General features: G+C 39.3%; 2 protein-coding genes and 1 long non-coding RNA gene across 6 annotated transcripts; 1 reads left to right on the forward strand and 2 right to left on the reverse strand.

Annotated features, from left to right (window-relative positions):
* Positions 1-51,414: 51,414 nt before the first annotated feature.
* On the reverse strand, positions 51,415-51,911 carry LOC110677646. The gene is made up of 2 exons (XR_002501096.1): positions 51,816-51,911; positions 51,415-51,604 (listed from the first exon to the last, which is right to left on the reverse strand). It is a non-coding gene; the product is annotated as an uncharacterized LOC110677646 (long non-coding RNA).
* A 25,674-nt stretch (positions 51,912-77,585) lies between these two features.
* On the forward strand, positions 77,586-243,347 carry LOC5579092 (serine/threonine-protein kinase ULK2). 3 transcript variants are annotated; one of them, XM_021850433.1, is made up of 16 exons: positions 77,587-78,155; positions 78,255-78,855; positions 111,790-111,963; positions 218,482-218,569; positions 219,060-219,185; positions 219,268-219,341; positions 219,410-219,570; positions 219,638-219,774; positions 220,843-221,058; positions 230,918-231,059; positions 231,124-231,265; positions 231,334-231,801; positions 231,855-232,125; positions 232,187-232,323; positions 241,133-241,268; positions 241,340-243,183. In XM_021850433.1, exons 2-16 carry the CDS (start codon positions 78,766-78,768, stop codon positions 241,405-241,407), a joined length of 2,430 nt encoding a protein of 809 aa, XP_021706125.1. In that variant the 5' UTR covers positions 77,587-78,155; positions 78,255-78,765; the 3' UTR covers positions 241,408-243,183. The 3 variants fall into 3 exon arrangements, with proteins under 3 accessions (XP_021706127.1, XP_021706125.1, XP_021706126.1); XM_021850435.1 differs by having other exon boundaries at positions 77,586-78,855; positions 220,861-221,058; positions 241,340-243,347; XM_021850434.1 differs by having other exon boundaries at positions 77,587-78,855; positions 241,340-243,347.
* LOC5579091 (trophoblast glycoprotein) lies at positions 126,169-183,544 on the reverse strand. Of its 2 annotated transcripts, none has more exons than XM_021850437.1 (7): positions 183,159-183,544; positions 155,105-155,521; positions 147,628-148,120; positions 130,970-131,226; positions 130,386-130,894; positions 127,945-128,176; positions 126,169-127,880 (listed from the first exon to the last, which is right to left on the reverse strand). In XM_021850437.1, the coding sequence occupies exons 3-7, from the start codon at positions 147,678-147,680 to the stop codon at positions 127,417-127,419; spliced, it is 1,515 nt and encodes a 504-aa protein (XP_021706129.1). In that variant the 5' UTR covers positions 147,681-148,120; positions 155,105-155,521; positions 183,159-183,544; the 3' UTR covers positions 126,169-127,416. The 2 variants fall into 2 exon arrangements, with proteins under 2 accessions (XP_021706129.1, XP_021706128.1); XM_021850436.1 differs by having other exon boundaries at positions 183,019-183,544.
* Positions 243,348-243,793: the final 446 nt, after the last annotated feature.

Genomic DNA, 243,793 nt, shown 5'->3' on the forward strand with positions numbered 1-243,793 from the left:
GTCCTCCTTGTGCTCGCCGGATGGGGAACACACTCGTCGGCTTGAGTCCAGCCGCCTTCATTTCATCGATGATGGCCTCTGGGGTTAACTCCGGTAGCCCTCGGATGAGAACTTTCAACGGCTTGCTACCGGGGGCATCGTGGGTGTAGAATTCCACCCCTTTTGCCTTCAGTAGCTTGCCGGCCTTGACGAAGTCGGCGCCCGAAGCGCACATGATTTTGGTGCCGGTATGGCACAGCTTGAACAGCGGCCGGATGTTGTTGGCCGCTAGCTCGGATCGCAGCGCCGAGAGGTCCTTCGACGCCGTGAAGAGGGGGGGAACTTTCGCGCCCGGGGGGGCTTGGTCCACAGGCAGGGAGGCAAACTGGTTGTTTGCCAGCAACCTGCTGTATGCCGCCGGGTTGGCATCTTCATTCCTGGCTCGTTTCGGTGCGCTGGTCTGCCCGCTGTCGGCCAGCGGGGCGGGGATCTAGGCGGAGTCCGCCTTTTGCTTTCTATTACGACCCATCGCTATGGGCCGCGGTTGCTCTGCTTGCAGAGATGCCTTCTGGCTAGCCACCCCAAGGAGGTAAGTTAGCGCCGGAGAGCAGTCGCGGGAGCGGGAAATCGCGAAAAGTGCACTTCGCACACGAACGGGGGAGAATTCGAACTTGTGTCTCGCAACTCAAAAAGAACACGCAACCGTTCACAACGGCAGTTTGATTCGGAATGAAACCGAGTTCAACGAAGAAGGGATGCTTTATACCCTTAGAATAGCAGGTTTCAGCAGGTCCTTTCAAATTCTTCGTTTTCTTATCTGGGAAATAGGCTATATGAAACTGATGTCTGGGTAAGGGATGTACAAGATTAGCATTATGCTGTTATTGCATCCCGACGGCACTGCAGCAGCGTCCTCGGAAACATCCTCAAATTGCCGTATTGTCAATTATTCGTAATAAATCAATTATTGTATGCTGCTATGAGATGAATTGAGAAATTATAGCTAGTATGTGGTAAACACATTAGGGAATATTACACAATTAACTCTTTAAAACACATTTGTTGGCTCTGGAAAGGGCCGATTGAATTGTTGAATTTACTTAACACGGACACATTTTGACGGCGCACTGGTTGCAATCCTCCTCGCCCGGTGAGATTTTCGGTGCTGATGACGATGTGCGCTTCAACAAGCGGCTTTGGTCGATTTTCTTCAGCCACCTCGTACAAACTTACCTTTGCGCCCCGATTCCTGCAGCGCCAATTCTGGAAGCGCGAGTCCATTAGAAATCTTGAGCGATTTCACAATCCGGACGCTGGTATTTTGCCGCCGCTTGATTATCAAGAGCTTGCCTCTGGTAGCTAGATGCTGACGGCGCACTGGTAGAAATCCTCCTCGCCCGATGAGGTTTGCGGTGGCGATGATGATGGGCGCTTTAACAAGCGGCTTCAGTCGCGGCGGCGTGTTGTTGTTCCATTCGCGTTCCATTGAAAACTGAATTGAGAATGCGAAAGGCACTCGAGACTTGCTCGCCGACCATGTTCACAATCTGACGGCAAAAAGAAGAATGAGCGAAGAAGCAGGAATCGGTCTGGTTTTACAGTGCGAAGCGGAACGCAAAAGAAGCGTGGAAAACTGCTTGCACGTGATTGGTTGCGTAAGAAAGGGGTCGACATTTTCCCAATTTTCAATAGTTTATTGCAATAATCAATAGTTTTCTCCATTCGAGGAAATTGTTGTATACATTTCCGATCGATTGGTGGGAAAATATTGAAAATCTATCGATAAATGACTGAGTTATTAGCGTTCAAAATCTTACATAATTTCGTGACGGTCGCAAAATTTTAGATTTTCAATTGACACCCAGTATATTGCCGTAAGACGTAGTTAACGTCAAAAGGTAACGTAAAAGTTACGATAGTTTTTTCGAAGAAAACTTGAATAGTTATGCACGCTGTTTCAAAGCATTATAATTTATATTTTAAAAACAAGTACTGGCATCCTAGCTATCGATTGCAGTCGATAGATTTCCAAAACACTTATTTTGAATGGATATATAATTTTTCATAAAATCGAAAGTCGGCTTTCTGTTTTGGGGTACCGTAAAACGGGGTAACTTTGATAGTTTTTTCGAAGAAAACTTGAATATTTAGGCATGCTGTTTCAAAGAATTATAATTTAAATTTTTAAAACAAGTACTGGTATCCTAACTATCGATTGCAGTTGATAGATTGCCAAAAGATTTATTCTGAATGGATTTATAATTTTTCATATAAACGAAAGTCGGTTTTCTGTTTTGGGGTAACTTTGATAATGTATACTCCATCGAACAAAATTGAATGAATTACGGAACATTTATAGGGCGTTGCATGCTGTTGTTGTTGTTGTTGTTGTTGTTTGAGAGGGACTTTAACCCGAAGGTCATTCGTCCCTTGGCGTTGCATGCCTCTAGGCGTTTAACGTTATATGGAAATTTCGGACTTAGATTACAAAAATGGTTTTCACTAAGAGATTTGAGACCAAATTCATGTTCTACGACAACTTGGCTGTCAAGGATAAGCGACGAACTCATTATGACTCCATCAATTAGTAATCGTAGAACCGATTGTTTGTAAGCGTTTCAAAAATGCTAAAATCTTATAAACTTTGAATATTTGCATAAAAATCCTCAAATGTACTTGATTCCAACGAAAATTACTTTGACATGAAGTGTCATACTAATACTCTTTACTTTTGCATTCGTTTTGCTTAACTGGTTAAGAGAAACTTTGCTATTTCGTTAAGTATGTCGTGGGGTTGTAGGACAAAAGGTCGAAGGACAAAAGGTCGAATGACAAAAGGTCGAAGAACAAAAGGTCGAATGGACAAAAGGTCGAATGGACAAAAGGTCGAATGGATAAAATGTCGAATGGAAAAAAAAGGTCGAATGGACAAAAGGTCGAATGGACGAAAGGTCCAAATTTTACCATTGAAAGGATTATCGTACGCTCAGTTGCTAACATTTTCATCACAAATTCCTCCCTTCTCATCTGAAGTTTTTCCTTCTTTCAAACGATAGCTGTTCTTCAGAACTATCGTTTGTCCTTCTTTGAAACATTGGCTGTTCTTATGGAGTTTTACATTAAAGTGATTTTATACTATTGTAGACACTTGTATCGACGATAATTCCTTCTTTTATACATTGACTGTTCTTCATAGATTTCATTTTTACATCTTGCCTGTATTTTTTTTGACGTTGGATAACGTCTTACGGCAACATACTGGGGTACAATTTCGAAAAACGAAAAATCGCTCGCGTCACGAAAAGTGGTTAGATTTTGACTGTTAATAACTTACTAATGCCCGGATAGATTTTCTAGATTCTTGCACCAATCGATTGGAAATCTTTCTACGAATCTACTCCAACAATGAAAACTATTGATTCTCATGGCTAAACTATTGAAAAATTGAGAAATATCGAGGCATGTCTTATTTTTCGAAGAAAAGCACATTTTTCCTGTGTATTCCTGACACAGACATCATTGAGAGATATCTTAGCCACTTTCGTCATTCGAAGGGAAACGCCCCTTTCGGTCTTCTTCTTACTTCTCTTTATTATCTCGTGTTCAGTCAAAGCCAATCAAATTCCACTTCACGCGCACGCGCACGACCGCATTTTAATTCAATCGTCTTCGGTAATCTTTTGGTGTGTTTCTGTCTAAGAATGGAATGAAAACCCAGTTCGATGGATTGTGACTACCACCAACCGTCCTTATCAGGACGACAATTTAATTTTGAAAGAGAGTTATGAGAATTTTGCACCGTGGAGAGCGACATTACTGGTGAATGGATGTGATGGATTCATATTTCGGTCAGTCATTTGCCACATGCATGCCAAAGCGATCAGTATAAACTTGTCGAATTGAAAGCTAAAACTTATCAGCAACAGCTTTGTTGATGATTTGATTTGGTAAGAAATTGTCGATCGAAACCAAATAAGCGCATAGAGAAAACTGCAAAAATGCTACCGCCGCCCGACGGGAACCTAGCTAAAACTTTGTTTGCCGTTGAAAAACTAATCATCCGAAATTTATATTGGCAATTAAATAAATTAATTAATTAATAATAGGTGATATATCTTAAGCCGTAACTCTTTTACGTGGAATACATTTTTGTGGCTCTGAAAAGGGCCGTTTTGCTTGAAATTGCGTCCTAATTCAATTTAAACTCGTTCGCCACGGATACGACGAGCCAGCTAGAAGGCCTTCGGCATGATGGTGACACGCTTGGCGTGGATCGCGCACATGTTAGTACCCTCAAAGATAGGCCTCGCTCGCTTCCTGCTGGGCCATGACGCCAAGCTGTGTAATCGCAAATCGGTCTTGAAGTCCTGAGCGATTTCACGGACCAGGCGCTGGAAATACAACTTGTCGATCAGCAGCTCCGTAGAATTCTGGTAGCGACGGATCTCACGCAGAGCGACCGTTCCTGGCCGATAGCGATACGGCTTCTTGACTCCTCCGGTGGCTGGGGCGCTCTTGCGAGCGACTTTCGTGACCGGCTGCTTGCGAGGGGCTGCTCTCCAGCCATCGTCGTAGTAGTGTTCTCTGGACGGATTGAAACAAACGAATGATTGAATTTGCGCGGCTGCCGGTCCCTTTTATGACCTTCTCTTGCGAGCGAGCGAGACGAACAGTGAACAGCGAGCGAGCAAGAAGAATTCATCCATCGCGTACCGCATAAAACCAGCCGAGCCGGCGGCCGAGCATCAGTTTTGTTACAATCGTTGCCGAAATTAGACCGGCCTCGGAAAAGGAAGCGCCAAGCGTGACAACATTCATTGCATCATCACCAAGCCCGCCATCCGCCGTCTGGCTCGCCGTGGCGACGTCAATCGTACCTCCGGTCTCATCTACGAGGAAACCCGCGGTGTGCTGAAGTCATCCAGAATTCTGTCGGCTACGCTCTGAAGTGGCAGGGCCATACGCTGTACAGATTTGGAAGCTAAATCGTCCCCATCACCGACAGCAAAACTACCACTGAATTCACAAAACCTGAGCATGAAATGGCGATCGACGATATCCTCACCCAACCATCCTTTTCAGGACGACAATTTAATTTTGAAAGAGTTTCGAAAATATTTCACGCAACATTATTGGCAATAGTCACAGCAACAGAACTGTCGGTGAATCAAAAATAATAGTTTTGGTGAAATTTTTAGTGATTTGCGGTAACATTTTACCAAAATCAGTAAAATTCCAACAATATCTACAAATTTTGTTTACCGAATGTTCCGCTGCTGAGTTATTATCAAAATTCGTAACTCACCCTTAGTGTGTGGACAAGAAAACCAGCATCAATAATTAACAATCATTAAGGTGAAGAAGAATCGAAGCCAAACCTCAAATTTTCAAGAGCTCGGATCTGGAGAACCGAAAACCCGTTTGAGCTGAAAACTTAATCGATTGGTCACCACCAGCGAGTGACCAATCGAAAAAGTTTTCAGCTTAAACGTATGTTTGGTTCTCCAGATCCGTGCTCTTGAAAATTTGAGGTTTGGCTTCGATTCATCTTCACCTTAAGCTGCTGCAAATCCAGTGTCCGGTTTGTGAAATCGCTGGCTACGAGATGGCTGAAGAAAATCAGCTCAAGCCGCTTGTTCAAGCGCCCATCATCATCGCCACCGCAAATCTTATCGGGCGAGGAGGATTTCAACCTGTTCGCTGGCAAAATGTGTCCGCGTTACTCGATTCTCACAGTTCAATCGGCCCTTTTCAGTGCCAACAAATGTGTCCTAAAGAGTTATTTGTGTAATATTTGCTAATGTGTTTACCATATTCTTACATTTATTCATCTCGTAGCATCATACAATATCTGATTAGTTATGAATAATTGACAAAACGACAAATCGAGAATGTTTCCGAGTCGTGCTGTCGGAATGCAATAAATATATTTTCTATTGTTAAGGAATGATTCAAATATTACATAACCCAAAATGTGCCAGTTCTAGACCCCCTCCTTCCCCACGTAACAACTTTTGTATGGAAGATTTAAATTGTGTATAAGGGCTGTAACACTATGGAAGACCCTCTCCCTCCCCCTGTGACGGAACGATATATTTGAACGATAAGGCCTGATGTCGTCACTGCGTTCGCATGTTTTCCAATCTCCGTTGTGATGCGCCGTCATTGCCAAAGCCAAGATAAAATTTTCCTCAGTACCGCCAGATGCAATTTCTTCTTAGCAGACGCAAAAGTTATCTTCTTTTGACGTTGGATAACGTCTTACGGCAACATACTGGGGTACAATTTCGAAAAACGAAAAATCGCTCGCGTCACGAAAAGTGGTTAGATTTTGACTGTTAATAACTTACTAATGCCCGGATAGATTTTCTAGATTCTTGCACCAATCGATTGGAAATCTTTCTACGAATCTACTCCAACAATGAAAACTATTGATTCTCATGGCTAAACTATTGAAAAATTGAGAAATATCGAGGCATGTCTTATTTTTCGAAGAAAAGCACATTTTTCCTGTGTATTCCTGACACAGACATCATTGAGAGATATCTTAGCCACTTTCGTCATTCGAAGGGAAACGCCCCTTTCGGTCTTCTTCTTACTTCTCTTTATTATCTCGTGTTCAGTCAAAGCCAATCAAATTCCACTTCACGCGCACGCGCACGACCGCATTTTAATTCAATCGTCTTCGGTAATCTTTTGGTGTGTTTCTGTCTAAGAATGGAATGAAAACCCAGTTCGATGGATTGTGACTACCACCAACCGTCCTTATCAGGACGACAATTTAATTTTGAAAGAGAGTTATGAGAATTTTGCACCGTGGAGAGCGACATTACTGGTGAATGGATGTGATGGATTCATATTTCGGTCAGTCATTTGCCACATGCATGCCAAAGCGATCAGTATAAACTTGTCGAATTGAAAGCTAAAACTTATCAGCAACAGCTTTGTTGATGATTTGATTTGGTAAGAAATTGTCGATCGAAACCAAATAAGCGCATAGAGAAAACTGCAAAAATGCTACCGCCGCCCGACGGGAACCTAGCTAAAACTTTGTTTGCCGTTGAAAAACTAATCATCCGAAATTTAAATTGGCAATTAAATAAATTAATTAATTAATAATAGGTGATATATCTTAAGCCGTAACTCTTTTACGTGGAATACATTTTTGTGGCTCTGAAAAGGGCCGTTTTGCTTGAAATTGCGTCCTAATTCAATTTAAACTCGTTCGCCACGGATACGACGAGCCAGCTAGAAGGCCTTCGGCATGATGGTGACACGCTTGGCGTGGATCGCGCACATGTTAGTACCCTCAAAGATAGGCCTCGCTCGCTTCCTGCTGGGCCATGACGCCAAGCTGTGTAATCGCAAATCGGTCTTGAAGTCCTGAGCGATTTCACGGACCAGGCGCTGGAAATACAACTTGTCGATCAGCAGCTCCGTAGAATTCTGGTAGCGACGGATCTCACGCAGAGCGACCGTTCCTGGCCGATAGCGATACGGCTTCTTGACTCCTCCGGTGGCTGGGGCGCTCTTGCGAGCGACTTTCGTGACCGGCTGCTTGCGAGGGGCTGCTCTCCAGCCATCGTCGTAGTAGTGTTCTCTGGACGGATTGAAACAAACGAATGATTGAATTTGCGCGGCTGCCGGTCCCTTTTATGACCTTCTCTTGCGAGCGAGCGAGACGAACAGTGAACAGCGAGCGAGCAAGAAGAATTCATCCATCGCGTACCGCATAAAACCAGCCGAGCCGGCGGCCGAGCATCAGTTTTGTTACAATCGTTGCCGAAATTAGACCGGCCTCGGAAAAGGAAGCGCCAAGCGTGACAACATTCATTGCATCATCACCAAGCCCGCCATCCGCCGTCTGGCTCGCCGTGGCGACGTCAATCGTACCTCCGGTCTCATCTACGAGGAAACCCGCGGTGTGCTGAAGTCATCCAGAATTCTGTCGGCTACGCTCTGAAGTGGCAGGGCCATACGCTGTACAGATTTGGAAGCTAAATCGTCCCCATCACCGACAGCAAAACTACCACTGAATTCACAAAACCTGAGCATGAAATGGCGATCGACGATATCCTCACCCAACCGTCCTTTTCAGGACGACAATTTAATTTTGAAAGAGTTTCGAAAATATTTCACGCAACATTATTGGCAACAGTCACAGCAACAGAACTGTCGGTGAATCAAAAATAATAGTTTTGGTGAAATTTTTAGTGATTTGCGGTAACATTTTACCAAAATCAGTAAAATTCCAACAATATCTACAAATTTTGTTTACCGAATGTTCCGCTGCTGAGTTATTATCAAAATTCGTAACTCACCCTTAGTGTGTGGACAAGAAAACCAGCATCAATAATTAACAATCATTAAGGTGAAGAAGAATCGAAGCCAAACCTCAAATTTTCAAGAGCTCGGATCTGGAGAACCGAAAACCCGTTTGAGCTGAAAACTTAATCGATTGGTCACCACCAGCGAGTGACCAATCGAAAAAGTTTTCAGCTTAAACGTATGTTTGGTTCTCCAGATCCGTGCTCTTGAAAATTTGAGGTTTGGCTTCGATTCATCTTCACCTTAAGCTGCTGCAAATCCAGTGTCCGGTTTGTGAAATCGCTGGCTACGAGATGGCTGAAGAAAATCAGCTCAAGCCGCTTGTTCAAGCGCCCATCATCATCGCCACCGCAAATCTTATCGGGCGAGGAGGATTTCAACCTGTTCGCTGGCAAAATGTGTCCGCGTTACTCGATTCTCACAGTTCAATCGGCCCTTTTCAGTGCCAACAAATGTGTCCTAAAGAGTTATTTGTGTAATATTTGCTAATGTGTTTACCATATTCTTACATTTATTCATCTCGTAGCATCATACAATATCTGATTAGTTATGAATAATTGACAAAACGACAAATCGAGAATGTTTCCGAGTCGTGCTGTCGGAATGCAATAAATATATTTTCTATTGTTAAGGAATGATTCAAATATTACATAACCCAAAATGTGCCAGTTCTAGACCCCCTCCTTCCCCACGTAACAACTTTTGTATGGAAGATTTAAATTGTGTATAAGGGCTGTAACACTATGGAAGACCCTCTCCCTCCCCCTGTGACGGAACGATATATTTGAACGATAAGGCCTGATGTCGTCACTGCGTTCGCATGTTTTCCAATCTCCGTTGTGATGCGCCGTCATTGCCAAAGCCAAGATAAAATTTTCCTCAGTACCGCCAGATGCAATTTCTTCTTAGCAGACGCAAAAGTTATCTTCTTTTTGACGTTGGATAACGTCTTACGGCAACATACTGGGGTACAATTTCGAAAAACGAAAAATCGCTCGCGTCACGAGAAGTGGTTAGATTTTGACTGTTAATAACTTTCTAATGCCCGGATAGATTTTCAAGATTCTTTCACCAATCGATTGGAAATCTTTCTACGAATCTACTCCAACAATGAAAACTATTGATTCTCATGACTAAACTATTGAAAAATTGAGAAATATCGAAGCATGTCTTATTTTTCATAGAAAAGCACATTTTTCTTGTGTATTCCTGACACAGACATCATTGCGCGATATCTTAGCCACTTTCGTCATTCAAAGGGAAACGCCCCTTTCGGTCTTCTTCTTACTTCTCTCCATTATCTCGTGTTCAGTCGAAGCCAATCAAATTCCACTTCACGCGCACGCGCACGACCGCATTTTAATTAAATCGTCTTCGGTAATCTTTTGGTGTGTTTCTGTCTAAGAATGGAATGAAAACCCAGTTCGATCGATTGTGACTACCCTCAACCGTCCTTTTCAGGACGACAATTTCATTTTGAAAGAGATTTATGAGAATTTTACACCGTGAAGAGCGACATTACTGGTGAATGGATGTGATGGATTCATATTTCGGTCAGTCATTTGCATGCAATCTTTCATAAGCGTCAACATTAGTGCTTTACGAGAATCACAGGGCCAAGAAATCAATTTCCCATCGCACTCTTGCAGGGCAATCTTCGACATTGTGTGCATGAGAGATAAATTGGGGACGGCACTAGAATGAGGATCCCGGTTTGCCTCGCATTATGCGATGATTGGATAATGCCGTTGTCGTCGTCGTCGCTAACCACATGCATGACAAAACGATCAGTATAAACTTGTCGATTTGAAAGCTAAAACTTATCAGCAACAGCTTCGTTGATGATTTGATTTGGTAAGAAATTGTCGGTCGAAACCAAATAATCGCACAGAGTAGACTGCAAAAATGCTACCGCCGCCCGACGGGAACCTATGTAAAACTTTGTTTGCCATTTCACTCCGTTGTAAAACTAATCATCCGAAATTTCAATTGGCAATTAAATAAATAAATTAATAATAATATGTGAAATATCTCTAGCCGTAACTCTTTTACGTGGAATGCATTGTTGTGGCTCTGAAAAGGGCCGTTTTGCTTGTGTCATTCAATTTAAATTTAAACTCGTTCGTCACGGATACGACGAACCAGCTAGAAGGCTTTCGGCATGATGGTCACACGCTTGGCGTGGATCGCGCACATGTTGGTAGCCTCAAAGATAGGCCTAGCTCGCTTCCTGCAGGGCCATGACGGCCAAGCGCTGTAATCGCAGATCGGTCTTGAAGTCCTGAGCGATTTCACGGACCAGGCGCTGGAAAAACAATTTGTGGATCAGCAGCTCCGTCGAATTCTGGTAGCGACGGATCTCACGCAGAGAGACCGTTCCTGGCTGATAGCGATACGGCTTCTTGACTCCTCCGGTGGCTGAGGCGCTCTAGCGAGAGACTTTCGTGGGGCCGCTTCCACCAGTGGATTTACGGGCAGTCGGCTTGGTAGAGCCATCGTCGTAGTGTTCTCTGGACGGATTGAAACAAATGAATGATTGAATGTGCGCGGCTGCCGGTCCCTTTTATGATCTTCTCTTGCGAGCGAGCGAGACGAACAGTGAACAGCGAGCGAGCAAGAAGAATTCATCCATTGCGTACCGCATAAAAGGAGCTGAGCCGGCGGCCAAGCATCAGTTTTGTTACAATCGTTGCCGAAGATAAACCGGACTCGGAAAAGGAAGCGCCAAGCGTCATCGCAAGGTTTTGCGTGACAACATCAATTGCATCATCACCAAACCACCGCCGTCTGGCTCGCCGTGGTGACGTCAAGCGTACCTTCGGTCTCATCTACGAGAAAACCCGCGGTGTGCTGAAGTCATCCAGAATTCTGTCGGCTACGCTCTGAAGTGGCAGGGCCATACGCTGTACAGATTTTGAGGTTAAATCACCTCCATCACCGAGACCAGAATTCAAAACTAGCACTGAATCCATCAAACTGAATGCATGGAATGGCGATCGACGATATCCAAACCCAACCGTCCTTTTCAGGACGATAATTCAATTTTGAAAGAGTTTTGAAAATATTTCTACCATGAAGCGCAACAGTATTGGCAATTCTCACAGCAACAGAACTGTCGGTGAACTAAATAATAGTTACTCGATTCTCACAGTTCAATCGGCCCTTTTCAGGGCTAACAAATGTGTACTAAAGAGTTGTTTGTGTTATATTTGCTAATGTGTTTACCACATTCTTGCTATAATTCATCTCTAATTAGTTATGAATAATTGACAAAACGACAATTTGAGAATGTTTCCGAAGACGCTGCTGCAGTGCTGTCGGAATGCAGTATATTTTCTATTGTTAAGGAATGATTCAAATATTTTGAATTAATTGCTCCAAATTAACAATGATTAAGTATACACTTAAAAACCAATTCTTAAATATAACGGACTAAGCTTCTGAAAGTGATTATTTTGTATAAACACAAAATAATAACACAAATGTCTATAATAAATCAGAATCGACATGCAACAAATAGTGTGAAAATTAATTGGATTTTTAGCAGTAGAAATCTTTCATAAGTTCGTGACGGTCCCAAGCCAGGAAATAGAAGAGGCTAACGTTATCCAACGTCAACTTGGCGGTCGTATCTTAGAAACAACCTCTTACTTTTTTCAATTGAAATGTTGCCTTCTTATAAATATCGGCTGTTCTTCATGCTTTACAGTGTTTATGAGCATTTCAATAGCAATTCTAACAAAGAATTTTCCCTCTTTTGAAGTTTTGCTGTGCATAGCCCTAGCATTAGAGTTTTATCTGACTGTTGGTTTCGACTGATTTAAATTAGCATCAGGGAAAAATTATCATCCTTTTTCTGGAATTAGGTCCCAACAAGGGTAGAGTCTGTTTATCAGCTATACAAGCATTTACAGAGAGCATTTCTGATAATTTGATAATTTTTGCATTTGTGTATCATGCTTTTTATTAGGAGGTGATCTGCAACCCGAACCGTTAGAAGATAATTTAAGGAATGCAGGTGTGATGTCGCACCACCGACGATCTGAAATCTACCCATGGAATGGAGGTTTACAGAAAACACATACATTACTCTTGGACTCAGACTCATTTCTCTTCCGAGCCACCTGATGGGTTTACTACGAGGAGTGGCTATTTCATATAGCACTTTAACATATGCAGCAGAAAAAGCCTAGGCGAAAAGCTTCTCCTAGCCGCCTTGAACATTGTTACAGGGAACCAGCCTCGGCAGAGTGAACCCTCTGCTCTGCAGTCGATTCGAGCGGTACGCCATAGGTGATATAATTCGAGTATAATCTGAATGACAGCCGCAGTTACTGCATTTCAGCACAAGGCTACATCACGTACACAGTAACTCTGGATGCACTACGACCTGCAAAGTCAAACAAAATTTCACCGCGAAAAGATCGTTGACCAGCTGAAATTGAACCTCCCTTTGTATGGTCTTTCTGAAAATATGCGCGTTTTCTTCGCGTCTATTTTAGCTGTAGCGCTTGTGATAACTTGCTTTTTTATCTAAAGAGTAATGCCTTTTGTTCTTCCTAAATTGTTGTCCATTCGAACTTTTTTGTCATTCGACCTTTTGTCCATTCGACCTTTTGTCCATTCGAACATTTTTGCCATTCGACCTTTTGTCCATTCGACCTTTTGTCCCTTCGACCTTTTGTCCATTCGACCTTTTGTCCATTCGACCTTCTGTCATTCGACCTTTTGTCCTTCGACCTTTTGTCATAGATTCATGTCGTGGATCTAGCACTATCAAAGTTACCCGCATTATCAAAGTTACCCCGTTTTACGGTACCGTAAATTCGGATGTAATTGATCAGTAGGGTGAAATTGATCACCGTGTCACGCGATTTTATTTCTTACTAATAGTGCACCAAGCTCATCGCAACCTATAGTAAACTAACGTTGTTTGTTTTAAATAATGTCTAATTGTGTATAGTGAAGTTTTTTGTGCCACAGAATGTATTTTTCTATGAAAATAATGTAAAATTCTAGAATCAATTCGTCCCCTTAATGCTACAACTAGATAACTCGAAAATCAAAATTTTGAGATGAGCAACTTTGAAAGTATGACCGTTTAACAAGGTGATGGTTAATCGCAGTGATTATGATGTGAAAATAATCTTTAACTTGTGTATTTTGAATCACACGCTTAAGACCTGAGGATATTTTGCAGATCTAATTAAGAAAAATGTTTTGACATATTGAAGTCAAAAATTTCAAATTTCGAGTTATCTAGTTGTAGCATCAAGGGGACGAATTTTAGTGTGAAATTGATCATCATCTATAAACTTCTAGTTCTAAACAAGGATTTGGACATGGTGTAAACCTGAAAGTTTGTGAGGATGCTAACAATATATCTCCAAAACAAATTTTACTATCAAAACTCTCACCAATTTGCTCGTTTTGTTGAAAAATTCAATTTTCTGCAAAAAAGTTGGGAAATCCTTTGGAAATTGCCTACATTTAGGCGTTTTTCGCGGTATTCTTGAAAATTAATTATTGATTATTTCCATAAATATTGTCTCGTTAAGAATTTGGCAAGCATATTTGGATTCAGGAGGCCCAAATTAAGGATGTAAAGTTGATTTTGAAACTAACAATAATAACAATGATAAGTGATCAATATCACCCCGAAATGGGATTCCCCGATTTTTAATTTTAGACCAGATTTTAGGCACTAACATCACATTTGTTAAAAAATTTCGGTGCATGAGCCAATGCGGTTCACCGTCGTACTTGTTTTACTGCATTTAGTTGTATGATATTGATAACATTTTAGAAAGCATACCAAGAAAACAGTGAAAAATGATCTATTTCACCCGAAATTACGGTAACTTTGATAATGAAGTATGAATCGAACAAAATTGAATGAATAACGAACATTTGTAGGGCATTGAATACCTCTAGGCGTTTAACGTTATATGGAAATTTACGACTTAGATTACAAAAATGGTCCCAGTTTGTGAAAATGCTTTTCGCTAAGAGATTTCAGACCGTATTCGAGTGCTATGATAACTAGGCTGTCAAAGATAAGTGGCCAACAATTCAAAACCACATCAAATAGTGATCGTAGAACAGATTGTTTGTAAGCGTTTCGAAAATGCTAAAATTGTGTCAATTTTCAATATTCGTATAAAAAGCCTCAAATGTTCTTGATTCAAATGAAAACCGCTCTTACATGAAGTGTCATACTAATATTCTTTAGTTTTGCATTCGTTTTGCTTAACTAATTAACATAAATTATTATATTTTGATTAGTATGTGGTGGGTTACGCACTATCAAAGTTACCCGCATTATCAAAGATACCCCGTTTTACGGTATCATTTATTCATAGGTTGAGAAGCAGACATTGTCCCAGTGGATACGTAATATCAGAAATAGAGGACATTTGTTATAATTTTATTACATTACCCGATATCGACATACATGATACTGTTGACTGCAAAATCGCTTAAATTTATACTCTGACCATCTACATTGAGCACGTGATCTGAATGTTGTTTTAATGTTCTGATATGAAATAATCACAGCCTTGAATGCTGTTGTAGTGTTTCTCCAAAAAATTCTATGAATTATTAGAGAACATAACATTACCAAAAATTCTCAAATATTCTGCTAAATATATATTGCCTTGTTTTGTATTTTTTGACATCATTTGAAATCACAGTTGTAAAGAAGGGAACAGGTTGCTTTGGAAAGCTATTTTAAGTGACCATCATAGGTATTATAAAAATTTGGATTATGTAATGTAGTATGTACTTGTGTTTCTGTTGATATACTTTATATACCCTATTTGATTTTAATTTTATAACCTACATAATCTAAAAATTTGGTACCCTAGCTGACCAGCGCTTGGATGAACGAGTGCTCTGAAGTAGCGGCAACTGCTATAAAGGTGCTAATCGCTCCTTCGACGCGCTCTGATAATCCTCGTGGCGTACGCGGCATCTATAATCATTCGCAGCAGCCGGTTTTGGACCACCTGTATCTTCTGCTTGTGAATTCCGGCGCCACGTGCCTCACACTGACATCGCGCAGTTGACCACCGGTGCAATGGTTGCTTCAAAGACAGCCAACTTGTTCCGCTGGGACAGCCGGGATCTTCGGGATATTAAAGGATAGAGGGATTTCAGGAGCCCGATGCACCCTTTCTTCAATTTGTCCGTGTGTTTTCGGTGTGTAGCATGTTGTCCATCGTTAGGTCAAGGACAGTGTCGGAAAATGATGGATTGGCTCTTCGACTCGTTGACTTTGATCTTCCAGGCGGTGAGATACGCAATGTATGCCGTCACGCCTTGGTAAAGCCGGGACCGGTAGACAGTGGTGGTTCTACCGTTAGCAATAATCCCACTGTCGTCTGCGTACAGCGCCAGGCTACACCCTGCAGGTAGCTGTGGGACGTCCGGGATGTACAGATTGTACAGGATGGGCCCTAGCAAACTGATTTGAGCCACGCCCGCTGCCACCGCTTGGAGATTTGTCGAGGCACCTGCAAGATGGACTCTGAAAGATCTATTGGTGAGGTAGCTTCTTACCATCCTTGTCAGGTAGTTTGGAACCTTCACCTGTACCAGCTTATGGATGAGCCCGTCGTGCCAGACGTAGTCGAAGGCCTTTTCAACGTCCAGGAGAACCATGGCCGTGTTGTTGGAGAGTGCCTTGTTCCGGTGGAAGATATTCTCCACCCGAATCAGCTGGTGGACGGTGGAGTGTCCTCTCCGGAAGCCAAACTATTCCGGAACGATCGTTTGATGCTCATCGATGTGCGCCATCAATCGATGGAGAATGACCCGCTCGAATAGTTTGCTGACTGCCGACAGCAACGTTATGGGTCGGTAGCTCATGGGGGCAGTTGGGTCCTTGCCGGGTTTCACTATAGAGATTCCCTTCCCTATCTTCCACCTGGCCGGGAAATGGTTCAGTTGAAGCATCTCGTGAAGACTGCTGCCAGGAAACGGAACGCCTCACCTGACAGCTTCTTCAAAGCTAGGTTGAATATGCCGTCATTTCCGGAAGCCTTCACCACTCGTACCTCGTCTTCGGTGGCTTGGCCGAGGAACGGAGCGCAATTGACTTCGTCCAGCTGATTGATGGTTCGCTGCACCGTGTCTTCGTGCGGGCTCACCATGTTCACACCTTTTCCGACGAGGATACGAGAACACAACCTACGTCATCCTTTAGTGGTGGTACTGCAGTTGGCCGTATCTTACAATAATTGGTTATAAGTTCGATAACATAACCCGTTCTTAACGTACGCGTGTTACTGACTGAAACTGCAAAGCGTCTAAATTTATATCCTAACTGTACTCAACACGTTGCTTAAATGATGTTATAAGGTTCTGATCTCAATTATAGCCTTAAATGCTGTTATAGTGCTCTTCTCCTGTGAAAGAATGTAACTTGAATATTCTTTTGAATATCTGTTTATGGTTATGTTTATGTTTATGTCGAGTTCAATGAAACATTTTGATAAAACCATTCAAAGCGTTACAGACAGACAACTCTAGGATTTTATATACAGTGGCCCAATATCATATTCGTACAGGACACTGTTTTCACATCAATTTAGTGAAAAACTATTAAATTACTAGCTTACCCTACGTGGCTAGCCACGTTCTAAAGGAATATTGACGCCAATAACCATTAATATCGTTCTTAAGATTTATAATGTGTATGTTAGATAGCAAAATGTCAACATCAGCAAAGAAATTTCGTTATCAATAACAGTGAAAGTGCTATGAGAACCCAGAACATCAGTGGAGGTGCAATGTCAAGAAGTAGAGGATAATGGTTATAATTTTCTTAACATCTAGCTTACCCGACGTGGCTAGCAACGATCCACCGTAATTTAAAGCAAAAATCTACGTATAATCTTTCAAATCGCTTGATACTGATGACCGCAAAATCGCCTAAATTTATGCTGTGGCCATACTCCATCGAGCACGTAGCCTCAATACTGTTGTAGTGTTCTGATCTTAAATAAGTAGTCTTATATGCTGTTGTAGTGTTCTTTCTGTTGTGAAATATTTCAAAAGTTTCAGAAGATTCTATGAATTAAAGAGTAGAATGTTACAAAAATATCTAGTATATTCTCCCGAATAGCTGCTGCAGTGCAGAGTCTATGAATGGAGAGTTGCACAAAGAGAACTGGCAACAAGTTCCCCAATCACAAATCATTTAATTATTCTGGCCACCTATTTTACTGTGTGCGCTTTCCAGTGACTTCACTCAAATGCACTCTCAATTCGAATGTTTGTTTCCAAAGTCGCAAAGAACAAAATAGAAATTGGTCTCAGGTTTTGAAATTATAAAGTAATCACAATGAAGTGTTTAGTAAAGAATTGCAACAACACATACGATAAACACCATAAACTCAAAAAATTGATCTTTTTTGGTTTCTGCGCGACGAGCAACTGTATAAAAAATGAATTTATTTAAAGGGTTTAATTCACCAATTATAGACCCTAAACAACTTAAACCGTAGCATTGAAACATTTTTTTTGACGTTGGATAACGTCTTACGGCAACATACTGGGGTACAATTTCGAAAAACGAAAAATCGCTCGCGTCACGAAAAGTGGTTAGATTTTGACTGTTAATAACTTTCTAACGCCCGGATAGATTTTCAAGATTCTTGCACCAATCGATTGTAAATCTTTCTACGAATCTACTCCAATAATGAAAACTATTGATTCTCATGACTAAACTATTGAAAAATTGAGAAATATCGAAGCATGTCTTATTTTTCATAGAAAAGCACATTTTTCTTGTGTATTCCTGACACAGACATCATTGCGCGATATCTTAGCCACTTTCGTCATTCAAAGGGAAACGCCCCTTTCGGTCTTCTTCTTACTTCTCTCCATTATCTCGTGTTCAGTCGAAGCCAATCAAATTCCACTTCACGCGCACGCGCACGACCGCATTTTAATTAAATCGTCTTCGGTAATCTTTTGGTGTGTTTCTGTCTAAGAATGGAATGAAAACCCAGTTCGATCGATTGTGACTACCACCAACCGTCCTTTTCAGGACGACAATTTCATTTTGAAAGAGAGTTATGAGAATTTTACATCGTGAAGAGCGACATTACTGGTGAATGGATGTGATGGATTCATATTTCGGTCAGTCATTTGCATGCAATCTTTCATTAGCGTCAACATTAGTGCTTTTCGAGAATCACAGGGCCAAGAAATCAATTTCCCATCGCGCTCTTGCAGGGCAATCTTCGACATTGTGTGCATGAGAGATAAATTGGGGACGGCACTAGAATGAGGATCCCGGTTTGCCTCGCATTTAGCGATGATTGAATAATGCCGTTGTCGTCGTCGTCGCTAACCACATGCATGACAAAGCGATCAGTATAAACTTGTCGATTTGAAAGCTTAAACTTATCAGCAACAGCTTCGTTGATGATTTGATTTGGTAAGAAATTGTCGATCGAAACCAAATAATCGCACAGAGAAGACTGCAAAAATGCTACCGCCGCCCGACGGGAACCTAAGTAAAACTTTGTTTGCCATTTCACTGGAAAACTAATCATCCGAAATTTCAATTGGCAATTAAATAAATAAATTAATTAATAATAATAGGTGAAATATCTCTAGCCGTAACTCTTTTACGTGGAATGCATTGTTGTGGCTCTGAAAAGGGCCGTTTTGCATGTGTCCCAATTCAATTTAAACTCGTTCGTCACGGATACGACGAGCGAGCTAGAAGGCTTTCGGGATGATGGTCACACGCTTGGCGTGGATCGCGCACATGTTGGTAGCCTCAAAGATAGGCCTAGCTCGCTTCCTGCAGGGCCATGACGGCCAAGCTCTGTAATCGCAGATCGGTCTTGAAGTCCTGAGCGATTTCACGGACCAGGCGCTGGAAAAACAATTTGTAGATCAGCAGCTCCGTCGAATTCTGGTAGCGACGGATCTCACGCAGAGAGACCGTTCCTGGCTGATAGCGATACGGCTTCTTGACTCCTCCGGTGGCTGAGACGCTCTAGCGAGCGACTTTCGTGGGGCCGCTTCCACTAGTGGACTTACGGGCAGTCTGCTTGGTAGAGCCATCGTCGTAGTGTTCTCTGGGCGGATTGAAACAAATGAATGATTGAATGTGCATTTCATTAAAGGTTTATTTATTTCATTTCATTTTACATTTTTGTACATTTTACATTTCAAGTGATGCTGCTCATGGCATTTCAGCTTTGATCTTCTTCCACAAAAGTGTTGTTTCTTATAATAATTTAGAGTTTTCCTTTTTTTTTGCTTTTAGCAAATGTTATAATTTTTCCTTACAAATACTTACAAACTAATCCTAACTACAATCCTAACCTAATTTTGCTGAAACAGCGTATTTATCATTGCATATTCTGACTGTTGACACTTTGTTTTGAATTTATCAAAATTGGCTATTATTTTTTGATCCAGCATTTGAACACCTGCAATATCATGCACTTCAGTATTCTTAGTATGGTATGGAACATTTAATATCATTTTAAGAGCCTTATTTTGAACAATTTGTAGTGTTTTTCTATGGGACATTGCAGTTGATTGCCAGACGGGCATAGCATAATCTATTACTGGTGATATAATCTGTTTGAATATTGCTATTTTGTTCTTGAGACATAATTTTGATCTGCGATTTATCAAGGGATAGAGTGCTTTTACAATTTTGTTGCATTTGGTCTTTGTTTTCTCTACATGGGATCGGAAGAGGAGCTTCTGGTCAATAGTGAGTCCCAGATACAAGACATCGGTGGACCAGTCGATGGAAACACCATCCATAACAATTTTGCAGTCATCGGGAGGGAGTAACTTTGGGGAGCGATTGAATGGGAAAACTATCACCTGGGTTTTGGCTGCATTCAGCTTTATTTTCCACAGGGATGCATACTGTTGAAAGGAGTTCAAGCATTCTTGTAGTTTTTTGACTGTGGTTCTGGTGTTACGTCCCTTAACCATAATGGCAGTATCGTCGGCAAAGAGAGACAGGTAACATCCATCGGGAAGTTGCGGCACATCTGATGTGTAAATACTATAGAGTATTGGACCGAGTAGGCTACCCTGCGGCACTCCGGCTGGGATTTGTAAGCTGTCCGAAAGTTCACCACTAAGGGCCACTCGAAACTGTCGATCTTTCAGATAGTGTTGGATTATCTTGATTAGATAGTTCGGGAAATTATAACGGTAGAGCTTGCAAACAAGCCCATCGTGCCACACATTGTCAAAGGCCTTCTCTACATCGAGAAGACCCATGACGGTGGACTTACGAACGATTTGTTTTTGTTAATGATATTGGTTACGCGATACAGCTGATGAGACGTCGAGTGACCCTTACGGAAGCCGAACTGCTCCTGTAGGAGGATGTTGTTGTTGTTTACGTGATCTAATACTCGATTTAGAATCACTTTTTCAAACAACTTACTGAGAGCCGACAGCAGACTAATTGGCCTGTAGCTCTTTGGACTGGTGGGATCTTTTCCTGGTTTCAGTATTGGTACCACTTTTGCCAACTTCCAACAATTCGGGAAGTAGTTCAGATCTAGGCATCTGTTAAAGATGTTGGCAATGTGGGACAGAGCGGACACACTAAGGTTTTTGAGAACCAGGTTAAAGATTGTATCAAAGCCAGGGGCTTTCATATTTTTAGCACCTTTGATGGCTGCAGAGACTTCTTCGACCGAGATTTTCTTGTTGTCAGGGACGTAACAGGGGGTGTTATTCAAAGTGAGGAGTGTATCTGAGACTGCTTGCTCCATTGGACTAACCAAATGGCTACCTATCAGATGATTTTTGCTGAAGCTAGATGCAATGGCATTTGCCTTCTCTAACGGAGACACCAGTAAGTTTTCATCACACTTGAGGGGGGGAATCTGTTGGGGTTTTGATTTTAAGATCTTGGCTACCTTCCAGAACGGCCTTGAAAACGGATCCATTCTCCTGACATCTCGCTCAAACCTGTCGTTCCTCATTTCCTGAACTCGCAAAGCAATAATTTTGGTCAAGTAATTTGCTTGAGACTTTTTTGACAAATCTCCAGTACGCTGAAACTGCCTCCTAAACACATTCCTAGCTCGCATTATACTGCGGAGTTCAGGGTCGAACTGTAGTTGGCTACTTACGATTTGTACTCGTGGGACGCACTCGCTCTCGGCTGCTACGATGGCCGCTTGCAGGTTTTCTACCGCCAGGTCGATGTCTTCAACGGTGTCCAGTTGCACTTCTGCGTCGACTCTGGAATCGACTTTTCGTTGAAACACCACCCAGTTCACCCGGTGGTAGTCCTTCCTCGTTCGGCGTTGCCCTCGTTCAGCGTCACCACCAACCCTTAGCAGGACAGGCAAGTGGTCGGAGCTCAGTTCGTTGACGGTTGTCGGTAGTGGGACCTCCATGTTGGTCAGGAAGAAGTCCAGGCAGGCTGGGATGCCGGCCGGCGACAGGAATGTCGGGTCCTTCGGAGCGTTCACCACGAAGTACCCCAGTTGGGACTCGTCGAATAGAAGGTTTCCGTTCTTGTTGCGGCGATGATTTCCCCACGCCTCGTGTTTGGCATTTAGGTCGCATGCCACGATGAACTTCTTGCGATGTCTGGTCAGCTTTACAAGATCATTCTTGAACTGCCTTGCCTTACCTGATCCTTCATAGCACTGCTGCGGGCAGTAGGCGGCAATTACCAGCAGGGGTCCATCTGGAGTAGCTATTTCTACCCCAACTGCCTCGATGACCGATGTCCTGTAGTCGGGTTGGATCACGAATTTGATCGGCTGCTTAACAGCCATGGCCACTCCACCTCCATTGGTAGCCGTTCTGTCAAGCCGCACTGTGTTGTATCCCGGAAGGCAGAAGTTGACGCCGGGCTTCAGATGGGTTTCGGTGATGGTGATTACTTGCGCTTCTTCTCTCTCAGCGAGGTCGAGTAATTCCACATCCTTGGGTTTAACGGAGTGGGCGTTCCAGAGCAGAACTTTCAGGCCATTAGCCATGGCGGATGATGAATTCTCCCAAGCAGAGGATTTGGTCCGCACGGGTGCGACACTGTTGCATTTGCTGCCACATATCGTGGAAGATGGGCAGAAGTTGCTCAGGCGTGAGCAATGGAGCCGAGTTGTCGTGCGGCGCTGCATTGCTCTGCTGAGGCTGGAAGACAGATGTTCCACGCTGGCAAAGTCGATCCCGATAGGACAAACCCGGCGGAGGAGTATCCGTGCCTGCTTGACGTTCGGATGGCCTGCCCCCGGCTTGCGATGGGATTGGGGGGAAGTTCTCCTCGCTGAATTTCGGCGCCTCCTTCATCCGGCGTCTTGGCTGGTTTTGGCTTGAAGCTTGCATTCGGATCCGCTTGTATTCCGCTCGTTTTTCACAGGTGCGATCGGTCGCTCGATGGTTACCGCCACAATTGGCACACTTGTAGTCAACCACCTCTTCGATGGGGCAGTCTCTGGTCTCGTGTTGCTGAGTGCAGACACCACACCTCGGCGTCACATTGCAATTTCTTGCTCCGTGACCGAAATGCAGGCAGCGCATACACTGAGTAACGTCTCGATTCGCTCCACGGTATGCCTCCCAGGTGATGATGACGTCGTTGACTGCTCTAGCTGCCTTCAGAGCTCCAAGGGTCACTGTTCCTTTCTTGAAGTGCACGAGGTACAGGGCATCTCGATACACTCTCTTCCTGTCGTGGCGATTCATTGGAAATACCGCTAATGGCTTGAGTTTGTAGCGGTTTTCCAATTCCATCTTGATGGCCTCTGGTTCCATGTCACAGAGACCACGGATGACAGCCTTGAATGGTTTTTCCGAAGGCATGTCGAAACTGAAGAATTCGGCTTTGCTCCTCACCAGGTAGGCCTTGGCTTTTTGGTAGTCTTCCTTGCAGTTGAGGATCACTTTGACTCCAATGCGACATAGCTTGTACATCGCACTGATGTTGAGCGCCTTCATGGTGGCTTGCAGTTTGCTGAGGCCGACGGACTTTACCATCAGTGGAGGGATTTTTCCAGGCGGATCGCGCTGCTGTTGTTGCTGCTGCTCATCCGGCACGTCGCCAAAGTCGCCTAAGTCGCTATCGTTGACAGCCGTTCCTCCAGTGCTGTACCGATTTCGCGACAGGATTGTCTCCTGAAGAGAGATTTCGTCAACTTGACGCTTCTTCCTCGTGTTGGACTGCTCCGGTGTGCTGGCCGTGATGTCGGCCGGCTTTCCGTTCCGAACCTTTCGCTTGCGTCCCATACTGGGTTGCAAGCCGCGAACTAACAACGATATTAAACCGCGCTCTCGAAAAACGTCCGATACCCTCAAGGGGCAAAAGTAAACTCCGATTGAATGTGCGCGGCTGCCGGTCCCTTTTATGACCTTCTCTTGCGAGCGAGCGAGACGAACAGTGAACAGCGAGCGAGCAAGAAGAATTCATCCATTGCGTATTGCATAAAAGGAGCCGAGCCGGCGGCCAAGCATCAGTTTTGTTACAGTCCTTGCCGAAGATAGACCGGACTCGGAAAAGGAAGCGCCAAGCGTCCTCGCAAGGTTTGCGTGACAACATCAATTGCATCATCACCAAACCACCGCCGTCTGGCTCACCGTGGTGACGTCAAGCGTACCTTCGGTCTCATCTACGAGAAAACCCGCGGTGTGCTGAAATCATCCAGAATTCTGTCGGCTACGCTCTGAAGTGGCAGGGCCGTACGCTGTACAGATTTTGAGGTTAAATCACCTCCATCACCGAAACCAGAATTCAAAACTAGCACTGAATCCATCAAACCTGAGCATGGAATGGCGATCGACGATATCCAAACCCAACCGTCCTTTTCAGGACGACAATTCAATTTTGAAAGAGTTTTGAAAATATTTCTACCATGAAGCGAAACAGTATTGGCAATTCTCACAGCAACAGAACTGTCGGTGAACTAAATAATAGTTACTCGATTCTCACAGTTCAATCGGCCCTTTTCAGGGCTAACAAATGTGTACTAAAGAGTTATTTGTGTTATATTTGCTAATGTGTTTACCACATTCTTGCTATAATTCATCTCTGATTAGTTATGAATAATTGACAAAACGACAATTTGAGAATGTTTCCGAAGACGCTGCTGCAGTGCTGTCGGAATACAATATATTTTCTATTGTTAAGGAATGATTCAAATATTTTGAATTAATTGATCCAAACTAACAATGATTAAGTTTACACTTAAAAATCAATTCTTCAATATAACGGACTAAGCTTCTGAATACATGTAAAGTGATTATTTTGTATTAACACAAATGTCTATAATAAATCAGAATTGACATGCAACAAATAGTGTGAAAATTAATTGGATTTTTAGCAGTAGAAAACTTTCATAAGTTCGTGACGGTCCCAAGCCAGGAAATAGAAGAGGCTAACGTTTTCCAACGTTAACTTGGCGGTCGTATCTTGGAAACAACCTCTTACTTTTTTCGTCACGATAACGATACTCCTCTCGCCCCAAAACGTGTTTGTTTATTTTGCTCGATAGGTAGACGACTTGACGGTTCAATAGGTAGACTTGGTTTCAGTCTTCGCGCAACTCTCCATTCATAGACTCTGCTGCAGTGTAGTATGACTCAATATTATTTTTCAAAATCTCAGTTGTGGTGAAAGACCATCGACTCAGGGATATATCGAGTCATGGAACAGCAATGTTCCGGAAAGCTGTTTTAAGGGATTATCATAGTAAGCATAAAATTTGGGATTAAGTATGTATCCATGAGTCGATATCGAGTTTTTGAACATCGACTCATGGAAGTTTCACTGTAAATTAATAAAATTCGAATGTTTGGCGCACATTCATCTCATTCATGATTATCTTGCTCTTACAAATGTCGAACTCGATTTTGAACATGAGTTAGAACTGAAGAAACCCGTTTCACATTTTCAACTCCAACCCGATTCAAGTTCGTCCAAATTACAATTTGCTTGAAGTTCTCGCGTTTAGAATCATACAGGCGTATCCACAGTGATCGATTTCTCTTCGTCGATTTTTTTTTTGGACTCGTAAACTGAATTCAATCGATTTTCATTGAACTTTACGATTCAGTATGACGAAGAACTGCAAGTACTTTCCACTGAATCAAAATAGCAGTCAACAACAGTCACCCGGTCAAGTAATTAGTGCAAGAAAAAATCGACGAAGATAAATCGATCATTGCAGTTATGCCCTTATGATACTGAACGCGAGAGTTGACTCCTAAACAGACGACAATGATGAAGGGTTCGAGAATATTCTACGAATTGGAATGAACAATATTCCAGAAAACTCCAGAATATTCTGTCAAAGAGCTATTGTAGTGCTCCACAATTTGCAATTGTAATGTTCTAACATTAACATTGACCGTTGTAGTGCTCTTAAATTACTATTGTAGTGCTCAACGAAACTTTTCGATGAAACATATCAAAGTGTTACTGACAGACAGACAACTCTGGGATTTTATATATATGATGTATGGAGTTAAGAATACTTTATTCATCTTGAAGGTAATAGGTGTCATCTATCATTTGGCAATTATGAAAATCAGGGGGGGGGGGTTGTACAATACACGACCGCATGACGTTAACTATGCCATGTGATTTGATGCATTTGAATTTAAGTCAATAATGGTTTGAGAATTTAAGATCAGTGAGGAGCTCTCCGTTAAGAGAAGTGCTCCAGTCATCGCCACCGTAAATTTCAATTTGTCGTATTGTCAAATCTTCTTCTACTTCTTGGCATTAACATCCTCACTGCTCCTCAGCCTAGTGTTCAATGAGCACTTCCACATTTATTAACTGAGAGCTTTCTTTGCCATTCGTACATCGTGTAGCAGGTACGATAAGACTTTATGCCCAGGAAATTTAAGGAAATTCCAATTACGAAGAGATCCTGAACAAGCCATGAATCGACCCCAGACACCTTCAGCATGGCTTTGCTTTGTAGCCGCGCACTCTAACCACTCGGCTAAGGAAGACCCCTAGTGGCAATCATCAATTATTCGTAATATATTAATTATTGTGTGAAGCTCCGGTTATAACAAGTATGTGGTATACACATTAGGAAATATTACACAATTAACTCTTTAGTTCAAGGGCGATTGAATTGTTGGATTCGAGTAACACGGACACATTTTGACGGCGCACAGGTTGAAATCCTACTCGCCGATGAGGTTTGCGGTGGCGATGACGATAGGCGCTTCAACAAGCGGCTTTGGCTGATTTTCTTCAGCCATCTCGTACAAATCTTGCGTTAGTGTACCGATTCCTGCAGGGCCAATTCAAGTTAATTAAGAAATCTTGAGCGATTTCACAATCCAGTCGCTGGATTGGCAGCTTGAAGATCAACAGCTCAGCAGCTTTCTAGCAGCGAGGTACTACTCGCTGAGCAGGTTCGGAGCTCTTACCAACTCAAAAGCGAGAATGGAATGAAACCGAATCCGACAAAGAAAGCATGTTATATAAGTTTAGTATAGCAGATGATGCTCCTCCCTTTCGTGTTATTCTCTTTCTAATCGACCAATCTGGGAAATGGGTATGTGCCAATAATGTGTTAGGCTAGAATTACTTGAAAATCGCGGAAAATGCTAATGCGTGAGAAAATGAATGAATTGTTGGAAAGGTTGCCATTTGCTCAATATTCAATACTTAGCTATTGAAAATCATTAGTTTTATTATTATGAAGGTAAATTTCTGATCCATTGGTTCCAACATTATTACAATCGCACAATTTTGTTATAATATGATAATTTTCGTAAGCGAAATTTTCCCATAAAATATGCCACTCTATTTTACAATCGTTGTGAAATGTTGAGCACTCATCCCGACGGCACTGCAGCAGCGTCCTCGGAATCACACCGTATTGTCAATTACAGTGCACCCCCGTTAATTTGAACGGCACCTCATGCAAACCATCCGGGTTCATTTTTAATTTGAACATCTAGTCACCCTAGAACCGTATTTCTGGTTACCTTTTTCGCTGTTTTGTTTTGATTCTGCGCTCCGTTCCATTTCACTTTACTCCGTTCCATGGGCTAGATGACGTTTGAACCATTTTTAATCTGAACGATGTGCAAATTAGCGGGGTACAAATTAAAATGTGTTCAGATTAAATGTGGTCAAACCAACGGGGGTACCCGCTATTCGTAATAAATCAGATATTGTACTATGATACGAGATGAATTGAGTGATTATAGCAAGTATGTGGTAAACACATTAGGGAATATTACACAAATAACGCTTTAAAACACATTTGTTGGCTCTGAAAAGGGCCGATTGAATTGTTGAATTTGCGTAACACGGACACATTTTGACGGCGTTGGTTGCAATCCAATGTGATGGATTTTACTAGTAAAATCCATCACATTGGTTGCAATCCTCCTCGCCCGATGAGGTTTGCGGTGGGGATGACGATGAGCGATTCAACAAGCGGCTTTGGTCGATTTTCTTCAGCCATCTCGTACAAACTTGCCTTTGCGCCCCGATTCCTGCAGGGCCAATCCGGGAAGCGCGAGTCCATTAAGAAATCTTGAGCGATTTCACAATCCAGACGATTTGCCGCCGCTTGATGATCAAGCTTTGTGCCTCTGGTAGCGAGTAGCTGACGGCGCACTGGTAGAAAGCCTCCTCGCCCAATGAGGTTTGCGGTGGCGATGACAATGGGCGCTTCAACAAGCGGCTTCAGTCGCGGTGGCGTGTTATTGTTCCATTCGCGTCCCATTGAGAACTGAGTTGAGAATGCGAAAGGCACTCGAGATTTGCTCGCCGACCATGTTCACAGTCTGACGCAAAAAGAAGAATGAGCGAAGAAGCATAAAATTTATGTTAATTTTCGAAATTTGTTTTACATGGGGAATTGATTTTTCATTTTAAGAGGTTAACCCCGAGGGGTCCTTCAGCTTTGTTGAGCGAAGAAGCGTGTGACATTACTTTTTATTCAAATTATATTTTGTTCCAATGGGTTTACAATTTAAGTGGTCTGTCGTATTGGTATTCAGCTTTGGTATATAGTTTCTCTTATTTGAGGTAGTTTGAAAGAGTGGATTCTAGTCCTGAGGTTTAATATTGGCTTTTGAAGCTCCATTTTTAAGAAGAATTTGATAACCTACTTATACTACAATTTGATAACATAGGCTGGGAGAACTAAGTCCCGTATGACCTGTTCGTCTGACAGGCGGCAACGATTCCTGAACGTTTCGATAGTTTCACCAAAGCGTTCGGCCAGACGGTGTTCGTGTTCTCTGTGGGACGTTCATTATCATCCACAGGAACTTGTTCTAGACTCTTTGGAGTTTCAGATGGTGTGGTTTGGCGCAGCTCTCCCAGATTGGCATGCCGTAGTCGATGACGGGGAGGATGATTTGTTTGTAGACAGCAAGCTTGTTCTTCAGTGACAGAGTTGATTTGCGGTTGATCAGAGGGTATAGCAGTTTTATTGAGCGCAGAAGTTGTTGTTGTTGATTGAGAGGGACTTTAACACGAAGGCCATTCGTCCCTTGAGCGAAAAAGATGTTGTTGTTGTTGTTGTTCAATTCAATTTTATTTCAGGTTTTGTATGTATTATGTATGTAACATTTTTTAAGAGATATAATTTTATAATTAAATTTTTCATCCTTTGTTCTGTTCTAGATATCATTGATTTCTTGCTTATTTTCTAATTAGAGTGTTATTCGTTTGGATCATTCGAGAGTATCCGTGTTTGTTTTAATTTGATAACCTACTTACATGCTAAGAGAGATTTGATAACCTATAAAACCACGCTCGGATGAGCGGGTGTTCCGAGACAGCAGCACTCGCTATGAAGCTGTCGATGGCCTCGTTGACACGATCGTGTATGGTTTTGCATTCTGCAGCGCGGTGCAAATCGATTGCTCTCGTTCTGGGCGGAGCATTCAGTATCATCCTGAGCAGTCGGTTTTGGATCACCTGCAGCTTTCGCTTGTGCGACTCGGCACACGTTCCCCACACCGGCATGGCATAGTTGACCATCGTCGCGATGATCATTTTGAATGTTGCTAGTTTGTTTTTCGCGGATAGTTTGGACCGTCGACATATTAGCGGATACAGGGCCTTCAGCAGGCCGGTACACCTTTGCTTGTCCGTGTGCGCGCGGAGGGTCCTTTTATAATCGAAGGTGATGCCAAGGTAATCCACCTCGTTGGTCCAATCGACGGGGCACCCATTCACTCGAATGATACAGTCTGGTGGGGGAAGCGATGTCCGGTGTGAGCGAAGAAGCAGGAATCGGTCTGTTTTCATAGTGCGAAGCTGAACGCAAAAGAAGCGTGGACAACTGCTTGCACGTGATTGGTTGCGTGGAGCATTACAGTAGCTCTTTGACAGAACATTCTGGAGTTCTCTGGAACTTTGTACATTCCAATTCGTAGAATATTCTCGAACCCTACATCATGGTCGTCTGTTTAGGAGTTAGGTTGAAGACTAAAACGTGAACAAATCAACTTCAAGCAAATTGTAATTCGGTCCTACTTGAATCGGGTTGGAGTTAAAAATGTGAAACGGGTTTCTCCAGTTCCAAATCAGGTTCAAAACCGAGTTCGACATATTCAAATGATCGATGAACATGAATGAGATGAATGTGCACCAAATATTGAAGTTTTATTAATTTACAGTGAATCCTTCATGAGTCGATGTTAAATGACTAGATATTTCCCTGAGTCTTTTCACCACAACTGTGATTTTGAAAAATAACAATGATTCATACTACATTGCAGCAGCTATTCGGGAGAATATGCTAGATATTTTGGGAGGATTCTACTCTCTAATAAGAATCTTCTGGAACTTTTGAAATATTTCACAACATAAGAAACACTACGACAGCATACAAGGATATAATTATTCTAGATTAAAACACCACAACAGTATTGAGCCACGTGCTAGATGGTGTATGGCCAGAGCATAAATTTGGGCGATTTTGCGGTCATCAGTAAATATCATACGATTTGAAATATTATATGTAGATTTTCGCTTTAAAATTTCGCTGGAACGTAGCTAGCCACGTCGGGTTTGCTAGTTTTCAATAGTTTCTTATCGATAATCAATAGTTTTCTCCATTCGAGGAAATTGTTGTATACATTTCCGACCGATTGGTGGAAAAATATTGAAAATCTATCGATAAATGACTGAGTTATAAGCGTTCAAAATCTTACAAAATTTCGTGACGGTTGCAAAATTTTAGATTTTCAATTGACACCCAGTATATTGCCGTACGACGTAGTTAACGTCAACAGTTTTCATTAACATTCATCTTTGGTTCAATGGAGAAGTATTGAATTTATGTTTAAAATTAATCAAATTCCATATTCGTACACCTATCAAAAATTAACCGCACAACATTCAAAACTAAATTTTAATGATAATTTTTCTATTTGATTGTTGATGTACTTTATCATGATGTTCAGATGTAGTAAAGTACATTTGGACAATTTATTGGCGGTCATATATGAAACTATAAAATTATGAGAAATGCCAGTTTACCACTGATTTTTGCTATAAAATTCAATAATGCGAACAATAACGTTCATTATTGTTATTCGATCCAATCTATTCATTATACTCATGAGCTCTGAAAGTATTTTGGTTGAAATGAATTCAGTTTACAGAAATCATAAACAGATTTTAACTCTTTTGAGTTCATAAAATTGTTGTGTCGTAACTTCAAATGTCTTTTAAAATGATATTTTCAATCAATTCAAACCAAATTTTCATTCTAAACAACAGGTAAAGGTTAATTTTGAACATGTCTGTAAAAATAATTTAATAAAACTACGTACTTCGTTTTACAACTAAGTACCTTACACTACGCTGATTATACCTCCACATAATGATGTTATCACAATATTCAATTATTTTTGAATTCATATTCAAATTATTCTCAAAATAGGAGAAAAATATAAAATAACTGAAATGAGCAGAGAGCATTGATAAACTTTTTACTAGGATATATTCTGTTGTTTTCATCATTTCAACACACGTACCGTAAAACGGGGTAACTTTAATAGATTTTCTAAGAAAACTTGAATATTTATGCAGGCTGCTTCGAAGATTTTAAATTTTCATGTTTAATACAAGTACTGGCATCCTACCCGACCAGACGGAAGAAACAAGATTATAACAAAATGTGTTCCCTTGATATGATTGTTTTATATCACCAGTTGTTATAAAACATGTACCGTTAGTAGTTAAAATAACAAAAATTCTAACAAAATTTGCACCAAATTCAACTAAAATATAACAAACCCTGTTACAATTATATCAAAATCATTACAAAATGTGTTTGTAAGGATGTTACAAAATAACAAAATTATTACAAACTATGTTACTGTTTATGACATCGGATGTTATTTGCAACAAACTTATAAATGCGATGTCAAAAATATAACAAATGTTGTTATAAATGTGTTACTAAAAATATAACAGATTGAGAACAAAGCCATCTTGATAACAAAATTGTATCAACTTCTGTTGTTTTGAACTGCTGCTGATAGAAATGTGTTATAATCTTGTTATGTGCTTGTGGTCGGGTAGCTATCGATTGCAAGTGATAGAATGCCGAAAGATTTATTTTGAATGGATGTATAATTTTTCATATAATCGAAAGTCGGTTTTCTGTTTTGGGATAACATTGATGATGGAGCCTAAATCAATCAAAATTATTTTTTTATTTTTTTTTATTATTATTAAAATCATATTTATTCAAACATTTTTGTATTAGTTACAATAATATATACAACATTATCTGGTCAGCCCTCAGGCTCTACAGATATGATATTTTTAGTTTTACATTTAAGTTTGTGGTTTAATATTGAAATAAGTTTACATTTTGGCTCATTTGAGCATTGGTTTTGTTGTGAAAAATTTGATAACCTACCTAACTACTATATAAAAAGCAAAAACAATTTGATAACCTAGGGTGTGGGAAACAGGTCCCTAATGACCTGCTGGTCAGATGACTGGCAACGTGCCCTATACCTATCTTTGAACTCACTAAAGCGATCTTCAAGTGTTTTCATATCGGCCAGACGATGGACCTCAGTGGTGCGCATCCGCGGGGGAGCGTTCAGGATCATCCTGAGAAATTTGTTCTGAACTCGTTGGAACTTCAGATAGTGTGTTCTGGCGCAACACTCCCAGACTGGCATGCCATATTCAATGTCAGGAAGGACAATTTGCTTGTAGACAACAAGCTTGTTCTTCAGAGACAGGGTCGACTTTCGGTTTATCAAAGGATAAAGTGATTTTAGCAGGATGTTTCATTTGGTGACCGTCTTGTCGACCTGTGCTCTGAAGTTCGTTTTGCTGTCTAGGGTCAAGCCAAGATAATCAGCAGTGTCAGACCACTCCACCGCTGAACCGTCCATGATGATTTTACAATCCTCAGGCGGAACAAGTCTCGGGGATTGGGAATGGGGGAAGAGGGTGACCTGGGTCTTCGCCGCGTTGATAAAAATTTTCCAGCTGTGAAGGTATTCTGCTAGGACGTCTAGGCTTCTCTGCAGTTTGGGGAGCGGGGCATGTCCGTGGTGAAGATGTTGAACAGAAGTGGACCTAATATACTTCCTTGGGGGACGCCAGCGGAGATTCTTTTGCGTCTCAAGCCATACCGCACCGTTCAGATACACGCTAAACGCCCGTGGCGAGAGATAATCTCTGATGATCTTCACGAGGTAGCTGGGAAAATTAGATCGGTGTAGCTTGTACACCAGGCCATCGTGCCAGACATTGTCAAAGGCTTTTTCAATGTCTAGCAGTGCCGTGGCGGATGTTTTGGAGACAGACTTGTTCCGCTTGAGGATGTTGGTTCACGGTGGACCGACCGCGTCGGAATCCAAATTGTTCATCGAGCAAGATATTGTTTTTGTCGGTAAAAGATAGGAGTCGACTGTGAATCGTTTTCTCAAACAACTTTGATAACGCTGAGAGAAGGCTGATGGGACGATAGCTTTTAGGGGAGGAAGGATCCTTCCCAGGCTTCTGAATTGGGATGACTTTCGCTGACTTCCAGGCGGAGGGGAAGTAGCTAAGCCGGAGACATTGATTGAAGATTTCCGCGAGATGTTCAAAGAACTCGCGGCTCAGGAGTTTAAGCTCCAAATTAAGGATTTTGTCAAAGCCTGGGGCCTTCATGTTTTTAGAGGACCTAATATAGGTCGACAATTCGTCAGCGGTGACCTCCAACTCCTGCGAAAAGTCATTAGGGCACGGTGCTCCAATTACCGTTATTATCAAATAAAATATACCATCCAAACGACAGTCGGCAGTTGATTCCTAACGTTGTTCTGCACCTCTGGGCCGAATTTGAAAAAAATCCTTAGTGAGAATTTTGAGTTACGCCCTTTTGAAGTTTATATGATAAAAATCACATGAAATATGCCACTTAAATTTGTTTAAACAAAGAGATAATAATCAAATTTTGTAGTTTTAATTTTTTATATGGTTTTAGATATTAAAAAACAAATTTTTCTAAATTTTTTCTAGACCGACATTTGAAAAGGGCCAATGCTATGTTTAATTATTCCTAATAAGCCAATACACGAAAAATGATATCTACCAAATTAACGCTTGATAGTGATTTTAGGAAATTGTCTAAAGCATTCAAATTTGTATGAAAAATTCTTGGACAGGATATGCAGATACGCCCTTTTGAAATGTATGGAAAGAATCTGGAATATGGAGGATTTTGCTCCATCTACAATCAACGGTTAGCTAGGTGCATATATAATAATTACACCTTTGCAATTGTTCTTATTTCATTCAATTAAGCAAGTTGCATAGAAGGAATGGTTCAAATATAATGTAACGCAGAATTTTCCAATTTCAGACACCTTCCCTCCCCCACGTTACAGCTTTTGTATGGAAAATGTATGAACCGTAACACTACCGAACCGCCTCGTTACGTAATATTTGAACGATTCCAAATTTACACGTACACATAGTGTAATTGAAAAAGGACCAAAGTATAATTGAAATATACACATTTCAATATAGCTGAACAATGACTGTATCAAAGTTGACCGAAACACTCGAACATCACTTATCTGTTTCTATATTATACATCTGTATTCTATTTAATACTTTTTTATTCTAATCTGTTCTATTCTATTTAATTCTACTCTACTTAAATTTATTCTACTCTGATTCATACCACTTGTTCTTATACATATTTTTACAAATGGACACAATAAAAAGATTTGAACGGTACACTTTCGATATTTGTACGGCTTTATAGCGCTCCCAGTTGCTATGTACAGATTCTGACTCCTAATGCGTGCTTCTAATATGATCCAAGAAAATGAAGATATGATTTATTATTTCACAGTAAGTCCAAATAATGGTTTCACTTTATATATGATAATTTTTATGTATTTTAATGAACTGAAGCATTATGTATTAAATGCTTTTCATTTGAGCTGGATCCTTGTTTTAAAGGTAATTTGAACAAGTTTGTCGAGAGCTGGGAAAAGCAGAATCTGACAAAATCTTCGAAATATCATATCACCTAGTTTCATGTAAAAGACTTCTGCAATGCGACTGGTCGAGGATTAGGCTGACGTAATGTGCAGGCGTCGGAGTCTGTGCATAGCGCTGTTTCACGGACCTGTCACTGCTATAAAATCGAAAGTGTACCGTTCAATTCTTTTGCGCGCAGTTGTTGATAACAAGATTGGCATTTGTAAAAATATGTATAAGAACAAGTAGGGTGGATCAGAATACAATAAATTTCAGTAGAGTAGAATTGAATAGAACAGAACAGTTTAGAATAGAAAAGAATTAAATAGAATATAAAACATAGAATTATGTAGATACAGATATGTTATGTTCGAATGTTGCGATCAACTTTGATGTTCAGCTATATTGATGTGTATATATTTCAATTATACTTTGGCCCTTTTCTAATGTGTACGTGTAAATTTTATGCAACTTGCTAAATCTAATGAAATAAGAACAACTGCAAAGGTGTAATGATTATGTATGCACCTAACCGTTGATTATATATGAAACGGAATTCACCATGCAATATTCTTTCCAAACACTTCAAAAGGGCGTATCTGCATATCATGTCCAAGAATTATTTATTTATATTTGAATGCTTTGGACAATTTCCTAAAATCACTATCAGGCTTCAGATTGTTAGATATAATTTTTCGTGTATTGGTTGATAAGTAATAACTAAACATAGCATTGGCCCTTTTCAAATATTGGTCTGAATTTTTTTTTATGAAAATGTGGTTTTCATTATCTAAAACCAGATAAAAAATTAAAACTACATTTTTTTGTATAATCTCTTTAAACAAGTTAAAATGGTATGTAATTTCTATCATATAAACTTCAAAAGGGCGTAACTCAAAATTCCGACTAAGGATTTTTTTCAAAATCGACCCAGAGGTGCAGAACAACGTCAGGAATCAACTGCTGACTGCCGTTTGGATGGTATATTTTATTTGATAATAACGGTAATTGGAGCACCGTGTGGGGGTCAGATGCAGATTGGCATGCTGCCGTTGACGGCAGTTTCATGGGGACTAATGACGTTTTGTCCCAGATTGTGTGAGCTGACGAAGTGCCGACCTAACTCTTCAGCCTTCTCATCAGGAGTTATCAAGCGATCCATAGAGCCATTGTTGTCTAATGGAATCAGCGGTGGAATGGGTGTGGGTTTGGTTTTCAAAATTTTCGTCATCTTCCAGAACGGCCGTGCACAGTCTGGGAGAGCGCGGATTTTATTAGAAAAGTCATTGTTTCTGAGGTCCACCATTCTGGCCTTGATGATTTTCGACATCTGATTGGTTTTCAGCGACGGCAGGCCAGTGCGTTGGTACTGCCTTCGTGTGGTGTTACGTAAGCGGATCAAATCTTTAGTGAGTTCATTGATAGGAAGGGTATTGCTCAACTGACGGGCCGCTGGTACATGTTGCTCCCGGGCCTGGGAGATCGCCTCCTCGATGGAGCACAGCTGGTGGTCAATATCCTCTGGCGTCACAGGGCGCGCCTCGTAGTCGATGCCATCGTCCACGCACCGCCGGAACCGGTCCCAGTTGACCCGGTGGTAGTTGCGTCGCGTGATTGGATGCCGATTGACCGAGAGTCCAACTTCGGCCACCACGGGAAAGTGGTCCGAGCTAAGCTCCTGGTAGACAACCGACTGGGAGATTTTGTCCGTCATGTTGGTGAGAAAGACGTCGATGGTTGAGTGGACCCCGGTTCGGCTCAACCGGGTGGGAGCATCCGGGCCCATGATGGTGTAGTGCCCTTCCTCGAGATCTTGCTGGATGATAGCGCCGTTGTTGTTTCGCCGAGAGTTCGCCCAGGCTTGATGCTTGGCGTTGAGATCACCAGCGACGATGTACTGCCCCTGCCGCCGTGTGAGCTTGATGATGTCATTCCGTAGGTTCGTGGCCGACCCGTCGTTGGCACGGGTATCCTTGGGACAGTAGGCTGCTATAATGCTGATTGGTCCGACTGGGGATTCCACTTCGACTCCAACAGCTTCGATGATTTTCGTCTTGAAGCTCGGCAGCAGGCGACAGTTGATGTTGGAGCGGAGGACAACCGCAACGCCCCCTCCTCTAGAGTTAGTCCGGTCGAGCCTCACGGTCCGGAAGTCGGGGATGTAGATGTTGCGTTCCGGTTTGAGGTGAGTCTCGGTGATAATGGCGATGTCAATCTGGCGGTCTTCAAGGAAGGCAGCCAACTCCCTAGTTTTGTTCCGGATGGAACAAGCATTCCAGTTCAGGATGCGGATAGCTTCAGGGTCCATATTTGTCCATGAAGCTTTGGACCGTGTCACACACGGCGCTGATTTGTTCGCGCTTGGAACGGCACGAAAGAAGCCGACCGAAGAGGCTGACGGCGAAGTCCGACATCATCTTCGTCGGGAAGAGGGGCCCGTCGTCCAGCGGGTCGGTGATTGGAGGGCGGCGCTCGAAGTTGCCCCACCCTGGGGTAACCTGCGGGGCTGCGGCTGCGGCCGCGAATCGGTTTTGGAAGGGCGTTGTCCAGTGGAAGCTGTCTGGCGCGGTGGTTGTCGGTGCGGTTGGAGCGGCGGGAGGTTCGGCACCTGGTACCGCAGCGGTGGGGATTGCTCGTCGTTGTTCTGTGGTGGCTGGGAGGGACGCTGTTCACGTCCGTGCTGGTTCTTGGAGGACGCCTTCCTGCGGATCACCATAAATTCCGCACGCTTGGGGCAGCTTCGATCGATGGCCTCGTGATTGGCGCAGTTGGCACACTTTGGCTCTGCCTCCTCCATGAGCTGGCACATCGACGTCAGATGGGGACCGGTGCACTTCCCGCAGCGTGGGGTCATGTGGCAATTTCTTGCCCCGTGGCTGAACATCAAGCAGCTTGCGCACTGCGTGACGTCCTTCTTTTTGGGCCGATAGCGTTACCACTCCACTACCCTCTGGAACAGGGCCCTTTTCTTCTGTAGGTCGGCCATGATGATGGAGCCTTTCTCCAGGTGTACCAGGTAGAGGAGGTCCCGGTACTGTTTTCCCTCCGCATGGTTGATGGGAAACACCTGGACCGGCTTCAAGTTCACCGCCTTGAGCTCCTCCATTATCTCAGCGGGGGTGTACTTGGAGAGGCCATGGATGATGACCTTCAACGGTTTCGTTCCGGGGACGTCGTGCGTGTAGAAGGGGAGGTTCTTCAAACCCAGGTACTGTTTGACCCCGTTGTAGTCGGCGAACGAGGAGCAGATGATTTTCGTATCCGTTAAGCAATGCTTGAATAGCGGGTGGATCTTATCGCCGGCCAGGTCCTTCTTCATGCTGTCGACCATCTTCGATGTCGTGAACAGCGGCGGAACTCTCTCCTTGGTGGGGATCGGCGGCTGGTTTGCTTGTTGCTGGGGGAGGTTGCGGTGATAGCCTTGACGCTGGGAGGCAGGGCGGATTTGTTGTTGCTGGGCAGCCGGAGGGTGGCCATCGTTCGCACTCAGCGTGACGAACGGGTTGGTCGCCAGCAGGCATCCAAGTTGCATCCATTTTTAATAATCGTATATTAAGTCTCAAATGTTCTCGATTCAAATGAAAATAGCTCTGACATGAAGTGTCATACAAATATTCTTTACTTTTGTATTCCTTTTGCTTAACTGATTAATAGATATCATCTTATTTCGTTTTGTATGTGGTGGGTCCCGCACTATCAAAGTTATCCCGTTTTAGGGTATGTGTTGCGGTTACGGCAATAATATTTATTCTATAAATCTCTTCAATCATGTTTAGTAGTAAAATGTAAAATATTAAAAATAATTACGCAATGTTTTGATAGGAACATTAACTATGGATTATGTTTATTCATTCAGGAGCCAAACTGAGAAAAATTGACTAAAATTTCTGGTTTTGGATTTGTTATAAATGTTATATTACCTAAGATCTTGAAATATAAGTTGTCGATATCCACTCGTAGCTACTCTAAAACTGATTATAAGTTTCTAAAACTTGTGAAGTATTCGCAGTATTCATTCTTAAGGAAGTGATGTTGAAAAATTATACGTTATTTTTGGACTTACCAGATATTTTTGCAAAAAATATTCAAAAAGTGGTATTTCTCTTAAATTTACTTAAGATTCAAATACTTCCGCTTATAAATTGTCCAAATGTACTCTACTACATCTGAACAACACAATGAAGAGCTTAAGCAATTATTCGGATTCAGGGAGCTCATATTCATTATGTAGAGTCGTTTAAAAAAAATAACAATAATCGCATTGGCAAGTGATTAATTTCACCCCGAAATGGGATCCCCGATTTTCTATTTTAGATATGATTTTTAGCACTAAAAACACATTTGTTAGAAAATTTTGGCACATGGGTTAATGAGGCTGACCGTCGTATTTGTTTTCCTGCATTCAGTTGTTTGGCATTTTCAACATTATTGAAAACAGACAAACTATGAAAAATGATCAATTTCACCCGAAATTACGGTACCGTAAAACGGGGTAACTTTGATAATGCGGGTAACTTTGATAGTGCGTAACCCACCACAAACTAAACGAAATATCATAATTTCTGTTAATCAGTTAAGCAAAACGAATGCAAAACTAAAGAATATTAGTATGACACTTCATGAAAGAGCGGTTTTCATTTGAATCAAGAACATATTAGCCTTTTTATGCGAATTTAAAAAAAATACACAATTTTAGCATTTTCAAAACGCTTACAAACAATCTGTTCTACGATCACTATTTGATGTAGTTTTGAATAGTTGGTCACTTATTTTTGACAGCCTAGTTATCATAGAACTTGCAATCGGTCTCAAATCTCTTAGTGAAAAGCATTTTCACAAACTGGGACCATTTTTGTAATCTAAGTCACAAATTGCCATATAACGTTAAACGCCTAGAGGTATGCAATGCCCTACAAATGTTCGTTATTCATTCAATTTTGTTCGAATCTTACTCCATTATCAAAGTTACCCCAAAACAGAAAACCGACTTTCGATTTTATGAAAAGTTATATATCCATTCATAATAAATCTTTTGCTAATCTATCGACTGTAATCGATAGCTAGGATGCCAGTACTTGTTTTAAAAATATAAATTGTACATCTTTGAAACAGCATACATAAATATTCAAGTTTTCTTCGAAAAAACTATCAAAGTTACCCCGTTTTACGGTACATGCAAACTTTAAAACACCAAAACCTTATAACAGCAAGAAAATGTGCTTTTCTATGGAAAATAAGGCATACCTCGATATTTACCCATTTATCAATAATTTAGTCATGAAAATCGATAGTTTTCATTACTGGAGTCGATTCGTAGAAAGATTTCCAATCGATTGGTGCAAGAATCTAGAAAATCAATCCAGGAGTTATTATGTTATTAACAGTCAAAATCTAACCACTTTAAGAGACGCGAGCGATTTTCGTTCGAAATTGTAGGGGGATTAGGGGCATAATGAACATACGGGGCGAAATCGACACCCTCTCAATATCTGATAATACACATATTTCATCAAAAGTTCATTCACTGCATGAAATCTGTAATGCATTTGAAATGCTTGACGGTAAAATTTTTTATTTTTTGCTTCAATTGTTCTTTAAAATTTGACTTAAAATTTTTCTCAGTTTCAAATTGGCATATAAGCAAGACCGTGGAAGAATCTAATTTTTGAGCAAAGTAACGAACCCAGAAAGGTTCTTTTTAGCTATTATGATTGAGGGAGAGTCCTTTTGCATATCGGAATGATTGGCAGTCATTGAATATGTTGGAATAACTAAATTTCATACAGGTGTTCATTTCGCCCCGATACCTTTTTACCAGCCTTGTTTTCGACCCAATTTTCTATCTCGCTTTTCTGACATATGATTTGATTTTTATCACTATGAATGAATGTGGCACGTCGTACTAACATCAAACTTGAAAACTAGCCGGGGGTAAATTAAAAACATTGCCATTTAAGGGTCTTAAAACGAACATTTGCTTAACGTGTCCATTATGCCCCTAATTCCCCTACCCCAGTATGTTGCCGTAAGGGCTTGTTCACAAATTTCATAACGCTGAAGGGGGTGGATGGGTGTCCTCAAAATGTTACAGCTCATACAAAATGTGTAGACTAACCATATAAAAAAGGGTTACGAGGGGGTGGGTGGGTGTCAAAAATTGCCAATTTTGGCGTTATGAAATATGTGAATGAACCTTAAGACGTTATCCAACGTCAAAAACTGTCAAAGTTACCCCGTTTTACGGTATTGCTATATATATATATATAATTAAAGACAATTTACCATTTTTCCATGGCATTTGTGTCTGAGAAATGAATTTGTTTTCTGCAACTTGTTCGAGTTGTTGTGATTTCACTCTAATTCATCTTTATCCATTAATTGCTTTGGCCATTTTTAAAGATACAATTTGTCATTCCAACTATCATATACTTGACTACTAATAATTTTATAACCTAGGGGTGAGGAACAATGTTCTCTGATCTGAATGTTGGCAACTTGCCAGATGACCTGTTGGTCTAAATGTTAGACTCACCAAAGCGCTTATCGAGTGTTTTAATTTCAGACCTTAGATGTTCCCATCATCGGAGGACTGTAACGAGTCATTCAAATGAGCCTCAGATGGTGAGTTTTGGCGCAATTCTCTCAGACTGATACACTATATTCAATGACAGAAAGGATGATCTGTCTGTAGCCAGCAAGCTTGTTCTTCAGAGACAAGGTTGACTTCCGTATGATCAGTGCTTTGAACACGATGCTACATTCTGTGACCGTTTTGTCAACCTGATGTCGGCCACATCAGACCATTCCACATTTAATCCACCGAGCGTGATTTAACAATCCTCTGCTGGATCGAGTATAGGGGATTGGTAATAGAGTAAGAGATGACCTCGGTCTTCGCCGCGTTGATACAAATCTTTTCGCTGTTCATACCTCTCTGGACATTAGACTGGCCCAGCACAGTACGGAAGAAAAATAAAGTTGTATAATTCCACGGGGCACATAGCATGAAGGTTACTACTAGATGCATCATAGCCACCTATGACGCTGGGCGAGCTGCTGCGCAAGATGCGTGCATATATGTGACTGTACGGGAGTTCTGATCTAAGCCTAACTTTCAACTACTGAAATGTTAATGAAAATGAGCTTAAATTCAGATACAACCTTCTGCAATTATGTTCATTAGGGTATCAGCTAGGGCCTAGATAGCCGCAGCGGTAAACGCGCAGCTATTCAGCAAGACCAAGCTGAGGGTCGTGGGTTCGAATCCCACTGGTGGAGGATCTTTTCGGGTTGAAAATTTTATCGACTTCCCAGGGCATATAGTATCTTCGTACCTGCCACACGAAATACACATGCAAAAATGGTCATTGGCGGCATAGTAAGCTCTCAGTTAATAACTGTGGAAGTGCTCATAAGAACACTAAGCTGAGAAGCAGGCTCTGTCCCAGTGGGGACGTAACGCCAGAAAGAAGAAGAAGAAGGGTATCAGCTAGTGTATTTGTCATTCTGGACCCAATTGAACACGATCAATTAGTATACTGCCCCTCTTTGCACAACAGTCCCATGTTGGAAAACGGCAAACTGAAAAAGAAAAAGACGATTGACATGTGAAAACAATTTCGCTCCATTTTGAGTCTTTATTTGGCCTAAAATGTTTTAAATTGCTACATATCACTGTTTGTTGAGTACACGAACAAACCTATTAAATTTCTTTTGAATTAAAGTTGAAAATTTGCCTTAAAATGCATAAAAATCGTAGCGAGACTGTTATGCGATTATACAATATAATATACCAATGTAATTGCATACCAGTCCCATCATGTTCATCGGCTCGTTCGACAGCTACTAAAACACTCATTGTTATTAATACACTGGTTGTTTCATTTGCTATTTATGTTCTTTGGCCGTAAAAATTTAGTTATTACAGCACAGTCAACTCTTCGTAACTCGATATTAAGGCGACTATCGAGTTAGGGAAATATCGTGTTAAAGAACACAAAATCAGGGTAACTTTGGTTAAAGGGACCATCGAGGTATCCATGAAAACCCACTTATACTACGCATTCTATAACTCGATTTCGAGATACGGAATAGCCAGTTACGGATAGTATACTGTATGTCCATGGATAAATCACCAGATAAAAAAAAAAACATTGGATTGAATGATTTCTCAAAACACACGTTATGATGTGAAATGCCCTTACAGTCATGAGTCCCAGTCATGAGAGACCCAGACGATCATCTTTTGGATAATGCGGAAATGAAATCCGATGGAAATGATTCGAGATGTTCCAGAACAACCTAGCTAATCTGTTATATGGGAGATCCAGAATGACGAAACAAATTTTTCAGGCAACTGCTGTAAGCCTTGTCCGCAGATCTAAAATACAGTGGCTCGTGGGATGTGCCGAGCCAAAGTCTTTCTGTATTCTCCCAATAAGCAGATGAAGAAGACGATGTAATTGATGATTGTTTTTATATGGAAATCTTGCTTTCGCATTGAAAAGTTTTTATTTTGCACGCTTACAAACAAGTACTCCTTAAGTCAACTTTACCAGTTATCGAAAAACGCAAAAATAAGTTTTAGTTCGATATTCCTGAGCACCAGCAAAGAATCATTACAAAATTTAAATAAAAAAATGTAAAATGAACTTTATTTTATTTTATTTTTGGTTGCTCATTTGTTTTTATTCCCCTCTTACCACCCAAATGGTTACCTACGGACATAAAAGAAGATTAATATTTGTATAAGCCTTATTTGGAATGAAAATTTGTAATGCATCGTAATTGAAAATACATAATTATGTGTGATATCCACTAATTTAAAAATATTTTCGAAACAACGTGAATACATGACATTTACAATGTCGTAAGCAAGAGTGTATTAAATACAGTCATACCTCCTTGAGTCGATATCTGAAGGAATCATAGACTCATGGAAACATCGAGTTATGGAATAGAAATGCTTTGGAAAGCTGTTTGAGCGAATCATCATAGTTACCATGAAATTTTGTTTAAGTATGGTTGCATGAGTCGATATTAAGACATAGAACATCGACTCATGGAGGTTTCACTGCATAATTGATTTCCTTTCACTTCGCTACACATCAGTGAATAACTAGTAGTATCGAGAGTCCGAATGTAGTACTAGAAGTGGTACCCATTCTGAGCCCGATCACTATACGGACTTTGATGTGACTGTTATGCGAATATTTTCAAGATGGGACAACACAAATGGGGTTTGTTTTTGTACAAGTTAGGAACAAAGGCTACTTTTTTAACAGTTTTTATCGATCTTCTGACGATGTTAAGTTGATTTATGCAAAAAACGCAAATCGGCCAAATGTCGACATGGGACTGTTATGCGATTATGGGCAGTATACAGTAACGAAACAGTGACCAAGGGTCAATTTTCAATATATTTGAAACGAAAATCCCATACAAACTTCGTGCACTTTGTACCTATTTATTTTATTGTTCCCCACTACTAAATTCTAATTCTAATTTAACATACTGGACCTCATGGAATGCTCTCAAACTCCGATCCGATATCTGTCGTCGGTCAGTGTCAGGCGGTCAGAGTTTCGGTGCGGGAACACAATGGCCTGCGCTTTTGCACCGTTCACACATATCTTCCAGTCGGTGAGGTACAGGATATAGGTATCCAGTCCGCTCTAAAGCTGCGATACTAGGGAGCGCATGATCGCGATATTGTCGGCGAACAGTGATAGTGTGCTTGCCCCTGGCAGCGGTGGAACATCTGAGGTGTACAGCAACGGTCCCAGAATACTTCCCTGGGGGACGCCGGTGGTGATCGGATGCTGCCTATGTAGACCTGTGATGATCTACCATCAAGGTAGTCGGATATAATTATTACCAGGTATACTGGGTGATAGTACCGGAACAACTTGTACACCAGACAGTCGTGCAACACCTTGTCGAATGCCTTTTCCACGTCAGTGCCATGATGGTTGTCTTCAAAACGGCCTTCGCCCGAGCGATGGAGTTGGTGGACCGTAGAATGACCCGCCGAGAACCGAATTGTTCGTCCGGAAGGATGTTGATGACCATCTCGAAAAGTTTACTGATCACAGATAGTATACTGATCGGGCGGTATCTCGTTGGGCTAATAGGGTCCTTTCCAGGCTGTTCATCCGGTAAGGGGTGGTCCATCAATTACGTAAGACAATTTTGGCGGTTTTTCGACCCCCCCTCCCCCATGGTAAGATTTTTTGTATGCAAATTGAAAATGATTTGTATGGCGCGTAAGAAATCTCAAAACCACCCTCCCCCCAAAACCCCTTACGTAATTAATGGACCGCCCGTAACTCGCTTGGCGAATGGGCAAACTGGACAACACTTTGAAACACCGATTCCATCATCGGGCTGACAATATCATTCATTTACCTTGCAGATAAATTGCTGTTATAGTATTTTGATCCATAATATGAGTCGATTTTCTCTGTTCCGCCTCAGCGTTGTCTTCCGTGAAGCAGCGTAGCGTCGATATCTTCCTCCACCGTCGCCAGTGGAAGGTCCTCAGGAACACGGACCTCAATGAATCACTGTAGCTTGAGGCCCGTTCGCTCGATGATTGTTGCGCCGCTGGTACTTTTGGCGTTGGTTGATAACGTGGTCCATTTCGAACACCAACGGAAGGTGGTCCGACGACAGGCCTAAACATTGCTTTGCTTTGATACGTACCGTAAAACGGGGTAACTTTGATAATGCGAGTAACTTTGATAGTGCGTAACCCACCGCATACTAAATGAAATATCATAATTTCTGTTAATCAGTTAAGCAAAACGAATGCAAAACTAAAGAATATTAGTATGACACTTCATGTAAGAGCAGTTTTCATTTGAATCATGAACATTTTAGGCTTTTTATACGAATTTAAAAAATACACAATTTTAGCATTTTCAAAACGCTTACAATCTGTTCTACGATCACTATTTGATGTAGTTTTGAATAGTTGACCACTTATCTTATTATTATTGGAAAAATTTTGTTGAAAATCTTGACAGAGAGACTTCTTTATCGAAGTTATGGTCTGTAGCTCGTAATTTAAGGAATTATAAATCGTCTCTTCCCACTGTTTTGGAATATTCGGAAAAATGGATAGATGATTTTTCTTCAAAAATATGTCCTGATTTTGTACCTCCTCCAATACATTTCAAGACAAATTCTTTTAATTATTTTCCGGAACTTTGCAATCCTTTTTCATTGGCTGGATTTAATATGGCGTTATCCATTACCAAAAATACTGCTCCTGGAATTGATAATATTAAATTTATTGTATTGAAGAATTTGCCAGATGAAGGAAAACTTCATTTACTTTCAATTTATAATTCTTTCTTATATCAGAACATTGTACCTCTTGAATGGCGTTTCATTAAAGTTATTAGTATTGTGAAACCTGGTAGAGATCCTTCATTTGCAGATAGTAGAAGACCAATTAGTTTGCTGTCATGTTTTCGTAAACTGTTTGAACGAATGATTTTAAACCGCCTTGAATTATGGGCTGAAGATAACAACATTTTTCCATCTTCTCAATTTGGTTTTAGAAGAGGTCGTGGTACCCGTGATTGTGTTTCACTTTTGGCTTCACAAATTCAACTTTCCTTCAATAAAAAGCAGGATGTTGTTTCAACTTTCTTGGATGTTTCTGGAGCATATGATTCTGTTTTAATTGATTTATTGTTCAATAAAATGAACAATTTAAAAATTCCAAATTTGGTTTCAATTTTTTTATGTAATTGGTTTTCATTTAGCCTAGTTATCATAGAACTTAAATACGGTCTCAAATCTCTTAGCGAAAAGCATATTCACAAACTGGGATCATTTTTGTAATCTAAGTCAGAAATTTCCATATAACGTTAAACGCCTAGAGGTATGCAACGCCCTACAAATGTTCGTTATTCATTCAATTTTGTTCGAATCATACTCCATTATCAAAGTTACCCCAAAACAGAAAACCAACTTTCGATTATATGAAAAATTATATATCTATTCAAAATGAATCTTTTGCCAATTTATCGACTGTAATCGATAGCTAGGATGCCAGTACTTGTTTTAAAAATATAAATTGTAAATCTTTGAAACAGCATGCAAAAATATTCAAGTTTTCTTCAAAAAAAACTATCAAAGTTACCCCGTTTTACGGTACTTTATTTCTGGTTATTTTACATTGTTGTATGTTTTACATTTTAAGTGATTCTGTAACAACATTTGAGCTTCAACCTTTTTCGCTTTTGTTTTGTTTAACTGTGTGTTCAATAACTTGTTGTGTTGCTTTAGCAAATGATTCATTTTAATTTAGGTACCGCAAATCAACTTTGAAACTAAAATTCCAACTGTTCGCGCACGGGTAGGACCAATTATCCGTTGTGTGATATCGGGAGTAAATTAGGCGGAGTATGTCGACATGTTGCCATTGCAATGGTCAACCTATAACTGATTTTATTGTCATTAACTGGTATACATCTACACATCCAAATACATCTGATTGTAGGGACTTACACATATCTTTGCACAAACACCTACTTGTACCTAATTTTGTTTAAAGCGCGTTCTAATTAGAACATACTAAGATTGTATTGCCTTTTCTCTAAATTTTTAAAATGTTGTTTCTACACTGATAAAAAACCACACGCTCGATCTGTGTGTTTAAAATTATGGATCGATTCATGAACGTTCATATCGATTTGCTGTGATTTTCTTGCAAACTTAGTGTGTGTTACACATTATATTTCTTTGTTTTGCTTCATGGATTGATTCATCAACCGACAACAGGGATTCTATAATTTTGCCACATAAGTTCCGGAAGCTTTCTCTTCGGACTCGTATGCGTCAACCTACGGACGCACAGATCATCATCCCAACACGGATTCAGTGTGTTTTACTTATGATTAGCTTATGTCATGATCATCATGTTCAAGTTGATCAATTAATCGATTTGCGCAATGAGTTTGGCATGATGAAATCGATGAACTTTGCTATCGATTTCCATGTTCAAAAATTCTAATTTGTTTGTGATCAACCCATAGCGAACTAAATTGCGGTTAGACTTCGTGTCGAACGACAGTCATCATCATGCTTCCAAAAAGAAGAAGCAAATTTCGAAGCAGAAAGTGCTTGATGAAAATTTGTGAATTCGATTTTTATTTTATTAGTAAAGGTAAATTATACCTTTTTATAAAAACATTTAATATAATCTATGGTTTAGAAGAAAAATCGGATTCTACTAATAGATTTTCCTGGTTTTCAGTTTTGAAAAAAACTATAAGGGTACATCCCTATGGGGTTGTACGAGCTGGTGACGTAGGACCACGATGGTTTATGTAACTGAATTTGATGTCATTGTTGTTGCTCGTTTTGACTTCATACTGTTTTCAGTGCTCGAAACTTTCGTAAATATTAATGCATATAACGATTTGCAATTTGGTCAATCATTCGTCATATTTATCTATGAAAATGTGAAATTTCACTTCAGGATGTATATGTATATGTATATATACAGTAGCATTGGAAAGAACAGTAGTGATTCAGTAGTAGATCCAGTCATCGCTTTGTAGTTCTTATGGTTTGAGAGAAATATTATTCATTGCTTGGCAATGTAATAAATTAAGTCGGAAATATTACTCCGATAACTCTTTTACTTACATGTGGTGGCCCTAAAAACAGCCAAAGGCTTTGTTAGCACGAATGCTGTTATAGATAAATGGCACTACAGGATATTATCAGTTGATTGCCATGGTTAAACGAAAAATCCTCAATGCAATGCAATGAACAAGTTCTCTGCTTATACGACGAACCAGCTGAATGTTTCGTCGTGTGGATGGCACACATCAGCAACAGGTATTGGACCACACGGCTGAAGTCAAAATCTTAAAATGTGGCTCAAGTTTGAAATCTTGAGCAATTTCACTAGCCGGACGCTTGATTTGTTTAATAATAGTGGTAATGGTACCTAACAGGCTTGATTCTTGACTGCACCACAGATGATGAGTTTGATTTTGACGGCGCACTGGTTGCGTTCTTCTCGCCCGATGAGATTTGCGGTGCTGATGACGATGTGCGCTTCAACAAGCGGCTTTGGTCGATTTTCTTCAGCCATCTCGTACAAACAGCTTGCCTCTGGTAGCGAGGAGCTGAGCAGATTTGGAGGAGCTCTTACCAGCTCGAAAGCGAAAACAGAATGAAACCGAATTCAACGAAGGAGGGATGCTTTATACCCTTAGAATAGCAGGTGATGCTCCTCCTTTCAAATTCTTCGTTTTCTTATCTGGGAAATAGGCTGTATGAAACTGATGTCTGGGTAAGGGATGTACAAGATTAGCATTATGCTGTTATTGCATCCCGACGGCACTGCAGCAGCGTCCTCGGAAACATCCTCAAATTGCCGTATTGTCAATTATTCGTAATAAATCAATTGTTGTATGCTGCTATGAGATGAATTAAGAAATTATAGCAAGTATGTGGTAAACACATTAGGGAATATTACACAATTAACTCTTTAAAACACATTTGTTGGCTCTGGAAAGGGCCGATTGAATTGTTGAATTTGCGTAACACGGGCACATTTTGGCGGCGCACTGGTTGCAATCCTCCTCGCCCGATGAGATTTGCGGTGCGGATGACGATGTGCGCTTCAACAAGCGGCTTTGGTCGATTTTCTTCAGCCATCTCGAACAATTTAGGGAATATTACACAATCAACTCTTTAAAACACAATTGTTGGCTCTGAAAAGGGCCGATTGAATTGTTGAATTTGCGTAACACGGACACACTTTGACGGCGCACTGGTTGCAATCCTCCTCGCCCGATGAGATTTGCGGTGCTGACAAGCGGTGCACTTCAACAAGCGGCTTTGGTCGATTTTCTTCAGCCATCTCGTACAAACAGCTTGCCTCTGGTAGCGAGGAGCTGAGCAGATTTGGAGGAGCTCTTACCAGCTCGAAAGCGAAAACAGAATGAAACCGAATTCAACGAAGGAGGGATGCTTTATACCCTTAGAATAGCAGGTGATGCTCCTCCTTTCAAATTCTTCGTTTTCTTATCTGGGAAATAGGCTGTATGAAACTGATGTCTGGGTAAGGGATGTACAAGATTAGCATTATGCTGTTATTGCATCCCGACGGCACAGCAGCAGCGTCCTCGGAAACATCCTCTAATTGCCGTATTGTCAATTATTCGCAATAAATCAATTATTGTATGCTGCTATGAGATGAATTAAGAAATTATAGCAAGTATGTGGTAAACACATTAGGGAATATTACACAATTAACTCTTTAAAACACATTTGTTGGCTCTGGAAAGGGCCGATTGAATTGTTGAATTTGCGTAACACGGACACATTTTGACGGCGCACTTGTTGCGTCCTCCTCGCCCGATGAGATTTGCGGTGCGGATGACGATCATCTCGAACAAATTAGGGAATATTACACAATCAACTCTTTGAAACACATTTGTTGGCTCTGAAAAGGGCCGATTGAACTGTTGAATTTGCGTAACACGGACACATTTTGACGGCGCACTTGTTGCAATCCTCCTCGCCCGATGAGATTTGCGTTGCGGATGACGATGTGCGCTTCAACAAGCGGCTTTGTTCGATGTTCTTCAGCCATCTCGTAGCTTGCCTCTGGTAGCGAGGAGCTGAGCCGGTTTGGAGGAGCTCTTGCCAGCTCGGAAGTCGAAACGGAATGAAACCGAATCCATTTTTTTTTAAATTTCATTTTATTACTCGGTTTGCTTGCTTTACATCAATAATTTTACATTTCAAGTGGTCAACAATATCGTTATTCATTCTTCAGTCAGTATTTCGAAGGCATTTTGCCTGTTTAATGTGTGACTTTTGTCTTTGTACATATCAACATTTAGCGTTTTGTTAAGATTTTTCTTTTTACCTAATTCTAACTTATCCTAATTACTAAAACTATGGGTAGAGATTTCTTATTTGATCGTACTCTGAAACATGTGCTCTTGTTTGGTGCCTATTGGTAATCGTTTGCAATCTATTATCGACTAAATCGAGATTTGCCAGCCGATGAACCTCGGTTGTCGGAGTGCGTGTCGGTAGTTTCAATATCATCTTCAAAAATTTGTTTTGAAGGGTTTGAAGCTTCTTCCTATGCGTTTGAGCGCATCCTTTCCATACTGGGGCCCCATATTCCAGCATGGGCACAACAATCTGTCGGTAGACAGCCAACTTGTTGACGGTGGATGCTTTTGACCGGCGGTTGATGATCGGGTATAGTCGCTTCAGCATGAGTGTTCCTTTAGTGACTCGGTCTTCCACATGCTGACGGAAGCGGAGCTTGCTGTCAAATAATAGGCCTAGGTAGCGCGCTACTGATGACCAGTCGATGTCCATGTTCAAAACCTTGATCGTTGCTGTACACGCAGAAAAAAGAAAATACTAAAAAGATTAAATGTCATACTAAAACTACATTCAGTCTATTCACTCATTGGGATGCATTTTAGCGCAAAAATCTTTGCTAGTATAAATTGGTTTTATATCGGCGAAATAATTATCTAAAATTATTATTGGTAATGCATAAAGCTGCATAATTCTATTATATAAATCAAATTAGCCGTTTTAGTTTGTTTTGAAAAATGAAAAGAAAAAAAAACAAAAAATAATGAACATTTTGTCTTTATTTAACATTTTTATAAAACTTTTTGCTGCTTGCCTAGGCAAACAACGTCATTCCAGTTTTGTCCACCGCTGTACCGCTGAAATTGTGATTCTTCGTGCTAGCAACTGCTCCTGTTGTAAATCTTCTTCGCTTCTTACGACCACCGGAATCAAACACCTCAACGAAATTCACTGCGAAATAGTGATATACACCACTATTCTTGTTAACGTTCGAATGCTCTTTCGATCGAAAACCGTTTTGCATTCTCGTTTACGCCAGCAAAATCAAATGGGCCATGGATTCGAACGAATAGGATTCGATCGAAAGTTGGATCCGCCGTAAACCAGAATGAGGATAAGGAAGATAACTGAACACCATAAATTTTGCAATCAGTCGACTTACCGTCATATTCATCATCGCTTCGGGTGAAAACTTTTCTTGGGAGCAAATCCTTCCGGAAGCGATTTCGGAGAAAAGTTGAATAGCCGACGATATGGGAGTGCCCGTTGTCCTGGAACCTTCCTTACAATTTTGGTTTTCTGTCTTGATTTTAGCTTGCAACCCGATTAACAGATGTACAGCCACGATGACCACTCGAGTACACGGTTTTAAATAGAGGAAATGTTTAAATTTATCGGAAAACCTAAGAGATTTCTAAGAAAACGCGGTGAGATCCAGCGCGATGGCTTGGATAACTTACGATCAATGAAAAAGTTTGATTTCACAAGTCTCAAGAATAGTGAGAGACAGTCCATATGCCCGACAAAATATAAATCGCGGAAATGCATGACAAAGTATAAAATGAAATAGCTGAATGCTTATTTCATAATCTTCAGAATGCATAAAATAGGATTATATTATAATTATAATAATTACCACGCTAATTAGTATTTTCGTTTTTAACCGTGTAGGCTTGAGCCGGTCTGAGTTGCGATGTGGAAAAACGATCGTTTGTGTTTTGGCCGCATTCACACAAATTTTCCAGTCGGCGAGGTACTTCGTGTACGCATCCAGACCCTTCTGGAGTTTCGCGACGAGAGTGCGCATTACCCGTCCTTTGTAACTGATTGCCGAGTCATCAGCAAACAGAGACAACGTTCCGCCTTCTGGCAGAGGGGGAATGTCCGATGTGTACAGATTGTACAATATCGGTCCCAGAATGCTACCCTGGGGGACTCCAGCGGGAATTTCGTATGGTTCGGAAAGTGCATTGCCTATGCTGACGTGTGATGTCCTACCTTTCAGGTAGTCCGAGATAATTTTCACCAGATAGGTTGGGAAACGGAATTGGAGAAGCTTGTGCACTAAGCCGTCGTGCCAAACGTTATCAAACGCTTTTTCTATGTCCAGTAGGGCCATGACCGTTGTTTTGGAGACTGATTTGGCCTGGTTGACCAAGTTCGAGACTCGTTTTAGCTGGTCCACTGTCGAGTGACCCCGACGGAAGCCAAATTGTTCCTCCAAAAGGATGTCGTTTGCTTCGGTATGTTCGAGTAGCCTGGTGTAGATGAGTTTCTCGAATAGCTTGCTGAGCGGGAGAGCAAACTGATCGGGCGATAACTTGACGAGTTTGTGGGATCCTTTCCTGGCTTCAGGATCGGTACCACCTTGGATCGCTTCCACATTGTTGGGAAGTACCCCAGCTCCAGACAACGGTTGAAGATGTTCATCAGGAGGGTATGCGCTCTAGGTCCCAAATGTTTCAGAACGATGTTGAAGTGACCGTCGAAACCCGGTGCTTTCATATTTTTAGTGGACTTGATGCAGTGTACCAACTCATCCAATGTAATTTTTCGGTTCTCCGGAAGCTCACTACGCGAAGTAGCAAGCTGGGAGACGCTTTCAGACACCGGTGCTTCCATCGGGCTGGCAATATCTCGGCCCAAGTTATGTGAAGCCATAAAATGTTTCGAAATTAAGTTTGCTTTTTCAGCTGGAGTAAAATAAACCTCGTTATCTAGCCTAAGAGGCGGGATAGGCTTAGGCTTGTTCTTTAGAACTTTGGTCAGACGCCAGAAGGGCCTAGAATAGTTCGGTAAGCTCCTAATTTCTCTAGCAAACTGCCTATTCCTAATTTTATCCACCCGAATGGCGATGATTTTGTTCAATTTTTTGTACAAGATCTTCCTAGCAACATTACGTGTTCTTTGGAACTGCCTACGGATACAGTTCCTAAGGGAAATAATACGCCTGGTTTCATCGTCAAGGTTGGTAAACTTACATGTCATCGGGGTGGTTGGGATGAACCGTTGCTCTGCTACGACGATGTCATCGGAGAGGGTTTGCAGCAGGTTGTCGATGTCATCCTTCGTTGCTAGTGCGGGGTTTTCGGCCACACTTTCCTCCACGTAGCGCTGTAGCTGGATCCAGTTCGCTCGGTGATAATTCCTTCGCCGGAGTTGCTGGCGCTGCTCGACGGCTTTGTCTACCTCGAACACCACCGGGAGATGGTCGGACGATAGGTCAGTGATGGCACGGAGGGCAGAGCAATTCTCCGCCATGTTGGTTAGCACGATATCGAGGGTGGATCCCACACCGCTTGGTGAGAAAAAAGTGTGTGAATCCGGATGGAGGACCACGTAATGTCCTGCCTGCAGATCCTCGGCCAGCACCGCTCCGTTCTTGTTCGCTCGTAGATTGCCCCATGTTGAATGGCGCGCGTTCAGGTCGCCGGCAATAATAAAATTACCATTGCGGCGGGTCAACTTTTGGAGGTCGTTCTTAAGACTTACAGTTGATCCGTCTGACTCTTTGCACTGCGTGGGGCAGTAGATGGCGATGACTGCGATGGGACCATCAGGTGTTACCAGCTCGATACCGACAGCTTCCACAAACGCTAGCCGGAAATCAGGAAGCAACTTGAACTGGAGCTCCCTCTTGATGGCGATGGCTACTCCACCACCCTTTTGGTCACCGACCCGGTCGAGTCGGACTATGATGTGATCGGGAAGGCTGAATGTAGTCTCCGGTTTGAGATGCGTTTCCGATATAAACGCAACATCGATTTGTTGGTGTCGCAGGAAGTCGATGAATTCCAGCTTTTTGTTACCCACAGAGTGGGCGTTCCAGTTAAGGGCGTTGAGAGTGAATGTTAAAGTTCATCATAAAGTGCATCATTTGCACCATCATTTTCTGCAGGTCACTCACCAACGTGGTCAGGTGAGCGATGATTTGAGTCATGCTGTCGGATGACGGAGCCGGCGACGTGGGGCCGGGCTGGCTTCCCCAGAAACCTGGAGGGGGGATGTACGATTCTGCTTGCGTTGGGTTTGGGTTGCTTGACGCCCCGGTTGGCAGGCTGGACAGGCGGCCCCTGGGGGGAGGCAGCGGTGGGAACCCAGTTTCCAGGTCGATTTCAGGTTGCTTCTTCTTGTTTTGCTTCGGCTGGCTTGCTCTCTTCCGGAGTGCGATGAATTCGGCCCGCTTGGGACACGAACGACTAGTCGATGTGTGGGCGCCACCGCAATTGACGCAGACGGGTTGCTTACCAGTTGTGTCGACGATGCACTGTGCCGTGCCGTGTTGATCGCCACACTTTCCGCAGCGGGCTTTCATATGGCAATTTCGCGAGCCATGACCAAAATTTAGGCAGCTGGTACACTGCGTGACATCGCGATGAACCGGCTTGTAGCGCTCCCACTGCACGACGACGCTGAGGAGAGTTCTGACATTGTGGAGTTCCTTGATGGTCGTGGAGCCGCCTACCAAATGTACCAAGTACAATTGGTCGCGACATTTTACGGCCTCGTTGTGCCGAGCGATTTTGAAGACCTTCATCGGCTGCAGGTTGTTGTGCTTCAGTTCCGCTTCCACCTCGGAAACGTCGACATCGTAGAGGCCGCGAATGATGACCTTGAGGGGCTTCTTCGACGGAATATCGTGAGTGAAATGTTCCACCTTCCACACTTGTAGCGTCTCCGCCACTGATTGGTAGTGTGCTGCTGTTGCAACGGAGATTTTCACTCCGTCGGCGCAAAGTCGGAATTCAGCACGCAGGCCTTTGCGAACCTGTTCGTTTAATTTGGCGAGCAGTTCTCGCGGCTGCCCCTTCACATAGAATGGAGGGAGCTTCTCCTTCTTCTCAACTTTACTACCTCCATCCTCAGGAAGTAGCGAGTACGGGTTGCTGGCTAGCAACTTTTTCACTTGACCTCCATCGACGTGGATATCGGCCGGCCGCTTTCCGCCCTGCTTTTGGCCACCGCTGGGGCCTGGTTTACCCATGCTTGGGTTGAACGAAAAACCACTTGACAACGCGCTCGGAAAACTTTCTACACGAGAGAGACTGCTATCGACTGACCGCACTGAATGCTGGCCGTAAACTGAAACCGAATCCAACGAAGGGAGCATGCTATATACCCTTAGATTAGCAGATTATGCTCCTCCCCTTCGTGCTCTTCTCTTTCTAATCGACCAATCTGGGAAATGCATATGTGCCAATAATGAGTTGGACTTAGAATTACTTGATAATTGCGAAAAATGATAATGCGTGAGAAATTGGTCGAACATGAATGAAAGGGTTGACAATTACTAAATATTCAATAGATCGCTATTGATAATCAATAGTTTTCTTTAATATGAAGGTAAATTTCTGATCCATGGTGCCAAAATTATGAAAATTGTTCAATGGGAATTTCTTTTCAAAAGCATTCTAAACATGTCGCAATTTTGTTACATGTGATCATTTTCGTAATCGAAGTGTTCTCATAAAATATGGCAAATCAAAGACACTGTCGGAAATTCCACTCTAGTTTACAATCGTTATGAAATTTTGAGCACTCACCCCGACGGCACTGCAGCAGCGTCCACGAATAGTCTCAAATTGACGTGCCATCCATTATTCATAACAAATTAAATTTTGTACGAAGCTGCGAGATTGATTGAGGAATATAAGATGTAATAAGGTTGGAAATATTATTCCTTCAACTCTTTTCCACAAATATTATGGCCCTGACAAGGGCCGATGGCTTTCTTAGCCTCGATTCGGTTACAGATAAATAGCACTACGGGATGTTATCAGTTGATTGCCATGGTCAAACGGGGAATTTGCTGAATGGTTCGTGACGTGGATGGCGCACAATAGCAACGTGTATTGGATCCCCGGGCACAAGTCGAAATCAGGAAACGATGCTCACTCGATGCTCACACGATTTCACCAGTCCGACGCTCGATTAGCAGCATCTCCTCGGATCAGCAACTCTGGGGGCTTCTGGTTTCTGGTTCCTAACGGGCTTGCTTCTGGACCACCGATCACGAGTCGAAATCTGGGAGCGCGGATAAATTTGCAGCGGCGATGACGATGGCTTGGACGCTTCTCTGAGCAGCAGTAGTTTGCCGCTCGGAGAAGCGCCCAAGCCATCGTCATCGCCGCCGCAAATCAATCTTGCGTCTTCCTCTTCCGACGACACAAATTGGACTGTGACGCGGGTGCAAAAGCAAAGCGAGAATGACTCGCCCGACCGTGTTCACAGTCCGACCGCAAGAAGAAGACTGAGGGAAGAAGCAGGGACCCATTTGCTTTTATAGTGGGAAGCGACACCGTCGAAAAGTGCTCGAACGTGATTGGTTGGATAAGAAAGAGGTCAACATTTATCAAATTTTCAATAGTTAAACAACAAAATTCACTTATCGGATATATTACTTACGATGCGTACATATATTTCTGATCGAATGATACTAAAATCGTAATAATTGGTTCATAAACAACGTTCAAAATCTCCCCTAATTTCGTTACATGTCTCATTCTCCGTACTTTTAAAGTGAAATTTTGAGCACTCACCCCGACGGCACTGCAGCAGCGTCCACGACTAGTCAATTATTCATAACAAATTAAATTTTGTATGAAGCTGCGAGATTGATTGAGGAATATAAGATGTAATAAGGTTGGAAATATTATTCCTTCAACTCTTTACCACAAATTTGATGGTCCTGACAAGGTCCGATGGCAGATGAATAGCACTGCGGGAAGTTATCACTTGATCGCCATGGTCAAACGGGAAATCCTCAACGCAAACAGCAACGGGTAGTGGATCCACGGGCACGTGTCGAAATCTGGAAACTCGAGCGCTTCCGACGCTCGATTAGCAGCAGCTCCTCGGATCAGCAATTCTGGGGGCTTCTGGTATCTGGTTCCTATCGGGCTTGCTTCTTGACCGCCGATGCTGAATTTATCACGGGTCGAAATCTGGGAGCGCGGATAAATTTGCGGCGGCGACGACGATGGCTTGGACGCTTCTCCGAGCAGCAGTAGTTTGCCGCTCGGAGAAGCGCCCAAGCCATCGTCATCGCTGCCGCAAATCAATCTTGCGTCTTCCTCTTCCGACGACACAAATTGGACTGTGACGCGGGTGCAAAAGCAAAGCGAGAATGACTCGCCCGACCGTGTTCACAGTCCGACCGCAAGAAGAAGACTGAGGGAAGAAGCAGGGACCCATTTGCTTTTATAGTGGGAAGCGACACCGTCGAAAAGTGCTCGAACGTGATTGGTTGGATAAGAAAGGGGTCAACATTTATCAAATTTTCAATAGTTAAACAACAAAATTCACTTATCGGATATATTACTAACGATGCGTAGATACATTTCTGATCGAATGATACTAAAATCGTAATAATTGGTTCATAAACAACTGAGTTATTAACGTTCAAAATCTCCCCTAATTTCGTTACATGTCTCATTTTCCGTACTTTTAAAGTGCACCCCAATATAGAAAACAAAGACGTAGTCCTACGTCAAAAAATGGAATATGCTAATCCCGGGCTTCCCAAATTATGGATTCGCGGCGCCCCGCTTGTTGCTGATTCACTTGTTTGAAAACTTGCGACAAGCAGAGGAGCCTCGAATCCATATTTTGGGAAGCAAGAGTTCTTCTACCAAATTTCTTCTTCCAGTCTCAAGACATTCATGTTCTGTCACACATGGTTATCTGAAGCCACTCCATTTCGAATTCAATAAGCAAATCACTCGGGTTTCATGATTTAAACATGAATGTTTGCTTCACATGACAACTCAATGTTGATACACATGTTATTATACTGTGAAGTCAATGACGAAATCCATATGGCTACCACACTCAAGTCATGTGGTTTTCCTCATTGCGCAAATCTATAAGTAAAACACACGATCTTGACGTGTAGATTTTTCTCAGTGTATTGACGTTAACTACGTCTTACGGCAATTCTACACTGAGGCAAAAATACTTAGGTTTACCATAAATCAAGACTTATGAACCAGCCAAATTATGGTTTCATTGCACGCTTAAAAATTTCAAAAATGGAATCATAAGTTTCATAAATGAGAGCTTTGAATTCTTTAACAACAATTACTTGAAAAATTTATCATAGCAATCGCTAGAAGAGCTACTCCGCTTTCGATGTTGGCTACAAGTTAATCGAAAACAGATCACATGTTATCAAAACATGTCAATTTTTGTGCACGCCTGAAATAAAAGGCGAACAACATTGTCGATTGATAGTTCGATTTGAGTTATTATCATTGCGTTTATTACCGAATTTCATTGATTGACTTATTAAATTCATTACTGAAATTCTTCACCAAAATCATAAGTAAAACTTACAAATTTCAACAATAATCGTTGTGGCGCCAAATCATAATTATTCCTTAAGAAACTATTAAGTTTTTTTGCCTCAGTGTACTGGGTGTCAATTGAAAATCTAAAATTTTGCGACCGTCACGAAATTATGTAAGATTTTGAACGCTAATAACTCAGTCATTTATCGATAGATTTTCAATATTTTTCCACCAATCGGTCGGAAATGTATACAACAATTTCCTAGAATGGAGAAAACTATTGATTATCGACAATAAACTATTGAAAATTGGGAAAATGTCGACCCCTTTCTTACGCAACCAATCACGTGCAAGCAGTTTTCCACACTTCCTTTGCGTTCCGCTTCGCACTATAAAAGCAGACCGATTCCTGCTTCTTCGCTCTGATCGCATCATCATTCCGAATCGAACTGCCGTTGTGAACGGTTGTGTGTTTCTCGAGTTGCTAGACACAAATTCGATTTTTATCCCGTTCGTGTGCGATGTGCACATTTTTCGCGATTTCCCGCTCCAGCGACTGCTCTCCGGCTAGCCAGAGAGCATCTCTGCAAGCAGAGCAACCGCGGCCCATAGCGATGGGTCGCAATCGGAAACAAAAGGCGGACTCCGCCTCGATCCCCGCCCCGCTGGCCGACAGCGAGCAGACCAGCACGCCGAAACGAGCCAGGAACGAGGATGCCAACCCGGCGGCATACAGCAGGCTGCTGGCAAACAACCAGTTTGCCTCCCTGCCAGTGGACCAAGCCCCCCTCTTCACGGCGTCGAAGGACCTCTCGGCGCTGCGATCCGAGCTAGCGGCCAACAACATCCGGCCGCTGTTCAAGCTGTGCCATACCGGCACCAAAATCATGTGCGCTTCGGGCGCCGACTTCGACAAGGCCGGCAAGCTACTGAAGGCAAAAGGGGTGGAATTCTACACCTACGATGTCCCCGGTAGCAAGCCGTTGAAAGTTCTCGTCCGAGGGCTGCCGGAGTTCACCCCGAAGGCAATCGTCGACGAAATGAAGGCGGCTGGTCTCAAGCCAACGAATGTGTTCCCCATCCGGCGAGCACAAGGAGGACGACATCGGGACCAGCTCTACCTGGCCCATTTAGAGAAGGGGTCCACCACCATGGCGGGCCTGACGAGGTTGAGAGCGCTCTTCAACATCGTGGTTGAATGGGAGCGCTACCGCCCGAAGAAGAGAGACGTGACGCAGTGTGGCAACTGCCTTGCGCTCGGTCACGGGACACGAAACTGCCACATGAAGCCCCGCTGTGGCAAATGTGCCAGTGCGCACGCCACTACGACATCCCAGCCGATGGAGGGCACCGAACCGAAGTGTGCCAACTGCGGTGCAAACCACGAGGGCAGCAGCCGCAACTGCCCCAAACGTGCGGAATTTTTGGCAATCCGCCAGCAAGCATCCGCCAAGAAGCTGGGACGACAACGCCAGCGCCAACCACCTCCACCGCTGACTGAGGAGCACTTCCCGACGCCCCGCTACCAAGTGCCCAATCTGCCACCGCTTCCACCAACCCACCGGCAGGCATCTCGCCAGCCGGCCCCTTCCGTTCACGGCACTCCTCCTTCCGACGACGGCTCCCTGTATACTCCGGAGCAAATGTTGGAGTACACCAGGGACTTGTTCCAACGGCTGCGAGCCTGCCGTTCCAAGTCGGAGCAGATCAACGCCGCCAACTCGGTGGTATTCGCCTTTCTCTCCAAATATAGCGCGTGAGGCGTCCACCAAGATCCTCAAATGGAACGCTTGCTCCCTCCGGAGCAAAAACCGAGAATTGTCCGCCTTCCTGGACCAGGAAGGCATCGACATAGCCGTGATAACGGAGACGCACCTCAAGCCAGAAGTTAACATCTTCATCCCCGATTTCCGGCTAGTGCTGCTTGACCAGTGCGGATCCGAACGTGGAGGCGTTGCGATCGCTCTGCGGAGGAACGTCAACTGCACCCAGCGCTGCCAACCTTCCAGATTTGTCTGGAATATTCCAGATTTTTAAAGCCCCATTTTACAAAAATCTGGAAGATCCAGATAAAATTTGCAATGAATTTATAAGGTTTCGTAAATAATTTGTAAGGTTCTCCATATACGACATAAACGATCCAGACTTTTCCAGACAAAATCAAATTTCAAAATCTTCCAGGTTTTAGAAAAATGGACTTGGCATCCCTGACTGCACCCTGCTGCCGAGCTTCCAGCTGCAATTCATCGAGGCCGTTGGTGTTTTGGTGGAAACCTCCAATCAAGATCATCGCGGCGTACTGCCGCGCAAGCCAACATCAACGACGGAACATCGGCGGCCCTAAAGCAAGACCTCGCCAAACTGACACGGCGGCAGAGGCAGTTCATCCTGGCTGGCGACCTGAACGCAAGGCACGAGACCTGGGGAAACCCCCGGCGAAATAGGAACGGCCTCATCCTACAACAGGACCTGGAGGAAGGCCACTACACCATCCTCAGCCCGGATTCACCCACCCGCCTGAGCCGGTCCGGGGCCCATGCGACCATTGATGTCTTCCTGACCAACATGGCCGACAACATCTCCCAACCGGTCGTTCACCAGGACCTGAGCTCGGACCACTACCCGGTGGTGGCAGAAGTTGGTTCCCTGGTCAACCGGCATCGGGTCATTCGGCGCAACTACCACCGTGTCGACTGGGGCCAATTCGAACGGTGTGTCGACGCTAACATCCAGTACGAGGCTCCCCTGGCGTCCGCTGAAGACATCGACCGGCACCTGCTGAGCGTCGTGGCCCGAGAACAGCATGTACCAGCATCTGGTCAGGTGAGCAACACCCTTTTTATCGATCGTGTTACCAAACTGCCCATAAAAGCATTACTGTTCCATATGGATTTTCGAACCAACACCTTTTTTCATCGCAACATGTATGATTTAATATATACCGTAAAACCGGGTAACTTTGATAATGCGGGTATCTTTGATAGCGCGAGACCCACAACATATTAAACGAAAAAACGAAGTTTCTGTCAATCAGTTAAGAAAAACGAATGCAAAAGTAAAGGGTATTAGTATGACACTTCATGTCAAAGCTATTTTCGTTGGAACCAAGTGCATTTGACGATTAATATGCAAATTTTAAAAATTTACAAGATTTTAGCGTTTTTGCACCGCTTACAAACAATCTGTTCTACGATCACTATTTGATAAAGTCATAATGAATTCGCCACTTATCCATGACAGCCTAGTTATAGAAGAACATGAATTCGATCTCAAATCTCTTAACGAAATCCATTTTTACAAACTGGGACCATTTTTGTAATCTAAGTCAGAAATTTCCATATAGCGTTAAACGCCTAGAGGTATGTAACGCCCTATAAATGTTCCGTAATTCAATCAATTTTGTTCGATTATCAAAGTTACCCCAAAACAGAAAACCGACTTTCGATTATATGGAAAATAATATGTTCATTCAGAATAAATCTTTTGGCAATCTATCAAGTGCAATCGATAGCTAGGATGTCAGTACTTGTTTTAAAAATATAAATTGTAATTCTTTGAAACAGAATGCTTAAATATTGAAGTTTTCTTCGAAAAAACTATCAAAGTTACCCCGTTTTACGGTACTTTACTATGCATATCAAAATTTACATACTTTATTTGAAAATTTTGCAGAATAATATGAGTTTGATGCAGTCCTATATTGAAAAATAAAGGCATAACAGTCTCTATATGAATTTTCAACAAAAATAGCAACTACAAAACGTGGATTATGTTGAAGTTTATATTTTTTGCTGATCAATAGAAGCAAAGTGTTTAATCTGTGCGGTGGTACTGAATGAATAAGGCGTGCAGAAATGCACTAGACAATAATGAAACTTTGTATGAGAAAACAAACTTCATACTTTGAGCGCTATTTTCTCAATGCCTACTTTTTCCATATGAGACAGTTATGCCTTTATGGGCAGCAAAGATCTCATTCGTTTAAGGAGTACCAAACGCAGGCAGTACCAACGCTCTGGTCTGCCTGCGTTGAAAAGCGAAGTCAATCGCATATCCAAAATAATCAAGGCCAGAATGGTGGACCTCAGGAACGATGATTTTTCCAACAAGATCCGCTCTCTCCCAGAATGTGCTAGGCCATTCTGGAAGATGACAAAACTTTTGAAATCCAAACCCAGACCTATTCCACCGTTGATCCCATTAGACAACACCGACTCTAAGGATCGCTTGATAACCCCTGCGGAGAAGGCTGCTGAGATAGGTCGGCATTTCGTCAGCTCCCACAATCTAGGGCTAGACATTCCTAGCCCACACGAAGCTGCTGTTTCCGAACACGCAGCTAACCTACACCAATCTCCCAACGACTTCTCGGAGGAGTTGGAGATCACTGCCGACGAGTTGCTGGCCTATCTCAAAACATCCAAAAACATGAAGGCCCCAGGTTTCGACAACATCCTGAACTTGGAGCTCAAGCAATTGAGTCTCCAGTTCTACCAACATCTGGCACTGATTTTCAATCAGTGCCTCCGACTTAGCTACTTCCCCTCGTCGTGGAAGTCAGCAAAATTCATCTCCATTAGGAAACCTGGGAAGGATCCTTCCTCTCCCAAAAGCTATCGACCCATCAGCCTTCTCTCAGGGTTATCAAAGATTTTTGAAAAAGCGATCAACAGACGGCTGCTTTCGGCAGCCGATCAAAACAACATCTTGCTCGAGGAACAGTTTGGCTTTCGACGCGGTCGTTCAACCGTGCACCAACTGACTCGAGTAACCAACATCCTCAAGGTGGATCAACGGTGGAATGGTCTGATGCAGCCGACTACCTTGGGCTAACGTTAGACAGCAAGCTTCTCTTCAGACAGCAGGTTGACAAAACGGTCATTAAAAGCAACATCTTGCTCAAAGCATTGTACCCCCTGATCAACAAGAAGTCAACTCTGTCTCTAAAGAACAAGCTTGCTGTTTACAAACAGGTCATTCTTACAGTAATTGAATATGGCGTACCAACCTGGGAGAGTTGCGCTAAAACCCACCATCTGAGGCTCCAGAGGACCCAGAATCAGTTCCTCCGGATGATCCTCAACAGTCCTCCGAGAACGAGGACAACCTTGGTCCACCGTCTGGCTGAGATCAAAACATTCGAGGAGCGCTTTGGTGACTCGATCGAAAAATTCAGGGCTCGTTGCCACCAATCTGGCCAGCAGGTCATCCGGGACTTCGTTCCCCCCTAGGTTATCAAATTTTATTGTAGTCTTGTAAATAGTAGTTAGGTTATAAAATTCTTCTTTTTCAAAAACTACCAGAGCCAATAAGGCTAAAATAATAACTAGGGTAAAACCATTTTAAAAATCCAGCAAAAATTCACCATCGCAAACAAAGCTGAAGGACCACTCTGGTCAACCACTTAAATTGTTGAAAATCATTTCCCTGTAAAAACTATTTAGAAATAAACATGAATTTAATGCAAAAAAATGCTTCTTGGCTCATTCTTCTTTTTGCCGTCAGACTGTGAACATGGTCGGCGAGCAAGTCTCGAGTGCCTTTCGCCCAACTAACATTCACTCATTTAAGAAACACCATTATGGCAGTTTTATTCAGCATCATGTTTAATAACATTATAATAATTTTCATGGCCAACCTTTGTTCAGGCGTTGTTCACACAAATTTGGAGAAGTTTTAAAGCATGTCGTCGAATTCCAACTTTATTTTTCAGCTTTTAAAACGTTTTACAAGCATTTAGTTCAGCTTTTATACGACTGGTCCAAAAATAATTAAAAACAAACAAAAAACAAAAAAATATTTTTTAGGCGCTTCAATTAAAATATAGTGTACACAATTATCTTGATATGACAACCATATTTAAAAATCGCCTGGGTACTGGATTCGAACTCGAGACCTTCCAATCGTCAGCGGTATGCCTTGCCATCTACGCCATCCTAGAATTGATAAATGAATCGTCCAGTGCACAATATAAACCTCTCATAGCTGAATATTGATCTTGTTTGAGCTTCTATTCGACATCGTCTATCAACACATGGTACGCTAATCAACAACTGAACAAGCATATTATTCAGCTGCTGTTTAGTGCTGATCCAAGCGGAGTTCAGTCGGCTATTTTTAGCGCACAGTGAGAAAATTTATGTCAATGATGGTCAAAAATAATGTTTATTTACACAAAGTGAAATCAGTCTGAAATGAACCAGACTAAGCAGCGGTTTGAGCCGAAAACCTAATCGATTGGTTACACGCTGGTGGTGACCAATCGTTTAAGTTGTCAGCTTGAACGGATGTTTAGTTCTCTAGATTTATGTTCTTGAAAATTTGAGGTTTGGCTTCGATGCATCTTCACCTTAATCTAATTTCATAATAATTTTTAGTTTGTTCAAAACTTCAATTTTAATGATTCATTAACTTAAATTGAAATTCATTTATTTTATAAATTATATTTGTATTTATAAATTATATTATTGATTTGTATTTTTCATAAACCAATTATGAATATATTTAAATCATTTGAAGTGTTCTGAAGACTATGCGCCTGAATAGAAAAATGTTTGAATATCTTGACGCGTGGGATTTTTTTCCAGTAATGGCCAAGTAAATCATTTTTCTTAGATCGCACTATTCAGTTGGGAAGAAATGTCATTTTAAATGTAGCTCGCTATAGATATATATTTAATCAATTATGTCAAAGAAATGTCCACTTGTCTTGTACGGAACAACATCCCGAGCAGGCGAAAAAAGCTTAGCAATAGCTACAGTCACCCCACGCAGTTGAATCACCCACAATTTATGAATCAGCTGACTTCAAAAGACAAAATTATTATCAAACTCGTCACAAAACATCACAGAATTATTTTTACTGATAAGAAACTATGTGTAAAAATAATTCTATGATGTTTTGTGACAAGTTTGATAATAATTTTGTCTTTTGAAATCAGCTGATTCATAAATTGTGGGTGATTCAACTGCGTGGGGTCACTGTAATTATAATATGGATAGCAGAAAGTGATAATAACCTGAAAGATATAATATGTAAAAGATCTGGAAACGATATCTAAAATTAACTACATACAAAAATCAAACAAAATTTTGATGTTGTCTTCAGATCTTTTATGTCAATCAAGTCAATATCACGCTTTGTTTGTCCTACTAGGAATACTTAGCTCAAATGTTTGTTTTTCAAAATAATCCTACATTTCTGGAGGCTGACTGACCATGTTTATTTTCTGAACGACTATTCAAAAAGTTTTGAGAAAGCATAAGTTATAAGCTTTGAAATGCATTCGGAACTCAACACGCATTTCGGATATTCTGTCCATTTAATGAAATTTAGCTATAGTGTGATCGCTTTTACAAGGCTTATTTATTACTGAAAAATGTGTTTGTTAATCGTCATTTTGGCCTCTATTAGATCAACTGTTCTTATAATATACCGAAGCTGAATTAGGATTTTATAAGATACTTATTCAGCTCATATTCATGCTTATGTTAAACATGTGGAAATAGCTGAAGTGCGATGCAAGTAAAACGTTAGTTCGTCTTCTGAATATCCTTTTATACATATACATTTGTTTAGTGGAATATTAACTTTTTAGTTGGGGGAAACATGTCTTGTTCAGCTCATCAGTAAAACAATATTGACAAGTCGAATGAGAATCTTTGGAAACGTTTAATAAGTGGCGATTCAATTTTTGTTTATTCTAATGCATAACGTTTGTGTTAAAAAAGCACCTTCTCAGCTCTTAATAGAGCAAAATTTTTATTCAGCTGTCATTACCATTATTGAACAATAATTAAACATGCATGCTTGTTTGTGGCTCTGAATTGTTAGTTGGGGCAGCTTCACTGGCTTGACTCCTTTTCTGGCTCCAATGGCCCAATCGGCATTCCTCGTTCACGTCCTCTCTGGGTTTGCACTAATCCCTTGTGGGATTGTCTTCTTTGCTGACTTATTGTAAGGCGTCAGCACACCTATTCAAACAAATTTTCCGAAACAAAACTCCAAGTCCTCTCTGGAGCCACCAAAATGTGGGGGACGGTCCAAATCCAGAGGAAGCGAAGGAATTCCTCTAAGTCGCAGAACGAGATCTAGTTTCCTAGATCCGTAAAAACTCTTTGACTATTCTCCCAAACAGGGAGCGGATTTGTATCTCTCGTAAAAAGTAGGAATTTCCTACCGGAGAGAGTCGACCACTTGTTTTGGAGTTCGGATATTTCAAAGGTAGTAAAAAAGTTCCTTGGAACTCGTACTTTTTCAGTAGTGATCATGAACTGACACTTGTATTGAAAACAACTTGCCTTAAATACTATCTGAAACTAATACAATTCGAGTTCGTTACAATACCAATGAAACTAGACTTCTATTCGATACATAATTATTCCAATAGGGCAAAAAACCCAATTCCTATCAAAAGGGAGAATGAGTCAGAACATTTTCTTCTCCCACATTTTTTCTAGAAAATCTATGCTAGATTGTTTCCTTATCTTAACCACGCCTAATTATCATATCTGGGCACTTTTTTCAAATGGGCGAAATTGACATCGACCCCAAAATGAGAAATCAACGAATGAAATTTTCCAACCGATAATCAAATCTTTATTTCTTATAAAAAGCAATTTTGACCCTGATTTCTGTTGACTCTATTCACCGAAACGTGTTTTATCTTTTCAATCAATTTCACATTTTTTTTGTTTTGATTTTGCATTAAAAATTCGAGAAAAGTATGGTAACGTCTATTTTTGAACATCGTTTGTGATTGCGCCCTTCAGCATAATCGCCTTTCGTCAAAGCATAAATCCAATTGGGCCCCTCGACCGAGTCCAATTGGAAAACCATCTGTCAAATTCGCCTGTTTGTTTTGCTTTTTGTTGGAAACTGTTTCAGTTGCGCCCTTCTGCTCGAATTTGTTTTTTTTTTAGTTTTTTCAAAGAAAGGCTCTAATTCATGTGAAAAAATTAATATTTATCAATGGTAAAATCACCCCGTAGCTTCCAGCGCACAGGAATATCCCGCTTGGATAGAGTAGCCGTTGTCAGGAGTAGCCGACGGTAAGTTTTCTAACATCCCATCGTCGATCGGATGCCATCAACATTTTTGCAGATATCTTCAACAGAATTCTGCTATGTTATGTTTTTATTTTCAGCTAATTGTATTCCCATTACTTCTGAATAACGTTCTGCGCCGGAGGATAAACTGGTAAACCGCCTTTGCAGCTTCTTTTGTTTGTACGGGAAGCTGTCGAACAGGGTCACCTGGGTCGGATACCTAGACGGGGACAACTTTTGAAACTTTATAGCAGAGGAGGTATGTTAAGAATTTGATCACTTTTTGGTAATCTTGTGCTGTGTGATGTGCAGTACATAAAATGAGGGACCACGTTAAATCGATACATGCCTGCCACACTATTATTCAACAACAGAGATGAGTGCGATTCAGAACCCAAAACATTCCAACATAATACCTCGCATAAATCGTGTTTCCTACATCTCAGTATGGAAAAATTGGTGCGTGCATCCTAAGCCACCACTTAGAGACTAAGGGCCGATTTCTTCACTTTCGCTTAAGCCGTAAACCACGTTTACCCATACGATTAAACCAGGTTTAAGGCCTAAGCGGTGATGAAGAAACCGCTTATAAATGTATTTAAAAATATCATGTTTAATGTGAAAATAAGCTCGAAATTCATCAAATTGAAATGAGATTTCAGATCAGCCCTTTTGTCATCGTTGTTTGGTGTGGGAGGAAATAGGCGAAATAGCACTCTAAGAAAAAACTTTTCAAAATTCATATACGCCCATTTGCTTTTTGCGATATATTTTATGTAAAATTGAACAATATTAAAATTTTGTGGTTTTACGGGCAAGTACGCTGCAAAACTATACCAGTCCAGCATTTAACTCAAATCGTTTAATTTTGTTAGTTTCGCCCTTTTGAAGAAAGCACACAGATATCTGTTCTATTTTCCTTTGCATCCTTCATCCTGACACCTCCCCGTCTCGTTAAAGAAAGAGAGAAAGGACGCACACAAATCTAAGACAGGTCACAAATTCTTATCTAAACATTTCCAGATTCTTGCAAGGCCTGTTTCTGCATCTTAGAATAACATCCTGTCGCTAAGGGTCTAAATTCATTAATTGCCTTACTTCGCAGCGCTTATCGCTTCATGCGCTTTGGTTAACCAGACTAAACATTGAGCAGAAATTTTATGACATGTTTCCGTTCTTACATCTAGCATATTTATTTGAACAGAGATAAATCTTACTCTATCGCATTGGCGAGACAAAAATCAAACATTGGTGGCGACTGAGGCTTGTTTTGTAATGCTTAATGAAAACCCTAATGATAACTATGATTATTACAAATAATTTTTAAACCGCGAGATTATTATTTCAATCAGCGAAGGGACAACCAGCGACATGAAGTTTTTCAGTGAAATCGACGAGAGTGTGAAGGTCGGTGTAAACTTGGCGGATGGCTCGGTGCTGAGGTCGGCTGGTGTTGGAGAAGGCTTCCTGAGGTACGTCGACGAAAAAGAAAAAACGAATGAAATCGCAGTGAAAGACGTGCTTTATGTTCCGGAGCTGGACTGTGGATTGCTTTCAGTCCAGAAGCTGGCACAGAAGGGACTGAGAGTGAACTTTGTGAAGTCCAGGTGCCAAATAGTGGGTTCCAGCGGGAAAGTGCAAACAGTAGTGGATCTTCATGGAGAGCTGTACGCTTTGAGAGTTGTGGAGAGCGGTAACCGCCGGAAAACTGCAGCTGGGCATCCCGTTGAGGAGGATTGCTGCCAAGAAGAAATGTTTTATGACTGTTTTGAGGAAGGAAACCGATGCTAAGTGTGACATCGTGATTTGACTTGGCGACTTTGTGTTATTCTTGACGTACAGTGACTCAATTTCATTTTCGTACGGGGCACTGTTTTTATATCAAGTTGGTATAAAACCATTGAATGGTGCATGGACTTCGATATACTCTATCAATAACGAAGGTCATAGGTGTCATCTATTGTTTGGCAATGACAAACTGTATTCATTTGCTTAAATCTTTGGAATAATGGAAAAGTATTTAGTTTATGTCTATAATTGACCAAATTCCATATTCGTACACCTAACAAAAAAGAAATATACAACATTCATAACTAATTTTTAATAGACTAGATGATTGCTTAAGCTCTTCGTTGTGTTGTTCAGATGTAGTAGAGTACATTTGGAAAATTTATAAGTGGACATATTTGAAACTTAAGCAAATTTAAGAAAAATACCACTTTTCCCATGTTTTTTGCTAACATAATCGGTAAATCGATAAATTGCTTACGGTATTTTCAACATCACTTCCTTAAGAATGATTACTGCGTATATTGCACAAGTTTCAAAAAATTATAATCAGTTTCAGAGTAGCTAGGAGTGTATATCGACAACTTATACTTTTGGATCTTAGGTAATATAACATTTATAACAAATCCAAAACCAAAAATTTTAGTCAATTTCTCTCAGTTTGGACCCTAAATGGATATACATAATCCATAGTTAATGTTCCTTTTAAAACATTGCGTAATCATTATTTTTAATTTAAATTTCACTACCAAACAAGATTATAGAGATTTATAGAATGAATATTATTGCCGTAACTGTACCACAAACGTTTTTTAAATGATGAAAACAACAGGATATATTTTAGTAAAAACTATAAGGGTACATCCCTATGGGGTTGTACGAACTGGTGACGTAGGACCACGATGGTTAATTTAACTACATTTTATGTTTAAATTTTATGTGCTCGTTTTGACTTCATACTGTTTTCAGTGCTCGAAACTTTCGTGAATATATATGCATATAACGATTTGCAGCCAAGTGTACGTTTAATCATGTCCCAAATATACATTATCTTTATCCGATGAATTCGTCATATTTATCTATGAAAATGTGAAATTTCACTTCAGGTTGTATGATTATTTTGAAATTATATTAGTAACCTCCTATGAAATATATGGTAGCATTGGAAAGAATAGTAGTGATTGAGGCTTGTTCAGCATGCTGAAGCAAAATCTAAGTAATTCTAATTAAAGAATATTTAATAGCAATGTATCTATAGGAATTTATTCGAGAATTATAATTAAAGCTTCAGTCATCGCTTTGTTGATCTTATGGTTTGAGAGAAATATTATTCATTGCTTGGCAATGTGATAAATTAAGTCGGAAATATTACTCTGTTAACTCTCTTACACACATTTGGTGGCCCTGAAAAGAGCCAAAGGCTTTGTTAGCTCGGATGCTGTCTTAGATGAATCGCACTACAGGATGTTATCAGTTGATTGCCATGGTTAAACAAAGAATCCCCAACGCAAGTGTAGAAATTTGTATAAGTTCTCTGCTTACAAGACGAACCAGTTGAATATTTCGTGGTGTGGATGGTACACATCAGCAACAGGTATTAGATCACACGGCTGAAGTCGAAATCTGAAAACGTAGCTTAAGTTTGAAATCTTGAGCGATACCACAAGCCGGACGCTCGATTTGTCTAATAATAGTAGTAATGATGCCTAACGGGCTTGATTCTTGACTGCACCACAGATGAGTTTATCACGAGCCGAAATCTCATAAACCAGATGCTGATCAACAGCTCAGCAGGCTTCTAGCTACGAGGTGCTCCTCGCTAAGCAGGTTCGGAGAAGCTCTTACCAGCTCGAAAGCAAAAATGGAATGAAACCGAATCCGGCGAAGGAAGCATGCTTTAATCCCTTAGATTAGCAGATGATGCTCCTCCCATTCGTGCTCTTCTCTTCTAGTCGACCAATCTGGAAAATGGGTATGTGCCAATAACGTTTTGGGCTTAGAATTACTTGAAAATTGCGAAAAATGATAATGCGTGAGAAATTGATCAAACATGAATAGTTGGAATGCTTGACATTTACTAAATATTCTCTAGTTAGCTATTGATAATCAATAGTTTTCTTTGGTATGAAAGTGAATTTCTGATTAATGCGTGCCAAAATGATGAAAATTGTTCAATCAGAATTTCTCTTGAAAACCATTCGCAATTTTGTTGCATGTGATCATTTTCATAATCGAAATGCTCGGCAAATCAAAGACACTGTTGGAAATGCCACTCTAGTTTACAATCGTTGTGAAATGTTGAGCACTCACCCCGACGGCACAGCAGCAGCATCCACGAATAGTCTCAAATTGACGTGCCATCAATTATTCATGACAAATTAAATTTTGTACGAAACTGTGAGATTGATTGAGGAATAAAAGATGTAATAAGGTCGGAAATATTATTCTTTCAACTCTTTTCCACAAATTTGATGGCCCTGACAAGGGCCGATGGCTTTCTTAGCCTCGATGCGGTCACAGATAAATAGCACTGCGGGATTGATCAGTTGATTGCCATGGTCCGTGGACGTGGACGTCGCTGCACAGGATCGGAGGAGCTCGTGCCAGCTCGGAAGTCGAAACGGAATGAAACCGAATCCAACGAAGGGAGCATGTTATATACCCTTAGATTAGCAGATTATGCTCCTCCCCTTCGTGCTCTTCTCTTTCTAATCGACCAATCTGGGAAATGCATATGTGCCAATAATGAGTTGGACTTAGAATTACAGTCGACTCTCCACAACTCGATGTTCTATAACTCGATATATTCTATAACTCGATGGATTTTGCGGTCCCTTCAAATTCCCATACATCATGCTCTCCATAAGTCGATATTTCTATAACTCGATGTCTCTACTAGTCGATGCCACGCGGGAGGAAAATTTCCCTCCATAACTCGATATCCATCTAAAAACCCTTTTTTATACAGGAAGACATGGACAATTTCTGGTTTGGCAGTGAATAAAGGACTTCCAAGTTGCTATAAAAGTTTAAAAAACATAGAAATAAGAAAAATTATTTTTAGTAAAAATAAGGGATTTTACGAAGATTTTGAAAAAAGTGTCCAAAGATATTTTTTTCAAAATGCTATCAACAAAATGATATTGTTTGCTTGCAGAAGTGATCATAAGAGTATTGGGAATATAGAAATTTGAACCTTTGATTTTAAAATTTTTGGTATCGGTATGTTCTATAACTCGATAATTCTATAAGTCGATGGTCCCTTGAATATCGAGTTATGGAGAGTCGACTGTACTTGATAATTGCGAAAAATGATAATGCTGGAGATATAGGTCGAACATGAATGAAAGGGTTGACAATTACTAAATATTCAATAGTTCGCTATTGATAATCAATAGTTTTCTTTAATATTAAGGTAAATTTCTGATCCATGGTGCCAAAATTATGAAAATTGTTCAATGGGAATTTCTTTTCAAAAGGATTCTAAACATGTCACAATTTTGTTACATGTGATCATTTTCGTAATCGAAGTGTTCTCATAAAATATGGCAAATCAAAGACACTGTCGGAAATTCCACTCTAGTTTACAATCGTTTTGAAATTTTGAGCACTCACCCCGACGGCACTGCAGCAGCGTCCACGAATAGTCTCAAATTGTCGTGCCATCAATTATTCATGACAAATTAAATTTTGTACGAAGCTGCGAGATTGATTGAGGAATAAAAGATGTAATAAGGTTGGAAATATTATTCCTTCAACTCTTTTCCACAAATATTATGGCCCTGACAAGGGCCGATGGCTTTCTTAGCCTCGATACGGTTACAGATAAATAGCACTACGGGATGTTATCAGTTGATTGCCATGGTCAAACGGGGAGTTTGCTCATACGACGAACCAGCTGAATGGTTCGTGACGTGGATGGCGCACAACAGCAACGGGTATTGGATCCCCGGGCACAAGTCGAAATCAGGAAACGATGCTCACTCTTGAAAGCTTGAGCGATTTCACCAGTCCGACGCTCGATTAGCAGCATCTCCTCGGATCAGCAACTCTGGGGGCTTCTGGTATCTGGTTCCTAACGGGCTTGCTTCTGGACCACCGATCACGAGTCGAAATCTGGGAGCGCGGATAAATTTGCAGCGGCGATGACGATGGCTTGGACGCTTCTCCGAGCAGCAGTAGTTTGCCGCTCGGAGAAGCGCCCAAGCCATCGTCATCGCCGCCGCAAATCAATCTTGCGTCTTCCTCTTCCGACGACACAAATTGGACTGTGACGCGGGTGCAAAAGCAAAGCCAGAATGACTCGCCCGACCGTGTTCACAGTCCGACCGCAAAAAGAAGACTGAGGGAAGAAGCAGGGACCCGTTTGCTTTTATAGTGGGAAGCGACACCGTCGAAAAGTGCTCGAACGTGATTGGTTGGATAAGAAAGGGGTCAACATTTATCAAATTTTCAATAGTTAAATAATTGGTTCATAAACAACGTTCAAAATCTCCCCTAATTTCGTTACATGTCCCATTCTCCGTACTTTTAAAGTGAAATGTTGAGCACTCACCCCGATTGCACAGCAGTAGCGTCCACGACTAGTCAATTATTCATAACAAATTAAATGTTGTATGAAGCTGCGAGATTGATTGAAAAATATAAGATCTAATAAGGTCGGAAATATTATTCCTTCAACTCTTTTCCACAAATTTGATGGTCCTGACAAGGTCCGATGGCAGATGAATAGCACTGCGGGAAGTTATCACTTGATTGCCATGGTCAAACGGGAAATCCTCAACGCAAACAGCAACGGGTAGTGGATCCACGGGCACGTGTCGAAATCTGGAAACTCGAGCGCTTCCGACGCTCGATTAGCAGCAGCTCCTCGGATCAGCAACTCTGGGGGCTTCTAGTATCTGGTTCCTATCGGGCTTGCTTCTTGACCGCCGATGCTGAATTTATCACGGGTCGAAATCTGGGAGCGCGGATAAATTTGCGGCGGCGACGACGATGGCTTGGACGCTTCTCCGAGCAGCAGTAGTTTGCCGCTCGGAGAAGCGCCCAAGCCATCGTCATCGCCGCCGCAAATCAATCTTGCGTCTTCCTCTTCCGACGACACAAATTGGACTGTGACGCGGGTGCAAAAGCAAAGCGAGAATGACTCGCCCGACCGTGTTCACAGTCCGACCGCAAAAAGAAGACTGAGGGAAGAAGCAGGGACCCGTTTGCTTTTATAGTGGGAAGCGACACCGTCGAAAAGTGCTCGAACGTGATTGGTTGGATAAGAAAGGGGTCAACATTTATCAAATTTTCAATAGTTTAACAACAAAATTCACTTATCGGATATATTACTAACGATGCGTAGATACATTTCTGATCGAATGATACTAAAATCGTAATAATTGGTTCATAAACAACTGAGTTATTAACGTTCAAAATCTCCCCTAATTTCGTTACATGTCTCATTTTCCGTACTTTTAAAGTGCACCCCAATATAGAAAACAAAGACGTAGTCCTACGTCAAAAGTATACCAATGCTCTCTGTTCATTCAAGCTATTTTGTATTTTTCTTATAAATGCAAAAATCATTGGAAAACTGGCATTTCTCATAATTTTACCTACATTCCATATATGTTCTCTAATAAATTGTCCAAATGCACTTTACTACATCTGAACATCTTAGTAAAGTACTTTAGCAATCAAATAGAGCTTTTAAAATTAATTTTGAATGTTGTGCGTTTGAATTTTGGTAGGTGTACGAATATGGAATTGGGTGAATTTTAGACATACATTCAATACCTTTCCATTAATCTAAAGATGAACGTAAATGGAAACATTTTGTGATTGGCAAATTATAGATGATACCTATTACCTTCAATGTGGAGAAGGTATTTTAAACTCAATACATCATTTAATAGTTTTTTACTAATTTGATGTGAAAACATTATCCTGTACGAATATGAAATTGGGCGCTGTAGCAGGAGTGTTCGGTGCAAGAGGAGGAGCTTTGTGGAGGCTGTGTTGTCCAATGAGATCTGTTTAAGTCTGTGTGACTGTATAGACAAGTGATGAATACATCGAGGAGGAGTGTTGTAATTTGGACCAGTCTGTTTTATGGTGACGATGTTTATCATCATTGCCTTGCGCCTACTCTGTGATCCGTATGTATGTTGTTTGTTGTTTATATATTGTTTGTAATAAACCGACCGCCGTGACGAGCAAAAGTACTTTGTGTGCCTTCCGTGTTTTTTCCCGTTCGCGTACCGAAATTCCCCCGGTGGTTTTGTCGGTACCACTATGTACCTGGTGGGTCTCCGTGGTCAAGCCTTCCCACAATCCAATACCTGTTGCTGATGTGTGCCATCCACACCATTTAGCGTGCTCGTCGTATAAGCAGAGAACTTATTCAAATTTATACACTTGCGTTGAGGATTCCCCATTTAACCATGATAATCAACTGATACCATCCTGTAGTGCTATTTATCTATGACAGCATCCAAGCTAACAATGCCTTTGAACCTTTTCAGGGCTACCGAATGTGCATAAAAGAGTTAAGAATAATTTTTCTGACTTTATTTATCACATTTCCAAGCAATGAATAATATTTCTCCTTAACTATAAGATCAACAAAGCGATGACTGGAGCTTTCATTTCAATTCTCAAATAATTATCTATAGACACATTGCGGCTAAATATTCTTTATGAAGTGAAATTTCACATTTTCATAGATAAATATGACCTGAGACGAGACTCGCGAAGACGGTCTTCTTTTTCTGTGATTGCTGAGTTTTTTTCTTATTCCACTTTGTGTTTATACCAATTATGCGCATGCTGTTCAAATCCTCACATGAACCTCTCAGCAAAAAATGATTGAGTTTGCATCACATCGAATCATAAATAGCCGTTTGAGTGAAATTTCATGCCAGTAAACGTAGCAGACATTATAAATAATTAATCTTCTGCTTAGATTTATCTGCAACTTTGGAAAAAACTGCTCCGCCGACTGAGGTTTTTAATAACAGTTTACTTTGAATACAATACTTTTCACTTTTTCAGCCCTAAAAACGGTGGGCTGCATTTGACGTTTCGTGAGAGGGGAATCTGGGCTGCATATGACGTTGATATTTTTCCTCTTCGCGAGTCTCTCTCAGGATATGACGAATGATTGACCAAATTGTAATGTTCATACAAAACATATATATTCAATCAAGAATAATTTTGCTTCGACATACAATTACAATACATTGTATTGTATCCAATACATTATATTGTATATTAAAAGTTTAATTCATTCACTGAATGGTTCGTTTTTATTCGGGAGGCGTTGAACTACTGACGAAGTTGCACATGACGCTGACAGTGATGTTAAAAATCACAAAGTTCTAAGAGTAACATTGGCAACACAAAATTTTATGTATATATGGCAATGGCAATGCATATTGTTTATGATTTTCAAAGATGTTATATATAAATAATTATCATTGATGTAATAAAAATCACTCTAATTGAGGTGTCACGAGTGGTGTCACGAACACGTGCGCAAATATGCTGGTTGAAAATACTGCCGTTTGATGTTGCTGAGAATAGCTGATCTATGTTTATATTTTCAACCAGCATTCTCGAAGTAGTGTTGGTGACATGTAACTTGTATGTACACGAGCGCAGAAACCACTATTAGTATTTTTATCCGTGTGCGGTTTCTTTTTCCGTGTATGGCTACTGCAAACGCATCCCTCGTCAAATAACATTCCTAGCCCTCGACAGTTATCTCGCGAGAATGACAGCTGCGCAGATGTCAAAAATTTTCCTTTGTTTTTGTTTGTGCGAGAATCGCCATCATCCGCGAGTGTTATTTTTTCACCCTTCTATAAGGAAGGCAAAAAACTGAGGATTTTGTACTGAATTAAGTGTTCCTATCGCCTTATAGTGAACAGGCGATCGGTAGCAAGTGCAGAGTGCATATAGAAACGACGGGGTGCGCCGTGTTTGAATATAAGCTGCTCAAAAAGAAACGGATTGGAAAATAGTGCTATATTAATTTCGGACATCGACGGCTTTCCTTGATGGTGTGAATTCTGCTTTCGAATTCCACGGGTAGAAGGATAACAAAACTTAAAAATTATTTGGTGAAAATCCGTGCTTGTAAAAGTTTACCACGAATCGCAAGTTGCTGGAGCCCCGCAGTTCACCAAAGAGCGGAAGAGAGTGTTGTGGGCAACAAAGTGTTTTTGCGTCGCTCGTGAAGAAAAATAAATTTTGCTTCCATCCGGACGGAATTTTCGGTCGATTTTCTTCCTCTGGAGAAAGCAACCGCAGGAAAGTCTCGGAAAAGATTGCTTGCCGTTCTATCTCGAACCATTCATTCGCCATCATTCATAACGTTGCTGGATGGTGTAAGTCAAGAGGGATGAGTAAGGTTTATTGATTTGCAGTGCGAAGGAAAAAAAAAGTGTAATATTTTGCTTCGTTTTACCATCGCCCCTCGGCGCCAGTTTCCTCCGCACCAGAGTGGAAGGGAAAGTCAACAGAAAAGAGAATCTCCCTTGAGTTTGATCGCGGAAAATCTGGAACAGAAGTGTCAACCTAGAGGAAAAATCTAATTCAAGGGAAGTTACAATCTGAGTGGAAATTTTTCGAAAGAAGCATAGCATAGAGCCAAGAAATACGAAAAATTTACGGCCAAAAGCAAGCTAGTGCGTCCCATAAAAGCGAAGAAAATTGCTGCCAGGAGCCACAATCCGATGCACCACGTAATAGATATATATCTGCTAATGTTAAATCAATGAAAATTGCCCTTTGAGCAATTGCAAATTGTGAATCCAATGTGAAAAAGTGTGTTGCAATAGCTGCTGAAATCGAGAATCAAGTGTAAATATAGATATATCTCCCTTTGTGTGCAAAATCCTATTTGTTAGTGTTGAGTGTTGAGGTGTTAACTTAAGTTAAAGTGAAACGGCGTAAACGGAACGGCCTCCGAACCATTGTTGGCCATTTCCCATCATCATGGAGCAGGTTGGGAACTTTGAGTACAACAGCAAGGAGCTGATAGGCCATGGGGCCTTTGCCGTGGTTTTCAAGGGACGTCACCGGGAGGTAAGTACTACGAAACGTTTTTGTATGGCCCAGTTTTGGCTAGTAGCAGGTCGTTCTACTTAGATATTTGGTTACTATTTTGATGGAAGTCCCAAGGAAGCCTCTTTTTTAAACAAGAAGGTCTTTAAAGTCCCTTCTTGTAAAGAATCCTGGTGTACATTCTTCAGAATCTACGGATTCCTATGAGACTAACTTTATACATTCTTCAGGAATTCCTTCACACATTGCTTGAGGAAAAGCTTAAAGGATTCTCTTGAAAATTGCTCAAAAATAGATTAAAAGACCACTCCAGAAATTCCCCTGTAGATTCTCCAGCTGTTCTCTCAATAATTTTACCTGAAATTTCTAAACTAATTTCCCCATCCCTTCGGTTCAGAAAAAGGTATAGGTGCCTGGGGCCTTCTTAGCCGAGTGGTTAGAGTCCGCGGCTACTAAGCAAAGCCATGCTTGAAGGTGGCTGGGTTTGGTTCCCGTTCGGTCCAGGATCTTTTCCTAGTGGAAATTTTCTTGACTTCCCTGGGCATAGAGTATCATCATACCTGCCACACGATATACGAAGGCGAAAATGGCAGCTTTGGCAAAGTAAATTCTCAGTTAATAACTGTTGAAGTGCTCATTGAACACTAAGCTGAGAAGCAGTCTCTGTCCCAGTGAGGACGTAATGCCTAGAAGACGGTAGCGTGAACGAATAGTCGGGACTAAAGGACTTCGTAAAAGTCTAAGAAGTGCTGCTGTCGTACCCTCAACTGCTCTTCCTCTTCCCCTCTACTCAACGTCGCGTGTTGTCAGATTTATCTATTTGATGACGCTGTTTTACAAAAGGCCTAGTTAGTTCCGATTTTGAAGTCTTACACTGCATCCATTTTGTATGCATTAAGATAAACTGGAATACGTTGAGATGAAGCCTTTTCGGTCGTGTAGTGTTGGATTCACCAACAACGCTGTCGTCATTTATAGATTTATTGTCATTGGGGTTCATTCAAATATTACGTAACGCAAAATTTGGCAGTTTTAGACCCCCTCCCTCCCCTACGTAACAGCTTTTGTATGGAAAATTTGAAACTTTTGTATGGACCGTAACAATATGTGAGACCCCCTCCCTCCCCCTGTTGCGTTACGTAATATTTGAACGATCCCTTGGCTCCCGTTGGTTTTGGTTCTTCCATTTGTTTACGTTCATTCGGTTTGCCGCTAGTCAGCCGTCTGAGATGAGCCACATCGGAATGCACTTCATGACACGAGTTGATTGACCGCAATAAGGCATCTCACCCTTCCAATCGATTGCAATCTAATGACTTCATACTCTTCCGGTGCAAATTTGCTCAACAGTTTGCTCTCTTTCACCATTCGCTTGTATGCCACTACATCGCCCTCCTTAAGGTCAGTGTATTCCGCATCCTTAAGGTGACACATCTCGGAATCCAAAGATGGCAGGTACAATGGCCGGCTTGTACCCCTACTCACGATTTCAAAGGCACTAATCTGCTAAAAATAAAGAAAGTACAGAGTCAATCATCTTATTTTAAGCTTTCTGATAGTACACAAAGCTAAAATAGAAATAGCAGTGTAGTTTGATGCTTCTTTCGCGAGATTTGAGCGTTCAAAGTTTTGATACCATACCCACACAGTTACGGATCACCCACAGTGACGGATCACTTTGGCGTTCAACATCGGATAACTCGCTCAAAACATAAACGTTGACGTAAAACATATTTTTCCCATGTTATACTATTTGTCTTCTACCATTTGTAATGTTAAGCACAACATTCGACCGCTAAATAACGGTGTATTTGACAAATGTTTAGTTGGTACCACACAGCTATCATTATATGGTCGTTTTCTGTAAGAAGTGCCGTCAGCATTCATAAGCTCCCACAGGTGGTAAAATACAAATTTTATAACATATTTTATGCTCGTTCGCTTCGATTTAGTATGAATTCATCTTTGGAAAACATTTTTCTTGATTGTTGATTCTAAATATCGAATATTAGCACTTCTAACTAGTGATCCATAATATGGACCAGGAAATGATCGTTTACCACGGTTATGGATCACTTCCAAAGAATGTAGATTTCTGCTATTTTGTGCATTGGATTCGACATTTTCAGACAATAGCACTAAGGATAAAACTAATAAAACATCAAGGTTTGTAAAATTCATTTTTTAGCAGACAAAAATGGGTGGTAAACTTGGTGTATAGCGAAAACAGTTCATGTCTCAGTTACTACAATGCAGTATCACAAAAAAAGGCCATTTACCCTTGTTTCCAGCTCTAACACTGCTATTTTTTGCAGTAATATATGACACATTGTTAACTTTCGCTATACCATGCAATACAGATGCATTGAGTTGAACATCTCTTGATTTTGCGCACTGATCCGTAATATGTCACATTTTGATCCATAATATGAAAATTGATCCATAATATGGTTTTCAGGAACCGATACAATTTTTAATTTTTATGCAATCCTATGTAACTATTACACTCTAAACAGTTTACTAACCGAAGTTCCAATTTGAAACGATTCGATTCGTGCTTTTATATTACAATTTTACGTTTTCCATGTCGTTTTATTGAATTTTATAGGTTGGACTCCACACTATTTGATCCATAACTGTGGGGTCATGGTACATTATTGAATTTTGATTCCAAGCTGTTTCACCTTAAATTTTTGCTCCCAATCTCTATGATGTATTGCTTCTTCATCCATTCGTAATGAAACATCTCCGAAAGAAGGAAGTTTTTCACGTAATATCTTATTGATGGAGCCACTCCAGGGGCTGAATTGTTCATCAAAAGAAACGATCTTAGATCCCACATCCAATCATCACTACCTGCCTTTTGACTTGTGTTATGTTGCTTCAATATTGTTTTGTTTGTCCGCTCTACTTCTCCATCGGCCTGTGGCCAATAAGGTGTCGTCCTAAGCAATGTGATCCCATATTCTTCAAAGTATGTTTTAAATACCTCGCTACTGAACTGTGGTCCATTGTCTGATCTAATAGACTCGAAACCACCGAATCTACTGAAGGTTTCATGCAGCGCCTCAATTGCCCGCCTTGCGGTAAACATTCTCATAACAACTGCTTCCGTAGTAGATCCATAAAATCTACAGCGATATATTTCCAGGGCTTTTCCGGAATTCTGGTGCGTTTCATTGGTTCTGGAGCTCCTAGGCAGGAAACTAAAGTACCGTTTTGATTCATATTACGGACAGCTTCAAATTCCGGACACTCTCGTTTGTATGGGAAACATTTCACACGAAATGTTTCAATTTTCGCCGTTCAAAAGTTCTCATTTTCGAGGCTCGTTTTATTAGGTTTTTTCCATAAATATCATAGCAAATTTATAATGCCCAACTACCTTAGACGTCTCTTAAGTGGTTGAACGATTTCAATTGATGATTTGACTGTTTCATTGATGATTATCATGAGCTGTCCGTAGTTCGAATCAAAGCGTCCGAAATAAGAGGCAAAAGTGAGGGAGCGTCCGGAATAAGAATCAAGAAAAGGTCACACGTTTTGATTTATTTAAAATTATTCAAGTTGCGGACGCGTATTCTTTACCCACCATCCGAAAGTTAAGGGCTTCCGACGCTCGATAACGCTAAAAAATCAAACAGAATGATTTATTTTGTATGGTCCAAGCTGGGTTATACTTCACTGAGGCCTTAAGTGTCCGTAATATGAATCAAAACGGTACACCGTTTAACTAACGACTTATCCTGTTTGTCCATTTGTGGCCACCACAGCTTCTGTCGAAACCGATGTTTCAGCTGCCATTACTGAGCTTCATGGTTCGTTTTTGTAAATTCTTTAGGCATAATCTCTCGGATACCCTCCTTCAATTCAATGGATTTTTCAATACTTGCATCATTTTTAGAATCTTCAATGATCTTCTCAACCGTTACTGCCATTGGTATTGATTCCGCATCGATATTTCGTATATATCCTTCAGTTGGTTCATCAAACGTCTCGTTTACTGGCATACTTAATCTCGATAGTTGTTTTCTTTTCAGATCTGTGATAAGTGCCAGCAAATTGGTCATACCTCACCTTTCCACTCTAACAAACCACGGTGCCCAAAGTGCGGTGAGCTACGTGTGCAGGGTGCCTGCAGTTCTAATCCCAAGTGTTCATGATGTGGTCAAGCTCCACATGAGCTCCCCAGACAACCAGAATTTTCACGTAATAACTCGTTTATTGATACAGACTACATCAAAACCGCAAAATACGGTGGATAAAATCGTCAGATTGATGAGTTTCCTCGAGTGGGAGAAACATTCAGTGGCCCATTTTATCTTTAATTGATTTCGATGGCTAGATACGCAAATCAATAGACTGATCACCTTTCAGTATTACAATGGAATTGAAGGAGTGTTATGGCTAATATCAACTCATTGAATTTATTAATATCAGAAACTTGTGATATTTTTGCGTTATGTGAAACATGGTTGATTCCTGAACTGACGGTTGATTTGATTGATTTCAATATTATTAGACAGGACCGAAGCGATGGCTACGGAGGGGTTTTAATTGGTATTAAGAAATGTCATTCCTTTTATAGAATTGATGTTTCTAATAAATCTAAAATATAAGCTATAGCATGTCATGTGAATATGAAGGGTAAGGACTTTTCTCTAGTTTCCTTTTATATACATCCAAAAGTAACTTTTAGCTACAATGATTTTGAAATAATACTTGATATCATTCCTGTGCCTTGGATAATCGTCAGTGATTTTAATTGTCATAGTACTGCATGGGGTTCTGATCACGATGAGAAAAGGGCGATGCCAATCCATGACATGTTAGATTGTTAAAATTTATGTATTCTGAATACAGGAAATCTAACAAGAACTGCATGTCCACAAAAAAGGATGCTGTTTTAGATTTATCATTCTGTTCACCTTCAATGGAAAGTAATTAAGAATCCGCATGGAAGTGATCATCTACCAATCATTATTTCAATTGATAATGATAATCTAAGAATGAGGGAATATGAGAACATTGAATATGATTTAACTAAAAATATTGACTGGAATAAATATAGTTTGATAATTTCAGAGGCTCTTGAGAATCTGGTAGATTTATGTTTAGAGGATGAATATGATTTTGTTGTGAATTTAATTATAGATAGTGCTATTAAAGTTCAAAATAAACCGATTCCAAATAAAAAAATAGTTGATCGCATACTAAATCCATGGTGGGATAATGAAAGCAATACAGTTGTAAGAGAAAAATCTGCTGCTTTTAAAGTTTATCGAAAAGTGCGTTCGAGACAATCTTATGGGAAACATCCCAGGGAAATATATTTCACTTGAACGTAAGTTTAAAAATTTAGTGAGAGTAAAAAAAAAAGATCATATTGGAGAAAATTTGTCGGAGAATTATCACATGAGACCTCTATGACTGCTCTTTGGGAAGCTGCAAAAAATATGAGAAATAAATCTACAGTTAATGAAGATAAAGAGTATTCCATGAATGGAGCAAAAAATTTGGCAAAAAAATTTGCCCGGATATTGTTTCAGAAAACCAAATTTGTTTTGATACTTCTAAGGATAGTGTACCAATGTTCACAATGGTTGAGTTTTCATTAGCTCTTCTATCAGGGAGGAACAATTCTCCAGGGAAAGATGGTATAAAAATTGATCTATTAAAACATCTTCCAGATGTAGCTAAAAAAAGATGATTGAATTTATTTAATTGGTTCCTAGACCATAATGTTATTAGGGGCCCAGATAGCCGTAGCGGTAAACGCGCAGCTATTCAGCATGACCATGCTGAGGGTCGTGGGTTCGAATCCCGCTGGTCGAGGATGTTTTCGTAAGGGAAATTTTCTCGATTCGTACCTGCCACACGATATACACATGTAAAAATGGTCAATCGGCAGAGAAAGCTCTCAGTTAATAACTGTGGAAGTGCTCATAAGAACACTAATCTGAGAAGCAGGCTTTGTCCCAGTTGGGACGTAATGCCAGAAAGAAGAAGAAGAAGATAAACCATAATGTTATTCCAAATGATTGGAGAAAAGTCAAGGTAATTGCGGTTTAAAAGTAAGATAAGCCACCTTCTGATCACAACTCTTATCGTCCCATTTCTATGTTGTCATGTATACGAAAACTAATGGAAAAAATGATTCTGAATCGTTTAGACAATTGGGCTGAATCAAATAAGTTGATTTCAGAAACACAATTTGGTTTTCGTAAAGGAAAAGGGACAACCGATTGTCTTGGTTTGTTGACAATTGAAATTGATATAGCGTTTAGTAGTAAACAACAAATGACCTCTGTATTTCTAGATATAAAAGAGGCCTTTGATTCAGTTTCCCTTGACATTCTTTCTCAAAAATTGCATAGGAAAGGACTTTCTCCAACACTCAATAATTTTGTGAATAATTTATTAAGGGAAAAGCACATGTATTTTTCTAGTGGCTCAATCTCAGAATACCGAGTAAGTTATATGGGTTTGCTTCATGGCTCTTGTCTGAGTCCACTTCTGTATAACATATATGTGAGTGAGATTGATAATTGCTTGGCTGAAGGATGTACTCTCAAACAATTAGCTGATCATTGTGTTATTTCTATAATCGGTAAAGACACAGATAACAGATGTTTATGTCCGATTGTAAAACTGTGTAAGACAATTAATGGTGATTTCAAGCGGCAACACAAGTAGCAACATCGTGGTGGCGCTGTTATCGCTAAGTTCCCATAGTGATATCGGTGGTGAATATGAAACATTTCAAGATACTTATATTCACCACTGATTGCAGCAATACACGGAGACGGAATTGAACTCAATTTTGGGTTGTTTCAACGCAATTCCTTAGTTGAGCCCAATAACTCAATTTTGGCTAAATTTCCAAGCTCCCCACTAGGTAGTTTGGCTCTAATTCCATTAGAAAAATATACTCAATTTTGGGTTGATTTAACGCTATTTTTGACAACATTCGTGTGGGGGAAAGAGAAAACCGAGAGATTTTGGGTTGAAACTATAATCGATATACTTAATTTTGGGTAAAGTAAACTCAAAAATTAGGTAAAAATATTTCTCCATGTACGTTGTGTGGCGGCGCTAGTGTTTTCAACGTGTTTTAGTTTGAATATTTACACAAGTTTTCAGAAGATTTTTGTTCTAACATAAACATCTGTTATCTGTGGTAAAGATATAGAAGATATGCAAGCTCCGCTTCAAGCTACATTAGAAAGTTTGTCTTCATGGGCAACTGATTTAGGAATCGAATTTTCGCCAGAAAAGACTGAAATGGTTGTTTTTCTAAAAAACATCATCCAGCAAAATTTGAACTACAGCTATCAGGGAAAAAAATAATCAATCTTTATCTTACAAATATTTGGGTATTTGGTTAGATTCCATGTGTACATGGAAAAAAATATGTTCAATATATAAAATCTAAGTGTGAGCAAAGAATAAATTATATCAGGTCCATTACTGGAAGTTGGTGGGGAGCTCATCCAGAAGATTTAATTAGGTTGTATAAGACAACGGTACGATCTGTGATAGAGTATGGAAGTTTTTGCTTTTATCCAGCTGCTCGTACACATAATCTTGTTCTAGAAAGGATTCAGTATCGATGTCTTCGTTTGGGATCTATGAATTCTACTCATACTAAAAGTTTGGAAGTCCTAGCGGGTGTTCCTCCTTTAATGATTAGGTTCTATGAGCTTGGGAGTCGGTTTTTATTTCGCAGTGAAATCATGAATCCAATTATCATTGCAAACTTTGAAAAACTTCTGCAATTAATGGTACAGTCCAGACAAATGCCACTTTATTATTGGCACATGTCTGACGATATTTCACCTGATGTAATCGATTCTGAACAGCTCAATATGAATTTACTTCAGTTAAACAATTATAGAGTTACATATGACATTTCTATGAAACAAAAAATAAATAATATTCCAGATTACTTGAGATCCAAAATAATACCTTCAATATTTTCATCAAAATATGGAAGACTTTCTTCTGACAAATGTTTTTACACTGATGGCTCTAGCATAGATAATAGTGTTGGTTACGGTGCTTTCAATGAACACGTTTCTATATATCATCAGCTTAAGAATCCATGTTCAGTATTTGTTGTGGAGTTGGCAGCGTTATATAATGCTTTAATTATCATCCTTAATTTATCGGTTGGCAGCTATTTCATATTTTCCGACAGTCTTAGCTCTATTGAAGCTTTAAAATCAATAAAACCACAAAATGAAACATATTTTATTATTGAGATAAGAAAATTATTGAGTACATTAACAATGCGCTCTTTCAGCATCACTTTCATATGGATACCATCGCATTGCCTAATCAATGGTAATGAAAAGGCAGATATTTTAGCCAAAAAAGGTGCCACAGTAGGTGAAATTTTTGAAAGAAAAATTGATTTTAGGGAGTTTTTTTTTCAAACATGTCGTCGGAAAGCAATTGCTGAATGGCAAAGTTCTTGGGATGAAGGATCTCTGGGACGTTACTTATACGGTCTTGCACCAAAAATATCAAAAAAATCATGGTTTAAAGATTATAATCTGACTTTATTAAGGTTATTTCTAGGGTTTATTCTAAATATGAAGAAAAAGACAAGAATTGATTGATTTCCTTCCTGTTTTATGGAAACACCCAACGCAACAGTCCGCGATGCTCTGTTTTCTCGCAATCCTAATTTCCTAAATCCTATATATAAATTTCTATAAGCTATTGACTTTCCTATCTAGCTAAATATGTCACTTTTGTCTTCAACAGTGAATTACTATTACCTGCGACTTGAGTGATTGACGGATGTCTCAAGCCACATATCAAAGTAATTCCGTTTCCTCAAATTTTCCTCAAGCCACCATTTTGAGCTGCAGGACGGCTCCAATAATACCACTGAGCTGATCATCACCATCTCATCTGAGCAACTTCACATATCCATTGAGAAGATGGAGTGACAAGAGAACCGTCCTACGATGCATCCCAAGCCCCGAGTTTAGAACTTCTAACTTGTCGTGAAAGTATGACAAGATGTAGAAGCTAAACAAAATCAATATAAACATTGTTTATAACGTTATTGAGTTGGCCCCCAATACTTCATGATAAGGGCCTAAATAAAGATAGGTTTGATGGTTTTATGCCTATAGGAGAAGAGATTTTTTTTCACTCCTACAGGCTTTCCCTCATTCAAAAAAAAAAAAAAGAATGTATCCGCCACCGAGTGCCAGGATATCTCGCAGAGACCTCACAGCCATCTGCTGCGCTAAGCCAGCCCCAGGGTTGATCGTAGGTGACTTCAATTCACACGGCACAGCCGTTCAACCTTGATATACGATCTATGCGACGACTTCAAATTGACTATTTTAAACACTGGGGAAGCAACACGTATCAAACCTCCAGCTCCTTCAAGTATTTTAGCCCTCTCAATCTGTCCGAATTCACTGTCTTAGGATTGCACGTGGAAAGAAATTCAAGATCCTCATGGTAGTGATCATCTGCCTATAAAAAATTCAATTCCCAATGATTCGTGTCAGGCTCGCCCGATCGACCACATAGCAAAAAAAAAAAAATCTCAAATTTACGTGACATGTAAACTTCTATGATGATCATGTAAAACGAGTTATAACTGAATATTCAACGATAAATATTGCAAACTGTCTCATTGCATTCGAAAATGCTTGCAATCTTTAGTGAAACTGAAACATTTCATGATCTTCTATCCAACATTCGCCAATATTGCATGCTTTCTTACATCTAGGAAGTGAAATTTCAAACAAGAGTGCTCGGTTTACATGATTCTACGCTGAATATGCTCTCATATATAATGCACATTGCACATGGATGAATCGACGGCCTCTCATTTGATGTGCATTGTTTGTGATTGAATTTTCAGCGTGAAAATCATGTAGAACCGAGCCGTTTTGCATGCAACATTCTTTAAGAGAAGACATTTCGTGCTCAATATTAAGGATTTTGCTAGCGATGTTGGATATAATAGATTTATTTGTAGGTTTTATCATTAAATAATACATGAGAAATGGCTTTGCATGATTGAAGCTAAAGTTACGTTACGGGTAAATCTAAGATTTTTTTTGTGTGCACACCAAGCATATTGATTGGAGAAATATGCCGAAGCGATCTTCGATGGCGAGTCTTCCTCCGTTGGAAAAGTATCAGTTCTTATCCGAGTTGATTATCAACAATGCTATTGAAGCACAGCGTCGACCAATACCGGGAGCGAAAGTTCGAAGACGGCCACCCAACCCTTGATGGGATGATGAGTGTACCGCAGTATATCGGGAAAAGTCTGTCGCGTTCAAAGAATACCGGAAACGCGGTTCTCGAGAAAACTATGAGCGCTATACCTCTCTTGAACGCAAGTTTGGTAGCCTCGTCAAAGCGAAGCAACGAGGATATTGGCGCAATTCCGTGAACGGGCTTACTAGGGAAACTTTCATGACAACATTATGGATCAGGAGAAGAATGCGGAATGCGACAGCAGTGAATGAAGTCAAAGAACACTCTTCTCGGTGGATCTTCCAGTTCGCCAAGAAATTGTGTCCTGATTCCGTTCCCGTACACGGAAAGGTTCGCGTTAATATAACCGAAATAAACGAAGTTGATAGATCCTTTCCGATGCTAGAATTGTCACTTGCTCTCCTTTTATGTAACAATTCTGCCCCAGGAATGGATAGGATTAAGTTCAACTTGCTCAAAAACCTCCCACACGTCGCGAAGAGGCGCTTGTTGAAATTATACAACCAGTTTCTTGAAGACAACATGCTTGAGCCCCCTTCTTTACAATTTCTATGTCCGAGACATTGATGATTGTTTCATGATAAATTGCTCGTTAAGACAGCTTGCAGATGATGCCGTTGTTTCCGTAACAGGACCAGGGGTGGTTGTTTGTACCGTTACAGGTTGTCGACATGTCCACTCTACATTGATCAACAGCAACGACGCAATCAAAGTATGCTGCCGATGAATATCAACGGAAAGAACGGAGCCTGAACTCAATCCCCTCCAAAAATGATTGTACTCCCTAACCTCGACCAATCCGCGAGTTTTACGGTTCCCCAACATAGTTCAACAAGAAGCAAATATGATTTTGTTATTTAAACCTATAGAATTCGGCTCCGTAATGCCTAAGGGCGCTTGAGCCTGTTAAATAAACGATTAAGCAAAAAAAAAGGAAATTTTTCAAGTCCTTCAAGATAGCCAACCCGGTGGAAAATTCCCAGCGAGGCGAAGGAGACGCAGTCCAGAATCGGATCCATTGCTTCCACGGTCCAGAAAGCCTACCGTCAATCGAACTTCTGCTCGGCCGCGAAAACTGGTCGACTTCGCGGTGCAAACGTTCCTGGAATTGGAAGATTTGTGGGAAGTCGTGCAGCCGACGTAGAACGCAGACGGGACTCCTCCGGAGGCGGACGCATTGAAAAACCAGGGAGCGCGAGCAAAAATCATCCTTTTGCTCGATTCGATTAACTACGTACATGTGAGGGAAGCACACTTTTGCAGTTTTGTAGTTTTGAAGTCACTTTAAGGTTACTTTTTGGTCACTATTTCAATCAATTTGGGCAATAAGGTCGCTATCATTCTGCTGTCTGACCGCTACCAATAAAAAACTTGTTCATGTTATGTTTTGAAGGTTTCGGTTTAATGATTCATTAAGCTTAACGAGTTTCGGCCTAACGTATTTAGACCTAATAAACTGACACTTCCTGAATAAGTTCGTGAGACGTGTCTGCGATCTTGGTGGATTTTTGCTGAAATATACGAAGGAACTTCTATATGAATTTGTGGAGGAATTCCTACAGGAGTACATAGAGACAATTTTGCAGGAATACTTGGGAATTTTTTTGTCGAAAATTTACTAGAGAATTCGATGGAGGAATACAAAAAAATTCCGTAACGTTTCGTTAGAAATATTCGTTAAATCGTTTAGTTTTTCAATATAAAGCAATTCCAATCCATATTGGTACAACATACAACATGGCTGGCCTGAAAATTTGTTTGAATATCAAAAGCTTGTTCTTAAGACAAAGTTTTGATTTTCTATTAATAAGGGGATAGAGACATTTTACATATTTGTTACATTTGGCTTGAATGCCCTCAATGTGATTTTTGAAAGCTAAATTCTTATCTAGCATGAGCCCTAGATACTTAACTTCATCTGACCAATTTATTGGAACCCCTCTCATCGTGACAACATGTCTACTTGAAGGTTTCAAATAAAGAGCTTTTGGTTTATGTGGGAATATTATTAGTTGAGTTTTGGAAGCATTAGGAGAAATCTTCCATTTTTGCAAGTATGAAGAAAAAATATCCAAACTTTTTTGCAATCGACTACAGATGACACGCAGGCTTCGTCCTTTGGCGGAGAGGCCTGTGTCATCCGCAAACAAAGATTTTTGACATCCCTGAGGTAACTCAGGTAAGTCAGATGTGAAAATATTGTATAATATTGGTCCCAAAATGCTGCCTTGGGGAACACCAGCTCTTACAGGAAGTCTTTCAGATCTGGAGTTCTGATAATTAACCTGAAGTGTACGATTTGACAGATAACTTTGAATTATTCTAACAATGTATTTTGGAAAATTAAAGTTTTTTAATTTTACGATCAAACCTTCATGCCAAACACTGTCGAATGCTTTTTCTATGTCTAGAAGAGCAAGACCAGTAGAGTAGCCTTCAGATTTGTTGGAACGGATCAAATTTGTTACACGTAAAATTTGATGAGTGGTCGAATGTCCATGGCGGAATCCGGACTGTTCATTGGCAAAAATAGAATTTTCGTTGATGTGGGCCATCATTCTGTTCAAAATAACCTTTTCAAAAAGTTTACTGATGGAGGAAAGCAAACTGATTGGACGATAGCTAGAAGCTTCTGTAGGATTTTTGTCTGGTTTTAAAATTGGAACAACCTTAGCATTTTTCCATTTGTCAGGAAAATATGCTAATTGAAAACATTTGTTAAATATATCAACTAAAAAAGATAAGCTATTTTCTGGAAGTTTCTTGATGAGGATGTAGAAAATTCCATCATCGCCAGGAGCTTTCATATTTTTGACTTTTTTAATAATAGTTCTCATTTCTTCCAAATCAGTCTCCCAGGCATTTTCGAAAACGTTCTCTTGATTGAGAATATTTTCGAACTCCTGAGTAACTTGATTTTCAATTGGACTAGTAAGTCCTAAATTAAAATTGTGCGCACTTTCAAACTGCATAGCAAGTTTTTGAGCTTTTTCGCAATTAGTTAGTAATAATTTGTTTTCCTCTTTCAATGCCGGTATTGGCTTCTGAGGTTTTTTCAAGATTTTAGATAATTTCCAAAAGGGCTTAGAGCCAGGGTCCAATTGAGAAATTTTATTTTCAAAATTTTTGTTTCTTAAATCTGCAAAACGTTTCTTGATTTCTTTCTGCAAATCCTGCCATATAATTTTCATAGCAGGATCACGAGTGCGCTGAAATTGCCTTCTCCTCACTTTTTTAAGACGGATCAAGAGTTTAAGATCATCGTCTATAATCACGGATTCAAATTATACTTCACATTTTGGAATTGCAATGTTCCTGGCTTCAACAATGGAATTTGTTAAAGTTTCAAGAGCATTGTCAATATCAATTTTAGTTTCTAAAGAAATGTTAACATCAAGATTAGAGTCAACATACGTTTCATATATATTCCAGTCGGCTAAATAATTGAAAGTGGAGCTGATAGGATTGAGAATCGCTTCATGCGATATTTGAAATGTAACAGGGACATGATCAGAATAAAAATCAGCATGAGTAACTAATTGGCTACAAAGATGACTAGAGTCGGTTAAGACCAAGTCAATCGTAGATGGATTTCTAGAAGTGGAAAAACATGTAGGGCTATCAGGGTATTGAATTGAGAAATATCCTGAAGAGCACTCATCAAATAAAATTCTGCCGTTGGAATTACTTTGAGAATTATTCCATGACCTATGTTTGGCATTAAAGTCACCAATGACAAAAAATTTTGACTTATTGCGAGTCAATTTTCGCAAGTCAGTTTGGAGCAAATTAACTTGCTGTCCAGAGCATTGAAAAGGCAAATAGGCAGCTATGAAAGTATATTTACCAAACTGTGTTTCAACAGAAACACCTGAAGTTTCAAAAACTTTAGTTTCAAATGACGAAAACAGTTGATGTTTTATACGCCTATGAATGATGATTGCAACTCCCCTACATGCCCCATCAAGTCGATAAACAATAAACAAAAAAGTTGGGATCTTTTTTTAGTTTGGATCCAGGTTTTAAATAAGTTTCGGTAATAACTGCTATATGCACGTTATTAGCTGTAAGAAAATTAAACAGCTCGTCCAGAGAACGAGCATTCCAATTTAAAATATTTAAATTATTATTTGGATCCATTAGAAAAACGTAATCCAATAACAATTTGATTTGTAAATTTTACACCTACTTGGACTGCTTCAGTCATAGTGGTGGCTTTGAACATTGCATCAATCATTAGATTCAATTGTTCAGTTAGAAAATTAAAATCAGAGGCAGACATATCATCTGATGATTTCCCATTGGAATTTTTGGTAGACGAAAAAGCGGGGTAGGGTTTACCTGTGGCGGTAGGGTTTTTTCCATTTGATTTGAAACAAGTAGAATGGGTACTCATGGAACGAATAGGGGAAGAGTTCAAATTACCTGCTACGATATCGGCAAAGGATTTACCGTGGGTAGATACATTCGAACTTGAAAGATTCGAACGGCTACCCGACGGATTAAAATTTGTTTGTGAATGAGCATGATTATGATCTTCCTGGTGGGTATGATTCCTAATCAAGCGATCGTTAACTGAAAAATGAGCATTGTTCGATACTCTACCAGGCAAATTCCGGAAACGACCGTTATCGTAACGTATATTATCCTTCATCTGCCTGGCACGAGCCTCAACGACTCTTTTGCGTGAAGGGCATTCCCAAAAGATAGCTTTGTGAGGGCCCTTGCAATTGGCGCATTCAAACTTTCTGGTATCTTCTTTCACATGACAGTCGTCTTTAGCGTGAGAAGAACCTCCGCAAATCATGCATTTAGCATCCATGTGACAATTTTTTGTACCATGACCCCACTTTTGGCACCGACGGCACTGAGTGGGGTTCTGGTAATTTCCTCCAGGTTTCTGGAAATGTTCCCACGTCACACGGACATCGAACATAAGTTTAGCTTTTTTTAAAGCTTTAATATTATTTAGTTCTTTTTTGTTAAAGTGAACTAAATAATATTCTTGAGAAAGCCCTTTCCGAATAATGCCAGATTGGGTTCTCTTTTTCATAATGATTACTTGGACTGGGGAAAATCCAAGTAAATCATTTATTCCATTTTTGATCTCTTCAGGTGACTTATAGTCACTTGAGAGACCTTTCAAGACAACTTTGAACAAACGTTCAGTTTTGTCGTCATAAGTAAAAAATGTGTGCTTCTTCTCTTCAAGATGCCTGAGAAGAAGTTCACGATCTTAAATAGTTTCCGGAAAAACGCGACAGTCTCCTTTCTTTGCGATTTGGAAGGAAACCTTGATTCCCCTAATGGAGTTCAAGATCTCCTGCCTAAATCCCCAAAATTCGGAACAACTGACCACGATAGGCGGCACTCTTTGCTTCCTCACTTGAATCAAAGAGCCTGGGCTAGAGGCTGCTTCGATTTGGTGTTCGGATAATTTGTCTAGAGCATCGAACTGATTGCTCATTTCGATACAATTATTCATTTCACCCTTGGAAGAAACTTCGCATTCCGGGGAAACGTCCTTTCTTCCGTTCTTGCCACGTGTAGTGACAGTTTTAAAACCCACTTTTTTTGACGTTGGATAACGTCTTACGGCAACATATGGGGGTACAATTCAGAAAAACGAAAAATTGAGCATGTAACGAAAAATGGTCAGGTTTTGACCGCTAATAACTCAGTCATTTATCGATAGATTTTCAATATTTATCCATGAATCGATTGGAAATTTATCTACGCGTCGATTCAAATGGAGGACACTATTGATTATTAGCAACAAATTATTGAAATATCGTAAAACGTTGACCCCTTTCTTATCTAACCAATCACGTTCAAGCACATTTTTCGGTTCCGCTTCCCACTATAAAAGCGCACCGCACCCTGCTTCTTCCCTCATTCTTCTTTTTGCCGTCTGACTGTGAACACGGTCGGCGAGCAAATTTCGAGAGTCATTCGCGTCCTCAGTTCAGTTTTCAATAGGACGCGAATACAACACGCATTAGAACCGAAGAACCACGCATTTCGGAGCCGCAGCAACTGAAGCCGCTCATTTGAGTGCACCAGCCAGCATAATCGTTTTCGGCCAGAAATCGTCGCTACCAGCCAGTGCTCCGCTGTCATTGCCATGCGGGAAGCTAGCGTGATCATTCTGGTTCATTAGATCGAGCGGCACAGCCGTCACCGTTCGTGTTATATTCCCTAATTTGTACGAGATGGCTGAAGAAAATCGACCAAAGCCGCTTGTTGAAGCGCACATCGTCATCCGCACCGCAAATCTCATCGGGCGAGGAGGATTGCAACCAGTGCGCCGTCAAAGTGTGTCTGTGTTACGCAAATTCAACAATTCAATCGGCACTTTTCAGAGCCAACAAATGTGTTTTAAAGAGTTGATTGTGTAATATTCTTTAATTTGTTCGAGATGGCTGAAGAAAATCGACCAAAGCCGCCAAAATGTGTCCGTGTTACGCAAATTCAACAATTCAATCGGCCCTTTCCGGAGCTAACAAATGTGTTTTAAAGAGTTATTTGTATAATATTCCCTAATGTGTTTACCACATACTTGCTATAATCTCTTAATTCATCTCATTCCATCATACAATAATTGATTTATTACGAATAATTGACAATACGGCAATTTGAAGCTGTTTCCGAGGATGCTGCTGCAGTGCCGTCGGGTTGCAATAACAGCATAATGCTAATCTGTACATCCCTTACCCAGACATCAGTTTCATATAGCCTATTTCCCAGATAAGAAAACGAAGAATAAGAAAGGAGGAGCATCATCTGCTATTCTAAGGGTATAAAGCATCCCTCCTTCGTTGAATCTGGTTTCATTCTGTTTTCGCTTTCGAGCTGGTAAGAGTTCCTCCAAACCTGCTCAGCTCCTCGCCACCAGAGGCAAGCTGTTGTACGAGATGGCTGAAGAAAATCGACCAAAGCCGCTTGTTGAAGCGCACATCGTCATCCGCACCGCAAATCTCATCGGGCGAGGAGGATTGAAACCAGTGCGCCGTCAAAATGTGTCCGTGTTACGCAAATTCAACAATTCAATCGGCCCTTTTCAGAGCCAACAAATGTGTTTTAATGAGTTGATTGTGTAATATTCTTTAATTTGTTCGAGATGGCTGAATAAAATCGACCCCAAATCTCATCAGGCGAGGAGGATTGAAACCAGTGCGCCGTCAAAATGTGTCCGTGTTACGCAAGTTCAACAACTCAATCGGCCCTTTTGAGAGCCAACAAATGTGTTTAAAGAGTTATTTGTATAATATTCCCTAATGTGTTTACCACATACTTGCTATAATCTCTTAATTCATCTCATAGCATCATACAATAATTGATTTATTACGAATAATTGACAATACGGCAATTTGAAGCTGTTTCCGAGGATGCTGCTGCAGTGCCGTCGGGTTGCAATAACAGCATAATGCTAATCTGTACATCCCTTACCCAGACATCAGTTTCATATAGCCTATTTCCCAGATAAGAAAACGAAGAATATGAAAGGAGGAGCATCATCTGCTATTCTAAGGGTATAAAGCATCCCTCCTTCGTTGAATCTGGTTTCACTCTGTTTTCGCTTTCGAGCTGGTAAGAGCTTCTCCAAACCTGCTCAGCTCCTCGCTACCAGAGGCAAGCTGTTGTACGAGATGGCTGAAGAAAATCGACCAAAGCCGCTTGTTGAAGCGCACATCGTCATGCGCATCGCAAATCTCATCGTACGAGGAGGATTGAAACCAGTGCGCCGTCAAAATGTGTCCGTGTTACGCAAATTCAACAATTCAATCGGCCCTTTTCAGAGCCAACAAATGTGTTTTAAAGAGTTATTTGTATAATATTCCCTAATGTGTTTACCACATACTTGCTATAATCTCTTAATTCATCTCATAGCATCATACAATAATTGATTTATTACGAATAATTGACAATACGGCAATTTGAAGCTGTTTCCGAGGATGCTGCTGCAGTGCCGTCGGGTTGCAATAACAGCATAATGCTAATCTGTACATCCCTTACCCAGACATCAGTTTCATATAGCCTATTTCCCAGATAAGAAAACGAAGAATAAGAAAGGAGGAGCATCATCTGCTATTCTAAGGGTATAAAGCATCCCTCCTTCGTTGAATCTGGTTTCATTCTGTTTTCGCTTTCGAGCTGGTAAGAGTTCCTCCAAACCTGCTCAGCTCCTCGCCACCAGAGGCAAGCTGTTGTACGAGATGGCTGAAGAAAATCGACCAAAGCCGCTTGTTGAAGCGCACATCGTCATCCGCACCGCAAATCTCATCGGGCGAGGAGGATTGAAACCAGTGCGCCGTCAAAATGTGTCCGTGTTACGCAAATTCAACAATTCAATCGGCCCTTTTCAGAGCCAACAAATGTGTTTTAAAGAGTTGATTGTGTAATATTCTTTAATTTGTTCGAGATGGCTGAATAAAATCGACCCCAAATCTCATCAGGCGAGGAGGATTGAAACCAGTGCGCCGTCAAAATGTGTCCGTGTTACGCAAGTTCAACAACTCAATCGGCCCTTTTGAGAGCCAACAAATGTGTTTAAAGAGTTATTTGTATAATATTCCCTAATGTGTTTACCACATACTTGCTATAATCTCTTAATTCATCTCATAGCATCATACAATAATTGATTTATTACGAATAATTGACAATACGGCAATTTGAAGCTGTTTCCGAGGATGCTGCTGCAGTGCCGTCGGGTTGCAATAACAGCATAATGCTAATCTGTACATCCCTTACCCAGACATCAGTTTCATATAGCCTATTTCCCAGATAAGAAAACGAAGAATATGAAAGGAGGAGCATCATCTGCTATTCTAAGGGTATAAAGCATCCCTCCTTCGTTGAATCTGGTTTCATTCTGTTTTCGCTTTCGAGCTGGTAAGAGCTTCTCCAAACCTGCTCAGCTCCTCGCTACCAGAGGCAAGCTGTTGTACGAGATGGCTGAAGAAAATCGACCAAAGCCGCTTGTTGAAGCGCACATCGTCATGCGCATCGCAAATCTCATCGTACGAGGAGGATTGAAACCAGTGCGCCGTCAAAATGTGTCCGTGTTACGCAAATTCAACAATTCAATCGGCCCTTTTCAGAGCCAACAAATGTGTTTTAAAGAGTTATTTGTATAATATTCCCTAATGTGTTTACCACATACTTGCTATAATCTCTTAATTCATCTCATTCCATCATACAATAATTGATTAATTGACAATACGGCAATTTGAAGCTGTTTCCGAGGACGCAGCGTAGTTAACGTCATGCAATCGGGTCTTGTACACAGCCCCCTTTGATTTTTGTATAGAAATAAGAATAAATTAAAATATAAATTGTATTGCGCGTGAGAAATCTGGAACCCCCTCCCCCCATGAACCTTTATGTAATAAATGGATGGCCCCTAAGGATATTATTTCCATCTATTAAATGTAAGGACTAAAGAATATGATTATCTCTGGGATTATTCATAAGGAACGGTCGCATTTCCCAAGTGATCCATTTCATTCATAATTTTCTTGTCAATTATCGCAGTCATGATCATTGATTAGTTGCGAGTTTGGTGATGCATTCCCTATTACGGACATCATTTTCATACTACAAACAGATCACCCAAAACTCTTTCTCTGTTTATTTGGAGAGCAAAAGTTACCGCCCATGCTTCTTCTTCCATCGACCGGTTCTATCGGTGTTAAAGTGTTAACCGAACCAACCAAATAATAACACTCAATATCCATAATAGATCAGAATTGACATGCAACAAATAGTTTGAAAATTAATTAGATTTTTAGATTTCTAGGTAAATCTTTCATAAGTTCGTGACGGTCCTAAATCAGGAAATAGAAGAAGCTAACGTTATCCAACGTCAACTTGGCGGTCGTATCTCGGAAACAACCTCTTACTTTTTTTTTTGACGTTGGATAACGTCCTTCGGCAACATATTATGGGGGTACAATTTCAAAAAACGAAAAATTGAGCATGTAACGAAAAATGGTCAGGTTTTGACCGCTAATAACTCAGCCATTTGTCGATCGATTTTCAATATTTATTCATCAATCGATCGGAAATTTATCTACGCGTCGATTCAAATGGAGGACACTATTGATTATTGGCAACAAAATATTGAAAAATCGTAAAATGTTGACCCCTTTCTTATCTAACCAATCACGTTCAAGCACATTTTTGGGTTACGCTTCCCACTATAAAAGCGCACCGGTCCTGCTTCTTCCCTCAGTCTTCTTTTTGCGGTCGGACTGTGCACACGGTCGGGCGAGTCATTTTCGCTTTGCCTTTGCACCCGCCGTCACAGTTCAATTTGTGTCGTCGGAAGAGGAAGACGCAAGGTTGATTTGCGGCGGCGATGACGATGGCTTGGGCGCTTCTCCGAGCAGTGAACTACTGCCGCTCGGAAAAACGTCCAAGCCGTCGTCATCACCGCCGCAAATTTATCCGCGCTTGCAGATTTCGACTTTGAATTCAGCATCGGTGGTCAAGAAGCAAGCCCGCTAGGAACGAAATACCACAGGCCCTCTGAGTTGCTGATCCGAGGAGCTGCTTCTAACCGAGCGTCGGACTTGTGAAATCGCTCAAGATTTTAAATGTGAGCATCGTTTGCAGATTTCGACTTATGCCCGGTAATCAACAATCCGTTGCTCTTGTGCGCCATCCACGTCACGTCATTTAGCTGGTTCGTCGTATAAGCAAATCGGCGCTTTTCAGGGCCATCAAATGTGTTGAAAAGAGTTGAAAGAATAATATTTTCGACCTTATTACATCTTATATTTCTCAATCAATCTCACAGCTTCATACAAAATTTAATTTGTCAGGAATAATTGAAGGCACGACAATTTGATACTGTATTCGTGTACGCTGCTGCAGTGCCGTCACAACATTTCACAACGATTGTAAAATAGAGTGGCATTTCCAACAGCTTCTTAGACTTGCCATATTTTATGAGAACATATGTAACAAAATTGCGACATATTTAGAATGCTTCTGAAAAGAAATTCTCATTGAACAATTTTCATCATTTTGGCACCCATGGATCAGAAATTTTCCTTCATACAAAAGAAAACTATTGTTTATCAATAGCTAACCATTGAATATTAGGAATTTTTCTACGAATCGACTCCATTAATTCGTCCCCTTAATGCTACAACTAGATAACTCGAAAATTAAAATTTTGAGATGTGCAACTTTGAAAGTATGACCGTTTAACAAGGTGATGGTTAATCGCAGAGATTATGATTGAAAAATAATCTTTAACTTGTGTATTTTGAATCACACGCTTAAGACCTGTGGATATTTTGCAGATCTAATTAAGAAAAATGTTTTGACATATTGAAGTCAAAAATTTCAAATTTCGAGTTATCTAGTTGTAGCATCAAGGGGACGAATTAAAACTATTGATTTTCATGAATAAACTATTGAAAAATCGATAAATATCATGTCTTATAAAAGCATATTTTTCTTGTGTATTCCTAGCACAGACATCATTGCTCGATATCTTAGCCACTTTCGTCATGCAAAGGGAAACGCCCCTTTCGGCCTTCTTCTTACTCCTCTTTATTCTATCGTGTTCAGTCGAAGCCAACCCGCGACATCAGTCAATCGTCGACCAGCAACCGGAGAAGGACTCCTATCGGAATAAATTTTACACATTCGTCGCTGCCGCTGCTTCTGCTCTTGTTTATTCTCAACCCAAGCTAAATGCTGCGGGTGAAGTCGCTCATCATGGCCATGGGCATCCAGCTACACCATCAAATTCGTGGAGAACTCGTCTAGAAACCTTGAAAATTGCCGTCGGAGGAGTGAGCAAACCAACGAAAACAACGAAGCACAAAATTACCGACTGCATTTCGATTTAATCGTCTTCGGTAATCTTTTGCTGTGTTTCTGTCTAACAATGGATTGATAACCCAGTTCGATCGACGGTGACTAGCCCCAACCGTCCTTTTCAGGACGACCATTTCATTTTGAAAGAGTTGTGAGAATTTTCTACCGTGAAGAGTGACATTACTGGTGATTGGATGTGATTGATTCAGATTTTGGTCAGTAATTTGCATGCAATCATTCATCACGGCTAAATAATGCTTCTGGAGAATCACAGTGTCAAGAAATAAAATTCCCATTGTGTGCGCGGTCAAGTAAATCGCGAACGGCACTTGAATTAAGAATCTATCACGGTTTGCCTCGCAATTAGTGATGATTGAATGATGCCGTTGTCGTCTTCGCATGCTAGAGCGATCAGTATCAACTTGGCGAACAAAGAGCTAAAACTTATAAGCAACAGCTTTGTTGACGTTTTGATTTGGTAAGAAATTGTCGATCGAACCGAAATACACACACAGAGAAGACTGCAAAAATGCTAACGCCGCCCGACCCGAGCGACGGGAACCTAGATAAACTTTGTTTGCCATTTATCTCCGTTGAAAACTTATCATTCGAAATTACAATTGATAACTAAATATTAATTATTCAATAGTGGCCCTGTAAAGGGTTGTTGTTTGAAATTGTGCTTCAATGCAATTTAAGCGCCTTCGCCACGGATACGACGAGCCAGCTGGATGTACTTCGGCATAATGGTGACACGCTTGGCTTGGATCGCGTACAGGTTGGTATCCTCAAACAAATCTCTGGAATCGCAGAACTGAAAATTTAATGGGTTGTGCACTACATATATATAATGCTAGTGATACATTTTTCGCATCGATATATTGAGTGGTACTTGAGATTAACTTTTCATATGGAGAGGGTGATTAAAACACCGTCCCGTGGCCTTAATCAAGAAGTCCTGATCTATTTCACCGCCAGCAACAACGATTGCTGTGGCGCACAAGATTCGCAAACTCTGCACCTGTTATGATGTGGAGCTGGGCTTGTCAGATGATTATGGTGATCAGCGCAAAGCCGAGATCACTATAATGAATTGTCGGGCTCTACTGGTTTGCTTCTCCATTTCTCCGGATACCACAATGAAGCAGAAGAAGTTCTTTATGGTGCGAAACTTCTCCGAGTATCAAAAGGAGACCATGCCAATCATCGTGACAGGTAATTTCAACATCGATTTGAGCAAAGAGGAGAACACAGAGTTAGCGGACTTCATGGACAAGAGCCTCAACCTCACTATTCGGAATCCACTAAAGCAACCAATCTTAGTGGATCATGAATGGACCTAACGTTCAACCGGTATATTTGGAGAGCAAAAGATACCGCTCATGCTTCATCTTCCATCGACCGGTTCTATCGGTGTTGAAGTGTTAACCGGACCAACCAAATAATAACACTCAATGTCCATAATAGATCAGAATTAACATGCAACAAATAGTTTGAAAATTGATCAGATTTTTTGTCAGTACCTAGAAATCTTTCATAAGTTCGTGACGGTCCTAAATCAGGAAATAGAAGAAGCTAACGTTATCCAACGTCAACTTGGCGGTCGTATCTCGGAAACAACCTCTTACTTTTTTGGAAGGAAGTAGTGAATTCAGAGATTCACCCTTCCTTTTTTTAGTTGTTGATACCATGTTTAGTTAATAAACGAGAAAGACGTGACCTTCGAGAGGTTTTTTCCCAAGACGGTGTCCAAGAAGGATTACCACCGCTAGCTTTCGCCAACGGGTCCAACGAAAAATCGAAGGCACGGGTCCAAACAAGGATCGTAAAGGGATCAATAGTAGAAAAAATAGTACTGAAAAGTACTGTTTAAGTAGCACTGAAAAGTACCGTTTTTAATTTTAGCACTGAAAAGTACTGTTTGTGTAGCACTGAAAAGTACTGTTTTATTGCTTTAGGTAGTTTTTAAGAAAACTTCCAAGAGCAGAGAGAATTGGTGTACGCACAGCACGAAGGTACGATGCGCACTATTATTACACTTTATGATTTGGAAGAAGGCTCTCCTATAACTGTTTTGTCCGTTTACTAAGTTGTTGAAGCACAACCGAATAACACCCTAACCAAAGGTTCGAGAACTTTTAGATTGGAAAACAAAAAAAAAACACCGTTTTCGCGTACCAACGACCTGCCCCGATACGATGATGGTGTGTTGATAAATAATGGAACGAGAACGGTCGACGCCGGCTGCTCCACCGAGGAAGACCTTGAGCTAAGGTGTTTGCCGATTGTTGATCGACCGAAGAAATCACCAGCAAATGGTATGGAAATGCGATTTATTTCTTACGCCACTAGGGGCAGAGCGGAATTTAACCCACCTGCCCAAAAATGTGTGAGTTGTCATAAACGAACCACCAAACATTTGGATGATCTTGAAATTATTCAAATTAGGCGAAACTTGGCCGGTGCTTCTTATGGGTGCGTGCGCTGGCGAGAACGGAACAAATCAGGAGTTTGGCTTGAAATAATTGATTTTTCTCTTGTGGAGAATTCCTTATTCCCCATCCGGGGATGTGAAGATGCACAATTCATGGTAAGTACGTCAATGGCAATGGATCGATTGATTGCAACTACCGTTAATCGAACGTCTTTGCGTTAATGCTAAACTGATGAATTCGTAAAAATCATTTATAAAATCAACTTTACTTTCACAATCGTCGAAAGTATGCATATAAAGCTGTTAAACTGCCCATGCAAGCATAAATCAGGGCTGATAGCGCAAAGTGTTGCGGTAAATTTTGGAAGTTTTTTTTTAAATACCTAAAGCTATAAAACAGTACTTCTGAGTGCTACAAAACAGTACTTTTCATGCCTATTTTTCTACTATTGATCCCTTCACGATCCTTGTTAGGGCTCGTGCCTTCGATTTTTCGTTGGATCCGTTAGTGAAAGCTAGCGGTGGTAACCGTCTTGGGAAAAACTTGTTAGAAGGTCTCTTCTTCTTTCGTTCATTTACTAAACATGGTTGCAACCACGAACAAAAGGAAGGGTGAATCTATGAATTCACAACTTTCTTCCAAAAAAGTGGGGTTTATAACTGTACTAAACGTGGCAAAAATGGAAGAAAAGACGTTTCTCTGGAATGCGCGCTTTTTTCCGAAGGGGAAATTATTAATGTTGATAATTGCATCGAGATGAGTAATCAGTTCGATGCTTTAGACAAATTTTCCGAAGACCAAAATGAAGCAGGCTCTTTGATTCATGTGCGGAAACAAAAAGAAGGGCCAATCGTGGTTAATTGTTCCGAATTTATGGGCTGTTTATTTTATAAAGTGGACACCTTGTGCATGCTGTATCTTTTTAATTTATCAATGAAATTTCAATCGGTTTTCTGTACTTCACTCGACTAGTGTTGTACAATGTTGTGATAATAGAATAATCTCCAAAATAATTTAATTGCACACGAATATGGAACAACGTTTAGAACGGTCGATTTTTGGGGGCTATCAAAATCAATGATTGTTAGAAATTGGCTGGAAATTTCGACAATCTATATTTTTTATTTTCAAAAAAGGCTTGTTCTTCGAAAGCAATCTCAATCAGAAGCCTGATTGCAAAAATCAAGTTATTTTCGGAGCAACAATTTTACAGATATAATAAAATCATTTTCCCCCGATATTTTTGGAGAAAAATATTTTAAATTTGAAGGGAACTGATATGAGTAGATTTTTTTGGTTTAAAGTATGTCCTTGCGGAAGTGCTAATATAGTATTAATATTAAAAATAACTTACGCCTTCATAGAGTTACTCATTTAGTTCCCACGTCACATTAAAAGCACAATAGAAAAACAATTGCTGAATTTTTGGAAGTCCTTTCAAAGCACAATGACAATCATCAAAATTGGCAACACTGCTGAATCGATTTTATTTTTCACATATTATTTTCATAATATGTTATTCTGAGATTACCAATTGAAATATTCGGAGAAAAACGATTACTATTTGCTGTAGATCGATAAATATGCTTACATGATTTTTTAAGTGTGAGACTTTTTAGTAAAACAACCATAAAGAGTAAAATTTGTACTTAAGACTGCGGTTTAAACTCACGATTTAGCTCTCGTTTATACAAATATAGTTTGTTTAGTAACATAAACTAGTTTTGAACATACTTTTTACTGTTCTCTTTTGCTGGGAGTGAAAGGATGGTGTAACAGCAAATTTGGGCATAAATGGATTTATCACTTATGTTTCCTAATGTCAGTGAATGGTGGATTAATATTTTTTTAAGTTACAACTTTAGTAGAATAGTAAAGGATACAAACATACAATTTGTTCATAAAAATGAGGATTTTTTTGCGACTTTGACAATCAGCTTTTCTCGAGAGTTTTTGGAAAAACTATTTAGCATTTCAATCAAAAGCATTTTCTAAGATCTTATATTTTCATAACATTGTAGAATAATAGTTGAACGATGCACAGAAAACCGATAACGAATTTATCAATAAATAAACAAGATACAGCATAAACAGAGTGTCCACTTTATAAAGTGAACAGTCCTTAGGGGATTCTGGCAGGAGATCTTGAACTCCATTAGGGGAACCAAGGTTTCCTTCCACATCCCAAGGAAGTAGACTGTCGCGTATTGCCGGAAACTCTTAAAGATCGCGAACTTCTTCTCAGGCATCTTGAAGAGAAGAAGCACAAATTGTTTACTTATGACGACAAAACTGGACGTTTGTTTACAGTCGTCTTGAAAGGTCTCTCAAGTGACTATAAGTTATCTGAAGAGATCGAAAATGTAAATAATGATTTACTTGGATTTTCCCCAGTCCAAGTAATCATTATGAAAAAGAGAACCCAATCTGGCATGGTTCGGAAAGGGCTTTCTCAAGAATATTATTTAGTTCACTTCAACAAAAAAGACCTAAATAATATTAAAGCTTTAGAAAAAGCTAAACTTATGTTCGATGTCCGTGTGACATGGGAACATTTCCAGAAACCTGGAGGAAATTACTGGGGGGGGGGGGGGGTTCTACTCAGTGCCGTCGGTGCCAAAAGTGGGGTCATGGTGCAAAAAATTGTCGCATGGATGTTAAATGCATGATTTGCGGAGGTTCTTCTCACGCTAAGGACGTCTGTCCAGTGAAGGAAGATACCACCAAGTTTATATGCTCGAATTGCGGGGGCAATCATAAGTCCAATTTTTAGGCTTGCCCTTTGCGTAGGCGAGTTGTCGAGGCTCGTGCCAGGCAGATGAAAGATAATATCCGTAACGATAACGGTCGTCTCCGGAATTTGCCTGGTAGAGTATCGAACAATGCTCGTTTTTCAGTATCATACCCATCAGGTGGATTATAATCATGGTCATTCACGAACTATTTTTTTCCGTCGGATAGCTGTTCGAATCTTTCAAGTTCGAATGTATCTACCCAAGGAAAATCCTTTGCCGATATCGTAGCAGGTAATTTGAACTCCTCCCCTTTCATACTACGAATAACCGTTCTAATTGTTTGAAATCAAATTGGAAAACCCTGCCGCCACAGGAAACTTCTATTCCGCCTCTTCGTCTACCGAAAATTCTAACGGAAAATCATCAGATAATGTACCCACTTCAAGTGATCTGCCTTTGATTTTAATTTTCTAACTGAACAACTGAATCTTATGATTGATGCAATTTTCAAAGCCACCACTATGACTGAAGCAGTTCAAGTTGGTGTAAAATTTACTAATCAAACTGTTATTGGATTACGTTTTTCTAATGGATCCAATAAAAAATAATTTAAATATTTTAAATTGGAATGCTCGTTCTTTGAATGGTAAAGAGAACGTGCTGTTTAATTTTTTCACAGCTAATAATGAACATATAGCAGTTATTACTGAAACCTGGATCCAAACTCTAAAGAGATCCAAACTTTTTTGTATGTCGTAAGGATCGACTGAATGGTGCATGTGAGGCAGCTGCTATCATCATTCATAGGCGTATAAAACATCAACTTTTTTCGTCAAAGAAACCAATCTTTTTGAAACTTTAGGTATTTCTGTTGAAACACAGCTTGGTAAATATACTTTCATAGCTAACTATTTGCCTTTTCAATGCACTGGGCAGCAAGTTAACTTGCTTCAAAATGAATTGCGGAAATTGACTCACAATAAGTCATTTTTTTGTCATTGGCGACATTAATGCCAGACATCGCTCATGGAATAATTCGCAAAGTAATTTTGAATTTTGTTTGACGAGTGCTCTTCAGGATATTTCTCAATTAAATACTCCGATAGCCCTACATGTTTTTCCTCTTCTAGAAACCCTTCTACGATTGATTTGGTCTTAATCGAATCTTGGCATTTTTGTAACCAACTGCTTACTCATGCAGAAAGAAATTAAAAAAAAAAGATTTTCTCAATTATGAAACAATAATTTTGAAAATAAAATTTCTCTTTTTGAAAAGGTCATTTTGAACAGAATGATGGTTTACATCAATTAAAATTTATTTTTTTTTCTAATGAATAATTCGGATTCCGACATGGACATTCATCCATTCATCAACTTTAACGTGTAACAAATTTGATTCCTTCCAACAAATCTGAAAGCTATTCTACTGGTCATGCTCTTCTAGACATAGAAAAAGCATTCGACAGTTTTTGGCATGTAGGTTTGATCGTAAAATAAAAAAAATCCAACATACATTGTTAGCATAATCCAAAGTTATCTGTCAAATTGTACACAATGTAAATTATCAGAACTCCAAGTCTAAAAAACTTCCTGTAAGAGCTGGTGTTCATCAAGGCAGAACTTTAGGACCAATATTACACAATATTTTCTCATCTGACTTCACGAATTTTAAAATTATTATGCAAGATCTAAAACAAGAAATTTTAAAAAGTTTTTCGGAATTGAGAAATTATATTTTTGAAATAAAATATTTGAAATCTAGTTTGACATCTAGGCTTTTTTGAAAATTATCTAAAATGTAGAAAAAAAGCTAAAATTAAAAAAATAACCGTGAGTGAAACACTAAGGACCTTCCTTAGCATAGTGGAAAAGACCGCGGCTACAAAGCAAAGCCAGGCCGAAGATCTCTGTCTGGGTTTAATCTACGGTTGGTTCTTTTCGTAATGGAAATTTCCTTGACTTCCCTGGGCAGTATCATCGTACACACTACATTATATACGAATGCAAAGATGACAACTTTTGCAAAGAAAGCTCAAGAAGAAGATTATACTTTGGGGAAAAGGGAGGAAAGTAATAGTTTGTCGTGAATTCAACTTGAAGTGGTAGTTTATGTTCTGGTTCAAATTTAGAGGTAAGATGAAAAAAAACGTGATGAAAACCGGACCAAGATATGCAATGCACTATTAGACAACAGGAGTCCCCTCAAGTCTAATATCTACGATTGAATCATAGTCAAAATAGACACTGTTTGCTTTCTACGGCTTGCGTGTTTTATTCAAAAATTTAATCTCAAACGCAATAAAACGTCATTTTCAAATCACGTCAAGACCGGTGCAATGTGGCTCACTTCCGTGCAAATGTATGTAGTAATCAGCTACATATGTACCTGTGCACTGCAGAATTTGTTTACCCCGTTGCGACGCCGGTCTCCGTCGTTTTTTAACGTTCGAAACGTAATAACAAGGTGAATCATGCAAACTGTGCGCGCTCCATTTAATCCTGTTTGAAAAATTGGGTATATTCGGTGAAAACTGCAAAAAGTCCTGCTTAATTTTACTACGGTCAGGAATATTGAATTTAGGTCATACTACCAGCGGACCCTTATCAGAAAAATAGGTCAATTTCGTTGATTTTATTTCGCGTTGTTTTGGAGTTTGCTAACGTGCTGATAACAATTGTATCTGGAAAGTTGATTGTAATGCTCATTTATTCACAGCAGAAATAAATGTTTGTGTATGCGTAAGGGTTTATTCACAAATTTCATAACGCCTAAAAGGGGCATTTTCAACATCCACCCACTCCCTTATAACGCATTTTGTAAGACTATTTCCAGAGGCGTCGCGTCCACATGTGCAACATGTGCACTGCACAGGTAGCAATTCGTTCATCCTAACCACTTTTTTTGAAGCACGATTCTACAATTCTCTCAATAAAATTAAGCCCATTTCAATTATCTCTATTACTGACAGCTTGCAACACAATTTTCACCTATCAAAATCACCTATGTTAATTTTTGCTATGCAAACTAAATGAAAAACATGTTTGGGGCGGCGCGAGATCTGTGACCTAATTTTCTCCACGCGCTCAGCGCCATGTATGCTACGCAACACTTTGTTCCACGCTACACGTTGCTGCTGTGACAATGGAACCCAACGTGTGCACTCTCATCGGGAAACGCGCTGCCTTGTATTGTACACGCAATTCTGAATATGTGGTAGAATGCTTTTTGAACTTCAGATGTCAGTGTGTAAATAGCCAAAGCGTCAACTCTGGCCGGTGCACAGTCTTGGTACATCATCCATCGGTGCGAGCCTGCGGATGGGGAGACAAGAGAGAAATCAATCCACGAGAGAGATCCATTTTGTTTGCTGCTTTCGCGCTTTCAGCATCACCACGCTTGTGGCGCGATTTTCAGACGAATGACGGTAAGAAGTTTCTGTAAGTTTGGAACTCAGTACTCGCGCTGTTTTTTTGTACAATACTGGTTAAAAACCTCGCTTTCAACATACAGTATTAGCGCGGTGGTACATGCGATGGTCAATCAGAAGACAACCAGAAAATTAATTCAAAAGCGGTGACATCCTCCGTCCCGTCATCGCTAGCATTTTCACGCTTGTGGTGTGGTTTAAAAGCGAGCATTTTTCATGATACATGCACTAAGTACACGATGCGACCGATCTTGTATTAATTCTATGAAAAATATGTGGGCTATGATCCCAACCCTGTATTACAATATTAGCTAGAATCCACTGCTTCATAAATCGAAACTGATTACTCTCAAAATTCGAACTATTTTCATATGACAATTTGCTTATAATAATGACTAATCGATAAAATTATGATAAACATGATAATGATCGGGATGATAAACAACCCGATTATCATCTTAAATGTTTGATTCACCTGATGTACTAGATAAAAATTCTATTTGAAAACGAAGGTTAGGTAAGACTGATTATTTTTTCCGAAATCCCGAAATCTTTTCTTTTTGTTTACATTATATACATTTTGAAATTTGTATTTATTTTAAAAACTATGTTAGTTTGAGAAGTTTTAAGGTTAGGGAATACATTTGTACATCAGGAAAGGAAAGGATTTTTCGGGATATCTTAAGCTACTTAGACTACTTTGCTGATGAAGCTTGAAGGGACAGGATGTCCAGATCTGTAACGAATCTAAACAAAAACGATTTATGGGAGACACGACGAGAAGAGGACAATTTGAAGGAGAAAAAGAAAGACAGGGAACGAACGACAATCAAACTCGGACATTGATACGCTTCAAAAACAGATAGATAAAATTCATATATTCTAAATCAAGGCCTGCCAACACCTCCCTGAAGACTGATTATTACCTTACAAAAAAAAAGGTTTGAATCAAACAAAGCTATACCTTATAATGAAAAAAAAAACAAAACACAAAATTAGAAGTGCACAGGTTGATAATTAGGCCACCCGACGCCCCTGACTATTTCCGAATTTTGTATAAACATCTGGAATACACCCACCCACCCCCTTTCTTTAGGAATACCTCGCACGTAAGATTAATGATCAAAACATTCTGAGAGATTCAATCATGTTTTTATGTTATTTGGTTACGTTTTGCAATGACTGCGATTGCCCACCTGGTGGAGCAAGAGTTTGTTTAAGACAATCAATTTCAAGACTGTTATAACTAAAACTGGGTAAATACTTTGACATAAGTTCATTCTGTAAATCTGTAGCCAATATGTTGAAAGTTCCAATATACTGTGGGCCTTACTTAGCCGAGTGGTTATAGCCCACGGCTACAAAGAAAAGCCATGGTTCAGGATCATTTTGTAATGGAAATTTTCTTGACCTCCCTGGGCATAGAGTATCATCGTACCTGCCACACGATATACGAATACGAAAATGGTAACTTTGGCAAAGAAAGCTCTCAGTTAATAACTGTGGAAGTGCTCATTGAACACTAAGCTGAGAAGCAGGCTCTGTCCCAGTGAGGACGTAATGTCAAGAAGAAGATGTTGAAAGTTCGCTATGTGGTATGCATTTCCTTTTAACTGTAATAAATATTGATTATTCCACTAAGGTCGAATTTTACCCCACCTCACTCTACGGGGAAAGAGTAAAACAACCTTGAATTGTAGTAGCAACTTCTGTTTGTAATGCTTATTTGTTAATTCTAATGCTCATAATTTGATGTCACATAACATCTCACATTTTCAACAGAAGTTGCTTTCTTCAAAATATGTATTTCAAGACCTGACTAAAAAGAGTGAGCTTGTCCGCCTATTCTGTGACATTTTCCAAACGGTTCGCTTCGTAACTAGAAAGCGCAGTAAAAAATGTTTTCCATCAAAAGCATTATATGCAAAGCATGCAACCTGCACTCTTGCGGAGCAAAAAAAATGAACTATAACCGTGCGGAAGTAACGCGAACTAACGAAGACGGTGTCACATAAAATATAATAATAATAAATGGCATTGGCGTCCCATGGGTATCGATTTTTTACTTCCCCATCATCGCGGTAAACAACTTAACGGAGAAGAACTTTTGAGTTTCTTGAATAGAAGAAGCTAACACGTGCAAATGTATGCAGGATAGAAACCAGGATCGCATAAGCTGTTTTGAATGAACCTTCAGCAAGCCGACTTTCATGTCTATATGGTGTACTAATGCTCAAATTCTTTTGCTCCCTTTATTTCCAGACTCATTTGCCCGTCGCAATCAAAAGCATCACGAAGAAAAGCCTCGCCAAATCTCAGAGTCTGCTCGGCAAAGAGATCAAGATCCTGCGGGAGCTGAGTGCGTTAAAACACGAAAATGTCGTCACACTGCTGGCCTGCACCGAAAAGGACCACAACGTTTACCTGGTGATGGAGGTGAGTGTCGTTTCTATATATAGCTTGTCGTACATAAGGGATTATGGGGAGTAAGGCGGTTTATGAAACAAAATGGTTCAAAATTGTTTGGAGAACAGATTTTAACCTTAGGATTGAGGTGAAAAACGTGTAATCCAAATTCAATAATATACAAAAACTTCAAAGGCGCAAATCTCGCGCAAATATTTTGAGCAAATTTTGGAAATGTTCTGTGGCATCTTACAGATATTGAAAAATTTTACCAGTCGGATTTTAATAAGTATAAAACACCAAGACAAAGCTGAAGGTCGCGGGTTTGAATCCCGTTGGTTGTTAATCTTTTCCAGCTGAAAACTTTCTCGATTTTCCTAAGCTTTACATAGCATCTTCGTGCTTGCCACACGACATACACATATACACAAATGGTCAATTGACTAAGAAAGCTTTCAGTTACTAACTGTGGAAGTGCTAAAACAAAAATAAGCTGAGAAGCAGGCTTGGAATGTAACGCCGGAAACAAACAGAATAAAAAAACATTAAATTTATGAAATTTGACATTTTGAAACACATTCCCCTACAGTAAGCGTGTGATCGACAAGTGCCTTCTTATTCGAGGTTTTTGCTCGTATTTGCCTGACAGTCTTTTGAACATTGGATTGTTGTTCTTGGTGATGGGATAGAGAGAGATAATACCTGTAAAGGGAAGTGGACAGATGAGTTTTCGAGTTTTCTTCCTATATTATTTTCATCATCATTGTGGCAGTAGGGAGCCAGATCCCATTCTTGGCACTTTTTATTCACTTCGGCTGTGGGGTTTTTGGAAAGCTACTGAGTTCATATTTGGTCACAACATGCGTCGCATTGAAGTGCATCTTAAAGCAAAGAACCATGGAAGTGCCCATGGGCTACTTGCAGTGGCGACTCGTAACCTCACTTTCTACCTGTTCTACGACTCTAAAAATGGCTATTTCGACAAATTTAGATTATAAATCGAAAACTAATTATTGAAATCGTCTTTTCTAACAAATCTCTACTCATTACATGCAAATTTGTTGCTGAAATTCAAGAATTTCTATTCGTGGAACAGGTAGATTTGAGGTTAGGGTATCGCCACTGGCTACTTGCAAGTAGCTCTGTATCCTAGGCAATATAAAGTGCCCACCTTACCAGTTTTCGAATTTCTCTCATTGATTTGGTTCAAATTAAAGTTAACACACTTAAATCTTTTTTGATATTCTTTTAAAGTTGCACTTACAAAATTTTGATAAAAAAAGAATTTTACTCAAAAAAAAAAAAGAAAATCAATTTGTAATGAACAAAAAAATAATGACAAAAAAAATGCCCACTTCCTTCTTGGCCCCAGAAAAGATGTTAATCAAAACATTTCTATCAAAATAATTTGTTTTTTTTGAGTCTAGTTATACTAGTACACGGTGTGGCTGGGATGACCCCAGAAAAGATGATTTAAGAAAAATAAAAAGCAATTTTATAGTTAATGTGTTCTCCTTTGGCCTTAAGGACTTGCTGGAGGCGCTTCGGCATGCATTTTACCGTGTTTTGTAGGTGTTGTGGATCTAGTTCTTCCCAGGCGTGCTCCAAGGCTTCAAAATAATTATTTTTGTTGATAACACCAGTTTTGTCAACCCTGGCATCGAGAATCGCCCACAAATTCTCGATGGGGACATCCAAGGAACGGTGAAGCATGGAGGAGGAAATGTGATGGTCTGGGGGTGTTTTTCATGGGGTGGAGTAGGAAGCCTCGTGAAAATCGACGGAATAATGACAGCAGATTTCTACATTAACATCTTGCGGGAAAATCTGGAGGTTTCGCTGATCCAGAAGGGCCTTGAAGAGAAATTCATATTTCTCTAGAACAACGACCCGAAGCATACTGGTAAGCAGACCAAGTCTTTCTTCCGGCCTTGCCGGATTAAACCGCTGGAATGGCCTCCACAAAGCCCAGACCTCAACCTCATGGAGAATTTGTGGGCGATTCTCGATGCCAGGGTTGACAAAACTGGTGTTACCAACAAAAAAACTTATGTTGAAGCTTTGGAGCGCGCCAGGGAAGAACTAGATCCACAACACCTACAAAACCTGGTGAAAAGCATGCTGAAGCGCCTCCAGCAAGTCCTTAAGGCCAAAGGAGGACACATTAACTATTAAATTGCTTTTTATTTTTCTTAAATCATCTTTTCTGGGGTCATCCCAGCCACACCGTGTTCTAGTAACTAGACTCAAAAAAAAAACAAATTATTTTGATAGAAATGTTTTGATTATCAGCTGGAAAGTTTTATAGCATCTTTTTTAAAACTTCTGAATCATCTGAAGGGTTTTTTTTTATAATTCACCGATTTGTTGAACTTTTGGTTGAAATTTGACAATTCGATAGTTATTTCCCCTCCTTTTAAAAATAACTCTGTTCTGGAGCATGGTCAAACTTGATAGTTCAAAAGTTATTTTCTGCTCCCGGTTATTTGAGAATAACTAACCATCTGTCAACTTTGCTCTGAAATACTATTCGACATTGCTGTCTATGGACCAATGCACGAGTTCACTACTTTGACGTTCGAGCGGTGCCAAATTCACCGGTTACTATGGTAACACGAATAACACGGCACTGCTCAAACGTCAAAAAGTGAACCCATGGACCAATGTTTTTTTCTTGGCTTGCTTTGACTGTGCTACGAAATCAATTGAGAACGGATTCTGCAATGCCTGTTCTTAGGCTGTGAACCGTTTCTCCGATTCGTTCAAGAAATATTCTACATTATCCATGCATCAAAGTTGTCAAAAAAATAATTTTAGGCCGATGTTCTGGATTTGAAACATCCGGACACTTTGAATCAACACGGTACTAACAGTTTGCGCCAGTAGCAAAAAGAATAGACAACAACCTTTCGAACATAAAGTTTCTAACACTGAAAACCGAATTGCGACACTGTTATTTGTATTGCACTTATTTAGCGTGCTACGCTCGGTTCCCAAATTTCTCAAACTCCCAACACAAGCTCAAGGAAGAATGGCAGTCGAGAGCAGTCAAAACGTATGGAACATTAATTACTCAAAATTAGGAAAAACAGTAATGATTAGAAATCAAGCATGATGCGGATTGATAACTTTGTGTGTTAGGTTCATCATTCGTGGAGCTAACTTTGCTTAATAATTTCGTTTTTTACATCCACTAAAAAAGCCATCTGTTGCCATTTCAGTTTTAAATGCAGTTCTATTAGTTGAAAATGGTTGTTGGGTACCGATATCAGATGTATTACTCCCGAAGATAACAAGAACATCTAACAAAGGCGACCGAGTAAAAATAAACGCACATCCCACGAGCTACCATACAAAAGAATCTCCTTGGCTGTTTGAAGCACGTTTCTTCCCACGCCATACGGTGCTATCATGCCCGTTGAAAGTGAACTAAAAGAAACTAAATAAACTGTACTACATACAAGCTGTTGGAATCGAAACTTTGTTGTTCGTATCATTAGCCAATATATAAGTGGGAAACGGTAACACAACCACCATACAAATCATTCACCAAACCACAATAATAAACACCGCCTCAATGAAGCAGCAGTGGCAAAACTTGTTTAGCTTCACACCGCGAAGCACTATTACGACATTGTGTCACCCCTTCCTAGTAAAACTAAAAGTAGGTATACCGCAACGACGAGAACGATCACCAGGCAGATTGGTGACAGACGCGTGCAATGAATATGATGGATTTATTTTTAACCAAGTTCAACGGTGCTCCATCCGGAAGGAACCGACGCCGTTTGACGAACCGGTTCCCACTGGGTTTCTTTCCTATAATAATCGTTCGTTTGTTAAGTTCCTTGCGTAAAGTACCGTAAGGACGCCATTCACCGCTCATTTAACAGCTATTAGGTGTGTGAAACTTTACACAACTTTTTGCGTTAGACGCAAGATGAAACATTTGTTTTTTTTTAGGAAAAAAGTAGAAATGTGTAAAGGTACTGAATAATATGTTTGTCAATGTTACAGCATTTTTTTTATTACGTAACGCTATATAGGGAATTTTCGACCCTATCCGCTCTCCGCAATGATTTTCAAATGAAAATTTTCAAAACTTTGTATGAGTCGTAAGCCTACCTCCTGCGCTTTATATTGCACTAATTGAAATTAATTTACCTTCATTGCCTAGGTAACCAATAAGGAATAAGTATTTGAATAAGCCGTAGATCAGTTTTCTAAATGTATTCCATATGTTCACTATATATAGCAGATTGGTAAAACTAAATTAAGCTCTTATTAACAAGATGTTCTTGTTAACAACATTTCATTTGCCGTAGCAGTTCAGAATTTGTACAGGTGAGTTAATTTCATCTGCTTTTGAGAGAAAGAAAAAACGTTTTCAATTAACTTAACCTAACGAAACCAAATATATAACGCATTAATCGTGCAAATCCAGTCTAACTGAGCTTCAAATGCGGTAACACAAAGTAACCAAAGGATACTCAGCAACCATGATGCATCACCGCCAACCTAACAAAGAAAATCTTATCCCAGTGAACCACGTATCGTATAAGAATGTGTGCCAAAAATCTCATATTCATACGTCAAAAATCAGAATCGCACAATATGCCAAATCAAAATGAATAAATGTTAACACAAATTGTATATAATTCTCCACTACAATTCATTGTCGACAAACTTTGTTGACATCAAACCATGCCCTAAATAGTATAATCTAGAATCGCGTCAAGTTGTATAAACTGACAGATCATATATCAATGCAGACTAGCATCAAATGAAATCGCAATAACTTAGCGAAATTTACCACCCGAGGTTGGTATCTTCTGGCGGTGGGCTTCAAATAACAACAAAGCGTGTGTGTTGTAGAGCAAACTTCCTTTCATTTTGGCAAATAATCACTCCTCATTCATGAAGCAGTCTGCGGTGTAGTGGTATGGTACTGGGTTAGGGATCCAAAGGTCTGGTGTTCGAGTCTCGCTGGAAACTTTTTTTTATTTTTATCGGAATTTTGTAGCATCGTATTGCTGACCACGGAAAGTCTGAAAAAGTCGTGGGAAGTGCGTATATGGCCTCCACTTTGGTGTGTATATAGCGTTTTCATGCATTTTATACGAGTGATTTGATTCATATATAATGATGTATAGCAAAAAATATACCAGCCAAAATGTTGACTGGGATATTGACTTCGCCTTCCTTGTTGAAAATCTTACCGCATTTGGTGTTCCCGCATTTGATATTTGCATTCTAAACGCACACAGCAATACTTTATTTGATATTTGTTCCAATGTTTCAACATTGGATATTCCATGTAACTCATTTGTACTATACCAGGGAGGGAGCTTCATAATTATTTTTGAAATTTTATTCTTATTCCTCTGTAGAGCTTCCTTTCTGGTATTACAACAGCTAGTCCAACATAGCTGGCCTGACATTTTGTTTAAAGATCAAAAGCTTGTTATTAAGACTAAGTTTCGATTTTCAGTTAATAAGTGGATGTAGACATTTTATAAATTTGTTACATTTAGCTTGAATGCCCTCAATGTGACTTTTTAAATTTCAATTTTTATCTAGCCTGAGCCCCAGATACTTAACTTCATCTGACCAATTGGCTGAGGGAAATGAAGGAATGAGGAACACCAGTTTTTACAGTGAGACTTTTAGACTTGGAGTTCTATGTATGTTTGAAAATTAAAGTTTTTTTTACAATCAAGACTTCATGTCAAACACTGTCGAATGTTTTTTCTATGATATGGTAAACATGTATTACCTAACTTTAATGGCGAAAAATTTGCCTAGTTTCTAAAAAATAATACAATAATCCGTGAATGGAGTCCTTACGGTATACCTCCTGAGAATGGATGACGTGCAAATCTTGCGGTAATTGAACGCTTTATTAGTGGTCGTCGAGGCAGACACTGATTGCAGGCGGCGCGAGCGTCCTTGAACGAATAGTGCCTAGCTAGGCGCTATCGGTGCGTAGACGCGTGGCTTGGAACTCTGGTGCGAGGCACCGGGCCAAGTATCGATTATACAAGGAAGCTACTACATAGGTGGTAGCTGGTAGACTGTATGGCTGTTGCATTATTTAGAGGGGCTCGATGCAGTTTATACTCAATCAATGATGTGAGTGTCATGATAAAAAACTTTGGAAAATTGCGTTAACTACGGTGGATTTAGTGGAAGTTAAATTAGCATATTAGCCGTAAAACAGATGGTCAACTTAGAATAGTCATGGATGTAGCCAGAGAAGAAAGGAGTTCTCAACGATTCGCATGGATTTGTCTAATCATTCTGAAAATTCCTTCAAAAATTCATCTAGAAAATCCTGGATAATCTACCTCTGAAACACAAACAAACGCTTTACAATTGGTTTTCCAGGAATTCTAGTGAAGGTTTCTTTGAAACATCCTAGGCATCGTTTCTTTGGTTCTTCCAGGAATTACTCCAAGCATCATTTTAAAGAATTCTAGCAAAGATTCATGCAGTTTTTTTCGAAGAATTCTCAGGCATTACATTAGCTTGAAGGTACGGTAATAATTCTCAACATTTTCCGCATGAACTAAGCTTCACTATCATTTATCGAATCGCAAAACAAGTTGATCCATGTCAGGTCTAGAGAATCAAAACCAGGTTATAAGATCCGTCCAGACTACTCACTGGAAAAAATAAACAAAAACAAATCCTCAGCCACTTGCGAGCAACCTATTATTGTTGTTTTGCTCATATTACGCCGCCGCACAGTGGGCCATGACCGGACAAAACCTCAACAAATTCCCAAAGTCGGTAATATTTTAATGTATTCGAATCCTCTGAGTATAATTCATAGAGAAACTAAAATAGTAGATTTGAGTACCGTAATCCGGGGTATCATTGATCAGCGGGGTAACATTGATCGGAATGACTCATCTCGTAAAAAGTTCGTATCATCTTTTATTGATGGAACATTTCCAAATCATGAATAGTGCTTCTCTTTTTTATATTCAGGAGCTAATGAAAGTGAAGATTTTTGCGAAAATTGCGTTTGCCTTATGCGTAAATTTGTCAACTTTTCGAAACAATGATTTCAATGGGTAAGGATGACGCTACCGAAGATTCATGTTTCACATAAGTTCTGCAAACGATATGAGTAAGAAAAATGCGGTTCTTACTAAAAATGGCATCGCCGAAAACGATTCCGTTGTCAAAACTTTCATAAGTATGCTCAATTAGGCAACATTAACGAATTACTGTAAAGAATATAGGATTCCCTTAGAAAATTAACTACTTTTAGGCGTTTTCTGTGGTTCAAAAAATCACTTGAAACATTTTTTTTAAGCATGCTTACATCTTCCAAAACACAAAATGCAGTATGTAGTCACGAGCTATGGCTGGCAGTACTTGTTTTAAAAATATAAAACTTGCAACATTTGAATTTTCAAATGAAATATTTAAGAAATATTCAAAAAATGATCAATGTTACCCCTGATTATGGTACCTTGTACCTTTTATTTCCGCCCTTATTGCTTATCTTTGACAGATACGTGCATAGCGACTACCACTAGCAGCCTCTTTCAGTGTCAGTTAATCGTATCCACTTTATTTAGTTTTCTTTAAACCTTGATTGATATGTTTGTTTTCAGTTTGGTGGCAGCATCTTAAGTGTAGATAAATTATCAAAATTTGATTGCAATAAGGTCATTAACTTAAGTGTACCGAGCTAAGCACTGTGTAACAATTCACATTATTAAAGCTTAAAAAATCTTGAATGCGCATTGCTTACTTTAAATAATTGTATTTTAACGAAATCTCAATTGGAGTCTAACTGACTTTATTTAAAAATGACGTCATTTACCCTTATTTTTACAAAATGTTTTCAATATGTGCTGTCGTGCAATGTTTTGAAATTTAGAAACTCCAAGCGTTAGAAAGTTAGTAAATTATATTTTTCAATCGAGTAAGGAAGATTTGGATACTTTGAAAGTTCTGTCCTTTGTATGAAATCACTGTGCACTGCGGTGCCGTCTCGCCGGGTGCTTAATCCATATGATGCTGCTCGGTGTATAGGTTTCGAGCAACTCTATCGTACCACGTGCCCATGAGTGCCGGACTGTTGTTGTATGTTTACAACCAGCATGGCTTTTCAAGCTGCGACTTGTCTGATTTTGATTGAAATTATAGAAGGCATCACAGACTAACCCAGCAAATATCTGTCCACGGTTTGGATTTATTTCATCGAACCGGCACGGGAATTATATCCTGTTTACTAAACAAATGACTCGCGTATGCAGCGAGTACTAGAGTGTTTGGAACATATCTCGAAATTTCTCTATAGTAATTTCCATATGAAACTATATTTTCATTGGGCCACCTTTAAATCACCACCTAGAAAGCTGAAAATTTCACAGAACACTATTTGTATGGTAAGGATGGTAAGGAACATATGGGAAATTGGATTTTCAAACATTTTAAATATTTGAATCGCCCTAATAGTATATACGTACCTGTGAGGATAATGAAGTTCAGCAAATTGTTCAGTAGATAAATGGCTAACATGCGGTGGTCATTGAGATGCGGAATTCTGTCACCATTCGGCGCAAGTAGGCATTAAATTTTTGTTTTCCTGATATCTCAGGATCAATATTACCTAATTGACGTCTTAGGCAAAGTTGTTCTTAGACAAAGTTATTCGCTATCATTATAAAAGCCATGAGATTCAAAATTTTGCCACCAGGCGGTGGTAGTGAGCATGAAATTTTTGTTTTGCGGATATATCAGGAAAGACAAAGTTTTTCAGTAGTTCAAGGTCTATCATTATTCTAGCCCAGAGATTAGAGATTTTTCCACCAGGTGGCATTAGTTAGTATTAAACTTTTGTTTTGCATATATCTCCGGATCTTGACTACTGAGAAAGATGGCTCCCTCGACAAACTAGTTCAGTAAATCAATGGCTATATTATTGTTCGAGCCATTGAATTCGAGATTTTGCCACCAGTTGGCTCCAATGAACCTGAAACTTTTGTTTTATGGATATCGCAGGAGCCTGACTACTTGAAAAAATGGCGTCTTCGGCAGAATTGTTCAGTAACTCAAGGGCTATCATCATTTGAGTCAAGAGATTCGAGATTTTGCAAATAAGCGGTGCTAGTGAGCATAAAATGTTTGTGTTGCAAATATCTCAGGATCCTACTTAGCAAAGCAAGGTGGCGTCTTCGACAAAATTGTTCAGTAGCTAAAGGCGAACATAATTCAAGGCAGAAGGTTTGAAATTTTGCCACCAGGCGGTGCTAGTGAGCGTAAAACTTTTGTTTTGTTAATATCTCAGTATCCTGACTACTTAACATGGCAAACAGGAATATCTCAGGATCCTGACCACTTATAAAAATGGGGTCTTCGACAAACTTGTTGGTTCAGTAGCTCAAGGTATGTCATGAAAGATGAAATTTTCTTTTCCACTGAAAAATATGGCATCTTTGTCGAAGTTGTGCAGTAGGAAAATGGTATATTCGAAAAAGTTATGTAAGCAAAACGCTATTTTTATTCGATGCAGCACCACACGGTAAAAAATCCGTTTTCGCAACCGTGAACAGCTGTCATGAGCACGAAAACAAACAAAAATATACCGTGAACTAGATCATGTTCAGATGAATGTGTTGCCTGGTTCCGAGAACGTTCACGATAACGCGACGGTAGTTCACGGTGTATTTTTGACAGTTCACGTTTCTTGGAATTATTTTTCGAGCGTGTACAGGCGGTGCTAATGAGCATGAAACTTGTGTTTTGCAGATTACACGATATTCTATTTACTTAGAAAGATAACGTCTTTGGCGAAGTTGTTTAGTAACTCAGAAACCATCTTTTTTTTTGCCAAGAGACCCGAGATTTAGCCAGTAGGTGACGATAGTGAGTATAAACTGTTTGTGGCGCAGATTTCCCAGGACCCCGACTGTTCGGAAAGGTGGCGTCTTTGGTAGGTTCAGTTGATTTTAAGCTCTAATTATTTTAGCCTGTACAATTGAAAAAAAAAGTTTCATGCTTACTAGCGCCACTTGATGGTAAAATTTTTAATCAACTTGCTCGAAAAATGATAGTCCTTGACTCATTGAACAACTTTGCCGCAGACGCCATCTTTCTATGTATCATAGACGAACCAGCCAATCCAAGTAACAATTTTGATTCCAAGTGGTTTTATTTATTTTTATGATAGTTTTATAGTAGATTTGCATATTCTTCTAAATTTTATAGTAATTTTTATCCAGTACAAATGATCTTGGACCGTTTTTGGTTTTAAACACTTCTACAAGAATATTTCGGACGCACCGCATAAAACTTCATTTTCAATACGAATAAATAACCTTGGCAACAATTTTTTGAAATTCTTGCACTCATTTCCACAACACAATCTTGGGCAAGAGTGACAACTCATGTCCGAGAATATAATAAATTTCTCCCCCATCAATCAGCGCATTAATTATGTGTTATTGATTGTAGCGTTATTAATTTTACCGCTTACTGGAGTGTCTTGTGTGGCTTGCTAATCTGTTCACCGCAAAAGTCTTTGCTAAACTTACGTGTCTTCAGAGCACTGATTGTTTGATTTACGAAGAATAAGTCCCCCGAAGACACCTACCCGATTTGATGCAATTGCGCACTTTTATTAGCGTTTCCGCACTTGTAAAAGCTTCTGTGATAGTCTAGTGGTGAAAGAAATGCGCTATAATAAGCGTGACAATTTTGAAACACAGGCAGGTATCGAAAAACGATGAGTTATAATCACAGATGTTTTCATGTGCATTTTGTTTTATTTATGACAGACAATACATATTATGAAACAGTGTTTATTACTTCGTTAATTGAACCAACATGATGAACATATTTTTAGTTCAACTTGTCTTGATAACTACTTGTGGAAGATTCAGTGAAGTGTTGAGTACTGTCATAAGTGCATAATTACAAGTTTTAATAGATACTTGTGAGTTGGTCTCTACCACCGTTTCTAGAATGAGCTTCTTTAGTCTTCTATCTATCTATCGAGTCTGGTAGTGGTAGTCCATCTTTCTAAGTGGTCGAATCCTGAGATATCCACAAAACAAAAGTTTCATGCACAGTAGCACTGCCTGGTGGCGGAGTTTCAAAATGATCTGAATGACCAGCGCATGTCAGCCTTTGAGGTATTGAACAACTCTTCCAAAGATACCAACCTCCCAAATCATCAGGATCTAGAGATATCATATGTTCCAAAGGTTACATTCTTATCCTTCAAGATTCATATAGTGCATGTTCGAAAAAGCACCCATACCGGCCAAGTTCTCAACTAAAACGGTAATCCTCAACTCCTTAAGGTATCGTATAGATCATACTGAGAACTGAAAGTTCGACAAAGACAGTATTGTGCTATCTCTTAACGCATACGAGATATTCAACAACACCCCTAATTTGATGAAATCCTATAAGCCGTAGGTATCCTATAACACTCCCAAACTATGTGTCTTACAGGAGTCCTGGCTGTATTTAGTTAATTCGTTCCATTTTATCAGTGTTGCCAGCATAAAATATAATTGTGTTTCGCTTACCCGAACGCAATGTGTAATACAAAATGCATACATAAACATTGCTTAAGATTTGGATTAGATAATCTGCAGAAAATTTGATGCTTAGGTCTCCAAGCGCAAAACGAAACATACTGTATTATTTATTATTATTATTATCTTTATTTATGAGATTTTAGCCCTAGGAAAACATACTGTTAGCTATCTATATTTTGGTAGCGCTACTAGTTAGTGGATTATAGACTTAATTATTTTACGCATCCATTACATGCCTCCGTGAGTGAAAATATTTTATTTTCATGATAAAAGATGGTTAACAATAAAACAGTTAAGTGGAAAAGGTGGAAATATCCATTGTCTATGTTTGACATTCATTTTTTTTTTAAATTTTATTCCACTACTTTCATATAACTTGAGTCCCGGAAAAATCACTATTTTGAGATTGGAAAACCAGGCTATGTGAAATCAGATTCATTGGCACTTGCGCCTGAGCGATTTTTCAATTCTCTACCATTGGATCTCATTCAATTTCATACATTACTTCACTATTTATGGTTAAAATAAATATTTTGTTCCAAATGTTTTAAAACCATCAATGGGTTTGACATTGATTTCGGAAACCATAATCATGACGACAGCAGCACACCCCAGCGGTCGAATTGACGTTTTGGGGGCGAATTAAATTTATCGGTTTTACTTGAGCAGTATTGCCAGTTACGACATAATTTTAAACCCTTGATGAAAAAGTGGATTACAGTTGAAATATCTTGCTGAGCTTTCTATTTTTCTATACCTCTCATCAATGGTTTTGAACTTTTCTTTGAGTAACACATCCCCATATAATTAGCCCTGTTGATTACAATCTGTTATAAGAATATGAAAGCTTAAGCTTAAGCTTCTTAATTAAAGCTTTAACTTTGCCGAATATTTCATATCAGTATTTCCACGTTGCATTTTTCATAAACATAATTATAACCCAGATATTTAACGACCTATTTTTTTACGGCTTTCCTATACTGCCCAAAAAAGCATAACCCATATGGATTTTCGAACCAACACATTTTTTCATCGCAACATTCAGATTTAAACATGTACTATATGACGCATATAAAAAATACACACTTTGTTTGAGAATGTTGTGGAAGAATATGAAGTTGGTGCAGTCCCATATTGAAAAATAAAAGCATAGCAGTTTCTATATAAACTTTCAACACAGATGCAAGTGAAAAACGTGAATTGTGTTCTAGTTTATATTGTTTACTGATCAATAGGAGCAAAATGAGTTATATGTGTGATGGTGCTAAATTAATATGTCAGCCAGAAATGTACTAGAAAATTATGAACATTTGTACGACAAGTCAAACTGCAAACTTTCAGTGCTATTTTCTCAAACCCTACTAAGTTCATATGGGGCATGTATGCGTTTATTAGCTGTATAACGGTCGTAAACAGAGGTCGGAGTGTATTTGAATCATTCTTCTTTCTGGCATTACGTCACCACTGGCACAGAACCTGTTTCTCAGCTTAGTGTTCTTATGAGCACTACCACAGTTAGTAACTGAGAGCTTACTGTGCCAATGACCATTTTTGCATGCGCATATCGTGTGGCAGGTACGGAGATACTCTATGCCCTGGGAAGTCGAGAAAATTTCCAACCCGAAAAAATCCTCGACCGGTGGGATTCGAACCCACAACCCTCAGCTTGGTCTTGCTGAATAGCTGCGCGTTTACCGCTACGGCTATCTGGGCCCCCTAATTTCCCCCTATTTGAATCATTAAGTGTTGTGATTTGGTTTTGGTTTCGAGTTCATGTGAAATTGGCATTTTCAATTTAACAAATGTCACAAGTATTAGTATGCGCCTATTCAGAATTTAGAAAAGTGAATAAAAGCTTTTATATCAAAATACCAAATGTATGCTTATGAGTTTGTGAAGTAAGTCTGAGCAGGGAAATTTATTAAATTGGGCATGAGTAATCCTGATATGTAGCTTTCAACGTATAGATCCAATTCAATAAAATATACAATAATTTAGTTAATTTTGTATGGAAAAATGAATTATAGTAAAGTCATTTTATGTCGCAAATACTCATTTAAATAACACCTTCTTCGCAATATGCGGAGAAATCCTTAATCCGAGTTTATGAAATGACATCGATTACGAAAACAACATCGAGCGTGTTTTAAATAGTCAAAAATGTCGCTTTGGTAATTACTGATGGTATTTTTCGTTAGATATTGTATAAAATGGTTTATGACCGCCTCGTAGAACATATGAAACCACTGTGCGATCGACGCCAAAATCGTGTTTGACCGACGACACAAGTAGATATGGTCCTTCGAATCGGTCGTCTGGATTTGTTTGCCGGCGGCGATCGCATTTCAAAACCGGATTTCTTTTGTTGATATTGTCTATCGCCACAGACAGTGTGCGGTTAAAAATAAAGGACGTTCATTAGCGTCATTGGCCTCTCTTCATTACGAGTGGTAGATCGTTGTCCTGCTACGATCATTGCTTATCATGACTGGCGAATCAATTGACAAGGTTGTGAACTTGACATCTTTTTTGATGTAAATTTGCCTTTATTACGCCTGAAAGGTAGGCAATGAACTTGTGAGTACCGTAGCATACAAGAAATTTGCTTGTATCTTGCATGCAAGTAGACGAACCGTAACCGTTCCGATTTGCGAAATGAAACAACTTTTCCCACACAATCTCCTACAAATGGCTAGTATTTATTTTGCACCGCTTATTTAATCAGTTTAATAAATGGTATTGTTGGATTTGTAAGTTGCCTACTAATTACACACTATGAGTGATGAAGTTGACTTGATGCATCTACTTTTAGCACCTCGAGGGTGGCCTTCAGTAGCGAATGGCTCTAATGTGACATACATGGGTAATGCTTCTGCTTCCAGCTGCTATATTGACTTCTCATTGAATGCTGATTTCCATTGAAGTTACAGCGGATGCTGTTCAATTTGATATTTTTTTTTACGCGTATACAAAATGTGTGTTTGTCTTGTTTGAATACATTGTAAGGTTCATAGGACCGCAAAAGTGGATTTTAAATGTATTGTTTTTGGTTCTTCACAATTAAAATTAGGTTTCACGTGCAGCCGTCTAATCTCTTATCAAAATTGCTAGAAAATCATTTACATTGTTTTAATCGAAAGGAATGTTCCACCTACCTAGGCGCGTGAGTGTGGATGTTTGCCTACTTAAAACCTACTTACTGTCTATAGAACACTCATTCATTCGTCACCGCACAACCTTCAACCATCACCCTCACCGTGTCATATATCGCGTACCGTTTCGTCGGGTGATGTATATGACACTGATTCGCACCTCAAGTCTCACATGCTTCTTCACCTTTTCCTTCCTACGAACTATATTTACAACACCTTTGCTTTTGGTCGTGTGGCGTCACCTACTGTACTTGTTCCCTCAGGTAATGTTTTGTCCACACACTTGAATTAGCGAGGGTTAGCTATTTCCCTGCTCGCATTCATTAACGTAGTACTACCGTTGTGATTCGAATTCCGAGTGGTCATTACAAAAAAATCGATTCTGCTTAGAATTCGAAACAGCGCGGTTCCACTGACTGTCTGCGGCAACCCTCGACTAGAATTACGCCATCCCCAAGTTCTGCTTTATGGTTTCAACTGTCCCGTACCACAAATGCGTTTCTTGTTACGTGTGTTTGTCTGTGGCATAAGTGCAAATATTTTTGTGGCTAGTCCGCATGCTTCTTGCTAGGAGTGTTTGCTTGGCAAATCTCCACCAAATTCCCACCGATGAAGCACCGCATTGCTGCTGAGTAAGGTTTCCGCCTTGGGGAAACGACTGACCCGTCACCGGTCTTCGTAATCTAATACTTTTTAAGTAATATTCACGCACGACACGGTGGTTGATGGAAACGTGAAAACTATTGCAGAGGGACAGATAACTAGACTTTGTTCAAGGGTACTTCCTCGGCCGGTCGCACCTGATCCGTCGGGGCAGGTCTCCGTTTGGAGCCGCAGAGTTTGTTCTTGAGGCCTGTTTGTCGGCAGATGATACCGATCAATAGGATGAGCAAGCCCAAACCGATGATCCCCATCAGAAGTTGCTTCATGGTGTCCGAACTGATTGACGCCAGCAGGGACTGATCGCCTTGATCTGGGGTTGTTTCCTTCTTGACGTCATCTTTAGGATCGTCCGCCGTGTGGGTTATCGAAGCTGACGATGGACCACTGACTGTGGGAGAAGCGACTGTAGTGGTTGTAGTGCTGGATGATCTCCGAGCAGGCAGTGTTGGCTTCAATGGATGAGCTGGCGTGACTGGATCCTGTTCGGAATCGATTTCGTTCTCCTTTAGGATCACTTTCTTCGTTTGTTTGGTCGGCCTGGTCGGCTTGCTCTCTTCCGAGTCTGTAAGGATAAAGCAAACGAAAATAAGATTTCTTGGAAGGATCACGCGCGAAGAATTTCTTACCTTCTTCGGGTTCCCTTTTTGGCTCCGGGGTGATTGGACGTTGAGTGATGATGCTTTCCTCGTATGATGTCTCAGACGCCAGGTAGAAGCAGCTGATGTTGTGGGTTGTGATGTCTACGACATCAATCGATTTCACTACGTCGCACAAATCGCGCACGGTGTCCTCGGAAAGCGGTGGCACATGTAATCGTTGGAGATTTTCTAGCGGTTCGAAAACATCAGTTCCAAGGTCCTAAAAATTGAGCAAAATCATTTGTTTTATTTTTTAATGGTTTTTAGTATTTTTCTTTGAACTTTGATAAAGATCCTTGAAGCTATTTTAAAATACTGAAAAAGGCTAAATAATAACCGAAACCGTTGGATCACGACATAAAAATTAACAAGGCAGGCTCTTCACTGATGTAAATATCAAGTTTGATTGAAAACATCTGACGTCACTCCTATCGTACCATATACCTTCCGGACCACTAGATCATTTTTTTCGCAAATTTGTTCGAGGTAGATAGGAATGACGTCGTCAAGTAGCTGTCAGTTTTCGGAATATATCACCTTCTTAAATATAGTACACCGTGCGTTGGATTAAAAGAAAAAACCTTGTTTTGGTTACCATATAGACTGCTGAGGCCGAGAATATCCTCCCTTTTCGCCAAACTTCAAACATTTCTATAAAAATATTTTTCTTACAATTCTTATCTGAAATTAGGCTCTTGATAATTCTGGGAATGTTTATATATGTTTCAAACATCAGAGATCCCGACTAAGGGTACATAACAAAATTATATCAGCATATGTTATTATGTTATAATTTTTTTTCGAACATATGTTGTTACAAACTTGAAGCAGGATGTTGTTAAAATAACTAAAATTATAACAAAAAGTGTATGAATAGTAACATAAACATAACAAAATGTGTTTTAATTCTATCAAAAACATATCAAACCAAGTTATAATGTTTGATACAAAGTATCAAAATTATAATACAGTTCGATATACGATAATATTGTATATTATTGAAATGCATAACTATCTATTTATTTTGTTATAAAGTTGTTAAAATTGAACTAAAAAATATCTTAAAGAGAAATAAAACACATTATGTTATATTTCTGTTAGATTATGTTCTATGGCTAACGGAGCCTAACAAAATTATATCATAATATGATATGTATATCATATTCTGATAAAATTTTATTATATTTTTGTTACAAGCCTCTAGTCGGGATGTTTCATAACTTGTAAGAAAGATTTATAGATAACTCAAGAAAATTTTGTTCAAGCTTCAAGAAAGCCTAGAGTAGACATTTAAGATTTTTTTAGAATAACCGAGAAATCAATATCCTAACATAAAATTAAATTTTCAGAGAAGCCTTTGCTAAAGTTCCCACAAAATTTATCAAGGAAAGCCTTTGAGAAAACTTTACTAAAGCATCAAGAAGATCTTTCCAAAATGCCCAGTTAGCCTGGAAACAAAACAACCATGGAGCATTTCCAAAGCTTCAAAGCTATCAGAAATTTATCCATTGCTTGCTAGATGTTTTTTAATAGATTCTAGAGAGCTTTGCTAAAGCTTTCATGGATCCTTTCGAGCTTCCGTTCGAGAATTCGTTTCAAAGGCAAAGATTCTAGGAAGCCTTTTCAAAGCTACCAGGGAACCTTTCCAAAGCTTCCGGGAAGATCTCCAAAGCATCCAGGAAGCCTCTCCTAGCCTTCCAGGCTGTCTCTCCAAACTTCCAGGTAGGTTCTTCAAAGCATCCAGGAAAATTATTGCCTTCGAGCTGTTTAGTGGAATACCTGTAAGTAAATGAAAACCGAACTGGTTTAGTACTAAATCCGGATTTTATTTACTTCCCGGAAAGCTCTACAAAGCTTCCAGGAAGGTTCTCCAAAGCTTCCAGGAAGCCTTTTTAAAGCTTTCAGGAAGGTTTTCCATTGCTTCCAGGAAGCCCCTTCAGAGCTTTCAGGAAGCCTTTTCCAAGTTTCCTGAAAACCTCTCTAAAGCTTACAGAAAGCCTCTCCTAAGTTTCCAGGAAGCCTCTTCAAAGCTTCTAGGAAGATTCTCCAAAGCATTCATCCATGTTCTATGAAGCTGCCAGGAAGATTTTCCAAAGCTTCCAGGAAGGCTCTACAAAATTTTTACAAAGGTTCTTCAAATCTTCTAGGAAGGTTTTCCAAATCTGCCAGGGAGTGTCTCCAAAGCTGCCAAGAAGCCTTTCAAAAGCTTCCGGAAAGTCTTCCCTAAGCTTCTAGGAATACCCTCCAAAACTTCCAGGACGCGTTTCCCGAACTTTCTGCATTCTGCCATCTGACTAAGGTTCGAAAGCTTCAATACAACTCTTCTCAAGCTTTGCCAATGCTTCTTAAAAACGCTGTTCCATGCTCCGTTCATTCCAGGCCTATCTGGTATTAGTATAATTCATCACAATACATCCACCCCAACTCACCTCATCGAACTCGTTCCCCGCCAAATTCAGCCACTTCAGTGCGGCCAGCCCGCTAAACGTGTCTTTGGTCAGCTCGGTCAAGTTGCACCGAGCCATCTCAAGTTCCTCCAACTCTTCCTGCTCCAGGAAAGGCCCCTCATCGGGCACTACCAGTGGGTTCTCGTTCAGTACCAGCCTCCGCAAAGCTTGCGCGTCTCCAAACGTGTCCGTCGCCAAGTGACTCAGTTGATTTCCAGCCAGCCCCAGTACGTCCAGCCGCACCAGGTTCAGAAAAACCTCCTTGTCCAACTGCTCGATCACGTTCCGATCCAGCAGGATCTCCCGCACTTCCGAACAGTTCTGGAATGCCTCTACCGGAACGACTTTGATGTTGTTGTCACTTAGATCCAACCGAATTACATCCCGTGGCAGATCCGAAGGGATTTCCAGCAAAGACCTTCCGGAGCAGTTCAAGAACTTGGTTCCGTCTTCGCAGGTACATTGCCGCGGGCATGGGTACTCCTCTCGCGCTGTTGTAAGCAGACAAAGGAATCCAATTATTTCCTCTCGGATCATTAATAACCGGGAAAGTAATAGGTACTCACCGTCATCTTCGTCGCTCCACAGCGATGGAGCTGCCGTAGTTCGACTGGCCGCCGTTGTAGGACTATCCGTGTAACTCACAACAGGACTTCGAGTGCTGCTGACCGGTGGCGAGGGTGGCAACAATTTGTCACTGTCAAGCTGCTGGTCCGTGCCGTCGTCGTAGGTGTCGTCATATTCGTCGTCGTACTCATCGTCATAGTGGTAGTCGCTGTCATCTGCGCTGCTATTGGCCGCCAAGGCGTTCGACAAACAGATGCTATTCAGAGAACAATGGTAATGAGGTGGGGGTGGCAAATAGAAATTTGATTAATACATGTCTGGCACGGGACTTGGTGGTTTGGTTAGGTTTAGTCTTCGATTGAGATTGGGATTTTTTTTCGTTTCGGGTAGTAGAAGTGAGACTGCTTGGGCTTTGGTTGGATTGAAACGGTAATTACCGCTCGCTTATTGCGGGAGCGGGACTTTGAACCCTGCCGGAGTAATTGATATTTTTTCAATCTGATTGGAGTCAATATCGATGGTTGACGTCAGCTCTGATGATGGGTTACGAAAGCGGCAAAGGCCGTAATCAGTTCATTGTCGCATGTGTTGCATCGTATGACACCGAAGCGAACAAGGAATTTCGCTTTTCGACGCTGCGGATAGGATCTGTTACAATCAATCAAGCGTTGTGTGTGTTGTAATATGATTCTTCTTTATAGTTTAGCTCAAAATGATGCATCGAATGGTTCTGGGACGAACTTGTTGAATATTTTCTGGCAAATATATATGAAATTACAAAAATATCTGGAAATATTCGTAAAGTTTTCGGTTTGATACCAAGTTGAATTTTTAAAAGAAGTTTTGAAACATTCTTCAGCGTAACTTCCTGAAGAATCCTCAAATCAATTTATTATATTTACGGGGGACTTGAACAATTCTATACGAAGTTCATGAAAGAGTTTCTAATGGAATCTAGGGTGGAATTCGTTAAACAATTCTTAAAGATAATTATCTCTGACGGAATTTCTAGTAAAAATTCGTGTGCAATTGTTGAATTAAGGTACCGCGGGGCAAGTGGGTAAATGGGGTAAGTGAAAACAATTGATATATTTTACTGAATATGTGAATTAACGTTTTAGACTCATGCGTAGACCTTTGAGGCCATTGAGAACATTACGATAGGTAAGAGATTTCTGAGATTTTTCAGCCATTATTGCATAATAGAGCGAAAAATTGTTAACCTGTCAACTGTTACTCCGTAACAAGTTGCCGGCGTACAATCTTATTTTAATATTTTCAGTGGAAAAAAGTTGCGGAAAATAATTTCCTGTACCACTTCTTAGTTGTCCTCTGTGACAGTTTCAAACTGCAATAAAAAAAGTTTTAGAATTAATTCGACGTAGACCTAAAAATAACTAAATTTAAACACCGTAAATTTTCTTATCAGGTGGGGCAAGTGAAAAGTTTATCATTAGAGATTGAATTTGTGTTTTCTCTTTAAGAAGCCATAAGTAAACATGGTTCGCAATTATCATAGAAAAACACAACGTGCTGATAATTCAAGAAACATTATACTCAAAGCGTTAAAAGCTATTAGAAATCATGGAACTTCTCTAAAAGATGTTGCCAAACATTACAATATTGATATGTCTACTTCGGGCAGCCAATTAAAAAGAAAACGTTGACTGAAAAGTTGCAATATTAAAGAACACACGGAAATCTCGTGGAGTGTCTTCGTAAAGCTAGTTCAAAACATAAAAATGGGCCATAGGTCTATCCACATAAAAAAGATTCTAAATACGTTATTGAAGGATTCCGTTTGATTTCTCCCGAAGAGTTATCCGACGTCATATCCGACTTTCTCAAAAACAAAAAACGAGCGGTGGAAATTCTACAGAGCAGCAATGCAATTGCTGTCCTATAATGTAAGAACTAACATTGGAAATGTTGCAGTTATGATGTTGTCGAATCATTTCAACTAACATAACTGAACAGAAGAAAATTCAAGTGAAAAGAATAACATTTTCTTTGTTTACATGTTACTTATGTTATTGTTAATTGGGAAGCCTTAACAAATGTTAAAGCTAATAGAAATCGTGAATATAACTGTTTGTTTTTGAATTTCTTGTTCAAAACGGTAAACTTTTCACTTGCCCCACTTTTGGGGCAAGTGAAAACTAAGGAGACATTTTTCAAAAACTTTTTCTGTATTTTTTTCTTCAATTTTTCATAAAAATCAATTTTAGCATGCTGCTTATATTTGGTGGGAGTCAAGCTAAAAAATGTACACGACCTCATTTGTTTCAATTTAAAGTCTCTAGAATTTGAAGAATCTCAGCTATGCGAATTCCATTACCCACTTGCCCCACGGTACCTTAATATCAAAAAGAATTGCCAAACGGATTTCTGTCATAAAATGTAATGCATTCCTATCTAACTTCTGTTCTTTGCCGATTTTTCAAGCGAACAATTCTTAATTCCTGGAGAAAGCAACAACCAGTGTATTGTTATTCCTTGTGAAAATCCAGAAAATTATTCTTATTTAAACGTGGCTGAATTTCTTGACGACTTTAAGTGAAATTCCGGCAAAACTTCAAGTAATTCTTATGACAAAGCTCGAATCGGTAAGTAATTAAATAATTGGATGGTTATTTGGCGATAATTCTGGAAACCGCTTTAGCTGCCGAAGTTCTTTCAGATTTTTAAGAACATTTCTGTATGAATTCAGGAGGGATTCGCCTTTGGTACTCTGACAGAATTTCCGGTGTATCTTATGGTGGAATTAATGCAACATGGTCATGTTGAATAGCTGCGCGTTTACCGCTACGGCTATCTGGACCCTCCTTAGACGCAGGGTCCAATTGAGAAATTTTATTTTCAAAATTTTTGTTTCTTAATTGTGAAAAACGTTTCTTGATTTCGCGAGTGCGTTGAAATTGCCTTCTCCTCACGTTTTTAAGGCGGATCAAGAGTTTAAGATCATCTTCTATAATCACGGATACAAATTTTACTTCACATTTTGGAATTGCAATGCTTCTGGCTTCAACAATGGATTTTGTTAAAGTTTCAAGAGCATTGTCAATATCAAGTATTGTTTGTAAAGGAATATTAACATCAAGATTAGAGTCAATAAATGTTTTATATATATATATATATATATATATATATATATATATATATATATATATATATATATATATATATATATATATATATATATATATATATATATATATATATATATATATATATATATATATATATATATATATATATATATATATATATATATATATATATATATATATATATATATATATATATATTCCAGTCGGCTCGAAAATAATTGAAAGTGATGCTGATAGGATTGAGAATCGCTTCAAGGGATATTTGAAATGTAACAGGGACATGATCAGAATCAAAATCAGCATGAGTAATCAGTTGGCTACAAAGATGGAAAGAGTCGATTAAGACAAAATCAATCGTAGATGGATTTCTAGAAGAGGAAAAACATGTAGGGCTATCAGGGTATTGAATTGAGAAATATCCTGAAGAGCACTCATCAAATAAAATTCTGCCGTTGGAATTACTTTGAGAATTATTCCATGACCGATGTTTGGCATTAAAGTCACCAATGACAAAAAATGCTGACTTATTGCGAGTCAATTTTTGCAAGTCAGTTTGGAGCAAATTAACTTGCTGTCCAGAGCAATTTACATAGCTCAAATGAAGAGTTAGATCAAAAGTGTCTTCGACAAAGTAGCTCAAAATAACATTTTCTAGAAGTCTGCAGAAGAGTGCAGCCACGAATTTCATCAAACAATAAAGTTTGAGTCAAAATTTATACTTAAATAAGGGCCACCCTATTCAACTATTTTCTCAGAAGATACAAAACTCAATTGCGAATAACTTCTCTGAAGATATCGAACGTCTAAAATCGAGAAGAATAGAGAAAACACTTTTTTCCTGCTAAAATGTCGATTCGATTAATTGTGCATTAGAATTATAAATGGGCGGCAAAATATTAGGAAAAATCGCATTTTTAAGAAACAGAACATAGAACTGAACGAAACATAGAGAGAAATCTATTTTATCGATATAATTTCTTAACCAAACTTTCAATACTCATATACATACAATGGCTTAAAATTATAAGAAAAACCTGTTTAAAATTCTGTAAGATTTCAGACAAAGTTTTCGGTGAAGATCATATCCAGGATACTATCAAAATCGTACCAAATATTGTGTTAAAAATCTGAATAAAACCTGTCAAAGATGGTATGCAAGTTCGTTCCAGTATTGTGTATAATTAATGCCAAAAATACTGTGACAATCAAGCCTATGATGCAGTTAAATTGTGTTCGATTAATTTAACCTTTCATAAACACTTTTGTTCGAGATTAATAGAAATTCAGTGTTTTATTCTATCAATTGGTAAAAACGCCGTGAGAGGAAAAAAGCCGTGCGTTGGGCAGCTCTGGTTAAGAGTATTTTCATGCTTACCACACGATAACTTTGTATGACATAAATATACAATACTTTTGATTATCCGATAAAGAATGATCTCAATTGATAATTGTAGAAGTGCATTGCGACCCACAAGCAGATAGGAATGTACAGTTATCTCTCCCTTGCTCGATATTCTGTATCTCGATATTTCTCCTAACTCTATGGAATGCGCGGTCCCTTCAATCTAGCATGCTTTGATACCTCTGTAAGTCGATACCTCTCTAACTCGATGTTCTGTTAAGTCTGATGCTATCTGTTTAAGTTTCCCAAGAAAGTTTACCTCTCTAACTCGATATTTTCATGAAATGTTCCAAAAGTTCTCCAAACGTTACTAAATTTCATGAATTTGATTATGATTAAATTCATAGTAAAATTAAGCTCGCTGAAACCAGGCCGCCATCGGCACCGATCGTTAGAATTCCAATTTTATGTCACTGATCGCTAGTTTTCGATAAAACTTAAGGATGGTCTTTTCGGTTTTCTCAAATTGGTGGACCCCTCGTACGCCAGCTAGCTAAACAGTTTACAAAAAGCCCATTTTTTGATAAATCTTGGGTATTTCTTCACGTGATATGTCTCATATTTCCCTTGAAACACATAGCATACTTAGTGGAATCGATATAGCTTTCATTTGAAGTAAAAAAAATTGTCGGCCCTTTCGAATTTGGCCGCCATCTTGAATTTCGTTTTTTTTCACCTTTAGCGAACCGGTCGTTTTGAATTCTGAGATCACCATCATAAAGTTGAGAAAAAATTGCGTAAGATAGGCCACAAAAACTAGCAAAGGTATTTACCCTATGTTTAGTTTATTTTTATTTTTAGTTTGTTCTGAATTGTTGTGAGAAGTTTTTCTTAGATCTACTTTTGAAAAATAGTGGATGGACTTTAAAAATCGAGAGATACGAAAAAATGAATGTGGATATCACCAGTTATCGCCATCCCTTCTTCTTGGCATTAAAGTCCTCTCACTGGGACAGAGCCTGCTTCTCAGCTCAGTGTTGTTATGAGCACTTCCACAGTTATTAACTGAGAGCTTTATTTGCCAAAGTTGCCATTTTCGCATACGTATATTGTGTGGCAGGTACGATCATACTCTACACCCAGGGAAGTCAAATAAATTTCTATTACGAAAAGATCATGGACCGACCAGGAATCGAACCCAGACACCTTTAGCATGGCTTTGCTTTGTAGCCGAGGATTCTAACCACTCGGATAAGGAAGGCCCCAATTGGCATCCCTCTATAGACTCAATATCCCTTTGAGCATCCGATGCAATGTTTGTCGTGGGACAAAGAGTTTATCGGATATTGTTACAAGTAGCGATCAACTTGAATCATGGCGCATTCACGCTATTATTTTTCGTTGAAACCATGCCCGAATGATTCTAGAATGGATCATTGAAGGTAGTTTTTGCAAGTGCTCACCGCATCAAAACAAAGGCACCACTGTATATGGGATTTAACATTGTGACAGCCATGCTGTTATGTCAAACACACAAGGCTACGGTGGCGCTATCCATAGCGGCCGTTTTGGTTATTTTAATGATCCATTACAAATAATATATCCGATAGAAAATCAACAGATAACAATGGAACAATCCTTAGAATGATAAAACTATGGCTCGCGAACATTTAATCGCTAGCCCACACGCACAACGCGGAGCGTAGTTTGTTGTGATATCTTAACGACAAAAGGTTAATCGTTGTTGCTATGATCGCACGATAAAGAACAACCGCGATGCATCATTTATTTTGTCATGATCACTAGATTCTCATCCTTGATATAGATAGATAATCATACCATGTTTAAAATTGGAGTGGTTTCGTTTTTAGATAAACTCGAATGTACCTTGTGGTGAAATTTTATATATATCTAGATGCATTAATCTTTTTCACATTTGAAATGATTCATAAAGGATCTCTACTCGATTTTTTCTTATACAAGCATCTCATAAAGCGTTCAAGCTTTGAGTAATTGTCATCACTTTATTGAAGATTACATACTTGCTTCCGTCATATGCGCTCTACTCCATTCTACTAGACGAATCGTTTCATAAATTGCACAACCTCGACCTTAGCCAGCTGCGTAAAAACACCTTCTAGAGAGTTCTCTCTAGTATTACGAATAGGCTCATACGAAAAACCTTCATTATTCAAACGGCGTTTCACCTATTTGCTCAATGGGTTCAAAGATGGAACCGCTTTCGTCAGCACAGTGCACCTAATTTATATCGCCTTCATGGCCCCTTATTCCTTCATCCGTCGATTCTACCCCCCAAGAACCAACGACAACAACCCGTAATCACCCGGATTTATTTTTATCGCGCGGTCACAGAGTTTCGCCGAGATTCGCTGATTGTTTCTTTATCATAATAGTGCTCGGGAGCGACCAACGACGATAAAGAAACGACGTTCACATCACAACAACGCTGCCAATTATGTGACGTGACGTCACGTGTTTACGGTGACCGACATTGGAAATTAAAGCTTCAAGGTTTGCCATGTATGCGAACCATTGATATCAATGGTGTCCTCTGCGGGGTTCAGGTTGAGTCCGGGAATCCAAGCGGAGATACCTACACATCAGCTTCTCAATTGAATTGGAACCGACCGAACTGTGGTTCAGCGCTCCAATAGACAACTGCCTACACGCACAAGCTGTTTCACACAAAATTATGTTCGTTTCGTACACTTCGGGGCACTCTGAGTCTAAACAGGACGTTTATCAAAATTGAACGTACATCGTTTTTTTTCTCGTTAGATACACTGCCCATAACTGCATATTTGTAACATTCGACAAAAGTAGGCATTGAGTAAATTGAATACCAAGTGTGCATTTCATGGCAGTATGGGAGGAAACTAAAATTTCAAAAAAATACCAGGAATTCAAAAGTGCTTATTTGAGGCTGATATTTTGTACAACTCATATGGCATACTAGGTGAATAGTCAGAAAATAATTCTGATAGATTTTTCATTGCTATTACATTATGAGGCTCATTTATAATCTCATTGTGACTGTTATACGGTTATAATTACCAATGTGACAAAACAACTTGGTATTTTTTTTCGAATTTTCTTGAACAATCTCACAGATTTTATTAAGTTGATCGAAAGTTTTTATCATTTGATGACTCTCCATGGTATTAACTCCAATTTGCCAAAAATGTCGAATGTGACTGTACAGTGAATCCACAATTAAGAATCACCTACAATTTATGAATCAGCTGCCTTTAAAGCACAAAATAACAGTAAAAAATAGCACAAAACATCACGGAAACATTTTCGCTTATAATTTAATTTGAGTAAAATTGTTTACGTGATGTTTTGTGTTGATTTTTGTTGTTATTTTGTCATTTAAAGTCAGCTGATTCATAAATTGTGGACGATTCTTAATTGTGGATCCACTGTATCACTATTTCATAATCGGAAGATTTTGAGCAAGTAATGGCACTCCAGCCTAGGCTATAATGAGAGTCAGAATACTGGAAAGAAATTCCGGTATTCTAACTAGGTATAACCAATATGCTGCCGTGAATCGCAAGTCAGTCCCATCTGCATTTTTGTCAAAATTGAGTTGAGATCAGTTTTCAACTTATCTTTGTGAAAACGTTTCCAAAAAGTTTTTGACAACTCTGTCGGTGTGGATCGATTGAAGATTAGGCAGCGCATAGTTCATCTGGTTCAGACGGCATAATGGACATTTGATGTATAATGAGAATTATACCTACGCATTTTTTTCTTGCTGATAATGTTCTTGTATGAAACTATTTTATGCGAAATGGATACCCTTCACTAGAATTGATAAACAAAAAAAAAATATAAGCGTCACCAATTTATCGGTTACAATTTTGCGTGAACCATTTTTAGCGTGCGGGTGGAGGTCAACTGTGATTCGGTGACATTCTCACGGGCGCGCGCGCGACTTGTTTTGAATTTGATTTGCCTTGATTGCGTCGCGCCGGCATGGGAAAGTTTGGCCCGGTACAACGTATGTTCTTCTAAGAAGCCGGTTCTAGCGTTTCTATTTTTTTTTCGGAATAATTGAATTAAGTATGTAGATGATTGACCGAACGACCGACAGACCGACCGACCGACCGACCAACTGAATACGACTTCTTTTTCGACTCGTTGTTGATGGTTGGTTCTGTGCGTTTATGTTTTCTTGGTGGAAGCGCACTGGTTCAGCGGGGTGTTATCAATAGCTGCTGTTGCGTTGCTAGAACTGGTTTTATTTTCCGTAAATGGATTTGCACTATTGTTGGAAGAATGCGGATCATTGGGTTATACAGACCGAATGATTCAGAACACTGTTTCATGAAAGTTGTGTGTATCATAAGACGTTATGAACAATCTGTAGACTACATGACTTGAGCATTCGAAACTCTTCTAAAACGAGATATTCTTATGACTCTAATTCAACTATTTGTTGATGATTGGGCAACTTCCAAAAGTTTTGTTAACCCGTGCAGGCCTGAGGGAAAAAAACTAAGAGACTCTTAGCTTAGCGAATATTTAACGGATTTCAAGTCTCAGATAGTTTTCAAACTCGGCTTTATAGTGGTCACTATATCAAAGAATTTTAAGAAAAACACATCAGTCTGAACCTTTAGAGAAACGATTGAATTGAATAATCATTTTTGCTGCATTTGATTAATCCTGATAATTATTATTTTTGGGTTTCCTGGACACCTCAAATTCAATGAAAAGTTAGCAATTTGTATCTAAACATTTGTGCCAAGCTGAGAACGCATTTTTGCCAACTATTATCTTTTGTATCTACTCTTCGGGAATTGAAACGGTTTAGTATACAACACATCTATAGCCGCTTCTTCCGGGGATTAGGTCCGATTAGCCACATTTGATTCATTATAAGCAGTCCACAGCTTTTAATTTATAATGTTGAATATCAGATATTAATGATTTTTCTCAAATTTAAAATGATTTTCGTTGCCAATAAATTAAGACTTGTCTCAAAAATAGCCCAATTTTTGGCCCGATCTGGCCCAGTGACTCACCGGAATAACTCCAGCCACATGAACATTCCCGAGTTCCTCTTGTAACTTTTAGAAACTATACTGAGTATACTGACAAAATATTATTGCAATCCGTTCGCTGAGCGGTGAGAAATCAACGATTTTTGCATTCACTCAGTCTTATGCGGGTTAATAAATTTCAACCTTCACACGAAAGGTTCTATCGATTGCTGACTGATATTGGGAATTAACACACAGTCCAAATACCAATCTTGGAATTAGAGTTTACATAACATTAAAGTCCGCCTGAGCCTGCCAAATAAACGAGATAAGTAAAAAAAAATAGCATTAAAGTCACGATCTCGTAAATTAATACATATTTCAAAATCGAAAACTTTAAAAATATATCTAAAAATGTATCTATTTGAATAAAAATGGAATAGTGTTTGTATGTCACGAGCTGGCTTCAGCACTGATCCTTTCTTTCTTTCATTAATGCATTCGTCCAGGACTCCGACGCGTTTGTGAGAAAAAGACAGCTTTTAAAGTTGTAGAATTTACTACTGTGCCATTTGATTCCAACTAGAAAAAGATTTGTATCCTTTGACTGATACACCTATTTCGACCTAAACTATACACGTGTACTGTATTATACGACACTGAAGTCGACCTTACAGTTGAGTTGAGGGAATTCGACTGGTTTTTGGCAAAGATTTTTATTTTTTATACATTTAGATATAGAAAAACATTGATTCTTTAAAATCAATGCCAACATGTTGATTCAATTGTAGGGGTCTTAATTGGGGTCTGATTGAAACTAATATGTTTGTTATTCGTGTAAGATTTTTACAACATCTGCCAATTGATGAGATGATCGAGAGGTACCGGTTGCGGCTCTTACTCATTTGATCAAAATTCGTATAGTATCCAAATAGTTATTTACATCTTCAAACAATTTGTATTGACTGCTAGATCAATGTTCATTCACATATGGCTAATTTATTACGTTGAAGGATTTCTCTATTCATTTTACATAATATGTGCCAAAAGAGACTATGAAGACTACCGTGCACCCCTGCTAATTTGAACGGTATCTCATGCAAACCATCGGGGTTCATTTTTAATTTGAACTTCTAGTCACCCTACGCACATTGAAAAAACGTGTTTCTGGTCACCTCATTAGCTGCGTCCCATTCCACTACGTTCTTTAGCACTTTATTGCGTTATTGGATCATTTTTACTTTGAACGATGTGCAAATTAAAGGGAGTCAAAAAAGTGTTCAGGTTCAAAGCGGTCACAGTAACGGGGGTACCCGGAATTTAAATCAAAAATCTTTAAGGAGTTTCTAGACTTGGAGAAACTCCTCAGAAATTCTCCGAAGAAAATGCTTTTATATGGATCTAGTTCCGGTAAAACTGATCCGAGAACTTATTGTATGGCCTACAATGGTAAGATATTTTCATGTACCCGAAAGGGCTTCTTATTTATGCATGACGATTATCTCTTAAGTTGGTGTAAAATGATAATCATTTGTGTTTTCAATTATGTGAATTGATTTTTCTGATGCCATTTTCATTGCCTATAGGAGCATCCTATCCCGAGCCTGGAATTGGTCGTATAAAAGGTTGTCATGTTAGGGCTGTGCAAAATTTAAAAAAGTTTGAAAATTCAATCTCCCGTGTCTTCCTTATTATCGTTACCATAAAAATAGTGTTCAGTGAAATTTTCAGTTTTCTAGGTGGTGATTTAAAGGTGGCCAAAAGACGATGTAGGTTTTATGGAAATTATCATGGAGAAATTTTGACAAAATTTCGTAACACGTTAGTGCTGGAATATACACTCCCGTGCAAAAGTTTGGGTTCACCCCCTCAAAAACATACAAAAAGGGTTCTGTCCATATCCCTGTGATTACACGTCCCATTGAAACTCTTTAAGCCGCATTCGAAAGGCAAAGAGTTATTCTTACTTCGTATGTATTTTTCAAAAAACATTTTTTGAATTTTGTATACTAATTTTTTACTTAAAGTTGTGACTTTTTTCAAAAAACACACTGAAAAATCATATTAAATTTCCTCAGCATTGGGTCGACCAAAATTTTAAATCAAAGTGTCATTAGAATCGTAATCTTATATTCTTTGAAGAGACCCCACGAAATTTTGGCGGAAAAATCTGGAAAGTATTCAAAATCCATGAAACAGACAGTCAAGTCATCGTGCAAAAGTTTGAGTTCACCCCTCAGTATGATGCAAATCGTGCAAAAGTTTGGGTTCACCTGAGCCGCACGCACATCATTTTTGTCAATATCTCTGCCATTTTTCAACCGATTTTAATAGTTTAAAGCTTTATTGAGCGCAAATAATGGCGTGTACATGATTGGTTTGAGATTTCACAGATTTAAGTCAGTTTAGGTGAACCCAAACTTTTGCACGATACACCATACTGAGGGCTGAACCCAAACTTTTGCACGATGACTTGACTGACTGTTTCATTGATTTTGAATACTTTTCAGATTTTTCCGCCAAAATTTCATGGCGTTTCTTCAAAGAATATAAGTTTACGATTCTAATGACACTTTGATTGAAAATTTTGGTCGACCCAATCCTGAGGAAATTAAATATGATTTTTTAGCGTGTTTTTTGAAAAATGTCACAACTTTAAGTAAAAATTTAGTATACAAAGTTCAAGGAATGTTTTTGGAAAAATACATACGAAGTAAGAATAACTCTTTGCCTTTCGAATGCGACTTAGAGAGTTTCAATTGGACGTGTAATCACAGAGATATGGACAGAACACTTTTGCATGTTTTCTAGGGGGTGAACCCAAACTTATGCACGGGAGTGTACGTACAAACTCATCATCCCATAGTGAAAACTCATTCTTCAAACCATAACAAAGAAATTTGCTGAAGAGAGCAATTCAATCCGACGGATAGGAGAAGAGATATTCATGAGTTTGTTTGCTACTATAAAATTAAAATGATCAACTTTAAACGGTTAGAGTTACCGTCGTTGGGGGTGACAATGGGTCAAAAAAGGATATGTACGAATTATTTTTTAAATAACTATCGCAATTTAACGCCAATAAACTTCAAATTTGGTGTGTATGTACTTTGATGTTTCATTAACAACTGTACGAAAAATTAAAGAAAAATATTTATTCACTACGGCACAACAAGTGAATGAAAAATGACCCAATCTCACCCCATAGAGGGGGTGACATTGGGTCACTGTAAATGAAATAACTTGTTTTTGAGAATATGATTGCAAAACCAATCACAGCTAAAAATATTGATGAAATACGATGCCAATAAGACGAAAAGGCATCTAAAATGTTTCACAAGTATGACAAACCTACTTAAATGTACGATTATACCGAACAATTGAAGAGCTATGAGTAAAAATATATAAACCCAGCTTTTGTTGTCAAGTTTACATAAATTTTCTTGTTTTTTCCTTCAAATTGACTTCAAAGTGTCATCCCTATTGCCATAAAGCCTATTCAGTTTACCCAAAGGTGCACTGAAACCGTTACCATTTTAAACCTTCGCAAATAGTTAAATATCGGTGCAATTTTCCACGATCAATACATTTCATACAGTTGTTGACGTCATAATCCTGGTATTTCAGCGATCCAATTCATTTGTACTTCCGTGAGATGCTTCTACAATATGAAAACAGTAATAAAAAAATAAATTTGAAAACAAAAAATCCATTTGATTAAATTTTACGTTGTTACTGCGCACGAAAAACAGTTGCTGGTTTGAGAAATTGTCAAAATGCGTTGCATTGTTAATCAATGCACGGAATCCTCAAGTAGACTTGTTTGATGTTTCAGGATGTTGTATTTAGAAAGAATAAACACATCCTAATGATGAAAGAGTACACCCGGCACCGTAAAACGACAAAAATGTAGACTTGTGATTTCAGTCACAATCGTTTTTGTATGACCCAATCTCACCCCCATTTTAATGTTTTAGACACTGTACCGAAAAATATTAAATTTTAGTGGAAAAATAAAACAAATTTTGGAAAATACGATTGAAATGTATTGAAAAGACTTTCGACCATCTACTAATATAACCATAGAGGTTAAAGTACATGCGTTATATTTTGCACAGGAGAAATTAAATGTTGTAAATTTTCTCTAGTTTCAACACTCAAGTTTATTGACATATCAAACAAAAAATACTATTTCTAAAAATGTATATTGCGATTAATTATATATAATAATATGTTCCCTAACATTTGAATCATTAATTTTAGTAATATCAGCGTTATTAGCTGAAATATTTCATGTATCATATTTTTCCGTTTTGACCCAATCTCACCCCCTAGACCCATTGTCACCCCCATCGACGGTATGTTGAGTTATGTATGATTCGATTTGAATAGAACTTTCACAGTTCTAAAAGCATAACTTGAATTTAATCAAACATTTTTGAGTGATTTGACCAATCACGAGTTTAAAAGCAATAGCGTTTGACTAAAATGTTTTTTTTTACGAATTTTGACTATTAACAAAATTTAACAAATTGAACAAACTAAAGTTTGCTGAAGACAAATTTTGTGCTGGGCTATTAGATTTTCAGATAAGTAGTTTTGAATAATTCGTTGAAAATTTCACTTCAGTAAAATCGTCATTACCTCTAAACTTGCGATTGGAAATAGTATTGAAAGATATATGTTAATATTCAAGTTATCGGTTCATCAATACATGAGATCTAGTTTACCAAAGTCGATCATTTTGTAAGGAGAACCGGAAAAGATGCAAATGTTTGTCCAATACTGTATACTTGTAGTAGCGCTGTTTTACTTCTATTCATATAGTAGAGACAGTTGACAGTTTTACGGCACTACTCAATTCAAAATTTTATTTCTATATTGCTCTGAGTTTTATCTAATGAATAACAGATCAAAAGCTTTAGATTAATATAAAAAAGCTCTAGAATGTTCCATTACCATTATATAATGTAATTAAAACAGTATGTTTCCTGGTAGTGCCATCTACCTATAAAACTACTATAGATAGATGGAAGCTAAAGCTTTAACCGAAAACAATTATTTCGATAACTTCTGCACAAAATTGAGTTGTGAATCAAAATTATTTGAATGAATAGCTTCTGGCTTCTTCTTCTTTCTGTCGTTACGTCCCAACTGGGACAGGACCTGCTACTCAGCTTAACTGAGAGCTTTCTTTGCCAATTGACCATTTTTGTATGGCAGGTACGAAGATACTTGTTGCCCTGGGAAGTCGATAAACTTTCCTTTACGAAAAGATCATCGACCGGTGGGATTCGAACCCACGACCCTCAGCTTGGTCTTGCTGAATAGCTGCGCGTTTACCGCTACGGCTATCTGGGCCCCCACTAACATAATAGCTTCTGGCCTTCATGGCAAAATAATATTGTGTGATAGTTTATAGTAACAGCCACTAGTGCACGACTACAGGGACCCGAATACTATACATCCAATTCCCCCTCCCTCCCTGTGATCTTTTGTTCCTACACTAATTTTGAAATCTGTATGGATCGTGGTTTTCAACCAAATCCTCCTCCTCCCATAAATGATCACGTGGTTTATGGATGACCCCTTATCATTGTTACCACCGGGAATATGGCGAACTGATTGCATCATTTCATTTGAGCTAATTGGCAGAAGCTTCAATATGAAGATATCCAAAAGGCTCAAACAAAGCCGTGAAACGGCTCAAAGCCTCATGAAGTACACTAACTATCTGAACAACAGACCAACGTCATGTTCCACAAGTAGGTTACAAGTTTACCATACTCATTCGCAGATGAAGCATCTTAGTCATGAGAGTAAGCATTGTCACTGCTACGTCATTCCCACTTCAACACCGTCATTTCAAATTCCATCCTGCTGTTGGGGCGCTATTTTTCGTCATTCGGTTCTCGTTGAATTCGCTCTGACCAATTAACCTATGCGGTTGAAGAAAAAAAATATTTCGCAATGCACCGTGATACCACATTCCACCTGGACGATAAAGCTGTCTGAATCACTACAACAAGCCGGTCTTATCAGTTGTTTGTTTGTTTGAAAGCACCGCGCAGATACCGTCGATGCAGATACAGTCCATATTAGGTTGCCACATTACGGTTTATACATCGCGGGATGCCTTTGAGGTCGTTTTTATTTTTGGACAAAATTTCATTAGATTCACTTTCGATTTCACTCGGCCTTCACCCCTTCAACCCGAACCCGGGTGGATTATAGTCTCTAGCACCAGCAGGTATCGCTCTGCTAGCTGTTTATTTTTTTTATCATGCCAAATGGCCAACCGAGACTTCTGGAAAGTACCCCCGCAATGGGTGTTGAAAGCCAGTAAAATTGAAGTTGCAAACCGGCGAGTTGCCTTCGACGCAACTGCCGCCGGCCAGAGCAGCTCTTTCACTACCTCCTTCATCAGAGACCAAAGTATATTTTTGTATCACGTCCACACCGCTCTGCCCCCATCGTCTTCTCCGGTTAAGGCAAAACTATCCGCAAGCCAGTCCCGGATGGGTTTTAGTCGGAGTTTTTGCTGTAAGCAGTGCGCTTCCATGATCGCACCGAAGACATATGTTGGCCCCCATTTCGAGTTTCTCGCTGATCTTTAATTAGAGTCTGACAGAATGACTACTTTTCTTCATTGCGCGAGTAGTCGGACCGACAGTTTCATGCCCATCATAAATGCGAGTGACTGTTGTATTTTGAATCTGACGTAAATAGTCCACTCCAAGGTTGATGACCTACGGTGACATTTCCCTCGTGGATGTTTTCGATGAACCAATGCTAGAAATCGTTGAATATCTCAGAATTAATAGACATCTACGGTCAAGGTCGGCTCCCCGGCTTTACTACCCTGATATGCAATTATCTCACACTTCATCATCGATATCGGAAGCGCAGAGCTCGTAGAGTTGCGTAACTGAACTTTCCAGTTTGACACCCGTCGCTGCACCCAACAGCAATGAACACACGCCAGTCACGTGCCATAATTGTGCTGACCTGTATCCGTGAAACCCGGTCTCATTATTCACCATTATCAGTTCTACACGCTAGCAAACGAATCTTTGTACCCCGCGTTGAGTTCATTAGCACAATCCCAAACTTCCTACTCCTCCTCCGTTGATAGCAGTCTCACTTCCAAATCCCAATCCGGTTAGAGCAGTACACCTTCTTGAGATTCTCACCTCAACGCCAATATCAGCGCAAATCCACACGCCACTAATCTAGGCTTTTGCATTTTGTGAAATACGCTGCCCGCTGTGTTTTCACTCCCAACCGGTATTTCTTTTCCCCGTTGATGATCCCTTTCACTTTCCGTTACTCCAACTGCCGTTTCCTCTGAATGGCTTATCACTGTGCCAGAAGTGTTTCACCCCCCAAAAGTCCCAGATCAATAATAATTTATTCGAACGTTCCACCGGCTGTCACTTCTCGCTTATCATCCAGTCAGCACTTGTATTGTTGGGACATTCGTCCAAGAAACATTCCTCTATCGCGAAGCAATCTCACACGTCTACGTCTACGTCAGTCTTAGCGCGTTATTCCTCCCGGTAAGCTCCGCTCGGTTGCACTTCTGGCTCTACACTGAGGCGGTTTTCCCTCGGCGGACAACACCACGCTCGCGACGATCCGGTATTGTGGCAGTGCGCTCTCTTGCTCACTCTCACTCTCTAGCGACTATACGAATTAATATTTTGGCGATTTTCCACTATAGGTTGAGGTACGTCGTCCTCGTCCGTCATCACTATACCCAACCGTTGCACTATGGGCCAGAAATCAAAATTTTGTGACACAATTTCAAGCACTTTCATAATTTACAAAAATCATCCTAAAAGTAGTACATTACATGCTCAAGTGTATATAAAAAATCGGACCAAGAGGTACGATCGGACCAGGAAGATACGAAAAACTTTGCCAAGGACATCATAGCTATAGTTTTTTTTTCGTTTTGGAGTTATTCGAGATTTTTTATTGGCGGAAATGCGACTTTTTTTGGTAATTTTTGCAGAATATCATGTAAACGTGATCCAATTTTCAACATATGTTCCAATAAACTGATGACGACCGAGTGGCGCACCATATTTTACATATAATTGTTGTTAAGGCTGGATTTATTATTTTATAGACGTTTTTATTTTTTCTAAAATTTCAGGCTTGATTTTTGCAATAGTGTAGTGCTATTGTCGCAAAACTTCATAAGATTATTATATGTCTACCAGAACAATTTTAATTTTTGGGTTAACTTCGTAATAAAACTGCATTTCAAACAATAATTTTATTATTATTTTTTTTTTCAAATTAAAGTTTTGAATAATTATTGCTGTTCGAAGGATACATGCTCTCCAGGCTGCACAGTAGCTGTAACATTATTTCCAAAGTATTCGTTTCAATGGGAACAGTGCGAGGGTAACCCTTCTTGGATTTATATACAGGTCGGACTCGATTATCCGGAGTATCGATTTTTTTTTCACTCCGGATAATCGAATCCTCCGAATAATCGAATCACTAAGAAACAAAATGAAATTTTCGATAAAAGAACTTAAATATAATCTGTTTTTTGTTGTTTGATTTATATGATGCGGTGGCGTAGCCAGAAATTCTTTTCTAGGAACAGTAGGGCTCTTTACAAGAAATTTTTTTTTTCGATCAGCGTACACAGAAAAACACTTTTTCAAACCCCCCTTTTCTTAAATACGTTCAAAATTGCAAAACCATTCATATTGTATATTGCAATACCAAATTATCTCAGATTTATGCATAAAAATTGAAAAACAAGAACATCAAAAAACAAATTCCGGATAATCGAGTTCAAAATTCCGGATAATCGAATCCCGGATAATCGAGTCCCCAGATAATCGAGTCCGATCTGTATTTTACATGAGAAAGTTTCGCATAATACATTTGATGTGATGAACTTTTAACATGAAGTGAAATTGATGACTGTTTTATCATTTTAACTGTCAGTTTTGGTACGAAACTAAATAGTTAAAATCTATCCACCAAATTATAAACCCAGCCTTACTTAACAAAAATTATATGTAAAAAGCTGAATAAAAAAACTCTAAATGCGTAAACTTAGAGATATGATGTCTACGGTAATTTTTTTTCTTACAAAATATAAAGAATAATACAAGCGTAAAATTTGATATGTACCCACTTTTGACGAAATAAAATAAAAATGCGTTGTAGAATTTAGGCCGATTGTGATTTGGAGTGCGTTTTAATCCTTTGCATTCCTAATCAGATTTACGTCCGAAAAAGAGTGCTTTTTAAAGACCAAAATAAACAAGTTCAGTGTTAGCGTTGTCGGAGTGTGGATTTTTGTGTGTGTTTCGCTTACGGCTGCTCAGTCACGGATGGATAATTAATTTGGTGAGACCGTTACATGATTTTATCCTTAATGTTTAATTACTATGAGGCAAATGTGCTTGTTCTGCGTGGCGTGCGAGATGAGACGGGTCGAGTGAAGTGACAATTGTCGACTCGCTCCCATTGGATTGATATTAGTCGTCTCACGTCACTTGAGGTGAGAGCGACTCGTCACGACTCCCACGCCGCGCGGAATAAGCAAGAAATATCTCAGAATTAATAGACATCTACGGTCAAGGTCGGCTCCCCGGCTTTACTACCCTGATATGCAATTATCTCACACTTCATCATCGATATCGGATATCTTCTTGGATTTATATACAGGTCGGACTCGATTATCCGGAGTATCGATTTTTTTTTCACTCCGGATAATCGAATCCTCCGAATAATCGAATCACTAAGAAACAAAATGAAATTTTCGATAAAAGAACTTAAATATAATCTGTTTTTTGTTGTTTGATTTATATGATGCGGTGGCGTAGCCAGAAATTCTTTTCTAGGAACAGTAGGGCTCTTTACAAGAAAAATTTTTTTTCGATCAGCGTACACAGAAAAACACTTTTTCAAACCCCCCTTTTCTTAAATACGTTCAAAATTGCAAAACCATTCATATTGTATATTGCAATACCAAATTATCTCAGATTTATGCATAAAAATTGAAAAACAAGAACATCAAAAAACAAATTCCGGATAATCGAGTTCAAAATTCCGGATAATCGAATCCCGGATAATCGAGTCCCCAGATAATCGAGTCCGACCTGTATTTTACATGAGAAAGTTTCGCATAATACATTTGATGTGATGAACTTTTAACATGAAGTGAAATTGATGACTGTTTTATCATTTTAACTGTCAGTTTTGGTACGAAACTAAATAGTTAAAATCTATCCACCAAATTATAAACCCAGCCTTACTTAACAAAAATTATATGTAAAAAGCTGAATAAAAAAACTCTAAATGCGTAAAATTAGAGATATGATGTCTACGGTAATTTTTTTTCTTACAAAATATAAAGAATAATACAAGCGTAAAATTTGATATGTACCCACTTTTGACGATATAAAATAAAAATGCGTTGTAGAATTTAGGCCGATTGTGATTTGGAGTGCGTTTTAATCCTTTGCATTCCTAATCAGATTTACGTCCGAAAAAGAGTGCTTTTTAAAGACCAAAATAAACAAGTTCAGTGTTAGCGTTGTCGGAGTGTGGATTTTTGTGTGTGTTTCGCTTACGGCTGCTCAATCACGGATGGATAATTAATTTGGTGAGACCGTTACATGCTTTTATCCTTAATGTTTAATTACTATGAGGCAAATGTGCTTGTTCTGCGTGGCGTGCGAGATGAGACGGGTCGAGTGAAGTGACAATTGTCGACTCGCTCCCATTGGATTGATATTAGTCGTCTCACGTCACTTGAGGTGAGAGCGACTCGTCACGACTCCCACGCCGCGCGGAATAAGCACGAAATTTGTATCATGACAACGATAAGAATGTCACTCTTTATGTATTTAAATAACAAAATATGAATGGTTCGTTACTAAAAGTGTCGACAAAAACTCTTTTTAATGTTCAACATGACATAGGCTTTCCTTTTAACTTTTTTCCTTGTCATAACAGAAACAACTTTGAATGGTTCGATATTAAAAATGTCGACTTAAAATAGGTTCATGTTGTATTTAATGTCTTATGAGTGACTTTTTGATCTGAGGCTGCATGAATCGCATTACTTACAAGGGGAATCCTGATTATGTAGCTTTTAAACCCTCCCCACTAACTCCTTCCTGTGACAACCATGGAGATGCAGAGGTGATCTCGGTCTCTAGTAACAATGGATGTCACACTCATTGTTCTTCCTTTCCCCGATGACCGTAAGGACGTGGCCGGCGCCGTTATTGACTTTATAATTTTTTGGGTTCTCGAAAGTGTACATCGAAGATGGAAAGCTATTCCCAAGCTACATCTGTTGGTTCCTTGTGCAACTTCGATTATTCTGGTCAATCACGGAGTAGCAACTACGAATTGTACGGTCATCAATGCTTATGCTTATGCTTATGCTTACAAAATAAAAATGCGTTGTAAAAATCATGGTTTAAGAATATTTCAAAAATCAGCTTGCAAAATTTTCGTGCAAAACATACAGTTGAATGATTTTTCAAAGATAGCTTGATTTTGCAAAAAACATAAAAACTCTTGGTTTTATGAAATTTTGCTGAACTAGAAATATGTGTTCACGAAAATTGAACTTTTTTCAAAATTCTCGATGGGATAACCATTTTTTCAAATATCATTTATCAGAGTTCTCCTCATAAAAAAGTTTGGTTGTTATATCCTTGCATACCATTTGGTTGTTGAGCCCAAAGTACAGTATGAAGTTTCTAAAAATACTTTAAATTGCAGAAAGAATGTGATCAGGAAATCATAACTGTTTAGTGTGTTCTGAAAACTATTTTCAGAATGGACTATGAAAATGCGAAAATCATCACATCATGTTCTATGCCAGTTATTATTTGGAAAATGGAAACGAATAGTAGATTTTATATATTAGATGATTTGTTAATACTGTTTTTTTTTGTTTTGGACACGATTTTAATCTGTGCATCCATTCCCCCTTACAAAAGATTTATCATGTAGTCATCGAGTTCAATAACATTGATGAAAGCTTCATAACGCCAACGACTACCTGACAACCAGCACTTTGCGCAACATGATTAGCATTTGGTGAGTTGCTAGCGAAATAGTTTACGGTGTAATAGAAAATTCGTATATTTTATAGTTTTCCAAACCGATACTGATATTCTCGAATACGTTCAAAGCGAAACCTTATAAGATTTTTTAGTACAAAAAGAAATTGTAGGAGATGTGTGTGGTATTCATGGGGGTTAGAAAACTAGGTTAATGAAAATTATTTGTGATTGAAAATAAATCATTGTCTAAAACGTGCTTAAATCGAATTTAAGTAGCAAAAAATGATGTTTTGATAAAAAAAATTAATTTTTTTTATTAATTTCATAAAATTGGTAAAATCAGCGAACCCATTTGAGGGTAGCATGTAGCGTATACATTACAAAAGAAAATAAATAATCCGTTCTGATCAGACTCTGACCTCTACTACTCACTTAAAATTTATCATTGAAGATAATTTCTATGCATGATGCAATTTTTTTTTCAGGTATTAAAACAGTAATTGTGGCAATAATTGATCAGTGACATGGAAAACCTTTGAAAAATCACTGAAAGGTAATTAGTGAATTGCTAATAATTGTCCTACTTTTCTTGAAATTCTAAAGAAATGTCCGGCAGTTAGTAAAAAGTTGAGTGAAATGTTTTGGTGTTGCATTATTTGAGATAAAAATGTTGTAGTTCTGGATACATTAACTGATAATTTTGATTTGGTGGATTCCTGAAGATGTTGATGCTGATTCGTGAAGAAGCCTTGCTTATATTATTAACTTGACTAGCCCGTGATCTATGGAAAAGTCCGCGAGAGTTTTCAGGGATTTCTGTAGCGAGTTCTTCCAGTCTTTCTCAGCCAATATCATATAAGATTCTTAATGATTTCTTGGCAAGACTTTGAAAAATGAACAATCGGAAAGGCCGTTCTTATTGGGCAGATTTATATTTAGTTCTTGACAACATTCTTTGCCAAATATTTGATGCATTTCTGTCACTAAGCTTGAGTGAAATAATGTTTTTTTTTTTGGAAGAATGCAATCAATTTTTGACGTGATATCGTTTTTGCCATATGGGAGTTTCCTTAGATCAAATTTTACTCCAGGAACCAGTCGTGGATCATGTTAAACGCATGATTTTTAAAGCATTTTTTGAATAGAACTGGTTTGCTATATTTTATTAAACGGCACATTTAGAACTATGGCAAATTTGGAACTATGGTCTAATTTTTGATACACAGAGCAGTATTCTTTCATATAATTCCCAAATCTATCTGCATTTCCAATGAATACTAGTGGACCTACGGCACACCGTAGTTTATAAAATAGTTACTAATCTCCCATACTCGATGTTTCGTATCTCGATATTGAGTTATATATGATTGTCCATAGTAAAAGTTTGTTTTCATGGCTAACTCGATGGTCTCTTGGATAGCATTTGCTTTGGTTTTGTGTTATATTACTCGATACGACCCTAATTCGAACGTCCCTTCAATATCGAGTTATGGAGACTTACATTACCAATTTGTTGTTTATAGTTCGAACGCTATAAGTGTTTTGGACTACTAATTTGAAATTATGTATCTTAAAAGACGTTTATTCTATCAGAAATTTTCTGATGTTCCGGGAAAATCCGGGAGTTGAGTTTGAATTTGTCTGAACACCCTGTGAAAATATATGCAAAAACTTCTGGTATCACTTAAAAAATGGGAGACAAGGTTTCTACTTAAAATTGTTTGCAAGTCGAGTATGACGGAATACTATATATTTTAAGGTAAACTAATAAAAATAATATTAATATAAATTCAAATTGTCATCAAAACAGACGAAAAACAAACTACAAAGCACATGCTTACAACCATTTGTCCCATCTCTTGCGGATTAGCATACATTAAAAAGAGAAATTGTCATTAGAATCACACGATGCAACATTGTTGCAACCTTTTAAACCCGTGATTAATCACTTATTTAAAACACTAAATCGAATTTGTTTAATGGATGCTGCTCGATAATGTGGCAATGTTTACCAACACGGAGAAAGTAATAGAAAATCACTGGACAGCTGTTGAGCGATCATTATCATATTCTGTTCAAGTGGTGATAAATTGTTGTTGCAGAATAGAATTGTGGCAGCAACAATTGGAGAGGACAATGTCTTTGTTGCTGCGTGTTGGTTGACAATTGATTCACTGGAAATTATTAATACATTGTAAAATCAAAAATTTGCGTTACTTTTATATCCGATATGTAAAATATACTATGTTTCTAAAAATGTATAAAAAATATTTCTTGCCATTTTTCATCACAAACCAATTTTTCTTGAAATATGCAGAAAATAAAGTTTTACCGTCAAACTCCAATAGTGGCATGTCAGCTCAGTAATAGCACTATATTAGCACGCAGGATGAATTACAGTGCTACTTGGTTACTTGGGTAGTCGAATTAAATTGTCAATTACAATCACACATGTTCTCAATAATTGCAAGTTCATCTCTATGACTTGTTTAATACAAAAGTATTGTGGACTGTTGTCGCGAAATTTAGATTTATGGCCCATAGTGCGTTGTTCGCTTTAGTTCTCGTATTTACAATTCCGTAATTTTCCCCCCCGAAAAAATCCTACCGTAGTCACTTTAAGATTTTCCGCCCCCGAATTTCCCGCGACAATAGGACGCACAAAAAAGCAATTTGATGGTCACTTATAACGAGCCAACAATCGTACTGGACTATACTGGAAGGTATATTTCTGTCCATTAACGATTATTCTGCGAGCCGTGTGGAGGAGGGCGATGCCAAACGGATCATAAATTATTTGCCAGAGCTTTAACGGCACCTAAAACCATGCGTTTTCCAACCACACTGCATCGATGTAGATTGCATCCCGCATGGGATGGTTGGTTGTTTTTTGGCATGAAGTCATGCAACTTAATTCTTGAACCGATATTGGAAGATCCCTCGTGGCTGATTTCACTGCATCGGTTACGGAGTACTGTGGCCACAAATGGTTGAACGACAGTGGGTTTTTGCTTTGGGAAGCAGTCTGGAAGGAGAGAGAGAGAGAAACATGGATGCGAATCAGTGGGTTGGATTTGTTTGCGTAGATAAGTAAGTTGTGGTGGTTTTTCCGTAGATAAAATGGGGCTTTAACAGCTGGTGCGGATTCAATTGCTAGTAAAAATTGTGCTTAGCACAGGTTCTACTACTGTTTAGGGATTGGGGCCATTCTTAACCTAGTGGTAACGTGTCTGGGTTCGATTCCCAGTCGGTCCAAGATCTTTTCGTGAAGAAAATTTTCTTGATTTCACCTGACAAAGGATATCATCGCATGATACCCACATGTTATACGAATGCGAAGATGGCTACTTTGGCAAAGAAAACTCTCAGGTAATATCTGTGGAAATGCTTATCGAACACTGAGCTGAGAAGCAGGCCCTTGGAGACATAACGCCAAGAAAGAAGGAAAGCTGAACATAATTGAAGTGTTTTGCTTGTTCAAATTTTATTGGGTGCTTTCGGGCTAAGTTACCGTGCTACAATGAATATTAGATCATCTTATTTCATAAGAATTTGAAACTATAGAAGTACAAAAGATTGAAAGCGTTAAGCGGTATCAGAGTGATTAAAGCTAAATAGACTTATTCTTAGGTTTGATCGGTATTGGTAAAATTTTCACAATAGCTTCTAAGAGAATATAATAAATTAATAAAAAAGGGGTGTCTGGAACAGTTTCTGCTTTGCTATTTATATTTCCATATAAAAAGCCTAGCTACCCTAGTCTTCAACCTATAGTACTAATCATCATATTTTCTTCTCATTTTAGGTTTGTATTGTTTTATCAAATATGGTCGTGATGATTTGAGGTAATTTATTATTTACATTTTTATTTCAAACTAATTGTCCCGGCAAACATAACGAAGGAAGAATCGTTTAAATCCTTTGATCCGTTCTTGAACCAACTCGTGACATACAAATAGCACTCCATTGTTATTTATATAGATATAAAATTTAGATAATCAGATTAAAGATAATCAAAAAATCATTTATCGGAAAGAGTATAATTGGTTTGACAGAGATTTTATAAATTGCCTAATTGAGTCTTATCATTTATCCATCCTGCCTACATATGCACACCGACAATCGCCCGACAACAATGTTTCCAAAGTTCAGCAAACCAAAAGCCGCCAAAAACTGCGACGACTTTGGGTAGACGCAAATCGCTGCCATGGTGGTACCAGTAGGATTGCGGTGACTTTCCCCCCTGACCTGACTCACAGAAGTACAAAACGACCGGTTGTGTGTCTGTTCCTTTGCTACTCAACTAACCAGAACTGGGTGTGTGTCGTCTACTACCAGTAGTGTCATACACATATCGCATCGTTTCGTGTAGCAGAGCAGCATATTTGCCGTTCGTTGGTCGGTAATTAAATTATTTAGAAAAACCACCACCGCCCGTGCCAGCTCCACATTAGACAGCAACAGCTCAGCATTGTTTATACCAGTACTTCCCAAACTGTGCGTCATAGCACTTTTCCTAGTGCGCCGCAAAATCCTAAAAATTTAACTCATACATCAGCTAACAACCTTAGAAGACCTTTACAATATAATCGATCACCATTAATGTGTGAAGAACCTTGTGAAACAGTTAACATCGTATTCGAAAGTCTAGTTTTTAAACAATTGTTGAAACAATCTTTACCGTGGCAATTCATTTAGAGCTTAACGGATTACATATTATGTTTTTAATTGATGACATTGAAGAAGACTTTTCAATATTTTTGTAACGTTATTTATTAAGTTGAAAATCTTACTTGCGTCGTAGATTTACAAAACGACGCAAGTAAGATTTTCAACTTTCGCTACCTAACCACTACTTTCGCCGCTCCGTTGTATGGAGAGACAAAGTGACTTAACCACGAATCAAAACAAAACACTACTTGAGTCGATTTTACACTGGTACAAAAACGTCGAAAGTAACTGAATAAATCGGCTTATCATTTTGTAATAAAATTTTTGTGGGGAATAACAGGAACTCCCTAGTTTTCGAATGCGAGATTATTGTGTGCAAAATTTAAGCAATGTACACGGCGAAAAAATGTCAAAAAGGTGATTCATTTTAAAACAGTTTTAGAAGACAGGTTGTGATTTTTCTGAATTAATTTTCTCAAAACCGTATTGAAGTTACTTACGTCGATTTGAAAAAGTAATCGAGAAATGTTGATTTGACAGCTGCTACGGATTGATTCGACTTACTTTGTACGAGTGTACGGAAAGAAACAAAATGTACAAATGAACTCAGAAAAAAGGTGTTTTATGCGAGGAAACTCATTTGTTTGACGAGTTTATCCTCGGTGTTTTGCGGATTTGATGTAATTAGTATGAATAAACGAGTTATAACGTGAACTTTCATGTGATTTCTGGTTGTCTGGGTAGGCAATAAACCATAATTAAAAGTAGAATAGAAAGAATAAAACGTTTGATACTTTTTTGATTTTTCAAACTCGGCTAGGCGCAACGATCCCAAAATATTTGGGAACCTCTGGTGTACACTATCCTCTAGTGGCAGGACTGGTCCGTGGGTCATATGGTGAAATTGGAGATGTTTCACGTTCCTCGTTGTTCCGCGTCATCATCATAGCCCTACTAGTCCTGTCCTGCAGCGTCATCGTAATGCAGAGCACCATTCTAAGGAGTTTTTCGCGAACAACTGCGGCTCTGTGTGTTTGCAGTTATGAGAGAGTGAGATTTTTTTCGGTCTCAACCGCGTTAACCACAACAAATATGCTGCATTTTGTGGCACTCGAATGCGCTTAGGAGGGAAAACAGCCGTTTTACGTTTCTTATGTTAGTCAGCTCTACTACTCATCAAAACGAATAATCTGAAGAACTTTCGCATTTTGTGGCTATGTACAGTGTACATTGGAGTGATTCAAAGAATAGTTTTTGCTCCACACCGATCATTCGATTCTAAATCAAATTTTGAATGCCCTCTCAAAATTTAAGCTCATTCGGATCAAAACTGAGACTGCACAAGCCCTTCAAAGTATATATGGGAATTTCTATGATAAAGGCAAACATTTCATTTATTCGGTCATGGTGTTTGCCCATGTGCTCTTGGGGATTAGAGCTACGTTGACTCTCACATTCATCAATTACAATTTTGCCGAAGACCATTTTTAAATCGGACGCCTCAGTAATTAGTTATTGATTTTTGGATGAGTTGGAAAACTTTAGCTATTATTATTGGGCTGCTCTGCAGGCATCACTGGGTATTTGTAGTAAAACATAGTAGCCATGATTTCTGCGTGCTACCTTTCGCACCAGATGCAGCAATGTTGCCTGTTTAGAAGTTAAATGAGCACTGTTGAAGAATTTGTGATTATATATAAATCAATAACTAATTACTGAGACGTCTGATTTTAAAACGGCAAAGTTGTATCTGATGAATAAATCTCACAGTGTCAACGCAGCTCTAATCCCCAAGGAGCAAACACTATGACCGAATAAATGAAATGCTTGCTTTTCCCATAGTAATTCCCATATATACTTTGAAGTACTTGTGCAGTCTCAGATTCGGTGTGGAGCAAAAACGATTTTTTGAACCACTCTATGTACATAGATACATCAACATAACATAACACAATAGCAAAAACTTCTCATTCCATCCGCATTTATAGTGTTCTTTCAATGCAATCTCCCAAATAACGAGACAGCAAATCATTACTAAGTTTGAAAAAGTTACTGGGATTCCCTATTCAAATGGAACAAGTATATATCTACACAGCTAAAAAAATGTTGTAAATTTAAGTTTATTTTCATGCACATATTTGGAGCATCAAAATAAACCTAAATTTCAACGACCAATCCATTATTTTTCTATCGAATTCACTTTAAATTTACACGATCATGTATTATTCAACCATTTTTGGTTGAAAATTAAATGTATATTCATTTAAGTTTACATGATGGTGTAATAACACACGAATTTGATTTATTTTTAACAATAGACTTCAGTTTACATCACATTGAAAATTAAATATTTTTTGCTGTGTATATACATTACACACGACAGTATACCGAGATTACATTAGGGATCATTAATAAATGACGTCCATCATGAGAGGGAGGAGGTGTACGAAAGTGCGACAGTGCATGTATTAGGTATTAAAATTAGCGTGACAGAGGGGAAGACGGGTCCAGAAAAATGAAGGACGTCATTTTTAATCTTCCATTAAAAGCTTGTTGTATATCGAAGAACCTATCTTTGGTATTAGAAACCATTGATGAACTAGTCAACACCGCTAGCGCATGACTGCCAACCAATGGGCAACCATAGCAGCAAGTTCGAAAGAACTTGATACTTTTGATAACCAGAGCTACAGATCCAAAGCGCTGATAGAGGTGCATGGTTGTGATGGCAATGACCGCGGTCATCATGTTGAAAACAAACGGACTATGCTTTATCGTGTCAGCACCGAGGAAGCAGTTCTTCTAGCACGATGTAGTAGCGCAGCCCTGGTTAGGTGGCCTACCAAAGACTCTGCACCAACCAAGAAAGGCAAACGTATAGTAGAGCAAACGGATTGATTTTACGGCGAAAGACCCGGCAATGAATAAAGGCAACGACTGGAAACAATCTTGGAACGTAAGAACTTTGAATGATCCCACGCGAGTTGGGCTCCAGGTTCGTGAACTGTGAAATACGCTGGCCGAAAACGTGAATTCTGAGCGGTGGATCCCATCGTCAACACTTCATTCAAGTGCCATATCTACTACAGCGGCCCCGACAGAGCAGAACGTGGAGTCGGCTCCATGTCGACTGATGGGGTAGCTGCACAGTACCGCCAGCAGACAAACGAGCAGTTGGGTAGAATCCACGTGGAAATGGTTGGCACTGGACAACGACGAAGACGAAACGAATGGTTCGATGAAGAGTACCAGAGAGTGACAAACATGAAGAATGTCGCCAGAACCCGTGTGCTTGTGCCCGGTACCCGACAGATCAGAGAGCGGTACAGGGCAGCGAGAGCCGAATAAAAGCGAATCCACTGCAGAAAAAAGGCAGCATGAAGAAAGTGTGATTGCTGAAGCTCATGATAGCATGAACCGGAACGATATGCGGAGATTTCATGCAACGGTCAATGGCGCGTGGCACAATACCGTACCAGTGTCCGCCATGTGTAATGATCGAGAAGGGAATTTGCTGTGCAATAAAACGGCGGTGGCTGCCAGGTGGAAGGAGCACTTTCAGATATTTCCGAACTGTGAACATGGAAATTTAGCGAGAAACAAGATGATCGTTGATGATGACGGCCGAGCAGTGGATACACCGACCATAGGAGAGATTAGCCTATCACAGGATGGTCACCAACATCCATTTGGAAATTCCTGCCTTTTTCCGGTATAAATAAATTTCCAGGTTGTTAATTGAGGGGCCTAAATGAAAAAGGACGACTCTCTGGTCGTTTTTTTAATTGAATATAGTACTAAAAAATCTACTTCAAGCTTTTCAACAATATTTTTATGTGATTTTTCCTTCCTATATGAAAATTATATTATTCGTAAAAGATTGGCGTGTTTTTCTTGACTCCCGTTCAATTAGAACGAAATGAAAAAATAACCTTAAAGTCGATTTTCTAAAAACTAGGTTTTTATCACTTACACCCTTTTGCTTATAACCCCCTCAATTGTGCCAATAGGACGGTTTCTACTCTTGGTATTTTTGATTCACTTTAAAAGGGATTTGTTTTAAAAACTACCAAGCCCATATGTATCAATAACTAGCTATCTCAGCTTCTCAACTTTCTCTGAGGATTTTTAAAAATATTATTCCACAAAAATACGTCAGAGCCCTTGAGAAAAACAACAGTGAAATAATTGTTCAAATCGGTCGTCCCGTTCTTAAGCCAACTCGTGACATACAAACACTATTCCATTTTATTTCTATGTATAAATATGCCTTTTTATACATCTTAATACCACCCTATTCGAAAAAATATTTCAATTCCTAATTTTTCGATTTTATTTGAAGAAATAATGAAGAATTCGCTAAAGCAAATTAGTTTGAGGTGAGGATAAAACAAAGCCGCACATGTTGAAGCATGTATCTCTCCTCACTTATTTAATTTTGAGTCAATTAGATAACTAATGATACATTAGAACAGTGGTACTCATTCTTACCGAGTACACGGGCCATCTCAACACTTTCAAAATAAGTCGCGGGCCGCAAGATTTATAAGGATTAATTTTAACAGCTTTCAATGGGATTGCATAAAAACACTATTTCTATGAAAACGGTAATACATTTCTGGGAACTTTATGATCAAAGCAGGGGGGTTTGTAAGCAAAGATATAAGGTAACAGAGAAACAATGCCAAGTTTTAAATGAATTATGTTAGCTAATATAAAATAATTCATGACAAAAAAAAACTCACCTTCTAATACTTTTTAAAAGCTAGGAACAGAGCTTTACTACTACACTTTACTCAAATTCGATCAACATGTCACTTACACTATTGGACAATGTATTTAAAACTTTTTCGATTAATAATACAAAATAGTCTATTTTAGAGGGTTTTATCTAATTTGTTTTTAAGGATAGATTTATATTAAATTTTAATATAACTTGAATTTTTACATATATTTGTAACATTGTTTTTCTTTTACGAATTAAAAGCAGTAACGGTAAATTTTTCGACAAATTTCAAAAGTTACACAAACCAAAAAAATTGGAATATATTGATAGTATCTTCAGCCAAGTTGAACATTTAAATTAAATTAACAATTATGTTGAAGATACTTGTGTAGGAATCTTATATATTAAGGTAAATAGTTTGATTTTTTTTTTTGAGAAATTCACTTCAATCGGATTGATATTATTTTTAATCTCTTTATTTTTGATATTTTGAAAATGTTGAAACTTAAGTAATGTTCGAAATGCTGTGTTAATTTTATTCATATCAGACTATAAATAAATGAAATTTATCCCACAAAAGTTTACCATTTTGTATGGAAGGTCGAAAAAGTTGAAAATGTATTGTCCAATATTGTACATCTCTTTGCATTTGGGCTTCTCAACCATACAAAAAACATTCCATATTCAAATATTTCAAATAACATAATTTCCAAAGTTTTACAGAAATAGAAGACATTTTTGAAGACAAAATTAAAGAAAAAAAAATTGTAAAAATATCAGCGTGCTGTGGACACCTCTGCAAGACGAAGATCCTGGTTCATTTTTTTAAACTGAAATATGTTCAGCAGAGAGATTTTTAGATATTTGAAGACTTTTTGCTTCCTTTTGAAATTCTAAAAAAAATCAGGTTTTTCAGAAACTTTGAACTTTTGAATAAGTCAAAGTCTATTTAATATTACTCCTTATGCCATGGAAATGGATAAACGCAGAATTATTTTACATGATTTCAATGAATGACTTTCCTAGGACAAAGTTGCAAGAGCAAAGGATTAAACATCAGCAAGAATAAAAATTATAACATGCGCGACGCTCAAAACCTTTTCGAGGGCCGCATGCGGCCCGCGGGCCGCAGTTTGGTGACCACTCTTCTAATACAGTGGCCTAAACGAAAAAGGACGACTCTCTGGTCGGTTTTTTAATTGAATATAGTACTAAAAATCTACTTCAAGCTTTTCAACAATATTTTTATATGATTTTTCCTTCCTATATGAAAATTATATTATTCGTAGAAGATTGGCGTGTTTTTCTTGACTCCCGTTCAATTAGAACGAAATGAAAAAATAACCTTAAAGTCGATTTTCTAAAAACTAGGTTTTTATCACTTACACCCTTTTGCTTATAACCCCCTCAATTGTGCCAATAGGACGGTTTCTACTCTTGGTATTTTTGATTCACTTTAAAAGGGATTTGTTTTAAAAACTACCAAGCCCATATGTATCAATAACTAGCTATCTCGGCTTCTCAACTTTCTCTGAGGATTTTTAAAAATATTATTCCACAAAAATACATCAAAGCCCTTGATAAAAACAACAGTGAAATAATTGTTCAAATCGGTCGTCCCGTTCTTAAGCCAACTCGTGACATACAAAAACTATTCCATTTTTTTTATTTCTATGTATAAATATGCCTTTTTATACATCTTAATACCACCCTATTCGAAAAAATATTTGAATTCCTAATTTTTCGATTTTATTTGAAGAAATAATGAAGAATTCGCTAAAGCAAATTAGTTTGAGGTGAGGATAAAACAAAGCCGCACATGTTGAAGCATGTATCTCTCCTTACTTATTTAATTTTTAGTCAATTAGATAACTAATGATACATTAGATTCTAATCAGAGTTCCAAACATCTTGCAGAAAGTTTAAGCACCCAAACATATTGGATTCATAATTTTCTTTAGTTACTGAATAGTAAATCAATAAATCCAAATATTTTTGAAAACAATGCTCTATTCATAAGAGCTTCTAATGATTAGAAGCTCTTATAAATAAAGCATTGTTTTCAAAAATATTTGGATTTATTGATTTACTATTCAGTAACTAAAGAAAATTATGAATCCAATATGTTTGGGTGCTTAAACTTTCTGCAAGATGTTTGGAACTCTGATTTAAAACTTTAATCAGATAAGCTAGAGAAAAAATCAAGTCCTGATAGTAAGAGAAAATAAATCATAAAATATTTCGAAACATGGCCAACTAATTTGGAAAGTTTTTAAGATGTTTAGTGTAGCTAAGTAAACTATTCTACAAGAAATAAAATCAATAATGTTTAAATGTAATACGTCCAAGATTACAAATGCCATTAAGGAAATATCATCAACTTTCCACAACTTATTTTCAAATTTGGGGATTGAAGATCTTCGTTCAAAGTTAGTTTCCCAGCGACCATCTCAAATTCCCGGTTTTCCCCGTCATTTTCCCGTTCGAGAGATAGAGAGACCTTGAAAACGTGAGTAGGGACTCAAGTCGGCCATCTTTGAATTCCGAGATGTTTCACCTTAATTCTACCAAAATGAAGCACATGGTTGCAGCGAGAAATAAAGGCAGGCTGAGTGATGTAGGTGCTGAGGTAGTGTTTGAAGTTGTTGAAGAATTTGTTTACCTTTGAACACTTGTGACATGTGACAACGACGTCACATAAGAAACGTCACTACTCACTGCAGGTGAATTATTTCAAATTTTAGCGAGAGAAGCGACCATAGAGTTAGCTTGTTTGCCGTGAATTTCGCTCTCAGTATGAGGGCTTCCCGGAATATGATTGCTTAATCCGTTTTAAGGCTAGTTTTGCGTCCCGGTTCCCGAACTTGCCCAAACATAAAGATGGTTGAAAGTTGCTTTAATTGAGTTATGAGATTGTCTTTGTTAATTGTTTTAGAGCCGGTTCTGTATGCTCTTTATGATGCAGTGCAATTCCGGGCGCGCACTACTCTGCACATGTTCACTTCGCCGATCAGCGAATGCGAGGGGTTTGGATGGATTGCACTTCTGTCATCGACCGACGATGGCGGCAACAGCATTGCATCGATGCGGGAAGGCCGCCAGATGGTTCGCTCCAGTTCTCAGAGAAGGCAATAAAAAAAAACTTTCAAGATTCCTGAAATTGTGTATGGGTACCGCTAGTGGACGAGTCCCGATCGGGGAGGATCGTAAATTTGAGTTGAACCTGACGAACCGGTTTTTTGTACGATGTCGAATACGGCGAAACTTCTTTTAATTCATAATTTTCGAATTAAGAACATTTTCGGCAAAATGCTATGACCACCTTTTCTAATTCTTTCCTATGAAGGACATAAAACATTTTCAGATCAACTCGCAAATTGACATTACATTTTCATTACATAGACTACGTTTTTTTGTTGAGTTGTAACAAAGAAAATTCCAGAAATTCGTAAAAAAATACTTTCAAAATTGTGCAAAACTTTTAGGAACAATTACAAACTTCAAATAATGGCAGGTTTTTCTAGATGTCTTCAAAGATTTGAGCGTTTGCTCTAATTTTTATATTCATTAAATAAATTAAATTAATTTCAATTGATCTTATTGGTTGGCGGTTCATCTACTTGTAGGCAATGAAGAAAATCGAAAAAGGAGATGCGAGTAACTGACACTGAAGAAGATTACAAGTGGTAGGGTTTTCTTTTCTTTTTCTTGGCATTACGTCCTCACTGAGACAGAGCCTGCTTCTCAGCTTAGTGTTCTTATGAGCACTTCCACAGTTATCAACTGAGAGCTTTCTTTGCCATAGTTGCCATTTTCGCATTCGTACATCGTGTGGCAGGTACGATGATATTCTATGCCTAGGGAAGTCAAGGAAATTTCCATTACGAAAAGATCCTGGACCGACCGGGATTCGAACCCAGACACCTTCAGCATGTAGCCGCGGACTCTAACCGCTCGGCTAAGGAAGGCCCCTGTGGTAGGGTTAGAGGCACTAGTTTTGGCCATAGCGCCAATTGTGGATTATACACCGTTTTACATTTAGTAATTCGTTCAAATTGATTCAAAAAAATGGTAGAAGCATAATTTTCCTTATAGTTTTATCTTTTATAGATCTAATTTGGCCACTCTCATAAGAAATCGAAGTGGATGGCCAATTTAGAAACTGAAATTAAGGATGTGGCTGAAACAGGTTATGGGGGCCTATATTTATCAACGCGATTTTTAATGAGAACATAAGGTGTATGCTCAATTCCGATATTTTTCATACATAATATGGATTGAAAGCTTTTATTTGGCGTATTTGCCATACTCTTAGAGCTTCCCTTGAACACATTTTCTTTTAGGCTGGCTAACATTGGCGCTTGTACCCTAGTCATAATACGGCGAAATTAACAGACAGAATACTAAAATCTACTATTTTTATTCTCTTTATTAAGATTCTGCTCAAAGGAATTCGATTACGTTAGGTTAAAGTGAACGAGTATGCATTTTTTTGCGATTAAAAAGCTCGCAATTACCTCTACCCGGTAAACATCCAAGTCAACGAAAGCACAACAGGTTCATCGTACATCGACCGCAAGTTGAAGACCAAAACGGACGAAGCCCTTTTCACACAGCCAACGTAATGCAGCCCACAGACGCTCAGACGGTTTGACCAACATTGACTCCGCCCCCAAGTTAGTCAAACCGATTTATGTTTCTGCAACCGTTTGACCGGCTGTCAACGTTTGTTGCAGCAACACCATATTTCTTCGCATGTTTTGAATGCTCTCGGCAAGCCTAGTGAATATGTGATTATTATTTTTTTCGATTTCTGTGGCTGTGGGGGTGATTATTTCTATGGCAATAATCGTTGTGAGAAAGAGCAGAACTTTCAGAATTTAAATACCGGAAGAAATGGATATTGAGGAATTACAATTACAATTCGCACGAAGTATTCCGGCAGAACTCTAAAAGTATGAGGGATCTCTATCGGGGATTATTCTCAGCAGTCATCGAAATGAGAATGGCTAAGGTAATTTCTTCAAAGTTTGTATCCGGAGTCTTTAGCGGTTTCCTCTAGTTATTCTACTTTGAAGTCTTTCCAGAACCATTGATTATACTAGGGATTCCACCAGAAAGTCTTCCTGGGATTCTACCAGGAATTTCATCAACAATTCCTCTAGAAATTTATCCACAGATTTACCCAGAAATTCCTCCGAGGAAAATTCTTCAGGCTGGCTTTCTTCCAGAGGTTCCTTCAAAGATTTTTTTGCGAATTATTCAAAGATTCCTTCATTTGCTCTAAAAGTTATATCATTGTTCAGGAATCACATAAGGAATTATTTCAGATACTTCTCAATAAATATATCACCAGAAATTCCCATAAGGATTTCACCAGAACTTTTTTCAAGGATTCTCTTAGAACTCCTCCATAAATTCAACCAAAAGGAATTTCTTCAGCGATTCTTTCTTGTAGTTTTCTCTACAGAGTCCTCCAGAGATTTACCCAAAAACTTCCAAGGGATTTATTCATCCAATACTTCCTTCATGAATTCCTCCAAAATATCCTCCACAGATGTATTTAGGAATTCCTCCATCGAAACTTCAAGAAATTCTATACAGATTATATATGGATTTTTGTCCTGCGCTTTTACTAGGAATTCATCTAGAAATTTTTATAGAGAGTGCTCAAGAAATTATTACAGGAATTCCATCAATAATTCCACCAGGAATTTCTCCTATGTATCAAAAACCTTTCCCTAGGAACACCTCCAAAAAATTCTTCAGTGATTAACCCAAACATTCTTCCAGAGATTCCAACGCGATTTGTGCTAGAATTTCCTTCAAAAACTTCTACAGAAATACATGTAGGGATTCACTTCAGGAACTCTTACAGTGATTCCACCCAAAATTTCTCCAAGGATTCATTAAGGAATTCCTCTTGAGATTTCACCAGGAAGCTTTCGGGAATTCAACAAGAAATACTGCAAAAGAATTTGCCCAGGTTACTTTGAGGGGATTCTTCAATAAATTATTTTATGCATTCTTCCAGTGTTTCCTTAAAAGATTTCTCTTTGTATCCCTTAAGGGAACCTACGAGGCATTCGACCTTGAATTTTTGAAGGAATTACTTTAAGAATCTACCGGATATTTCTCCGAGGATTCCTAAAGGAATTTATCCAGCAATTCCTTCCAGTACATCTTGGAGGATTTTTTCCAAGGAATCCACCAGGAATTGCCTTATAGAATCCTGTAGAAACTCCTTCAGGGATTCCTTTAAAAGTTCTTACGGAGATCTATTAAGGAATTTTCCCAGTGAATTTCTCCTGTGTTTTCTTTGGTGATTCCTCCAATGATTTCAGTATAAATTATTCCATGATTTTGTCCAGAAATTTCCCAAAAAATCCTTCAAGGGATTCAACATGAAGTTCAACCCTTCGTGGAATTGCTGGTCGATTCTCTCGCGGTTTTCCAGAAAAAAAAAGTCATTTGAACTTGCGTTTTTTTTTATTAATACCCTGGAGAAATTTCTAATAATCCTGAAAAATTCGAAGAAGGAAAATCCTAGTCGAATCATTGAAGTATTTTCTGGTAGAACTTCTGGCGAAGCTGTATTAGATTTTTCTGGTAAAGAATTTCTAGCGAAACTCTATTGATATTCTTAACCCTGGAATTTCTTTAAAAAAAACACCATTCCGGAAGAAATAGTTAGAGACAATACTGGTGAAATCTCTGAAGGAACCGAAAGATTTTTTTTTTTCAGAATGTTCGGAAGAACTTTTAGAAGATTTTCTTGAATTTCTGGTGAAATCACCGGAAAAATATTGGTGAAGCTTCTGAAAGAATTTTTAGTGGAACCCCTATGAGAATTTCAGCTCATTCCTTGAAGATTTTCATGATGGAAATCATAGAGAATTACCTGGGCGAATTTCAGATCTAGTGATATCACTAGAAGGAATTTCTGATGAAAATCGTAGATTAACTAGTGATGGAATCCCTAGAGGAACCACTGATAGAATCTCTGGAAGAAATCGAGGTGGAATCTCTGAAGGAACTGCTGATGGAATTGCTGGAAAAACTTCTAATGGAGTTGCTAGATATATTCCTGATGGAATCCTTGGAGAAGTTCCAGTTGCAATCGCTGAAGGAACTCCTGATGGAATCCCTGGATAAATTTCTGATGAAACTCCTGTAAGAATCTAGAAGAATTCTTTATGACATTCCTAGAAAGAGTCCTGATGGAATTCCTCAAGGAATTCCTGATATAATCTCTGGAGGAAATCCTGATTGAACCTTTGGATGCAATTCAGGTGGAATCTCTGAAAGAACTCTGAAGGAACTCCTGATGCAGTCCCCAGAAGAAATCTGATGGAAGCCCTAAAGGTATTCCTGATAGTATCCCTATAGGAACTCCTGATAGAATCCTTGGATTAACTCCTGATGGAATCCTTGGAAGAACTCCTATCTATAGATATTCTTGAAAGAACTCCTAATCATTGGAGGGACTTCTGACGGAATCCATTTAGGAACTCCTAATAAAATCCCTGGTAGAATTCCTGATAAGTTTCCAGATAGAACTCCTGATAGAATCCTTAGAGGAACTCCTCATAATATTTCTATAAGAAACATTGATGGAATTCCTCGAGGAACATTTTATTTATTCTCTTGAAAAAATCCGAGTGAAATCTCAGGAGGAACTTTTGATAGAATCCCTGGAGGAACTCCTGATGAAATCTCCAGAAGAACTCTGATGAAAGCCCTAAAGGTACTCCCGATAGAATCCAGATGCAGATACATAAATACGGATAATATAGATACAGGAGCCCCTGATGAAATCCCTGGGGAAACTCCTGAAGGAATCCTTGGAAGAATTTGTAAAGATATTCTTGAAGGAACTCTGTATGGAATCATTGAAGGAAGTCCTGTTGAAATCCCGAGAAGAACTCCTAGAACTAGAGCAACGACGGACAGAGTCCATGGAGGAATTCCAGGTGGAATCTCTGAAATATCTCCTGATAGAATCCCTGGAGAAACTTCTGTAGAAATCCCTAGTTGAGTTCTAGGTGCAATCCCTGAAAGAATTCCTGATCGAATCTCTGGAGGAATTTCAGATGGAATCCCTGAAAGAATTCCTGATGGAATCCCTAGCCGAACACTTGATGATACCCCCAGAAGAATTCTTGATGGTATTCCTAGAGGAACTAGAATCCCTAGAGCTAGTCCTGATAAAAACCCTGAAGGAACTGCTAAATAAAACCTTCGTGAAATTTATGATTGAATCTTTAGAAGTTCTCCTGATGGAATGCCTGGATAAAATTGTGCTTAATTCCCTAGAATAACTCTTGCTTCTAGAGCAGAGGCCTTCCTTAGCCGAGTGGTCAGAGTCCGTGGCTACAAAGCAAAACCATGCTGAAGGTTTCTGGGTTAAATTTCCGGTCGGTCCAGGATCTTTTCGTAATGGAAATTTCCTTGACTTCCCTGGGCATAAAGTATCATCGTACCTGCTACACGATATACGAAGTTGAGAAGTAGGCTCTGTCCCAGTGAAGACGTAACGTCAAGAAGAAGAAGAACTCCTCATTCTCAGAAGAATCACTGATGGAATATTTGTAGGAACTCCTGATAGAATCGCATGAGGAATTTCAGTTGAACTTTCGGTAGGAATTTATAAAGAAATTCTTACCGAAATTTCTGGAGTTTCTCCAGAAATCCAATCAAGATTTTGTCTAGTGATAACAAGAAATTTCTGTAAGAATTCCTTTATAAATTCCTACCGAAAGTTCAACTGGTGGAATCATGAAAAAGTTTTGGAAGAATGGATGGATTTTTTTGAATCACAGGTAAAACTGCTGATGGATTTTTTGAAGATATTTCTGGAGAAATTGGTTCAGGAATAATTAAAGAATGCTTGATGAATTTGCTAAAGAAAACGGTTAGAGATAGTTGGAAACGATATTTCACTATCTATATAGAAACAACTCAAGAGCGCGCATTTGATGAATCACTATGGCACCGACGCTACGTAAATTCACGCATTTTGACTTTCCACCCATCTGCATCGGTAGTTCCTGGGACGTTGAAGCTTCAATTTGACACGATGACGTCGATGTTCGTGCAACATCCCTACAGACGGTACGATCGGTTCGTCAAACATTTGGCTCCGCCCACCGGTGGTTTGAGCAAAATCAAACTCGTTTGATTTTGGCCGACCGATTCGTCAACCGTCAAATCGGTTTCACAAACTGTCAAATTGGTTCGTCAAGCAGCATCACACACGGTCAAACATAGCACCAACATGAGCATCAACCTGGGGGGCGGAGTCAATGTTGGTCAAACCGTCTGAGCGTCTGTGGGGTGCATAACACAGAGAACCCATCGCGCTACGGTTTTCCGATGGAGCTCTCCATTGTGCTAGCTAGCTCAATTCTCCTTGAGTCTAAAAATTGCCCTGCCAACTGACAAGGATAAAGCCATCCAAACACATTCAGGTCGCTGCCAAATCCATACCGCCGTGGAACACGCAACGCGACGAAAGCAATGACAACAACGACCTAAGCTACACTGAGGCAAAAAATTAGGATTTCGATAATTCATGACTTATGAACCAGTGAAAATATGGTTTCATTGAACAACCATTTCGAAAATGAGGATTACTTGAGATCGATGACTTGGAATAAATAACAATTGCTACAATAACTGCACCGGTATAGAAGATTGATGCAAGCTTAGTTAATTAGGACTACATGTAAACAAATATCGGAACAAATAATTTTTCATATTATTTACTGGATAAATTCATTGAATGAAAAAAAAAAATGATAATGCAAACTTACAGTTTTTATCAATTTTCATTGTAGCGCCAAATCATATTTATTTCTCACGAAATTATTAAGTATTTTAGCCTCAGTGTAGAAAAACGGTCAGGCTTCCAGCCTTTTTTGTGCTGTCCATCAATATGTTGCCGGATTTGTTGTTTGTTGCTCCCGTCCTGTGTCAGCTCACGGAAAAGGAAACGAAACCCATTGAATATCGTTTCGAAAAAAACGTATCCGTTCCTGTTCGTGTGCAAGCCTATGGGATGACTTTTCCACGCAATATTGAAAGCCGTTCGACAACGGTTCTACAACGAAGCTCAGTTTTCGGGACGTGAGGAATCAGTAATCACGTATCAGCCTTGACACAGATGGACATTAGACCGGTCAAATATACATTTAGATGAAGATGCATGAAGTTTGCTTTTTTAACTGTTACTCTAATGGTTAAAGTAATTTCAAATAGCATTTGTACCTCACACGAACTTTGGATAACATAAAGCTAATTTTTATTTCCGTTGCTTTTTATAAACCAGTCTAGCGAAGTGTCAAGTATTCGAGTCGTGTGATAAACAAATAATTTAATCTGCTTTGAATTGTTTATACAGTTCATAATACTATATGATTACTTCATGATACATTGATAGGTTAAAATTTTTACTCAAAAACCTAATTTTCAAACAATTTTTGAAATAAATCAGATCTTATGAAAATGTTCATTGCTCAATTGTAACTCCTTCATAAAGCAATATGGAGCATTTAAAGGTTAATGGAAGCACATCACAACCTAAATGGACAATCAAAATTCATTGACAACAGTGAGTTCCGCCTGACTACCAGATGTCTGGGCGGACTGATTGACGGTACATCGGCTGAATATGCTTCTTCTTTCCCGACTGTGCAAGTGTCATTGTCTGGCAATCTGGTGCGTTGGGGGTTGCAATGTAGTTAAGTTTTATAAATAGCAAGATCACTTGATTAAGCTTAATTGATGGGTAGGAAGGTCGATATGCTGGGAAGGACACGAGTAGACCTTTTGTCGAACTGTGTGTCGATGAGAAGTGAATTATTTCACTCTCGTGCGATGTAGCATCAAAATAACACGAACAAAAATAAACGTAAATTCTTTACAATATAATGTGCATTTTATTACCAGTGATGAATTGTATTGTAGCTGTATAATGGACCATATCTGAGAAACCTTCGGAGGTATCTTTTGAGATATTCTAGAAGAATTAACTGTAAAACTCATCACAGAATTACTGGAGGAATTGCTAGGATTATGCTAGACTGAATGTTTGTAAGATTCCTTATGCAAAATAAATGCTGAAAAAAGTCCTAGTGAAATAAACTAAAAAAAAATCATGGAAAAATTTCTTAGAAGAATTCCTCAAGACATCTTATTATAAGGACTCCTTGACGAACACACTTGATGAAAAACCTCTCCGCGAACTTCTTCTTCTTCTTCTTCTTGGCATTAACGTCCTCATTGGGACAGAAGCCTGCTTCTCAGCGTAGTGTTCTTATGAGCACTTCCACAGTTATTAATTGAGAGCTTTCTTTGTCAAAGTTGGCATTCGTATATCGTGTGGCGGGTACGATGATACTCTATGCCCAGGGAAGCAGCCCCTCTCCGTGAACTATAATTCTTAAAAACCCTGTTCTAGCAAATCACTGTTTAGCATGAACCAAGAGTGTTATAATTTTCAACATACCATGCCACAACAAACCCATATAAAGTTATCAAGTGCAGCTGCCACCCACTCTCTATAACCCTGACAAAGTGCTGATTGATTGATTTTCGATCGAGTGTTGTCTATCAACCAGAGACGACCACGTCAATGTGCAGAGCCGGATTTAGATTTGGTAATTTTTGAGCCCGTTCATGTCTAAACCCCTAGGTGTATAATCGGTGTTTAGTACTGCCGCAGTACTGGAAATCATAGACGCATTTTGTGCCAACTTGAACAGATGTTGGCAGCAAACTTTCTAGATGTGTAGGACCTTGACAAAATGAGCCACTTTACATATTTAGTTTTTCCAAAATTTATCTTGATTATTATCTAAAAAGTGCCAAACTATCTACCCGATTTTTTTTTTTTGCTAAATAGCAGTCGAATAATGGGAACTCCTTCAAAAACTGCTGTAAATACCGTTTTGATTCATATTACGGACACTTAAGGCCTCAGTGAAGTATAACCCTGCTTGGACCATACAAAATAAATCATTCTGTATGATTTTTTAGCGTTATCGAGCGTCGGAAGCCCTTAACTTTCGGATGGTGGGTAAAGAATACGCGTCCGCAACTTGAATAATTTTAAATAAACCAAAACATGTGGCCTTTTCATGATTCTTATTCCGGACGCTCCCTCACTTTTGCCTCATATTCCGGACGCTTTGATTCGAATTACGGACAGCTCATGATAATCATTATTGGAACAGTCAAATCATCAATTGAAATCGTTCAACCAATTAAGAGACGTCTAAGGTAGTTGGGCATTATAAATTTGCAATGATATTTATGGAAAAAACCTAATAAAACGAGCCTCGAAAATGAGAACTTTTGGACGGCGAAAATTGAAACATTTCGTGTGAAATGTTTCCCATACAAACGAGAGTGTCCGGAATTTGAAGCTGTCCGTAATATGAATCAAAACGGTATAAATATCTTGTAAATGATTGTCTACATTTTTAAATAAAAATTCTAGAGAAAAATCTCAATTTTTTTTTTAATCAGAAGTCGTAGAAAAAAATGCTAATTTTTATTTGGATGAAATTTTGTTTACTACCAACCTATGGACGCGAGCTTGTCAAGGTCTACACACTCATTGAAATCTAAAAGGGTGCTGCTATCTCGGAATACGATTTGGCGTGAAATGGGTTTAAAACTAAGGTATTTCCGGACGCCCCCTAAGTCCAACCCTGCCAACTACCAAGTCTGCAAACAACGTGATTCACCGTTGTTGTGTGGAGTTCAGTATCGCGGTATGTATCTACTGCTTATAAAGTCCATTCGTAGCGTTTCACATCACACCATACGGTGTTCGGTGGAAATCAATACGCACGCGACATTTTACGGCCTCTTTGTGACGATGACGATCGATGAAACGGATTCACAAAGAAGGAATTTCCTACCTAACTGGGTTCCAAGGTTCATTTCTCGAGAACAATGACCAAACCCAACGAGCATGGGACAGATTACGATGGCAAGCCGGTGCTGAAGTTATCTTTTATTCACAACCGTACCTCTACACCTATACCGATTACTGATAAGAGCGCTTTGGTAAATGCGCCCATCGTATATTGACGCAACGCACAGTGGGTCAAAATGGCATCTAATACATGCGGCTTATTACTGCCATATTCTATGTAAAAACGTCAAGTGATCAAATGTTGATAGTTTCATTCGCCGGAATCGTGTATAAATGCTCGTTGTGTCCCATTTTGCCCTTAACAATGCTAAATGCTATTTTTCAGGAATGCAAAACAAGTATAACTAATTGTTACTAATTTAATATAGTTTTTCTTGTGTATAATAATCTGGGTAATGAGACGAAAAACACTTCAATTAGTGTTAGTGATTGGTAGAGCTCGTTTTGCCGCATTTGGACCTAGAAATTATCTATGTTAGTGTATTTTCAACTGATTGCGGCAATTCAAATAATTATTTCCTGATGTAGAATCATCCGAGAAATACAGTGGACAGCATTGCTACTAGTCCCAGTAACTGTAATAGCTCAAACATTTTACTCTTAAAAGCTATTATACTGGAATTAAAACCAATTGTAACTGATTGCGGCAAACTAAATAAATTGTATCCGAAGAAGAAGAAGATGGAGAACATTTGATTTAGTAAATGAATGAAAAACAGATTAGAATAGTACAATACCATTTAATTCCACTAGAGTTTGTATCCTTTGACAGATACGCGTATTTCGACCTCAACTGTAAGGCCGTTTCCAGTGTCATGTACTAGACTCGACTTCTTAAATTAAGTAGTATAGTACTAAATTCGATTTTTCATTCATTTATAGGTTTTCCACTAAACAGCTCGAAGATTTATTATTTGATTTAGCCCCATTTTGCTACAAACATGTCCCATTTTGCTACAAACATGTTTTTTATGTATTAAAGAATCTTTAGTTTTCTTTTATTTGCTATGATTGTTGTAATAGAATTAAGATATTCATTAAGGCTGTAATGTCAATTAAATTAAACAAATAAATATAAATAAATAAAACTGACTGCAGTTCAAAAAAATATTTTCTGATGCAGAATCTTCTGAAGAATGTAATGGATCACATTCAAATCGTTCTAAGTTGAGCTTGAGCTTGAGCTTGATTGGCCGCCCGTGTTGTTACTCCAGTATCGCCAGATCAGCTGCACTTACACAAGGAACCAATCAGATGACAGCTTAAGACTAACAGACACCCTCAGTGTATAAGTGTTGGTGATCTGCTATTTTAGGCGATAATGCCGCCTGCCACATCAGAATGCTGACAAATGAGAGGAAGAGGGAGAAATTGATGAAGCATTAAACTAGTTCTCACGGTGACCGTATATACCACTGCGTCTACGCCAGTTCATACGGGAAGGTGTAGGGCTGGTATAATTTTTATGGCAGAGAGGCTTGCTGTTTGGTTAATATGCTGCTTAATAGAGTGGTTCAAAAAATCGTTTTTGCTTCACACCGCTCATTCAATTCAAGATCAAATTCTAAGTGTCCTCCCAAAATTTGAGCTCATTCGGATGAAAATTAAGACTGCACAAGCGGGAAATATACGGGATAATGATTAGGAATAATCCTAAGCATGTCATTGAATCAGGTGAAAGTGAGAAGAACAGTTTGTTTGATATTTATTTGATAATTTTGAATTTGACTAACTCATTTTATTCAAATATTTTTTATTTTCATTTCAAAGCTATATGGATAAAAAATTGAGGATTCAGATGAGACAAAAACCATCTGGTACCCTAATTGCCATGTAAAGAATACCACGCTGTATTAATTTTATCAGTATTTGGTTTTCTGGGATCAGGAGAGACGACAAATATGCATTTTTAATGCTACCCCTTATGTGGGGTATCATGCAACACACTTTGCTACCAGAAGTTCACTATTAACACTTCAGTCGTCGCGCTGTTGTATTTTGTACAACACTAGTGAGAAAAGCTCGTTTTTCGTGCACAACAGCAGCGTGGTGGTTTTAACGGTGGCAAATCGCGCAACGACAGAAAGGTTAAAAACTTAACTTATATCGTGGTAATATGATCGTTTAATAATCTTCTGCAGGGAAAGCATAACAATAATCAGAAACAGATTACTCTACTGCCCATAACTGCATATTTGTAACATTTGACAAAAGTAGGCATTGAGTAAATGGAATACCAAGTGTGCATTTTATGGCAGTATGGGAGAAAACTAAAATTTCTAAAAATTACCAGGAACTCTAAAGTGCTTATTTGAGGCTGATATTTTGTACAACTCATATCGCATACTAGGAGAATTGTCAAAAAATAATTCTGATAGAAATTTCATTACTATCACGTTACGAGGCTCATTTATAATCTCAATGTGACTGTTATGCGGTTATAATTACCAATGTGACAAAACAACTTGGTATTTTTTTCGAATTCTCTAGAACAATCTCACAGATTTCAGTAAGTTGATCGAAAGTATTTATCATTTGATGACTCTCCAATTTTTTTTTTGTTAACCCCATTTTGTCAAAAATGTCGAATGTGACTGTTTTGCAGTTATGGGTAGTCTACTCTTAGAAAACTATTTTTTATTTATTGAATCATGAGTATTAAATCAATTCGATTGAAAACTCCATTGGCATTGCATAGGGTGTCCAGACGAGGAAAATTGAGCATATCATAAGTCTTGTCAGCCTTTAAAACGTTTTAATGCCATTTCTCTACAAATACAATGGTATTTTAAGTTATTCTTCACATAACTTTTTTATACATTTTTAAATCAAAGCGACGTATCACATATTAATATGTATGTCTTAAAATGGTCTCTGTTAGTTTTTTGACATAAATTTGATCATATTTCATGCAGAAAGTTCCCAATGGCTGAGCTGCAAATAAATTTGTATACATAATTTTAAAATTATTCATTATTTTCATGAATAAAATAAACTAAATTTGATAACAATGCGATTCGTTTAAATTTTTAAATACTTAGTACCAAACGTGTATTGAATTGATTGAAGTACACAAATTTTTATATTACTGAACAAATACATGTTCAAATTTGCCTTTTTATGTGTTTTCGACACAATGACAAATGGCCAGAAATATAAAAAAATGAGATCGAAATTGCTGTTGCAAGTTACCCCTCCCCCCCAGGGGTAGTCAATAACGTTTTTGAATTTTTATAGTGTTTGAGCATCAAATTATCAAAACTTTTATATTGTCAATTTGTACACTACCAAGTACTGTAATTGATAGCAAATGCCTCGAATGTCATAATTCTACCGTTTAGGTGATACAAGGAACGTTTTTCAACTATAATTTCATACAATCCAACGTGTAATATGATTTTCATCTCCAGCCTACCATGGTGGGGTAAGTGGATCACCAATAAAAAATAATCTATCCCCAAAACAAATGTGATGTTATTATGTTTAGTAAGAGAGATATTACTCTTATTCTTGTTATTAGAGCTATGTTACTTATTTAAATAGTTTTAACATTTAAAAAAAATCTTTATTTTATCAAAATATTATGAAAAATATCAAAACGTTAGTTCACACTAATTCGAACAAATAAAAACATTACAACTAGACTATTTTCGAGAAAATTTTGTACAGATGGGAATTCAGCAGTATTTTAGGATTATTCTTAATGATGTTTTCTAAAGATACACATGATTTTAAAATAGTAATTACATTTACTTTTGTTTGGCAAACTGAAATCTTTTTATTCTATTTGTGAATTTATTTGTATTACCTGTCTAGTTCTCGATCTGGTCAAATAACGTACGATTATGCGTTCAATTGGAGAACTTGTATATATTGCTCTTTTGCAATTCAGCTTCCACAAACCACAGAAAGTTTTGTTTGAACTTTGCAATATATGTTGTTTAATTCAATTTTAATACCAAAAAGTCTGTAAAAAACTTTTAGGTGGATTAATCAAAATTTTCTCTGAATAATTTGACAAATTTGAGCTAGGGATTGAACAATTTAAAGGAACACAACAGTTAAGGTTTTTAAAACTTATTTAAATCCCGCAGTCTGCCAATGTATGATAATATTACTTGATCCACTTACCCCATCCCATTAAAAAGTAGGGGGAAGTGTACCATGTCCAATATATCTGTATTTATTTATGAAAATCATATTTTTTCATTGCGATTCACTCAATTAGAACTAAAACATTTACCATGTGTTGAAAAAACTAATAGTATTCAATTTATTTTATGCACAAGTAGTACCAAGTTTACAGTAGTATTAGTGAAGACGTAAGAATATAACCTCAATCGAAGCGATGGTGCAAAAATATTCAAAAAATTCAAGTATTTATGCTTAATATGGCCAAATGATCCACTTACCTCACTGATACACTTCCCCGACGGTACCTTAATATTTTTTCCAGCATATTTCGAAGGAGATCATGCGTTTGTAAAAAAAAAGTTGAATATTGGCAGGTTCTAAAGTAATTATCATTACAACAGCACGTCTTGCAAAAATTGGTAGACCAGCAAAATATAAAAATGGTTAACATTTAGCTTTACTAAATAGTAAAATTTAAAACAGAATAAATATAAAGAACAACTTATTTATAAAAGAAGGCAATATTTATGATTAAATCAATAGAAGATTGGACGACAAAAATTATTGCGGCATATTAAAACGAAAAGACATCAACAATTGGGTTCTGAATCATCGAAGTGTTTGTGCTACTTTTCCCCGAATGTGGTTTTTCCAAATGTTGATTCCCGGAATGCCTGTTCATCAAATGGCCGTTTTCCCTGAATGCCATTTCCACGAATGAGTGGTTTCCCTGAAATGTGGTGCAGTTTAAATAGGTGCTATAATAGTCTTCAGTGGCTGGATAGTGTACTAGATAGAACGATAAGCAATTAAAAGAAGGAGGTATTCTGTCATTCTCGGTTATACACATGTTGGCAAAAATGCTGAGGACGGTAAAACTCAAAAGAACCGCCAATGAAATAAAGAAGGGTGCATATTAGATGGCCAGTTCGCTCACCACCCTGAAATGTATAAAGCTACGACAATTATGAGTGCTAAAAACTTTTCGATAAACGGGATATTCGAGGAACTGGCGTTCGGGGAAACGACATTCGGGAAACCGACATTCGGGGAAAAGTAGCACAACCCATCGAAGTAACTGCAGTAAACGATGTATCCATTCGCTGTCAAAAATAAGTGATCAAATATTCAAAACTACATCATATAGTGATCGTAGAACAGATTGTTTGTAAGCGTTTCGAAAATGCTAAAATCGTTTCAATGTTTAAAATTCCTATAGAAAGCCTCAAATGTTCTCAATTCAAATGAAAATAGCTCTTACATAAAGTGTCATACTAATATTCTTTAGTTTTGCATTCGTTTAACTTAACCGAATAACAGAAATTATGATATTTGGTTTAGTATGTGGTGGCTAACGCACTATCAAAGTTACCCGCATTATCAAAGATACCCCGTTTTACAGTACTTATAATTTTGTATGGTTACTTAAGATTGTAATTGATTGTAAAAGATCATTTTGTCGTTTTTCATACGAAATGAACAAGTTTGGAAACATGGATCTTGACGCCTAGAGCTCCGATTGATCTGACATTTCTTCCGCCACTAGGAAATAACTTTAAATTTGTACAGTAAAAAACTCACACCATTGTGATCACACACTTTGAAGTTATCGCAAATGTCCCATATTGAAAGAAATGTCAAAGTTTTGGTTTTGATATATTTTGAAAAGTATGAATTCACAGTAAATAATTGTTCTAAATACTTGTTACTTTTGTTAAATCAAACATTTTTGCGAAAAGGTATATTGCTCTAAATCGTTTCGTTTCAAAAATAGTTCAAAGTGAAAAATTTAGTGTTTGTCACAAAATGGGGCATTAGCGATAACTTTAAAGAGGGTGATCAAAATGCTGTGATTTTTTCACTGCACAAATTTTAAGTTATTTGCGGTAAAAATTTCAGCCCAATCGGAGCTCTAGGAGCCAAGATTCAAGTCACCAAACTTGGTCATTTTGTATGGAAAACGGTAACATGATCTTTTTTTTTTCGCCAGTCACTGTACGTAAAATTATTTGAGCCGCAATATGAATTCTTACAAGAAATGACAGTTATTGAATTGTGTTACATCTTATTACTCAGGTTATTCTACTCCATGTAAAATTTATTCACTTGACCACACTGCCCATGTTTGCATAGGCGACGTAAGCGCCATTGCCAATTTCAGCATTCTAGCAATATTATTGGACATATGATTGCAAATATAATGGTTTTATATCGATGGGGTGTTTGTTCTTATCCTAATCTAGATTCCCGCATGGAAATAATCATAAAGTATTCGTTCTTTGTTGTTCAAATAACAAAAATGTGCTGAAAACGTCAGCAGCGTTTACGTCGACTATGTAAGTAAATATGGGCAGCACATTCAGTTACAATTGTTCTTTATTAGGCTGATACAAATATTAATTTTCTTTTATGTCAACCCCCCCCCCCTCCCTTCAAAAATCCAAAAATTTTGAAGGGGAGGTTCAAAATAAAAATTAAAAAAATAACTTTTTTTTCCTTTTTATTTTTTGTTCCTTATTTATTTTTATCCCCCCCCCCCTCGTACCTTCCAAGTGGTCTCGGACATAAAAGAAATTTAATATTTGTATCAGCCTTATTAAAAATTAGTGGTCCCAGCGAACTTTGTCTTGCCATCGAGGAGGCTGTTGAATCGTTCCGAATGAAATGACAGCTCCGTTACCTCCCATTTTTCAACTTTCGCGTTAAATATCCTGTGCTACTTACACAAACACGTCGGAACACTTTGGGATCATAGTCATGGAAGAATTTTCAAAGTCCGATAGCCCGTTTTCAAATCATTTCGTGACATACAAACACCATTCCATTTTTTTTATAATATAGATATAGATAGATATCAGTTTTAGGGAAAAGTGGGACAAAATTGGCTCTCTAAGTCATCGGTACCGGTTGAATTTTCATTGTATATATCATTCTACATCAGAAAATAATTATTTTAACTGCCACAACCAGTTGTATATGCCCATACAAATTCTAAATTCTAGGGCAAAATGGAGCAAAAGGGATCCTCCAGTCATTGACGCTAAACGACGTGTGCTCAATCTTATTACCGCAATCAGTTTCAACCATACTTCATTCCAGACACAATAGTTTTCGATGGTACAATGGCCTCCTCCAGTCACCGGGGCTGTTTGAAATGTTGTCCATTGTATTTCTTAGATGATTCTTAGGGACAATGGAAATTCGCGAATTCACGGAAGCCGCGAAATCCGCGAAATTTGAGCATCGCCGCGAAATTTGGGAAATCCCGCGAAAATAGTTAAATTTGGAGAATTTATGTGAAAATCACAAGGAATTTCATTGTTTTTGCTTATCAAAATTGTTTATTCATCTTAAAGTCGAAGTTCCATAGAAAATATTATCCATTTAGTTTTAACGTGGACGTCTTTTTGGCATACTACTTTCGTTTTAAACTTTCCATTACCCCTCTAATAATAAATATGTAATCTTGATTTGTAAAATAAAAACTATGTTTAATGAAATTCCGTGAAATTTACACATTTAAAGGTTTTTTTTTCACTGAAAATATGTTTTTTTTGTAAGCCAAATGTATGGGACCGCGACAAAACCGTGAAATTTTTAGATTATCGTTTTGGTGGCCCGTGAAATTTAAAAAAAAACGCAAATTTTCATTGTCCCTAATGATTCTACGTCAGAAAATAATCATTCGAACTCGTTCCCTTGATGCTACAACTAGATTAACTCAAAAATCCAAATTTCGAATTACATAACAATGAAAGTTTAGCCGTTTCACAAGGTGATGGATAATCACAGAGAATATGATTGAAAAGTAATCTTTGACTTATTTACTTTGAATTTTGATGTTCTAATATCTTGCAGATTCAATTAAGATTTATGTTTTGACAAATTGAACTCTAACAATGGAAATTACAAGTTACCTACTTGTTGCATCAAGGAGACGAACTGCCACAATGAGGTGAAAATACTCTTGAACCGAAATATAAAAATGGCGCAATACGGGCGCTTCTTGTCATTAGAGTCAATTGAGTGTTCTATATTTTATTACCCAGATTATTCTACAGCCTCAATAATTGCCGTTTTCAGTCTATTTTCCCACTGTGCAACGGTGCGTCAAGCTTCAGACCCGATTTCACTCCAACTCCGTGGAGGTTATGTTGCACATAACTTGCGTGTGGCGATCGGTACCTGTTGCACAAAACCGGTTCCCCTATAGGAGCACATTGTTCCACTGAGCCAATACAAAGTTGCATCTTTTTTCCGAGTACGCCGGACCATGTCCCGCCGAAAATTGTACGGCATACACACAGCTTATGATCCACCACATTCCCATTTACTCTCCGATGCGAATCGAAAAATAATTACGCGAAAAAATCACACCACCTCCTCGGTTTGTGCCGAACTGGGGGTATGAGACGGGAATAGATGCCTGAGGTTGGAACGTTGCCACAGCCGATGATGACCCCACGCGCGAGTTCGGAGCGGGAGAGACCGCGAAATCTTATAACAAACTCAACGATGACGATTACGAAGCCAACGTGATACCACCGACGACGTCCACGTTTAACGTAGTACTGACGTATTGACGAACTGTTGTTGGAGTTGCTTGTTGGGAGGCTCTCGCCATCTCTCATCATTCTCCTCAACGGAAAAAAAATACCAACAAATCATCAGAGTAACGCGTATGGGATAGTAAAACCATAGACCAAAAGACGTATCAATCAGGTATTTTCATCTCGAATTTCTTATGTTACATATCTCACAACCAGGGACGCGTACATCGTTTTCCTACGTGTTTGACCTTTCACACTAGCGCCTTCTACAGGCCTTGTTGCACATAATCATATTTCGTGCTACATGGCTACCAGCATCCAGATGATGATGGTGTGAGGTGGGCGATAGGTTTTAAAGGAAATTACTCCAAGTGTTACGTCTGATTGTCTATGGTGAAACGTTAATCGAATATGAGCCATCACAAAAATACGTGCTTCGTTCGATGTGGGAAGAGAGAAGCGCGAAACAACGGTTCCGATGTAGAGCGAATCGACTGTGCTGTACTTCTGCTCTGGAGATGTAACTCGTTCGGAACTGATCAATAGCGTGCTGTACTGACTGATGATGTTGGAGTAGGTGCCCTCAAGGAATTGTTACAGTGGCAAAGAGAAACGCTCCGTAGCCAATGCAATGCGATGACTACAATAAAACTGCGCTTATATGCTTATCCGTTGGAGTTGATTAGCTGGGTGAACCAAGTGCAGCTGGTTACATCTGGAGATAATGGCTTGCAGGTTGTAGCCTTTTTCTCGAGATAAATACTCTAGCCGTAATGGGATTTCACGGCACTTCCTTCCTGTGATCAAACGATGCAATAAGTGGGAGACGATGACTGAGCAATGGAAATCGTTAAGCTTGTGAACTATGTGAATAGAAAATGCAGTAGAAAAAATAGTTTAGTTGAATATAATAGTTTGTTTTGTAATTGAACTGGTGATCGCTAGGGTAGAGAATGTTTATCATATCGAAACAAAACGGACATCGCTTTCATTATTTCTAGCTTTACAAAAAGAATCGACTGTCATTCGTGCATATTTTATCTTGACAGTCAATTCTACACTTTCCATCTCTTCAAATTCTAGAAAGCATGTTCCTATTTATTATTTGTTCTCTTAAGGTGAAGATGAATCGAAGCCAAGCTTCAAATTTTCAAGAGCACGGATCTGGAGAACCAAACATCCGTTTAAGCTGAAAATCTATTCGATTGGTCACTAGCTGGTGGTGACCAATCGATAAGGTTTGAAAATTTGAAATTTGGCTTCGATTCATCTTCACCTTAAATTGTTTCCATTTCACTAAAGAATACTTATACTTTTTCGTCGTTTCTTTCTTCTTAATTTCTTTCCTGTGGCGACATAAATCAAAAAGTTTGACTTCCAACGATAAAATGCATTTCTCTAAAGAGCTTGGATCATGTTCCGAGCTGAACTTTCCAGCTGATTCATGCTGTTCAACTATGTTATTTGAACTTTCAAATTCGTAACATCTGCAAAATAAATCTGTTTTTGATGGCTACAGACAAACCTCAATCAAATGCCCTTGTATTCAAACTTCAAGTTACTTGAATATTGATGAAATCAATTGTTTTGTTTCATAAATTCGTGAGGAAATATTATTGTCATAGGAGACGGACCTGTTGTAGTGCTTAGAACACACGTCTCTCACGCCGAGGACCTGGAATCGAATCCCTTCCCGAGATGGTCACTAGCCTGGGACACGGTTATATGAAAAACTTAGATTCTCGCTCCAGTCCACTTTTTGGATTGCATTTAGGTCCCATAACAACTGTGCAAAATTTCAGCTCGATCAGAGAAACTATATTTTAGCGCCAGCCGTGCAAAGTTTAACCATTAAAACCATTTAACATTAAAATTGGTATTTTTGAAGAAGTTGCAAGAGTTTGTTTTAAAAGATACAGAACACATCTTGATAAACTTGACTTTATTAATGCTTGCAGAGGACATTGGCAACAAATCCCGTCGTTTCAATGATTTTAGACGTCAAACTCGGGGTAAAATGCATGGTCATTGGAACGACAAAGAAACCTTATGAGCTTTTGATTAATATGCAACGGAACTAGAACTAGAAAAGTTCCAGATGCTTTTATTGATACATCTTTGAAACCATTTTTGGGAAGCATTTCTTTGAAAGATGTTTCGCGTGCTACTTGGGAGATGTAATGGCATATTTTGAAAAATATAACAAACTTTTTTTCCTTCGTACAAATTTACGAATCCGCTCGGAGTCAAAGAACTTTCTTCTTTTCTTTTGCGAAACATCATTCTCAGCTTACATGTTTATTTTTATTTTTCAAAATAATCTCATATTTCTGAAGGCTGACTATTAGAGTAGTTCAAAAAATCGATTTTGCTCCACACCGCTCATTCGATTCTAGATTAAATTCTGAGTGTCCTCCCAAAATTTGAGCTCATTCGGATGAAAACTGAGACTGCACAAGCCATTTAAAGTTTATATGGGAATTACTACGGCAGGCCACATCCCCCGGGGTACCTGGAACCTACTATAAAGTGGTTATGGCAGCCGGTGATGCTGGAAATGCTTCGGAAAGCATAACCTTTGAAAATAATGAAGTTTGATGCCCATATTGATATGGTTCCGGATATGTTCCTAATTGACCACTTCCCCCAGGGCACCTGGAACGTTCTATAGAGTGGTCTGTGCATCTAATGGTTCTGAATACGCTGCAGGAAACATCATTTTTAAGGTTGGTGTCCGCTTGGATATAGCTCCGGATAATATTTACATGATTGGAAATACAAACATGACTGACCATGCTTTCCGGAACCAGTTTTACGGAAATGGTCATATTTCTGTAGATTTCCAACCAATCTTAATGCGTCCGGTGGCATTCAACTTCCTATTAGTTCTAGTTTCTAGGAAAATTGCAAATATCTATCTAACTTTACACCACACAAAAATACAAGCGACAGAAAAAATGACATTTGGACATGACCTCAGAAAATCCGGAACATCTCCGGTGTCCAGTGGCCAATATGCATGGCCAAGGAAGTTCCTAAAACTGGACCAAATTTGCCGTCGACTGCTTCCAGATGCATCCAATTTCATCCATTTTTCATAAAGTTATAAGCATTTGACCCAGTCAACATTTTGGTTGGTATAACTTTTGTTATACATCATTCTATATGAACCAATTCAATCGTATAGAATGCATGAAAAGGCTATATACCTACCAAAGTGGAGGCTATATACGTACTTGGCACGACTTTTTCAGACTTTCTGCGATCAGCTATACGATGCCACAAAATTTGGATGAAAATAAAAAAAGTTTCCAGCGAGTCTCGAACGCGGGACCTTTGAATCAGGAATCGGACACCTTACCACTGTGTCACTAAGGGTTACACATCAGATGGGTGATTATTTGCCAATATTAATACATGTTTGATGTACAGCGACACATACTTTGTTATTCTTTGAGGCCTATCGTCAGCAGATACAAAGTTTGGTTGGCAATTTTTGCTAAGTTATTGCGATTTCATACGATGCTTTCTGGATTGATATATGATCTGTCAGTTTATATAACATAACGCGATTCTATGTTGCACTATTTACGACATGTTTTGTTGTCAACACAGATTGTCGTTTATGAATCGTATTGGGGATTTATATACAACTTGTATTAACATTGATAACGCTTTGTCTGTCACCTTGCGCGATTCTGATTTTGGACGCATGAATATGTGATTTTAGATGCACATTCTTATACGATACGTGGTTCACTGGGGAATTTGGGCAAAATTTTGCCTATCTCAATCATTTTGCCTATCCCCTGTACATTGATCAGCTACAACTTTGCCGAAGACCATTTTCAAATCGGACGCCTCAGTAATTTGTTATTTATTTATATTCAGTCAAAAATTCTTCAGCAGTGCTCATTTAACTTTTGAACAGGCAACATTGCTGCACCTGGCGCGAAAGATAGCACGCACAAATCATGGGTACTATGTTTTACTGCATATATCCAGTGATGTTAGTCCAAAAATTATAGCCAACTCATTCAAAAATCAATAACTAATTACTGGGGCGTCCGGTTTAAAAACGGTCTTCGGCAGAGTTGTAGCTGATGAATGCATCTCACAGTATCAACGTAACTTAAATCCCCAAGAGCACATGGGCAAACACTATGACCGATTGAATGAATTGCTTTCTTTTTCCATAGTAATTCCCATATTAACTTTAAATGGCTTGTGCAGTCTCAGTTTTCAACCGAATGAGCTCAAATTTTGGGAGGACACTCAGAATTTGATCTAGAATCGAATGAGCGGTGTGGAGCAAAAACGATTTTTTGAACCACTCTACTGACTATAGATATTTTCTAACAGTAATTTTGATAAGTACCTATCGAGAAATCATCAGTTATTGTGATTGTATCTGATAACCTTTTTCATATTAGTAATTTGAACATTGAAATGCATTCGGAAATCAAAACAAATTTGGAATATTTTGTTCATTTTTCGAAAATTTGGCTATAGTGTGATCTCTTTTGTAAGGCTTATTTATTGCTGAACAATGTGTTTATTAATCGTTATTTTAGCCTCTTTGGAATCAACTGTTCTAATAATATACCGATGCCCCGAATTAGGATTGATTAAAAAAATACTTGTTTATGTTAAACATTTCAAAATAGCAGATGTGCGAAACAAGTAAAACGTTTGTTCGTCTTCTGAATATCCCTTTATACACATACGTTTGTTTGGTGGAATATTAGCTTTTTATTAAGGCGGACAATATCTTGTTCAGCTCATTAGTAAAACAATCTTGACTAGTCGAATGAGAATTTTTAAAAACGTTTAATGAGTGGTGATTCAACTTTTATTCATTTCATTGCATAAAGCTGAACATTGACCAGTTAGAAAGTAACGCCAGAAAGAAAAAAAAAGTTTTATCAAATGGAATACCACAGTTGAGTGAGGGGCTCAGAAGGCCGTAGCGATGGCCGTGCAGCTATTCAGCAAGACAGTTTTTTTTTTATTTCTTTATTAGTATCATTCCAAACATTACATTCATTATTCCTTATATCTAGGTGTTCTGTGTTATTAGACAACACTATCATCCTAATTTGGTAAAACAAATCTAAGATTTTATTAACATTTTGTTAACAACATATTACATTTCATTTGCCGTAGCAGTTCAGATTTTTTACAGGTGAGTTGATTTCACCTGCTTATAAGAGAAAAAAAAAAACGCTTTGAATATACTTAACCTAACTTAACCTAAACATATAACGCATTAATCGTGGCAATAGAAGATTGTAACGATTTTTGCCTGAAATTATTGATTATTTTATTTGACATTTGTTCCAATGTTTCAACATTGGATATTCTATGTAACTCATTGGTACTGTACCAGGGAAGAAGCCTCTGAATCATTTTCAAAATTTTATTTTGAATTCTCTGTAGAGCTTTCTTCCTGGTATTACAACAGCTAGTCCATATTGGTACAGCACACAACATGGCTGGCCTGAAAATTTGTTTGAATATCAAAAGCTTGTTCTTAAGACAAAGTTTTGATTTTCTATTAATAAGGGGATAGAGACATTTTACATATTTGTTACTTACTTACTTACTTATTTGGCTTTACATCAATTATCTTGATAAAGCCTCGCCAACAATATTTCGCCAATTCCCTCGGTTCATGGCCGCTTCTCTCCATCCTCGACTGTGACCCACGCTCTCCAGGTCCTGGTGTACCTGGTCAATCCACCTAGCTCGCTGCGCCCCACGCCTTCTTGTTCCGACCGGATTCGTGGCGAACACCATCTTTACAGGGTTGTTGTCCGGCATTCTTGCAACATGCCCTGCCCAGCGTATCCTTCCAGCTTTAGCTACCTTCACGATGCTGGGTTCGCCGTAGAGTTGAGCGAGCTCGTGGTTCATCCTTCGCCGCCACACGCCGTTCTCCTGCACGCCGCCGAAGATCGTCCTTAGCACTCGGCGTTCGAAAACCCCAAGAGCTTGCAAGTCCTCCTCGAGCATAGTCCACGCCTCATGCCCATAGAGGACTACCGGTCTTATGAGCGTTTTGTACATCATGCATTAGGTGCGGGGGTGAATCTTTCTTGACCGCAGTTTCTTCTGGAGCCCATAGTAGGCACGACTTCCGCTGATGATGCGCCTTCGTATTTCCCGACTAACATTGTTGTCAGCCGTCAACAAGGATCCGAGGTAGACGAACTCGTCCACCACCTCGAAGGTATCCCCGTCTATCGTAACACTGCTTCCTAGGCGGGCCCTGTCGCGCTCAGTTCCGCCAACCAGCATGTACTTTGTTTTCGACGTATTCACCATTAGCCCGACTCTTGTTGCTTCGCGTTTCAGGCGGGTGAACAAATCTGCCACCGTTTCAAATTTTCTCCCAATAATATCCATGTCGTCCGCGAAGCAAACAAATTGTCCGGATCTCGTGAAAATCGTGCCTCGACTGTTAAGTCCGGCTCTCCGCATGACACCTTCAAGCGCAATATTGAACAACAGGCACGAAAGTCCATCGCCCTGTCGTAGTCCCCGCCGAGACTCGAACGAACTGGAGTGTTCGCCTGAGATCTTCACGCAGTTTTGCACACCGTCCATCGTTGCTCTGATCAATCTTGTGAGCTTCCCGGGAAAGCTGTTCTCGTCCATGATTTTCCATAGCTCTATGCGGTCGATACTATCGTATGCCGCCTTGAAATCGATGAACAAATGGTGCGTAGGGACCTGGTACTCACGGCATTTCTGGAGGATTTGCCGCACGGAAAAGATCTGGTCCGTTGTCGAGCGGCCGTCGATGAAACCTGCTTGATAACTTCCCACGAACTCGTTTGCTATAGGTGATAGACGACGGAAGATAATCTGGGATAGCACTTTATAGGCGGCGTTTAGGATGGTGATTGCACGATAATTTTCACACTCCAGTTTGTCGCCCTTTTTGTAGATAGGGCATATAACGCCTTGCTTCCACTCCTCCGGTAGCTGTTCCGTTTCCCAGATTCTGACTATCAGCCGATGCAGACAAGCGGCCAACCTGTCCGGGCCCATCTTGATGAGTTCGGCTCCGATACCATCCTTGCCAGCGGCTTTGTTGTTCTTGAGCTGTTGAATGGCATCCTTAACTTCCCCCATCGTGGGAGCTGGTTGATTTCCGCTATCCGCTGTGCTGACGTAGCCATCGCCTTCGCTGTCCTGACCTTCTGTGCCTGTGTTCTCTGCGCCATTCAGGTGTTCATCGTAGTGCTGCTTCCACCTTTCGATCACCTCGCGTCCGTCCGTCAAGATGCTCCCATCCTTATCCCGTCACATCTCAGCTCGCGGCACGAAGCCTTTGCGGGATGTGTTGAGCTTCTGATAGAACTTCCGCGCAATGTTGCTGAACAATGATCGGAAACGCGAGGCACGATGAATTTTCGTAGGCATCAACACAGAATCTGCGAATAAACACAAACAACCGTTCGGGCGCTTCATTCGTTCGTGTTTCATTTTCGGATCGCTGTTTCTCTCGACTCTATTATCGGGTGATTTTCCATCGCTCGATAATGTGAACGGTATGATCCACGCTGCCTGGCTCTTCGCGAAGAACAGGAAAATATTCATTTCGATCATCTTCATGCGGGCTTGCAACAATCACGCTAAACTTGCTCCGCTCAAAAATGAGTGCCGAGCGCACAAAATTGGTCTCTTTTCGTGCAGCACAGATTCTGTGCAAAGGGGCTGTACACAGTTTTGTGCAAACGGTGGTAAACAAAACTGAATGAGTGAATTGCGCACAGAGGAGGAACGCTTGGAATGTGGAATTCGTTTCCATTTTTGTTTTGCTTCTGAAAACATCAAAAAACAACATTCGAATTTTAAGGGTTTTTAGAGATTTTTTTCATTTTAATAGCCGAAGCGGAAGCAAATGGGGAAAAAAATTTGCGATCATCTACCGGCTTTTCGCTAGAAAACATCTCAGAAAACTCCCCATCTTACCAACGCCCAACTGTTTGCTGCCGCACGGGATATCATTGACAGTTCCGTATTCATCGATCCCGGGCAACCGAAGGCCAAAACGTCGGCAACTCACAGAATGAGTGCGACCTACTCAGAATTTTCACTCAGTCAGCCAGTTCTGCTTTGGTTGCCTCATTCTGTGTAGTTTTAACACATGCGCTGCGTGGAGCTTGCTTAGCGTGGAGTGTTTGCTTGACTTTGCGAGAAGATGCAACCTTGCAATGAATCACGAGAATGAACAGCGCGTGGATAAATGAATCCTACGAGTGGAAAGGCTTCGCGAACCACTTATTGGTGTGTTAATTTTGCTTCTTCGGCGTTGCATCCGTTCGCTTTTTGCGATGCTCTTCGTGACGCAGAAATGAAAAATGAATTTTGACGAATGTTGGATCGCGAAGATGCGTCGATCATTGTTCACGAAGATGATCCATCGCAACACTGCTTCCGCGTTTCTTGAGAACGGTACAGCAACTCCATCTCTTGGCATTCCACCTCTTCCAGGCGGCGCTTTTTGTCCCGGAATAGGCGGGTTTGCTGTTTCCGCTTCAGTCTGTATCGTTCCACGTTTTGCCGCGTACCATGCTGCAGCATTGCAGCCCGCGCTGCATTCTCCTCATATTTGTTACATTTAGCTTGAATACCCTCAATGTGATTTTTGAAAGTTAAATTCTTATCTAGCATGAGCCCTAGATACTTAACTTCATCTGACCAATTTATTGGAACCCCTCTCATCGTGACAACATGTCTACTTGAAGGTTTCAAATAAAGAGCTTTTGGTTTATGTGGGAATATTATTAGTTGAGTTTTGGAAGCATTAGGAGAAATTTTCCATTTTTGCAAGTATGAAGAAAAAATATCCAAACTTTTTTGCAATCGACTACAGATGACACGCAGGCTTCGTCCTTTGGCGGAGAGGCCTGTGTCATCCGCAAACAAAGATTTTTGACATCCCTGAGGTAACTCAGGTAAGTCAGATGTGAAAATATTGTATAATATTGGTCCCAAAATGCTGCCTTGGGGAACACCAGCTCTTACAGGAAGTCTTTCAGATCTGGAGTTCTGATAATTAACCTGAAGTGTACGATTTGACAGATAGCTTTGAATTATTCTAACAATGTATGTTGGAAAATTAAAGTTTTTCAATTTTACAATCAAACCTTCATGCCAAACATTGTCGAATGCTTTTTCTATGTCTAGAAGAGCAAGACCAGTAGAGTAGCCTTCAGATTTGTTGGAACGGATCAAATTTGTTACACGTAAAAGTTGATGAGTGGTCGAATGTCCATGGCGGAATCCGAACTGTTCATTGCAAAAATTGAATTTTCGTTGATGTGGGCCATCATTCTGTTCAAAATAACCTTTTCAAAAAGCAAACTGATTGGACGATAGCTAGAAGCTTCTGCAGGATTTTTGTCTGGTTTTAAAAATTGGAACAACCTTAGCATTTTTCCATTTGTCAGGAAAATATGCTAATTGAAAACATTTGTTAAATATATCAACTAAAAATGATAAGCTACTTTCTGGAAGTTTCTTGATGAGGATGTAGAAAATTCCATCATCACCAGGAGCTTTAATATTTTTGAATTTTTTAATAATAGTTCTCACTTCTTCCAAATCAGTCTCCCAGGCATTTTCAAAAACGTTCTCTTGATTGAGAATATTTTCGAACTCCTGAGTAACTTCATTTTCAATTGGACTAGTAAGTCCTAAATTAAAATTGTGCGCACTTTCAAACTGCATAGCAAGTTTTTGAGCTTTTTCGCAATTAGTTAGTAATAATTTGTTTTCCTCTTTCAATGCCGGTATTGGCTTCTGAGGTTTTTTCAAGATTTTAGATAATTTCCAAAAGGGCTTAGAGCCGGGGTCCAATTGAGAAATTTTATTTTCAAAATTTTTGTTTCTTAAATCTGCAAAACGTTTCTTGATTTCTTTCTGCAAATCCTGCCATATTATTTCCATAGCAGGATCACGAGTGCGTTGAAATTGCCTTCTCCTCACGTTTTTAAGACGGATCAAGAGTTTAAGATCATCGTCTATAATCACGGATTCAAATTTTACTTCACATTTTGGAATTGCAATGTTCCTGGCTTCAACAATGGAATTTGTTAAAGTTTCAAGAGCATTGTCAATATCAATTTTAGTTTCTAAAGAAATGTTAACATCAAGATTAGATTCAACATACGATTCATATATATTCCAGTCGGCTCGTAAATAATTGAAAGTGGAGGTGATAGGATTGAGAATCGCTACATGCGATATTTGAAATGTAACAGGGACATGATCAGAATCAAAATCAGCATGAGTAATCAGTTGGCTACAAAGATGACTAGAGTCGGTTAAGACCAAATCAATCGTAGATGGATTTCTAGAAGAGGAAAAACATGTAGGGCTATCAGGGTATTGAATTGAGAAATATCCTGAAGAGCACTCATCAAATAAAATTCTGCCGTTGGAATTACTTTGAGAATTATTCCATGACCGATGTTTGGCATTAAAGTCACCAATGACAAAAAATTTTGACTTATTGCGAGTCAATTTTCGCAAGTCAGTTTGGAGCAAATTAACTTGCTGTCCAGAGCATTGAAAAGGCAAATAGGCAGCTATGAAAGTATATTTACCAAACTGTGTTTCAACAGAAACACCTAAAGTTTCAAAAACTTTAGTTTCAAATGACGAAAACAGTTGATGTTTTATACGCCTATGAATGCAACTCCCCCACATGCCCCATCAAGTCGATCATTACGATAAACAAAAAAGTTAGGATCTTTTTTTAGTTTGGATCCAAGTTTTAAATAAGTTTCGGTAATAACTGCTATATGCACGTTATTAGCTGTAAGAAAATTAAACAGCTCGTCCTCTTTACCATTCAGAGAACGAGCATAAATATTTAAATTATTATTTGGATCCATTAGAAAAACGTAATCCAATAACAATTTGATTTGTAAATTTTACACCTACTTGGACTGCTTCAGTCATAGTTGTGGCTTTGAACATTGCATCAATCATTAGATTCAATTGTTCAGTTAGAAAATTAAAATCAGAGGCAGACATATCATCTGATGATTTCCCATTGGAATTTTCGGTAGACGAAGAAGCGGGGTAGGAGTTACCTGTGGCGGTAGGGTTTTTTCCATTTGATTTGAAACAAGTAGAATGGGTACTCATGGAACGAATAAGGGAAGAGTTCAAATTACCTGCTACGATTTCGGCAAAGGATTTACCGTGGGTAGATACATTCGAAATTGAAAGATTCGAACGGCTACCCGACGGATTAAAATTTGTTTGTGAATGAGCATGATTATGATCTTCCTGGTGGGTATGATTCCTAATCAAGCGATCGTTAACTGAAAATTGAGCATTGTTCGATACTCTACCAGGCAACTTCCGGAAACGACCGTTATCGTAACGGATATTATCCTTCATCTGCCTGGCACGAGCCTCAACGACTCTTTTGCGTGAAATGCATTCCCAAAAGTTAGCTTTGTGAGGGCCCTTGCAATTGGCGCATTCAAACTTTTTGGTATCTTCTTTCACAGGACAGTCGTCCTTAACGTGAGAAGAACCTCCGCAAATCATGCATTTAGCATCCATGCGACAATTTTTTGTACCATGACCCCACTTTTGGCACCGACGGCACTGAGTGGGGTTCTGGTAATTTCCTCCAGGTTTCTGGAAATGTTCCCATGTAACACGGACATCGAACATAAGTTTAGCTTTTTCTAAAGCTTCAATATTATTTAGTTCTTTTTTGTTGAAGTGAACTAAATAATATTCTTGAGAAAGCCCTTTCCGAACAATGCCAGATTGGGTTCTCTTTTTCATAATGATTACTTGGACTGGGGAAAATCCAAGTAAATCATTTATTCCATTTTTGATCTCTTCAGGTGACTTATAGTCACTTGAGAGACCTTTCAAGACAACTTTGAACAAACGTTCAGTTTTGTCGTCATAAGTAAAAAATGTGTGCTTCTTCTCTTCAAGATGCCTGAGAAGAAGTTCACGATCTTTAATAGTTTCCGGCAAAACGCGACAGTCTCCTTTCTTTGCGATTTGGAAGGAAACCTTGATTCCCCTAATGGAGTTCAAGATCTCCTGCCTAAATCCCGCAAATTCGGAACAACTGACCACGATAGGCGGCACTCTTTGCTTCCTCACTTGAATCAAAGAGCCTGGGCTAGAGGCTGCTTCGATTTGGTGTTCGGAAAATTTGTCTAGAGCATCGAACTGATTACTCATTTCGATACAATTATTCATTTCACCCTTGGAAGAAACTTCGCATTCCGGGGAAGCGTCCTTTCTTCTATTCTTGCCACGTGTAGTGACAGTTTTAAAACCCACTTTTTTGGAAGGAAGTAGTGAATTCAGAGATTCACCCTTCCTTTTGTTAGTTGTTGATACCATGTTTAGTTAATAAACGAGAAAGACGTGACCTTCGAGAGGTTTTTTCCCTAGACGGTGTCCAAGAAGGATTACCACCGCTAGCTTTCGCCAACGGGTCCAACGAAAAATCGAAGGCACGGGTCCAAACAAGGATCGTAAAGGGATCAATAGTAGAAAAAATAGTACTGAAAAGTACTGTTTAAGTAGCACTGAAAAGTACCGTTTTTAATTTTAGCACTGAAAAGTACTGTTTGTGTAGCACTGAAAAGTACTGTTTTATTGCTTTAGGTAGTTTTTAAGAAAACTTCCAAGAGCAGAGAGAATTCGTGTATGCACAGCACGAAGGTACGATGCGCACTGTTCAGCAAGACAGTGATGAGGGTCATCTTTTCGGGTTGTAAATTTTCCTCAGGACATAGGGTATCTGCTTGCTGGCCAAACGATAAGCTCGCAGCTATTAACTCTAGAAGTGCTCATAAGAACACTTAGCTGAGAAGTAGACTCTGTCCTAGTAGGGACGTAATATTAGAAAGAAAAAGAAGTCATGTCGTTTTACTTGCTCAATATTAAAGCATGTAAGTATCGTGAATGGCCTATAATTGTTACAACACAAAATTAACAAAAATGTATGTTTATACGTCTGAAGCTGTGTCCCCAATTGCAAGATTGCTTCATAATTTATTTTGTTCAATAATGCGAGAAACACTCAGACGTGTTTCCAATTCGAAGAATATATTCCATTGCAAATTTCGAGGTGTTTCCCGTGAAGACTGTGGGTGCGAGAAGCCTACTCAAATATGAATTAAATTATTTGCATTTCCCGTCGCACTCAATTCCGAAATCAATATGGCACAGTGTTCAATTATTCAGAATCGCCATCATAGTCGCTCACCCGGTTACGTCCTATTTTGACGAAGTGGGAGCAACCGAATTTGCAAACTTCCTCGCATCTGCACAAATTTTCATCATTTCTGGCGCGGTGGAATAAATTTGCAACAACAAATTTATGCGACATTCATAAGGCCATCCTCTTGATTCAGAAACAAAATACGGATTCAAATTCGGGTCGGAGATGCAGAAGATGAAGGGAATCAATTTCGATTTCGTTATCGATCTGATCGCAGCTAAATTTATCGTTAGGCCCTGGTAGTCGGTTATTGGGATGGGGTGGAAACTGTTGGCATACTATCAAATCTATAAATCCGGCTTCGACACCGGCAGACACTATCCTCGCCGAAAAAGTTCCGATTTCGAAGGAGTTTACGATTTGGTCGGATGTAGTCCTGAAAAACGAAGGGGAAAGGTAAACGGTATGGTTTTTGCGACAATCGTGCTCAAGGAATGGCCTGTCTGTGATGCTCTTTGTAGAATGACTATATTTTATTGCAGCATGGACGAATCTCCCTATGTGTTCTCTTTTACGATATTGTCACGGGATTCTTCGACTCAGCTTGCATGGAATGAATTCTGCAGGATGCGCCACGTGAATCGGTTTCGCTTCACCCTCACAATGCTACATTTCTTACAGAAGTGTTTGAGATTTGTTTGTTTCTTTACGCTTCCTTAAATCACAATAAAAAGAGAACGGTCTGCCAACCAAATGGATCAATGAATTATTGGAATCATTTTCCTTTGAAGGGAATTCCCTTTTTATTGTTGTCGTCGGAAGATATTATTACGACTGTTGGGATCGTTAATACAAACTCAATTACAGTTAGGATCGTTATAAAAATATCATAATCCAGTTATGACCGCGTTGATAAAAATAATCCATTGGAAATTGATCGACTTAATTATCAAATACAATGAGTCTTTCTGTATAATATAGCAACTGATGAATTAGATATTTTTTGTTTTCAGTTCTAAGGAAGTGCCCTTATAACTTCACTCAATCACATAAAAAATGACGCAATCAACAAGGAGTGTCGTTGAAATGCCGTACTTCTGTCTCATGTGGCGCTTCATCACGATGTTGGTACCATACCCATTCACAGTCAGTTTTATTGCGATTTATGTTTTTATTTCTACAATACAGAACTGCAGGAAATAGTAAGCTCGGAAGGATGTTTGAACCACGTCACTGGAGGGGTTATCCTGCTTGTTTCCGCTTTTTGTTTTGACACACACAGAGCACTTGTTAAAGAGGGGAATTCGGTGATGCACAGTGTGACGACATGTTTCAATTAGTGAAATGACTTTACATGCACTGCAGTGAACTTGACAGGGGGTCTGAATAAGTGTCAGGATGTTTTTTTTTTCTGATGACAAGTTGAGTTTTTATGGGAGTTTATGCATTGGTAAATTATTCTGCGTATTTATGTAGTGGTATTGGATGCCAGATTACCGGAATCTATAGAATTTTTCTGTGTTCAGAAGTCAGAAAACTATAAACAATTCTCAAGTTTAGTATCGTACGACGAAGCGAAATCGAACATTCCAGATAAGCCCTATGATATTAAAGACTAGAATTGTCACAAACTGCTGAGTGAATATTAGGGCGGGTAATAAGTTATATGATAAAAAGCAAATTTCAATAAATCCAACCAGAATCAAAGTGTTTCGTCTAAGACAGTGATCCTCAGTTTTAGGGGAATATTTCTCAGTACAGCACCCAATACCGAACACCGAAAAAAAGGAAAAAATAGGGGACTATGAAAATGCAAATTTGAAGGCTACCCAGCTTGTGCACAAAAACGTGAACGAGGAAAGGTTGAAGCGTACTTGTACGGTCTTGGTTTCCTGGCATGTCAAATGCCTTAAAAATGAATATGATCATGTTTTGAATGGCTATCGTATTCTTGAATTAGTTTCCATTCATCATAATTCATAATTACCTTGAGAAATCACCTTTGCATTCGATAGTTGATGCTGTATTGATAACTGACAATCAACATTATTTTATCACGATCTTCAGAACCTACTGAAAAATAGGAAAGACTCTAAATTACTCAATTGTGAGTAAAAGGCGTTCCTGGTACATTCCAATTCGACGCACATCACAGACTTGCACCCTCCTCGAATGGAATCGATCAAATCCGGATAATAAACCCATTAGATCCATTCGAACGTCACATTTGGTTTGGAGTGGCGGTTGTCACTGTCATTAATCACTCGGGACGGCTGCATGGAACAAGCCCAGAACCTAAAATTCAGTCCCCTTTGTAAGGTAATTGAACACCCTATATGTGCCCAGCCCACGCTCTGAAACAAAATGCATCCGAAAATCGCCGTCCGGAGGTTCACATCTCACTTGACGGCCGCCGGTACCTATGTATCGATTCGAGCCAAAGCAAATAAAAACAAAAATCTTCCATACCAAACAAATGCACTTCTAAGCCAACGCATATGCAGCATGATTCTTGGGCTCGGCTGCCATGCTGGATCACGGTACATCATTTACCGTTGTTATCAAAATAATTTATTTTGCCTAGGTTGGTAGCAAAGCTCAAAGCTTTGAGCCAACCCTTTTCCAGTAGAGAAGCTAGGCAAAATACAGGACGCTTCGATGCTTACTGACTTTAAAATGGCTTGCTCAACTTTCACCACCTAATTAAATTTCAATCTTGTCGCTCCCTTGCGACGCCTATCCACCTAAGGTACCCCGGGGCAAGTGAGAATCCGGGGTAAGTGGGGCGTTTCGTCATAGATCAACTAGGAAAAGTTTTTCGTGGGGGTATTCTTCTAGAAAGTTGAAGATACAATGACAGGGAATGTATTTAGTACTAGGGTCAGGCGGGGCAAGATGAGCACCCTAAGGATAAGTGCGATTTAAGTCCATTTAAACGTACTTATTTTGGTAAAATTGGCAACCATCATTACCTTTTACATTATTACTTTGACCTCCAACCATAAAAAGTTTTAAAAAGTGATAAATAGTTTTCCAAATAACACGTTAAAAAATAGCTTTTTTATCATCGGTCAAAATAACTCCGGGGCAAGATGGGCACCCCCATAAAAAGATGAAATTTACTAAAGAAAACTATTATTTATCAATGCTTGCAATATCCGAGGATGTTATCTTCAATTTCTGATGGTATTTATCTTTAACTAGCTTTTTTTTAAGCTTTTATCAAAAAAATTTTTTTTTTTTTCATAAATTGCCAAGATTTTACTTAAAAATCGATTAAACTATTTGTTAGTTAATATATTTTTTTCAGATAAATAGTTTTGACAAAGCGGATACCATAAGTCATACCCACAGCTACATGTGGTTCTATAATTTTACACTTTTACTTTATTTTGAACATGGTGCTCATCTTGCCCCTAAGGGTGCAAACTTATTAATATAATCAAAACAATTGAAATATGTTTTTAAATTTGATAAAAAACTGCTCCAGATTATCTACAGAAGAGTGTTCTTTAACTATACGGCCAAAAACGTCTGAATGAATTTGTTTACGCAACAAAAATATAACTATTTAATGATCAAATCTTATATGAAAAGGTAAATTTTGGAACTACTATGTATTTTTGACAATGTTTACGTTGTGTTGTTGATTTTTTAGTTGAAATTTATGGTCAGCATATCAATTTGATGATATTGATCAGAGCCCCTGATAATTTGTTGAAAAACTTTGGTTAGAAAGGCACAAACAAGGGGTGCTCATCTTGCCCCGGGTGCTCATCTTGCCCCACGTTCCCCTAAACATATTGTTATTTTATTACCATGTGGTTCAGTTGTCAGTTCAGCGCCATTTTCAACTTGTATGATAAATTGTGACACGTTTCACGTCTTGCATTGACTCGCAAAAAATAAATGTGTTTTAAATCGAATTTCCATCAGTAAGCTATAATTGTAAGTATTATTACAAGCTCCTAACGATAAACCAGTATTTTGTTTTCATTTCATATGAAATTTTCGATAGTCTATCTTACCCCAAAATATATTTGTACCTGGGGTAAGTAGGACCTATCAGAACAAGAACCAGAATCAAAACTTTTCGTTCACGTTTCATACATTTTCCTAGAGAGTAGCACTTAAACATTCAAACAAATGATTTTTGTCAAAAAAGATCAACCTCAAATTACGTAATTGCATAAGAGGGAGAAAAAAAGTGTTATTATTCTTTATTTTTAAATTTATTTTTTATTTTTGAAATACGACATCAAAGTTGAACAAACACACAGCTGAAATTTGAAATGCATCATGAGAACGATTACTTTTCTATTTTATTTAAACTTTATTTGTTATTTCTACCAAATTAAGTAGTAATGGAAAACAATTCCACCCCATAAGGTGGTTTTCAGCCATGCATATAAATAGTAACGAAACATATTTATAATTTCGTCAATTATTGATTGTTTATGTACTACATTTCAATTAACAACTTATAAATTTTATATTTTGAACATGCTTAATTCCTCTTTACGCTTTTATTGAGGAATTTTCAGTTAACATTAAATGTGAGGTGACATACTATTAAATAAAGGGTTTCTTCCTAAAACGTAACGTATTTTATGGTTGATCTCTTATGTACATCAAATATGTACTTAAAATTAAAAATCTATGACTTATCAATCCTATTATTGTAATGGTTGACATACTGATGTGGATTGACGCATGAAACTGGATGTGTCCCACTTGCCCCGTTTAGCGAGGTAACTGCGTCCAATGGCTCATTCTAAAACTTTCTTCCAAGATTTTCACAATTTCGAAATTATTCTATTAGTTTCATGCACACACCAGCAAATATGTGGCCAAAACGTGATTGTGTTGTTGGATTTGAAAAATATTGACATTTGAAAATTTGATTGAACAATTTGTTTGAACTATCATTTTTTCGTTCCCACTTGCCCCGCGGTACCTTATTCATTTCCATCATTTGCTTCTATAGACTCCCTTTAGCTTTGAGTCGCATGACCGCTAAAGCCATAAAACAATTAAAATAAAAACAATCACGGTCGATACCTTCTCCTATGTTGTTATCAAAATAAAATAGAGATAAAGGCTTGGAACGCCAATTTTTTTATATTGTTGTTCTGCACCTGGAGCGATTAAAAAAACTGTTCAATGAAATTTTGAGCTACGCCCTTTCGATGGCGAATCAAAAACTATGATTTTCTCTACAAAAACGTTGGAAAACTGTTGAATGAATGCAATGAGTAGGCATTTTAGTCTAGTTTATAGTGAAATCAAATTTTGTTACCACTTTGAGTTCATTAAAGGCAAAGTGTACCAGTTATGGCTACAGTGGTTCCCTATTTGGCCATACGTGTTTTCTCGAAAACTTTCACATTTTGAATATTTTTTAATGTTTCAACATCAAGATTCATTTGACATCAAACTACTAAAACACACAGAATGATCAAAAATTTGAAAATAATCATATTATCACGTATGGCGACATAGGGAACCATTATGTCCATAACTGGTACACCTACCCTAGTAGTACATGGTAAAAACAAAAATTATGGCCATAAAAAGTAATTTAAAAATCAAGAGTACAGTAATACACCAAAATCCGTAAAGGCCCAGAATGCGTGCACCTTATACAAATCTAGAAAGATCGGCGATCTGGGCGAAACTGACAAAATGTACACAATTCAAGAAAATATAGCGTTGAAATTGTAGCTTGATTGTCTATTCCCTTTTCCCCTACCGATAATTTAACTATTCAAAAAACGCAAATTTGTAGAAGACGAAACTTCACCTCATGCAAAACAAAAAAATTAATTGATTATGCCTGTGTTTTTGTAAATCAAAGTGATGGGCGCATCTGAAATCGAAATCAAAACATGGCGAGAGTAAACGGCGACACTGCAAACAAAAAATTAACAATATGTCATGTAAATTTCAATTATATGTCATGTAATCCAGCAGGATCTTGTGTTTACATTACATTGACATAATACACATTTTTACACGATTTCAGACTAAAGTTTGCATCACGTCTTGTTTACATCGCATAAATGAAGTTTACATGACGTGTAATCTTCATTATTAACAGTGTACGTTTTAGGCGAAACCTTATAAGATTTTTTGAGTACGAAATAGCTAGAGAAATCGTAGGCGATTTGTGTTGTATTCATGAGGATTTTAAAACTAAGATTTACGAAATGTGAATTCAAGTGAAAAGGTTTAAGTTTGAGTATATTTTATCCAATTGGGATTAAAAGTTGTACTTGTGAATTTCATTGCTTATTTTCTCATTGTTATTGATTTGTCAGATAGGCCCTTATCGCGAATCTCACTCGAAATAGTTAGTGTTTTGTTTAAAGTGTACGGATTCAGATTAATTTCCTAGGAATATTCTTAAGCAAGCAACTCGTTGAGTTTCATGTAAGAATTATTATTTCAAACACTTAAACTTAAACTTTTTATATTGAAAATGGTTTTAGTATCATACAAAAAAAAACAAATCGGCTCCGTAATGCCTCAGAATGCTTGAGCCTGCAAGTTAACAATTAATTATGGTAAGCTTTATCTAGATTTATTTATAAAGTTTAGTTAAAAAAAATCTTAGATGAGTTTTAGTACTGAAATACAAAATTAGTTTAGTAGAAACAACGATTTTCACGGTTACGCCTTAAACAGGGCTTAACTGAAAGTTTTGTCCAACGATTTTTTTTTAAAACGCTTTTGAGGTGTAGAACAACTATATAAACCAACTGGCCTCAAAAGTTTTGATGGCTATTTTTCCTTTCTAATTATGGTAAACGAGGCACCGTGTGGATGAGAGTGGATGCATAACGGAATGGGTGGACCTGTCCCGAGCAGTAGGTGACAGATGTTTATTTAATTAGAACATGTTGGATGCAACGTCAAAGTTATGATACCTTTATGACCGCGCTCTGTTGTCTCCCTGTTACGACTATTCCCGTCGCGGAGCGCGGAGAGGGTATTCTTTGTCCGATTCTCCGAACCAAACAAATTCGGTCTTCTGTTTCGAATTCATTCCGGCAGGGGCTTGCCTCGAATAGAACTGTTTAGGCTGAGCAAATAATAATCCAGAAAGATTCTCCTCTCCACAACGGCCAGGGTTCTTTATGTTTGGTACGAGCTACGGTCGTCGCACTAAGGGTATTTGGCAAATCTAGCTGACCAAAAATCATTTCTAAAATTTTCTCATATTTTGAAATAATATTCTGCAGTCCTATTCTTCTCAGTTTTCTTTTTTTTTTAATTCTATTTTAACGCTGTATCACCTCAAAGTCAGTCGCTTCCAGGAAGGCGAGAAATGCTTCGGAATAGTTTTTGCCAGCTAGATCGACTAAATGCCCCAGAGTGCATCGTCAAGTCTGAACAGGGGGAGGGAAAGTCGAATCCGGGAGAAATTTGGTACTGCATTGTGCGTTTGAATAAACTGAGTGCAGGAAGAATTAAGAGCACTTAATACCTTTCGGTGCGTTTGAAACTTTTACGATACATCAAGGGGCTATAAAGTTTTCAGTTGTGGAACTATTTCTCCCCTCGGTAGATTCTTTTTTCCACAATGTTCAGCAGTTAAAAGCTTGGCCAGAATCGTCACCATCGTCATTAGCGTTTTGGGATGAAATTATGTGCCTTTGTTGGCGGCGGTGCCGAACTGTAACATTAATTGAAAATTATGTAAATCTGCCAGAGTGTGTAAACGCAGCACCGGAACGCAGTTTGTAACCGCGGCAATGATTTTCGCGGTTCAGTGCACTTTTTGTGTGTGCAACGAGTGCTGCTATCTGGGCGTAACTTTCCCTTGTATCGTGAAAGGTCTGCGTCAACAAAATAAACACGCTCGTGTGACAGCAATCGATTGACATTCACCCGGTCAATACCGAGAGGGAGGCATTGCTCAGGGTTCTTCGTCCAAAGAGTCAGTAAAATGAGGACAAGCACGATTCTGTGCGGAGTTACTGTGTTCAATTCTCTCATGCGACATAAAAAATGGGTCTCCAGTTTATTAACTCCATTCTATTGGATTCTAACCTTTTTACAACTCCTCACAATCGTTCTGATGTGGTAAAAAACCAACAAACTGACACTCAATTCCGGAAATCAGAAGAAACAAATACAGCTACAAATTGGGTTAGTTTGTTTGAAGGATAAAATCTTTTCCCCCTACGCCTACAAATATGCAGGACGAACTTTTATTCTAGGGTAACGCACATACGATCGGTCCTCTGAGACCGTCCTTATTGCTCGTTATGAGCTTGGGAATGGTCCAGTTAGGATAGCTAGGTCAGCTAAATTGGACTTGAGTAGCAGGAAGGGGACGGATAGGACTCGAGTAAGGAACAGTTTATATTTCATGTTTAATATTTGCTACCCTAAATCCGGAAGAACAATCTTCAAAGAGTTTTGCATTTTTGTTTTTTTTTTCTTTTTTGCGTTACATTACCTCTGCAATGTAGTTTGAAAATCAGATTCACGAACACTTAGAATAATTTGAACGTAAATTTCACTAGAAAAAACTTGTAATCGAATTTTTTAATGATTTTACATGAGTGTAAAATGAATGTAATCTGGTCCCCAGATAGCCGTAGCGGTAAACGCGCAGCTATTCAGCAAGACCAAGCTGAGGGTCGTGGATTCGAATCCCACCGGTCGAGGATCTTTTCGGGTTGGAAATTTTCTCGACTTCCCAGGGCATAGAGTATCTTCGTACCTGTCACACGATATACACATGCAAAAAAAAGATCAATTGGCATAGAAAATAGCTCTCAGTTAATAACTGTGGAAGTGCTCATAAGAACACTAAGCTGAGAAGCAGGCTTTGTCCCAGTTGGGACATAACGCCAGAAAAAAGAAGAACATGAGTGTAGAAACCCTCACTGAATATTTTTATAAAACTTCAATGAAAATTGTGTCAGAATCACATGAGCAGATCAGTACCATTTTTATGTTTTTTTTTAGTGAATTTTACTTGTTCTGGAGGTAATATTAATGAGAACGTGTGTTTTTATCCATCGCTAACAAGCAATGTATCACAACAGGGTGTCTACTCGTTTACAGAAGTGAAATTCCCAGATACTTCCAGATTTTTCCCTGTTTTTGAAAATAAATTACAGGTTCACGAAATGTCTTAATATACATAAATTATCAACGAATAGTTGATTTTGGCACGGACGAATCTCGAGAAATCTTGTTTTTTTTTCTTGGGGGCATTCTTAATTAATTTCTGCAAGAATTCGTCCAAGGGTTCCACCACGAATTTCTATGGGAATACATCTGAAGATTCCTCAATGAAGTCCTCCTACAGAAATCTCCAGGAGCTCTTTCAGGCATTCTACCGAAGTTCCTCCGATGTATCTTACAGGATTTCCGCTAAGAATTCGTTTTTGGATTTCCTCCAGGAATTTCTCCAGAGGTTTTTCTCCTAAGAATTTCTCCTGGGATTTTCCCCAAGAACCCTTCCGGAGATTTTATCAAGGAAATTTTCAGGGGATTTCCAAGAACTCCAGCAGAGACTTCGGCCAGGATTTCTTTTGGAGATTTTTTAGAGAATTTAACCGGAGATTTCCTTCACAAATTCCTCAGGGGATTCCCAATAGCAATTCCTGCGAGGATTTCATCCTGAAGTTCCTTTGTGCATTTCGTCCAGAAAATCTTCCGGGGTTTCCTCCAGGAATTGCTCTGGGGATTTCCTTCAGAAGCACCTCCGGGGATTTCGTCTAGGCATTTCTCCAGAAATTGCTCCTGAAATTTCATCCAGAACTTCTTCCAAGGATTTGCTCCTGGAATTCCTCCGGGGACTCCCGGGGTTTCACAAGGAATTCCTCCGGGAATTTTTTATTCAAGAATTATTTCGGGGATTTCTTCCATAGTTCTACCGTAAATTCCTTCAGATTTGTTGCTCTATGAATTTCTACAGAGTTCCTCACGGATTAGCTTCGGAGTTTCTCCAGGAATTCCTTCCGAGTTTCTCTATAAATTGTTCCGTAGTTGCTTCAGGATTTTTTTTCATAACTCATGCTGGAATTCCTTCGGAGCTCCACCAAAAATTTCTTCGGATTTGCTCTATGGATTCCTTAGGAATTCTTTCAAGGTTCATCCAGAATCTCCACGGATTTCCTTCAGAAATTCCTCTGAGCTTCTCTAGGAATTCTTTTCGAGATCCTCTAGGATTTTCTCCAGAGTTTCTTCATAACAGCTCACACTACACTCGGTACGGAAATCAACACGCATCAGATGCGCCAGCTTTGACAATTTTCAAAATTTAGAACAGCATCATCGTTTTAGTACATGCGAGCAATTGACGCTACGCATAATTGTGGGTTGCTTCATTGAAAATCATTGCTTCAAACCGAGCTGTCAGTTTAAGTTGATGGTAAAGTTGAAGTTGACAGACCATTGTGGCTCATGCTTAAGCCTGTTCAGGATTACTCTCTCGAGCAGTTTGATAGACATATCCAGCAAGCATATCGGCCTATGCGCTGAAGATTTGCCAAGCGGTTTCCCCGGCTTTCAGAGCAGCACCAACTTTTGTCGCTTCCAGGAATCTGGACCAGGGGATGGAACATACATATGATGGCTACTTTCAACATTCACCAAGCCATAACCAACGTGTTCACAAACTGTAACAAAACATTGCAAATTGGAGGTCATCTAATTCGTCTTGTATATTTCATATCGGAGGTCATCCAGATCGTCTTGGAATTCGAATCATTATGATCTACCTTATCTACTATAGTCTAAACTCTTCTATTTCTTGTTTTTTCCAAGTTTCATTAATGCGGTTCAAAATTCAAAAATGTTTCAAAATCGAATCTTCCATACCTTTTTTACCATCCTTACGGTGAAAATAGCGTTCAGTGAAATTTTCAGCTCTTTCGACTATGTACTTTTAAGACTATGTAGATTTATATGAAAATTATTATGGAAAATATTTGAGGAATATTCCCAAAGCGTTAGTATTGTTATGTAAGTACAAACTTATCATCGCAAGGTGGGAACTCATTCTTCAAAGCTTATTAATGAAAATTGTTTAAGAAAGCAGTTACGACGAATGTGATGAGAGGTATTCATGAATTTGTTTGTAATTATTTAGCCACCTATCGGAATTCAGCTCTGCAAAATTTTGCAAAAATCCCAAACAAAATTAGCTCAAAAAGGATTTGTTCCTTTAGCAATATTCTTTATAAGGGTTTTAAGGATGAGTTTTTACTATGAGATAATAAGTTTGAACTTATATTTTAGTACTAACGTGTCCGGAACATTTTTCAAATTTTTCCCTAATTAGTTTCCATATATTCCATATCTATGTTCGCGGGTACAATGCTTACAATAAGTTTTTCAGAACATGTTGGTTAACCTTCCAACCTTCCGATTTGCCACAATCAGAACCACCGCACTGCTGTTGTGAACGGAAAGCGAGGTTTTTTCAACAGTGTTGTACAAAATACAACAGCGCGACGACAGAAGTTTTAAACTCTAAACCCGCCCGGAGTAGAATAGAATAAGTTTCATCTTCTCCTGAAGATTTTAAAGTAGCACAACTATCGATTCCATGTTTTTCCTTACTTTTATGTAGTTTATCAAACTATACGAACAGTAAGTAGAAGTGTGGAGAAACATGTTTTTTACTCTTTTTGAATAACGAAAAACGATTATATGATACTGAAAAATAAATTATGTGCCGGAATCCGAACCAAATCCCAAGGTCAAATAATTCCCAGTGAACTACGTATTGTATAAGAATGTGCATCCAAAATCACATATTCGTACAAAAAAAAAACAGAATCGCACAAGATGCCATATTAACATATTGACAGCAAAATATGTCGTAAATATTGCAACATAGAATTGCGTTAAGTTGTAAAAACTGACAGATCATATATCAATCCAGAAAGCATTATATGAAATCGCAATAACTTAGCAAAAATTGCCACCTAAACTTGGTATCTGCTGACGATGGACCTTAAAGAACAACAAAGGAAGTGTCGCTGTACATGAAACATGCATTGATATTGGCAAATAATCACACATCTCTTATGCAACCCTTGGTGGTACAGTGGTAAGTTATCCGATTCTTAATCCAGAGGTCCCGCGTTTGAGGCTTGCTGTCAACACTTTTTTTATTTTCATCCAAATTTTGAGGTATCGTATTTCTGGTAAGTCTGAAAAAGTCGTACCAAGTACGCATATGCGCGCATATGCGCGCATATAGCCTCCACTTCGGTAGGTATATAGCCTTTTCATGCATCCTATACGATTGTATTGATTCGTATATGTATAACAAAAGTTATACCAACCAAAATGTTGACTGGGTTAAGTCTCAAACATTCTGATAACAGTATTCGTTTGATGGCAAAAGATAAAATAACGTGCTATTAATAATGTTTAACTGATTGTTCATCACTCAGACTTTTAGTTCTCGTCTACTCTGCTCGTGTTCGTAAAGTCACTTCAGTTTTCAGCACATTTTCCTTATTTGAACGACGAATAACATTTTTTTCACGCAGTTATCAAGATTACAGTAAGAACGAACGTACAATCCACATAAAATCGTAGTACACCCCAACCTCTTTTTACGACCGTTATCGGAGGGTCGTAAAAAAAATCGGTCGTAAAAAAAATCAGGGTTATAATTGTGTTTTTGAAAAATGCAACGTCTAGATGCGGAAATACTGATTCGACATATTCGGCAAAGTTGAAGCATGGTTTGAGAACTTTCCAAAATGGCCATTCAAGTTTTCATATTTTGGTAATAGATGGCAACACTGATCGATTGTTATCAAAAGATCCAATTTTATGGGGGTGTGATATGCAAATACCAAAAAAATTAAAGATAACGATACCGAATGTTTAACAAAGTTGAAGGAAGTGTTGCGTGCCATACAGTCGGCCGAATCACAAATGTTCATGTGGCTGGCAACACTGTTTAGGAAGAATAAAGTAAAGATCAAAACCATCAAACTTGAGCGGAACAGAAAAATATAATGCTTAGCAACATAGCAATACTCTTCATCTGTAATCCAGTTTTTCATGAAGGGTTCAAAATTTTTTTTTCGTAGCTGGCAACACTGCTTAAGTGAAATTGCGCCACCAGGCAGTTGCGGATATCTCAGGATCCTGACCACTTAGAAAGATGGCGTCTTCGGCAAAGTTGTTCAGTAGCTCAAGGACTTTTATTATCAAAGCTATGAGATTCAAAATTTTGCCACCAGGCGGCGCTAGTGAGCATGAAACTTTTGTTTTGCGGTTATCTTAGGATCCTAGCCACTAAGAAAGATGGCGCCTTTGGCAAAGTTGTTCAGTAGCTTAAGCGCTATCATTATAAAAGTTATGAGATTCAAATTTTTGCCACCATGGGGCGCTAGTAAGCATGAAACTTTTGTTTTGCGGTTATCTAAGGATCCTAGCCAGTTAGAAAGATGGCGCCTTCGGCAAAGTTTTTTAGTAGCTCAAGCGCTATCATTATAGAAGTTATTAGATTCAAAATTCCGCCACCAGGCAGCGCTTGTCAGCATAGAACTTTTGTTTTGCGGATAGCCCAGGATCCTGGCCACTTAGAAAGATGGCGTCTTCGGCAAAGTTGTTCAGTAGCTCAAGGACTATCATTATTCTAGCCAAAAGATTCGAGATTTGGCCACCAGGTGGCGCTAGTGAGTATAGAATTTTTGTTTTGCGGATAGCTCAGGATCCTGACCACTTAGAGAGATGGCGTCTTCGGCAAAGTTGTTCAGTAGCTCAAGGACTATCATTATTCTCGCCAAGAGATTCGAGATTTGGCCACCAGGCGGCGCTAGTGAGCATAGAATTTTTGTTTTGCGGATATCTCAGGATCCTGACCACTTAGAGGGATGGCGTCTTCGGCAAAGTTGTTCAGTAGCTCAAGCGCTATCATTATAAAGGTTATGAGATTCGAAATTTTGCCATCTGGCGGCGCTAGTGAGCATAGAATTTTTGTTTTGCGGATATCTCAGGATCCTTTTTTTTTTTTTTTTGTTTTTTACAAGGGGGAAATCTGCAAACAGATCCCCTGAGAAGATAACTCAGGGAATGCGGGGATGACGCACCAACGACGACCCGCTAAAACCAGCCTATGCACTGTGCATGAGCAATTCATTTAGAATTGCTCAAGTGGTGAACAGTGCATCGACATGACCCTTGGACTCAGACCCTCATCTCCCCGGAATCACCTTACGGTATTTCTTCGGGAAGGGACCAGTGCATATAGCACAACACGTGTAGCAGAAGTAGCCTAGGCAAACTGCTTCTCCTAGCCGACTTAAACAATGTTACAAGGGACCAGCCTCGGCAGGGCTAATCCTCTGCAGCCAACTCTTGGTCGGCGCGCCATAGACGCTGCAATTCTAACATAATTTGAGTGACAGCCGTAGTTACTGCATTCCAGCACTCGGCATCCGCACACATTCTCTCTATAATATTGTCGGGGGACGTGTCCTCTCCGCATGTAGTGAGCATGCGACCTCTCACAACAATGAAACGGGGGCAATCGAACACGACATGCTCCGCTGTTTCCTCTACACCAGCACAATTGGGGCACGCAGGAGATTCTGAGTGCCCGAACCTATGCAGGTACTGTCTATAGCAACCATGTCCTGACAGAAACTGCGTCAGGTGGAAGTTCACTTCCCCATGGCTTCTACCATACCAATCTGACACATTTGGTATTAGTCGATGGGTCCATCTACCCTTAGTGGAGTTATCCCATTCCTGCTGCCAGCTTCTGAGCGTTTCCTCTTTACACGTGTCGCGGACTCCTCTGGTACCCCTTTGGTTGAAGCATTGAACATCTTCCTTGATGATGAGCCCGATGGGCGTCATCCCGGCTATGATGCACACGGCCTCTTTAGATACCGTCCGGTATGCACTTGCTACTCTTAAGCACATTATCCTGTACGTGCTTTCCAACCGCTTTAGATTTCTGTTCGTTCTAAGCGCTTTTGACCAGATTGGTCCTCCATACCTTAGTATGGATAGCGCCACGCTTGCCAGCAGCTTGCGTTTGCTGGCAATTACAGCAGAGCTGTTAGACATCATCCTCGAAAGCGCCGCTATAGCCGTAGATGCCCTTTTACAGGCATATTCAACGTGGCTAGCGAAGCTCAGCTTGTCATCGATCATTACCCCAAGATGCCTAAGGGATCGCTTGGACTCTATGGTGCAATCACCTACCGAGATAAGCGCCCGTTGCTCGGACTTGCGGTTGTTGACCACCACCACCTCAGTCTTGTGACGGGCCAGTCCTAGTTTCCTAGATTTCATCCATTCCTCAACCAGGGAAATAGAGTGCGCTGCTGTCAACTCTACTTCCTCCATCGATTCACCATAGACCACTAGGGTGATATCGTCGGCGAAGCCAACAATCTTAACACCCGTCGGAAGGGGCAGCCTCAGTACGTCATCGTACATCGCATTCCATAACAGCGGGCCCAGGATTGAACCTTGAGGTACTCCCGCGGTAATTCGAACGCTTTTCTGCCCCTCCTCTGTGTCATACAGTAGAATCCTACCATCAAAATAGCTTTCTAGAAGCTTACACAACTGCCCCGGTACCTTGAGGCGGTGAAGCGCGTGTGCTATTGCTTCCCAGCTTGCGCTGTTGAACGCATTCTTCACATCCAGAGTGACAACCGCGCAGTAACGGATGCCGCTCCTTTTATGCTCGATTGCCACCTCAGCTGTTTGAACGACCGACTGGATGGCGTCCAGAGTAGATTTACCTTTTCTGAATCCAAACTGGTTGTTGGACAGGCCGTCCGCTTTCTCCGTATACGGTACTAGTCTGTTGAGAATCAACCTCTCCAATAACTTGCCCGTCGTATCTAGTAGACAGATAGGTCTATACGCCGACGGGTCACCTGGTGGTTTCCCCGCCTTTGGTAGTAGCACCAACTTCTGACGCTTCCATACATCCGGGAAGATTCCTTGATCAATGCAGCGTTGCATCGTGGTTCTGAACATGTCCGGATCCGTGTTCACTGCCGCTTTTAAGGCAACATTCGGGATACCATCGGGTCCCGGTGCCTTGTTTGACGCGAATGATTTCACAACTTCTGCCAGCTCTTCGTTCGTCACTCTCGCCACTTCTTCTCCTTCATCTGCCGCATACGGCGCTGGGGGCCATGGGCTTATGGGATGGTGCGGGAAGAGTACATCGATTATCGATCGCAGCAACTCGGGCGATTTCTCTTGGGGCGCTATGGCTCCTTTGGTCTTAGCCATTACCACTCTGTAGGCGTCACCCCATGGACTAGAATTGGCACTCTCGCATAGACTTTCAAAGCATGCCCGTTTTCGACTCTTGATTTCCTTTTTGAGAGCCAACTTTGCCTCTCTGAATGCTGCACCGCGTTCCTCTCTTTGTGCTTCTGTGCGTGCGCGTTGCATTCTTCGTCTAGCCCGAAGGCAGATTGCTCGAAGATTTGCAATTGATTCGCACCACCAATACACTGGCGGCCTGTTCTCTCTAGGAGGGGCTTTTCTCGGCATGGAAGCATCACACGCTCGTGATATCATAGCAACTAGCTCTTCACCGTTTAGGTCCAGAGTGTTTCGTTCGCGCCTCAGGGCTTCAGTGAATACTTCGCCGTCGAAGCGCGCTGTTTTCCATCCTCGGGCTTGGGTCGAGTTACATCGCGCTGCCTTCTGCCCGCCTGGTATTATACTATAGCGAATCGATTGATGATCGCTATGAGTATAACCGTCATCAACGCGCCAGTTCATGGTACCTAAAAGGTTAGGACTACAAAACGTCACGTCGATGATCGATTCTGCACCATTTCTGCGGAAGGTACTCACTGTACCCACATTTGCCAGCTCTACATTTAATGCGGCCAGGGATTCCAACAATAGCTGGCCTCTTTGATTGGTGCAGCGGCTACCCCACTCCACTGCCCATGCATTAAAGTCGCCAGCTATCACTACTGGCTGCCGATTAGCTAGTTCGGCCATCATCCTGTCAACCATGTGGGAAAATTCCTCAATCGACCACCTTGGGGGCGCGTAACAACTGCAATAGAACACGCCGTTGATTTTTGCTATCGCAAAACCGTCATTTGAGCTAGAGACTACTTCTTGAATTGGGTATCGTCCTGTCGTCCCTATAGCTGCTAGCTGTTGAGACCTATCCGCCACCCAGTTCCCGTTGTTGGCTGGTATGCGGTATGGGTCCGATAATAACACCACGTCAGTCTTGGTTTCCGAGACTGACTGCCAAAGCAGCTGCTGGGCTGCATCACAGTGGTTTAAATTTAACTGTGTTACTTCCGTTTTGGCTGCTTTGATACTCCGCTTGTGCCCGGACATTTGGGTCCGCCCGTTAAGTGTCCGTTGTCTGCTCTGTCGACACATATTAGGCACTTAGCGATTTGCTTACAATCGCTTGCCCTATGGCCTTCAGCGCCGCATTTTCTGCACATCTTACTTCTGTCGGGACCATTGCAATTCCACGACTTATGGCCCTTCCCGAAACACTTGAAGCAAACTTCAGGAGGCTGTTGTATGCTCAGCCGGCAAACCGACCAGCCTACCTTGAGTATGCCCAAGTTCTTCGCTTTGTTGGCCTCTGCGACCGGCAGCCTGATCGCCGCCACCTGGGTGCCCTGCGGGCCCTTTCTAAGGTGGATGGCCTTACTGGCTACGTCGATGTCACACTGCTCTTTGAGGGCAGACGAGACCTCCGCTGCATCGGTGACCTCGTCCAGATTTTTACACTGGAGAGTCGCTTCAGCAGTAAGGGATCTTACATCAACCTCGTCACCAAGTACTTCTTGTGCCAGTTGCTTATAGACTGCACCCTTTTCCTTGGCGTCCTTCTTTAAGACTAGGATCATTTCACCAATCCTAGTTCGCCTTATGCGAACTAGGATTGGTGAAATGATCCTAGTCTTAAAGAAGGATCGTGGCCACTTAGAAAGGTGGCTTCTTCGGCAAAGTTGTTCAGTAGCTCAAGGACTATCATTATTCTAACCAAGAGATTCGAGATTTGACCACCAGGCGGCGCTAGTAAGCATAGAAATTTTGTTTTGCGGATAGCTCAGGATCCTGGCCGCTTAGAAAGATGGCGTCTTCGGCAAAGTTGTTCAGTAGCTCAAGGACTATCATTGTTCCAGCCAAGAGATTCGAAATTTTGCCACCAGGCGGCGCTAGTGAGCATAGAATTTTTGTTTTGCGGATAGCTCAGGATCCTGACCACTTAGAAAGATGGCGTCTTCGGCAAAGTTGTTCAGTGGCTCAAGGACAATCATTTTTCTAGCCAAGATATTCGAGATTTTGCCACCAGGCGGCGCTAGTGAGCATAGATTATTTGTTTGCCGTATAGCTCAGGATCCTGACCACTTCGAAAGATAGCATCTTCAGCAAAGTTGTTCAGTAGCTCAAGGACTATCATTATTCTAGCCAAGAGATTAGAGATTTTGTCACCAGATGGCGCAAGTGACCGGATCGTGATATACCTAAAAAACAAAAGTTTCATGCTCACTAGCGCCGCCTGGTGACAAAATTTTGAATCTCATAGCTTTTATAATGATAGTCCTTGAGCTACTGAACAGTTCTGCCGAAGACGCTATCTTTCTAAGTGGTCAGGATCCGGAGCTATCCGCAAAACAAAAGTTCTATGCTCACAAGCGCTGCCTGGTGGCGGAATTTTAAATTTAATAACTTCTATAATGATAGCGCTTGAGCTACTGAAAAACTTTGCCGAAGGCGCCATCTTTCTAACTGGCTAGGATCCTTAGATAACCGCAAAACAAAAGTTTCATGCTTACTAGCGCCCCATGGTGGCAAAAATTTGAATCTCATAGCTTTTATAATGATAGCGCTTGAGCTACTGAACAACTTTGCCGAAGGCGCCATCTTTCTAAGTGGTCAGAATCCTGAGCTATCCGCAAAACAAACATTCTATGCTCACTTGCGCCGCCTGGTGGCAAAATCTGGAATCCTTGAGCTACTGAACAACTTTGCCGAAGACGCCATCTTTCTAAGTGGTCAGGATCCTGAGCTATCCGGAAAACAAAAAATCTATGCTCACTAGCGCTGCTTGGTGGCAAAATTTCGAATCTCATAACTTTCATAATGATAACGCTTGAGCTACTGAACAACTTTGCCGAAGGCGCCATCTTTCTAAGTGGTCAGGATCCTGAGATATCCGCAAAACAAATATTCTATGCTCACTAGCGCCGCCTGGTGGCGAAATCTCGAATCTCTTGGCTAGAATAATGATAGTCCTTGAGCTACTGAACAACTTTGCCGAAGGCGCCATCTTTCTAAGTGGTCAGGATCCTGAGATATCCGCAAAACAAATATTCTATGCTCACTAGCGCCGCCTGATGGCGAAATCTCGAATCTCTTGGCTAGAATAATGATAGTCCTTGAGCTACTGAACAACTTTGCCGAAGACGCCATCTTTCTAAGTGGTCAGGATCCTAAGCTATCCGGAAAACAAAAAATCTATGCTCACTAGCGCTGCTTGGTGGCAAAATTTCGAATCTCATAACTTTCATAATGATAACGCTTGAGCTACTGAACAACTTTGCCGAAGGCGCCATCTTTCTAAGTGGTCAGGATCCTGAGATATCCGCAAAACAAATATTCTATGCTCACTAGCGCCGCCTGGTGGCGAAATCTCGAATCTCTTGGCTAGAATAATGATAGTCCATGAGCTACTGAACAACTTTGCCGAAGACGCCATCTTTCTAAGTGGTCAGGATCCTGAGCTATCCGGAAAACAAAAAATCTATGCTCACTAGCGCCGCCTGGTGGCAAAATCTCGAATCTCTTGGCTAGAATAATGATAGTCCTTGAGCTACTGAATAAATTTGCCGAAGACGCCATCTTTCTAAGTGGCCAGAATCCTGAGCTATCCGCAAAACAAAAGATTCATGCTTACTAGCGCCGCCTGGTGGCAAAATTCTGAACCTCATAGCTTTTATAATGATAGTCCTTGAGCTACTGAACAACTTTGTCGAAGACGCCATCTTTCTTAGTGGTCAGGATCCTGAGATATCCGCAAAACAAAAGTTCTATGCCCAATAGCGCCGCCTGGTGGCAAAATTCTGAATCTTATAGCTTTTATAATGATAGTCCTTGAGCTACTGAACAACTTTGTCGAAGACGCCATCTCTCTAAGTGGTCAGGATCCTGAGATAACCGCAAAACAAAAGTTCTATGCCCAATAGCGCCGCCTGGTGGCAAAATTCTGAATCTCATTGCTTTTATAATGATAGCCCTTGAGCTACTGAACAATTTTGCCGAAGACGCCATCTCTCTAAGTGGTCAGGATCCTGAGCTATCCGGAAAACAAAAATTCTATGCTCACTAGCGCCGCCTGGTGGCAAAATCTCGAATCTCTTGGCTAGAATAATGATAGTCCTTGAGCTAGTGAACAACTTTGAAGAAGACGCCATCTTTCTAAGTGGCCTGGATCCTAAGATATCCGCAAAACAAATATTCTATGCTCACTATCGCCGCCTGGTGGCGAAATCTCGAATCTCTTGGCTAGAATAATGATAGTCCATGAGCTACTGAACAACTTTGCCGAAGACGCCATCTTTCTAAGTGGTCAGGATCCTGAGCTATCCGGAAAACAAATAATCTATGCTCACTAGCGCCGCCTGGTGGCAAAATCTCGAATCTCTTGGCTAGAATAATGATAGTCCTTGAGCTACTGAATAACTTTGCCGAAGACGCCATCTTTCTAAGTGGCCAGAATCCTGAGCTATCCGGAAAACAAAAGATTCATGCTTACTAGCGCCGCCTGGTGGCAAAATTCTGAACCTCATAGCTTTTATAATGATAGTCCTTGAGCTACTGAACAACTTTGTCGAAGACGCCATCTCTCTAAGTGGTCAGGATCCTGAGCTATCGGGAAAACAAAAATTCTATGCTCACTAGCGCCGCCTGGTGGCAAAATCTCGAATCTCTTAGCTAGATTAATGATAGTCCTTGAGCTGCTGAATAACTTTGCCGAAGACGCCATCTTTCTAAGTGGCCTGGATCCTGAGCTATCCGCAAAACAAAAGTTCCATGCTCACTAGCGCCGCCTGGTGGCAAAATTTTGAACCTCATAGCGTTTATAATGATAGTCCTTGAGCTACTGAACAACTTTGTCGAAGACGCCATCTCTCTAAGTGGTCGGGATCCTGAGCTATCCGCAAAACAAAAGTTCTATGCTCACTAGCGCCACCTAGTGGCAGAATTCCGCAATTGAATGACCACCATATGTTAGCCCTTGAACTACTGAACAATTTTGCTGAACATCATGATCCTCTATTTTGAATACTTTTCAAGATAATGATCATTTATAAAAACGGTCGTTAATCTGAATTTCGGTCGTAAAAAAGTGGTCGGAAAAAGAACCGTCGGTAAAAAAACGGTCGTAAAAAGAGGTTGGAGTGTATATGCAATCATACGTTGAATAAAGTAGTTAGAACAATGAAATGACCAATGACGCTTACGTCGCCCTTGCGAACGTGGGCAGTATTATTAAAATACAAACCTAACCAAATCTTATGACCCTCCAACAAGATTTCCTAACTAGTGTCACTAAATAATAATCATTTTTTTAATTTTAGATTTTATTATAGATTAAAATGACATCGAATAAATCGTTGAACATGCAACAAATTTGAATTTCATTTAAGCTAATTAAAATTTTCCTCTCTCTCTCTCTCTCCATTTTTCCCCTTTCCAGTACTGCAACGGTGGTGACTTGGCGGATTATTTGGCCGCCAAAGGAACACTCAGCGAGGACACGATACGACTGTTTTTATGTCAATTAGGTAATTGAAGTTATAGTGGAACCCAACTAGTATTTCTCCTTCCCACCCATCCGTTGTCGACAACCTTCCATCTAGTTTTTTTCTCATCATTGCTTTAATTAGAATTATGTCACCAGTTGAGATTGGGCTGCGAGCATGGAAATGTTTTAAAAAAATTTACCTTGACTTCGTATATTGCAGATCAAATGCAAATTCAAATTTAAACGGGTTTTAAATTCTTTTACGATTAATAATCACCTAACTTATACATCTCTTAGCATCAATATCTTTAAGATCGCTCTCTGTACATCAAATCTGTAAATAATGGACGCATAAATGACACTCACGTTTCTACTGGAATTGCTCCTCAAATCGCTATAAACACTCCTTTTATTGCATCTATTCCTGCAATCTTGCAAGGATGCATCATTAAATGTGTACCGAAGAAAAAGTTTACATCATAACCGTAACTCTTTGCGCTCGGTTTCCTCTCCCTATCTTCCAATCGCAGCAAGTGCAATGAAGGCATTATATGGCGTCGGCGTCGTCCATCGGGATCTCAAACCACAAAACATCCTGCTCTCCCACGGCTGTGGAAAACATTTTCCGGCACCCGCAAAAATCACCCTCAAAATAGGTTTGTATGCACACCGGAGGTGACATTTGGATTCATTTTAAGGGCTATAAATTTTCTTTCTTTCCGACCTTTCATCCTGCAGCCGACTTTGGTTTCGCCCGGTTTCTCCAGGATGGTAACATGGCGGCAACCCTTTGTGGGTCTCCCATGTATATGGTAATAAAAGACAAATTTGTTGAACGTTGAATACACTTTTACCTTTGAATATGTCTAATTTTCCACAGGCTCCAGAAGTGATTATGTCACTGCAATACGACGCTAAGGCTGACCTATGGTCACTCGGGACCATCGTTTTTCAGTGCCTGACTGGTAAGGCACCATTCCAAGCCCAGACGCCACAGGAGCTGAAGATGTTCTATGAGAAGAACGCAAACTTAGCCCCAAAGTGCGTATGCAGTCGCTGCAGTTTATTGTTTCACATATTCATTGTGGTTTTACTCGTTTTTGTTCAGAATTCCACCTGGGACGTCGAAAGAGTTGACCGACTTACTGATGGGACTGCTGCGACGGAATGCCAAAGAGCGAATGAACTTCGACACATTCTTCAACCATGCCTTCCTGCAGCGACAGACCACACCACATAATAGCGGTAAGATGCAACTGAGCTCTATATCGAAAAGTAATTAGGAACATTCAACATGCTTGTTCTCCAAGCTTAATTTTTTTGTATAGACAGTGCTGACAAACCTTCAACATTATTATAGTTTAAGATGGGACAATAGGTTTCTTGGAAAAGCAATTTATAAAAAAAAAACAAGACCCTATCTCCAAATTTAATATAAGTCCATAATGTGATTTAGAAACATTTTCTGACAATTCATTGATTGATCCTTAAAGGGCGTAAAAACTTTTCTGTACTCTTTTGCTCATTTCTTTTTATTAAATCGATCAATTCCCAAAATTTAAATGGTTTTGTGCAGGAATTAAACCTCCACATGCGTCCACAAATATTTGGATCTTCTTCTTCTTCTTCTTCTTCTTCTTGGCATTAACGTCCTCACTGGGACAAAGCCTGCTTCTCAGCTTAGTGTTCTCATGAGCAACAAAGCCTGCTTCTCAGCTTAGGGTTCTTATGAGCACTTCCACAGTTATTAACTGAGAGCTTCCTCTGCCAAACTTGCCATTTTCGGATTCGTATATCGTGTGGCAGGTACGATTATACTATATGCCCAGGGAAGTCAAGGACATTTCTATTATGAAAAGATCCTGGACCGACCGGGAATTGAACCCAGCATGGCTTATTTTGTAGCCGCGGACCTTAACCACCCGGCTAAGGAAGGATTTTCATATAAAAGTGAAATTTTTCAATAGTAGTTCAATTCCTCCAGCAGTTCTCAATAGCTATCGAATACAAAAATGAGGTATTTTTAATTGTTTTAAACATTTTTTTCCAATGCCATTATAATACCAAAATGAGGTATTGATAACTGAACAATACCTAATTATGGTATGATACCAAAATATGGTATGCGTAAGTTATTGCGAGTTATTTTTTCCTCCTCGGGAATAAAGGATATACACCGCACTGAGAACCATCAACAAGTTGATAAGATCAATCCATCTCTGTGGGACAGTTTAATGCGTTGCTAATTGCTTTTCGATACATTCCTCAATTGCTCTGATGTGATATATATTCAATGCTTTAAACTTTTCTCAGAAACCCCTCAATCGTCAGGTGGTCTACAAAACACACCCGGTAAAGTTACTAGTCCTCATCAGAAAACGGCCATGTCACCCCAGCAGCAACACCAGCAGCTACTCTTACGACAGCAGCAGCACCAAAATCAACTCCAGCAGCAACAACTTCTACTTCAGAAACAACAGCTACAGCAACAGGAGCAGCAAAAGAAACAAACCTTGGAAAATAATAACGGTATTTATTTGATTTCCGTTTCACCTTGAACTTTTTGTGTGTTTGTGGCTATATAAAATGAAAACGTCTGTCGGCATAAAATTTGCGACGCTGCGCTTGAATGGAAATTCATTATACCTAGGCTTATCCGGCGGAAATAAGTGAACCTACTAGTGGGCAATGTCCTTGTGGAAAATATTGTGAATTGGTTTACGTATAAATTTCGCAAGGCCTTTCCGAGTTTCTTTGATTTTGTTAAATTGAACTTGCCTGTAGATCTTGGTACATCTTCTTCTTCTTTTTTTTCTGGCGCTACGTTCCAGCTGGGACAGAGCCTGTTCTTACTTCCACATTTATAAACTGAGAGCTTTCTTTGTCGATTGACCATTTTTGGCAGAATCGGAGGTACTTTAGGCCCTGATAGGCGAGAAAATTTCCAGTGAAACTCACGCCTATTACTACTGTTGGCAAAATGCCTTGAAAATAGCAAAACACCTGTTGCTAAGGGCAAGCCACAACTACTGTAGAAAAATATTCTATTCCCCGCTGCATTTACCGCATTTAACAGCCTTCAATGACACTACTGATTTGTAAAATTCATATACCCAACAAATGCTACTTGTGAGATTCACGTTTAACGTTCAAGGACGGATTATTTTAATCATCGTTATCATCGAAACTTCAACAGCAGTTTTTGTGTTCAAAACTGAAATTTATCCGAAATTTATCACTATGTTTCGTTTGGACAATAGAATACAGTGAACACATTTTCATGTAAATTTTCATGATTTTGAACGAGAATACTGCCTTGAAAATTCTCAAATTGATGATGGATCCTGCCCCCTTTAAACAATATTCAATTTTCAAGCAGCATTTGTATATGCAGATTGTTGTTTTTGTATTTCTATCAATTATTTATCTGAACGTTTAACCGAAGATTGCTGCGAACAATAATAGAATAGAACAATGTTGTGTTACTGTGCGCAATTTAATATTCATTTGCTGCAAATTATAGCATTGTGAAACTTAACCTCAATTTGTCTTATAGGGATTTACTTATCCTTAAAATAAGTAAATAATAACCCACATTAAATACTGTATTAATTGAATCCGAATCCCAACCAATACAGGCAGTTGCTATAAGATAGGATCCTGTGAAATAGTTGGATTAGATTACACAAAATTATCTTTCTTGTCAGTATTCAAGATTGCAGCATATCAAAGATATCTCGCATTCAGTATCATTAGGGCTTACTGCAGTGGTCGATTCCTCTTCATCGATGTTCTCTTTAGCTACTTACTTGGCCGAGAGAATGATTTCGACTGTAATTTTTGATTCAATAGAAAGTACTCGCGACCCTTCGTCATCCTGCATCGTAAAATGTTCCAACAATCTATTGAATTTTGAGTACTAATCCAAAAAGAAAGTCGATGGAGAGAAACCGATCGTTGCAGATACGCCTGTATGATACTAAACGAGAGATATGATGACATTTTAAGGAAATGAGTTGAGGGATTTTAACAGTTATTTTGCCTGGTATTTTCATATTAATTCCTCTCCAAAAAATCATCCACCCTTACTTTCAGCAATTGTTCAAAAGATTCTCCAGGGTAACTATTAGGAATTCCAGGTATTCTTCAATAAATTTGATAAATGTTTCATGAAGTTCCTCAGGAATTCTAGGAGTTTCTCCAGAATTTAATATGAGATTCATTTTCGCAGTTTGTCCAAAATGTTCTCTAGTAGTTTTCCAAGTGAACACATGGATTTTTCAAAATTACATGAAGCGTTTTACACTGGGTACAATGCATTCCTACTAGAGTGTCCATTTTCTGGCCATTTTGCTTGTCTCGGGATTCAAGACAAACATTTATGATTGTTCCGGGAAATCTTTTTTTCAGAATGAACAGTTGAAATAAAAAATCTATTACAATACATTTATGCTTATAAAGTTACTAAACAAAAATCAAAGCTAACCTTGAATTATTAGGGGTATGTTATAGAAGTTTAAAAATTCTCTATTATATATGAAAGTATGGTAAATATTTGAATTTAAATATTAATACAATTTGATCCAGAAAATCTGAAAATTCGTCATAATCATCTTCAAGGTACAAGAGAAACGTTTTAAACTTTTTGAAGGTACTTACTAAAGCTTAGTATGCTGTTCCGCTCAAGAAAAGTAAAAATTTCTGCGGAAGAAATGGTCAAGAAATTTTTTACAGTAAGTTCCATTTGAAATGACATTTCTTTTCAACTGCGTACTGCGATCAAATGCTTTTCTTCACCATTTCATGGAAGAAATTTCCCGCGTATTGAGATAGGTGATTACTTTTCTTTTCTGAGATTGCAATAAAAGACCTTTACAACTAGACTTTTTTATTATAGAGGTTACTTCCATCGCCTCTAGCAACTAGAATTATTTATTTATTTTATACTATTATTATTATGTACTATTTTTTCCTTGTAATGCTGTACTATTTCATAGAATAAAGTTTTAGGTTTGCATTAAAATTTACTGGTTTTCATCGAAATTTATGTTCATCTCGGGAATCCTGGGATTTTTTTTCCCAGGATATCCTTGGATGGACACTCTAATTCCTACATATTTTTTTCTGGGTCTTGGTTCGTCTTTTTTAAGGAATTCCTTATAAAATCCAGCAGGATATTATCCACAGGTTCGATTGATTGTTTTTTCACTTCTATTTTTTTTTTTTTTTTTTTTTGTGGTGGTAAAATTCAGTTTTATTTACAGGTCATTTCAGGGTACAATACAGTTATTTACAAGTCAAAGACAAACACTTATTTACACATCGAGATGAAAATTAAGTTGGTTAACATCAATTAAACCGTTAACGTCATTAACGAAGCAGATGTATTTTACAAAAATTTTTAGCATCTCAACTCTTGTTGTTTTCCTTATTCCGGGCAACGCCGGTCGCATCAGGTCTTCGAACGATAACCGTCTCCATCCATCCATCAGCGCGGTTAGCCTCTGTTGTACGACCGTCCATGCCGGGCCGACACGAGCACATTCGCTGAATTTATGCCGGAGCGTTTCGATTTGTTGTCCACCGCAGTGCACGCAAAATTCATTCTCTGCTCTCCGCATCACGAACAGCAGTTTGCGGTGCTCCCACTTCTCGTTTACCAACAGGTATAACTTGGTTCGTTCCGCCGAAGAGAGCTGCTTAACGTGGATGCTACGCCACGCACGTGGCCAGTCAATCGTTGGATGATTTTGTTCCACCTTGGGCAAGTCCGTCTGCGCGACGAAATGCCGATGGATGAGATCGGCGGAGGGGTTTTCTTGGATAGGGGGTGGAATGTGGGAGTAATTTGAAAGGATTATTTTCAGGTCGGGATTATCGATTGAAATTGCTGGGCGGGGATTGTCGTGGAAAATAAGGGATTTATAATAGGGAAGGGAATCGATCTCTTTCAGATGACGATTGATGGCGAGTGATTTTGCCTTCAACGCTGGCAGATGAAGGTTTAAGCCCCCATGCTCCTTGCTGCGCGCAAGCTGCATCATCGGAACGCGGGCAGGCATTCCTCTCCACAAGAACGCGCCCATCGTGGAGGTGACTTTCGCCGTGTGTACACCTAGTGGTGGTAGCACCGACGAAACGTACCAAAGCTTCGACGTGCCGAACGTATTTAACATAATCACTTTCTGGTGTAAGGTGAGCAAACGCAGCGAGTGTAGCCACATTTGTTGCGCAAACTTCCCCACCAGCGCATTCCAATTTATCGTTGTCATCAGTCGTATGGAGTTTGCGAAACTGATACCCAGAATTTTAACTACATCGGCTGTCTGTAGCCACTGGGTATTTATCGCATTGCCCTCATAAAAACCAACGTTGATTGACACCGTCTTTCGCAAGTTCAAGCGGGCGCCGGCAACAGCCTCGAACCGAGTGAATATTTCATTCATCAGTTCGATCTGCCCGGCTGACGTCACGATGACGCTGATATCGTCGGCGTATGCGACCAACAAATCGTTGCCGCATGCTTGCTCGAGCCTACAAACCAGGGGGTGGAGGTAGAGCACGAACAGATGCATGGACAACGGGTCACCCTGCCGGACCGAACGTTGAATCTCAAACGGACGTGAGAGACGTCCGTTGATGAGCAGCCGAGAGGTGGATCGACTGGCAATGCGCGAGAGAAGAGCGATGAGATCCCGATTAAAGCCGAGCGAGCACATGGTGTCGAAGAGGAAAGAGTGCCGGACCCGATCGAATGCGTTCTCCAAATCAAAGCTGATAAGCTTGCCGGCGCGCCGGTGGTGACGGAGACTCGCAATCCGATCTTTCAGAGCCAGAGTGGCCTGAAAAATGTTACGCTCCGAATTGGAGCATTTCTGCCCGTCGCTCAGCACGTGGTGGGCTCGCATGACGCACTCTAGCCTGGTCTTGAGAATGCGCGAGAGAAGTTTGTAATCGCTGTTGAGCAGCGAGATGGGTCGATAAGAACGGGCCGTGTTGTCGCCTCCCTTCTTCTTCACCAGCACGATGATGCCCTCCACAAAAGCAGGGGGAAGGTTGCCTGCTAGTGCTTCGTTGAGCAAGAGATTGAGCTCCCGATGGATTACATCGAACATGCGGAGATAAAATTCTCGTGGGATGCCGTCATTGCCGGGAGAACGCCGCGGGGCACTCGCTCTGATGGCAGAAAGTATTTCTGCTGTGGTGATCTCGTCCGTGCAGGCTTGATTGATGGGATCATCGGGAGGGATCACACGCTCGCATGCAAACCCGTCATCGTTGTTGTCGTCTGCTGCTTCCTCCGTGTACAGGCCCGAGAAGAAGTTGAGCAGATTTGCTTCGATCGCTGCTGGCTCGGCAACGGTCTCATTCTCCTCCGTTCGCAACTGGGTGATAACGGTCCTCTTCCTTCGTCTCTCCCCCAACTGAAAAATCGATACGGGTTCTCCCGCCACGTATGTCTCGTTCATACGCATAAACATGTGCGAGAAATTTCGCTGAAGCGCCAACATTTCGCCTTTCAAGCGATTGATTGTGGCCAACATTTCTGGGTGTTGGTAGTACCCATCGTACGCTAGCCGTAATTCCGCATATAGACGCTGATGTGCGTCATGGAATTCGTCATAGACGATTCGTGATTTGCGTTTGAAGAAGGTTTTGATTTTTGGCTTAGCGTACGAAAGCCACCACTCGATCCACGACCCGTAATTTCTGCGCTGCCGGGTCCAATATTGCCACTGTGTTTGGAACTCGGCAACGTTCTCGTCGGTGAGAAGAGACGGTCGAAGGGACCAGAAACCACGGCCGGGCTCATTTCCTAGCTGGGGGAGGCAGACACGAAGTGTCAGCGCTTTGTGGTCCGTGAACGAACAGACATGCGTATGCGCGGTACGCAAATGCTCCCGCAAACCGCTGCTCACATATATGCGATCGAGGCGCGATTGTGCGTTCCGGCAAACGTAAGTGAAACCGGCATCTCGGGGGCGCAACTTTTCCCACACATCGTGGAGCTGCAACTGTTGCACAGCTGTTTTGAGGGCCGGGCTGGTGTTTGCGCTAGACGAATCGCATGCTCGAAGCACGCAATTGAAATCGCCAGCGAGGATAATGTGTTGAGTGGGATGGCGGAGATAGTAGGCTAGAGTGCCGTTGAAAAAATCCTCCCGTGCTGCGCGCTGTGCAGAGCCGGACGGAGCGTAGAGGTTGCAAATCGTGGTATCGTGCACTCGCAGAGCGATAAGGCGGCTATCCAGGCTTTTCTCGACGTGAGATACCTGAATGTACTCCTTCAGAGCAACAGCTGTTCCTCTTCTCGTGTGGTCTACATTCGTGTATACGACGAAGCCAGGCAAGGAGAGCTGGTCGTTTTCCACTTCTTGCAGACACACAATATCGAGGCTTTGGCTGTGGATGAAGGTGCGCAGCGCCGCTAGTTTCGTGGGATTGGTGATGGTGCCGATGTTGAGGGAAGCGATATTGTAGGATGTGAGAGCCATTACTGTTGTGAATCCTCATCCTGCTCGTCGTCATCGTCTTCTCGGCGTGGCTTTTTGCCGGGTGGTCGGCCTCTGCTTCGCCTGCTGCTCGTGGATGCCGACGATTCATCGGTCTCGTTGCCGTTGCCATTCTTGCTGTGCGATCGCAGCGCATGGATTGGCTTTTTGAACAAGTCCACCACAGCAACATTGGGTTGGGTAGCTTCGGTGGCTTGTTGTGTCGTTCGGTGAGATGACGACGGACCTTGCGCACGATGCTGATGCGGGCTGGGGGACGCCTTTAAATCAATCTTGTCGGATTGACTGTTGATTTTCGTCGCCGGGGCAGACTGTTCGGTCCGACTCGGAAGCTTCGGCAGCTCGGGAAAAGCAACCGGTGAGGCGAGCGATGGCGCGGTAGAAGCTACCGATTTCGTGTTCGGTGGTTTCACACCGGACGATTTTTTCGGTGGCTGACGGATGCCACTTTGCTTCGCTACGTTGGCGTAGCTCTTCTGCACCAGCAGTTTTTTATTCTGGACACATGATATGCCAGAGTGTGCCTGCTCTTTGCAGTGTTTGCATGAGAGCACCTGCCCCTTGTACACCACATACGCTTGCTGCCCATCGATGGTGACCCACGAGTCGATGTTTCGGTTTAGTAGCATACGGGCAGACCATATGCCGAGTGGTATGCCGGCGAACTCGTAGCTCTCTCCCCACGTTAGCTCGTGAACCGAGATCACTTCACCAAACACACGCAAGAACTCCACGATCTTCTCCTTCGTCACGTTTTCGGGTAGGTCATGGACCTTCACTTCGACACTTCCATCCTCGATGGTTATTCGAAGCTTGTGCTTCTTCCCGTCTATTTCCACTTCGTGACGTCCATCGTGTTCTTCAACAATTTTCTGTGCGAGCGTCAGGTCGCCGACCTTGACGAACGCACATTGTTCACCTCTACTACACTGTAGTCTCAACACATCTTCCTTCTTCAGGCCGAGCACTGTGCGGCAAAAGCCGTGCACCTTTTCGAACGACGGCTTCACGGGGAAGTTCGAATAATCGATTCGAAAGGTGTTTTCTCGCCTCATCGCGTAATCACCACACACGCGACGCGGCACAACGGAATATCGATAGAACGATCTGAAAAAAATGCCTGACTAATGAGGAGCGCAGTCGTAAAAACGTCTATGCGTCTCAGAAGCTGAGCGATAACTATTAGCAACTTATAGAGAAAATCGCTAAGACTTGTCCAAAAATCCAGGGACTATTTCAGAGATCCATACAAGTTTTATCAGTGGTTGCTTCAGAATTTTCTTCCCCGATTTTTTTTTTAATTTCACCATTAACTACTGAAACAATTCTTGACATGCTTGGAAAGCACTTTCTCATGTTTATCAACTTAAATATATGAAAATCACATATTATGTAACGCAACATGAGTGGGGGGGGGGGGGCGTATTTCGCAGTGTTACGGTATAAATAAAAAAAATCCCCTAAAAAATTATTACGTGGGGGAGGGAAGGTGTCTTAAATTGGCAAATTTTGCGTTACGTAATATTTGAATCATCCCTAAATTGATCTTAAGTGTCATGTACTAAATTTGACTCGAGAAGTACAGGATATTTAAGATTTAAATTCGTGTATCTGTCAAAGGAAACACATTTCTAGTTGGAATTAAATGGTGCAGCACTTAATTCAGTTTCTTATTCATCAACAGGTAACTGAAGATTCTTGTTCGCAACTAACAAGATCATGGATTTATTTTTCTTCTTCTTCTTGGCATTACGTCCCCACTGGGACAGAACCTGCTTCTCAGCTTAGTGTTCTTATGAGCACTTCCACAGACACCTTCAGCATGGCTTTGCATTGTAGCCGCGGACTCTAACCACTCGGCTAAGGAAGGCCCCCATTTATTATTCGTGAAGGCGTGAAATAAATAGCAAATGGAAATATTGTTTCTTTTATGATCTTTCTATCTTCTAATTTATTTGTTCGTCAGTGTTTATGTGTTTCTTCACAGTCGGTTGAACCCTCTAATGTATTATTTCTTGTGATTGTTTTTTGTTTCATTCTTTCTGCCTTTCATATTTTACCTCTAAACTTTACATCTACTCATCTTTACATAATTTTCTGCTTTATATGATCATTTTCTGCATTCATACATATCGATTGGAATCCTCTGATCATGATTTACATTATAAAATCTCATGAACACCCTAGGAGTCCTGAAGATCCAGTTAAGAATCCCTAGAATCTAATTCGTAATCTGTTGTTAGGTAATTTCTTGATTTCGCTGAGAATTTCCGTTCGCGTTTGGAAACTCCAAAAATCCACTAGAATGTCCTGACATATCGCTGGAATCTTGCTCAGAATTTTAAAGATTCAGCTGAAAAGATAAAAGCGTCTTGAGAATTGTGGTTATATTCCCTGGTGGAAAGTTGAACAGGAAATGCGATTGTGAATCACCTTAATGCATATAGCCAGCGTGGTTGACATCTCATCTGCAGTACTTTATTCCGAGCCATTCATAGAGTAGCTTCAGTATTGGACAATACATTTACAACTTTTTCGATTTTTTATACAAAATGTTAAACTTCACAGGTTTAGAGCTGAGTTTTCTATGCCACGAATTGAATGAAATGTTCATAGTTCTTCTTGGATGTCATCATATATTGTTAAGGGGGCAGGATTCGTCCTTGATTTCCGAATTTTAAAAAGCAATTTTTATGTTCAAAATCAAGAAAATTTATAGGAAAATGTGTTTACTGTATTTTATTCTCCAAACGAAACACAGTGAACACATTTTCATCGAAAAATTTTTAGATTTGAACAGTAAAACTGCTTTTGCAGTTTCGATCATGACGATCATGAAGTGATTTTTCTAATCACGAGTTCAATGGTAAAACGCGAATTTTCGGACAAATTTTAATAATTTACTAGAATAAAATGAGAGAATAGCTTCATGGAATTTTCAGCAAAGTTGTAGATTTTACGAGATGAAAAGTTTACTGGACGCAATTTTGTGTATATATTTTTTTTTTTCGTTTAAATCTTCACTTTAGTCAGAGCATTTTTACTGATTTTACCGCCCGGGTGCTTAATATCCCGGCCACCTGCCTTAATTGCCTCAAAAACTATTATCTCAACTTTTATGAATGAAAATAATATATCAGACGTCATAACCATAGATCCTAAGCGAAAAAACGAAACTTTGCCCAAAAATACTGTTAAAATGGCGAGTGTCCCGCTTTGGAAACGTCCGGAAGTTCAAAGCAGCACGGTACTTTTGAACTCCTGATTGGAAAATTGCGAAAAAAATATGCTGTTGAAATACAAATTATGTATGATTTGTTGTGATAATTTCAATAACTGTCAAAGTGGAAAATGTATTGTCCAATACTGTATAATCACATTGCGATGCAAGATTGCAGAAAAATGCTACATCGTAGTCATGAAATCAAACAGTGCCTCACATTACATCGCTAATGATGTGTCATCCCACATTGTCTACGTAGATGATACTAATATGCAATTCTAGGTATGACTTTTCCAATTCGAATGTTGCATCATCTGCGCGGCATTCGCGAAACGAAATAATTACCAGACCGTTACTTACACCCTTGTGCTCAGATGTAAGTGGAATTGCTTTCTGTATGTCAACGCAAATCCCAAACCAACGTGAGCAGGGCGACAAAATTGGCAACCGATCAACGGATTTTTTTATTCGTCCCATGAGAATAGGAAGTGAATTTTCGTGAAGCGCAGTTGTTGTTTTCAGTTTTCCAAGCGTCGCGTAAGTTAAGAAGCAAACGAGGAACTGTGGTCAAAGTGAGAGTTCTAGTTTGTAGCTATACGTAAAATCTGCACCGCAGATGTTCTAATCAATAATGCGGCTCCTTTCGTTACAGTGCCACTAGAGATTGACGACAGTGTTGCGACGATCGCAAGCGCGAATAACACTTCCAATAGCAGTCAGGACAATTCGGACGACTTTGTGCTAGTGCCGAACAATCTGCCGGTAGATCCATGCAGTGGAAACTATGATAAGAGGTTGGTTCGATTCGTAATCGAATCACGTTTTTGTTTGTAACATTCTCACATGATCTACCTACAGCAAACCAACTAGAGTGCCTCAAACAGCTTCGAACGCTCAGGCGAGTCCACCGCGACCTAGCTCGCTTCCGATATCAGAACCGAAGCCCGTTCCGACGTCAGCTAGGAAGATTTCCCGACAACAAAGTCAGACACCACCAAAGGTAAGTCTTGAGACTCTTTGTCCAACCCTTCCTACTCCAACTTAATTACGCCAACCCATCTTCCACAGAACATCCCCAATGCAATACCTCGATCTCAGCCGATCAGTATGAAACGATCCGAGCATCGAAACAGCAATTGTGATATCAGCTCAATATCTCCGCCGGCTGTGCAATTCGCGATCGGGACCCCTCCCACTGGTAGCCGTCGCCGTTCGACATCCGGTGGCTCGCTATCGGAAACGCCACCTCCACCTTCCTGTTGGACAGTGAGTCCGGCATCGCACCACTCACCACTGCGTCGCTCTGGCACCAGTTCACCAGTATTATCCAATGCCCTCTCGAAGCTTCCGGCTCTCGGTAGTCCAACGTTGCTGACCAACGACAACAACAACACGCATCCTTTAGGATCCCGGGCCTTCACCCTGCCGGAAATGGGTCCAACGGCTGGCCTCGGAAGTTACTTACATGACACCAACATGGACGATCATCCGATCAACTTCCACGCACCGGAACTGCCAGCCGAAACGCTGATGGATGTAAGATCAGTTGATTAACCATTGTTCAGTTTTTTGACTTTATATGCTTTCAGCGTGAACATAATGAAACTGTGGCCAAGCTGAACTTCGTCATCGCTCTAACAGACTGTATCCTGGAGGTAGCAAATTCTCGCTGTGAGCCACTGTCGGCCCTGATGTCGGCCGATGCCCAACCCATTGCCCCGCACGCTCCGGAACACTGTAAACGAGCCGAACGTTTGGTTCTGCTGGTACGAGCTCTCAATCTGCTGTCGTCCGGGATGCATCTGGCATCGTCCAACTTGCAGAGTGGACAGCTGAAACCGTCGGATACGGTGAAGAATGGTGAGAATATCTTCGTTCAGCAAATCAGAGTGCCTATATGCGAATGCCTATCTTGTTTTAGTTCTATCTATGATGCATACGCGATACCGTTCAACGTTGTGCGAATCGAAGAAGTTGAATGGAGCTGGTCTACTCCAGCGGGCCGGAGCTAGCAATATTACGGCTGATAAAATCTTATACGATCATGCGATACGAATGGTGAGTTAATGCTGCTTTAATCTAATACGCCTTGAACAGTTTCAATTTAGGAATAATCTGAGAACGAACAAATCTTGCGTTTTTTTTTTTGCATAAAGAATAATAATTCCAAATCCAATCCAAATCCAATCCAAATCCAATCCAAATCCAATCCAAATCCAATCCAAATCCAATCCAAATCCAATCCAAATCCAATCCAAATCCAATCCAAATCCAATCCAAATCCAATCCAAATCCAATCCAAATCCAAATCCAAATCCAAATCCAAATCCAATCCAAATCCAATCCAAATCCAATCCAAATCCAATCCAAATCCAATCCAAATCCAATCCAAATCCAATCCAAATCCAATCCAAATCCAATCCAAATCCAATCCAAATCCAATCCAAATCCAATCCAAATCCAATCCAATCCAATCCAATCCAAATCCAAATCCAATCCAAATCCAATCCAATCCAAATCCAATCCAAATCCAATCCAAATCCAATCCAAATCCAATCCAATCCAATCCAATCCAAATCCAATCCAAATCCAAATCCAAATCCAATCCAAATCCAATCCAAATCCAATCCAAATCCAATCCAAATCCAATCCAAATCCAATCCAAATCAATCAATCCAAATCCAATCCAAATCCAATCCAATCCAATCCAAATCCAATCCAAATCCAATCCAAATCCAATCCAAATCCAATCCAAATCCAATCCAAATCCAATCCAAATCCAATCCAAATCCAATCCAAATCCAATCCAAATCCAATCCAAATCCAATCCAAATCCAATCCAAATCCAATCCAAATCCAATCCAAATCCAATCCAAATCCAATCCAAATCCAATCCAAATCCAATCCAAATCCAATCCAAATCCAATCCAAATCCAATCCAAATCCAAATCCAATCCAAATCCAATCCAAATCCAATCCAAATCCAATCCAAATCCAATCCAAATCCAATCCAAATCCAATCCAAATCCAATCCAAATCCAATCCAAATCCAATCCAAATCCAATCCAAATCCAAATCCAAATCCAAATCCAAATCCAATCCAAATCCAATCCAAATCCAATCCAAATCCAAATCCAATCCAAATCCAATCCAAATCCAATCCAAATCCAATCCAAATCCAATCCAAATCCAATCCAAATCCAATCCAAATCCAATCCAAATCCAATCCAAATCCAATCCAAATCCAATCCAAATCCAATCCAAATCCAATCCAAATTCAATCCAAATCCAATCCAAATCCAATCCAAATCCAATCCAAATCCAATCCAATCCAATCCAAATCCAAATCCAAATCCAAATCCAATCCAAATCCAATCCAAATCCAAATCCAAATCCAAATCCAAATCCAATCCAAATCCAATCCAAATTCAATTCAAATCCAATCCAAATCTAAACCAAACCCAATCCAACTCAAATCAAAATCCAATCCAAATCCAATCCAAATCCAATCCAAATCCAATCCAAATCCAATCCAAATCCAATCCAATCCAAATCCAATCCAAATCCAATCCAAATCCAATCCAAATCCAATCCAAATCCAATCCAAATCCAATCCAAATCCAATCCAAATCCAATCCAAATCCAATCCAAATCCAATCCAAATCCAATCCAAATCCAATCCAAATCCAATCCAAATCCAATCCAAATCCAATCCAAATCCAATCCAAATCCAATCCAAATCCAATCCAAATCCAATCCAAATCCAATCCAATCAATCCAATCCAAATCCAATCCAAATCCAATCCAAATCCAAATCCAATCCAAATCCAATCCAAATCCAATCCAAATCCAATCCAAATCCAATCCAAATCCAATCCAAATCCAATCCAAATCCAATCCAAATCCAATCCAAATCCAATCCAAATCCAATCCAAATCCAATCCAAATCCAATCCAAATCCAATCCAAATCCAATCCAAATCCAATCCAAATCCAATCCAAATCCAATCCAAATCCAATCCAAATCCAATCCAAATCCAATCCAAATCCAATCCAAATCCAATCCAAATCCAATCCAAATCCAATCCAAATCCAATCCAAATCCAAATCCAATCCAATCCAAATCCAATCCAAATCCAATCCAAATCCAATCCAAATCCAATCCAAATCCAATCCAAATCCAATCCAAATCCAATCCAATCCAAATCCAAATCCAAATCCAATCCAAATCCAATCCAAATCCAATCCAAATCCAATCCAAATCCAATCCAAATCCAATCCAAATCCAATCCAAATCCAATCCAAATCCAATCCAAATCCAATCCAAATCCAATCCAAATCCAATCCAAATCCAATCCAAATCCAATCCAAATCCAATCCAAATCCAATCCAAATCCAAATCCAAATCCAATCCAAATCCAATCCAAATCCAATCCAAATCCAATCCAATCCAAATCCAATCCAATCCAATCCAAATCCAATCCAAATCCAATCCAAATCCAATCCAATCCAAATCCAATCCAAATCCAATCCAAATCCAATCCAAATCCAATCCAAATCCAATCCAAATCCAATCCAAATCCAATCCAAATCCAATCCAAATCCAATCCAAATCCAATCCAAATCCAATCCAAATCCAATCCAAATCCAATCCAAATCCAATCCAAATCCAATCCAAATCCAATCCAAATCCAATCCAAATCCAATCCAAATCCAATCCAAATCCAATCCAAATCCAATCCAAATCCAATCCAAATCCAATCCAAATCCAATCCAAATCCAATCCAAATCCAATCCAAATCCAATCCAAATCCAATCCAAATCCAATCCAAATCCAATCCAAATCCAATCCAAATCCAATCCAAATCCAATCCAATCCAATCCAAATCCAATCCAAATCCAATCCAAATTCAATTCAATCTAAATCCATTCCACAAGTTCTACCGTACAACAATTCGTAATAGGTGATTGCCGTCAGGCCCTCATGAGTGTCCCATTTCTGCTTCCAATATTTGCGCGTTTTCTCTTTACACGCGTTGTGGACTCCTCTGCACTGTATTTTATTTTGTCGATATCGTGCGCTTTTTGAATACCGCCCAAACTAGCAAAATAGTTTGTTCGGAGTTTGGATTTGGATTGGATTTAAGGGCATCTCATGTCTAGTTTAGTGATCAATCCTTCTAGCAGTTAGATATGAAAAACTATTTTTATTTATCAAAATATTTAGATAGACATAAGTGGCAATTTGGAACAACTTAGTCCAAGACATGATTTTTCTATCTCTTATACTTTTTGAGATATACATCGTTGTATGTAAATGACCCCTAAAAATCATATATTTTATTATAACTTTTTGCCAATATCTTTGTGTCTCCACAAAGTTATTTGGCACATAAAAACCCATGTTTTTGTTTAACATATCACTACGCTATCTTTCGAAATAACAAAGTTATTAAAAAATCACTGTTTTTTCAAGGGGTTCTTTAGGCCCTAATACCTGCTTCCGGCGCAAAATGGTGCAGACAACCCTTACATATTATAAAAGTACCATATCTTCCCTTCCGGAAGGTAATATGAACATTTGTCTATAAGAGTATTTTCATGTATTTTTAGTACCAACTAAATGAGCCTTATGAATGCGAAATCAACCGATAACTTCTTTACTTTATGAGATAGAAAGTTGCAATTTTCGTCAAAAACACGCGTTTTACGATATTAAACAACTTTGTAAAAGACATGAAAAATGTAAAAATCTCGAAAAAAAATTTGAAATTTTTAACAAAATTTGCACAAATTTGTATGAAAATCTCTTTTAAAATCATTTTTGTCTATAACTTTTTAATGAGATTTTTAACATTTTTATGACTTCTACAAAGTTTTTAATACAGTGATACCTCCAATTTCATGGTTACAATGATGGTCCCTAGAAACAGCGTTCCAAAGGATTGTTATTCCATGACTCGAATACATGCGCCGGAAGCAGGTATTGGGGTCTGAACTACCTCTTGAAAAAAGAGTAAATTTGAATAACTTTGTTACAGTGAAACCTCCATGAGTCGATTATCCATGACTCGATATCGACTCATGGAACCATACTAAAAACAATATTTTATGGTTACTATGATGGTCCCCTCTAACGACTTTCCAAGGCATTCGTTTCCACGACTCGATATTTTCATGAGTCGATGGTTCCTTCAGATATCGGCTCATGGAGGTTTGACTGTAATTCAAAAGATAGCGTGACGGCGTGTTAAACAAAAACACGGGTTTTTTATGTGCCAAACAGTTTTGTAGAAGATACAAAAAATGACAAAAATATTGGAAAAAAGTTATGATTTTTAGGTATTAAATCCAAAAGATTGAAAAATCATGTCTTCGACAAAGTTGTTCTTAATTGCCAATTCTACAAATTTTTCGAAGACACCATATGTCTATCACTGCTAGGTGGTTTGATCACAAAACTTTTTGCATCAAAAGATGCCCTTAAATACACCAAGAAACTTCTCCGAACAAACTATTTCGCTAAAATCAACGGTTTGGGCGGTATTCAAAAAGCGAACGAAATCGACAAAATAAAATACAGTGCTCTTGTATCTCTTTGGTTGAAGCATTGAACATCATCCCGGCTATGATGCCCCTGAAGAGGTTTCAATCTACATTAACGTTTGTCATACGTTTTATTACAATTGTCTTAGTATTTGTATCTACCCGATTTTTATAACATCTATTACAGTGGTTCTTCTTACTCTTGAAATTTTAAAAATCAAGTTGTTAATTTATCAACATAAATAAATTATCTGAATTACTAGGTCAAAGACCAACATAATCTTTCATGCTTAAACATTGATTCCAGAGCAGTTTTTTTAATGTCCAATAAGTGGTGTTTGAAATTGTTATCAAATTATTGTAAAATATGTTATTGTTGAGTATTTCTCCCAAAAAGATATTTCCGTCGAAGATTTTGAACGCTTTCAATACTAAATTCGTGAGAGAATCGTTAAAGTTAAAAATTCATATAAAATTCATTGAAAATCAAAAATCGTTTCGCACAAAAACATCTATGAAACATATAAGGACTGTTCATTTAAGAAAGTGGACACCTAAATCACAGACAAACAGACGTAACACATAGAACAAATCTCGATCAAAATCATAGTCACGAGGACATGTACGCCCAATGCTAAAATCAGCGTGTTTGGCCGACGGGCCAACAGATGGCGGTAGTGTGTAAACGTCAAACACGAACAAAAACGAAGCAAGCGCTGCGGGTGGCGGATTGGCCACCTAACATATTTTTGAACCGACCGTTAAAAAGGTGGTCGATGGACAATGATGAGAGTGTGACGTCTGTTTGTCTGTGCCTAAATATTAACATTTTAAAATTTTGTTTCAGTGTATACTTAAGGTGAAGATGAATCGAAGCCAAACCTCGAATTTTCAAGAGCACGGATCTGGAGAACCAAATATCCGTTTAAGCTGAAAACTTAATCGATTGGTCACTCGCTGGTGGTGACCAATCGATTAAGTTTTCAGCTTAAACGGGTGTTCGGTTCTCCAGATCCGTGCTCTTGAAAATTCGAGGTTTGGCTTCGATTCATCTTCACCTTAAGTGTTTATTTTGACAGCAGACAAAAGTTGACATCAAAACAATTATAAATTCCAAGCGATGAGTCGGATTGACATGGCGACACGCATTTTTTTCTGCACAAATGATGTTCAGCAAAGCTGTCGTTCCGAGATTTAGATAAAATCGTGAAGTGTCCAAATTGATTTTTTTTTTCAACACTGACGAAAACAGATATCCCTGACGACGTACGATACATCCGAACAGAAAAACAATGGGAAAAATTATTTGGTATGGCAAGCTATTTGTTCCTGCGGTATGAAAATACTACATTAGACTGGCCCAGCTCAGTATGGGAGAAAAATAAAGTTGTATAATTCAACGGGGCACCCCCCAGGTTTATTCCTTAGGGTTAGATGAAGATTTTCTGAAAATTTCAGCTCATTTGGTCGTTTTATGAGCTGGCGCAATTGAATTGAAGTTAATATGGGATTTTCAGCTCAAACATATGAGAAACAGCACACCATCTCCTGTTTGGTTCAGGTAAATTATTGATCGCGTTCAATTGAACCCAGAATGTCAAAAACACTACTTGATACCATAGCAAACAATATTGTAGAAGGTTGTATCATGATTAAAATTGAGAAAGTTGGTGTTTTAACTATCTGAAGTAAATTTGCAATTCTGCTTAGCGTTTCTTCAACATAGCTTGGTGGTAGCCACTAAGCGCATCATAGCCACCTATGACGCTGGGCGAGCTGTGGCACACGATGCATGCATATATGTGATTGTAGAGCAGTGCTAATCCAAGCCAAATTTCATTAACTGAAAGGTTAATGAAAATGAGCCTTAATCCAGATACAACCTTCTGTAACTTTTTCTTACCATAAAAAAACATATCTAGGGGGTGCCCCGTTGAGTTTTACAACTTTTTTGTTTAAGGGCCAGTCTAATACTACATACTTCACGACGGGTTCGATCAACGGCGAAAATTACAGAACTGAATGCATTAAAAAACGGCTTCTACCCATCTACCGAAAGCATACCATGCCTCCATTGTTTTTGCCAGACTTAGCATCGACTCACTATGCTTCAGCTACTTTGGAGATGCTCAAGAAGGAAAAAGTCGGATTTTTAGAAAATTGACCAAATCCATCAATTTGCCCAGAACAACATTGAAACAGATGCCGTTTGATTATTGCCCAATAATTAAACGGTATCTTAAGAAGGATGGAGAAGAAGCAAGATCCATCGAATTTTTCAAGAAAATGTGGTCAGCAGCACAACGAAAAGGGGAGGTATCAAGAGAAAAGTAAGAGCATTCTTCAAGAATGCTCAATAAATGTTCAGATTTATGTGAATTTGGTCGAAATTACGTTGATATCCATGTATTTTAGGTGAACTCATAAAATTGTTCGAAAATTAACAGTTTACTGTAAAAAACACGTGTCCACTGTGAACAGGCCAATCGATTTAAACACTTTTAGTTCTAAATGAAAGCTACAACATTCCCATAGAACGCTTTTGAATTTCATTGCGATCGGACATTTCCTTACAGTGTTATGATTCAAACAGTATCGTAAAGTACTAGAAAAGCATATTCTAATATTTTAAACTGTCTGCATTTTGATCAATTTCTCAGCCATTTTTGAACCGATTTAAGTATTTTTAATTTTTATCGGCTAATGGAAGCTCCAACATTCATTCATAACCCTTCAAATTTTTATTGAAATCGGATTACTAGTTACAGAGATATCAATAGAAGAATTTTGTAAAGTAATAGAAAAAAAATAATAAGTTTATTCTAAAATATTCAATTTTTTACATTTTGATCAATTTATCAGCTACTTTTAATCCGATTTAAGCTTTTTTTCATCGATTGAAAGCTCTGACATCACAATCATATTTGCAATCGAATTATAAATTACAGAGACAAAAATCTTTTTTTTTTTTTTTCAAAAATCTATAAATTTCCCCTTTTTTTTAATTTAAACCTGCACATATATCTTAAAAAAAAATCGCTGGCAAAATCATTTTAGGACATCAAATTTTCATTTTTCGATATTATTTTACAGGATGGCAACATGGGATTATAAAAAGCGTATGAAAAGTAATAAAGTTTGATATCCGCTTTTTGACGTGCAGTTTCCAGGACGTTCTCGCAAAACATTAAACTATTAGGGCAGATAGAACATAGTCACAACATTCTAAAGTTTAGTTACACTGGTACAAGTTTCCAAATGAATGATGAATAATATTTATCTAAAACCTGTATTTAAATGTAAGAAGGGTTCAGTCTCACCATCGGTGGATTAAGTCAGGTTTTTTAATTTAAACCTGCACATAAATCTTAAAAAAATCGCTGGCAAAATCATTTTAGGACATCCATTTTTCATTTTTCGATATTATTTTACAGGATGGCAAGATGGGTTTATAGACCCTTTTAAACTATGGTAAAAAGCGTATGAAAAGTAATAAAGTTTTATATCAGCTTTTTGACGTGCAGTTTACAGGACGTTCTTGCAAACCATTAAACTATTAGGGCAGATAGAACATAGTCACAACATTCTAAAGTTTAGTTACACTGGTACAAGGTTCCAAATGAATGATGAATAATAATTATCTCAAACCTGTATGGAATTGTAAGAAGGGTTCAGTCTCACCATCGGTGGATTAAGTCAGGTTTTTATATTTAGAATTACGTCTGAAGCTCTTCAAGGATCTTAAACGAACATGCAAAGCACCATAAGAGGATCCTATCAAATATCTTGGTTGGGCAACGTAGAAATACTTCCAGAAAAGTGGACACAAATGATTGTCGAAACCACCATCGAAAATGTCACCAAAAATCTATAAGAAAAATGCCGAAAAAATCCGTTTGGAATTTCTAATTGAGCTATAGTCAAATGCTAATAATTTTGAATAGTCGAATGCTAAAAAAATCGAAAGAGTCCATAAACAACTGACATTCGACTAGTAGTTTGTATTTTCTCTTCTGATACATAATAAACGGACGCAGCCTAACCAGATCTTCATTGGCAATTGCTTTGATGTTATTAAGAGAGAAGTGGATATTTATTTCAGTTATCTTGAATTTGTTCGATTATTAAAACTCAATGATTTTGGCAAGTTGATATGTATCATTTATGCCTTATTGAATTTTGCATCAAAATTAACACTTTTTGTTGCAATCGCTTCGCGGAATCCTTGAGAGATTGTTGCGCCCCCTAGGGGTGCACGAACCCCCGGTTTAAAAACGCTGATTTATTGAAACTAATCATTGTATGTTACCATTCTCTTTCAGTGCCAAACGGCCGCATTGGATGAGCTGTTCGGCAATCCGGAGGATTGTTTCAGTCGGTACCAGTCGGCCCAAATTCTTCTCCATTCACTGGCACAAAAATGTAGTCATCCGAAGGATAAGGAGCTCTTATCTACATGTAAGTTACACCCCCTTTCGTTCTTCCTACCATTGGAAACATAGTTTATCGATTACAATGCTTCCCTACAGACAAAGACGCCGTCGAGAAGCGTTTGTACATCCTGCAACAGCAGGGCTACATCTACGAGCGGTCTTGAACTAGCGCTCTGCAGACGCTCAGAAGACGTCTGTCGAAAATCTTCTGACTAGATGCTCCGGAGGCTGCTGTGGCAGCTATAGCTCCCGCGTGGAGTGAGGTCTGAACGGACCATCATAGCCTGGATGGTCGTCATCTACATATGAATAATCAGCAAATGTGGAATGTGTATGAATGAGTCTACCTATGAAAGTGATCGTGAGTTCGAATGTAGATTTGAATCGTTGAGTTATGGAAACCTAACTTCGAAGAGATGCTCTGAACGTGCAACTATCACTTGATATATGCGTGAGATTTGTGATGAGCCGTAGGATTTATTTATTAATTTACTATGAGTGTCATTAGTGGGAGAAAGTTTCCTGGAAGTGATAGCATATTGTGGGCCGAGCATTGCTGTAAATACGATGAAATCAACTTTTTAGAAGTCGAGTAAAAGGAATAAACTGATCATAGTTGACCAATTGGTGAGATACATCAACAACAAGTATTGAGAAGAAATAGTTAATTTTTAATTTCATCGTGGTATAAGTACATTGTTGATATGTAAATAAATAAAAAAACGCGGAAATGTACAAAGGTTGCTTCAAAGTTTAGAGGATTGGCTTATGTATGATTCGCAGTACATGCTTTAGGCTTGAAGTAGAATGTTAGAAGCGCATCCACGTTCATGGGGAGCGATCTCATTGGTTTTAGGCTTACCTGCTTCCTACGTAGTGTTGGACAAACTTAAAACATCATCGTTCGTATCAGGAATTAAAGTTTCATAATTTGCTTAAAACGTTGTTAGTCGTTACCGAAACTATGTCGACACACTTCCTGTAAACTTTGCCATTAATGACACCGGGTTCGCAAGTTCATAAGAATTTTTGCTCCCTTATGGTATGTCTGAAAAATTATTTACATCATTATTTCGTGCTTACGCAGTATCCCTGACGCAAATGTTTCATCCTGATGTGATGGACGATATGTCTTGTCTGAAACAGCTCTGTAGTCAGAGGGTTCTTTTATAGGGACAACAATCGAGTAAATGCGCTGACATGCCATCGGGTTACGACTTCACCTGTTCAAATGAAACCAACAACAATAAAAGTGTTTCAGTTCGTTCAAATTATCTGGATGACGAATGTTTTGTTCTACTGTTTGCTTTTGGTTCGAACACAGTTGTCGAAGCGTTTTGCTTGTTTAGGTAACAAAAGCATTTCGATCCAGTCTCACTTTTTTCTATCTTTTTGTGTATTTGTCCCAAATAACCTACGTTCCATACATCTGTCATCCAGTAGAACACAGATAGAGGAGTCATTACAACCATACCAATATGATAAAGTAAAACGTAGTACCTAAGTACAAAAATATTTAATTAAACCAACTCCCCAACATGTAAACGAAATAGCAAATGTAATCGCAAGTACGGTATATGAGCTGTCATTAATGATACTGTGACATTTCGCCATGTGGTGATCTTTGAAATACTCTCGTTTAGATAATCCAACATAAATCAAAGACACAACGCGAGTTTGCATGGTCGAATTTCAACCCGGTATACACTTTTTAGTTATAGCCTGGAACCGAAAGGCTACCACACTAACAATGTAAGACAAATTTAATCTTAACCATCATCATCGGGTCAGTGACAATGAATCATACACACATCTATCGTATAAGAGATTATTCAAAAACAATCTAAAGTCCCATTTTCAGAGCCGACGTGCAAAGAGATGGTTAGATCGTAAAACAGTAAAAGTGAGCAAACCACACGTACCCAACCGAGAGTGGGAAACATAGTAAAACAAAAGATAATCCAATATTATTGCATGATGAACACAGAAAAGAAAATACAACCAATCCAACATAAAACATATGTTAGAGGAAAAGTCTATAAAAGAAATGAAAAAGAGAAAATTATCCATGAATCAATAATAAAAAAACTGTAATAAAATGTAACAACCTGTGAGAGGGTAATGTTTGATCCGAACCGTCCTTTTTATGGTAGGCATATGATGTAACTTTATTTTGGGTCGTTCATAAAATACGTTACGCAAAATTTGGCCTTTTTCTTCCTCCTCTGCCCCTTTGCCAACATTACAGAGACTTTGAACATTGTGTTATTATTTATTTATTTGGTTTTACATCAATTAGCTTGATAAAACCTCGCCAACAACATTTCGCCAATTCACTCGGTTCATGGCCGCTTCTCTCCAATCTCGACTGCGACCCAAGCTCTTCAGGTCCTGGTGCACCTGGTCAATCCACCTAGCTCGCTGCGCCCCACGCATTCTTGTTCCGACTGGATTCGCTACCTTTAGGATACTGGGTTCGCCGTAGAGTTGAGCGAGCTAGTGGTTCATCCTTCGCCGCCATACGCCGTTCTCCTGCATGCCGCCGAAGAT

Source organism: Aedes aegypti, chromosome 3, assembly GCF_002204515.2.
Source record: "Aedes aegypti strain LVP_AGWG chromosome 3, AaegL5.0 Primary Assembly, whole genome shotgun sequence".
Taxonomy (NCBI): domain Eukaryota; kingdom Metazoa; phylum Arthropoda; class Insecta; order Diptera; family Culicidae; genus Aedes; species Aedes aegypti.

Excerpts from the sequence above, each read along its gene's own strand:
- LOC5579091 (XM_021850437.1), bottom strand. The coding sequence starts at position 147,680 with ATGCAAAAGCCTAGATTAGTGGCGTGTGGATTTGCGCTGATATTGGCG. Across the intron at positions 131,227-147,627 it reads GCGCTGATATTGGCGTTGAG|CATCTGTTTGTCGAACGCCT; the intron begins GTGAGAATCTCA and ends TTCTCTGAATAG. Across the intron at positions 130,895-130,969 it reads GTGGAGCGACGAAGATGACG|CGCGAGAGGAGTACCCATGC; the intron begins GTGAGTACCTAT and ends TGCTTACAACAG.
- LOC5579092 (XM_021850434.1), top strand. The coding sequence starts at position 78,766 with ATGGAGCAGGTTGGGAACTTTGAGTACAACAGCAAGGAGCTGATAGGC. Across the intron at positions 218,570-219,059 it reads ACTGTTTTTATGTCAATTAG|CAAGTGCAATGAAGGCATTA; the intron begins GTAATTGAAGTT and ends TTCCAATCGCAG. Across the intron at positions 219,342-219,409 it reads GTGGGTCTCCCATGTATATG|GCTCCAGAAGTGATTATGTC; the intron begins GTAATAAAAGAC and ends AATTTTCCACAG.